The 288,358-nt window shown below is 41.7% G+C and overlaps 6 protein-coding genes across 7 annotated transcripts; all 6 read left to right on the forward strand.

Moving 5' to 3' along the window:
* The first annotated feature begins 9,049 nt into the window (after positions 1-9,049).
* Positions 9,050-11,855, forward strand: LOC138231306 (uncharacterized). The gene is made up of 3 exons (XM_069186538.1): positions 9,050-9,108; positions 9,594-11,093; positions 11,497-11,855. The coding sequence occupies exon 2, from the start codon at positions 9,629-9,631 to the stop codon at positions 10,499-10,501; it is 873 nt and encodes a 290-aa protein (XP_069042639.1). The 5' UTR covers positions 9,050-9,108; positions 9,594-9,628; the 3' UTR covers positions 10,502-11,093; positions 11,497-11,855.
* Positions 11,856-17,110: 5,255 nt separating this feature from the next.
* On the forward strand, positions 17,111-19,886 carry LOC138231301 (uncharacterized). The gene is made up of 3 exons (XM_069186532.1): positions 17,111-17,169; positions 17,657-19,156; positions 19,560-19,886. Exon 2 carries the CDS (start codon positions 17,692-17,694, stop codon positions 18,562-18,564), a length of 873 nt encoding a protein of 290 aa, XP_069042633.1. The 5' UTR covers positions 17,111-17,169; positions 17,657-17,691; the 3' UTR covers positions 18,565-19,156; positions 19,560-19,886.
* Positions 19,887-25,166: 5,280 nt separating this feature from the next.
* Positions 25,167-27,973, forward strand: LOC138231302 (uncharacterized). The gene is made up of 3 exons (XM_069186533.1): positions 25,167-25,225; positions 25,712-27,211; positions 27,615-27,973. The coding sequence occupies exon 2, from the start codon at positions 25,747-25,749 to the stop codon at positions 26,617-26,619; it is 873 nt and encodes a 290-aa protein (XP_069042634.1). The 5' UTR covers positions 25,167-25,225; positions 25,712-25,746; the 3' UTR covers positions 26,620-27,211; positions 27,615-27,973.
* Positions 27,974-33,917: 5,944 nt separating this feature from the next.
* LOC138231307 (uncharacterized) lies at positions 33,918-36,026 on the forward strand. The gene is made up of 2 exons (XM_069186539.1): positions 33,918-35,264; positions 35,668-36,026. Exon 1 carries the CDS (start codon positions 33,953-33,955, stop codon positions 34,670-34,672), a length of 720 nt encoding a protein of 239 aa, XP_069042640.1. The 5' UTR covers positions 33,918-33,952; the 3' UTR covers positions 34,673-35,264; positions 35,668-36,026.
* Positions 36,027-41,965: 5,939 nt separating this feature from the next.
* Positions 41,966-44,074, forward strand: LOC138231303 (zinc finger C2HC domain-containing protein 1C-like). The gene is made up of 2 exons (XM_069186534.1): positions 41,966-43,312; positions 43,716-44,074. Exon 1 carries the CDS (start codon positions 42,001-42,003, stop codon positions 42,718-42,720), a length of 720 nt encoding a protein of 239 aa, XP_069042635.1. The 5' UTR covers positions 41,966-42,000; the 3' UTR covers positions 42,721-43,312; positions 43,716-44,074.
* A 7,033-nt stretch (positions 44,075-51,107) lies between these two features.
* On the forward strand, positions 51,108-204,194 carry LOC138231309 (zinc finger C2HC domain-containing protein 1C-like). 2 transcript variants are annotated; one of them, XR_011186599.1, is made up of 2 exons: positions 51,108-51,362; positions 203,963-204,194. XR_011186599.1 is itself a non-coding variant. In XM_069186540.1 (2 exons), exons 1-2 carry the CDS (start codon positions 51,126-51,128, stop codon positions 52,012-52,014), a joined length of 486 nt encoding a protein of 161 aa, XP_069042641.1. In that variant the 5' UTR covers positions 51,108-51,125; the 3' UTR covers positions 52,015-52,124. The 2 variants fall into 2 exon arrangements, 1 of the variants encoding a protein (XP_069042641.1); XM_069186540.1 differs by lacking the exon at positions 203,963-204,194 and adding an exon at positions 51,766-52,124.
* The last annotated feature ends 84,164 nt before the right edge of the window (positions 204,195-288,358 follow it).

Genomic DNA, 288,358 nt, shown 5'->3' on the forward strand with positions numbered 1-288,358 from the left:
GAAGGAATGACTTCGCAGGTGTGAAGAATAAAAGATTAATTCAGCTCACTTTGGGGAGTTTCACAATGGCCCTCCTTAAAGAAATGTGGGTTTGATTAAAGGAGTGAAGAAAAAGCACTGAATAATATTTGCTTCTGTAAACGTAATCATCTCAAAATATGGTTAAAGAAATTGAAGAAGGTTAAACATAATCCAAAACGTATAAGGTCAATTTAAATACAACCAGAATTCTCGTGTTTATGCAATGCATCTGTGGGTTGATATGAAATACGGCCGTTCTTAAACTAAACGAGGTTATCGAGAGCATATTCCGAGTACGGCTGTGGCCAGTTGTACTGTGAACTGCGAGGACCGTATCTTATCCTGAACTGACTGTGCGAATACCGTCCTCTGCTGGCAGAAGGAATAGATTACAACGGCACTGTATTGGCGATTAGTCCTATTGCTAGAATATTGAAACAACAAGGAGTCCGCGGAGTCAAGCAATGCTGAATAAACAAGTACCTGAAATTCAATAGGATTTTGTGTATTGATTACAAATAGGTGTGAATTTCTCATGTACAGTGGTATTCATGGATTCCTTACACAAGCAGCCGTTGTTATGATACTTTCGTAATCTGAATATAAATCTGTTATCTACTTAAAACTGTATTGAATAGATTAATGTCTTTGAAATGCTTCATTAACTGGGCAGTTTCCATGTTTGGAAATGTTTTTATTTTGATTGCTGATTGCTAGATACTGTATGTTTAATAGGCATACTGTTAATATTTTCTACAAATAAGACAGTTATGCTGTAGTAAGTTCTATATAAGTTATATAACATAAGTTATATTTTGTTCTGAGGTCAATTTGAATCTCATACTAAATAACTGGTGTCCTTTTATCTGAGAAACACTACCTGATTGATCACCTGATGCCTAGAAATTAGCATGCACAGTAGCCCAGCGTTTAGCATTGCTAGCTCACAGTGCTGAGGCCCTGGGTACACTTCTGGACCTGGGGTGCTATCTGTATGGAGCTTGTATGTTCTCCCCATGTTTGCATGAGTTTGCTTTGGGTGCTCCGGCTTCCTCCCACACTTCAAAGAACTACTGGTAGGTTAATTGGCTTCTGGGATAATTGGTGAGTGTCTGTGTCTTCCCTGCATTGGACTACCATCCAGTCCCAGGTATCTCCTGCTTATTACTTTCTGAGGCTCTGGCTCCCCCGTGCCCCGCGACCCCCTGACCCCCTGACCCTGAATTGGATGAAGCGGTTAGAAAATGGGTGGTTTCTGTTATGCTCTGGTCATGCTCTGCCATAGCAACAACTTGTAAAAAATGCAGATGCTAGGATTTAACTCAAAGAAGGAGCTCAGATCACTGTGTTGGCATCACTGTACAGGTGTCCGGTGTGTTTTAGAACATATGTTAAAATCTTATTTACTAACTTCTAGACTTTTTACCCCCCATATCAGTCTGCAGGTGCACAGTGGTCTGTGGACACCCTCCTTGCTCTGTCGTAAAACAGGAAATAAAAAGCAACTGGTTTTGACTTTAATGCACTGAGACTGTGGAACTCACAGAACTCTCTTGTCAGAAAGGCAGCTTCTAACAGCTTTTAAGTGAAGACTAAGAACACTTTTCTATTTTATTAAAATAGATTATATATGTTTTGTTTAAATATATGTTATAAATGTTAAAACGACAGCTCGTATAAGCTTGTATTTTTACCTTTCGATCATTTTTAGAATTGCTTTGAGTTGCTTTTACCATGATAAACAGTACAAAATATGAGGTGTTGAACTTGTCTAAAGTTTTAAAGCGCTTTATGACGTAAAGTGTGATGACAGTCCTTGGCGGTCTATGTAACAATTCTTCTTGAAGTAGGTCATCGGGCCAACAGTATACAAACATTACAGCTCAAGTGCTTTTGTATCTGAACGCTTTTAGGTAAGTTATTTAGCAGCTGCGGTATTAATAATGATTTTAATGGCAAATTCAATTGCAGGTAAAATAAAAATGGCGGATAACTTTCTTTCTAGCTTCGTGAAGCGGTCGCGCTATATTATACATATATACCATAATAAGAAACATAATATGTACAGTAGAATTTTTCACTTTAAGCTGGCATTATCCAGAACCGGGTCAGGGCCCGGACCCGGACCGTGCAGTGTGGTCCGTCGGCCTTCTAAAGATGTTTAGGAGATCGAGGCGCCCTTGGATTTGATTAGAAACTTGCATAATTTCTTAACTTGACCCCATTATCTTAAAAAAAACGGCCAGGCCAAGACCAAAGCATGAAGGCTGCGAGGATCGGGGGACTCTCATTTTTGGTCACAGCGTACAGTAGTAGATCAGTAACCTCTGTTTATCGTGATAACCTTTAATTATTTTCCAGTACTTTTTTAAATGATAAAACACATTGTCTCGCCAGTTTTGCTAAAAATACGGTTTTAGTGTTTACGCATAAATTTGTAAGCCGTAGGTTTAAATCTCGTGGTCTTATTTTCTGCATTTTCATCGTAAGGGAAGGCGCTCGTTTGCGATTTACGCGCTGAATATTGTAAGCAGAGGAGCCTTAAGGCACAGCCTCGCCTTAACACCATCGTTTGCATTGTCATTGTCATCCAGAAAAGCAGTCGTAAGAAAATGAATCTGTGGCGGCTCCGAACATTAAAAAAACTATATCTAGACTGCAAATACATCCCAATCTTACTATCAACACGTTTTAAGACCCCTCTCCTTTCCACCGGTATACAAGCTAAGAGAGAAATATTGGAAATCCCATCTGAAGTAGCCCTCGTCTCACCTTCGGAGCTGTGAGCGATGGGGATCATAATTAAAAGGGGTACAGTTACTTTGAAAATGTGTATGTGATACTTAAATTTAAATAAAATAAAAAGATAAATTATATAACACAGACTGCTATCTATGTCCATGTGTTTAAGATGTATGAATCGGTTTTAAAACAGGCACACCCCTTCTCACAAATCCGACTGGAGTCTCAGTCCGTCGTCGCGATGAATTAGGAGCTCAGATGTAGGCTAAGTGATTGCAATTTACTTATTTAAAAGAACCACTTCAAATCAAAAGGGAGACATTTTGTAATGGTAGTTATCGTATTATAGTATACGATAACTGTATACGTAGTATACGTAATTGTAGATATTGTAACGCAACGGGGGCTCAGGCGGGCGCCCTTGCCGCATTTGGTCGGCCCCTGCACCCTCCGGGGCTCGAACCCGGGACTTCCGCGTCTCTCTGCAGCGACCCAGCCCCGTGAGCTAAAGAGAGATCTCTCCACAGCCCAGTAGCTGTGGTCCTGCTATCACAGGGAAGGGCTGTGACGTCACCCGCTCTGGTACGCCGGCTGTTACACACAGTGCTTGTCGGCCGTAAGCGTTACACTCTCCCCCGCTTAAATCGCCGTCCCCGGCGAAGGGCTATCCCGCCCCGCTTCTGACACCAATGTAACGCAACGGGGGCTCAGGCGGGCGCCCTTGCCGCATCTGGTCGGCCCCATCCCGACTGGAGGCTCGAACCCGGGACTTCCGCGTCTCTCTGCAGCGACCTAGCCCCGTGAGCTAAAGAGAGATCTCTCTTTAGCTCACGGGGCTGGGTCGCTGCAGAGAGACGCGGAAGTCCCGGGTTCGAGCCCCGGAGGGTCCAGGGGCCGACCAAATGCGGCAAGGGCGCCCGCCTGAGCCCCCGTTGCGTTACATTGGTGTCAGAAGCGGGCAGAATGAACAACTTGTGGCAGACACTACCCGATTCCATAAAGCGCCGGCTGACGCTGGAAGACGCAGAACCCATCGGCGGCGCACATAGGGAGCCTGAGCAACTCCTGGGTGCGACAGGTGGCCACAGCCCTTACCAGGGCTACCCAGTAGTGGTCCCGCCAGTAGAATTGGGGCGGCCGCCCCGGAGAGAGGATGCCCTCCCTGCCGGAGCCGATCAGCGATTCCCACACCCATCGGCGCGGGTGCGACCAGGTCGCTACGATGGTGAGGCGCCTTGGGAGACCTATGAGGCGCAGTTCCAGCTCGCGGCCCGGACGAATGGCTGGAGCCGGGCGGAGATGGCCGGCCACCTGGCGGCGGCGCTGGAAGGAGCGGCCTGCCAGGTGCTCCTGGACGTCCCGGAGGAGGACAGAGGCGACTACACGGCGCTGGCAGCAGCCCTCCAGCTGCGCTTCGGTGTAGAGGAGGCGCCGGACTTGATGCGGGAGAGGCTGGCCCTGCGGCGGCGCCGACCAGGAGAGCGACTGGGCCCGGTCGCCGCGGATGTCATGTTCCTCGCCCGCCGAGGATACCCAACTTTCCCCCGGGAGGCGCAGCGGGAGATGGCTCTCCAGGCCTTTCTCAAGGCCCTCTCGCCCGAGGAGCTGCGGCGCCACGTGCAGCTGGCCGCGCCAACATCGCTGGAGCAGGCCTTGGCCCTTGCTACACGGGCTGAGGTAGTGTTCGGGGTGACTGGCAGCGCCAGCAGACGCAGTGCGCCCTGCCGGCTGACCGAGGCGGCGACGGAGGAATCCAGCGAGGGGGAAGAGGAGCCAGCCCGTGCAGCGACCGCCGGGGGAACAGCCCCGCACGCTGATTTGCGACCGCTGCGGGAAAAGAGGACACCGAGCCCGGTTCTGCCGGGCACCCGAACCTCGCTCTCCCCGATTGGCGTCGGGAAACGGGAACGGGGCGGCTCAGCGCGGGGAAGGCCGCCCTTGAACACCTCAACCCCCGCTCCGGAGAGCGCTGTAAAAACCGGCGCCCCTCACGCCACCGTGGGGCGAGTCGGCTGTAGCCGGGGCCTGTACCTCCACTGCCGGATTGAGGACCAACCCTGCCTGGCCCTACTCGACACCGGTTCATCAGTGACCCTACTTCGGCCGGGCGTCCTCCCCGACACCGAGGGCACCAACCCCCCAGGATGGGAGGCCTCCAGCCTGCGGCTGAGGACCGTGACGGGACAGCTCGCTGCAGTCCGGGGGAAACGGGTGCTTGCCTTCCGTCTGGGTGCAGCGACGGTGCGCCACCCCTGCTACCTTGCACCCATCCAGGAGGACTGCATTCTGGGGCTGGACCTACTGCATCGAGTGGGGGCCAGGTTGGACTTGGACCGGCAGGAGTTGGTGTGGCAGGGGGAGCGACTGCACCTGGTGGAGGGCAGGTCCGGCGAAGGCCGAGGGACGCGGGCTTGCCGGAGCCGGGGGAACAAGAGGCAGCGGCGGCGGCGGCGGCGTCAGTCGCCGGGGCAGACCAGGCCTGCGAGCCGGGGAGCGAGCGTGCCGGATCCTGCCCCTGAGTCGGCCGGGGGGCCAGACAAGGCGGCGGCGGGGGCCGAGCGTTGCGTGGAAGCGAAGCGTGCCGTTGAGGACCTCTTCCAGCGGAGCTGCGAGGGCCTCGATCAGGACCAGCGGCAGCGGCTCCAGGAGCTACTCGCCCAGAACGAAGACCTCTTTGCGGCGAGGGATGAGGACTGCACCCGCACTGCCCTGGTCCAACACGAGATCAACACCGGCGACGCTCGGCCCATCCGCATCCCACCAGGACGCATGGTCCACGCCAAGCGGACCGCCGCCGAGGAAAAGATCCGGGAGATGGCCGCAGCGGGGGTGATTGAGCCCTCCGTGAGCCCGTGGTCGGCGCCAGCCGTACTGGTTAAAAAAAAAGACGGCTCGTGGAGGTTCTGCGTCAACTATCGCAAGCTGAATGAGGTCACCCGGAAAGATTCCTACCCCCTGCCGAGGATAGATGACGCCCTGGACTACATCACCGGGTCGACCTGGTTCAGCTCCCTGGACCTCCGCTGCGGCTACTGGCAGGTACCGCTTGCTCCCGATGCTCGCCCGAAGACGGCCTTTTCCATCGGCCAGGGCCTCTGGCAGTTTACTGTCATGCCTTTTGGCCTGTGCAATGCCCCGGCGACGTTCGAGAGGCTGATGGAGAGGGTGCTGGCATCGGTCCCGCGGAACCAGTGCGTGTTATATCTGGACGATCTGCTGGTTCATGCACGGAGTTTCGACCAGGCCTTGACGAACCTCCAGGCGGTGCTGGCCTGCATCCGCCGTGCTGGCCTGAGGCTCAACCCCCGCAAGTGCGAGCTCCTGCGGCGGGAGGTGACCTTCCTGGGACATGTTGTTGGACCGCGAGGGGTGGCTACGGACCCAGGTAAGGTCGCCGCAGTGAGGGGCTGGCCGACTCCACGCACCGTCGCGGAGCTCCGCAGCTTTCTGGGGTTGGCCTCGTACTATCGGAGGTTCGTCCGGGACTTTGCCAGCATCGCCGCCCCGCTGCACCGCCTCACCGACAAGGGCCGCCGTTTTGACTGGGACTCGGGCTGTGAGACTGCCTTTGGCCGGTTGCGCAAAGCTCTGGTGGGGGCCCCCGTGCTGGCCTACCCCGACCCGCGGTTGCCGTATATTCTCAACACCGACGCGAGTGACTCGGGGGTGGGGGCAGTGTTGGCGCAGGAGGGGCCGGATGGGGAGCGCGTAGTGGCCTACTATAGTCGGGCTCTGACTAGGCCTGAGCGGAACTACTGCGTGACCCGTCGCGAGCTGCTGGCGGTGATGGCGGCGGTCCACCATTTCAGGCCGTACCTGTTCGGGACCCGGTTCCGGTTGTGGACCGACCATGCGTCCCTCACCTGGCTGCTCCACTTTAAGGAGCCAGAGGGACAGATGGCGCGATGGATAGAGATCCTGCAGGAGTACGACTTCACTGTCGTGCACCGTGCGGGGTCTCGCCATCTCAATGCCGACGCTCTCTCGCGGCGCCCCTGCAAGGCCGCGGACTGCCATCACTGCGCCCGGCGGGAGCTGTCCGCACTGTGGCGGGGGTGAGCGCCGCGGCCACGGCCCGGGAGGGGCCGCTGGGGGTGGGCCTGCCAGACCTGGCGCAGCGTCAGGCAGCCGATCCTGACGTGGGCCCGGTGCTCCGCTGGAGGGCAGCAGGAGTGCGGCCTACACGAGAGGAGCTCGCCCCGCACCCGAAGTCCGTCAAGGCCCTCTGCGCCCTGTGGGAGGCCTTGGAGGTAAAGGACGGGGTGCTGCGCCGGGGGTGGCGGGTACCCTCCAGTGGCGAGGTACGGTGGCAGCTGGTGGTGCCTCGGTCGCTCCGCGGGGCGGTGCTCCGAGCGGTGCACGGCCAACCGGGTGTGGGGCACTTCGGCGGTAAAAAAACCCTGCAGCGTCTCCGAGGCCATTTTTATTGGGGTCTTTGCCACCGGGACGTGGAGCGGTACTGCCGAACGTGTGCGGTGTGCGTGGCGCAGAAGGGTCCCCCCGAGCGCTCTCGGGCCCCCCTCCAACAACACCAGGTGGGGGCTCCTATGGAGCGGGTGGGAGTGGACGTTTTGGGCCCGTTTCCGCGCACCGAGGCCGGGAACCGCTACGTCTTGGTGGCTATGGATTACTTTACGAAGTGGCCGGAGGCCTACGCCCTCCCGGACCAGAGTGCCCCCACGGTGGCCGATGCACTGCTGGAGGGGATGTTTGCCAGGCTGGGGGTGCCGGAGGAGTTACACAGTGACCAGGGGCGTAACTTCGAGTCCCAGGTCTTCGCCAGAGTGTGCCAGCGCCTGGGGATTACTAAGACGCGGACCACCCCGCTGCATCCCCAGAGCGACGGGTTGGTAGAGCGGTTTAATCAGACGCTCGCCACCCAGCTGGCCACCCTGGTGTCCCGGCACCAATGGGACTGGGACCGCCACCTCCCCCTTGCGCTCTGGGCGTATCGGACCGCGGTCCAGGAATCCACCGGGTGCACCCCGGCCTCGCTCATGCTGGGCCGGGAAATGCGAACACCGGTGGACCTGGTCTTCGGCCCGCCGCCCGGAGACGGGTCGGCACCGCCGGCTGGACCGGACTACGAGTGGGACCTGCGGCAGCGGATGCAGCGGGTGCACAGCTTTGCACGGACCCACCTGACACAGGCGGGGGTCCGGCAGAAGCGGTACTACGACCTGCGCTGCAGGGGGCCTGCCTTCCAGCCCGGGGACTCGGTTTGGGTGTACAACCCGCAGCGCCGCAAAGGCCTCAGTCCTAAGCTGGCGCCGTCGTGGGAGGGGCCCGCTGAGGTACTCGGGGTGGTGGGCGAGGTCTGCTACCGTGTCCGGTTGCGAACACGGGGGAGAGTGGTGGTCCTGCACCGAGACCGCCTGGCCCCCTACCGGGCCCGGGAGGAGGAGCCGTGTGGGGAGGCTCCAGAGGAGCAGCCGGGGCCGGAGCCGGCCGATAGTGGGGCGTCCGTGGATCGCCAGCCGTCACCGCGGCGCAGCGGCCGCTCACGCAGGGTTCCGCAGCAGTTGGCCGAATACGAGTACAGCCTGAGGGGGGTGTTCGACGTCGGCGAGACGCCAGACGCTTCAGGTGGGGGCAGTGTAACGCCCTCGCCTGGTGGTGAGGAGGAAGCGCCCCTAGGCGCTCGTAGTACCGCTGGGCATGCTGGGAGTGGTAGCCGGGAAGAGTCTGAGGGTCAGCACGATGACCAGCGGCTGACCCTACCTGTGTAAATAATGTCCTAGTAATTCTAGTGCCCTGTGTAGTCCTGTAAAAGTAGAGTGTGTTGTTAGGTAATTACCACCCTAAATGTGTGTACGTGTTCGTCAGTCTCCTCATGTGTGTGTAGATCCTGTGTTTGGTTTTGGTGTGGTTGTAAAATAAAGCCAGTGATTGGTTAATCGCGTCTCCATTGTTCTTTAGTTCCGAAAAAAGAACCTGCAAAACGCTACAATATACAGTACATAAAGGGTATGAATAGGTGTGAGCTTTTACTGTATATTTAATATTTTATCTGACCCACTTGTAGAAACCGCCTACTCAGATTTATTTAAGTGGTCTGCCACCATAAAGACAGAAAAATATAATGACACCCTGTTACATTAACTGTAAAATAAACGCCGTAACTGCGGCCATATGAAAATTTGGATAAAGATTATACAAACATCCTAAGGAGCTCTATGACATATGAGCGTCGTAATAATGGTTGGTGACCTGACGTAACAGTGCTCCCTGAATTACGTGATCTGTATATACCCAAATACAGATATATCACATAGGGAGATGCAGTCAAACATTGCATTGCTATCGTCGTGGTGAACTATTTCTCCGCTGTTTAAAACTTGTTTGGTAAGTGTCATCAAATATGCTTGTCAATTTGTAGCGAAATCGATATACTGTATCATAATCCTTCAGCTATCTATAATGTAGTGAAACGGCTAATTAATATTGATAAATTCCCTTATTCACAGTGACTTTTGCTCAAACCCCTGTTGCATAATGGGTTAATTTTATATAAAAAAACATTTATATCATAGATATAATACAAGCTTTGAAATGAAATAGCACATTTCCAGGTTTCAGTTAAACATTTTTAAAAAAGCTCATGACTTTAAGCATTCTGAACATTGAGAATGTTATTTGGGAAACAAATGTTTATTATAATGTTTATGTTTAGGATCTGTCTCCTACTGAGTCAGCATGCAGCATTCAACACCATTAGGTTTAATATTAAAAAGTTGTGTATTTCCTGAATTGTTTTTTTTTATTCTTTTCTATTAGACCATACTAGACTGTGCAGGATATCATTTATTTGCCATTTTTGCCTTTTCCAGATACCTGGGAAACAAAGCTCATATCTCATTTGCCAATGGAGCCCAGTCCTAAGCCTGGTGCTCTGTCCCCCTCCCCGAAGGACACAGACTCGAATCGACCCGCGCCCTTAAGGCAACAGGATCTGATCTCCACGTACTGCCCGCCTCCCAAGATACAGCTTCTGAAGGACACCTTCCAAGAGAAACTGATGCAGGAAAAGGAGAAAAAAATGATCGCCATGTACAATCGGCGGCAGGAGGCAGCTCTACAGAAGATGAGAAAATGTTTCCAATATGTCAAATACGCTGCGGAGAAGAAGATGGGGAACAGCTATCGCTTCCAAGCCCAACAGGGCCCCGAGAAGAACATTGTGGGGTATGATCGGTCTTACCCCCTGAAGCCTATGGGTAACAGGAAAGTCTCCGGCCCTGGTGAGGTTCGGGCTGTGGACCGCCCGGACGCACAGAGTGATTCCTTGTTTGCCCCCACCCCGCCTCAGGATGGTCATGAGAGGCCCTGCGAGAGGCCGGGCAGGAGGGGCTCAAGAGTACGCAAACCTAAGGACAGGACTGTCCTCCCCATGGTGGCGACCCCTCCAGGGCAATGCCCTTCTCATGCCAATGGGAAGGAGCACTTTCAGTTGCAAGAGGAGCTACGAAAAGTGGCCGAGGCAGAGGCCGCGCTGAAGGAGGAGCATCGCCGGAGGGAGGCCAGTCTGCAGGATGAGATGCGCCGGAAGGAGGCCATGATGAAGGACGAGATTCGCCAGAAGGAGGCCATGATGCAGGCGAAGCTCTTCAGAGCTCAGGAGGAGCTGAGGATGGTTCCGAGAGAGATGGAAGACTCCAGAGAGGTGGCCGGAAGGGAAAATAGAGGTGAGGCAGAGCGAGCTTTGCCCCAGAGGACCATGGGCCAACCACCGCTCTAAGGCCGTGCCTCTTCTGACCTGCAGAATGGAGAAGCAAAAAGCCTTCACTCCAAGGAAAGCCCTTCCTATCAGAGGAGACAACCTTGATTATGGTTCTCCAATGGAAGATGGCGGATGCGCAGAATCGCACTTTCCCTCTGCGCTTTCCCATCAGGAGAGACGTCAAGTGAGCCCTTGCAGCCGTGGGCTAGAAGACGTCCCCTGTGGAAGGAGAAAGTATCTCAAGAAAGCAAGGCTCCCTGAAAGCGACGTGTCAGCGGCACAGGCCGCGCAGGGCCACTTCAGAAATAACACCACATGTCTGGATGAACAAACTCTGTCAGTGGAAAACAGATATTTGTCCCCTACAAGTCTGATGTGCCCTACCGCTGAGCAATTTCCATATGAGAATAGCCAGAGTGGAAACCCTCAGCTGGTGCCCTGTGAACTGTGTCACGGGAAGTTTGCTGTAGAGAGGCTGGAGAAACACAGCAAGATCTGCAAGAAGCTTCAGAATTCAAAGAGGAAGGTTTTTGACTCTTTCAAGCACAGGGCCAAGGGAACAGAACTGGAGACATACATCCATAAGAAGAAGGTTAAACCGCCAATCGTGGTAAGGGCTATCCTTAAACTCTTTCCAAGCTTCCCTTTTTTTCTCCTAGAGTCAGACTCAGCTTATAAATCAATGTAAACAATAAATAAGTGTTTTATGAAGTACTCTTCTGAAAAACTGCCGCAAAGGCACATTTGCCAGACAGAATAAATGTGTCTTAGTGACTTCTGAATTCTGTTGTAAAAATCTACATATCAAGCAAATAGCACTCACAGGAAACAAAACCATAACTACGTAAATTGTACTCTCTACCCAATGACCTGAAAGGTAGCCCCAGAAAGCTACGTTATTACTGTATTGATATTTTCTTGCCTTGTGAATGGTTTGCGACCAGACTGTGTACGCAGTGCTAGTCTGGACTTTTTCTGGAAGCTGTTTTATTGGTTTCATTTCCTGTTCCCAGCTGAGAAAGAACAACTGGAGGCAGAAGCACGAGGATTTCATTCGGAGCATCAAACAGGCCAGGGAGGTGCAGCAGGTGATCACGCAAGGAGGGAAAGTTGTGAACCTGCCCCAGCCCCCCGCGAATCCAAACCCCGACTACGTGCCCTGCCCTCACTGCGGCTGGCGCTTTGCCCCCAGGCCGGCACAGAGGCACTTCCCCAAGTGTCAGCACATCAGGAGCCGCCCTCCTCCTCCTCCTCGCAGATGAAAACTGATGTGAAGAAGAGCAAAAGAGTCATGATCTTGGCTCACGACTCACGTCCTGCTTTTTCTTTTTAGAAACACATTTAGCACAGTTCATCCGTATGATGATGAAAAAAAAATGTTACCTTATTTTAATTAAATGATTTTTTTTTGGTGGACTGGTGTTTGCGTAGCTGTGGTTATTTCAGTTTTTCTCTTATCATTCATACACCTTGACCTCCTAAAAATAATTTTTCAACCTGGAACGTACAATTAGCAGGCAATAGAACAGGTCACATTGGTCTTGGAACCATCAAAAAGCAGTATTCACACATTCTCGGCATCAATTTTCCTTAAAAACAACTGAAAAAGCAAGGTAAAGAGTGATTGATTTTTTTAATGAAAGTTATTTGATTTAATTTATTTAATTTTCATAATATTTGAAATATGTTGGGATTAATGTGACTCAATATTATCTGCAGCTCTTACACTCCAGGCACCTGATAAAGTGGAACGCAGTGTCTTTGCCTTACATGGCGCTCAGCTCTTCCTCAATCCCAGCAGAAGCACCAGCAGAAGCAGCAGCCTCCGGGTCCTGCCTCATGCACAGCTTAAAATGCAACACCAAGTAATACAACAAACAACAGGGAAAACCATTCACGATCAGACACATCCGTTGATTGCTGGCTCTCAGTAAAGGGACATTGCATCATTACATCACAAAATAGACTACATTTCAAGGTTAAAGAATTACCATGTTCTGCGATTCAGAACGAGGCAGCAAAACGTCCTATAATCTGTTGTGGCCCTATGACATTGTAAAGGAGCAGGCTTGTGAATACATCTCGTTTAATCCAATGGAAATATAACTCTCAACTTTTTTACGTTTTTGCCAATAAATAATACTACATTGTTAACTCTGCATAAAGAACCTTGGAATGGAACGTTTTTTGCAGTGAAATGTTTGCTGCATAACCTATACCCTTTCTCTCCTACATCACATTGCATTAGTCATTACAGTGATTAGTGAGCAGGAAGGGCTGCATCACATCGCAATTTGTGTGGAACTTGAATGCGAATTTGTTACAACATGGCGTAACTTACAGTCCTTTCACAAAATTCATGATTTTGTGCTCAATTTTGAGTTTGTAAAGTTTTTCTATAATGTCAATGATTTTATTTTGTGACTGAAATTAAATACTTTTGTGTCTGCAAAATTGGGACTGTAGTTCCACCTTAACCAACTAGTACTGTATGTCTTTGGACTGTGGGAAGAAACTGGAGCACCTGGAAGAAATCCACACAAATGAAGGGAGAACATACAATTCCATCCAGACTGCACCCCAGGAATTGAACCCAGGACCCCAGCTCTGTGAACCACAGTGCCAGCTCATTGCTATAGTCACTATAATTAATGTCAAAACTCATTTGCAAATGAGCAGCCTGGGATCCAAAAGGATCAAGACAAGGATCCAAACAAAGCACTATCCCAAAGCTTGGCTTTGTACCGTATATAATACAGGGCTTGATGCAGAAGGCAGATAATCAAAGTCCATGCAATAATTGCTAAGGGAAAGTGACTTTGTGTTCTTGGAGGGAAGTCACTCAACATGGAGCTGTGTTAGTGAAATGATTGTTCTGATGTACGGCTGATGTCCAAACACTGAAAACATGATTGTGTATGCAATCGCACTCCTGAGCTCCATTGGGTATGGTTAAAATAACTTTTTATAGTTCATCACATTCAAAGTGTGTGTACTTGATGAAAGTGTAACACGCATTTGGAGGAGTTATTCAGGATTTTCTTTCATTCAACTATTTCAAGACCCATTATTTTCAGATGTTGTAGTATACGTGAATAATGAAAGGCCTTCATATTACACAATGTAGGAATGACTTTGCAGGTGTGAAGAATAAAAGATTAATTCAGCTCACTTTGGGGAGTTTCACAATGGCCCTCCTTATAGAAATGTGGGTTTGATTAAAGGAGTGAAGAAAAAGCACTGAATAATATTTGCTTCTGTAAACGTAATCATCTCAAAATATGGTTGAAGAAACTGAAGACGGTTAAACATAATCCAAAACGTATAAGGTCAATTTAAGTACAACCAGAATTCTAGTGTTTATGCAATGCATCTGTGGGTTGATATGAAATATGGCCGTACTTAAACTAAACGAGGTTATCGAGAGCATATTCCGAATACGGCTTTGGCCAGTTGTACTGTGAACTGCGAGGACCGTATCTTATCCTGAACGGGCTGTGCGAATACCGTCCTCTGCTGGCAGAAGGAATAGATTACAACGGCACTGTATTGGCGATTAGTCCTATTGCTAGAATATTGAAACAACAAGGAGTCCGCGGAGTCAAGCAATGCTGAATAAACAAGTACCTGAAATTCAATAGGATTTTGTGTATTGATTACAAATAGGTGTGGAATTCTCATGTACAGTGGTATTCATGGATTCCTTACACAAGCAGCAGTTGTTATGATGCTTTCGTAATCTGAATATAAATCTGTTATCTACTTAAAACTGTAATTATTGAATAGATTAATGTCTTTGAAATGCTTCATTAACTGGGCAGTTTCCATGTTTGGAAATGTTTTTATTTTGATTGCTGATTGCTAGATACTGTATGTTTAATAGGCATGCTGTTAATATTTTCTACAAGAGCCAAATAAGACAGTTATGCTGTAGTAAGTTCTATATAAGTTATATAACATAAGTTATATTTTGTTCTGAGGTCAATTTGAATCTCATACTAAATAACTGGTGTCCTTTTATCTGAGAAACACTACCTGATTGATCACCTGATGCCTAGAAATTAGCATGCACAGTAGCCCAGCGTTTAGCATTGCTAGCTCACAGTGCTGAGGCCCTGGGTACACTTCTGGACCTGGGGTGCTATCTGTATGGAGCTTGTATGTTCTCCCCATGTTTGCATGAGTTTGCTTTGGGTGCTCCGGCTTCCTCCCACAGTTCAAAGAACTACTGGTAGGTTAATTGGCTTCTGGGATAATTGGTGAGTGTCTGTGTCTTCCCTGCATTGGACTACCATCCAGTCCCAGGTATCTCCTGCTTATTACTTTCTGAGGCTCTGGCTCCCCCGTGCCCCCCGACCCCCCGACCCCCTGACCCCCTGACCCTGAATTGGATGAAGCGGTTAGAAAATGGGTGGTTTCTGTTATGCTCTGGTCATGCTCTGCCATAGCAACAACTTGTAAAAAATGCAGATGCTAGGATTTAACTCAAAGAAGGAGCTCAGAGCACTGTGTTGGCATCACTGTACAGGTGTCTGGTGTGTTTTAGAACATATGTTAAAATCTTATTTACTAACTTCTAGACTTTTTACCCCCCATATCAGCCTGCAGGTGCACAGTGGTCTGTGGACACCCTCCTTGCTCTGTCGTAAAACAGGAAATAAAAAGCAACTGGTTTTGACTTTAATGCACTGACACTGTGGAACTCACAGAACTCTCTTGTCAGAAAGGCAGCTTCTAACAGCTTTTAAGTGAAGACTAAGAACACTTTTCTATTTTATTAAAATAGATTATTATGTTTTAATTAAATATATGTTATAAATGTTAAAACGACAGCTCGTATAAGCTTGTATTTTTACCTTTCGATCATTTTTAGAATTGCGTTGAGTTGCTTTTACCATGATAAACAGTACAAAATATGAGGTGTTGAACTTGTCTAAAGTTTTAAAGCGCTTTATGACGTAAAGTGTGATGACAGTCCTTGGCGGTCTATGTAACAATTCTTCTTGAAGTAGGTCATCGGGCCAACAGTATATAAACATTACAGCTCAAGTGCTTTTGTATCTGAACGCTTTTAGGTAAGTAATTTAGCAGCTGCGGTATTAATCGTGATTTTAATGGCAAATTCAATTGCAGGTAAAATAAAAATGGCGGATAACTTTCTTTCTAGCTTCGTGAAGCGGTCGCGCCACATTATACATATATACCATAATAAGAAACATAATATGTACAGTAGAATTTTTCACTTTAAGCTGGCATTATCCAGAACCGGGTCAGGGCCCGGACCCGGACCGTGCAGTGTGGTCCGTCGGCCTTCTAAAGATGTTTAGGAGATCGGGGCGCCCTTGGATTTGATTAGAAACTTGCATAATTTCTTAACTTGACCCCATTATCTTAAAAAAAACGGCCAGGCCAAGACCAAAGCATGAAGGCTGCGAGGATCGGGGGACTCTCATTTTTGGTCACAGCGTACAGTAGTAGATCAGTAACCTCTGTTTATCGTGATAACCTTTAATTATTTTCCAGTACTTTTTTAAATGATAAAACACATTGTCTCGCCAGTTTTGCTAAAGATACGGTTTTAGTGTTTACGCATAAATTTGTAAGCTGTAGGTTTAAATCTCGTGGTCTTATTTTCTGCATTTTCATCGTAAGGGAAGGCGCTCGTTTGCGATTTACGCGCTGAATATTGTAAGCAGAGGAGCCTTAAGGCACAGCCTCGCCTTAACACCATCGTTTGCATTGTCATTGTCATCCAGAAAAGCAGTCGTAAGAAAATGAATCTGTGGTGGCTCCGAACATTAAAAAAACTATATCTAGACTGCAAATACATCCCAATCTTACTATCAACACGTTTTAAGACCCCTCTCCTTTCCACCGGTATACAAGCTAAGAGAGAAATATTGGAAATCCCATCTGAAGTAGCCCTCGTCTCACCTTCGGAGCTGTGAGCGATGGGGATCATAATTAAAAGGGGTACAGTTACTTTGAAAATGTGTATGTGATACTTAAATTTAAATAAAATAAAAAGATAAATTATATAACACAGACTGCTATCTATGTCCATGTGTTTAAGACGTATGAATCGGTTTTAAAACAGGCACACCCCTTCTCACAAATCCGACTGGAGTCTCAGTCCGTCGTCGCGATGAATTAGGAGCTCAGATGTAGGCTAAGTGATTGCAATTTACTTATTTAAAAGAACCACTTCAAATCAAAAGGGAGACATTTTGTAATGGTAGTTATCGTATTATAGTATACGATAACTGTATACGTAGTATACGTAATTGTAGATATACAGTACATAAAGGGTATGAATAGGTGTGAGCTTTTACTGTATATTTAATATTTTATCTGACCCACTTGTAGAAACCGCCTACTCAGATTTATTTAAGTGGTCTGCCACCATAAAGACAGAAAAATATAATGACACCCTGTTACATTAACTGTAAAATAAACGCCGTAACTGCGGCCATGTGAAAATTTGGATAAAGATTATACAAACATCCTAAGGAGCTCTATGACATATGAGCGTCGTAATAATGGTTGGTGACCTGACGTAACAGTGCTCCCTGAATTACGTGATCTGTATATACCCAAATACAGATATATCACATAGGGAGATGCAGTCAAACATTGCATTGCTATCGTCGTGGTGAACTATTTCTCCGCTGTTTAAAACTTGTTTGGTAAGTGTCATCAAATATGCTTGTCAATTTGTAGCGAAATCGATATACTGTATCATAATCCTTCAGCTATCTATAATGTAGTGAAACGGCTAATTAATATTGATAAATTCCCTTATTCACAGTGACTTTTGCTCAAACCCCTGTTGCATAATGGGTTAATTTTATATAAAAAAACATTTATATCATAGATATAATACAAGCTTTGAAATGAAATAGCACATTTCCAGGTTTCAGTTAAACATTTTTAAAAAAGCTCATGACTTTAAGCATTCTGAACATTGAGAATGTTATTTGGGAAACAAATGTTTATTATAATGTTTATGTTTAGGATCTGTCTCCTACTGAGTCAGCATGCAGCATTCAACACCATTAGGTTTAATATTAAAAAGTTGTGTATTTCCTGAATTGTTTTTTTTTTTATTCTTTTCTATTAGACCATACTAGACTGTGCAGGATATCATTTATTTGCCATTTTTGCCTTTTCCAGATACCTGGGAAACAAAGCTCATATCTCATTTGCCAATGGAGCCCAGTCCTAAGCCTGGTGCTCTGTCCCCCTCCCCGAAGGACACAGACTCGAATCGACCCGCGCCCTTAAGGCAACAGGATCTGATCTCCACGTACTGCCCGCCTCCCAAGATACAGCTTCTGAAGGACACCTTCCAAGAGAAACTGATGCAGGAAAAGGAGAAAAAAATGATCGCCATGTACAATCGGCGGCAGGAGGCAGCTCTACAGAAGATGAGAAAATGTTTCCAATATGTCAAATACGCTGCGGAGAAGAAGATGGGGAACAGCTATCGCTTCCAAGCCCAACAGGGCCCCGAGAAGAACATTGTGGGGTATGATCGGTCTTACCCCCTGAAGCCTATGGGTAACAGGAAAGTCTCCGGCCCTGGTGAGGTTCGGGCTGTGGACCGCCCGGAAGCACAGAGTGATTCCTTGTTTGCCCCCACCCCGCCTCAGGATGGTCATGAGAGGCCCTGCGAGAGGCCGGGCAGGAGGGGCTCAAGAGTACGCAAACCTAAGGACAGGACTGTCCTCCCCATGGTGGCGACCCCTCCAGGGCAATGCCCTTCTCATGCCAATGGGAAGGAGCACTTTCAGTTGCAAGAGGAGCTACGAAAAGTGGCCGAGGCAGAGGCCGCGCTGAAGGAGGAGCATCGCCGGAGGGAGGCCAGCCTGCAGGATGAGATGCGCCGGAAGGAGGCCATGATGAAGGACGAGATTCGCCAGAAGGAGGCCATGATGCAGGCGAAGCTCTTCAGAGCTCAGGAGGAGCTGAGGATGGTTCCGAGAGAGATGGAAGACTCCAGAGAGGTGGCCGGAAGGGAAAATAGAGGCGAGGCAGAGCGAGCTTTGCCCCAGAGGACCATGGGCCAACCACCGCTCTAAGGCCGTGCCTCTTCTGACCTGCAGAATGGAGAAGCAAAAAGCCTTCACTCCAAGGAAAGCCCTTCCTATCAGAGGAGACAACCTTGATTATGGTTCTCCAATGGAAGATGGCGGATGCGCAGAATCGCACTTTCCCTCTGCGCTTTCCCATCAGGAGAGACGTCAAGTGAGCCCTTGCAGCCGTGGGCTAGAAGACGTCCCCTGTGGAAGGAGAAAGTATCTCAAGAAAGCAAGGCTCCCTGAAAGCGACGTGTCAGCGGCACAGGCCGCGCAGGGCCACTTCAGAAATAACACCACATGTCTGGATGAACAAACTCTGTCAGTGGAAAACAGATATTTGTCCCCTACAAGTCTGATCTGCCCTACCGCTGAGCAATTTCCATATGAGAATAGCCAGAGTGGAAACCCTCAGCTGGTGCCCTGTGAACTGTGTCACGGGAAGTTTGCTGTAGAGAGGCTGGAGAAACACAGCAAGATCTGCAAGAAGCTTCAGAATTCAAAGAGGAAGGTTTTTGACTCTTTCAAGCACAGGGCCAAGGGAACAGAACTGGAGACATACATCCATAAGAAGAAGGTTAAACCGCCAATCGTGGTAAGGGCTATCCTTAAACTCTTTCCAAGCTTCCCTTGTTTTCTCCTAGAGTCAGACTCAGCTTATAAATCAATGTAAACAATAAATAAGTGTTTTATGAAGTACTCTTCTGAAAAACTGCCGCAAAGGCACATTTGCCAGACAGAATAAATGTGTCTTAGTGACTTCTGAATTCTGTTGTAAAAATCTACATATCAAGCAAATAGCACTCACAGGAAACAAAACCATAACTACGTAAATTCTACTCTCTACCCAATGACCTGAAAGGTAGCCCCAGAAAGCTACGTTATTACTGTATTGATATTTTCTTGCCTTGTGAATGGTTTGCGACCAGACTGTGTACGCAGTGCTAGTCTGGACTTTTTCTGGAAGCTGTTTTATTGGTTTCATTTCCTGTTCCCAGCTGAGAAAGAACAACTGGAGGCAGAAGCACGAGGATTTCATTCGGAGCATCAAACAGGCCAGGGAGGTGCAGCAGGTGATCACGCAAGGAGGGAAAGTTGTGAACCTGCCCCAGCCCCCCGCGAATCCAAACCCCGACTACGTGCCCTGCCCTCACTGCGGCCGGCGCTTTGCCCCCAGGCCGGCACAGAGGCACTTCCCCAAGTGTCAGCACATCAGGAGCCGCCCTCCTCCTCCTCCTCGCAGATGAAAACTGATGTGAAGAAGAGCAAAAGAGTCATGATCTTGGCTCACGACTCACGTCCTGCTTTTTCTTTTTAGAAACACATTTAGCACAGTTCATCCGTATGATGATGAAAAAAAAATGTTACCTTATTTTAATTAAATGATTTTTTTTGGTGGACTGGTGTTTGCGTAGCTGTGGTTATTTCAGTTTTTCTCTTATCATTCATACACCTTGACCTCCTAAAAATAATTTTTCAACCTGGAACGTACAATTAGCAGGCAATAGAACAGGTCACATTGGTCTTGGAACCATCAAAAAGCAGTATTCACACATTCTCGGCATCACTTTTCCTTAAAAACAACTGAAAAAGCAAGGTAAAGAGTGATTGATTTTTTTAATGAAAGTTATTTGATTTAATTTATTTAATTTTCATAATATTTGAAATATGTTGGGATTAATGTGACTCAATATTATCTGCAGCTCTTACACTCCAGGCACCTGATAAAGTGGAACGCAGTGTCTTTGCCTTACATGGCGCTCAGCTCTTCCTCAATCCCAGCAGAAGCACCAGCAGAAGCAGCAGCCTCCGGGTCCTGCCTCATGCACAGCTTAAAATGCAACACCAAGTAATACAACAAACAACAGGGAAAACCATTCACGATCAGACACATCCGTTGATTGCTGGCTCTCAGTAAAGGGACATTGCATCATTACATCACAAAATAGACTACATTTTCAAGGTTAAAGAATTACCATGTTCTGCGATTCAGAACGAGGCAGCAAAACTTCCTGTAATCTGATGTGGCCCTGTGACATTGTAAAGGAGCAGGCTTGTGAATACATCTCGTTTAATCCAATGGAAATATTGCTCTCAACTTTTTTACGTTTTTGCCAATAAATAATATTACATTGTTAACTCTGCATAAAGAACCTTGGAATGGAACGTTTTTTGCAGTGAAATGTTTGCTGCATAACCTATACCTTTTCTCTCCTACATCACATTGCATTAGTCATTACAGTGATTAGTGAGCAGGAAGGGCTGCATCACATCGCAATTTGTGTGGAACTTGAATGCGAATTTGTTACAACATGGCGTAACTTACAGTCCTTTCACAAAATTCATGATTTTGTGCTCAATTTTGAGTTTGTAAAGTTTTTCTATAATGTCAATGATTTTATTTTGTGGCTGAAATTAAATAATTTTGTGTCTGCAAAATTGGGACTGCAGTTCCACCTTAACCTACTAGTACTGTATGTCTTTGGACTGTGGGAAGAAACTGGAGCACCTGGAAGAAATCCACACAAATGAAGGGAGAACATACAATTCCATCCAGACTGCACCCCAGGAATTGAACCCAGGACCCCAGCTCTGTGAACCACAGTGCCAGCTCATTGCTATAGTCACTATAATTAATATCAAAACTCATTTGCAAATGAGCAGCCTGGGATCCAAAAGGATCAAGACAAGGATCCAAACAAAGCACTATCCCAAAGCTTGGCTTTGTACCGTATATAATACAGGGCTTGATGCAGAAGGCAGATAATCAAAGTCCATGCAATAATTGCTAAGGGAAAGTGACTTTGTGTTCTTGGAGGGAAGTCACTCAACACGGAGCTGTGTTAGTGAAATGATTGTTCTGATGTACGGCTGATGTCCAAACACTGAAAACATGATTGTGTATGCAATCGCACTCCTGAGCTCCATTGGGTATGGTTAAAATAACTTTTTATAGTTCATCACATTCAAAGTGTGTGTACTTGATGAAAGTGTAACACGCATTTGGAGGAGTTATTCAGGATTTTCTTTCATTCAACTATTTCAAGACCCATTATTTTCAGATGTTGTAGTATACGTGAATAATGAAAGGCCTTCATATTACACAATGTAGGAATGACTTCGCAGGTGTGAAGAATAAAAGATTAATTCAGCTCACTTTGGGGAGTTTCACAATGGCCCTCCTTATAGAAATGTGGGTTTGATTAAAGGAGTGAAGAAAAAGCACTGAATAATATTTGCTTCTGTAAACGTAATCATCTCAAAATATGGTTGAAGAAATTGAAGAAGGTTAAACATAATCCAAAACGTATAAGGTCAATTTAAGTACAACCAGAATTCTAGTGTTTATGCAATGCATCTGTGGGTTGATATGAAATATGGCCGTACTTAAACTAAACGAGGTTATCGAGAGCATATTCCGAATACGGCTTTGGCCAGTTGTACTGTGAACTGCGAGGACCGTATCTTATCCTGAACGGGCTGTGCGAATACCGTCCTCTGCTGGCAGAAGGAATAGATTACAACGGCACTGTATTGGCGATTAGTCCTATTGCTAGAATATTGAAACAACAAGGAGTCCGCGGAGTCAAGCAATGCTGAATAAACAAGTACCTGAAATTCAATAGGATTTTGTGTATTGATTACAAATAGGTGTGGAATTCTCATGTACAGTGGTATTCATGGATTCCTTACACAAGCAGCAGTTGTTATGATGCTTTCGTAATCTGAATATAAATCTGTTATCTACTTAAAACTGTAATTATTGAATAGATTAATGTCTTTGAAATGCTTCATTAACTGGGCAGTTTCCATGTTTGGAAATGTTTTTATTTTGATTGCTGATTGCTAGATACTGTATGTTTAATAGGCATGCTGTTAATATTTTCTACAAGAGCCAAATAAGACAGTTATGCTATAGTAAGTTCTATATAAGTTATATAACATAAGTTACATTTTGTTCTGAGGTCAATTTGAATCTCATACTAAATAACTGGTGTCCTTTTATCTGAGAAACACTACCTGATTGATCACCTGATGCCTAGAAATTTGCATGCACAGTAGCCCAGCGTTTAGCATTGCTAGCTCACAGTGCTGAGGCCCTGGGTACACTTCTGGACCTGGGGTGCTATCTGTATGGAGCTTGTATGTTCTCCCCATGTTTGCATGAGTTTGCTTTGGGTGCTCCGGCTTCCTCCCACAGTTCAAAGAACTACTGGTAGGTTAATTGGCTTCTGGGATAATTGGTGAGTGTCTGTGTCTTCCCTGCATTGGACTACCATCCAGTCCCAGGTATCTCCTGCTTATTACTTTCTGAGGCTCTGGCTCCCCCGTGCCCCGCGACCCCCTGACCACCTGACCCTGAATTGGATGAAGCGGTTAGAAAATGGGTGGTTTCTGTTATGCTCTGGTCATGCTCTGCCATAGCAACAACTTGTAAAAAATGCAGATGCTAGGATTTAACTCAAAGAAGGAGCTCAGATCACTGTGTTGGCATCACTGTACAGGTGTCCGGTGTGTTTTAGAACATATGTTAAAATCTTATTTACTAACTTCTAGTCTTTTTACCCCCCATATCAGTCTGCAGGTGCACAGTGGTCTCTGGACACCCTCCTTGCTCTGTCGTAAAAGAGGAAATAAAAAGCAACTGGTTTTGACTTTAATGCACTGAGACTGTGGAACTCACAGAACTCTCTTGTCAGAAAGGCAGCTTCTAACAGCTTTTAAGTGAAGACTAAGAACACTTTTCTATTTTATTAAAATAGATTATATATGTTTTGTTTAAATATATGTTATAAATGTTAAAACGACAGCTCGTATAAGCTTGTATTTTTACCTTTCGATCATTTTTAGAATTGCTTTGAGTTGCTTTTACCATGATAAACAGTACAAAATATGAGGTGTTGAACTTGTCAAAAGTTTTAAAGCGCTTTATGACGTAAAGTGTGATGACAGTCCTTGGCGGTCTATGTAACAATTCTTCTTGAAGTAGGTCATCGGGCCAACAGTATACAAACATTACAGCTCAAGTGCTTTTGTATCTGAACGCTTTTAGGTAAGTTATTTAGCAGCTGCGGTATTAATAATGATTTTAATGGCAAATTCAATTGCAGGTAAAATAAAAATGGCGGATAACTTTCTTTCTAGCTTCGTGAAGCGGTCGCGCCACATTATACATATATACCATAATAAGAAACATAATATGTACAGTAGAATTTTTCACTTTAAGCTGGCATTATCCAGAACCGGGTCAGGGCCCGGACCCGGACCGTGCAGTGTGGTCCGTCGGCCTTCTAAAGATGTTTAGGAGATCGGGGCGCCCTTGGATTTGATTAGAAACTTGCATAATTTCTTAACTTGACCCCATTATCTTAAAAAAAACGGCCAGGCCAAGACCAAAGCATGAAGGCTGCGAGGATCGGGGGACTCTCATTTTTGGTCACAGCGTACAGTAGTAGATCAGTAACCTCTGTTTATCGTGATAACCTTTAATTATTTTCCAGTACTTTTTTAAATGATAAAACACATTGTCTCGCCAGTTTTGCTAAAGATACGGTTTTAGTGTTTACGCATAAATTTGTAAGCTGTAGGTTTAAATCTCGTGGTCTTATTTTCTGCATTTTCATCGTAAGGGAAGGCGCTCGTTTGCGATTTACGCGCTGAATATTGTAAGCAGAGGAGCCTTAAGGCACAGCCTCGCCTTAACACCATCGTTTGCATTGTCATTGTCATCCAGAAAAGCAGTCGTAAGAAAATGAATCTGTGGCGGCTCCGAACATTAAAAAAACTATATCTAGACTGCAAATACATCCCAATCTTACTATCAACACGTTTTAAGACCCCTCTCCTTTCCACCGGTATACAAGCTAAGAGAGAAATATTGGAAATCCCATCTGAAGTAGCCCTCGTCTCACCTTCGGAGCTGTGAGCGATGGGGATCATAATTAAAAGGGGTACAGTTACTTTGAAAATGTGTATGTGATACTTAAATTTAAATAAAATAAAAAGATAAATTATATAACACAGACTGCTATCTATGTCCATGTGTTTAAGACGTATGAATCGGTTTTAAAACAGGCACACCCCTTCTCACAAATCCGACTGGAGTCTCAGTCCGTCGTCGCGATGAATTAGGAGCTCAGATGTAGGCTAAGTGATTGCAATTTACTTATTTAAAAGAACCACTTCAAATCAAAAGGGAGACATTTTGTAATGGTAGTTATCGTATTATAGTATACGATAACTGTATACGTAGTATACGTAATTGTAGATATACAGTACATAAAGGGTATGAATAGGTGTGAGCTTTTACTGTATATTTAATATTTTATCTGACCCACTTGTAGAAACCGCCTACTCAGATTTATTTAAGTGGTCTGCCACCATAAAGACAGAAAAATATAATGACACCCTGTTACATTAACTGTAAAATAAACGCCGTAACTGCGGCCATATGAAAATTTGGATAAAGATTATACAAACATCCTAAGGAGCTCTATGACATATGAGCGTCGTAATAATGGTTGGTGACCTGACGTAACAGTGCTCCCTGAATTACGTGATCTGTATATACCCAAATACAGATATATCACATAGGGAGATGCAGTCAAACATTGCATTGCTATCGTCGTGGTGAACTATTTCTCCGCTGTTTAAAACTTGTTTGGTAAGTGTCATCAAATATGCTTGTCAATTTGTAGCGAAATCGATATACTGTATCATAATCCTTCAGCTATCTATAATGTAGTGAAACGGCTAATTAATATTGATAAATTCCCTTATTCACAGTGACTTTTGCTCAAACCCCTGTTGCATAATGGGTTAATTTTATATAAAAAAACATTTATATCATAGATATAATACAAGCTTTGAAATGAAATAGCACATTTCCAGGTTTCAGTTAAACATTTTTAAAAAAGCTCATGACTTTAAGCATTCTGAACATTGAGAATGTTATTTGGGAAACAAATGTTTATTATAATGTTTATGTTTAGGATCTGTCTCCTACTGAGTCAGCATGCAGCATTCAACACCATTAGGTTTAATATTAAAAAGTTGTGTATTTCCTGAATTGTTTTTTTTTTATTCTTTTCTATTAGACCATACTAGACTGTGCAGGATATCATTTATTTGCCATTTTTGCCTTTTCCAGATACCTGGGAAACAAAGCTCATATCTCATTTGCCAATGGAGCCCAGTCCTAAGCCTGGTGCTCTGTCCCCCTCCCCGAAGGACACAGACTCGAATCGACCCGCGCCCTTAAGGCAACAGGATCTGATCTCCACGTACTGCCCGCCTCCCAAGATACAGCTTCTGAAGGACACCTTCCAAGAGAAACTGATGCAGGAAAAGGAGAAAAAAATGATCGCCATGTACAATCGGCGGCAGGAGGCAGCTCTACAGAAGATGAGAAAATGTTTCCAATATGTCAAATACGCTGCGGAGAAGAAGATGGGGAACAGCTATCGCTTCCAAGCCCAACAGGGCCCCGAGAAGAACATTGTGGGGTATGATCGGTCTTACCCCCTGAAGCCTATGGGTAACAGGAAAGTCTCCGGCCCTGGTGAGGTTCGGGCTGTGGACCGCCCGGACGCACAGAGTGATTCCTTGTTTGCCCCCACCCCGCCTCAGGATGGTCATGAGAGGCCCTGCGAGAGGCCGGGCAGGAGGGGCTCAAGAGTACGCAAACCTAAGGACAGGACTGTCCTCCCCATGGTGGCGACCCCTCCAGGGCAATGCCCTTCTCATGCCAATGGGAAGGAGCACTTTCAGTTGCAAGAGGAGCTACGAAAAGTGGCCGAGGCAGAGGCCGCGCTGAAGGAGGAGCATCGCCGGAGGGAGGCCAGCCTGCAGGATGAGATGCGCCGGAAGGAGGCCATGATGAAGGACGAGATTCGCCAGAAGGAGGCCATGATGCAGGCGAAGCTCTTCAGAGCTCAGGAGGAGCTGAGGATGGTTCCGAGAGAGATGGAAGACTCCAGAGAGGTGGCCGGAAGGGAAAATAGAGGCGAGGCAGAGCGAGCTTTGCCCCAGAGGACCATGGGCCAACCACCGCTCTAAGGCCGTGCCTCTTCTGACCTGCAGAATGGAGAAGCAAAAAGCCTTCACTCCAAGGAAAGCCCTTCCTATCAGAGGAGACAACCTTGATTATGGTTCTCCAATGGAAGATGGCGGATGCGCAGAATCGCACTTTCCCTCTGCGCTTTCCCATCAGGAGAGACGTCAAGTGAGCCCTTGCAGCCGTGGGCTAGAAGACGTCCCCTGTGGAAGGAGAAAGTATCTCAAGAAAGCAAGGCTCCCTGAAAGCGACGTGTCAGCGGCACAGGCCGCGCAGGGCCACTTCAGAAATAACACCACATGTCTGGATGAACAAACTCTGTCAGTGGAAAACAGATATTTGTCCCCTACAAGTCTGATGTGCCCTACCGCTGAGCAATTTCCATATGAGAATAGCCAGAGTGGAAACCCTCAGCTGGTGCCCTGTGAACTGTGTCACGGGAAGTTTGCTATAGAGAGGCTGGAGAAACACAGCAAGATCTGCAAGAAGCTTCAGAATTCAAAGAGGAAGGTTTTTGACTCTTTCAAGCACAGGGCCAAGGGAACAGAACTGGAGACATACATCCATAAGAAGAAGGTTAAACCGCCAATCGTGGTAAGAGCTATCCTTAAACTCTTTCCAAGCTTCCCTTTTTTTCTCCTAGAGTCAGACTCAGCTTATAAATCAATGTAAACAATAAATAAGTGTTTTATGAAGTACTCTTCTGAAAAACTGCCGCAAAGGCACATTTGCCAGACAGAATAAATGTGTCTTAGTGACTTCTGAATTCTGTTGTAAAAATCTACATATCAAGCAAATAGCACTCACAGGAAACAAAACCATAACTACGTAAATTGTACTCTCTACCCAATGACCTGAAAGGTAGCCCCAGAAAGCTACGTTATTACTGTATTGATATTTTCTTGCCTTGTGAATGGTTTGCGACCAGACTGTGTACACAGTGCTAGTCTGGACTTTTTCTGGAAGCTGTTTTATTGGTTTCATTCCCTGTTCCCAGCTGAGAAAGAACAACTGGAGGCAGAAGCACGAGGATTTCATTCGGAGCATCAAACAGGCCAGGGAGGTGCAGCAGGTGATCACGCAAGGAGGGAAAGTTGTGAACCTGCCCCAGCCCCCCGCGAATCCAAACCCCGACTACGTGCCCTGCCCTCACTGCGGCCGGCGCTTTGCCCCCAGGCCGGCACAGAGGCACATCCCCAAGTGTCAGCACATCAGGAGCCGCCCTCCTCCTCCTCCTCGCAGATGAAAACTGATGTGAAGAAGAGCAAAAGAGTCATGATCTTGGCTCACGACTCACGTCCTGCTTTTTCTTTTTAGAAACACATTTAGCACAGTTCATCCGTATGATGATGAAAAAAAAATGTTACCTTATTTTAATTAAATGATTTTTTTTTGGTGGACTGGTGTTTGCGTAGCTGTGGTTATTTCAGTTTTTCTCTTATCATTCATACACCTTGACCTCCTAAAAATAATTTTTCAACCTGGAACGTACAATTAGCAGGCAATAGAACAGGTCACATTGGTCTTGGAACCATCAAAAAGCAGTATTCACACATTCTCGGCATCAATTTTCCTTAAAAACAACTGAAAAAGCAAGGTAAAGAGTGATTGATTTTTTTAATGAAAGTTATTTGATTTAATTTATTTAATTTTCATAATATTTGAAATATGTTGGGATTAATGTGACTCAATATTATCTGCAGCTCTTACACTCCAGGCACCTGATAAAGTGGAACGCAGTGTCTTTGCCTTACATGGCGCTCAGCTCTTCCTCAATCCCAGCAGAAGCACCAGCAGAAGCAGCAGCCTCCGGGTCCTGCCTCATGCACAGCTTAAAATGCAACACCAAGTAATACAACAAACAACAGGGAAAACCATTCACGATCAGACACATCCGTTGATTGCTGGCTCTCAGTAAAGGGACATTGCATCATTACATCACAAAATAGACTACATTTCAAGGTTAAAGAATTACCATGTTCTGCGATTCAGAACGAGGCAGCAAAACGTCCTATAATCTGTTGTGGCCCTATGACATTGTAAAGGAGCAGGCTTGTGAATACATCTCGTTTAATCCAATGGAAATATAACTCAACTTTTTTACGTTTTTGCCAATAAATAATACTACATTGTTAACTCTGCATAAAGAACCTTGGAATGGAACGTTTTTTGCAGTGAAATGTTTGCTGCATAACCTATACCCTTTCTCTCCTACATCACATTGCATTAGTCATTACAGTGATTAGTGAGCAGGAAGGGCTGCATCACATCGCAATTTGTGTGGAACTTGAATGCGAATTTGTTACAACATGGCGTAACTTACAGTCCTTTCACAAAATTCATGATTTTGTGCTCAATTTTGAGTTTGTAAAGTTTTTCTATAATGTCAATCATTTTATTTTGTGACTGAAATTAAATAATTTTGTGTCTGCAAAATTGGGACTGTAGTTCCACCTTAACCTACTAGTACTGTATGTCTTTGGACTGTGGGAAGAAACTGGAGCACCTGGAAGAAATCCACACAAATGAAGGGAGAACATACAATTCCATCCAGACTGCACCCCAGGAATTGAACCCAGGACCCCAGATCTGTGAACCACAGTGCCACCTCATTGCTATAGTCACTATAATTAATGTCAAAACTCATTTGCAAATGAGCAGCCTGGGATCCAAAAGGATCAAGACAAGGATCCAAACAAAGCACTATCCCAAAGCTTGGCTTTGTACCGTATATAATACAGGGCTTGATGCAGAAGGCAGATAATCAAAGTCCATGCAATAATTGCTAAGGGAAAGTGACTTTGTGTTCTTGGAGGGAAGTCACTCAACACGGAGCTGTGTTAGTGAAATGATTGTTCTGATGTACGGCTGATGTCCAAACACTGAAAACATGATTGTGTATGCAATCGCACTCCTGAGCTCCATTGGGTATGGTTAAAATAACTTTTTATAGTTCATCACATTCAAAGTGTGTGTACTTGATGAAAGTGTAACACGCATTTGGAGGAGTTATTCAGGATTTTCTTTCATTCAACTATTTCAAGACCCATTATTTTCAGATGTTGTAGTATACGTGAATAATGAAAGGCCTTCATATTACACAATGAAGGAATGACTTCGCAGGTGTGAAGAATAAAAGATTAATTCAGCTCACTTTGGGGAGTTTCACAATGGCCCTCCTTATAGAAATGTGGGATTGATTAAAAGAGTGAAGAAAAAGCACTGAATAATATTTGCTTCTGTAAACGTAATCATCTCAAAATATGGTTGAAGAAATTGAAGAAGGTTAAACATAATCCAAAACGTATAAGGTCAATTTAAGTACAACCAGAATTCTAGTGTTTATGCAATGCATCTGTGGGTTGATATGAAATATGGCCGTACTTAAACTAAACGAGGTTATCGAGAGCATATTCCGAATACGGCTGTGGCCAGTTGTACTGTGAACTGCGAGGACCGTATCTTATCCTGAACTGGCTGTGCGAATACCGTCCTCTGCTGGCAGAAGGAATAGATTACAACGGCACTATATTGGCAATTAGTCCTATTGCTAGAATATTGAAACAACAAGGAGTCCGCGGAGTCAAGCAATGCTGAATAAACAAGTACCTGAAATTCAATAGGATTTTGTGTATTGATTACAAATAGGTGTGGAATTCTCATGTACAGTGGTATTCATGGATTCCTTACACAAGCAGCCGTTGTTATGATACTTTCGTAATCTGAATATAAATCTGTTATCTACTTAAAACTGTAATTATTGAATAGATTAATGTCTTTGAAATGCTTCATTAACTGGGCAGTTTCCATGTTTGGAAATGTTTTTATTTTGATTGCTGATTGCTAGATACTGTATGTTTAATAGGCATGCTGTTAATATTTTCTACAAGAGCCAAATAAGACAGTTATGCTGTAGTAAGTTCTATATAAGTTATATAACATAAGTTATATTTTGTTCTGAGGTCAATTTGAATCTCATACTAAATAACTGGTGTCCTTTTATCTGAGAAACACTACCTGATTGATCACCTGATGCCTAGAAATTAGCATGCACAGTAGCCCAGCGTTTAGCATTGCTAGCTCACAGTGCTGAGGCCCTGGGTACACTTCTGGACCTGGGGTGCTATCTGTATGGAGCTTGTATGTTCTCCCCATGTTTGCATGAGTTTGCTTTGGGTGCTCCGGCTTCCTCCCACAGTTCAAAGAACTACTGGTAGGTTAATTGGCTTCTGGGATAATTGGTGAGTGTCTGTGTCTTCCCTGCATTGGACTACCATCCAGTCCCAGGTATCTCCTGCTTATTACTTTCTGAGGCTCTGGCTCCCCCGTGCCCCGCGACCCCCTGACCCCCTGACCCTGAATTGGATGAAGCGGTTAGAAAATGGGTGGTTTCTGTTATGCTCTGGTCATGCTCTGCCATAGCAACAACTTGTAAAAAATGCAGATGCTAGGATTTAACTCAAAGAAGGAGCTCAGATCACTGTGTTGGCATCACTGTACAGGTGTCCGGTGTGTTTTAGAACATATGTTAAAATCTTATTTACTAACTTCTAGACTTTTTACCCCCCATATCAGTCTGCAGGTGCACAGTGGTCTGTGGACACCCTCCTTGCTCTGTCGTAAAACAGGAAATAAAAAGCAACTGGTTTTGACTTTAATGCACTGAGACTGTGGAACTCACAGAACTCTCTTGTCAGAAAGGCAGCTTCTAACAGCTTTTAAGTGAAGACTAAGAACACTTTTCTATTTTATTAAAATAGATTATATATGTTTTGTTTAAATATATGTTATAAATGTTAAAACGACAGCTCGTATAAGCTTGTATTTTTACCTTTCGATCATTTTTAGAATTGCTTTGAGTTGCTTTTACCATGATAAACAGTACAAAATATGAGGTGTTGAACTTGTCTAAAGTTTTAAAGCGCTTTATGACGTAAAGTGTGATGACAGTCCTTGGCGGTCTATGTAACAATTCTTCTTGAAGTAGGTCATCGGGCCAACAGTATACAAACATTACAGCTCAAGTGCTTTTGTATCTGAACGCTTTTAGGTAAGTTATTTAGCAGCTGCGGTATTAATAATGATTTTAATGGCAAATTCAATTGCAGGTAAAATAAAAATGGCGGATAACTTTCTTTCTAGCTTCGTGAAGCGGTCGTGCCATATTATACATATATACCATAATAAGAAACATAATATGTACAGTAGAATTTTTCACTTTAAGCTGGCATTATCCAGAACCGGGTCAGGGCCCGGAATCCGGACCGTGCAGTGTGGTCCGTCGGCCTTCTAAAGATGTTTAGGAGATCGGGGCGCCCTTGGATTTGATTAGAAACTTGCATAATTTCTTAACTTGACCCCATTATCTTAAAAAAAACGGCCAGGCCAAGACCAAAGCATGAAGGCTGCGAGGATCGGGGGACTCTCATTTTTGGTCACAGCGTACAGTAGTAGATCAGTAACCTCTGTTTATCGTGATAACCTTTAATTATTTTCCAGTACTTTTTTAAATGATAAAACACATTGTCTCGCCAGTTTTGCTAAAGATACGGTTTTAGTGTTTACGCATAAATTTGTAAGCCGTAGGTTTAAATCTCGTGGTCTTATTTTCTGCATTTTCATCGTAAGGGAAGGCGCTCGTTTGCGATTTACGCGCTGAATATTGTAAGCAGAGGAGCCTTAAGGCACAGCCTCGCCTTAACACCATCGTTTGCATTGTCATTGTCATCCAGAAAAGCAGTCGTAAGAAAATGAATCTGTGGCGGCTCCGAACATTAAAAAAACTATATCTAGACTGCAAATACATCCCAATCTTACTATCAACACGTTTTAAGACCCCTCTCCTTTCCACCGGTATACAAGCTAAGAGAGAAATATTGGAAATCCCATCTGAAGTAGCCCTCGTCTCACCTTCGGAGCTGTGAGCGATGGGGATCATAATTAAAAGGGGTACAGTTACTTTGAAAATGTGTATGTGATACTTAAATTTAAATAAAATAAAAAGATAAATTATATAACACAGACTGCTATCTATGTCCATGTGTTTAAGACGTATGAATCGGTTTTAAAACAGGCACACCCCTTCTCACAAATCCGACTGGAGTCTCAGTCCGTCGTCGCGATGAATTAGGAGCTCAGATGTAGGCTAAGTGATTGCAATTTACTTATTTAAAAGAACCACTTCAAATCAAAAGGGAGACATTTTGTAATGGTAGTTATCGTATTATAGTATACGATAACTGTATACGTAGTATACGTAATTGTAGATATACAGTACATAAAGGGTATGAATAGGTGTGAGCTTTTACTGTATATTTAATATTTTATCTGACCCACTTGTAGAAACCGCCTACTCAGATTTATTTAAGTGGTCTGCCACCATAAAGACAGAAAAATATAATGACACCCTGTTACATTAACTGTAAAATAAACGCCGTAACTGCGGCCATATGAAAATTTGGATAAAGATTATACAAACATCCTAAGGAGCTCTATGACATATGAGCGTCGTAATAATGGTTGGTGACCTGACGTAACAGTGCTCCCTGAATTACGTGATCTGTATATACCCAAATACAGATATATCACATAGGGAGATGCAGTCAAACATTGCATTGCTATCGTCGTGGTGAACTATTTCTCCGCTGTTTAAAACTTGTTTGGTAAGTGTCATCAAATATGCTTGTCAATTTGTAGCGAAATCGATATACTGTATCATAATCCTTCAGCTATCTATAATGTAGTGAAACGGCTAATTAATATTGATAAATTCCCTTATTCACAGTGACTTTTGCTCAAACCCCTGTTGCATAATGGGTTAATTTTATATAAAAAAACATTTATATCATAGATATAATACAAGCTTTGAAATGAAATAGCACATTTCCAGGTTTCAGTTAAACATTTTTAAAAAAGCTCATGACTTTAAGCATTCTGAACATTGAGAATGTTATTTGGGAAACAAATGTTTATTATAATGTTTATGTTTAGGATCTGTCTCCTACTGAGTCAGCATGCAGCATTCAACACCATTAGGTTTAATATTCAAAAGTTGTGTATTTCCTGAATTGTTTTTTTTTATTCTTTTCTATTAGACCATACTAGACTGTGCAGGATATCATTTATTTGCCATTTTTGCCTTTTCCAGATACCTGGGAAACAAAGCTCATATCTCATTTGCCAATGGAGCCCAGTCCTAAGCCTGGTGCTCTGTCCCCCTCCCCGAAGGACACAGACTCGAATCGACCCGCGCCCTTAAGGCAACAGGATCTGATTTCCACGTACTGCCCGCCTCCCAAGATACAGCTTCTGAAGGACACCTTCCAAGAGAAACTGATGCAGGAAAAGGAGAAAAAAATGATCGCCATGTACAATCGGCGGCAGGAGGCAGCTCTACAGAAGATGAGAAAATGTTTCCAATATGTCAAATACGCTGCGGAGAAGAAGATGGGGAACAGCTATCGCTTCCAAGCCCAACAGGGCCCCGAGAAGAACATTGTGGGGTATGATCGGTCTTACCCCCTGAAGCCTATGGGTAACAGGAATGTCTCCGGCCCTGGTGAGGTTCGGGCTGTGGACCGCCCGGACGCACAGAGTGATTCCTTGTTTGCCCCCACCCCGCCTCAGGATGGTCATGAGAGGCCCTGCGAGAGGCCGGGCAGGAGGGGCTCAAGAGTACGCAAACCTAAGGACAGGACTGTCCTCCCCATGGTGGCGACCCCTCCAGGGCAATGCCCTTCTCATGCCAATGGGAAGGAGCACTTTCAGTTGCAAGAGGAGCTACGAAAAGTGGCCGAGGCAGAGGCCGCGCTGAAGGAGGAGCATTGCCGGAGGGAGGCCAGCCTGCAGGATGAGATGCGCCGGAAGGAGGCCATGATGAAGGACGAGATTCGCCAGAAGGAGGCCATGATGCAGGCGAAGCTCTTCAGAGCTCAGGAGGAGCTGAGGATGGTTCCGAGAGAGATGGAAGACTCCAGAGAGGTGGCCGGAAGGGAAAATAGAGGCGAGGCAGAGCGAGCTTTGCCCCAGAGGACCATGGGCCAACCACCGCTCTAAGGCCGTGCCTCTTCTGACCTGCAGAATGGAGAAGCAAAAAGCCTTCACTCCAAGGAAAGCCCTTCCTATCAGAGGAGACAACCTTGATTATGGTTCTCCAATGGAAGATGGCGGATGCGCAGAATCGCACTTTCCCTCTGCGCTTTCCCATCAGGAGAGACGTCAAGTGAGCCCTTGCAGCCGTGGGCTAGAAGACGTCCCCTGTGGAAGGAGAAAGTATCTCAAGAAAGCAAGGCTCCCTGAAAGCGACGTGTCAGCGGCACAGGCCGCGCAGGGCCACTTCAGAAATAACACCACATGTCTGGATGAACAAACTCTGTCAGTGGAAAACAGATATTTGTCCCCTACAAGTCTGATGTGCCCTACCGCTGAGCAATTTCCATATGAGAATAGCCAGAGTGGAAACCCTCAGCTGGTGCCCTGTGAACTGTGTCACGGGAAGTTTGCTGTAGAGAGGCTGGAGAAACACAGCAAGATCTGCAAGAAGCTTCAGAATTCAAAGAGGAAGGTTTTTGACTCTTTCAAGCACAGGGCCAAGGGAACAGAACTGGAGACATACATCCATAAGAAGAAGGTTAAACCGCCAATCGTGGTAAGGGCTATCCTTAAACTCTTTCCAAGCTTCCCTTGTTTTCTCCTAGAGTCAGACTCAGCTTATAAATCAATGTAGACAATAAATAAGTGTTTTATGAAGTACTCTTCTGAAAAACTGCCGCAAAGGCACATTTGCCAGACAGAATAAATGTGTCTTAGTGACTTCTGAATTCTGTTGTAAAAATCTACATATCAAGCAAATAGCACTCACAGGAAACAAAACCATAACTACGTAAATTGTACTCTCTACCCAATGACCTGAAAGGTGGCCCCAGAAAGCTACGTTATTACTGTATTGATATTTTCTTGCCTTGTGAATGGTTTGCGACCAGACTGTGTACGCAGTGCTAGTCTGGACTTTTTCTGGAAGCTGTTTTATTGGTTTCATTTCCTGTTCCCAGCTGAGAAAGAACAACTGGAGGCAGAAGCACGAGGATTTCATTCGGAGCATCAAACAGGCCAGGGAGGTGCAGCAGGTGATCACGCAAGGAGGGAAAGTTGTGAACCTGCCCCAGCCCCCCGCGAATCCAAACCCCGACTACGTGCCCTGCCCTCACTGCGGCCGGCGCTTTGCCCCCAGGCCGGCACAGAGGCACTTCCCCAAGTGTCAGCACATCAGGAGCCGCCCTCCTCCTCCTCCTCGCAGATGAAAACTGATGTGAAGAAGAGCAAAAGAGTCATGATCTTGGCTCACGACTCACGTCCTGCTTTTTCTTTTTAGAAACACATTTAGCACAGTTCATCCGTATGATGATGAAAAAAAAATGTTACCTTATTTTAATTAAATGATTTTTTTTTGGTGGACTGGTGTTTGCGTAGCTGTGGTTATTTCAGTTTTTCTCTTATCATTCATACACCTTGACCTCCTAAAAATAATTTTTCAACCTGGAACGTACAATTAGCAGGCAATAGAACAGGTCACATTGGTCTTGGAACCATCAAAAAGCAGTATTCACACATTCTCGGCATCAATTTTCCTTAAAAACAACTGAAAAAGCAAGGTAAAGAGTGATTGATTTTTTTAATGAAAGTTATTTGATTTAATTTATTTAATTTTCATAATATTTGAAATATGTTGGGATTAATGTGACTCAATATTATCTGCAGCTCTTACACTCCAGGCACCTGATAAAGTGGAACGCAGTGTCTTTGCCTTACATGGCGCTCAGCTCTTCCTCAATCCCAGCAGAAGCACCAGCAGAAGCAGCAGCCTCCGGGTCCTGCCTCATGCACAGCTTAAAATGCAACACCAAGTAATACAACAAACAACAGGGAAAACCATTCACGATCAGACACATCCGTTGATTGCTGGCTCTCAGTAAAGGGACATTGCATCATTACATCACAAAATAGACTACATTTCAAGGTTAAAGAATTACCATGTTCTGCGATTCAGAACGAGGCAGCAAAACTTCCTATAATCTGTTGTGGCCCTATGACATTGTAAAGGAGCAGGCTTGTGAATACATCTCGTTTAATCCAATGGAAATATAACTCTCAACTTTTTTACGTTTTTGCCAATAAATAATACTACATTGTTAACTCTGCATAAAGAACCTTGGAATGGAACGTTTTTTGCAGTGAAATGTTTGCTGCATAACCTATACCCTTTCTCTCCTACATCACATTGCATTAGTCATTACAGTGATTAGTGAGCAGGAAGGGCTGCATCACATCGCAATTTGTGTGGAACTTGAATGCGAATTTGTTACAACATGGCGTAACTTACAGTCCTTTCACAAAATTCATGATTTTGTGCTCAATTTTGAGTTTGTAAAGTTTTTCTATAATGTCAATGATTTTATTTTGTGACTGAAATTAAATAATTTTGTGTCTGCAAAATTGGGACTGTAGTTCCACCTTAACCTACTAGTACTGTATGTCTTTGGACTGTGGGAAGAAACTGGAGCACCTGGAAGAAATCCACACAAATGAAGGGAGAACATACAATTCCATCCAGACTGCACCCCAGGAATTGAACCCAGGACCCCAGATCTGTGAACCACAGTGCCACCTCATTGCTATAGTCACTATAATTAATGTCAAAACTCATTTGCAAATGAGCAGCCTGGGATCCAAAAGGATCAAGACAAGGATCCAAACAAAGCACTATCCCAAAGCTTGGCTTTGTACCGTATATAATACAGGGCTTGATGCAGAAGGCAGATAATCAAAGTCCATGCAATAATTGCTAAGGGAAAGTGACTTTGTGTTCTTGGAGGGAAGTCACTCAACATGGAGCTGTGTTAGTGAAATGATTGTTCTGATGTACGGCTGATGTCCAAACACTGAAAACATGATTGTGTATGCAATCGCACTCCTGAGCTCCATTGGGTATGGTTAAAATAACTTTTTATAGTTCATCACATTCAAAGTGTGTGTACTTGATGAAAGTGTAACACGCATTTGGAGGAGTTATTCAGGATTTTCTTTCATTCAACTATTTCAAGACCCATTATTTTCAGATGTTGTAGTATACGTGAATAATGAAAGGCCTTCATATTACACAATGTAGGAATGACTTCGCAGGTGTGAAGAATAAAAGATTAATTCAGCTCACTTTGGGGAGTTTCACAATGGCCCTCCTTATAGAAATGTGGGTTTGATTAAAGGAGTGAAGAAAAAGCACTGAATAATATTTGCTTCTGTAAACGTAATCATCTCAAAATATGGTTGAAGAAATTGAAGAAGGTTAAACATAATCCAAAACGTATAAGGTCAATTTAAGTACAACCAGAATTCTAGTGTTTATGCAATGCATCTGTGGGTTGATATGAAATATGGCCGTACTTAAACTAAACGAGGTTATCGAGAGCATATTCCGAATACGGCTTTGGCCAGTTGTACTGTGAACTGCGAGGACCGAATCTTATCCTGAACTGGCTGTGCGAATACCGTCCTCTGCTGGCAGAAGGAATAGATTACAACGGCACTGTATTGGCGATTAGTCCTATTGCTAGAATATTGAAACAACAAGGAGTCCGCGGAGTCAAGCAATGCTGAATAAACAAGTACCTGAAATTCAATAGGATTTTGTGTATTGATTACAAATAGGTGTGGAATTCTCATGTACAGTGGTATTCATGGATTCCTTACACAAGCAGCATGATGCTTTCGTAATCTGAATATAAATCTGTTATCTACTTAAAACTGTAATTATTGAATAGATTAATGTCTTTGAAATGTTTCATTAACTGGGCAGTTTCCATGTTTGGAAATGTTTTTATTTTGATTGCTGATTGCTAGATACTGTATGTTTAATAGGCATGCTGTTAATATTTTCTACAAGAGCCAAATAAGACAGTTATGCTGTAGTAAGTTCTATATAAGTTATATAACATAAGTTATATTTTGTTCTGAGGTCAATTTGAATCTCATACTAAATAACTGGTGTCCTTTTATCTGAGAAACACTACCTGATTGATCACCTGATGCCTAGAAATTAGCATGCACAGTAGCCCAGCGTTTAGCATTGCTAGCTCACAGTGCTGAGGCCCTGGGTACACTTCTGGACCTGGGGTGCTATCTGTATGGAGCTTGTATGTTCTCCCCATGTTTGCATGAGTTTGCTTTGGGTGTTCCGGCTTCCTCCCACAGTTCAAAGAACTACTGGTAGGTTCATTGGCTTCTGGGATAATTGGTGAGTGTCTGTGTCTTCCCTGCATTGGACTACCATCCAGTCCCAGGTATCTCCTGCTTATTACTTTCTGAGGCTCTGGCTCCCCCGTGCCCCGCGACCCCCTGACCACCTGACCCTGAATTGGATGAAGCGGTTAGAAAATGGGTGGTTTCTGTTATGCTCTGGTCATGCTCTGCCATAGCAACAACTTGTAAAAAATGCAGATGCTAGGATTTAACTCAAAGAAGGAGCTCAGAGCACTGTGTTGGCATCACTGTACAGGTGTCCGGTTTGTTTTAGAACATGTGCTAAAATCTTATTTACTAACTTCTAGACTTTTTACCCCCCATATCAGCCTGCAGGTGCACAGTGGTCTGTGGACACCCTCCTTGCTCTGTCGTAAAACAGGAAATAAAAAGCAACTGGTTTTGACTTTAATGCACTGAGACTGTGGAACTCACAGAACTCTCTTGTCAGAAAGGCAGCTTCTAACAGCTTTTAAGTGAAGACTAAGAACACTTTTCTATTTTATTAAAATAGATTATATATGTTTTGTTTAAATATATGTTATAAATGTTAAAACGACAGCTCGTATAAGCTTGTATTTTTACCTTTCGATCATTTTTATAATTGCTTTGAGTTGCTTTTACCATGATAAACAGTACAAAATATGAGGTGTTGAACTTGTCTAAAGTTTTAAAGCGCTTTATGACGTAAAGTGTGATGACAGTCCTTGGCGGTCTATGTAACAATTCTTCTTGAAGTAGGTCATCGGGCCAACAGTATACAAACATTACAGCTCAAGTGCTTTTGTATCTGAACGCTTTTAGGTAAGTTATTTAGCAGCTGCGGTATTAATAATGATTTTAATGGCAAATTCAATTGCAGGTAAAATAAAAATGGCGGATAACTTTCTTTCTAGCTTCGTGAAGCGGTCGTGCCATATTATACATATATACCATAATAAGAAACATAATATGTACAGTAGAATTTTTCACTTTAAGCTGGCATTATCCAGAACCGGGTCAGGGCCCGGAATCCGGACCGTGCAGTGTGGTCCGTCGGCCTTCTAAAGATGTTTAGGAGATCGGGGCGCCCTTGGATTTGATTAGAAACTTGCATAATTTCTTAACTTGACCCCATTATCTTAAAAAAAACGGCCAGGCCAAGACCAAAGCATGAAGGCTGCGAGGATCGGGGGACTCTCATTTTTGGTCACAGCGTACAGTAGTAGATCAGTAACCTCTGTTTATCGTGATAACCTTTAATTATTTTCCAGTACTTTTTTAAATGATAAAACACATTGTCTCGCCAGTTTTGCTAAAGATACGGTTTTAGTGTTTACGCATAAATTTGTAAGCCGTAGGTTTAAATCTCGTGGTCTTATTTTCTGCATTTTCATCGTAAGGGAAGGCGCTCGTTTGCGATTTACGCGCTGAATATTGTAAGCAGAGGAGCCTTAAGGCACAGCCTCGCCTTAACACCATCGTTTGCATTGTCATTGTCATCCAGAAAAGCAGTCGTAAGAAAATGAATCTGTGGCGGCTCCGAACATTAAAAAAACTATATCTAGACTGCAAATACATCCCAATCTTACTATCAACACGTTTTAAGACCCCTCTCCTTTCCACCGGTATACAAGCTAAGAGAGAAATATTGGAAATCCCATCTGAAGTAGCCCTCGTCTCACCTTCGGAGCTGTGAGCGATGGGGATCATAATTAAAAGGGGTACAGTTACTTTGAAAATGTGTATGTGATACTTAAATTTAAATAAAATAAAAAGATAAATTATATAACACAGACTGCTATCTATGTCCATGTGTTTAAGACGTATGAATCGGTTTTAAAACAGGCACACCCCTTCTCACAAATCCGACTGGAGTCTCAGTCCGTCGTCGCGATGAATTAGGAGCTCAGATGTAGGCTAAGTGATTGCAATTTACTTATTTAAAAGAACCACTTCAAATCAAAAGGGAGACATTTTGTAATGGTAGTTATCGTATTATAGTATACGATAACTGTATACGTAGTATACGTAATTGTAGATATACAGTACATAAAGGGTATGAATAGGTGTGAGCTTTTACTGTATATTTAATATTTTATCTGACCCACTTGTAGAAACCGCCTACTCAGATTTATTTAAGTGGTCTGCCACCATAAAGACAGAAAAATATAATGACACCCTGTTACATTAACTGTAAAATAAACGCCGTAACTGCGGCCATATGAAAATTTGGATAAAGATTATACAAACATCCTAAGGAGCTCTATGACATATGAGCGTCGTAATAATGGTTGGTGACCTGACGTAACAGTGCTCCCTGAATTACGTGATCTGTATATACCCAAATACAGATATATCACATAGGGAGATGCAGTCAAACATTGCATTGCTATCGTCGTGGTGAACTATTTCTCCGCTGTTTAAAACTTGTTTGGTAAGTGTCATCAAATATGCTTGTCAATTTGTAGCGAAATCGATATACTGTATCATAATCCTTCAGCTATCTATAATGTAGTGAAACGGCTAATTAATATTGATAAATTCCCTTATTCACAGTGACTTTTGCTCAAACCCCTGTTGCATAATGGGTTAATTTTATATAAAAAAACATTTATATCATAGATATAATACAAGCTTTGAAATGAAATAGCACATTTCCAGGTTTCAGTTAAACATTTTTAAAAAAGCTCATGACTTTAAGCATTCTGAACATTGAGAATGTTATTTGGGAAACAAATGTTTATTATAATGTTTATGTTTAGGATCTGTCTCCTACTGAGTCAGCATGCAGCATTCAACACCATTAGGTTTAATATTCAAAAGTTGTGTATTTCCTGAATTGTTTTTTTTTATTCTTTTCTATTAGACCATACTAGACTGTGCAGGATATCATTTATTTGCCATTTTTGCCTTTTCCAGATACCTGGGAAACAAAGCTCATATCTCATTTGCCAATGGAGCCCAGTCCTAAGCCTGGTGCTCTGTCCCCCTCCCCGAAGGACACAGACTCGAATCGACCCGCGCCCTTAAGGCAACAGGATCTGATTTCCACGTACTGCCCGCCTCCCAAGATACAGCTTCTGAAGGACACCTTCCAAGAGAAACTGATGCAGGAAAAGGAGAAAAAAATGATCGCCATGTACAATCGGCGGCAGGAGGCAGCTCTACAGAAGATGAGAAAATGTTTCCAATATGTCAAATACGCTGCGGAGAAGAAGATGGGGAACAGCTATCGCTTCCAAGCCCAACAGGGCCCCGAGAAGAACATTGTGGGGTATGATCGGTCTTACCCCCTGAAGCCTATGGGTAACAGGAATGTCTCCGGCCCTGGTGAGGTTCGGGCTGTGGACCGCCCGGACGCACAGAGTGATTCCTTGTTTGCCCCCACCCCGCCTCAGGATGGTCATGAGAGGCCCTGCGAGAGGCCGGGCAGGAGGGGCTCAAGAGTACGCAAACCTAAGGACAGGACTGTCCTCCCCATGGTGGCGACCCCTCCAGGGCAATGCCCTTCTCATGCCAATGGGAAGGAGCACTTTCAGTTGCAAGAGGAGCTACGAAAAGTGGCCGAGGCAGAGGCCGCGCTGAAGGAGGAGCATCGCCGGAGGGAGGCCAGCCTGCAGGATGAGATGCGCCGGAAGGAGGCCATGATGAAGGACGAGATTCGCCAGAAGGAGGCCATGATGCAGGCGAAGCTCTTCAGAGCTCAGGAGGAGCTGAGGATGGTTCCGAGAGAGATGGAAGACTCCAGAGAGGTGGCCGGAAGGGAAAATAGAGGCGAGGCAGAGCGAGCTTTGCCCCAGAGGACCATGGGCCAACCACCGCTCTAAGGCCGTGCCTCTTCTGACCTGCAGAATGGAGAAGCAAAAAGCCTTCACTCCAAGGAAAGCCCTTCCTATCAGAGGAGACAACCTTGATTATGGTTCTCCAATGGAAGATGGCGGATGCGCAGAATCGCACTTTCCCTCTGCGCTTTCCCATCAGGAGAGACGTCAAGTGAGCCCTTGCAGCCGTGGGCTAGAAGACGTCCCCTGTGGAAGGAGAAAGTATCTCAAGAAAGCAAGGCTCCCTGAAAGCGACGTGTCAGCGGCACAGGCCGCGCAGGGCCACTTCAGAAATAACACCACATGTCTGGATGAACAAACTCTGTCAGTGGAAAACAGATATTTGTCCCCTACAAGTCTGATGTGCCCTACCGCTGAGCAATTTCCATATGAGAATAGCCAGAGTGGAAACCCTCAGCTGGTGCCCTGTGAACTGTGTCACGGGAAGTTTGCTGTAGAGAGGCTGGAGAAACACAGCAAGATCTGCAAGAAGCTTCAGAATTCAAAGAGGAAGGTTTTTGACTCTTTCAAGCACAGGGCCAAGGGAACAGAACTGGAGACATACATCCATAAGAAGAAGGTTAAACCGCCAATCGTGGTAAGGGCTATCCTTAAACTCTTTCCAAGCTTCCCTTGTTTTCTCCTAGAGTCAGACTCAGCTTATAAATCAATGTAGACAATAAATAAGTGTTTTATGAAGTACTCTTCTGAAAAACTGCCGCAAAGGCACATTTGCCAGACAGAATAAATGTGTCTTAGTGACTTCTGAATTCTGTTGTAAAAATCTACATATCAAGCAAATAGCACTCACAGGAAACAAAACCATAACTACGTAAATTGTACTCTCTACCCAATGACCTGAAAGGTGGCCCCAGAAAGCTACGTTATTACTGTATTGATATTTTCTTGCCTTGTGAATGGTTTGCGACCAGACTGTGTACGCAGTGCTAGTCTGGACTTTTTCTGGAAGCTGTTTTATTGGTTTCATTTCCTGTTCCCAGCTGAGAAAGAACAACTGGAGGCAGAAGCACGAGGATTTCATTCGGAGCATCAAACAGGCCAGGGAGGTGCAGCAGGTGATCACGCAAGGAGGGAAAGTTGTGAACCTGCCCCAGCCCCCCGCGAATCCAAACCCCGACTACGTGCCCTGCCCTCACTGCGGCCGGCGCTTTGCCCCCAGGCCGGCACAGAGGCACTTCCCCAAGTGTCAGCACATCAGGAGCCGCCCTCCTCCTCCTCCTCGCAGATGAAAACTGATGTGAAGAAGAGCAAAAGAGTCATGATCTTGGCTCACGACTCACGTCCTGCTTTTTCTTTTTAGAAACACATTTAGCACAGTTCATCCGTATGATGATGAAAAAAAAATGTTACCTTATTTTAATTAAATGATTTTTTTTTGGTGGACTGGTGTTTGCGTAGCTGTGGTTATTTCAGTTTTTCTCTTATCATTCATACACCTTGACCTCCTAAAAATAATTTTTCAACCTGGAACGTACAATTAGCAGGCAATAGAACAGGTCACATTGGTCTTGGAACCATCAAAAAGCAGTATTCACACATTCTCGGCATCAATTTTCCTTAAAAACAACTGAAAAAGCAAGGTAAAGAGTGATTGATTTTTTTAATGAAAGTTATTTGATTTAATTTATTTAATTTTCATAATATTTGAAATATGTTGGGATTAATGTGACTCAATATTATCTGCAGCTCTTACACTCCAGGCACCTGATAAAGTGGAACGCAGTGTCTTTGCCTTACATGGCGCTCAGCTCTTCCTCAATCCCAGCAGAAGCACCAGCAGAAGCAGCAGCCTCCGGGTCCTGCCTCATGCACAGCTTAAAATGCAACACCAAGTAATACAACAAACAACAGGGAAAACCATTCACGATCAGACACATCCGTTGATTGCTGGCTCTCAGTAAAGGGACATTGCATCATTACATCACAAAATAGACTACATTTCAAGGTTAAAGAATTACCATGTTCTGCGATTCAGAACGAGGCAGCAAAACGTCCTATAATCTGTTGTGGCCCTATGACATTGTAAAGGAGCAGGCTTGTGAATACATCTCGTTTAATCCAATGGAAATATAACTCAACTTTTTTACGTTTTTGCCAATAAATAATACTACATTGTTAACTCTGCATAAAGAACCTTGGAATGGAACGTTTTTTGCAGTGAAATGTTTGCTGCATAACCTATACCCTTTCTCTCCTACATCACATTGCATTAGTCATTACAGTGATTAGTGAGCAGGAAGGGCTGCATCACATCGCAATTTGTGTGGAACTTGAATGCGAATTTGTTACAACATGGCGTAACTTACAGTCCTTTCACAAAATTCATGATTTTGTGCTCAATTTTGAGTTTGTAAAGTTTTTCTATAATGTCAATGATTTTATTTTGTGACTGAAATTAAATAATTTTGTGTCTGCAAAATTGGGACTGTAGTTCCACCTTAACCTACTAGTACTGTATGTCTTTGGACTGTGGGAAGAAACTGGAGCACCTGGAAGAAATCCACACAAATGAAGGGAGAACATACAATTCCATCCAGACTGCACCCCAGGAATTGAACCCAGGACCCCAGATCTGTGAACCACAGTGCCACCTCATTGCTATAGTCACTATAATTAATGTCAAAACTCATTTGCAAATGAGCAGCCTGGGATCCAAAAGGATCAAGACAAGGATCCAAACAAAGCACTATCCCAAAGCTTGGCTTTGTACCGTATATAATACAGGGCTTGATGCAGAAGGCAGATAATCAAAGTCCATGCAATAATTGCTAAGGGAAAGTGACTTTGTGTTCTTGGAGGGAAGTCACTCAACATGGAGCTGTGTTAGTGAAATGATTGTTCTGATGTACGGCTGATGTCCAAACACTGAAAACATGATTGTGTATGCAATCGCACTCCTGAGCTCCATTGGGTATGGTTAAAATAACTTTTTATAGTTCATCACATTCAAAGTGTGTGTACTTGATGAAAGTGTAACACGCATTTGGAGGAGTTATTCAGGATTTTCTTTCATTCAACTATTTCAAGACCCATTATTTTCAGATGTTGTAGTATACGTGAATAATGAAAGGCCTTCATATTACACAATGAAGGAATGACTTCGCAGGTGTGAAGAATAAAAGATTAATTCAGCTCACTTTGGGGAGTTTCACAATGGCCCTCCTTATAGAAATGTGGGTTTGATTAAAGGAGTGAAGAAAAAGCACTGAATAATATTTGCTTCTGTAAACGTAATCATCTCAAAATATGGTTGAAGAAATTGAAGAAGGTTAAACATAATCCAAAACGTATAAGGTCAATTTAAGTACAACCAGAATTCTAGTGTTTATGCAAGCATCTGTGGGTTGATATGAAATATGGCCGTACTTAAACTAAACGAGGTTATCGAGAGCATATTCCGAATACGGCTTTGGCCAGTTGTACTGTGAACTGCGAGGACCGAATCTTATCCTGAACTGGCTGTGCGAATACCGTCCTCTGCTGGCAGAAGGAATAGATTACAACGGCACTGTATTGGCGATTAGTCCTATTGCTAGAATATTGAAACAACAAGGAGTCCGCGGAGTCAAGCAATGCTGAATAAACAAGTACCTGAAATTCAATAGGATTTTGTGTATTGATTACAAATAGGTATGGAATTCTCATGTACAGTGGTATTCATGGATTCCTTACACAAGCAGCAGTTGTTATGATGCTTTCGTAATCTGAATATAAATCTGTTATCTACTTAAAACTGTAATTATTGAATAGATTAATGTCTTTGAAATGCTTCATTAACTGGGCAGTTTCCATGTTTGGAAATGTTTTTATTTTGATTGCTGATTGCTAGATACTGTATGTTTAATAGGCATGCTGTTAATATTTTCTACAAGAGCCAAATAAGACAGTTATGCTGTGGTAAGTTCTATATAAGTTATATAACATAAGTTATATTTTGTTCTGAGGTCAATTTGAATCTCATACTAAATAACTGGTGTCCTTTTATCTGAGAAACACTACCTGATTGATCACCTGATGCCTAGAAATTAGCATGCACAGTAGCCCAGCGTTTAGCATTGCTAGCTCACAGTGCTGAGGCCCTGGGTACACTTCTGGACCTGGGGTGCTATCTGTATGGAGCTTGTATGTTCTCCCCATGTTTGCATGAGTTTGCTTTGGGTGTTCCGGCTTCCTCCCACAGTTCAAAGAACTACTGGTAGGTTCATTGGCTTCTGGGATAATTGGTGAGTGTTTGTGTCTTCCCTGCATTGGACTACCATCCAGTCCCAGGTATCTCCTGCTTATTACTTTCTGAGGCTCTGGCTCCCCCGTGACCCCCCGACCCCCTGACCACCTGACCCTGAATTGGATGAAGCGGTTAGAAAATGGGTGGTTTCTGTTATGCTCTGGTCATGCTCTGCCATAGCAACAACTTGTAAAAAATGCAGATGCTAGGATTTAACTCAAAGAAGGAGCTCAGAGCACTGTGTTGGCATCACTGTACAGGTGTCCGGTGTGTTTTAGAACATATGTTAAAATCTTATTTACTAACTTCTAGACTTTTTACCCCCCATATCAGCCTGCAGGTGCACAGTGGTCTGTGGACACCCTCCTTGCTCTGTCGTAAAACAGGAAATAAAAAGCAACTGGTTTTGACTTTAATGCACTGAGACTGTGGAACTCACAGAACTCTCTTGTCAGAAAGGCAGCTTCTAACAGCTTTTAAGTGAAGACTAAGAACACTTTTCTATTTTATTAAAATAGATTATATATGTTTTGTTTAAATATATGTTATAAATGTTAAAACGACAGCTCGTATAAGCTTGTATTTTTACCTTTCGATCATTTTTATAATTGCTTTGAGTTGCTTTTACCATGATAAACAGTACAAAATATGAGGTGTTGAACTTGTCTAAAGTTTTAAAGCGCTTTATGACGTAAAGTGTGATGACAGTCCTTGGCGGTCTATGTAACAATTCTTCTTGAAGTAGGTCATCGGGCCAACAGTATACAAACATTACAGCTCAAGTGCTTTTGTATCTGAACGCTTTTAGGTAAGTTATTTAGCAGCTGCGGTATTAATAATGATTTTAATGGCAAATTCAATTGCAGGTAAAATAAAAATGGCGGATAACTTTCTTTCTAGCTTCGTGAAGCGGTCGCGCTATATTATACATATATACCATAATAAGAAACATAATATGTACAGTAGAATTTTTCACTTTAAGCTGGCATTATCCAGAACCGGGTCAGGGCCCGGACCCGGACCGTGCAGTGTGGTCCGCCGGCCTTCTAAAGATGTTTAGGAGATCGAGGCGCCCTTGGATTTGATTAGAAACTTGCATAATTTCTTAACTTGACCCCATTATCTTAAAAAAAACGGCCAGGCCAAGACCAAAGCATGAAGGCTGCGAGGATCGGGGGACTCTCATTTTTGGTCACAGCGTACAGTAGTAGATCAGTAACCTCTGTTTATCGTGATAACCTTTAATTATTTTCCAGTACTTTTTTAAATGATAAAACACATTGTCTCGCCAGTTTTGCTAAAGATACGGTTTTAGTGTTTACGCATAAATTTGTAAGCCGTAGGTTTAAATCTCGTGGTCTTATTTTCTGCATTTTCATCGTAAGGGAAGGCGCTCGTTTGCGATTTACGCGCTGAACATTGTAAGCAGAGGAGCCTTAAGGCACAGCCTCGCCTTAACACCATCGTTTGCATTGTCATTGTCATCCAGAAAAGCAGTCGTAAGAAAATGAATCTGTGGCGGCTCCGAACATTAAAAAAACTATATCTAGACTGCAAATACATCCCAATCTTACTATCAACACGTTTTAAGACCCCTCTCCTTTCCACCGGTATACAAGCTAAGAGAGAAATATTGGAAATCCCATCTGAAGTAGCCCTCGTCTCACCTTCGGAGCTGTGAGCGATGGGGATCATAATTAAAAGGGGTACAGTTACTTTGAAAATGTGTATGTGATACTTAAATTTAAATAAAATAAAAAGATAAATTATATAACACAGACTGCTATCTATGTCCATGTGTTTAAGACGTATGAATCGGTTTTAAAACAGGCACACCCCTTCTCACAAATCCGACTGGAGTCTCAGTCCGTCGTCGCGATGAATTAGGAGCTCAGATGTAGGCTAAGTGATTGCAATTTACTTATTTAAAAGAACCACTTCAAATCAAAAGGGAGACATTTTGTAATGGTAGTTATCGTATTATAGTATACGATAACTGTATACGTAGTATACGTAATTGTAGATATACAGTACATAAAGGGTATGAATAGGTGTGAGCTTTTACTGTATATTTAATATTTTATCTGACCCACTTGTAGAAACCGCCTACTCAGCTTTATTTAAGTGGTCTGCCACCATAAAGACAGAAAAATATAATGACACCCTGTTACATTAACTGTAAAATAAACGCCGTAACTGCGGCCATATGAAAATTTGGATAAAGATTATACAAACATCCTAAGGAGCTCTATGACATATGAGCGTCGTAATAATGGTTGGTGACCTGACGTAACAGTGCTCCCTGAATTACGTGATCTGTATTTACCCAAATACAGATATATCACATAGGGAGATGCAGTCAAACATTGCATTGCTATCGTCGTGGTGAACTATTTCTCCGCTGTTTAAAACTTGTTTGGTAAGTGTCATCAAATATGCTTGTCAATTTGTAGCGAAATCGATATACTGTATCATAATCCTTCAGCTATCTATAATGTAGTGAAACGGCTAATTAATATTGATAAATTCCCTTATTCACAGTGACTTTTGCTCAAACCCCTGTTGCATAATGGGTTAATTTTATATAAAAAAACATTTATATCATAGATATAATACAAGCTTTGAAATGAAATAGCACATTTCCAGGTTTCAGTTAAACATTTTTAAAAAAGCTCATGACTTTAAGCATTCTGAACATTGAGAATGTTATTTGGGAAACAAATGTTTATTATAATGTTTATGTTTAGGATCTGTCTCCTACTGAGTCAGCATGCAGCATTCAACACCATTAGGTTTAATATTCAAAAGTTGTGTATTTCCTGAATTGTTTTTTTTATTCTTTTCTATTAGACCATACTAGACTGTGCAGGATATCATTTATTTGCCATTTTTGCCTTTTCCAGATACCTGGGAAACAAAGCTCATATCTCATTTGCCAATGGAGCCCAGTCCTAAGCCTGGTGCTCTGTCCCCCTCCCCGAAGGACACAGACTCGAATCGACCCGCGCCCTTAAGGCAACAGGATCTGATTTCCACGTACTGCCCGCCTCCCAAGATACAGCTTCTGAAGGACACCTTCCAAGAGAAACTGATGCAGGAAAAGGAGAAAAAAATGATCGCCATGTACAATCGGCGGCAGGAGGCAGCTCTACAGAAGATGAGAAAATGTTTCCAATATGTCAAATACGCTGCGGAGAAGAAGATGGGGAACAGCTATCGCTTCCAAGCCCAACAGGGCCCCGAGAAGAACATTGTGGGGTATGATCGGTCTTACCCCCTGAAGCCTATGGGTAACAGGAAAGTCTCCGGCCCTGGTGAGGTTCGGGCTGTGGACCGCCCAGACGCACAGAGTGATTCCTTGTTTGCCCCCACCCCGCCTCAGGATGGTCATGAGAGGCCCTGCGAGAGGCCGGGCAGGAGGGGCTCAAGAGTACGCAAACCTAAGGACAGGACTGTCCTCCCCATGGTGGCGACCCCTCCAGGGCAATGCCCTTCTCATGCCAATGGGAAGGAGCACTTTCAGTTGCAAGAGGAGCTACGAAAAGTGGCCGAGGCAGAGGCCGCGCTGAAGGAGGAGCATTGCCGGAGGGAGGCCAGCCTGCAGGATGAGATGCGCCGGAAGTAGGCCATGATGAAGGACGAGATTCGCCAGAAGGAGGCCATGATGCAGGCGAAGCTCTTCAGAGCTCAGGAGGAGCTGAGGATGGTTCCGAGAGAGATGGAAGACTCCAGAGAGGTGGCCGGAAGGGAAAATAGAGGCGAGGCAGAGCGAGCTTTGCCCCAGAGGACCATGGGCCAACCACCGCTCTAAGGCCGTGCCTCTTCTGACCTGCAGAATGGAGAAGCAAAAAGCCTTCACTCCAAGGAAAGCCCTTCCTATCAGAGGAGACAACCTTGATTATGGTTCTCCAATGGAAGATGGCGGATGCGCAGAATCGCACTTTCCCTCTGCGCTTTCCCATCAGGAGAGACGTCAAGTGAGCCCTTGCAGCCGTGGGCTAGAAGACGTCCCCTGTGGAAGGAGAAAGTATCTCAAGAAAGCAAGGCTCCCTGAAAGCGACGTGTCACGGCACAGGCCGCGCAGGGCCACTTCAGAAATAAGACCACATGTCTGGATGAACAAACTCTGTCAGTGGAAAACAGATATTTGTCCCCTACAAGTCTGATGTGCCCTACCGCTGAGCAATTTCCATATGAGAATAGCCAGAGTGGAAACCCTCAGCTGGTGCCCTGTGAACTGTGTCACGGGAAGTTTGCTGTAGAGAGGCTGGAGAAACACAGCAAGATCTGCAAGAAGCTTCAGAATTCAAAGAGGAAGGTTTTTGACTCTTTCAAGCACAGGGCCAAGGGAACAGAACTGGAGACATACATCCATAAGAAGAAGGTTAAACCGCCAATCGTGGTAAGGGCTATCCTTAAACTCTTTCCAAGCTTCCCTTGTTTTCTCCTAGAGTCAGACTCAGCTTATAAATCAATGTAGACAATAAATAAGTGTTTTATGAAGTACTCTTCTGAAAAACTGCCGCAAAGGCACATTTGCCAGACAGAATAAATGTGTCTTAGTGACTTCTGAATTCTGTTGTAAAAATCTACATATCAAGCAAATAGCACTCACAGGAAACAAAACCATAACTACGTAAATTGTACTCTCTACCCAATGACCTGAAAGGTGGCCCCAGAAAGCTACGTTATTACTGTATTGATATTTTCTTGCCTTGTGAATGGTTTGCGACCAGACTGTGTACGCAGTGCTAGTCTGGACTTTTTCTGGAAGCTGTTTTATTGGTTTCATTTCCTGTTCCCAGCTGAGAAAGAACAACTGGAGGCAGAAGCACGAGGATTTCATTCGGAGCATCAAACAGGCCAGGGAGGTGCAGCAGGTGATCACGCAAGGAGGGAAAGTTGTGAACCTGCCCCAGCCCCCCGCGAATCCAAACCCCGACTACGTGCCCTGCCCTCACTGCGGCCGGCGCTTTGCCCCCAGGCCGGCACAGAGGCACTTCCCCAAGTGTCAGCACATCAGGAGCCGCCCTCCTCCTCCTCCTCGCAGATGAAAACTGATGTGAAGAAGAGCAAAAGAGTCATGATCTTGGCTCACGACTCACGTCCTGCTTTTTCTTTTTAGAAACACATTTAGCACAGTTCATCCGTATGATGATGAAAAAAAAATGTTACCTTATTTTAATTAAATGATTTTTTTTTGGTGGACTGGTGTTTGCGTAGCTGTGGTTATTTCAGTTTTTCTCTTATCATTCATACACCTTGACCTCCTAAAAATAATTTTTCAACCTGGAACGTACAATTAGCAGGCAATAGAACAGGTCACATTGGTCTTGGAACCATCAAAAAGCAGTATTCACACATTCTCGGCATCAATTTTCCTTAAAAACAACTGAAAAAGCAAGGTAAAGAGTGATTGATTTTTTTAATGAAAGTTATTTGATTTAATTTATTTAATTTTCATAATATTTGAAATATGTTGGGATTAATGTGACTCAATATTATCTGCAGCTCTTACACTCCAGGCACCTGATAAAGTGGAACGCAGTGTCTTTGCCTTACATGGCGCTCAGCTCTTCCTCAATCCCAGCAGAAGCACCAGCAGAAGCAGCAGCCTCCGGGTCCTGCCTCATGCACAGCTTAAAATGCAACACCAAGTAATACAACAAACAACAGGGAAAACCATTCACGATCAGACACATCCGTTGATTGCTGGCTCTCAGTAAAGGGACATTGCATCATTACATCACAAAATAGACTACATTTCAAGGTTAAAGAATTACCATGTTCTGCGATTCAGAACGAGGCAGCAAAACTTCCTATAATCTGTTGTGGCCCTATGACATTGTAAAGGAGCAGGCTTGTGAATACATCTCGTTTAATCCAATGGAAATATAACTCTCAACTTTTTTACGTTTTTGCCAATAAATAATACTACATTGTTAACTCTGCATAAAGAACCTTGGAATGGAACGTTTTTTGCAGTGAAATGTTTGCTGCATAACCTATACCCTTTCTCTCCTACATCACATTGCATTAGTCATTACAGTGATTAGTGAGCAGGAAGGGCTGCATCACATCGCAATTTGTGTGGAACTTGAATGCGAATTTGTTACAACATGGCGTAACTTACAGTCCTTTCACAAAATTCATGATTTTGTGCTCAATTTTGAGTTTGTAAAGTTTTTCTATAATGTCAATGATTTTATTTTGTGACTGAAATTAAATAATTTTGTGTCTGCAAAATTGGGACTGTAGTTCCACCTTAACCTACTAGTACTGTATGTCTTTGGACTGTGGGAAGAAACTGGAGCACCTGGAAGAAATCCACACAAATGAAGGGAGAACATACAATTCCATCCAGACTGCACCCCAGGAATTGAACCCAGGACCCCAGCTCTGTGAACCACAGTGCCAGCTCATTGCTATAGTCACTATAATTAATGTCAAAACTCATTTGCAAATGAGCAGCCTGGGATCCAAAAGGATAAAGACAAGGATCCAAACAAAGCACTATCCCAAAGCTTGGCTTTGTACCGTATATAATACAGGGCTTGATGCAGAAGGCAGATAATCAAAGTCCATGCAATAATTGCTAAGGGAAAGTGACTTTGTGTTTTTGGAGGGAAGTCACTCAACATGGAGCTGTGTTAGTGAAATGATTGTTCTGATGTACGGCTGATGTCCAAACACTGAAAACATGATTGTGTATGCAATCGCACTCCCGAGCTCCATTGGGTATGGTTAAAATAACTTTTTATAGTTCATCACATTCAAAGTGTGTGTACTTGATGAAAGTGTAACACGCATTTGGAGGAGTTATTCAGGATTTTCTTTCATTCAACTATTTCAAGACCTATTATTTTCAGATGTTGTAGTATACGTGAATAATGAAAGGCCTTCATATTACACAATGAAGGAATGACTTTGCAGGTGTGAAGAATAAAAGATTAATTCAGCTCACTTTGGGGAGTTTCACAATGGCCCTCCTTATAGAAATGTGGGTTTGATTAAAGGAGTGAAGAAAAAGCACTGAATAATATTTGCTTCTGTAAACGTAATCATCTCAAAATATGGTTGAAGAAATTGAAGAAGGTTAAACATAATCCAAAACGTATAAGGTCAATTTAAGTACAACCAGAATTCTAGTGTTTATGCAATGCATCTGTGGGTTGATATGAAATATGGCCGTACTGCATTTCGAACAAGTTGTAAGGGATTTAGCCAGGAGAGGTATTCTCATTCACTCAGTAAGGTCTTTATTCATTTTGCAATATGGGAAAAAGCCATCACCTGTCTGCGCAGAGAAGTGAAAGCTGATTCAAAAGCAAGCAGGGAGACCCCTTGTTTTATATCTTTTTTAAGCTGATGCAACACTTCAAGGACAGGCAAAGCAGTCATTTTCCATTCCTTATCGGTTTTTGCTTTAAGCAAAGAAGAGCAGTTATTCAAATGGTTTCTCACACTCCCTTCTTCAAGCAGCCGAGATAAACAGTATTAAAACATCCTGTGCCCTTGACAAGTTGGGTGCTATCACACTTTGTTCTAAGTATCCAGCTGCTTCTGCAGCACAGCTCTGTCCGTAAACAACATAGAATAAAACACTTTTTCTCAGTAACTTTTCATTACATTCCCTCCTTTTTATCCTTAAATGTGTTCATACCACAGAGTCCTCATAGGGGTCACCCTAGTCAGACAACAGCACAACAGCAAAAACACTACAACAGGCATGAATAGCTTTAAGAAAAACAGTCCCCAAGACCCAAAAAATGATTTTAACCACGAAAAGAAGGGGAACTCATTGCCAATGCCCTGTTCTTGATTTACCCTGTTCTTAAGTTCTTTCAGCCGGTGTATTGCGAGGGTGAGGTGACCATGGTCATCATCACTAGCAGGGATATACAGATGCAGCCATTCAAAACAAGCGGGCGATACCGCATTATTTTGCGGTGTGCTTATCGCGGTGTAACACAAGTTACCATATTAATACCGTGTATTCTCGCATAGTACCGCATAATACCACATGTTCTAATGAATGACCTTGGACAAGCTGTAAACTCAAAGTATTGCCCTGGTCCACATTCTTTTTTTCATTGACCGTCTTTGTAAAAGTAACACCACAGCATTTCGTTGATCCAATCACGCATTTGTTTCCAATCATGCAAAGTACAGTCATTTTTGAGAATCTCCAATTCACCATGCCTTTTGCATGCTCATAAGAGATATTGATTTAGGAACATAAACATATTACTGTATGCAAACTGTACTGTATACAGTATGTATATGTATATTTAATGTCTTTACTGTGCCCGTTTAAGTATTAAATATTTATATGGAATTTTACCACTGAAGGGAAATCTTAGTAGCTGAGCATAAAAAGAATAGGAGCATAACGCGTGTGAAGGCCATAAACGATATTAATTTTGGAACATAAATATACAGTATTACAGTATGTAAACTGTATATGGCTGGTCTCGGTACAAAAATACACACCAGTATTCCATTTCTCCCTAAACAATATTAAGCATCGAAGTCTTTAACTAACATGTGAAATAACGTGTGTATAAAAAGTGGTAGTTTTAAGCTTTTCTGCAAATACGCTCAATACAGGAACAAACAAGCATACTTTTAGAATTTGATTAATAGGGAATATAATATGGAATCGCATATCTAAAGAAATTAATAATGATATAATTCTATTCATGTGCTGAACTTGTAAGCGAGAGGTTGGCTGTTCAAATCCAGCCTGTGCCATGACTTTTCTTTTAACAAGCATTTCTTTGAAAAAATAAAATAGCAATATTATGGACAATTAATTGACTTTTTATATTTCTAAATATCACAACATGTTCGAATCTAAGTCATTTTTTAATAACAATGAATAGTCACCACGCATGCTTACACAGCTCCCTGGGTAAAGTATCACAAAGTCTTAGAGAACTTAACATTTTTATTATCAACAAATTGTAAATACGCTGTTTACATTGGGGTTATTAATATTTCACTTGAGTGTATGGGGGATTGTCAGCAGATCCCCCCCCCTCTTAGACTGCGCAAACAATTGTTTTAATTTTTAGAAAGAAATGGCGGCTGTATCCTTTACAATATAAACATTTACTGTCAAACTTTAAATCAACAATTGATTTAAAGATGATCTGTCAAAGTGCAATGGAAAACAATATTGTTTTTGTTTTTGTTGTTTTTATCCCGTAAGGCACTTTGAGAAGCCACCTTTAAAGGCGCTATATAAAGGCACTGATTCCTATGGAATGTGTATTCTTTCTTCTTTTTTTCAGCATGGAATAAACCTCTTACGTGATTTTAAGGTTTGTGTGAGAAGCCAGGGTATCAGCTTGTTCTCCCCACCGCCTCTCTCTGTACAGTAGAGGCTCCTGTCCTGACTGGTGGAGCTCATACAACTGTGTCTGGAGAGGATCCATGGTATCAGGGTCAACCCCATGGCTATGCAGCTTGTTTCCCCCCCTGCACCTCTCTGTGTACAGTAGAGCCTCCTGTCTTGACTGGTGGAGCTCATTCAGCTGTATCTGGAGAGGATCAAGCGGGGTATCAGCTTCAAACCCACGGCTGGGCAGCTTGTTCCCCCCTCCTGCCCCCCTCTGTGTACAGTAGAGCATTCCTTCATGACTGGTGGAGCTCATACAGCTGTGTCTCGAGAGGATCCAGGGTATCAGCTTCAACCCCATGGCTGGGTAGCTTGTTCCCCCCTCCCACCCCTCTCTGTGTACAGTAGAGCCTCCTTCCTGACTGGTGGAGCTCATACAGCTGTGTCTGGAGAGGATCCAGGGTATCAGCTTCAACCCCACGGCTTGCAACTTGTTCCCCTCTACCACCCCTCTGTGCGTACAGTAGAGCCTCCTGTCCTGACTGGTGGAGCTCATACAGCTGTATCTGGAGAGGGAGAGAGAGAGGGGTGCGGAACCAGGGAACTATTTACATGGAAAACGGGCGATCTCCCCAGCCCGTATGCCCCTTTCACTGTGTGGCAGCTGCAATAGTCAGCGGCCTACCTAAACCCCGCCCTGACCACTCCTGTCCTGCCCCTCACCGCGCACCCCAGCCGGGTGTTCTTCAGCCGCCCCCCAGGGCGAATGCGCTACAATGGTAAAAATAAGATACACTCTGCAGACATTCACAACAGCGACTGTCAGAAGATAGGACACAGCAACTCAGACACCCATTGAATGGAAAGGGACACTTTAATGTTCTGTGCGGGTGGTACAGCACCCCACCGCGCCCGCGCGCCAGCAAAGAGAGAGATACACACCAGTTTTCATTGTCAAAAAGTAATTGTTTTTTACTTTTGTACACCAACGCATTAGCAAGTTAAAGCTATCCCATTGAGGAGCTGGGCGCAATAATTGTTTTGTTCCTTGATTTTCTGATCTGCAAGGCCATTAGAATTCTGTCTGGCATTGCAAGATTGTGAAAAAATAAAAGTATTTAAATCATAAGATACAATCTACAGACATTCACAACATATACATATCTTAAAACATTTACATATCTTGTTAAATTATTACTTTAAATATGTACTTTAAGTTACTGAAACAGCCAGTTAATAAAATCGTTGCAATTTTGTTCTTGTTTGGAGGTGGGGATATTCTGACAACAATTGATTTAAAGACAATCGGTCAAAGTGAAATGAAATACAATATTACGCTGGGTAAACGTTCCGAGGTCAAATTCTTCCGTGATGGGGGTACCTTTATAGGTCTAAGCCGGAAACCATCATTATGTCTCATTTTTGATTCTCTTTTCCAAACGAGAACAAAATTGCGACAATTTTATTAGCGGGCTGTTTCAGTAACTCAAAGTATTCATTTAAAGTAATAATTTAACAATAAATCCCGCACCCAGCAGAAGAATCCTACTCCGTTGGGCTGCTGAGCAAGGCCCTTAACCCCAACTGCTCCAGGGGCGCTGTACAATGGCTGACCCTGTACTCTGACCACAGGCTCTCTCCCTATCTCTTTCATCTGTGTGTCTGTGTATCTCATGGAGAGCAAGCTGGGGTATGCGAAAAGATAATTACTAATGCAAGAAATTGTAAAGGTTTAATAAAATAATGTTGTTGTATATCTAAGCAAGTGTTCCTGCATCCCTCTTCTGCACTATAGGCATGGCTTTTATTCTGTTTGCTCCATTTCTAAAACTTTTTGCTCATGTGCATTTTTGTATTTTTTTACACCTCTAGCACTTTAACGTCCTGAATTTTCATTTGCCTTAATTTGTAGAATGAATTTGAGTTTTAGCCTTAAAAATCTTAAGTTTTCACTATCTTTTGTTTCTTGTCCTACAACTGTTATTATTGATCACCATGACTTCATTCAGCCTTTCCTGAACGTCTATGACAGGCAGAGAGATTGCTGTTTCTGGTGCGATCGTTTGCAGCTGACATTTCACTGTTTTAAACGAACAAGAAATTAGATTGCTCATAAATCACTTATCCTATATAAATACAGCGTAATTGCCCTCAGAAAATCCTCTTTTTCTTGTTCGTTTTAGAGACCTTGATCGAAACTGATTTTAGATGTCAGAAAGGATTTATTTTCTCTGTATTTCCTACATTGCTTTGTCGAGATTTTAACTTTATATTTAGGCTCAGATTTCAACTATAAATCGTACACTAATTAATAGCAGTAAATACTGATGTTTTGCTCCCTCTTACTACAAAAATATATATGTTTTGTAGCTGGGATGAACTTTATTTCGTACGCGTAGCTACTGCGACACGAAGCGGTTAAAGATGGCGGCAAATCAGGCACCCAGAGGGGGGGGGGGGGGGCGTCTTCTCGCCTCCATAACTAAAATGCCAAATAGGAGTGGCTTAAGCGACATACACAGTCGTGTAACTGACAGTTTGAGGTAGCCTATCGTGTAAATTTCGCTTTGTTGCTGATAGGTTAAGCTTTCGAAACTCTGCCCCAAAGTCATGTGACTGATTTTTCGCCCTGTTTCGTTGGTTAAACGCAATGATCACAAGCACCACCATGGTAACTGGGATGTGTAGTTTTTAATTCCGTTTGAATTATAACTGTACGTACTGTCTTCATATTTGGCCAGGGCTTTAAAGAGAAGGCGCGCCAAAAAATTTCCAGATGAATCGCGGTAATGCACGAAGGTGATGTTTAATGCCTCACACGGTGTTGACCCACATGTTGTGTTTTGCTGAGCAGGAGAGAGAGAGACATTCAGCGTGTGTGACGCCAACGGGTTTTCTGTTCTAGAGGCTCTGTCATCCGTTGTGTTATAATTGTTTTCTTTCTTATTTAGTATTTCAGGTGTGTCGATTTTATGAACCAAATGTTAACGTACAACACGGGAAAAGGTGCATTGTAGAGTAAGATAACGGATATCGGCTTGTATCGTGGAGAGGACGTATAATGTGCTGAAAGATGGGAAGAGAAAGGGGCGATTTCTGCGCGCATTCTAATCATTGTGATTGATTTGATATTGATCTGATATGTGTGGTCATGTGAATGTACATAGATGGTGGGTATGGTGTTAATAATATATGATATGATATAATTACTTGTATATATCATATATCATTCTTTCTATTTTTATATATGGTAATCCTTCTAGATATTATGATTCTGTTTCCCGAGAGCATCGTAGCGCTAAGAACATCGTAAACTCGCTCTTAAGCTCGATCGTTAATTGACGAGTGTTTCCCAAAACCCATCGTAACTGAAGTAGCACGTTAAATCCTTCGTCATCTACGTGCTCCCCGACCCGCTCGTTCATCACTAAGTGCTTCTTAAACTGGCCTCCTCCTGCCCACCCTGAGCGCCAGAGATCGCCAGACAGAGCACAGTCACTTCACGGCAGGGGCATCCTCTGGGAATACAGGACACTAAGAGTTTATATGAAGGACTTTGATATTGTGTTGTACTGTGTCAGAGGAAATTCGAAAAAAGAACATGTATTTATACAGTGATGAATTTATGAGTCATCCTGGGTATATTTCATATTCATTTTTATACTTGACTAGATGATATTATTTTCAGTATGAAATGCAGCAATGCATTATTTAAGTGAAATAATTGGGCCTAACATGTATTTATAATGTAGCGCCACGCAGGGCGCTTTAGTCATGCGCAGCCAAGGCGGGCTGAGAACAGCACCTGGGTTCTACTGGACTGTATAGCGGGACGGAGGCTGGGATACAGTCTCTTCCCTTCAGGTGTGTGTGTGTGTTAGTGAAGGTGCAGAGCTGTAACCCCTGTCCCTGTGTGTGTACCTTTCCCGATTCGAGTTAATAAATGTGTTGTTCAGCCCCATTCCTGAGTCCCACGCCTGCTCCATTCCGTACCCAAACCCGCGGTCGATACCGCGTAGTTCCAACACCGTTTGATGTTCTGTCGTGATTGTTGACGGTAAAGCTTAGATCTACTTGTTTTTAAATTTGATTATAGGTCCTGTATTTGTTGAGTGACACATGCCAAGCTTAGTAGTTCATGTTTCCATTGAGTTCCAGTACACCCAATAACTCTAAATAACAGTTTTTCTCATGAAATATTGATTCTTAACTATGGCAGCGCGCCAAAAAATATTGCTTTAAAGTTTAAATCAAGGACGTCGTGCGGGACGCATACACTGTCCACGCAGTTAATCTTGGTTTTCTTTTACGGCATGTCAGTCATTTCTTTTCTTTCTCATTTCACCTCTGACGGCCACGACCACTATAATCTCTCCGTCTGTGTTCTCAAAGACGTTTTTCCGAACTCATACATCAGAAAAACCACCGAAACTAAAATTATTCTGCAGTTAGGATCACACATTCTCCCTTCCCTTAATGACAGATTACTGTTCTTTTAAATTTTCTCCATTCATTGGAAGTTTAATTTCACACCTCTCTGCACCCATTCTGACTTCACACCTCTTGATTGGCCTCTCTTTCTGTCCCCTGCTCCCGCCTCTCACTCCTCCTCCCTCCCAACCTTTGTTCTCCCGCTACTTTACCTTTGCCTACTGCCCTGTCTCTCTCACACCTGAAGAAGGCTCCACGGCCGAAACGTTGTGTTCTCTTTCTTCTTTTTTTTCAGTATGGAATAAACCTATTACTTGTTCCTTTGCAGCCTACGCATGCTGACGCAGCTACCCACCTGAATTTCTTTTCTTTGCTCTTAGAAACAATAAGGTCCCTTTTTGTGCCTATCTATATGCTTTTGCTTAAACTATGATGTCAAGTTTACTTCATATTCCTTTTCACAACTTTATTTCATCCCACTGAAGGACCAAAACCGACACCATATAATGAAAGAATTGTCAATCAATTGTTTTTCAATCGACTTGTGATGCTTTTTGCTAAGCGACTTCAGGGGCGGGGTTAACAAAGAAGTACTTTATACTGGCTCGTGAAATGACCAATTAAGAGGGGTTTGGGAAACCCACGAAAAAGTAGCTCGTACGTTACATACGTACATCGTAAAGTTGCTCGATAGTCTCTAAGATTAGTTGTTTTCGGGAAACTCACCTCATCCTTCTGCTCTCATTGTGTTTAGTACCACCATCTACTGTCTCCTCTAACTGTGTATTGTCATCATGCATATCTTGTGTATTATTTATTGTTGTTGGTTTTGTCATTCTATTAAGAAGCCACTTTTCAAGGCGCTATATAAATTAATGTTTATTATTATTATTATTTATTTTTTTAAAGTTGTACATTCTGACGCCATGAGATTTTTAGATTTTGAGATTCTCATATTTTTGGCTTCTACAGCAAACAGTAACAATGCGCTTGAATGGTTCTGCAAAAGTTTAGCTGTATCTTTAAAGCCATCCTCATCTTTATCAGGTACAAAGAAAAGAAGGTAGGCCGGCTTCTGTTTGGAATGTTTTAGTTAGTTTTAATTTTTTAAACCCCAAGTAAACATATTTTGTGCCTTTCTCTGAACTTTTTTGCATTTCAGTTCAGTTGTTTTTAAGCTTATTTTACAGTTGCTAGGTTCCTGAACTGTGCAGTATTTCTTTTGGGTTTTGTGCAAATCATATTCTAACGGTTGGGGGGAAAAAGCACAGGTGCCATCCCACCATTAAACCCTGAAACTTACCTTAGCCGATTCTTCAACTAAACCAGACATGTTAACTAAGTGTTACAGTATGTTCTTCGAATGTGTGTCAGCCAATCAGATTTCAGGACTGGAATTATTGGTTTTGTAATAGGGAATATAGTATGGAATCACGTATCTAAAGAAATGAATAATGATATTAATTTAAGGATCTGAATATCTAAAAATATGTATCTATATAGCAGGTAGTATTACTGTATTCCACTTTCTTTGTAAATACGGAATAACAGATTCACAACGCGAAGCTGTGTCACTCTTCTGGGTAAAAAAAACGTTTTGAACACCCTGTTTTTAATAAGCTGCTGAGTAAAGAACAGGAATGTTCCTGCTGTCAGTCTTTACCGAAGATATCCCTAATAGTATTAATAATGAATGACCTTGGACAAGCTGTAAACTCAAAGTATTACCCTGGTCCACATTCTTTGTAATCGTCTTTGTAAACAAAAAAACTTTATTTTGTGTGATGATATAAAGTTTTCACGAAACCTTCTCGAGTTGTGAGAACAATGTTCTTTGTGTATACTGCACATTGTGAATGTTTTCACAGCCTTCATTTTGTCATTTTTATGGCATTTTTTGACCACGCACGAATATTCTTATGTCAATATCTTCGCAAGGGAATCAGTGCGAATTGTAATACTAATTAAATGACCGCGGGCACTTTCCACCCCCTCTACATTCTCCGAGTAGAATAGGCTAACCTTCTAATGAAAGACAGTCCACCCTCCCCCACGGACAGGAAAAGTGCCCGCAGGCAGGCAGTATGGTCAGTAACAGTGAACAGTTTTAACTGCACTGCATCCCAGAGAATACCAGGGCGCATTTTTTCTACTCCCTGGCGGAAACGGGCTTCCATAAGAATCAGTATAGCTTCTGGGAAATCCATTTTTCCTGCATTAAAGTTGAACTCGTTCAGAGCGCCGTACATTGCAAACTCCAAGCATTTCATTATGAGCTGAAGACCCTCACAGCTGAAGAAGGATTCACAGCCGAAACAATATTATTAGAGTTCATAAAGCCTGAATTACGTACTGTGCCTATGTCTGCAAAACACCTTTGCTAGTTAATGCTACAGTACTTCACTTTCTCGGGCGTGGTTTTTTTAGGTAAAATCCAGGCTAGCAGGCTTGTTTTGTGATCTTCCTAAGATTGTTGAGCGCGGTGTCAAAATGTTTCCATATGAAAGGCAGTGACGTCACCATCCTGAGGTGCGTGTAGTAGATCTGTGAAGTGGTTGAGCGTGAATTGTGGTGAGCCTCTGATTGGGGGAAAAAAAGACCATGTTCAAAAAATCCTAAAAAGAGAATTAAAGTTTCACATAACAAGGCATGAGGTGTGCTGGCAGCTCTGGGAGGCAGTGGTGGCCTGGCACGTTGAGGTGCGCTGGCGGCTGTGTGGTGTGACGCAGTGGTGGCTGGCATGGTGAGGTGCGCTGGCAGCTGTGTGACGCAGTGGTGGCCTGGTACGGTGAGGTATGCTGGCAGCTGTGTGATGCAGTGGTGGCCTGGCACGGTGAGGTGTGCTGGCAGCTGTTTGACGCAGTGGTGGCTTGGCACGGTGAGGTGCGCTTTCAGCTGTGTGTGGTCTGACGCAGTGGTGGCCTGGCATGGTGAGGTGCGCTAGCAGCTGTGTGGTGTGACGCAGTGGTGGCCTGGCACGGTGAGGTGCGCTGGCAGCTGTGTGACGCAGTGGTGACCTTGAACGGTCAGGTGTACTGGCAGTTGTATGATGAAGTGTAGGCCGGGCACGGTGAGGTGCACTGCAATCTGTGTGGTTTGACGTAGTGGTGGCCTGGTATGGTGAGGTGCGCTTGCAGCTGTGTGACGCAGTGGTGGCTGGGCACCGTGAGGTGCGTTGGCAGATGCGTGACGCAGTGGTGGCTTGGCACGGTGAGGTGCGCTTTCAGCTGTGTGACGCAGTGGTGGCCTGGCACAGTGAGGTGCACTGGCACCTGTGTGGTTTGACGTAGTGGTGGCCTGGCACGGTGAGGTGCACTGGCACCTGTGTGGTTTGACGTAGTGGTGGCCTGGCACGGTGAGATGCCTTGGCATCTGTGTAATGAAATGGTGGCCGGGCAGAGTGATGTGCACTGGCACCTGTGTGGTATGATGCAGTGGTGGCCTGGTATGGTGAGGTGCGCTGGCAGCTGTGTGACGCAGTGGTGGCCTTGCACGGTGAGGTGCGCTGGCAGCTGTGTGGTGTGACACAGTGGTGGCCTGGCATGGTGAGGTGCGCTGGCAGCTGTGTGGTGTGACACAGTGGTGGCCTGGCATGGTGAGGTGCGCTGGCAGCTGTGTGACGCAGTTGTGGTCTGGTACGGTGAGGTGTGCTGGCAGCTGTGTGACGCAGTGGTGGCTTGGCATGGTGAGGTGCACTGGCGGCTGTGTTGTGTGACGCAGTGGTTGTCTGGCACGGTGAGGTGCGATGGCAGCTTTGTGACGCAGTGGTGGCCTAGCACTGTGAGGTGCGCTGGGATCTGTGTGGTGTGACGCAGTGGTGGCCGGGCACGGTGAGGTGCGCTGGCAAGTGTGTGACGCAGTGGTTTTCTGGTATGGTGAGGTGTGCTGGCATCTCTGTGACGCAGTGGTAGCCTTGCATGGTCAGGTGCGCTGGTAGCTGTATGATGAAGAGGTGGCCGGGCACAGTGAGGTGCACTCGCAGCTGTGTGGTGTGACGCAGAGTTGTTCATCAGGCACAAGTTCATCAGTGGAAAGACCACTGGCATTTTTCCTTCCCCCTACATTCTCAGAGCAGAATCGAATTTAATATTAGCATAATTTATTACAGTGCTAAGTTTAATATTATTTATTACTAATAGTTTATGCTAACACCTAACTTTTTTAACGTGAGAAGTACTAATGTAAGTACCTACTGTACTGTACTTAAGTACTACCATAAGAAGTACTGCTGTATGCAACAAAAAAAAAGGAGTGATGAAACAGCCCTACTCATACAGTTTCAGTATCAACAGACATTGTATCAGTATCAGTTCTTGCTTTGTGCTGGGTTTAGCAGTTTTCCAAACATAGTCTTTCAGCGAATGCCATACCATCTCTATTGGATTTAAATCTGGAGATTCGGCTGGAGTTTTCACCCAGTTCACTCGTTCTGCTATAAGCCTCGCCCTTGCTGCTGTGTGTTTCGGATCGTTGTCTTGAAAGAGACTGTGCCTTGATCCAATGTGCTCCCTGATATATGGGGTGGCATGCTGTGTGACCACGACTTCCTCGAAGAATTCCCGATCCATAATTCCTTCTACATAAACTGTTTTTCAAGCAATGTAATGCAAGGTGGTTTCTAACGTTGGGCAATGTGTTTTTTCTCGAAATTTTGTTTCGAGAGACTAGATAAGTAATTCAAGTGTTTATGATATATCACTGTTGTGAATGTCTGTGGAGTGTATCTTATTAGGCTGTCCTGACTGGTGGAGCTCATCCAGCTGTGTCTGGATATCTTGGTCAAATATTCGGGTAGTATGTTTTGTCTGTTTAGGGTTCTGTAGCATTCCACACGGCTGGGCAGCTTGTTCCCCCCTCCCTCCCCTCTCTGTGTACAGTAGAGCCTCCTGTCCTGGCTGGTAGAGCTCATCCAGCTGTGTCTGGCTAATATAAAAGCCAGTACTTTAATATTGTTTTCTGTATGTTTATCAATAGTGGGTACTGCCCTAATTCGGTCCTGCACCCGTTGTTAGGTGTTTTTTAGGTGTTGTTAGGGCTTCTACCAAATATGAACACATGGCTTTAAAATGTATACAATTCTAATATTTCCTTTTTTCCCATTGAAAGTATAACATATGTGGTGTGAGAAAGAGGTCCTCATTTAATTGCATGAAACTCTGGCACTGGCGCAACAAACTGAACAAAGTTCAAGGGGGTATACGCTTTCTGTAGACACTTTATTTCCTCTTTTTCCATACTTTAAGAAATGATTTGGGAAACCTGTGGGACACTGGAGGTCATTATACATGAGCCTCTTTATGCACCTTTTGAGCCATTGAAACCTAGTTGCCTTGTTACAAGGTCTAATATTACAGTAGGTGTGGTTTCTGTCTCCTAATTTCTGAGAATGATCAAATTGGGGAATAAGTTGTAGGGAATACCACTCTTGCACTTCTAAGAAAAGACTATCTCAAATGAAACTCGCTATAGAAAGACATCTTGTTGAAAAATTCTTTATTTTTTGTAATTGCTAAAGAAAAAACATTCATCATGTCCTTCACCAATGTTTTCTTTGTGACTTTCTCTGTCGTTCCCTTTCACACTCAACTGAACTATGTGTTATGTCTTGTAAATGTAATCAAACATTTCACTTAGGTTTGTGGGTTAACACAAACCCATATTGTATGAAACATTCACTTTTTCATTCACGTTTTTTCTAACAATTGCATCCGTGCTAGGACTACAGTAAACAACACTTTTTATTAAAGTAAATGAAATTGTTCATTAAACAAGACACATTGTTTTAAATGTATGCAATACGAGGACACTAAAAACAACACTGAAACTTTTCATTGAAATACTGGACGAGATTGTGCATATTCAATGGATTTCTCCTGGTGCTTTTTTACATCAGTCTTTTCATATTCTTGTTCTCTACTCAGGTGTCTCCTGTTCGTTTGGTGATGTCTGCTGTACACACATGGTATCATACACTTGAGCAAAGTGTGATACCACCGTTTGTTCTTCTCCTAAAATAAAGATGAACATTGACAAAAGTCAGAAGCACTCTTTTCTTTGACAGACGAACAAAACAATGCAAGAATAACCATACTCTCTGTTCCTTACTCATTTCTACCTACCTGTTTGACCACTTTGTCTGCTTCAGTCAGGACAGGGTCCTGGGGCTGACTCTGAGCAATCTGAGAAGAGCTCTCTGTGATCTTCTCCCCTACATTGGCTACATTGTGCTGTGTTTGAAATCCAGGGATCGCCTCTGGTAAGTTCCTCGGTCCTTTTTGGGACTTGAAAGGGTAGAATCATTTTGTGACTACATTTCATTGTCATGCACTGATATGTTCTGGTTTGTGTTTGATTACTGGAGGCGTTCAAGTATTTTCTTTTTGTTTTAGATTGGCAGTGTTTGAGATGGTAGGAACTTGTCATATTCTCAACTTATTTTCTCTATGAGACTCTGAATGCTCTGTAAACATACTATTTTAGCAATTCTTAGACATCTGAAAGCAGTGTTACCTGTATCATTTTTTGTCTTGGTATTGCAGCTCCAACATCAGCACTTAAATAATGGTTTGTGATGTTACTTGTCCTTGGAGTTAGTATACTCCTGAGAAGTCAAGAGAAATCTTAAGTAAGCATTAATTATGTTTCACTTTTGAAAGCAAAGTACGTGTCAAGTACTTTGAAGGCATTTGTTGATACTTTTAAGCACTTTCGTTGATTATTATTATCCTTCAATTAGTTATTACAAGTCCAACATTCCCTACATTATCTCACCCCATATTCAGTGTAGCTCCACTCTACGAAGATGAATTTGCTAATTAATCAGTCAGGGACACAGCTTATACTTCAGTAGTCTTAGATCATTTAATGATGATTATTGTACTTTATAACTAGCAAAATCCCCATATCCTGTTCATTGCCCCATTTCCGGTCATGTGGATTGACTTATGCCTGAAGTGGTTAATTCTCACCTTGACATCTCATAGAACAACTGAATCTCTACCAAGGGTGAATGTGTCCTTCCTCTTAATGTCTAAAAGAAAAGGTTAAAATTCATTGAAGCAAAATGCAAACACCCAAAATGTTGGGGAGGTCGTTTCCACAGTTATTTCATATGACAGTGCTTGGAGTGAAACTACATGACCATGGTGAAGAAGTAAAAACACTTTACCTTGTTCCTCCTGACTGATGTCCGTATGCGTGTTTTGCACAGTTGAGCGTTTTGTGTCTTGTCGTCTGTGTAGGCAACAGCCCTCTTCCCTGGGATAGAACTAGATTCTATTTAGACACGTTAATTTGACTTCTCCATTGCTCACATTGATGTGGATATGATTATAATGCTCTGTTTTGTGGGCTTCCCAAGAAAACAATAAATCCCTTACTACTTGTTCGAAATGCAGTAGCACAGATCCTAACAAATACAAGAAAGAGAATATCATTCCTGTTTTGAAAAAAACTTCACTGGTCACCTGTATTATCTAGGATAAATTTGAAAGTTCTTTTACTTGTTTTTAAAGCTTTAAGCGACCTAGCACGTCTGTACCTTACTGAATGTCTGTCTTCATATGTTCCTATACGTGACCTTAGATCTGCACATACTGGCCTACTGCAAATACCACATGTGAAATGCAGAAAGAGTGGAGAGGCTGCTTTTTGTTTTTATGCTTCTAAATTATGAAACTCACTTCCACTTTTTATTAGGCAGTCAAGCTCGGTACATTGTTTTAAAAAACATTTGAAAATGTTGCTTTTAGTTAAAGTGGTTCTTTGTTCTTTCTATTTCTGTTTCTTTTTTTAGTTCTCTTTAATTGTTCTTATTTTATTACGACTTTCCTAATTTTTATTTATTTAATTGACATGTATGTTGCTTTACTGTATTGCTGTATTTTCCTTGACAACTGAAAGTATATCTCTCAATTTTAATATTTTATTTTTATGCTTGGTTTTTAAAGCACCAAAGCACTATTTGTATGAAAGGTGCTCTATAAATAAAGTTTATTATTATTATTTTTAATCTTATTATTATACTTTGTTACATTTTTGGTTAGGACAAAGATTCTAGTAGAGGTGGCCTCTTTTACCCCGTTCCAAAAAATTGGAAAACTACCTTCAGAATACACTGACAATGACCATCTACTGTCTCCTCTAACTGTGTATTGTCATCATGCATATCTTGTGTATTATTTATTGTAGTTGGTTTTGTCATTCTGTAAAGAAGCCTCCTTTCAAGGCACTATATAAAATAATGTTTGTTATTATTATTTACATTTTTCATCGTAAAATCTGGCGAAGAGTCTTAAGAGAATATCAAAGAACACGTTACTCTTACCTTTCCATTCCAAGAAATGCCCTCAGCTCGGATTGCAGAGATTGACCTCTCTGTCTCAAATTCTGAGAAACATAGACTCGATTGAAAAATGACCATTTCCTAAGATTCACATAACATCACCAGTCAACATTTGCCACTTGACATCAATAGAAACCATAGAGTACATGACATTTCCAATCAGTTTTCTTTCAAGGTACAATACCAATCGCCTTGCCAGAAGAGTTATACTGCGGTAGATAAATATTACAAATGTCAGATACACGCAGAGTTGTTTGGATTACTATGAAAAGATTGGCAAATATATTTATGTTCATTATATTTCTTGGAGTGACAGAGCTAAAGAGAAAAAAAGACTTACCTTTATCTCTGCAGACAGGATCGCAAGGGATTCCCTTATACTGGGTTCCTATATAACAAATAATACATTATTCAAAAAACATGATATTTCTCTGTCCATTGGCAGCATGATTGTTTATCATTACAGTTTTAGTTAGCTTTAATTTTGTAAACCCCAAGTAAACATAGTTTGTGCCTTTCTCTGAACTTTTTGGCATTTCAATTCAGTTGTTTGTAAGCTTATTTTACAGTTGCTAGGTTGATGAAGTTCCTGAACTGTGCAGTATTTCTTTTGGGTTTGGTGCGAATCATATTCTAGCGGTTGGGGGAAAAAAGCACAGGTGCCATCCCACCATTAAACCCTGAAACTTACCTTAGCCGATTCTTCAACTAAACCAGACATGTTAACTAAGTGTTACAGTATGTTTCAAAGTGTGTATTTTAGCAAACACAACTGAAGTTCTGTTGTCTCCTTGGAGACACCTGGAACTGGTGTGATGCTGGTTCTATGACATCATTCGTTCTAAATGTAAATGCAGGTATTGGCACAACATAGTAAATTGATGTAAAGTTATGGATCCATTTATGATTTTCACTCAGTTTGAAGGAGTTCCTGTCGTGTGGTTAAAGTTTGCGTTACGGAGGGTTAACTGGGTTCTGGCTACTAGTTAGGCTTGGTCATTCAGTCATCTGGTTCATGAAATAGGAAGCTAAGAGATCTGTGTTTTAGTTTTACTGTTTGTTTTTGTTCCATAGAATAAGAAATGTTTCATTAATATTAGTAATAGAGTAGCTGTTTCTCTAAACAGTGTGTGTCAGTTTGCACTGCAGGTGTGCCAGGTAGAGACCATTTAAGAACCAAAAAATATGCTGTCATTTACTGCCATGGCTAATTTCTGTTAACCTTGTCTCGCACTCACTTTGATGAGCAAAATGTTCATGTCACGATTATAGTCCCCCCTCCTTTAGGGTGCTCCAGCCCTTTCACTAAAGACTTCATTCTGTGCACCTGATCCCTTTTACCTAGCCCACCTTAAAAGTCAGGCGCTGATGCTCATCCGGGTTCTGCATCTGGTTTCCGCATCGTGCGAGTCCGGGACCTGGAAGCGCCTGGTCCCGTTAAGGTTTTAACCTCTGTTCCCATTCCTGTTCCCCGTCCGCCGGTTCCGACCCGGCCTTCGTGGTTTTTAATCCTTCTTCTGATGGATCTCATGGTTTTGGACTTATTCGTGTGTTTTGGATACTCTAAGGACTACTCTCGGATTGTTCGCCTCGGCCACACCTCCCCGTGCACCAGCGCACCTTGGACACGCCCCCCTGTCTTCAGCCCCGTTTTCCTGCATGACGTTTCCCTAGTGTTTCCCCCACTCCGTGGGACTGTGTCGTCCGCATAGGGTCCGGAAAGAACTGTTCGTTACAGTTCATATATAAAGCATACATTTCTGATTGGTCAGAAGAAGCTTCTTAACATGTAAGGTATAAAGAAAGTCAGAAAGTTAGGCATTTAGGTCAGCCTTAGGCAGTTAACCAAGACCATAATCTGATAAGAAGCTATTCCCTTTCATGTTGCTAAATCACATGTAGGATACATGAGTTACGCCTCCACTTAAGAGACCTTAAAGAGACCTTGGCCAGCCAGGAGTGTGGAAAACCGTAAAACAGTTATTGAGGACCTAATTGTTAACTCTTAACAGGCAAAGGTTCCTTCAGTCCTATGAGAAATATTTTAGAATTGAACTAAAGTGTGTTTCCGATACAGGAGCATATGTCTGTCAGGGCCTATTGGAGAGGCCCTGCATGAGAACCCCTGGATGCAGTTCCACATCCCCCTGAAAGTTAATAGAGCCACAAGCACGGAGCTAAGGACACTGCTCCAGGACATGCTGGCTGACGATCCTGACTGCATCTCCCTATGTGATATATCTGTATTTGGGTATATACAGATCACGTAATTCAGGGAGCACTGTTACGTCAGGTCACCAACCATTATTACGACGCTCATATGTCATAGAGCTCCTTAGGATGTTTGTATAATCTTTATCCAAATTTTCATATGGCCGCAGTTACGGCGTTTATTTTACAGTTAATGTAACAGGGTGTCATTATATTTTTCTGTCTTTATGGTGGCAGACCACTTAAATAAATCTGAGTAGGCGGTTTCTACAAGTGGGTCAGATAAAATATTAAATATACAGTAAAAGCTCACACCTATTCATACCCTTTATGTACTGTATATCTACAATTACGTATACTACGTATACAGTTATCGTATACTATAATACGATAACTACCATTACAAAATGTCTCCCTTTTGATTTGAAGTGGTTCTTTTAAATAAGTAAATTGCAATCACTTAGCCTACATCTGAGCTCCTAATTCATCGCGACGACGGACTGAGACTCCAGTCGGATTTGTGAGAAGGGGTGTGCCTGTTTTAAAACCGATTCATACGTCTTAAACACATGGACATAGATAGCAGTCTGTGTTATATAATTTATCTTTTTATTTTATTTAAATTTAAGTATCACATACACATTTTCAAAGTAACTGTACCCCTTTTAATTATGATCCCCATCGCTCACAGCTCCGAAGGTGAGACGAGGGCTACTTCAGATGGGATTTCCAATATTTCTCTCTTAGCTTGTATACCGGTGGAAAGGAGAGGGGTCTTAAAACGTGTTGATAGTAAGATTGGGATGTATTTGCAGTCTAGATATAGTTTTTTTAATGTTCGGAGCCGCCACAGATTCATTTTCTTACGACTGCTTTTCTGGATGACAATGACAATGCAAACGATGGTGTTAAGGCGAGGCTGTGCCTTAAGGCTCCTCTGCTTACAATATTCAGCGCGTAAATCGCAAACGAGCGCCTTCCCTTACGATGAAAATGCAGAAAATAAGACCACGAGATTTAAACCTACGGCTTACAAATTTATGCGTAAACACTAAAACCGTATCTTTAGCAAAACTGGCGAGACAATGTGTTTTATCATTTAAAAAAGTACTGGAAAATAATTAAAGGTTATCACGATAAACAGAGGTTACTGATCTACTACTGTACGCTGTGACCAAAAATGAGAGTCCCCCGATCCTCGCAGCCTTCATGCTTTGGTCTTGGCCTGGCCGTTTTTTTTAAGATAATGGGGTCAAGTTAAGAAATTATGCAAGTTTCTAATCAAATCCAAGGGCGCCCCGATCTCCTAAACATCTTTAGAAGGCCGACGGACCACACTGCACGGTCCGGGTCCGGGCCCTGACCCGGTTCTGGATAATGCCAGCTTAAAGTGAAAAATTCTACTGTACATATTATGTTTCTTATTATGGTATATATGTATAATACAGCGCGACCGCTTCACGAAGCTAGAAAGAAAGTTATCCGCCTTTTTTATTTAACCTGCAATTGAATTTGCCATTAAAATCTTTATTAATACCGCAGCTGCTAAATAACTTACCTAAAAGCGTTCAGATACAAAAGCACTTGAGCTGTAATGTTTGTATACTGTTGGCCCGATGACCTACTTCAAGAAGAATTGTTACATAGACCGCCAAGGACTGTCATCACACTTTACGTCATAAAGCGCTTTAAAACTTTAGACAAGTTCAACACCTCATATTTTGTACTGTTTATCATGGTAAAAGCAACTCAAAGCAATTCTAAAAATGATCGAAAGGTAAAAATACAAGCTTATACGAGCTGTCGTTTTAACATTTATAACATATATTTAAACAAAACATATATCATCTATTTTAATAAAATAGAAAAGTGTTCTTAGTCTTCACTTAAAAGCTGTTAGAAGCTGCCTTTCTGACAAGAGAGTTCTGTGAGTTCCACAGTCTCAGTGCATTAAAGTCAAAACCAGTTGCTTTTTATTTCCTGTTTTACGACAGAGCAAGGAGGGTGTCCACAGACCACTGTGCACCTGCAGGCTGATATGGGGGGTAAAAAGTCTAGAAGTTAGTAAATAAGATTTTAGCACATGTTCTAAAACAAACCGGACACCTGTACAGTGATGCCAACACAGTGATCTGAGCTCCTTCTTTGAGTTAAATCCTAGCATCTGCATTTTTTACAAGTTGTTGCTATGGCAGAGCATGACCAGAGCATAACAGAAACCACCCATTTTCTAACCGCTTCATCCAATTCAGGGTCAGGGGGTCAGGGGGTCGCGGGGCACGGGGGAGCCAGAGCCTCAGAAAGTAATAAGCAGGAGATACCTGGGACTGGATGGTAGTCCAATGCAGGGAAGACACAGACACTCACCAATTATCCCAGAAGCCAATTAACCTACCAGTAGTTCTTTGAACTGTGGGAGGAAGCCGGAGCACCCAAAGCAAACTCATGCAAACATGGGGAGAACATACAAGCTCCATACAGATAGCACCCCAGGTCCAGAAGTGTACCCAGGGCCTCAGCACTGTGAGCTAGCAATGCTAAACGCTGGGCTACTGTGCATGCAAATTTCTAGGCATCAGGTGATCAATCAGGTAGTGTTTCTCAGATAAAAGGACACCAGTAATTTAGTATGAGATTCAAATTGACCTCAGAACAAAATATAACTTATGTTATATAACTTATATAGAACTTACTACAGCATAACTGTCTTATTTGGCTCTTGTAGAAAATATTAACAGCATGCCTATTAAACATACAGTATCTAGCAATCAGCAATCAAAATAAAAACATTTCCAAACATGGAAACTGCCCAGTTAATGAAGCATTTCAAAGACATTAATCTATTCAATAATTACAGTTTTAAGTAGATAACAGATTTATATTCAGATTACGAAAGCATCATAACAACTGCTGCTTGTGTAAGGAATCCATGAATACCACTGTACATGAGAATTTCACACCTATTTGTAATCAATACACAAAATCCTATTGAATTTCAGGTACTTGTTTATTCAGCATTGCTTGACTCCGCGGACTCCTTGTTGTTTCAATATTCTAGCAATAGGACTAATCGCCAATACAGTGCCGTTGTAATCTATTCCTTCTGCCAGCAGAGGACGGTATTCGCACAGTCAGTTCAGGATAAGATACGGTCCTCGCAGTTCACAGTACAACTGGCCAAAGCCGTATTCGGAATATGCTCTCGATAACCTCGTTTAGTTTAAGTACGGCCATATTTCATATCAACCCACAGATGCATTGCATAAACACTAGAATTCTGGTTGTACTTAAATTGACCTTATACGTTTTGGATTATGTTTAACCTTCTTCAATTTCTTCAACCATATTTTGAGATGATTACGTTTACAGAAGCAAATATTATTCAGTGCTTTTTCTTCACTCCTTTAATCAAACCCACATTTCTATAAGGAGGGCCATTGTGAAACTCCCCAAAGTGAGCTGAATTAATCTTTTATTCTTCACACCTGCGAAGTCATTCCTTCATTGTGTAATATGAAGGCCTTTCATTATTCACGTATACTACAACATCTGAAAATAATGGGTCTTGAAATAGTTGAATGAAAGAAAATCCTGAATAACTCCTCCAAATGCGTGTTACACTTTCATCAAGTACACACACTTTGAATGTGATGAACTATAAAAAGTTATTTTAACCATACCCAATGGAGCTCAGGAGTGCGATTGCATACACAATCATGTTTTCAGTGTTTGGACATCAGCCGTACATCAGAACAATCATTTCACTAACACAGCTCCGTGTTGAGTGACTTCCCTCCAAGAACACAAAGTCACTTTCCCTTAGCAATTATTGCATGGACTTTGATTATCTGCCTTCTGCATCAAGCCCTGTATTATATACGGTACAAAGCCAAGCTTTGGGATAGTGCTTTGTTTGGATCCTTGTCTTGATCCTTTTGGATCCCAGGCTGCTCATTTGCAAATGAGTTTTGACATTAATTATAGTGACTATAGCAATGAGCTGGCACTGTGGTTCACAGAGCTGGGGTCCTGGGTTCAATTCCTGGGGTGCAGTCTGGATGGAATTGTATGTTCTCCCTTCATTTGTGTGGATTTCTTCCAGGTGCTCCAGTTTCTTCCCACAGTCCAAAGACATACAGTACTAGTAGGTTAAGGTGGAACTACAGTCCCAATTTTGCAGACACAAAATTATTTAATTTCAGTCACAAAATAAAATCATTGACATTATAGAAAAACTTTACAAACTCAAAATTGAGCACAAAATCATGAATTTTGTGAAAGGACTGTAAGTTACGCCATGTTGTAACAAATTCGCATTCAAGTTCCACACAAATTGCGATGTGATGCAGCCCTTCCTGCTCACTAATCACTGTAATGACTAATGCAATGTGATGTAGGAGAGAAAGGGTATAGGTTATGCAGCAAACATTTCACTGCAAAAAACGTTCCATTCCAAGGTTCTTTATGCAGAGTTAACAATGTAGTATTATTTATTGGCAAAAACGTAAAAAAGTTGAGAGTTATATTTCCATTGGATTAAACGAGATGTATTCACAAGCCTGCTCCTTTACAATGTCATAGGGCCACAACAGATTATAGGAAGTTTTGCTGCCTCGTTCTGAATCGCAGAACATGCTAATTCTTTAACCTTGAAATGTAGTCTATTTTGTGATGTAATGATGCAATCTCCCTTTACTGAGAGCCAGCAATCAACGGATGTGTCTGATCGTGAATGGTTTTCCCTGTTGTTTGTTGTATTACTTGGTGTTGCATTTTAAGCTGTGCATGAGGCAGGACCCGGAGGCTGCTGCTTCTGCTGGTGCTTCTGCTGGGATTGAGGAAGAGCTGAGCGCCATGTAAGGCAAAGACACTGCGTTCCACTTTATCAGGTGCCTGGAGTGTAAGAGCTGCAGATAATATTGAGTCACATTAATCCCAACATATTTCAAATATTATGAAAATTAAATAAATTAAATCAAATAACTTTCATTAAAAAAATCAATCACTCTTTACCTTGCTTTTTCAGTTGTTTTTAAGGAAAATTGATGCCGAGAATGTGTGAATACTGCTTTTTGATGGTTCCAAGACCAATGTGACCTGTTCTATTGCCTGCTAATTGTACGTTCCAGGTTGAAAAATTATTTTTAGGAGGTCAAGGTGTATGAATGATAAGAGAAAAACTGAAATAACCACAGCTACGCAAACACCAGTCCACCAAAAAAAAATCATTTAATTAAAATAAGGTAACATTTTTTTTTCATCATCATACGGATGAACTGTGCTAAATGTGTTTCTAAAAAGAAAAAGCAGGACGTGAGTCGTGAGCCAAGATCATGACTCTTTTGCTCTTCTTCACATCAGTTTTCATCTGCGAGGAGGAGGAGGAGGGCGGCTCCTGATGTGCTGACACTTGGGGAAGTGCCTCTGTGCCGGCCTGGGGGCAAAGCGCCGGCCGCAGTGAGGGCAGGGCACGTAGTCGGGGTTTGGATTCGCGGGGGGCTGGGGCAGGTTCACAACTTTCCCTCCTTGCGTGATCACCTGCTGCACCTCCCTGGCCTGTTTGATGCTCCGAATGAAATCCTCGTGCTTCTGCCTCCAGTTGTTCTTTCTCAGCTGGGAACAGGAAATGAAACCAATAAAACAGCTTCCAGAAAAAGTCCAGACTAGCACTGCGAACACAGTCTGGTCGCAAACCATTCACAAGGCAAGAAAATATCAATACAGTAATAACGTAGCTTTCTGGGGCCACCTTTCAGGTTATTGGGTAGAGAGTACAATTTACGTAGTTATGGTTTTGTTTCCTGTGAGTGCTATTTGCTTGATATGTAGATTTTTACAACAGAATTCAGAAGTCACTAAGACACATTTATTCTGTCTGGCAAATGTGCCTTTGCGGCAGTTTTTCAGAAGAGTACTTCATAAAACACTTATTTATTGTTTACATTGATTTATAAGCTGAGTCTGACTCTAGGAGAAAAAAAGGGAAGCTTGGAAAGAGTTTAAGGATAGCCCTTACCACGATTGGCGGTTTAACCTTCTTCTTATGGATGTATGTCTCCAGTTCTGTTCCCTTGGCCCTGTGCTTGAAAGAGTCAAAAACCTTCCTCTTTGAATTCTGAAGCTTCTTGCAGATCTTGCTGTGTTTCTCCAGCCTCTCTACAGCAAACTTCCCGTGACACAGTTCACAGGGCACCAGCTGAGGGTTTCCACTCTGGCTATTCTCATATGGAAATTGCTCAGCGGTAGGGCACATCAGACTTGTAGGGGACAAATATCTGTTTTCCACTGACAGAGTTTGTTCATCCAGACATGTGGTGTTATTTCTGAAGTGGCCCTGCGCGGCCTGTGCCGTGACACGTCGCTTTCAGGGAGCCTTGCTTTCTTGAGATACTTTCTCCTTCCACAGGGGACGTCTTCTAGCCCACGGCTGCAAGGGCTCACTTGACGTCTCTCCTGATGGGAAAGCGCAGAGGGAAAGTGCGATTCTGCGCATCCGCCATCTTCCATTGGAGAACCATAATCAAGGTTGTCTCCTCTGATAGGAAGGGCTTTCCTTGGAGTGAAAGCTTTTTGCTTCTCCATTCTGCAGGTCAGAAGAGGCACGGCCTTAGAGCGGTGGTTGGCCCATGGTCCTCTGGGGCAAAGCTCGCTCTGCCTCGCCTCTATTTTCCCTTCCGGCCACCTCTCTGGAGTCTTCCATCTCTCTCGGAACCATCCTCAGCTCCTCCTGAGCTCTGAAGAGCTTCGCCTGCATCATGGCCTCCTTCTGGCGAATCTCGTCCTTCATCATGGCCTCCTTCCGGCGCATCTCATCCTGCAGGCTGGCCTCCCTCCGGCGATGCTCCTCCTTCAGCGCGGCCTCTGCCTCGGCCACTTTTCGTAGCTCCTCTTGCAACTGAAAGTGCTCCTTCCCATTGGCATGAGAAGGGCATTGCCCTGGAGGGGTCGCCACCATGGGGAGGACAGTCCTGTCCTTAGGTTTGCGTACTCTTGAGCCCCTCCTGCCCGGCCTCTCGCAGGGCCTCTCATGACCATCCTGAGGCGGGGTGGGGGCAAACAAGGAATCACTCTGTGCGTCCGGGCGGTCCACAGCCCGAACCTCACCAGGGCCGGAGACTTTCCTGTTACCCATAGGCTTCAGGGGGTAAGACCGATCATACCCCACAATGTTCTTCTCGGGGCCCTGTTGGGCTTGGAAGCGATAGCTGTTCCCCATCTTCTTCTCCGCAGCGTATTTGACATATTGGAAACATTTTCTCATCTTCTGTAGAGCTGCCTCCTGCCGCCGATTGTACATGGCGATCATTTTTTTCTCCTTTTCCTGCATCAGTTTCTCTTGGAAGGTGTCCTTCAGAAGCTGTATCTTGGGAGGCGGGCAGTACGTGGAGATCAGATCCTGTTGCCTTAAGGGCGCGGGTCGATTCGAGTCTGTGTCCTTCGGGGAGGGGGACAGAGCACCAGGCTTAGGACTGGGCTCCATTGGCAAATGAGATATGAGCTTTGTTTCCCAGGTATCTGGAAAAGGCAAAAATGGCAAATAAATGATATCCTGCACAGTCTAGTATGGTCTAATAGAAAAGAATAAAAAAAAACTATTCAGGAAATACACAACTTTTTAATATTAAACCTAATGGTGTTGAATGCTGCATGCTGACTCAGTAGGAGACAGATCCTAAACATAAACATTATAATAAACATTTGTTTCCCAAATAACATTCTCAATGTTCAGAATGCTTAAAGTCATGAGCTTTTTTAAAAATGTTTAACTGAAACCTGGAAATGTGCTATTTCATTTCAAAGCTTGTATTATATCTATGATATAAATGTTTTTTTATATAAAATTAACCCATTATGCAACAGGGGTTTGAGCAAAAGTCACTGTGAATAAGGGAATTTATCAATATTAATTAGCCGTTTCACTACATTATAGATAGCTGAAGGATTATGATACAGTATATCGATTTCGCTACAAATTGACAAGCATATTTGATGACACTTACCAAACAAGTTTTAAACAGCGGAGAAATAGTTCACCACGACGATAGCAATGCAATGTTTGACTGCATCTCCCTATGTGATATATCTGTATTTGGGTATATACAGATCACGTAATTCAGGGAGCACTGTTACGTCAGGTCACCAACCATTATTACGACGCTCATATGTCATAGAGCTCCTTAGGATGTTTGTATAATCTTTATCCAAATTTTCATATGGCCGCAGTTACGGCGTTTATTTTACAGTTAATGTAACAGGGTGTCATTATATTTTTCTGTCTTTATGGTGGCAGACCACTTAAATAAATCTGAGTAGGCGGTTTCTACAAGTGGGTCAGATAAAATATTAAATATACAGTAAAAGCTCACACCTATTCATACCCTTTATGTACTGTATATCTACAATTACGTATACTACGTATACAGTTATCGTATACTATAATACGATAACTACCATTACAAAATGTCTCCCTTTTGATTTGAAGTGGTTCTTTTAAATAAGTAAATTGCAATCACTTAGCCTACATCTGAGCTCCTAATTCATCGCGACGACGGACTGAGACTCCAGTCGGATTTGTGAGAAGGGGTGTGCCTGTTTTAAAACCGATTCATACGTCTTAAACACATGGACATAGATAGCAGTCTGTGTTATATAATTTATCTTTTTATTTTATTTAAATTTAAGTATCACATACACATTTTCAAAGTAACTGTACCCCTTTTAATTATGATCCCCATCGCTCACAGCTCCGAAGGTGAGACGAGGGCTACTTCAGATGGGATTTCCAATATTTCTCTCTTAGCTTGTATACCGGTGGAAAGGAGAGGGGTCTTAAAACGTGTTGATAGTAAGATTGGGATGTATTTGCAGTCTAGATATAGTTTTTTTAATGTTCGGAGCCGCCACAGATTCATTTTCTTACGACTGCTTTTCTGGATGACAATGACAATGCAAACGATGGTGTTAAGGCGAGGCTGTGCCTTAAGGCTCCTCTGCTTACAATATTCAGCGCGTAAATCGCAAACGAGCGCCTTCCCTTACGATGAAAATGCAGAAAATAAAACCACGAGATTTAAACCTACGGCTTACAAATTTATGCGTAAACACTAAAACCGTATCTTTAGCAAAACTGGCGAGACAATGTGTTTTATCATTTAAAAAAGTACTGGAAAATAATTAAAGGTTATCACGATAAACAGAGGTTACTGATCTACTACTGTACGCTGTGACCAAAAATGAGAGTCCCCCGATCCTCGCAGCCTTCATGCTTTGGTCTTGGCCTGGCCGTTTTTTTTAAGATAATGGGGTCAAGTTAAGAAATTATGCAAGTTTCTAATCAAATCCAAGGGCGCCCCGATCTCCTAAACATCTTTAGAAGGCCGGCGGACCACACTGCACGGTCCGGGTCCGGGCCCTGACCCGGTTCTGGATAATGCCAGCTTAAAGTGAAAAATTCTACTGTACATATTATGTTTCTTATTATGGTATATATGTATAATGTGGCGCGACCGCTTCACGAAGCTAGAAAGAAAGTTATCCGCCATTTTTATTTTACCTGCAATTGAATTTGCCATTAAAATCACGATTAATACCGCAGCTGCTAAATTACTTACCTAAAAGCGTTCAGATACAAAAGCACTTGAGCTGTAATGTTTATATACTGTTGGCCCGATGACCTACTTCAAGAAGAATTGTTACATAGACCGCCAAGGACTGTCATCACACTTTACGTCATAAAGCGCTTTAAAACTTTTGACAAGTTCAACACCTCATATTTTGTACTGTTTATCATGGTAAAAGCAACTCAAAGCAATTCTAAAAATGATCGAAAGGTAAAAATACAAGCTTATACGAGCTGTCGTTTTAACATTTATAACATATATTTAAACAAAACATATATAATCTATTTTAATAAAATTGAAAAGTGTTCTTAGTCTTCACTTAAAAGCTGTTAGAAGCTGCCTTTCTGACAAGAGAGTTCTGTGAGTTCCACAGTCTCAGTGCATTAAAGTCAAAACCAGTTGCTTTTTATTTCCTGTTTTACGACAGAGCAAGGAGGGTGTCCACAGACCACTGTGCACCTGCAGGCTGATATGGGGGGTAAAAAGTCTAGAAGTGAGTAAATAAGATTTTAGCACATGTTCTAAAACAAACCGGACACCTGTACAGCGATGCCAACACAGTGATCTGAGCTCCTTCTTTGAGTTAAATCCTAGCATCTGCATTTTTTACAAGTTGTTGCTATGGCAGAGCATGACCAGAGCATAACAGAAACCACCCATTTTCTAACCGCTTCATCCAATTCAGGGTCAGGGGGTCAGGGGGTCGCGGGGCACGGGGGAGCCAGAGCCTCAGAAAGTAATAAGCAGGAGATACCTGGGACTGGATGGTAGTCCAATGCAGGGAAGACACAGACACTCACCAATTATCCCAGAAGCCAATTAACCTACCAGTAGTTCTTTGAAGTGTGGGAGGAAGCCGGAGCACCATAAGCAAACTCATGCAAACATGGGGAGAACATACAAGCTCCATACAGATAGCACCCCAGGTCCAGAAGTGTACCCAGGGCCTCAGCACTGTGAGCTAGCAATGCTAAACGCTGGGCTACTGTGCATGCTAATTTCTAGGCATCAGGTGATCAATCAGGTAGTGTTTCTCAGATAAAAGGACACCAGTAATTTAGTATGAGATTCAAATTGACCTCAGAACAAAAAACTGTATAACTTATGTTATATAACTTATGTATAACTTACTACAGCATAACTGTCTTATTTGGCTCTTGTAGAAAATATTAACAGCATGCCTATTAAACATACAGTATCTAGCAATCAGCAATCAAAATAAAAACATTTCCAAACATGGAAACTGCCCAGTTAATGAAGCATTTCAAAGACATTAATCTATTCAATAATTACAGTTTTAAGTAGATAACAGATTTATATTCAGATTACGAAAGTATCATAACAACGGCTGCTTGTGTAAGGAATCCATGAATACCACTGTACATGAGAATTCCACACCTATTTGTAATCAATACACAAAATCCTATTGAATTTCAGGTACTTGTTTATTCAGCATTGCTTGACTCCGCGGACTCCTTGTTGTTTCAATATTCTAGCAATAGGACTAATCGCCAATACAGTGCCGTTGTAATCTATTCCTTCTGCCAGCAGAGGACGGTATTCGCACAGCCAGTTCAGGATAAGATACGGTCCTCGCAGTTCACAGTACAACTGGCCACAGCCGTACTCGGAATATGCTCTCGATAACCTCGTTTAGTTTAAGTACGGCCGTATTTCATATCAACCCACAGATGCATTGCATAAACACTAGAATTCTGGTTGTACTTAAATTGACCTTATACGTTTTGGATTATGTTTAACCTTCTTCAATTTCTTCAACCATATTTTGAGATGATTACGTTTACAGAAGCAAATATTATTCAGTGCTTTTTCTTCACTCCTTTAATCAAACCCACATTTCTATAAGGAGGGCCATTGTGAAACTCCCCAAAGTGAGCTGAATTAATCTTTTATTCTTCACACCTGCGAAGTCATTCCTTCATTGTGTAATATGAAGGCCTTTCATTATTCACGTATACTACAACATCTGAAAATAATGGGTCTTGAAATAGTTGAATGAAAGAAAATCCTGAATAACTCCTCCAAATGCGTGTTACACTTTCATCAAGTACACACACTTTGAATGTGATGAACTATAAAAAGTTATTTTAACCATACCCAATGGAGCTCAGGAGTGCGATTGCATACACAATCATGTTTTCAGTGTTTGGACATCAGCCGTACATCAGAACAATCATTTCACTAACACAGCTCCGTGTTGAGTGACTTCCCTCCAAGAACACAAAGTCACTTTCCCTTAGCAATTATTGCATGGACTTTGATTATCTGCCTTCTGCATCAAGCCCTGTATTATATACGGTACAAAGCCAAGCTTTGGGATAGTGCTTTGTTTGGATCCTTGTCTTGATCCTTTTGGATCCCAGGCTGCTCATTTGCAAATGAGTTTTGACATTAATTATAGTGACTATAGCAATGAGCTGGCACTGTGGTTCACAGAGCTGGGGTCCTGGGTTCAATTCCTGGGGTGCAGTCTGGATGGAATTGTATGTTCTCCCTTCATTTGTGTGGATTTCTTCCAGGTGCTCCAGTTTCTTCCCACAGTCCAAAGACATACAGTACTAGTAGGTTAAGGTGGAACTACAGTCCCAATTTTGCAGACACAAAATTATTTAATTTCAGTCACAAAATAAAATCATTGACATTATAGAAAAACTTTACAAACTCAAAATTGAGCACAAAATCATGAATTTTGTGAAAGGACTGTAAGTTACGCCATGTTGTAACAAATTCGCATTCAAGTTCCACACAAATTGCGATGTGATGCAGCCCTTCCTGCTCACTAATCACTGTAATGACTAATGCAATGTGATGTAGGAGAGAAAGGGTATAGGTTATGCAGCAAACATTTCACTGCAAAAAACGTTCCATTCCAAGGTTCTTTATGCAGAGTTAACAATGTAGTATTATTTATTGGCAAAAACGTAAAAAAGTTGAGAGTTATATTTCCATTGGATTAAACGACATGTATTCACAAGCCTGCTCCTTTACAATGTCATAGGGCCACAACAGATTATAGGAAGTTTTGCTGCCTCGTTCTGAATCGCAGAACATGGTAATTCTTTAACCTTGAAATGTAGTCTATTTTGTGATGTAATGATGCAATGTCCCTTTACTGAGAGCCAGCAATCAACGGATGTGTCTGATCGTGAATGGTTTTCCCTGTTGTTTGTTGTATTACTTGGTGTTGCATTTTAAGCTGTGCATGAGGCAGGACCCGGAGGCTGCTGCTTCTGCTGGTGCTTCTGCTGGGATTGAGGAAGAGCTGAGCGCCATGTAAGGCAAAGACACTGCGTTCCACTTTATCAGGTGCCTGGAGTGTAAGAGCTGCAGATAATATTGAGTCACATTAATCCCAACATATTTCAAATATTATGAAAATTAAATAAATTAAATCAAATAACTTTCATTAAAAAAATCAATCACTCTTTACCTTGCTTTTTCAGTTGTTTTTAAGGAAAATTGATGCCGAGAATGTGTGAATACTGCTTTTTGATGGTTCCAAGACCAATGTGACCTGTTCTATTGCCTGCTAATTGTACGTTCCAGGTTGAAAAATTATTTTTAGGAGGTCAAGGTGTATGAATGATAAGAGAAAAACTGAAATAACCACAGCTACGCAAACACCAGTCCACCAAAAAAAAATCATTTAATTAAAATAAGGTAACATTTTTTTTTCATCATCATACGGATGAACTGTGCTAAATGTGTTTCTAAAAAGAAAAAGCAGGACGTGAGTCGTGAGCCAAGATCATGACTCTTTTGCTCTTCTTCACATCAGTTTTCATCTGCGAGGAGGAGGAGGAGGGCGGCTCCTGATGTGCTGACACTTGGGGATGTGCCTCTGTGCCGGCCTGGGGGCAAAGCGCCGGCCGCAGTGAGGGCAGGGCACGTAGTCGGGGTTTGGATTCGCGGGGGGCTGGGGCAGGTTCACAACTTTCCCTCCTTGCGTGATCACCTGCTGCACCTCCCTGGCCTGTTTGATGCTCCGAATGAAATCCTCGTGCTTCTGCCTCCAGTTGTTCTTTCTCAGCTGGGAACAGGAAATGAAACCAATAAAACAGCTTCCAGAAAAAGTCCAGACTAGCACTGCGAACACAGTCTGGTCGCAAACCATTCACAAGGCAAGAAAATATCAATACAGTAATAACGTAGCTTTCTGGGGCCACCTTTCAGGTTATTGGGTAGAGAGTACAATTTACGTAGTTATGGTTTTGTTTCCTGTGAGTGCTATTTGCTTGATATGTAGATTTTTACAACAGAATTCAGAAGTCACTAAGACACATTTATTCTGTCTGGCAAATGTGCCTTTGCGGCAGTTTTTCAGAAGAGTACTTCATAAAACACTTATTTATTGTTTACATTGATTTATAAGCTGAGTCTGACTCTAGGAGAAAAAAAGGGAAGCTTGGAAAGAGTTTAAGGATAGCCCTTACCACGATTGGCGGTTTAACCTTCTTCTTATGGATGTATGTCTCCAGTTCTGTTCCCTTGGCCCTGTGCTTGAAAGAGTCAAAAACCTTCCTCTTTGAATTCTGAAGCTTCTTGCAGATCTTGCTGTGTTTCTCCAGCCTCTCTACAGCAAACTTCCCGTGACACAGTTCACAGGGCACCAGCTGAGGGTTTCCACTCTGGCTATTCTCATATGGAAATTGCTCAGCGGTAGGGCACATCAGACTTGTAGGGGACAAATATCTGTTTTCCACTGACAGAGTTTGTTCATCCAGACATGTGGTGTTATTTCTGAAGTGGCCCTGCGCGGCCTGTGCCGCTGACACGTCGCTTTCAGGGAGCCTTGCTTTCTTGAGATACTTTCTCCTTCCACAGGGGACGTCTTCTAGCCCACGGCTGCAAGGGCTCACTTGACGTCTCTCCTGATGGGAAAGCGCAGAGGGAAAGTGCGATTCTGCGCATCCGCCATCTTCCATTGGAGAACCATAATCAAGGTTGTCTCCTCTGATAGGAAGGGCTTTCCTTGGAGTGAAAGCTTTTTGCTTCTCCATTCTGCAGGTCAGAAGAGGCACGGCCTTAGAGCGGTGGTTGGCCCATGGTCCTCTGGGGCAAAGCTCGCTCTGCCTCGCCTCTATTTTCCCTTCCGGCCACCTCTCTGGAGTCTTCCATCTCTCTCGGAACCATCCTCAGCTCCTCCTGAGCTCTGAAGAGCTTCGCCTGCATCATGGCCTCCTTCTGGCGAATCTCGTCCTTCATCATGGCCTCCTTCCGGCGCATCTCATCCTGCAGGCTGGCCTCCCTCCGGCGATGCTCCTCCTTCAGCGCGGCCTCTGCCTCGGCCACTTTTTATAGCTCCTCTTGCAACTGAAAGTGCTCCTTCCCATTGGCATGAGAAGGGCATTGCCCTGGAGGGGTCGCCACCATGGGGAGGACAGTCCTGTCCTTAGGTTTGCGTACTCTTGAGCCCCTCCTGCCCGGCCTCTCGCAGGGCCTCTCATGACCATCCTGAGGCGGGGTGGGGGCAAACAAGGAATCACTCTGTGCGTCCGGGCGGTCCACAGCCCGAACCTCACCAGGGCCGGAGACTTTCCTGTTACCCATAGGCTTCAGGGGGTAAGACCGATCATACCCCACAATGTTCTTCTCGGGGCCCTGTTGGGCTTGGAAGCGATAGCTGTTCCCCATCTTCTTCTCCGCAGCGTATTTGACATATTGGAAACATTTTCTCATCTTCTGTAGAGCTGCCTCCTGCCGCCGATTGTACATGGCGATCATTTTTTTCTCCTTTTCCTGCATCAGCTTCTCTTGGAAGGTGTCCTTCAGAAGCTGTATCTTGGGAGGCGGGCAGTACGTGGAGATCAGATCCTGTTGCCTTAAGGGCGCGGGTCGATTCGAGTCTGTGTCCTTCGGGGAGGGGGACAGAGCACCAGGCTTAGGACTGGGCTCCATTGGCAAATGAGATATGAGCTTTGTTTCCCAGGTATCTGGAAAAGGCAAAAATGGCAAATAAATGATATCCTGCACAGTCTAGTATGGTCTAATAGAAAAGAATAAAAAAAAACAATTCAGGAAATACACAACTTTTTAATATTAAACCTAATGGTGTTGAATGCTGCATGCTGACTCAGTAGGAGACAGATCCTAAACATAAACATTATAATAAACATTTGTTTCCCAAATAACATTCTCAATGTTCAGAATGGTTAAAGTCATGAGCTTTTTTAAAAATGTTTAACTGAAACCTGGAAATGTGCTATTTCATTTCAAAGCTTGTATTATATCTATGATATAAATGTTTTTTTATATAAAATTAACCCATTATGCAACAGGGGTTTGAGCAAAAGTCACTGTGAATAAGGGAATTTATCAATATTAATTAGCCGTTTCACTACATTATAGATAGCTGAAGGATTATGATACAGTATATCGATTTCGCTACAAATTGACAAGCATATTTGATGACACTTACCAAACAAGTTTTAAACAGCGGAGAAATAGTTCACCACGACGATAGCAATGCAATGTTTGACTGCATCTCCCTATGTGATATATCTGTATTTGGGTATATACAGATCACGTAATTCAGGGAGCACTGTTACGTCAGGTCACCAACCATTATTACGACGCTCATATGTCATAGAGCTCCTTAGGATGTTTGTATAATCTTTATCCAAATTTTCATATGGCCGCAGTTACGGCGTTTATTTTACAGTTAATGTAACAGGGTGTCATTATATTTTTCTGTCTTTATGGTGGCAGACCACTTAAATAAATCTGAGTAGGCGGTTTCTACAAGTGGGTCAGATAAAATATTAAATATACAGTAAAAGCTCACACCTATTCATACCCTTTATGTACTGTATATCTACAATTACGTATACTACGTATACAGTTATCGTATACTATAATACGATAACTACCATTACAAAATGTCTCCCTTTTGATTTGAAGTGGTTCTTTTAAATAAGTAAATTGCAATCACTTAGCCTACATCTGAGCTCCTAATTCATCGCGACGACGGACTGAGACTCCAGTCGGATTTGTGAGAAGGGGTGTGCCTGTTTTAAAACCGATTCATACGTCTTAAACACATGGACATAGATAGCAGTCTGTGTTATATAATTTATCTTTTTATTTTATTTAAATTTAAGTATCACATACACATTTTCAAAGTAACTGTACCCCTTTTAATTATGATCCCCATCGCTCACAGCTCCGAAGGTGAGACGAGGGCTACTTCAGATGGGATTTCCAATATTTCTCTCTTAGCTTGTATACCGGTGGAAAGGAGAGGGGTCTTAAAACGTGTTGATAGTAAGATTGGGATGTATTTGCAGTCTAGATATAGTTTTTTTAATGTTCGGAGCCGCCACAGATTCATTTTCTTACGACTGCTTTTCTGGATGACAATGACAATGCAAACGATGGTGTTAAGGCGAGGCTGTGCCTTAAGGCTCCTCTGCTTACAATATTCAGCGCGTAAATCGCAAACGAGCGCCTTCCCTTACGATGAAAATGCAGAAAATAAGACCACGAGATTTAAACCTACGGCTTACAAATTTATGCGTAAACACTAAAACCGTATCTTTAGCAAAACTGGCGAGACAATGTGTTTTATCATTTAAAAAAGTACTGGAAAATAATTAAAGGTTATCACGATAAACAGAGGTTACTGATCTACTACTGTACGCTGTGACCAAAAATGAGAGTCCCCCGATCCTCGCAGCCTTCATGCTTTGGTCTTGGCCTGGCCGTTTTTTTTTTAAGATAATGGGGTCAAGTTAAGAAATTATGCAAGTTTCTAATCAAATCCAAGGGCACCTCCATCTCCTAAACATCTTTAGAAGGCCGGCGGACCACACTGCACGGTCCGGGTCCGGGCCCTGACCCGGTTCTGGATAATGCCAGCTTAAAGTGAAAAATTCTACTGTACATATTATGTTTCTTATTATGGTATATATGTATAATATAGCGCGACCGCTTCACGAAGCTAGAAAGAAAGTTATCCGCCATTTTTATTTTACCTGCAATTGAATTTGCCATTAAAATCATTATTAATACCGCAGCTGCTAAATAACTTACCTAAAAGCGTTCAGATACAAAAGCACTTGAGCTGTAATGTTTGTATACTGTTGGCCCGATGACCTACTTCAAGAAGAATTGTTACATAGACCGCCAAGGACTGTCATCACACTTTACGTCATAAAGCGCTTTAAAACTTTAGACAAGTTCAACACCTCATATTTTGTACTGTTTATCATGGTAAAAGCAACTCAAAGCAATTCTAAAAATGATCGAAAGGTAAAAATACAAGCTTATACGAGCTGTCGTTTTAACATTTATAACATATATTTAAACAAAACATATATAATCTATTTTAATAAAATAGAAAAGTGTTCTTAGTCTTCACTTAAAAGCTGTTAGAAGCTGCCTTTCTGACAAGAGAGTTCTGTGAGTTCCACAGTCTCAGTGCATTAAAGTCAAAACCAGTTGCTTTTTATTTCCTGTTTTACGACAGAGCAAGGAGGGTGTCCACAGACCACTGTGCACCTGCAGACTGATATGGGGGGTAAAAAGTCTAGAAGTTAGTAAATAAGATTTTAACATATGTTCTAAAACACACCGGACACCTGTAGAGTGATGCCAACACAGTGATCTGAGCTCCTTCTTTGAGTTAAATCCTAGCATCTGCATTTTTTACAAGTTGTTGCTATGGCAGAGCATGACCAGAGCATAACAGAAACCACCCATTTTCTAACCGCTTCATCCAATTCAGGGTCAGGGGGTCAGGGGGTCGCGGGGCACGGGGGAGCCAGAGCCTCAGAAAGTAATAAGCAGGAGATACCTGGGACTGGATGGTAGTCCAATGCAGGGAAGACACAGACACTCACCAATTATCCCAGAAGCCAATTAACCTACCAGTAGTTCTTTGAACTGTGGGAGGAAGCCGGAGCACCCAAAGCAAACTCATGCAAACATGGGGAGAACATACAAGCTCCATACAGATAGCACCCCAGGTCCAGAAGTGTACCCAGGGCCTCAGCACTGTGAGCTAGCAATGCTAAACGCTGGGCTACTGTGCATGCTAATTTCTAGGCATCAGGTGATCAATCAGGTAGTGTTTCTCAGATAAAAGGACACCAGTTATTTAGTATGAGATTCAAATTGACCTCAGAACAAAATATAACTTATGTTATATAACTTATATAGAACTTACTACAGCATAACTGTCTTATTTGGCTCTTGTAGAAAATATTAACAGCATGCCTATTAAACATACAGTATCTAGCAATCAGCAATCAAAATAAAAACATTTCCAAACATGGAAACTGCCCAGTTAATGAAGCATTTCAAAGACATTAATCTATTCAATAATTACAGTTTTAAGTAGATAACAGATTTATATTCAGATTACGAAAGCATCATAACAACTGCTGCTTGTGTAAGGAATCCATGAATACCACTGTACATGAGAATTCCACACCTATTTGTAATCAATACACAAAATCCTATTGAATTTCAGGTACTTGTTTATTCAGCATTGCTTGACTCCGCGGACTCCTTGTTGTTTCAATATTCTAGCAATAGGACTAATCGCCAATACAGTGCCGTTGTAATCTATTCCTTCTGCCAGCAGAGGACGGTATTCGCACAGCCAGTTCAGGATAAGATACGGTCCTCGCAGTTCACAGTACAACTGGCCAAAGCCGTATTCGGAATATGCTCTCGATAACCTCGTTTAGTTTAAGTACGGCCATATTTCATATCAACCCACAGATGCATTGCATAAACACTAGAATTCTGGTTGTACTTAAATTGACCTTATACGTTTTGGATTATGTTTAACCTTCTTCAATTTCTTCAACCATATTTTGAGATGATTACGTTTACAGAAGCAAATATTATTCAGTGCTTTTTCTTCACTCCTTTAATCAAACCCACATTTCTATAAGGAGGGCCATTGTGAAACTCCCCAAAGTGAGCTGAATTAATCTTTTATTCTTCACACCTGCGAAGTCATTCCTACATTGTGTAATATGAAGGCCTTTCATTATTCACGTATGCTACAACATCTGAAAATAATGGGTCTTGAAATAGTTGAATGAAAGAAAATCCTGAATAACTCCTCCAAATGCGTGTTACACTTTCATCAAGTACACACACTTTGAATGTGATGAACTATAAAAAGTTATTTTAACCATACCCAATGGAGCTCAGGAGTGCGATTGCATACACAATCATGTTTTCAGTGTTTGGACATCAGCCGTACATCAGAACAATCATTTCACTAACACAGCTCCATGTAGAGTGTCTTCCCTCCAAGAACACAAAGTCACTTTCCCTTAGCAATTATTGCATGGACTTTGATTATCTGCCTTCTGCATCAAGCCCTGTATTATATACGGTACAAAGCCAAGCTTTGGGATAGTGCTTTGTTTGGATCCTTGTCTTGATCCTTTTGGATCCCAGGCTGCTCATTTGCAAATGAGTTTTGACATTAATTATAGTGACTATAGCAATGAGCTGGCACTGTGGTTCACAGAGCTGGGGTCCTGGGTTCAATTCCTGGGGTGCAGTCTGGATGGAATTGTATGTTCTCCCTTCATTTGTGTGGATTTCTTCCAGGTGCTCCAGTTTCTTCCCACAGTCCAAAGACATACAGTACTAGTAGGTTAAGGTGGAACTACAGTCCCAATTTTGCAGACACAAAATTATTTAATTTCAGTCACAAAATAAAATCATTGACATTATAGAAAAACTTTACAAACTCAAAATTGAGCACAAAATCATGAATTTTGTGAAAGGACTGTAAGTTACGCCATGTTGTAACAAATTCGCATTCAAGTTCCACACAAATTGCGATGTGATGCAGCCCTTCCTGCTCACTAATCACTGTAATGACTAATGCAATGTGATGTAGGAGAGAAAGGGTATAGGTTATGCAGCAAACATTTCACTGCAAAAAACGTTCCATTCCAAGGTTCTTTATGCAGAGTTAACAATGTAGTATTATTTATTGGCAAAAACGTAAAAAAGTTGAGAGTTATATTTCCATTGGATTAAACGAGATGTATTCACAAGCCTGCTCCTTTACAATGTCATAGGGCCACAACAGATTATAGGAAGTTTTGCTGCCTCGTTCTGAATCGCAGAACATGGTAATTCTTTAACCTTGAAATGTAGTCTATTTTGTGATGTAATGATGCAATGTCCCTTTACTGAGAGCCAGCAATCAACGGATGTGTCTGATCGTGAATGGTTTTCCCTGTTGTTTGTTGTATTACTTGGTGTTGCATTTTAAGCTGTGCATGAGGCAGGACCCGGAGGCTGCTGCTTCTGCTGGTGCTTCTGCTGGGATTGAGGAAGAGCTGAGCGCCATGTAAGGCAAAGACACTGCGTTCCACTTTATCAGGTGCCTGGAGTGTAAGAGCTGCAGATAATATTGAGTCACATTAATCCCAACATATTTCAAATATTATGAAAATTAAATAAATTAAATCAAATAACTTTCATTAAAAAAATCAATCACTCTTTACCTTGCTTTTTCAGTTGTTTTTAAGGAAAATTGATGCCGAGAATGTGTGAATACTGCTTTTTGATGGTTCCAAGACCAATGTGACCTGTTCTATTGTCTGCTAATTGTACGTTCCAGGTTGAAAAATTATTTTTAGGAGGTCAAGGTGTATGAATGATAAGAGAAAAACTGAAATAACCACAGCTACGCAAACACCAGTCCACCAAAAAAAAATCATTTAATTAAAATAAGGTAACATTTTTTTTTCATCATCATACGGATGAACTGTGCTAAATGTGTTTCTAAAAAGAAAAAGCAGGACGTGAGTCGTGAGCCAAGATCATGACTCTTTTGCTCTTCTTCACATCAGTTTTCATCTGCGAGGAGGAGGAGGAGGGCGGCTCCTGATGTGCTGACACTTGGGGAAGTGCCTCTGTGCCGGCCTGGGGGCAAAGCGCCGGCCGCAGTGAGGGCAGGGCACGTAGTCGGGGCTTGGATTCGCGGGGGGCAGGGGCAGGTTCACAACTTTCCCTCCTTGCGTGATCACCTGCTGCACCTCCCTGGCCTGTTTGATGCTCCGAATGAAATCCTCGTGCTTCTGCCTCCAGTTGTTCTTTCTCAGCTGGGAACAGGAAATGAAACCAATAAAACAGCTTCCAGAAAAAGTCCAGACCAGCACTGCGTACACAGTCTGGTCGCAAACCATTCACAAGGCAAGAAAATATCAATACAGTAATAACGTAGCTTTCTGGGGCCACCTTTCAGGTCATTGGGTAGAGAGTACAATTTACGTAGTTATGGTTTTGTTTCCTGTGAGTGCTATTTGCTTGATATGTAGATTTTTACAACAGAATTCAGAAGTCACTAAGACACATTTATTCTGTCTGGCAAATGTGCCTTTGCGGCAGTTTTTCAGAAGAGTACTTCATAAAACACTTATTTATTGTCTACATTGATTTATAAGCTGAGTCTGACTCTAGGAGAAAACAAGGGAAGCTTGGAAAGAGTTTAAGGATAGCCCTTACCACGATTGGCGGTCTAAACTTCTTCTTATGGATGTATGTCTCCAGTTCTGTTCCCTTGGCCCTGTGCTTGAAAGAGTCAAAACCTTCCTCTTTGAATTCTGAAGCTTCTTGCAGATCTTGCTGTGTTTCTCCAGCCTCTCTACAGCAAACTTCCCGTGACACAGTTCACAGGGCACCAGCTGAGGGTTTCCACTCTGGCTATTCTCATATGGAAATTGCTCAGCGGTAGGGCACATCAGACTTGTAGGGGACAAATATCTGTTTTCCACTGACAGAGTTTGTTCATCCAGACATGTGGTGTTATTTCTGAAGTGGCCCTGCGCGGCCTGTGCCGCTGACACGTCGCTTTCAGGGAGCCTTGCTTTCTTGAGATACTTTCTCCTTCCACAGGGGACGTCTTCTAGCCCACGGCTGCAAGGGCTCACTTGACGTCTCTCCTGATGGGAAAGCGCAGAGGGAAAGTGCGATTCTGCGCATCCGCCATCTTCCATTGGAGAACCATAATCAAGGTTGTCTCCTCTGATAGGAAGGGCTTTCCTTGGAGTGAAGGCTTTTTGCTTCTCCATTCTGCAGGTCAGAAGAGGCACGGCCTTAGAGCGGTGGTTGGCCCATGGTCCTCTGGGGCAAAGCTCGCTCTGCCTCGCCTCTATTTTCCCTTCCGGCCACCTCTCTGGAGTCTTCCATCTCTCTCGGAACCATCCTCAGCTCCTCCTGAGCTCTGAAGAGCTTCGCCTGCATCATGGCCTCCTTCTGGCGAATCTCGTCCTTCATCATGGCCTCCTTCCGGCGCATCTCATCCTGCAGGCTGGCTTCCCTCCGGCGATGCTCCTCCTTCAGCGCGGCCTCTGCCTCGGCCACTTTTCGTAGCTCCTCTTGCAACTGAAAGTGCTCCTTCCCATTGGCATGAGAAGGGCATTGCCCTGGAGGGGTCGCCACCATGGGGAGGACAGTCCTGTCCTTAGGTTTGCGTACTCTTGAGCCCCTCCTGCCCGGCCTCTCGCAGGGCCTCTCATGACCATCCTGAGGCGGGGTGGGGGCAAACAAGGAATCACTCTGTGCGTCCGGGCGGTCCACAGCCCGAACCTCACCAGGGCCGGAGACTTTCCTGTTACCCATAGGCTTCAGGGGGTAAGACCGATCATACCCCACAATGTTCTTCTCGGGGCCCTGTTGGGCTTGGAAGCGATAGCTGTTCCCCATCTTCTTCTCCGCAGCGTATTTGACATATTGGAAACATTTTCTCATCTTCTGTAGAGCTGCCTCCTGCCGCCGATTGTACATGGCGATCATTTTTTTCTCCTTTTCTTGCATCAGTTTCTCTTGGAAGGTGTCCTTCAGAAGCTGTATCTTGGGAGGCGGGCAGTACGTGGAGATCAGATCCTGTTGCCTTAAGGGCGCGGGTCAATTCGAGTCTGTGTCCTTCGGGGAGGGGGACAGAGCACCAGGCTTAGGACTGGGCTCCATTGGCAAATGAGATATGAGCTTTGTTTCCCAGGTATCTGGAAAAGGCAAAAATGGCAAATAAATGATATCCTGCACAGTCTAGTATGGTCTAATAGAAAAGAATAAAAAAAAACAATTCAGGAAATACACAACTTTTTAATATTAAACCTAATGGTGTTGAATGCTGCATGCTGACTCAGTAGGAGACAGATCCTTAACATAAACATTATAATAAACATTTGTTTCCCAAATAACATTCTCAATGTTCAGAATGCTTAAAGTCATGAGCTTTTTTAAAAATGTTTGAAACCTGGAAATGTGCTATTTCATTTCAAAGCTTGTATTATATCTATGATATAAATGTTTTTTTATATAAAATTAACCCATTATGCAACAGGGGTTTGAGCAAAAGTCACTGTGAATAAGGGAATTTATCAATATTAATTAGCCGTTTCACTACATTATAGATAGCTGAAGGATTATGATACAGTATATCGATTTCGCTACAAATTGACAAGCATATTTGATGACACTTACCAAACAAGTTTTAAACAGCGGAGAAATAGTTCACCACGACGATAGCAATGCAATGTTTGACTGCATCTCCCTATGTGATATATCTGTATTTGGGTATATACAGATCACGTAATTCAGGGAGCACTGTTACGTCAGGTCACCAACCATTATTACGACGCTCATATGTCATAGAGCTCCTTAGGATGTTTGTATAATCTTTATCCAAATGTTCATATGGCCGCAGTTACGGCGTTTATTTTACAGTTAATGTAACAGGGTGTCATTATATTTTTCTGTCTTTATGGTGGCAGACCACTTAAATAAATCTGAGTAGGCGGTTTCTACAAGTGGGTCAGATAAAATATTAAATATACAGTAAAAGCTCACACCTATTCATACCCTTTATGTACTGTATATCTACAATTACGTATACTACGTATACAGTTATCGTATACTATAATACGATAACTACCATTACAAAATGTCTCCCTTTTGATTTGAAGTGGTTCTTTTAAATAAGTAAATTGCAATCACTTAGCCTACATCTGAGCTCCTAATTCATCGCGACGACGGACTGAGACTCCAGTTGGATTTGTGAGAAGTAAAGGGGTGTGCCTGTTTTAAAACCGATTCATACGTCTTAAACACATGGACATAGATAGCAGTCTGTGTTATATAATTTATCTTTTTATTTTATTTAAATTTAAGTATCACATACACATTTTCAAAGTAACTGTACCCCTTTTAATTATGATCCCCATCGCTCACAGCTCCGAAGGTGAGACGAGGGCTACTTCAGATGGGATTTCCAATATTTCTCTCTTAGCTTGTATACCGGTGGAAAGGAGAGGGGTCTTAAAACGTGTTGATAGTAAGATTGGGATGTATTTGCAGTCTAGATATAGTTTTTTTAATGTTCGGAGCCACCACAGATTCATTTTCTTACGACTGCTTTTCTGGATGACAATGACAATGCAAACGATGGTGTTAAGGCGAGGCTGTGCCTTAAGGCTCCTCTGCTTACAATATTCAGCGCGTAAATCGCAAACGAGCGCCTTCCCTTACGATGAAAATGCAGAAAATAAAACCACGAGATTTAAACCTACGGCTTACAAATTTATGCGTAAACACTAAAACCGTATCTTTAGCAAAACTGGCGAGACAATGTGTTTTATCATTTAAAAAAGTACTGGAAAATAATTAAAGGTTATCACGATAAACAGAGGTTACTGATCTACTACTGTACGCTGTGACCAAAAATGAGAGTCCCCCGATCCTCGCAGCCTTCATGCTTTGGTCTTGGCCTGGCCGTTTTTTTTAAGATAATGGGGTCAAGTTAAGAAATTATGCAAGTTTCTAATCAAATCCAAGGGCGCCTCGATCTCCTAAACATCTTTAGAAGGCCGACGGACCACACTGCACGGTCCGGGTCCGGGCCCTGACCCGGTTCTGGATAATGCCAGCTTAAAGTGAAAAATTCTACTGTACATATTATGTTTCTTATTATGGTATATATGTATAATATAGCGCGACCGCTTCACGAAGCTAGAAAGAAAGTTATCCGCCATTTTTATTTTACCTGCAATTGAATTTGCCATTAAAATCATTATTAATACCGCAGCTGCTAAATAACTTACCTAAAAGCGTTCAGATACAAAAGCACTTGAGCTGTAATGTTTGTATACTGTTGGCCCGATGACCTACTTCAAGAAGAATTGTTACATAGACCGCCAAGGACTGTCATCACACTTTACGTCATAAAGCGCTTTAAAACTTTAGACAAGTTCAACACCTCATATTTTGTACTGTTTATCATGGTAAAAGCAACTCAAAGCAATTCTAAAAATGATCGAAAGGTAAAAATACAAGCTTATACGAGCTGTCGTTTTAACATTTATAACATATATTTAAACAAAACATATATAATCTATTTTAATAAAATAGAAAAGTGTTCTTAGTCTTCACTTAAAAGGTGTTAGAAGCTGCCTTTCTGACAAGAGAGTTCTGTGAGTTCCACAGTCTCAGTGCATTAAAGTCAAAACCAGTTGCTTTTTATTTCCTGTTTTACGACAGAGCAAGGAGGGTGTCCACAGACCACTGTGCACCTGCAGACTGATATGGGGGGTAAAAAGTCTAGAAGTTAGTAAATAAGATTTTAACATATGTTCTAAAACACACCGGACACCTGTACAGTGATGCCAACACAGTGATCTGAGCTCCTTCTTTGAGTTAAATCCTAGCATCTGCATTTTTTACAAGTTGTTGCTATGGCAGAGCATGACCAGAGCATAACAGAAACCACCCATTTTCTAACCGCTTCATCCAATTCAGGGTCAGGGGGTCAGGGGGTCGCGGGGCACGGGGGAGCCAGAGCCTCAGAAAGTAATAAGCAGGAGATACCTGGGACTGGATGGTAGTCCAATGCAGGGAAGACACAGACACCAATTATTCCAGAAGCCAATTAACCTACCAGTAGTTCTTTGAAGTGTGGGAGGAAGCCGGAGCACCCAAAGCAAACTCATGCAAACATGGGGAGAACATACAAGCTCCATACAGATAGCACCCCAGGTCCAGAAGTGTACCCAGGGCCTCAGCACTGTGAGCTAGCAATGCTAAACGCTGGGCTACTGTGCATGCTAATTTCTAGGCATCAGGTGATCAATCAGGTAGTGTTTCTCAGATAAAAGGACACCAGTTATTTAGTATGAGATTCAAATTGACCTCAGAACAAAATATAACTTATGTTATATAACTTATATAGAACTTACTACAGCATAACTGTCTTATTTGGCTCTTGTAGAAAATATTAACAGCATGCCTATTAAACATACAGTATCTAGCAATCACCAATCAAAATAAAAACATTTCCAAACATGGAAACTGCCCAGTTAATGAAGCATTTCAAAGACATTAATCTATTCAATAATTACAGTTTTAAGTAGATAACAGATTTATATTCAGATTACGAAAGCATCATAACAACTGCTGCTTGTGTAAGGAATCCATGAATACCACTGTACATGAGAATTCCACACCTATTTGTAATCAATACACAAAATCCTATTGAATTTCAGGTACTTGATTATTCAGCATTGCTTGACTCCGCGGACTCCTTGTTGTTTCAATATTCTAGCAATAGGACTAATCGCCAATACAGTGCCGTTGTAATCTATTCCTTCTGCCAGCAGAGGACGGTATTCGCACAGCCAGTTCAGGATAAGATACGGTCCTCGCAGTTCACAGTACAACTGGCCAAAGCCGTATTCGGAATATGCTCTCGATAACCTCGTTTAGTTTAAGTACGGCCATATTTCATATCAACCCACAGATGCATTGCATAAACACTAGAATTCTGGTTGTACTTAAATTGACCTTATACGTTTTGGATTATGTTTAACCTTCTTCAATTTCTTCAACCATATTTTGAGATGATAACGTTTACAGAAGCAAATATTATTCAGTGCTTTTTCTTCACTCCTTTAATCAAACCCACATTTCTATAAGGAGGGCCATTGTGAAACTCCCCAAAGTGAGCTGAATTAATCTTTTATTCTTCACACCTGCGAAGTCATTCCTTCATTGTGTAATATGAAGGCCTTTCATTATTCACGTATACTACAACATCTGAAAATAATGGGTCTTGAAATAGTTGAATGAAAGAAAATCCTGAATAACTCCTCCAAATGCGTGTTACACTTTCATCAAGTACACACACTTTGAATGTGATGAACTATAAAAAGTTATTTTAACCATACCCAATGGAGCTCAGGAGTGCGATTGCATACACAATCATGTTTTCAGTGTTTGGACATCAGCCGTACATCAGAACAATCATTTCACTAACACAGCTCCGTGTTGAGTGACTTCCCTCCAAGAACACAAAGTCACTTTCCCTTAGCAATTATTGCATGGACTTTGATTATCTGCCTTCTGCATCAAGCCCTGTATTATATATGGTACAAAGCCAAGCTTTGGGATAGTGCTTTGTTTGGATCCTTGTCTTGATCCTTTTGGATCCCAGGCTGCTCATTTGCAAATGAGTTTTGACATTAATTATAGTGACTATAGCAATGAGCTGGCACTGTGGTTCACAGAGCTGGGGTCCTGGGTTCAATTCCTGGGGTGCAGTCTGGATGGAATTGTATGTTCTCCCTTCATTTGTGTGGATTTCTTCCAGGTGCTCCAGTTTCTTCCCACAGTCCAAAGACATACAGTACTAGTAGGTTAAGGTGGAACTACAGTCCCAATTTTGCAGACACAAAATTATTTAATTTCAGTCACAAAATAAAATCATTGACATTATAGAAAAACTTTACAAACTCAAAATTGAGCACAAAATCATGAATTTTGTGAAAGGACTGTAAGTTACGCCATGTTGTAACAAATTCGCATTCAAGTTCCACACAAATTGCGATGTGATGCAGCCCTTCCTGCTCACTAATCACTGTAATGACTAATGCAATGTGATGTAGGAGAGAAAGGGTATAGGTTATGCAGCAAACATTTCACTGCAAAAAACGTTCCATTCCAAGGTTCTTTATGCAGAGTTAACAATGTAGTATTATTTATTGGCAAAAACGTAAAAAAGTTGAGAGTTATATTTCCATTGGATTAAACGAGATGTATTCACAAGCCTGCTCCTTTACAATGTCATAGGGCCACAACAGATTATAGGAAGTTTTGCTGCCTCGTTCTGAATCGCAGAACATGGTAATTCTTTAACCTTGAAATGTAGTCTATTTTGTGATGTAATGATGCAATGTCCCTTTACTGAGAGCCAGCAATCAACGGATGTGTCTGATCGTGAATGGTTTTCCCTGTTGTTTGTTGTATTACTTGGTGTTGCATTTTAAGCTGTGCATGAGGCAGGACCCGGAGGCTGCTGCTTCTGCTGGTGCTTCTGCTGGGATTGAGGAAGAGCTGAGCGCCATGTAAGGCAAAGACACTGCGTTCCACTTTATCAGGTGCCTGGAGTGTAAGAGCTGCAGATAATATTGAGTCACATTAATCCCAACATATTTCAAATATTATGAAAATTAAATAAATTAAATCAAATAACTTTCATTAAAAAAATCAATCACTCTTTACCTTGCTTTTTCAGTTGTTTTTAAGGAAAATTGATGCCGAGAATGTGTGAATACTGCTTTTTGATGGTTCCAAGACCAATGTGACCTGTTCTATTGCCTGCTAATTGTACGTTCCAGGTTGAAAAATTATTTTTAGGAGGTCAAGGTGTATGAATGATAAGAGAAAAACTGAAATAACCACAGCTACGCAAACACCAGTCCACCAAAAAAAAATCATTTAATTAAAATAAGGTAACATTTTTTTTTCATCATCATACGGATGAACTGTGCTAAATGTGTTTCTAAAAAGAAAAAGCAGGACGTGAGTCGTGAGCCAAGATCATGACTCTTTTGCTCTTCTTCACATCAGTTTTCATCTGCGAGGAGGAGGAGGAGGGCGGCTCCTGATGTGCTGACACTTGGGGAAGTGCCTCTGTGCCGGCCTGGGGGCAAAGCGCCGGCCGCAGTGAGGGCAGGGCACGTAGTCGGGGTTTGGATTCGCGGGGGGCTGGGGCAGGTTCACAACTTTCCCTCCTTGCGTGATCACCTGCTGCACCTCCCTGGCCTGTTTGATGCTCCGAATGAAATCCTCGTGCTTCTGCCTCCAGTTGTTCTTTCTCAGCTGGGAACAGGAAATGAAACCAATAAAACAGCTTCCAGAAAAAGTCCAGACTAGCACTGCGTACACAGTCTGGTCGCAAACCATTCACAAGGCAAGAAAATATCAATACAGTAATAACGTAGCTTTCTGGGGCCACCTTTCAGGTCATTGGGTAGAGAGTACAATTTACGTAGTTATGGTTTTGTTTCCTGTGAGTGCTATTTGCTTGATATGTAGATTTTTACAACAGAATTCAGAAGTCACTAAGACACATTTATTCTGTCTGGCAAATGTGCCTTTGCGGCAGTTTTTCAGAAGAGTACTTCATAAAACACTTATTTATTGTTTACATTGATTTATAAGCTGAGTCTGACTCTAGGAGAAAAAAAGGGAAGCTTGGAAAGAGTTTAAGGATAGCCCTTACCACGATTGGCAGTTTAACCTTCTTCTTATGGATGTATGTCTCCAGTTCTGTTCCCTTGGCCCTGTGCTTGAAAGAGTCAAAAACCTTCCTCTTTGAATTCTGAAGCTTCTTGCAGATCTTGCTGTGTTTCTCCAGCCTCTCTACAGCAAACTTCCCGTGACACAGTTCACAGGGCACCAGCTGAGGGTTTCCACTCTGGCTATTCTCATATGGAAATTGCTCAGCGGTAGGGCACATCAGACTTGTAGGGGACAAATATCTGTTTTCCACTGACAGAGTTTGTTCATCCAGACATGTGGTGTTATTTCTGAAGTGGCCCTGCGCGGCCTGTGCCGCTGACACGTCGCTTTCAGGGAGCCTTGCTTTCTTGAGATACTTTCTCCTTCCACAGGGGACGTCTTCTAGCCCACGGCTGCAAGGGCTCACTTGACGTCTCTCCTGATGGGAAAGCGCAGAGGGAAAGTGCGATTCTGCGCATCCGCCATCTTCCATTGGAGAACCATAATCAAGGTTGTCTCCTCTGATAGGAAGGGCTTTCCTTGGAGTGAAGGCTTTTTGCTTCTCCATTCTGCAGGTCAGAAGAGGCACGGCCTTAGAGTGGTGGTTGGCCCATGGTCCTCTGGGGCAAAGCTCGCTCTGCCTCGCCTCTATTTTCCCTTCCGGCCACCTCTCTGGAGTCTTCCATCTCTCTCAGAACCATCCTCAGCTCCTCCTGAGCTCTGAAGAGCTTCGCCTGCATCATGGCCTCCTTCTGGCGAATCTCGTCCTTCATCATGGCCTCCTTCCGGCGCATCTCATCCTGCAGGCTGGCCTCCCTCCGGCGATGCTCCTCCTTCAGCGCGGCCTCTGCCTCGGCCACTTTTCGTAGCTCCTCTTGCAACTGAAAGTGCTCCTTCCCATTGGCATGAGAAGGGCATTGCCCTGGAGGGGTCGCCACCATGGGGAGGACAGTCCTGTCCTTAGGTTTGCGTACTCTTGAGCCCCTCCTGCCCGGCCTCTCGCAGGGCCTCTCATGACCATCCTGAGGCGGGGTGGGGGCAAACAAGGAATCACTCTGTGCGTCCGGGAGGTCCACAGCCCGAACCTCACCAGGGCCGGAGACTTTCCTGTTACCCATAGGCTTCAGGGGGTAAGACCGATCATACCCCACAATGTTCTTCTCGGGGCCCTGTTGGGCTTGGAAGCGATAGCTGTTCCCCATCTTCTTCTCCGCAGCGTATTTGACATATTGGAAACATTTTCACATCTTCTGTAGAGCTGCCTCCTGCCGCCGATTGTACATGGCGATCATTTTTTTCTCCTTTTCCTGCATCAGTTTCTCTTGGAAGGTGTCCTTCAGAAGCTGTATCTTGGGAGGCGGGCAGTACGTGGAGATCAGATCCTGTTGCCTTAAGGGCGCGGGTCGATTCGAGTCTGTGTCCTTCGGGGAGGGGGACAGAGCACCAGGCTTAGGACTGGGCTCCATTGGCAAATGAGATATGAGCTTTGTTTCCCAGGTATCTGGAAAAGGCAAAAATGGCAAATAAATGATATCCTGCACAGTCTAGTATGGTCTAATAGAAAAGAATAAAAAAAAACAATTCAGGAAATACACAACTTTTTAATATTAAACCTAATGGTGTTGAATGCTGCATGCTGACTCAGTAGGAGACAGATCCTAAACATAAACATTATAATAAACATTTGTTTCCCAAATAACATTCTCAATGTTCAGAATGGTTAAAGTCATGAGCTTTTTTAAAAATGTTTAACTGAAACCTGGAAATGTGCTATTTCATTTCAAAGCTTGTATTATATCTATGATATTGTAACGCTTACGGCCGACAAGCAGTGTGTGTAAGAGCCGGCGTACCAGAGCGGGTGACGTCACCGCCCTTCCCTGTGATAGCAGGACCACAGCTACTGGGCTGTAGAGAGATCTCTCTTTGGCTCACGGGGCTAGGTCGCTGCAGAGAGACGCGGAAGTCCCGGGTTCGAGCCCCGGACGGTGCAGGGGCCGACCTAATGCGGCAAGGGCGCCCGCCGGAGCCCCCGTTGCGTTACATTGGTGTCAGAAGTGGGATGGGATAGCCCTTCGCCGGGGACGGCGATTTAAGCGGGGGAGAGTGTAACGCTTACGGCCGACAAGCAGTGTGTGTAAGAGCCGGCGTACCAGAGCGGGTGACGTCACCGCCCTTCCCTGTGAAAGCAGGACCACAGCTACTGGGCTGTAGAGAGATCTCTCTTTGGCTCACGGGGCTAGGTCGCTGCAGAGAGACGCGGAAGTCCCGGGTTCGAGCCCCGGACGGTGCAGGGGCCGACCTAATGCGGCAAGGGCGCCCGCCGGAGCCCCCGTTGCGTTACAATATAAATGTTTTTTTATATAAAATTAACCCATTATGCAACAGGGGTTTGAGCAAAAGTCACTGTGAATAAGGGAATTTATCAATATTAATTAGCCGTTTCACTACATTATAGATAGCTGAAGGATTATGATACAGTATATCGATTTCGCTACAAATTGACAAGCATATTTGATGACACTTACCAAACAAGTTTTAAACAGCGGAGAAATAGTTCACCACGACGATAGCAATGCAATGTTTGACTGCATCTCCCTATGTGATATATCTGTATTTGGGTATATACAGATCACGTAATTCAGGGAGCACTGTTACGTCAGGTCACCAACCATTATTACGACGCTCATATGTCATAGAGCTCCTTAGGATGTTTGTATAATCTTTATCCAAATTTTCATATGGCCGCAGTTACGGCGTTTATTTTACAGTTAATGTAACAGGGTGTCATTATATTTTTCTGTCTTTATGGTGGCAGACCACTTAAATAAATCTGAGTAGGCGGTTTCTACAAGTGGGTCAGATAAAATATTAAATATACAGTAAAAGCTCACACCTATTCATACCCTTTATGTACTGTATATCTACAATTACGTATACTGTATAATACGATAACTACCATTACAAAATGGCTCCCTTTTGATTTGAAGTGGTTCTTTTAAATAAGTAAATTGCAATCACTTAGCCTACATCTGAGCTCCTAATTCATCGCGACGACGGACTGAGACTCCAGTTGGATTTGTGAGAAGTAAAGGGGTGTGCCTGTTTTAAAACCGATTCATACGTCTTAAACACATGGACATAGATAGCAGTCTGTGTTATATAATTTATCTTTTTATTTTATTTAAATTTAAGTATCACATACACATTTTCAAAGTAACTGTACCCCTTTTAATTATGATCCCCATCGCTCACAGCTCCGAAGGTGAGACGAGGGCTACTTCAGATGGGATTTCCAATATTTCTCTCTTAGCTTGTATACCGGTGGAAAGGAGAGGGCTCTTAAAACGTGTTGATAGTAAGATTGGGATGTATTTGCAGTCTAGATATAGTTTTTTTAATGTTCGGAGCCGCCACAGATTCATTTTCTTACGACTGCTTTTCTGGATGACAATGACAATGCAAACGATGGTGTTAAGGCGAGGCTGTGCCTTAAGGCTCCTCTGCTTACAATGTTCAGCGCGTAAATCGCAAACGAGCGCCTTCCCTTACGATGAAAATGCAGAAAATAAGACCACGAGATTTAAACCTACGGCTTACAAATTTATGCGTAAACACTAAAACCGTATCTTTAGCAAAACTGGCGAGACAATGTGTTTTATCATTTAAAAAAGTACTGGAAAATAATTAAAGGTTATCACGATAAACAGAGGTTACTGATCTACTACTGTACGCTGTGACCAAAAATGAGAGTCCCCCGATCCTCGCAGCCTTCATGCTTTGGTCTTGGCCTGGCCGTTTTTTTTTTAAGATAATGGGGTCAAGTTAAGAAATTATGCAAGTTTCTAATCAAATCCAAGGGCGCCTCCATCTCCTAAACATCTTTAGAAGGCCGACGGACCACACTGCACGGTCCGGGTCCGGGCCCTGACCCGGTTCTGGATAATGCCAGCTTAAAGTGAAAAATTCTACTGTACATATTATGTTTCTTATTATGGTATATATGTATAATATAGCGCGACCGCTTCACGAAGCTAGAAAGAAAGTTATCCGCCATTTTTATTTTACCTGCAATTGAATTTGCCATTAAAATCATTATTAATACCGCAGCTGCTAAATTACTTACCTAAAAGCGTTCAGATACAAAAGCACTTGAGCTGTAATGTTTATATACTGTTGGCCCGATGACCTACTTCAAGAAGAATTGTTACATAGACCGCCAAGGACTGTCATCACACTTTACGTCATAAAGCGCTTTAAAACGTTTGACAAGTTCAACACCTCATATTTTGTACTGTTTATCGTGGTAAAAGCAACTCAAAGCAATTATAAAAATGATCGAAAGGTAAAAATACAAGCTTATACGAGCTGTCATTTTAACATTTATAACATATATTTAAACAAAATATATATAATCTATTTGAATAAAATAGAAAAGTGTTCTTAGTCTTCCCTTAAAAGCTGTTAGAAGCTGCCTTTCTGACAAGAGAGTTCTGTGAGTTCCACAGTCTCAGTGCATTAAAGTCAAAACCAGTTGCTTTTTATTTCCTGTTTTACGACAGAGCAAGGAGGGTGTCCACAGACCACTGTGCACCTGCAGGCTGATATGGGGGGTAAAAAGTCTAGAAGTGAGTAAATAAGATTTTAGCACATGTTCTAAAACAAACCGGACACCTGTACAGCGATGCCAACACAGTGATCTGAGCTCCTTCTTTGAGTTAAATCCTAGCATCTGCATTTTTTACAAGTTGTTGCTATGGCAGAGCATGACCAGAGCATAACAGAAACCACCCATTTTCTAACCGCTTCATCCAATTCAGGGTCAGGGGGTCAGGGGGTCGCGGGGCACGGGGGAGCCAGAGCCTCAGAAAGTAATAAGCAGGAGATACCTGGGACTGGATGGTAGTCCAATGCAGGGAAGACACAGACACTCACCAATTATTCCAGAAGCCAATTAACCTACCAGTAGTTCTTTGAAGTGTGGGAGGAAGCCGGAGCACCCAAAGCAAACTCATGCAAACATGGGGAGAACATACAAGCTCCATACAGATAGCACCCCAGGTCCAGAAGTGTACCCAGGGCCTCAGCACTGTGAGCTAGCAATGCTAAACGCTGGGCTACTGTGCATGCTAATTTCTAGGCATCAGGTGATCAATCAGGTAGTGTTTCTCAGATAAAAGGACACCAGTAATTTAGTATGAGATTCAAATTGACCTCAGAACAAAAAACTGTATAACTTATGTTATATAACTTATGTATAACTTACTACAGCATAACTGTCTTATTTGGCTCTTGTAGAAAATATTAACAGCATGCCTATTAAACATACAGTATCTAGCAATCAGCAATCAAAATAAAAACATTTCCAAACATGGAAACTGCCCAGTTAATGAAGCATTTCAAAGACATTAATCTATTCAATAATTACAGTTTTAAGTAGATAACAGATTTTTATTCAGATTACGAAAGTATCATAACAACGGCTGCTTGTGTAAGGAATCCATGAATACCACTGTAATAATAATTATAATAATAATTGCTTACACTTATATAGCGCTTTTCTGGACACTCCACTCAAAGCGCTTTACAGGTAATGGGGTCTCCCCTCCACCACCACCAATGTGCAGCATCCACCTGGATGATGTACATGAGAATTCCACACCTATTTGTAATCAATACACAAAATCCTATTGAATTTCAGGTACTTGTTTATTCAGCATTGCTTGACTCCGCGGACTCCTTGTTGTTTCAATATTCTAGCAATAGGACTAATCGCCAATACAGTGCCGTTGTAATCTATTCCTTCTGCCAGCAGAGGACGGTATTCGCACAGCCCGTTCAGGATAAGATACGGTCCTCGCAGTTCACGGTACAACTGGCCAAAGCCGTATTCGGAATATGCTCTCGATAACCTCGTTTAGTTTAAGTACGGCCGTATTTCATATCAACCCACAGATGCATTGCATAAACACTAGAATTCTGGTTGTACTTAAATTGACCTTATACGTTTTGGATTACGTTTAACCTTCTTCAATTTCTTCAACCATATTTTGAGATGATTACGTTTACAGAAGCAAATATTATTCAGTGCTTTTTCTTCACTCCTTTAATCAAACCCACATTTCTATAAGGAGGGCCATTGTGAAACTCCCCAAAGTGAGCTGAATTAATCTTTTATTCTTCACACCTGCGAAGTCATTCCTTCATTGTGTAATATGAAGGCCTTTCATTATTCACGTATACTACAACATCTGAAAATAATGGGTCTTGAAATAGTTGAATGAAAGAAAATCCTGAATAACTCCTCCAAATGCGTGTTACACTTTCATCAAGTACACACACTTTGAATGTGATGAACTATAAAAAGTTATTTTAACCATACCCAATGGAGCTCGGGAGTGCGATTGCATACACAATCATGTTTTCAGTGTTTGGACATCAGCCGTACATCAGAACAATCATTTCACTAACACAGTTCCGTGTTGAGTGATATATCTGTATTTGGGTATATACAGATCATGTAATTCAGGGAGCACTGTTACGTCAGGTCACCAACCATTATTACGACGCTCATATGTCATAGAGCTCCTTAGGATGTTTGTATAATTTGTATCCAAATTTTCATATGGCCGCAGTTACGGCGTTTATTTTACAGTTAATGTAACAGGGTGTCATTATATTTTTCTGTCTTTATGGTGGCAGACCACTTAACTAAATCTGAGTAGGTGGTTTCTACAAGTGGGTCAGATAAAATATTAAATATACAGTAAAAGCTCACACCTATTCATACCCTTTATGTACTGTATATCTACAATTACGTATACTGTATAATACGATAACTACCATTACAAAATGGCTCCCTTTTGATTTGAAGTGGTTCTTTTAAATAAGTAAATTGCAATCACTTAGCCTACATCTGAGCTCCTAATTCATCGCGACGACGGACTGAGACTCCAGTTGGATTTGTGAGAAGTAAAGGGGTGTGCCTGTTTTAAAACCGATTCATACGTCTTAAACACATGGACATAGATAGCAGTCTGTGTTATATAATTTATCTTTTTATTTTATTTAAATTTAAGTATCACATACACATTTTCAAAGTAACTGTACCCCTTTTAATTATGATCCCCATCGCTCACAGCTCCGAAGGTGAGACGAGGGCTACTTCAGATGGGATTTCCAATATTTCTCTCTTAGCTTGTATACCGGTGGAAAGGAGAGGGCTCTTAAAACGTGTTGATAGTAAGATTGGGATGTATTTGCAGTCTAGATATAGTTTTTTTAATGTTCGGGGCCGCCACAGATTCATTTTCTTACGACTGCTTTTCTGGATGACAATGACAATGCAAACGATGGTGTCAAGACGATGCTGTGCCTTAAGGCTCCTCTGCTTACAATGTTCAGCGCGTAAATCGCAAACGAGCGCCTTCCCTTACGATGAAAATGCAGAAAATAAGACCACGAGATTTAAACCTACGGCTTACAAATTTATGCGTAAACACTAAAACCGTATCTTTAGCAAAACTGGCGAGACAATGTGTTTTATCATTTAAAAAAGTACTGGAAAATAATTAAAGGTTATCACGATAAACAGAGGTTACTGATCTACTACTGTACGCTGTGACCAAAAATGAGAGTCCCCCGATCCTCGCAGCCTTCATGCTTTGGTCTTGGCCTGGCCGTTTTTTTTTTAAGATAATGGGGTCAAGTTAAGAAATTATGCAAGTTTCTAATCAAATCCAAGGGCACCTCCATCTCCTAAACATCTTTAGAAGGCCAACGGACCACACTGCACGGTCCGGGTCCGGGCCCTGACCCGGTTCTGAATAATGCCAGCTTAAAGTGAAAAATTCTACTGTACATATTATGTTTCTTATTATGGTATATATGTATAATATAGCGCGACCGCTTCACGAAGCTAGAAAGAAAGTTATCCGCCATTTTTATTTTACCTGCAATTGAATTTGCCATTAAAATCATTATTAATACCGCAGCTGCTAAATTACTTACCTAAAAGCGTTCAGATACAAAAGCACTTGAGCTGTAATGTTTATATACTGTTGGCCCGATGACCTACTTCAAGAAGAATTGTTACATAGACCGCCAAGGACTGTCATCACACTTTACGTCATAAAGCGCTTTAAAACTTTTGACAAGTTCAACACCTCATATTTTGTACTGTTTATCGTGGTAAAAGCAACTCAAAGCAATTATAAAAATGATCGAAAGGTAAAATTACAAGCTTATACGAGCTGTCATTTTAACATTTATAACATATATTTAAACAAAATATATATAATCTATTTGAATAAAATAGAAAAGTGTTCTTAGTCTTCACTTAAAAGCTGTTAGAAGCTGCCTTTCTGACAAGAGAGTTCTGTGAGTTCCACAGTCTCAGTGCATTAAAGTCAAAACCAGTTGCTTTTTATTTCCTGTTTTACGACAGAGCAAGGAGGGTGTCCACAGACCACTGTGCACCTGCAGGCTGATATGGGGGGTAAAAAGTCTAGAAGTGAGTAAATAAGATTTTAGCACATGTTCTAAAACAAACCGGACACCTGTACAGCGATGCCAACACAGTGATCTGAGCTCCTTCTTTGAGTTAAATCCTAGCATCTGCATTTTTTACAAGTTGTTGCTATGGCAGAGCATGACCAGAGCATAACAGAAACCACCCATTTTCTAACCGCTTCATCCAATTCAGGGTAAGGGGGTCAGGGGGTCGCGGGGCACGGGGGAGCCAGAGCCTCAGAAAGTAATAAGCAGGAGATACCTGGGACTGGATGGTAGTCCAATGCAGGGAAGACACAGACACTCACCAATTATCCCAGAAGCCAATTAACCTACCAGTAGTTCTTTGAACTGTGGGAGGAAGCCGGAGCACCCAAAGCAAACTCATGCAAACATGGGGAGAACATACAAGCTCCATACAGATAGCACCCCAGGTCCAGAAGTGTACCCAGGGCCTCAGCACTGTGAGCTAGCAATGCTAAACGCTGGGCTACTGTGCATGCTAATTTCTAGGCATCAGGTGATCAATCAGGTAGTGTTTCTCAGATAAAAGGACACCAGTAATTTAGTATGAGATTCAAATTGACCTCAGAACAAAAAACTGTATAACTTATGTTATATAACTTATGTATAACTTACTACAGCATAACTGTCTTATTTGGCTCTTGTAGAAAATATTAACAGCATGCCTATTAAACATACAGTATCTAGCAATCAGCAATCAAAATAAAAACATTTCCAAACATGGAAACTGCCCAGTTAATGAAGCATTTCAAAGACATTAATCTATTCAATAATTACAGTTTTAAGTAGATAACAGATTTATATTCAGATTACGAAAGTATCATAACAACGGCTGCTTGTGTAAGGAATCCATGAATACCACTGTACATGAGAATTCCACACCTATTTGTAATCATTACACAAAATCCTATTGAATTTCAGGTACTTGTTTATTCAGCATTGCTTGACTCCGCGGACTCCTTGTTGTTTCAATATTCTAGCAATAGGACTAATCGCCAATACAGTGCCGTTGTAATCTATTCCTTCTGCCAGCAGAGGACGGTATTCGCACAGCCCGTTCAGGATAAGATACGGTCCTCGCAGTTCACAGTACAACTGGCCACAGCCGTACTCGGAATATGCTCTCGATAACCTCATTTAGTTTAAGTACGGCCGTATTTCATATCAACCCACAGATGCATTGCATAAACACTAGAATTCTGGTTGTACTTAAATTGACCTTATACGTTTTGGATTATGTTTAACCTTCTTCAATTTCTTCAACCATATTTTGAGATGATTACGTTTACAGAAGCAAATATTATTCAGTGCTTTTTCTTCACTCCTTTAATCAAACCCACATTTCTATAAGGAGGGCCATTGTGAAACTCCCCAAAGTGAGCTGAATTAATCTTTTATTCTTCACACCTTCGAAGTCATTCCCTCATTGTGTAATATGAAGGCCTTTCATTATTCACGTATACTACAACATCTGAAAATAATGGGTCTTGAAATAGTTGAATGAAAGAAAATCCTGAATAACTCCTCCAAATGCGTGTTACACTTTCATCAAGTACACACACTTTGAATGTGATGAACTATAAAAAGTTATTTTAACCATACCCAATGGAGCTCGGGAGTGCGATTGCATACACAATCATGTTTTCAGTGTTTGGACATCAGCCGTACATCAGAACAATCATTTCACTAACACAGCTCCGTGTTGAGTGATATATCTGTATTTGGGTATATACAGATCATGTAATTCAGGGAGCACTGTTACGTCAGGTCACCAACCATTATTATGACGCTCATATGTCATAGAGCTCCTTAGGATGTTTGTATAATTTGTATCCAAATTTTCATATGGCCGCAGTTACGGCGTTTATTTTACAGTTAATGTAACAGGGTGTCATTATATTTTTCTGTCTTTATGGTGGCAGACCACTTAAATAAATCTGAGTAGGCGGTTTCTACAAGTGGGTCAGATAAAATATTAAATATACAGTAAAAGCTCACACCTATTCATACCCTTTATGTACTGTATATCTACAATTACGTATACTACGTATACAGTTATCGTATACTATAATACGATAACTACCATTACAAAATGTCTCCCTTTTGATTTGAAGTGGTTCTTTTAAATAAGTAAATTGCAATCACTTAGCCTACATCTGAGCTCCTAATTCATCGCGACGACGGACTGAGACTCCAGTTGGATTTGTGAGAAGTAAAGGGGTGTGCCTGTTTTAAAACCGATTCATACGTCTTAAACACATGGACATAGATAGCAGTCTGTGTTATATAATTTATCTTTTTATTTTATTTAAATTTAAGTATCACATACACATTTTCAAAGTAACTGTACCCCTTTTAATTATGATCCCCATCGCTCACAGCTCCGAAGGTGAGACGAGGGCTACTTCAGATGGGATTTCCAATATTTCTCTCTTAGCTTGTATACCGGTGGAAAGGAGAGGGCTCTTAAAACGTGTTGATAGTAAGATTGGGATGTATTTGCAGTCTAGATATAGTTTTTTTAATGTTCGGAGCCGCCACAGATTCATTTTCTTACGACTGCTTTTCTGGATGACAATGACAATGCAAACGATGGTGTCAAGGCGAGGCTGTGCCTTAAGGCTCCTCTGCTTACAATGTTCAGCGCGTAAATCGCAAACGAGCGCCTTCCCTTACGATGAAAATGCAGAAAATAAGACCACGAGATTTAAACCTACGGCTTACAAATTTATGCGTAAACACTAAAACCGTATCTTTAGCAAAACTGGCGAGACAATGTGTTTTATCATTTAAAAAAGTACTGGAAAATAATTAAAGGTTATCACGATAAACAGAGGTTACTGATCTACTACTGTACGCTGTGACCAAAAATGAGAGTCCCCCGATCCTCGCAGCCTTCATGCTTTGGTCTTGGCCTGGCCGTTTTTTTTTTAAGATAATGGGGTCAAGTTAAGAAATTATGCAAGTTTCTAATCAAATCCAAGGGCGCCTCCATCTCCTAAACATCTTTAGAAGGCCGACGGACCACACTGCACGGTCCGGGTCCGGGCCCTGACCCGGTTCTGGATAATGCCAGCTTAAAGTGAAAAATTCTACTGTACATATTATGTTTCTTATTATGGTATATATGTATAATATAGAGCGACCGCTTCACGAAGCTAGAAAGAAAGTTATCCGCCATTTTTATTTTACCTGCAATTGAATTTGCCATTAAAATCATTATTAATACCGCAGCTGCTAAATTACTTACCTAAAAGCGTTCAGATACAAAAGCACTTGAGCTGTAATGTTTATATACTGTTGGCCCGATGACCTACTTCAAGAAGAATTGTTACATAGACCGCCAAGGACTGTCATCACACTTTACGTCATAAAGCGCTTTAAAACTTTTGACAAGTTCAACACCTCATATTTTGTACTGTTAATCGTGGTAAAAGCAACTCAAAGCAATTATAAAAATGATCGAAAGGTAAAAATACAAGCTTATACGAGCTGTCATTTTAACATTTATAACATATATTTAAACAAAATATATATAATCTATTTGAATAAAATAGAAAAGTGTTCTTAGTCTTCACTTAAAAGCTGTTAGAAGCTGCCTTTCTGACAAGAGAGTTCTGTGAGTTCCACAGTCTCAGTGCATTAAAGTCAAAACCAGTTGCTTTTTATTTCCTGTTTTACGACAGAGCAAGGAGGGTGTCCACAGACCACTGTGCACCTGCAGACTGATATGGGGGGTAAAAAGTCTAGAAGTGAGTAAATAAGATTTTAGCACATGTTCTAAAACAAACCGGACACCTGTACAGCGATGCCAACACAGTGATCTGAGCTCCTTCTTTGAGTTAAATCCTAGCATCTGCATTTTTTACAAGTTGTTGCTATGGCAGAGCATGACCAGAGCATAACAGAAACCACCCATTTTCTAACCGCTTCATCCAATTCAGGGTCAGGGGGTCAGGGGGTCGCGGGGCACGGGGGAGCCAGAGCCTCAGAAAGTAATAAGCAGGAGATACCTGGGACTGGATGGTAGTCCAATGCAGGGAAGACACAGACACTCACCAATTATCCCAGAAGCCAATTAACCTACCAGTAGTTCTTTGAAGTGTGGGAGGAAGCCGGAGCACCCAAAGCAAACTCATGCAAACATGGGGAGAACATACAAGCTCCATACAGATAGCACCCCAGGTCCAGAAGTGTACCCAGGGCCTCAGCACTGTGAGCTAGCAATGCTAAACGCTGGGCTACTTTGCATGCTAATTTCTAGGCATCAGGTGATCAATCAGGTAGTGTTTCTCAGATAAAAGGACACCAGTAATTTAGTATGAGATTCAAATTGACCTCAGAACAAAAAACTGTATAACTTATGTTATATAACTTATGTATAACTTACTACAGCATAACTGTCTTATTTGGCTCTTGTAGAAAATATTAACAGCATGCCTATTAAACATACAGTATCTAGCAATCAGCAATCAAAATAAAAACATTTCCAAACATGGAAACTGCCCAGTTAATGAAGCATTTCAAAGACATTAATCTATTCAATAATTACAGTTTTAAGTAGATAACAGATTTATATTCAGATTACGAAAGTATCATAACAACGGCTGCTTGTGTAAGGAATCCATGAATACCACTGTACATGAGAATTCCACACCTATTTGTAATCAATACACAAAATCCTATTGAATTTCAGGTACTTGTTTATTCAGCATTGCTTGACTCCGCGGACTCCTTGTTGTTTCAATATTCTAGCAATAGGACTAATCGCCAATACAGTGCCGTTGTAATCTATTCCTTCTGCCAGCAGAGGACGGTATTCGCACAGCCCGTTCAGGATAAGATACGGTCCTCGCAGTTCACGGTACAACTGGCCAAAGCCGTATTCGGAATATGCTCTCGATAACCTCATTTAGTTTAAGTACGGCCGTATTTCATATCAACCCACAGATGCATTGCATAAACACTAGAATTCTGGTTGTACTTAAATTGACCTTATACGTTTTGGATTATGTTTAACCTTCTTCAATTTCTTCAACCATATTTTGAGATGATTACGTTTACAGAAGCAAATATTATTCAGTGCTTTTTCTTCACTCCTTTAATCAAACCCACATTTCTATAAGGAGGGCCATTGTGAAACTCCCCAAAGTGAGCTGAATTAATCTTTTATTCTTCACATCTGCGAAGTCATTCCTTCATTGTGTAATATGAAGGCCTTTCATTATTCACGTATACTACAACATCTGAAAATAATGGGTCTTGAAATAGTTGAATGAAAGAAAATCCTGAATAACTCCTCCAAATGCGTGTTACACTTTCATCAAGTACACACACTTTGAATGTGATGAACTATTAAAAGTTATTTTAACCATACCCAATGGAGCTCGGGAGTGCGATTGCATACACAATCATGTTTTCAGTGTTTGGACATCAGCCGTACATCAGAACAATCATTTCACTAACACAGCTCCATGTTGAGTGACTTCCCTCCAAAAACACAAAGTCACTTTCCCTTAGCAATTATTGCATGGACTTATCTGCCTTCTGCATCAAGCCCTGTATGATATACTGTACAAAGCCAAGCTTTGGGATAGTGCTTTGTTTGGATCCTTGTCTTGATCCTTTTGGATCCCAGGCTGCTCATTTGGAAATGTGTTTTGACATTAATTATAGTGACTATAGCAATGAGGTGGCACTGTGGTTCACAGAGCTGGGGTCCTGGGTTCAATTCCTGGGGTGCAGTCTGGATGGAATTGTATGTTCTCCCTTCATTTGTGTGGATTTCTTCCAGGTGCTCCAGTTTCTTCCCACAGTCCAAAGACATACAGTACTAGTAGGTTAAGGTGAAACTACAGTCCCAATTTTGCAGACACAAAAGTATTTAATTTCAGTCACAAAATAAAATCATTGACATTATAGAAAAACTTTACAAACTCAAAATTGAGCACAAAATCATGAATTTTGTGAAAGTACTGTAAGTTACGCCATGTTGTAACAAATTCGCATTCAAGTTCCACACAAATTGCGATGTGATGCAGCCCTTCCTGCTCACTAATCACTGTAATGACTAATGCAATGTGATGTAGGAGAGAAAAGGTATAGGTTATGCAGCAAACATTTCACTGCAAAAAACGTTCCATTCCAAGGTTCTTTATGCAGAGTTAACAATGTAATATTATTTATTGGCAAAAACGTAAAAAAGTTGAGAGCAATATTTCCATTGGATTAAACGAGATGTATTCACAAGCCTGCTCCTTTACAATGTCACAGGGCCATATCAGATTACAGGAAGTTTTGCTGCCTCGTTCTGAATCGCAGAACATGGTAATTCTTTAACCTTGAAATGTAGTCTATTTTGTGATGTAAATTGGAGGTTTTACAAGTTATTGTGTGTTCCCCTTTAGATGGCTTCTGGGAAAACTGGCCTCAACACTGTATTGGATAAGGCACTTAGAAAACAGATTCATGCGTGGACCACAGCAATGTCCCTTTACTGAGAGCCAGCAATCAACGGATGTGTCTGATCGTGAATGGTTTTCCCTGTTGTTTGTTGTATTACTCGGTGTTGCATTTTAAGCTGTGCATGAGGCAGGACCCGGAGGCTGCTGCTTCTGCTGGGATTGAGGAAGAGCTGAGCGCCATGTAAGGCAAAGACACTGCGTTCCACTTTATCAGGTGTCTGGAGTGTAAGAGCTGCAGATAATATTGAGTCACATTAATCCCAACATATTTCAAATATTATGAAAATTAAATAAATTAAATCAAATAACTTTAATTAAAAAAATCAATCACACTTTACCTTGCTTTTTCAGTTGTTTTAAAGGAAAATTGATGCAGAGAATGTGTGAATACTACTTTTTGATAGTTCCAAGGCCAATGTGACCTGTTCTATTGCCTGCTAATTGTACGTTCCAGGTTGAACAGAATTCAGAAGTCACTAAGACCCATTTATTCTGTCTGGCAAATGTGCCTTTGCGGCAGTTTTTCAGAAGAGTACTTCATAAAACACTTATTTATTGTTTACATTGATTTATAAGCTGAGTCTGACTCTAGGAGAAAACAAGGGAAGCTTGGAAAGAGTTTAAGGATAGCCCTTACCACGATTGGCGGTCTAACCTTCTTCTTATGGATGTATGTCTCCAGTTCTGTTCCCTTGGCCCTGTGCTTGAAAGAGTCAAAAACCTTCCTCTTTGAATTCTGAAGCTTCTTGCAGATCTTGCTGTGTTTCTCCAGCCTCTCTACAGCAAACTTCCTGTCACACAGTTCACAGGGCACCAGCTGACGGTTTCCACTCTGGCTATTCTCATATGGAAATTGATCAGCGGTAGGGCACATCAGACTTGTAGGGGACTGGTGTAACAGAAGAGATAAGGTTCTTGATCCCGAGATGAAGTAAAACAAATGAGTTTATTGCATGCAAGGAACAATAAAGCCGAAGTCTTGTTTCCCGCAAGAAACAACAAAACCGAAGTATTGTTCGCCGTACTGTTACAAACTTTTGGGTTATATAGTGTTTTCTTCTCCGTTTCTGACGTCACTCGGTCTGATGGTAAAGAGGGGGCCAGTTTACGATGTTCTGGACAAATGGTCAGTTTAAGATTACACCCAGGGGGGTTCCTAGCTTGCATCTGCAGTTCTTATCAGTTAATCCCCTTTCATGCCATAAACCCCAGCTTGTGACTTAGAAGTCTAAACCCCCTACAGAAAGGATTAAATTCAAACCCCCGTCTTCACATCATTCTTCAATGTCAAGTGGCAAATGTTGAATGGTGATGTTATGTGAATCTTAGGAAATGGTCATTTTTCAATCGAGTCTATGTTTCTCAGAATTTGAGACAGAGAGGTCAATCTCTGCAATCCGAGCTGAGGGCATTTCTTGGAATGGAAAGGTAAGAGCAACTTTGGTAAGAGTTCTTTGTTATTCTCTTAAGACTCTTCGCCAGATTTTACGATGAAAAATGTAAATAATAATAACAAACATTATTTGATATAGTGCCTTGAAAGGTGGCTTCTTTACAGAATGACAAAACCAACTACAATAAATAATACACAAGATATGCATGATGACAATACACAGTTAGAGGAGATAGTAGATGGTCATTGTCAGTGTATCCTGAAGGTAGTTTTCCAATTTTTTGGAACGGGGTAAAAGAGGCCACCTCTACTAGAATCTTTGTCCTAACCAAAAATGTAACAAAGTATAATAATAATATTAAAAAGAATAATAATAAACTTTATTTATAGAGCACCTTTCATACAAATAGTGCTTTGGTGCTTTAAAAACCAAGCGTAAAAATACAATATTAAAATTGAGAGATATACTTTCAGTTGTAAAGGAAAATACAGCAATACAGTAAAGCAACATACATGTCAATTAAAGAAATAAAAATTAGGAAAGTCGTAATAAAATAAGAAATAAGAACAGCTGGATGGCTTCTGGTCGCTGGTCAGGATCGACAGCCAGCATGTCCTGGAGCAGTGTCCTTAGCTCCGTGCTTATGGCTCTATTTACTTTCAGGGGGATGTGGAACTGCAGCCAGGGGTTCTCATGCAGGGCCTCTCCAACAGGCCCTGACAGACATATGCTCCTGTATCGGAAACACACTTTAGTTCAATTCTAAAATATTTCTCATAGGACTGAAGGAACCTTTGCCTGTTAAGAGTTAACAATTAGGTCCTCAAGAACTGTTTTACGGTTTTCTACACTCCTGGCTGGCCAAGGTCTCTTTAAGGTCTCTTAAGTGGAGGTGTAACTCATGTATCCTACATGTGATTTAGCAACATGAAAGGGAATAGCTTCTTATCGGATTATGGTCTTGGTTAACTGCCTAAGGCTGACCTAAGTGCCTAACTTTCTGACTTTGTTTATACCTTATATGTTAAGAAGCTTCTTCTGACCAATCAGAAATGTATGCTTTATGTATGAACATTTTGCTCATCAAAGTGAGTGAGAGACAAGGTTAACAGAAATTAGCCACGGCAGTAAATGACAGCATATTTTTTGGTTCTTAAATGGTCTCTACCTGGCACACCTGCAGTGCAAACTGACACACACTGTTTAGAGAAACAGCTATCTATTACTAATATTAATGAAACATTTCTTATTCTATGGAACAAAAACAAACAGTAAAACTAAAACACAGATCTCTTAGCTTCCTATTTCATGAACCAGATGACTGAATGACCAAGCCTAACTAGTAGCCAGAACCCCAGTTAACCCTCCGTAACACAAACACAAAGTTTAACCACACGACAGGAACTCTTTCAAACTGAGTGAAAATCATAAATGGATCCATAACTTTACATCAATTTACTATGTTGTGCCAATACCTGCATTTACATTTAGAACGAATGATGTCATAGAACCAGCATCACACCAGTTCCAGGTGTCTCCAAGGAGACAACAGAACTTCAGTTGTGTTTGCTAAAATACACACTTTGAAACATACTGTAACACTTAGTTAACATGTCTGGTTTAGTTGAAGAATCGGCTAAGGTAAGTTTCAGGGTTAATGGTGGGATGGCACCTGTGCTTTTTTCCCCCAACCACTAGAATATGATTCGCACCAAACCCAAAAGAAATACTGCACAGTTCAGGAACTTCATCAACCTAGCAACTGTAAAATAAGCTTACAAACAACTGAATTGAAAAGCCAAAAAGTTCAGAGAAAGGCACAAACTATGTTTACTTGGGGTTTACAAAATTAAAGCTAACTAAAACTGTAATGATAAACAATCATGCTGCCAATGGACAGAGAAATATCATGTTTTTTGAATAATGTATTATTTGTTATATAGGAACCCAGTATAAGGGAATCCCTTGCGATCCTGTCTGCAGAGATAAAGGTAAGTATTGTTTTCTCTTTAGCTCGGTCACTCCAAGAAATATAATGAACATAAATATATTTGCCAATCTTTTCATAGTAATCCAAACAACTCTGCGTGTATCTGACATTTGTAATATTTATCTACCGCAGTATAACTCTTCTGGCAAGGCGATTGGTATTGTACCTTGAAAGAAAACTGATTGGAAATGTCATGTACTCTATGGTTTCTATTGATGTCAAGTGGCAAATGTTGACTGGTGATGTTATGTGAATCTTAGGAAATGGTCATTTTTCAATCGAGTCTATGTTTCTCAGAATTTGAGACAGAGAGGTCAATCTCTGCAATCCGAGCTGAGGGCATTTCTTGGAATGGAAAGGTAAGAGCAACGTGTTCTTTGTTATTCTCTTAAGACTCTTCGCCAGATTTTATGATGAAAAATGTAAATAATAATAACAAACATTATTTATATAGTGCCTTGAAAGGTGGCTTCTTTACAGAATGACAAAACCAACTACAATAAATAATACACAAGATATGCATGATGACAATACACAGTTAAAGGAGACAGTAGATGGTCATGGTCAGTGTATTCTGAAGGTAGTTTTCCAATTTTTTGGAACGGGGTAAAAGAGGTCACCTCTACTAGAATCTTTGTCCTAACCAAAAATGTAACAAAGTATAATAATAATATTAAAAATAATAATAATAAACTTTATTTATAGAGCACCTTTCATACAAATAGTGCTTTGGTGCTTTAAAAACCAAGCGTAAAAGTAAAATATTAAAATTGAGAGATATACTTTCAGTTGTCAAGGAAAATACAGCAATACAGTAAAGCAACATACATGTCAACTAAATAAATAAAAATTAGGAAAGTCGTAATAAAATAAGAACAATTAAAGAGAACTAAACAAAGAAACAGAAATAGAAAGAACAAAGAACCATTTTAACTAAAAGCAACATTTTCAAATGTTTTTTAAAACAATGTACCGAGCTTGACTGCCTAATAAAAAGTTGAAGTGAGTTTCATAATTTAGAAGCATAAAAACAAAAAGCAGCCTCTCCACTCTTTCTGCATTTCACATGTGGTATTTGCAATAGGCCAGTATGTGCAGATCTCAGGTCACGTATAGGAACATATGAAGACAGACATTCATTAAGGTACAGACGTGCTAGGTCGCTTAAAGCTTTAAAAACAAGTAAAAGAACTTTCAAATTTATCTTAGATAATACAGGTGACCAGTGAAGTTTTTTCAAAACAGGAATGATATTCTCTTTCTTGTATTTGTTAGGATCTGTGCTACTGCATTTCGAACAAGTAGTAAGGGATTTATTGTTTTCTTGGGAAGCCCACAAAACAGAGCATTATAATCATATCCACATCAATGTGAGCAATGGAGAAGTCAAATTAACGTGTCTAAATATCATCTAGTTCTATCCCAGGGAAGAGGGCTGTTGCCTACACAGACGACAAGACACAAAACGCTCAACTGTGCAAAACACGCATAAGGACATCAGTCAGGAGGAACAAGGTAAAGTGTTTTTTCTTCTTCACCATGGTCATGTAGTTTCACTCCAAGCACTGTCATATGAAATAACTGTGGAAACGACCTCCCCAACATTTTGGGTTGTTGCATTTTGCTTCAATGAATTTTAACCTTTTCTTTTAGACATTAAGAGGAAGGACACATTCACCCTTGGTAGAGATTCAGTTGTTCTATGAGATGTCAAGGTGAGAATTAACCACTTCAGGGATAAGTCAATCCACATAACTGAAAAGGGGGCAATGAACAGGATATGGGGATTTTGCTAGTTATAAAGTACAATAATCATCATTACATGATCTAAGACTACTGAAGTATAAGCTGTGTCCCTGACTGATTAATTAGCAAATTCATCTTTGTAGAGTGCAGCTACTATCTATTCAGTGGCATTTCCTTAAAACAACTGTATTCCCACATTCTGAATATGGAGTGAGATCATGTAGAGAATGTTGGACTTGTAATAACTAATTGAAGGATAATAATAATCAACGAAAGTGCTTAAAAGTATCAACAAATGCCTTCAAAGTACTTGACACGTACTTTGCTTTCAAAAGTGAAACATAATTAATGCTTACGTAAGATTTCTCTTGACTTCTCAGGAGTATACTAACTCCAAGGACAAGTAACATCACAAACCATTATTTAAGTGCTGATGTTGGAGCTGCAATACTACTACCAAGACAAAAAATGATACAGGTAACACTGCTTTCAGATTTCTAAGAATTGCTAAAATAGTATGTTTACAGAGCATTCAGAGTTGAGAATATGACAAGTTCCTACCATCTCAAACACTGCCAATCTAGAACAAAAAGAAAGTACTTGAACGCCTGCAGTAATCGAACACAAACCAGAACATATCAGTGCATGACAAGGAAATGTAGTCACAAAATGATTCTACCCTTTCAAGTCCCAAAAAGGACCGGGGAACTTACCGGAGGCGATACCTGGATTTCAAACAGAGTACAATGTAGCCACTGTAGGGGAGAAGATCACAGAGAGCTCTTCTCAGATTGCTCAGAGTCAGCCCCAGCACCCTTTCCTGACTGAAGCAGACAAAGTGGTCAAACAGGTAGGTAGAAATGAGTAAGGAACAGAGAGTATGGTTATTCTTGCATTGTTTTGTTCATCTGTCAAAGAAAAGAGTGCTTCTGACTTTTGTCAATGTTCATCTTTATTTTAGGAGAAGAACAAACGGTGGTATCACACTTTGCTCAAGTGTATGATACCATGTGTATACAGCAGACATCACCAAAGGAACAGGAGACACCTGAGTAGAGAACAAGAATATGAAAAGACTGATGAAAAAAAGCACCAGGAGAAATCCATTGAATATGCACAATCTCGTCCAGTATTTCAATGAAAAGTTTCAGTGTTGTTTTTAGTGTCGTCGTATTGCATACATTTAAAACAATGTGTCTTGTTAAATGAACAATTTCATTTACTTTAGTAAAAAGTGTTGTTTACTGTAGTCCTAGCATGGATGCAATTGTTAGAAAAAACTTGAATGAAAAACTGAATGTTTCATACAATATGGGTTTGTGTTAACCCACACACCTAAGTGAAATGTTTGATTACGTTTACAAGACATAACACATAGTTCAGTTGAGTGTGAAAGGGATCAACAGAGAAAGTCACAAACAAAACATTTGTGAAGGACTTGATGAATGTTTTTTCTTTAGAAATGACAAAAAATAAAGAATTTTTCAACAAGATGTCTTTCTATAACGAGTTTCATTTGAGATAGTCTTTTCTTAGAAGTGCAAGAGTGGTATTCCCTACAACTTATTCCCCAATTTGATCATTCTCAGAAATTAGGAGACGGAAACCACACCTACTGTAATATTAGACCTTGTAACAAGGCAACTAGGTTTCAATGGCTTAAAAGGTGCAGAAAGAGGCTCATGTATAATGACCTCCAGTGTCCCACAGGTTTCCCAAATCATTTCTTAGAGTATGGAAAAAGAGGAAATAAAGTGTCTACAGAAAGCGTATACCCCCTTGAACTTTGTTCAGTTTGTTGCGCCAGTGCCAGAGTTTCATGCAATTAAATGAGGACCTCTTTCTCACACCACATATGTTATACTTTCAATGGGAATAAAGGAAATATTACAATTGTATACATTTTCACCCACATGGTAATATTTGGTAGAAGCCCTTTTCACAGCAATTTCAGCTGTGAATCTGTTGGTAATGGGCTCCACCACCTCTGCACCAACAAGATTTGATAATATTTGAGAATTTCAGAAGTCTGTCTGGTTTAGCTGAAGAATCAGCTAAGGTAAGTTTCAGGAAGAGCATCTGATTTCTTTCAATAAAGCAGAACATAGAAAAAACACACAATACAAAATCATGAGAGTTTGTATCCATATGACACTTTGACTCGAATACTTTTATCAGACCTACACAGAGTATATACTGTACACACTTTTTCAGCCCAGGTTTATACATTTGATACATTTGGAACTGCCATTTGTAGGTGTTTTTGTGTCTTAGCTCAACACTGTGAAACCTGTAGTTACAAACATGGAGGATGAAGACATGAAGACATATATTGTACCTCTGACCGGCCTACCTTCCAAGAGGTGAAAGATGAAACTTTTCCTTTATCGTCAACTCAGTGAATGTCTTTAAACTTTCGAAAACTGTAACAAAGAATAAGTTAAAAAACGTATTTTCATTGGACCCACAGAAAAGTCAAAGTTGTCCATAGAAATGCCCGTCTAAATCAGAAATCTACAGCACAAAGGCAGTGGCCTTTCGGGACATAAAAATGAAATCAGACTTTACTCAGACGATTTGCCCTTGGTCACGGACATCTTGCTAACAGTCACTACAAAGATGTTTTCTCTCGTGCCATGGCTTGCCTGACTTGCTTCTTCAGCTGGATGGCTTCTGGTCGCTGGTCAGGATCGACAGCCAGCATGTCTTGGAGCAGTGTCCTTAGCTCCGTGCTTATGGCTCTATTTACTTTCAGGGGGATGTGGAACTGCAGCCAGGGGTTCTCATGCAGGGCCTCTCCAACAGGCCCTGACAGACATATGCTCCTGTATCGGAAACACACTTTAGTTCAATTCTAAAATATTTCTCATAGGACTGAAGGAACCTTTGCCTGTTAAGAGTTAACAATTAGGTGCTCAAGAACTGTTTTACGGTTTTCTACACTCCTGGCTGGCCAAGGTCTCTTTAAGGTCTCTTAAGTGGAGGTGTAACTCATGTATCCTACATGTGATCTAGCAACATGAAAGGGAATAGCTTCTTATCGGATTATGGTCTTGGTTAACTGCCTAAGGCTGACCTAAGTGCCTAACTTTCTGACTTTGTTTATACCTTATATGTTAAGAAGCTTCTTCTGACCAATCAGAAATGTATGCTTTATGTATGAACATTTTGCTCATCAAAGTGAGTGAGAGACAAGGTTAACAGAAATTAGCCACGGCAGTAAATGACAGCATATTTTTGGGTTCTTAAATGGTCTCTACCTGGCACACCTGCAGTGCAAACTGACACACACTGTTTAGAGAAACAGCTACTCTATTACTAATATTAATGAAACATTTCTTATTCTATGGAACAAAAACAAACAGTAAAACTAAAACACAGATCTCTTAGCTTCCTATTTCATGAACCAGATGACTGAATGACCAAGCCTAACTAGTAGCCAGAACCCCAGTTAACCCTCCGTAACACAAAGTTTAACTACACGACAGGAACTCTTTCAAACTGAGTGAAAATCATAAATGGATCCATAACTTTACACCAATTTACTATGTTGTGCCAATACCTGCATTTACATTTAGAACGAATGATGTCATAGAACCAGCATCACACCAGTTCCAGGTGTCTCCAAGGAGACAAAAGAACTTCAGTTGTGTTTGCTAAAATACACACTTTGAAACATACTGTAACACTTAGTTAACATGTCTGGTTTAGTTGAAGAATCGGCTAAGGTAAGTTTCAGGGTTAAATGGTGGGATGGCACCTGTGCTTTTTTCCCCCAACCACTAGAATATGATTCGCACCAAACCCAAAAGAAATACTGCACAGTTCAGGAACTTCATCAACCTAGCAACTGTAAAATAAGCTTACAAACAACTGAATTGAAATGCCAAAAAGTTCAGAGAAAGGCACAAACTATGTTTACTTGGGGTTTACAAAATTAAAGCTAACTAAAACTGTAATGATAAACAATCATGCTGCCAATGGACAGAGAAATATCATGTTTTTTGAATAATGTATTATTTGTTATATAGGAACCCAGTATAAGGGAATCCCTTGCGATCCTGTCTGCAGAGATAAAGGTAAGTATTTTTTTCTCTTTAGCTCGGTCACTCCAAGAAATATAATGAACATAAATATATTTGCCAATCTTTTCATAGTAATCCAAACAACTCTGCGTGTATCTGACATTTGTAATATTTATCTACCGCAGTATAACTCTTCTGGCAAGGCGATTGGTATTGTACCTTGAAAGAAAACTGATTGGAAATGTCATGTACTCTATGGTTTCTATTGATGTCAAGTGGCAAATGTTGACTGGTGATGTTATGTGAATCTTAGGAAATGGTCATTTTTCAATCGAGTCTATGTTTCTCAGAATTTGAGACAGAGAGGTCAATCTCTGCAATCCGAGCTGAGGGCATTTCTTGGAATGGAAAGGTAAGAGCAACGTGTTCTTTGTTATTCTCTTAAGACTCTTCGCCAGATTTTACGATGAAAAATGTAAATAATAATAACAAACATTATTTATATAGTGCCTTGAAAGGTGGCTTCTTTACAGAATGACAAAACCAACTACAATAAATAATACACAAGATATGCATGATGACAATACACAGTTAAAGGAGACAGTAGATGGTCATGGTCAGTGTATTCTGAAGGTAGTTTTCCAATTTTTTGGAACGGGGTAAAAGAGGTCACCTCTACTAGAATCTTTGTCCTAACCAAAAATGTAACAAAGTATAATAATAATATTAAAAATAATAATAATAAACTTTATTTATAGAGCACCTTTCATACAAATAGTGCTTTGGTGCTTTAAAAACCAAGCGTAAAAGTAAAATATTAAAATTGAGAGATATACTTTCAGTTGTCAAGGAAAATACAGCAATACAGTAAAGCAACATACATGTCAACTAAATAAATAAAAATTAGGAAAGTCGTAATAAAATAAGAACAATTAAAGAGAACTAAACAAAGAAACAGAAATAGAAAGAACAAAGAACCATTTTAACTAAAAGCAACATTTTCAAATGTTTTTTAAAACAATGTACCGAGCTTGACTGCCTAATAAAAAGTTGAAGTGAGTTTCATAATTTAGAAGCATAAAAACAAAAAGCAGCCTCTCCACTCTTTCTGCATTTCACATGTGGTATTTGCAATAGGCCAGTATGTGCAGATCTCAGGTCACGTATAGGAACATATGAAGACAGACATTCATTAAGGTACAGACGTGCTAGGTCGCTTAAAGCTTTAAAAACAAGTAAAAGAACTTTCAAATTTATCTTAGATAATACAGGTGACCAGTGAAGTTTTTTCAAAACAGGAATGATATTCTCTTTCTTGTATTTGTTAGGATCTGTGCTACTGCATTTCGAACAAGTAGTAAGGGATTTATTGTTTTCTTGGGAAGCCCACAAAACAGAGCATTATAATCATATCCACATCAATGTGAGCAATGGAGAAGTCAAATTAACGTGTCTAAATATCATCTAGTTCTATCCCAGGGAAGAGGGCTGTTGCCTACACAGACGACAAGACACAAAACGCTCAACTGTGCAAAACACGCATAAGGACATCAGTCAGGAGGAACAAGGTAAAGTGTTTTTTCTTCTTCACCATGGTCATGTAGTTTCACTCCAAGCACTGTCATATGAAATAACTGTGGAAACGACCTCCCCAACATTTTGGGTTGTTGCATTTTGCTTCAATGAATTTTAACCTTTTCTTTTAGACATTAAGAGGAAGGACACATTCACCCTTGGTAGAGATTCAGTTGTTCTATGAGATGTCAAGGTGAGAATTAACCACTTCAGGGATAAGTCAATCCACATAACTGAAAAGGGGGCAATGAACAGGATATGGGGATTTTGCTAGTTATAAAGTACAATAATCATCATTACATGATCTAAGACTACTGAAGTATAAGCTGTGTCCCTGACTGATTAATTAGCAAATTCATCTTTGTAGAGTGCAGCTACTATCTATTCAGTGGCATTTCCTTAAAACAACTGTATTCCCACATTCTGAATATGGAGTGAGATCATGTAGAGAATGTTGGACTTGTAATAACTAATTGAAGGATAATAATAATCAACGAAAGTGCTTAAAAGTATCAACAAATGCCTTCAAAGTACTTGACACGTACTTTGCTTTCAAAAGTGAAACATAATTAATGCTTACGTAAGATTTCTCTTGACTTCTCAGGAGTATACTAACTCCAAGGACAAGTAACATCACAAACCATTATTTAAGTGCTGATGTTGGAGCTGCAATACTACTACCAAGACAAAAAATGATACAGGTAACACTGCTTTCAGATTTCTAAGAATTGCTAAAATAGTATGTTTACAGAGCATTCAGAGTTGAGAATATGACAAGTTCCTACCATCTCAAACACTGCCAATCTAGAACAAAAAGAAAGTACTTGAACGCCTGCAGTAATCGAACACAAACCAGAACATATCAGTGCATGACAAGGAAATGTAGTCACAAAATGATTCTACCCTTTCAAGTCCCAAAAAGGACCGGGGAACTTACCGGAGGCGATACCTGGATTTCAAACAGAGTACAATGTAGCCACTGTAGGGGAGAAGATCACAGAGAGCTCTTCTCAGATTGCTCAGAGTCAGCCCCAGCACCCTTTCCTGACTGAAGCAGACAAAGTGGTCAAACAGGTAGGTAGAAATGAGTAAGGAACAGAGAGTATGGTTATTCTTGCATTGTTTTGTTCATCTGTCAAAGAAAAGAGTGCTTCTGACTTTTGTCAATGTTCATCTTTATTTTAGGAGAAGAACAAACGGTGGTATCACACTTTGCTCAAGTGTATGATACCATGTGTATACAGCAGACATCACCAAAGGAACAGGAGACACCTGAGTAGAGAACAAGAATATGAAAAGACTGATGAAAAAAAGCACCAGGAGAAATCCATTGAATATGCACAATCTCGTCCAGTATTTCAATGAAAAGTTTCAGTGTTGTTTTTAGTGTCGTCGTATTGCATACATTTAAAACAATGTGTCTTGTTAAATGAACAATTTCATTTACTTTAGTAAAAAGTGTTGTTTACTGTAGTCCTAGCATGGATGCAATTGTTAGAAAAAACTTGAATGAAAAACTGAATGTTTCATACAATATGGGTTTGTGTTAACCCACACACCTAAGTGAAATGTTTGATTACGTTTACAAGACATAACACATAGTTCAGTTGAGTGTGAAAGGGATCAACAGAGAAAGTCACAAACAAAACATTTGTGAAGGACTTGATGAATGTTTTTTCTTTAGAAATGACAAAAAATAAAGAATTTTTCAACAAGATGTCTTTCTATAACGAGTTTCATTTGAGATAGTCTTTTCTTAGAAGTGCAAGAGTGGTATTCCCTACAACTTATTCCCCAATTTGATCATTCTCAGAAATTAGGAGACGGAAACCACACCTACTGTAATATTAGACCTTGTAACAAGGCAACTAGGTTTCAATGGCTTAAAAGGTGCAGAAAGAGGCTCATGTATAATGACCTCCAGTGTCCCACAGGTTTCCCAAATCATTTCTTAGAGTATGGAAAAAGAGGAAATAAAGTGTCTACAGAAAGCGTATACCCCCTTGAACTTTGTTCAGTTTGTTGCGCCAGTGCCAGAGTTTCATGCAATTAAATGAGGACCTCTTTCTCACACCACATATGTTATACTTTCAATGGGAATAAAGGAAATATTACAATTGTATACATTTTCACCCACATGGTAATATTTGGTAGAAGCCCTTTTCACAGCAATTTCAGCTGTGAATCTGTTGGTAATGGGCTCCACCACCTCTGCACCAACAAGATTTGATAATATTTGAGAATTTCAGAAGTCTGTCTGGTTTAGCTGAAGAATCAGCTAAGGTAAGTTTCAGGAAGAGCATCTGATTTCTTTCAATAAAGCAGAACATAGAAAAAACACACAATACAAAATCATGAGAGTTTGTATCCATATGACACTTTGACTCGAATACTTTTATCAGACCTACACAGAGTATATACTGTACACACTTTTTCAGCCCAGGTTTATACATTTGATACATTTGGAACTGCCATTTGTAGGTGTTTTTGTGTCTTAGCTCAACACTGTGAAACCTGTAGTTACAAACATGGAGGATGAAGACATGAAGACATATATTGTACCTCTGACCGGCCTACCTTCCAAGAGGTGAAAGATGAAACTTTTCCTTTATCGTCAACTCAGTGAATGTCTTTAAACTTTCGAAAACTGTAACAAAGAATAAGTTAAAAAACGTATTTTCATTGGACCCACAGAAAAGTCAAAGTTGTCCATAGAAATGCCCGTCTAAATCAGAAATCTACAGCACAAAGGCAGTGGCCTTTCGGGACATAAAAATGAAATCAGACTTTACTCAGACGATTTGCCCTTGGTCACGGACATCTTGCTAACAGTCACTACAAAGATGTTTTCTCTCGTGCCATGGCTTGCCTGACTTGCTTCTTCAGCTGGATGGCTTCTGGTCGCTGGTCAGGATCGACAGCCAGCATGTCTTGGAGCAGTGTCCGAGGTCAATCTCTGCAATCCGAGCTGAGGGCATTTCTTGGAATGGAAAGGTAAGAGCAACTTGTTCTTTGATATTCTCTTAAGACTCTTCGCCAGATTTAACGATGAAAAATGTAAATAATAATAACAAACATTATTTTATATAGTGCCTTGAAAGGTGGCTTCTTTACAGAATGACAAAACCAACTACAATAAATAACACACAAGATATGCATGATGACAATACACAGTTAAAGGAGACAGTAGATGGTCATTGTCAGTGTATTCTGAAGGTAGTTTTCCAATTTTTTGGAACGGGGTAAAAGAGGCCACCTCTACTAGAATCTTTGTCCTAACCAAAAATGTAACAAAGTATAATAATAATATTAAAAATAATAATAATAAACTTTATCTATAGAGCACCTTTCATACAAATAGTGCTTTGGTGCTTTAAAAACCAAGCGTAAAAGTAAAATATTAAAATTGAGAGATATACTTTCAGTTGTAAAGGAAAATACAGCAATCCAGTAAAGCAACATACATGTCAATTAAATAAATAAAAATTAGGAAAGTCGTAATAAAATAAGAACAATTAAAGAGAATTAAAAAAAGAAACAGAAATAGAAAGAACAAAGAACCACTTTAACTAAAAGCAACATTTTCAAATGTTTTTTAAAACAATGTACCGAGCTTGACTGCCTAATAAAAAGTGGAAGTGAGTTTCATAATTTAGAAGCATAAAAACAAAAAGCAGCCTCTCCACTCTTTCTGCATTTCACATGTGGTATTTGCAGTAGGCCAGTATGTGCAGATCTCAGGTCACGTATAGGAACATAGGAAGACAGACATTCAGGAAGGTACAGACGTGCTAGGTCGCTTAAAGCTTAAAAATCAAGTAAAATAACTTTCAAATTTATCCTAGATAATACAGGTGAAAAGTGAAGTTTTTTCAAAATAGGAATGATATTCTCTTTCTTGTATTGGTTAGGATCTGTGCTACTGCATTTCGAACAAGTAGTAAGGGATTTATTGTTTTCTTGGGAAGCCCACAAAACAGAGCATTATAATCATATCCACATCAATGTGAGCAATGGAGAAGTCAAATTAACGTGTCTAAATATCATCTAGTTCTATCCCAGGGAAGAGGGCTGTTGCCTACACAGACGACAAGACACAAAACACTCAACTGTGCAAAACACGCATAAGGACATCAGTCAGGAGGAACAAGGTAAAGTGTTTTTTCTTCTTCACCATGGTCATGTAGTTTCACTCCAAGCACTGTCATATGAAATAACTGTGGAAACGACCTCCCCAACATTTTGGGTTGTTGCATTTTGCTTCAATGAATTTTAACCTTTTCTTTTAGACATTAAGAGGAAGGACACATTCACCCTTGGTAGAGATTCAGTTGTTCTATGAGATGTCAAGGTGAGAATTAACCACTTCAGGGATAAGTCAATCCACATAACTGAAAAAGGGGCAATGAACAGGATATGGGGATTTTGCTAGTTATAAAGTACAATAATCATCATTACATGATCTAAGACTACTGAAGTATAAGCTGTGTCCCTGACTGATTAATTAGCAAATTCATCTTTGTAGAGTGCAGCTACTATCTATTCAGTGGCATTTCCTTAAAACAATTGTATTCCCACATCTGAATATGGAGTGAGATCATGTAGAGAATGTTGGACTTGTAATAACTAATTGAAGGATAATAATAATCAACGAAAGTGCTTAAAAGTATCAACAAATGCCTTCAAAGTACTTGACACGTACTTTGCTTTCAAAAGTGAAACATAATTAATGCTTACGTAAGATTTCTCTTGACTTCTCAGGAGTATACTAACTCCAAGGACAAGTAACATCACAAACCATTATTTAAGTGCTGATGTTGGAGCTGCAATACTACTACCAAGACAAAAAATGATACAGGTAACACTGCTTTCAGATTTCTAAGAATTGCTAAAATAGTATGTTTACAGAGCATTCAGAGTTGAGAATATGACAAGTTCCTACCATCTCAAGCACTGCCAATCTAGAACAAAAAGAAAGTACTTGAACGCCTGCAGTAATCGAACACAAACCAGAACATATCAGTGCATGACAAGGAAATGTAGTCACAAAATGATTCTGCCCTTTCAAGTCCCAAAAAGGACCGAGGAACTTACCGGAGGCGATACCTGGATTTCAAACAGAGTACAATGTAGCCACTGTAGGGGAGAAGATCACAGAGAGCTCTTCTCAGATTGCTCAGAGTCAGCCCCAGCACCCTGTCCTGACTGAAGCAGACAAAGTGGTCAAACAGGTAGGTAGAAATGAGTAAGGAACAGAGAGTATGGTTATTCTTGCATTGTTTTGTTCGTCTGTCAAAGAAAAGAGTGCTTCTGACTTTTGTCAATGTTCATCTTTATTTTAGGAGAAGAACAAACGGTGGTATCACACTTTGCTCAAGTGTATGATACCATGTGTGTACAGCAGACATCACCAAAGGAACAGGAGACACCTGAGTAGAGAACAAGAACATGAAAAGACTGATGAAAAAAAGCACCAGGAGAAATCCATTGAATATGCACAATCTCGTCCAGTATTTCAATGAAAAGTTTCAGTGTTGTTTTTAGTGTCGTCGTATTGCATACATTTAAAACAATGTGTCTTGTTTAATGAACAATTTCATTTACTTTAGTAAAAAGTGTTGTTTACTGTAGTCCTAGCATGGATGCAATTGTTAGAAAAAACTTGAATGAAAAACTGAATGTTTCATACAATATGGGTTTGTGTTAACCCACACACCTAAGTGAAATGTTTGATTACGTTTACAAGACATAACACATAGTTCAGTTGAGTGTGAAAGGGAACAACAGAGAAAGTCACAAACAAAACATTTGTGAAGGACTTGATGAATGTTTTTTCTTTAGAAATGACAAAAAATAAAGAATTTTTCAACAAGATGTCTTTCTATAGCGAGTTTCATTTGAGATAGTCTTTTCTTAGAAGTGCAAGAGTGGTATTCCCTACAACTTATTCCCCAATTTGATCATTCTCAGAAATTAGGAGACGGAAACCACACCTACTGTAATATTAGACCTTGTAACAAGGCAACTAGGTTTCAATGGCTTAAAAGGTGCAGAAAGAGGCTCATGTATAATGACCTCCAGTGTCCCACAGGTTTCCCAAATCATTTCTTAGAGTATGGAAAAAGAGGAAATAAAGTGTCTACAGAAAGCGTATACCCCCTTGAACTTTGTTCAGTTTGTTGCGCAAGTGCCAGAGTTTCATGCAATTAAATGAGGACCTCTTTCTCACACCACATATGTTATACTTTCAAAGGGAAAAAAGGAAATATTACAATTGTATACATTTTCACCCACATGTTAATACTTGGTAGAAGCCCTTTTCACAGCAATTTCAGCTGTGAGTCTGTTGGTAATGGGCTCCACCACCTCTGAACCAACAAGATTTGATAATATTTGAGAATTTCAGAAGTCTGTCTGGTTTAGCTGAAGAATCAGCTAAGGTAAGTTTCAGGAAGAGCATCTGATTTCTTTCAATAAAGCAGAACAGAGAAAAAACACACAATACAAAATCATGAGAATTTGTATCCATATGACACTTTGACTCGAATACTTTTATCAGACCTACACAGAGTATATACTGTACACACTTTTTCAGCCCAGGTTTATACATTTGATACATTTGGAACTGCCATTTGTAGGTGTTTTTGTGTCTTAGCTCAACACTGTGAAACCTGTAGTTACAAACATGGAGGATGAAGACATGAAGACATATATTGTACCTCTGACCGGCCTACCTTCCAAGAGGTGAAAGATGAAACTTTTCCTTTATCGTCAACTCAGTGAATGTCTTTAAACTTTCGAAAACTGTAACAAAGAATAAGTTAAAAAACTTATTTTCATTGGACCCACAGAAAAGTCAAAGTTGTCCATAGAAATGCCCGTCTAAATCAGAAATCTACAGCACAAAGGCAGTGGCCTTTCGGGACATAAAAATGAAATCAGACTTTACTCAGACGATTTGCCCTTGGTCACGGACATCTTGCTATCAGTCACTACAAAGATGTTTTCTCTCGTGCCATGGCTTGCCTGACTTGCTTCTTCTGCTGGATGGCTTCTGGTCGCTGGTCAGGATCGACAGCCAGCATGTCCTGGAGCAGTGTCCTTAGCTCCGTGCTTATGGCTCTATTTACTTTCAGGGGGATGTGGAACTGCAGCCAGGGGTTCTCATCCAGGGCCTCTCCAACAGGCCCTGACAGACATATGCTCCTGTATCGGAAACACACTTTAGTTCAATTCTAAAATATTTCTCATAGGACTGAAGGAACCTTTGCCTGTTAAGAGTTAACAATTAGGTCCTCAAGAACTGTTTTACAGTTTTCTCAACTCCTGGCTGGCCAAGGTCTCTTTAAGGTCTCTTAAGTGGAGGTGTAACTCATGTATCCTACATGTGATTTAGCAACATGAAAGGGAATAGCTTCTTATCGGATTATGGTCTTGGTTAACTGCCTAAGGCTGACCTAAGTGCCTAACTTTCTGACTTTGTTTATACCTTATATGTTAAGAAGCTTCTTCTGACCAATCAGAAATGTATGCTTTATGTATGAACATTTTGCTCATCAAAGTGAGTGAGAGACAAGGTTAACAGAAATTAGCCACGGCAGTAAATGACAGCATATTTTTGGGTTCTTAAATGGTCTCTACCTGGCACACCTGCAGTGCAAACTGACACACACTGTTTAGAGAAACAGCTACTCTATTACTAATATTAATGAAACATTTCTGATTCTATGGAACAAAAACAAACATTAAAACTAAAACACAGATCTCTTAGCTTCCTATTTCATGAACCAGATGACTGAATGACCAAGCCTAACTAGTAGCCAGAACCCCAGTTAACCCTCCGTAACACAAACACAAAGTTTAACCACACGACAGGAAATCTTTCAAACTGAGTGAAAATCATAAATGGATCCATAACTTTACATCAATTTACTATGTTGTGCCAATACCTGCATTTACACTTAGAACGAATGATGTCATAGAACCAGCATCACACCAGTTCCAGGTGTCTCCAAGGAGACAACAGAACTTCAGTTGTGTTTGCTAAAATACACACTTTGAAACATACTGTAACACTTAGTTAACATGTCTGGTTTAGTTGAAGAATCGGCTAAGGTAAGTTTCAGGGTTAATGGTGGGATGGCACCTGTGCTTTTTTCCCCCAACCGCTAGAATATGATTCGCACCAAACCCAAAAGAAATACTGCACAGTTCAGGAACTTCATCAACCTAGCAACTGTAAAATAAGCTTACAAACAACTGAATTGAAATGCCAAAAAGTTCAGAGAAAGGCACAAACTATGTTTACTTGGGGTTTACAAAATTAAAGCTAACTAAAACTGTAATGATAAACAATCATGCTGCCAATGGACAGAGAAATATCATGTTTTTTGAATAATGTATTATTTGTTATATAGGAACCCAGTATAAGGGAATCCCTTGCGATCCTGTCTGCAGAGATAAAGGTAAGTATTTTTTTCTCTTTAGCTCGGTCACTCCAAGAAATATAATGAACATAAATATATTTGCCAATCTTTTCATAGTAATCCAAACAACTCTGCGTGTATCTGACATTTGTAATATTTATCTACCGCAGTATAACTCTTCTGGCAAGGCGATTGGTATTGTACCTTGAAAGAAAACTGATTGGAAATGTCATGTACTCTATGGTTTCTATTGATGTCAAGTGGCAAATGTTGACTGGTGATGTTATGTGAATCTTAGGAAATGGTCATTTTTCAATCGAGTCTATGTTTCTCAGAATTTGAGACAGAGAGGTCAATCTCTGCAATCCGAGCTGAGGGCATTTCTTGGAATGGAAAGGTAAGAGCAACGTGTTCTTTGTTATTCTCTTAAGACTCTTCGCCAGATTTTACGATGAAAAATGTAAATAATAATAACAAACATTATTTTATATAGTGCCTTGAAAGGTGGCTTCTTTACAGAATGACAAAACCAACTACAATAAATAATACACAAGATATGCATGATGACAATACACAGTTAAAGGAGACAGTAGATGGTCATGGTCAGTGTATTCTGAAGGTAGTTTTCCAATTTTTTGGAACGGGGTAAAAGAGGTCACCTCTACTAGAATCTTTGTCCTAACCAAAAATGTAACAAAGTATAATAATAATATTAAAAATAATAATAATAAACTTTATCTATAGAGCACCTTTCATACAAATAGTGCTTTGGTGCTTTAAAAACCAAGCGTAAAAGTAAAATATTAAAATTGAGAGATATACTTTCAGTTGTCAAGGAAAATACAGCAATACAGTAAAGCAACATACATGTCAACTAAATAAATAAAAATTAGGAAAGTCGTAATAAAATAAGAACAATTAAAGAGAACTAAAAAAAGAAACAGAAATAGAAAGAACAAAGAACCACTTTAACTAAAAGCAACATTTTCAAATGTTTTTTAAAACAATGTACCGAGCTTGACTGCCTAATAAAAAGTGGAAGTGAGTTTCATAATTTAGAAGCATAAAAACAAAAAGCAGCCTCTCCACTCTTTCTGCATTTCACATGTGGTATTTGCAGTAGGCCAGTATGTGCAGATCTCAGGTCACGTATAGGAACATAGGAAGACAGACATTCAGGAAGGTACAGACGTGCTACGTCGCTTAAAGCTTAAAAATCAAGTAAAATAACTTTCAAATTTATCCTAGATAATACAGGTGAAAAGTGAAGTTTTTTCAAAATAGGAATGATATTCTCTTTCTTGTATTGGTTAGGATCTGTGCTACTGCATTTCGAACAAGTAGTAAGGGATTTATTGTTTTCTTGGGAAGCCCACAAAACAGAGCATTATAATCATATCCACATCAATGTGAGCAATGGAGAAGTCAAATTAACGTGTCTAAATATCATCTAGTTCTATCCCAGGGAAGAGGGCTGTTGCCTACACAGACGACAAGACACAAAACACTCAACTGTGCAAAACACGCATAAGGACATCAGTCAGGAGGAACAAGGTAAAGTGTTTTTTCTTCTTCACCATGGTCATGTAGTTTCACTCCAAGCACTGTCATATGAAATAACTGTGGAAACGACCTCCCCAACATTTTGGGTTGTTGCATTTTGCTTCAATGAATTTTAACCTTTTCTTTTAGACATTAAGAGGAAGGACACATTCACCCTTGGTAGAGATTCAGTTGTTCTATGAGATGTCAAGGTGAGAATTAACCACTTCAGGGATAAGTCAATCCACATAACTGAAAAGGGGGCAATGAACAGGATATGGGGATTTTGCTAGTTATAAAGTACAATAATCATCATTACATGATCTAAGACTACTGAAGTATAAGCTGTGTCCCTGACTGATTAATTAGCAAATTCATCTTTGTAGAGTGCAGCTACTATCTATTCAGTGGCATTTCCTTAAAACAACTGTATTCCCACATTCGGAATATGGAGTGAGATCATGTAGAGAATGTTGGACTTGTAATAACTAATTGAAGGATAATAATAATCAACGAAAGTGCTTAAAAGTATCAACAAATGCCTTCAAAGTACTTGACACGTACTTTGCTTTCAAAAGTGAAACATAATTAATGCTTACGTAAGATTTCTCTTGACTTCTCAGGAGTATACTAACTCCAAGGACAAGTAACATCACAAACCATTATTTAAGTGCTGATGTTGGAGCTGCAATACTACTACCAAGACAAAAAATGATACAGGTAACACTGCTTTCAGATTTCTAAGAATTGCTAAAATAGTATGTTTACAGAGCATTCAGAGTTGAGAATATGACAAGTTCCTACCATCTCAAACACTGCCAATCTAGAACAAAAAGAAAGTACTTGAACGCCTGCAGTAATCGAACACAAACCAGAACATATCAGTGCATGACAAGGAAATGTAGTCACAAAATGATTCTACCCTTTCAAGTCCCAAAAAGGACCGAGGAACTTACCGGAGGCGATACCTGGATTTCAAACAGAGTACAATGTAGCCACTGTAGGGGAGAAGATCACAGAGAGCTCTTCTCAGATTGCTCAGAGTCAGCCCCAGCACCCTGTCCTGACTGAAGCAGACAAAGTGGTCAAACAGGTAGGTAGAAATGAGTAAGGAACAGAGAGTATGGTTATTCTTGCATTGTTTTGTTCGTCTGTCAAAGAAAAGAGTGCTTCTGACTTTTGTCAATGTTCATCTTTATTTTAGGAGAAGAACAAACGGTGGTATCACACTTTGCTCAAGTGTATGATACCATGTGTATACAGCAGACATCACCAAAGGAACAGGAGACACCTGAGTAGAGAACAAGAATATGAAAAGACTGATGAAAAAAAGCACCAGGAGAAATCCATTGAATATGCACAATCTCGTCCAGTATTTCAATGAAAAGTTTCAGTGTTGTTTTTAGTGTCGTCGTATTGCATACATTTAAAACAATGTGTCTTGTTAAATGAACAATTTCATTTACTTTAGTAAAAAGTGTTGTTTACTGTAGTCCTAGCATGGATGCAATTGTTAGAAAAAACTTGAATGAAAAACTGAATGTTTCATACAATATGGGTTTGTGTTAACCCACACACCTAAGTGAAATGTTTGATTACGTTTACAAGACATAACACATAGTTCAGTTGAGTGTGAAAGGGAACAACAGAGAAAGTCACAAACAAAACATTTGTGAAGGACTTGATGAATGTTTTTTCTTTAGAAATGACAAAAAATAAAGAATTTTTCAACAAGATGTCTTTCTATAGCGAGTTTCATTTGAGATAGTCTTTTCTTAGAAGTGCAAGAGTGGTATTCCCTACAACTTATTCCCCAATTTGATCATTCTCAGAAATTAGGAGACGGAAACCACACCTACTGTAATATTAGACCTTGTAACAAGGCAACTAGGTTTCAATGGCTTAAAAGGTGCAGAAAGAGGCTCATGTATAATGACCTCCAGTGTCCCACAGGTTTCCCAAATCATTTCTCAGAGTATGGAAAAAGAGGAAATAAAGTGTCTACAGAAAGCGTATACCCCCTTGAACTTTGTTCAGTTTGTTGCGCCAGTGCCAGAGTTTCATGCAATTAAATGAGGACCTCTTTCTCACACCACATATGTTATACTTTCAAAGGGAAAAAAGGAAATATTACAATTGTATACATTTTCACCCACATGTTAATATTTGGTAGAAGCCCTTTTCACAGCAATTTCAGCTGTGAGTCTGTTGGTAATGGGCTCCACCACCTCTGAACCAACAAGATTTGATAATATTTGAGAATTTCAGAAGTCTGTCTGGTTTAGCTGAAGAATCAGCTAAGGTAAGTTTCAGGAAGAGCATCTGATTTCTTTCAATAAAGCAGAACAGAGAAAAAACACACAATACAAAATCATGAGAATTTGTATCCATATGACACTTTGACTCAAATACTTTTATCAGACCTACACAGAGTATATACTGTACACACTTTTTCAGCCCAGGTTTATACATTTGATACATTTGGAACTGCCATTTGTAGGTGTTTTTGTGTCTTAGCTCAACACTGTGAAACCTGTAGTTACAAACATGGAGGATGAAGACATATATTGTACCTCTGACCGGCCTACCTTCCAAGAGGTGAAAGATGAAACTTTTCCTTTATCGTCAACTCAGTGAATGTCTTTAAACTTTCGAAAACTGTAACAAAGAATAAGTTAAAAAACTTATTTTCATTGGACCCACAGAAAAGTCAAAGTTGTCCATAGAAATGCCCGTCTAAATCAGAAATCTACAGCACAAAGGCAGTGGCCTTTCGGGACATAAAAATGAAATCAGACTTTACTCAGACGATTTGCCCTTGGTCACGGACATCTTGCTATCAGTCACTACAAAGATGTTTTCTCTAGTGCCATGGCTTGCCTGACTTGCTTCTTCAGCTGGATGGCTTCTGGTCGCTGGTCAGGATCGACAGCCAGCATGTCCTGGAGCAGTGTCCTTAGCTCCGTGCTTATGGCTCTATTTACTTTCAGGGGGATGTGGAACTGCAGCCAGGGGTTCTCATGCAGGGCCTCTCCAACAGGCCCTGACAGACATATGCTCCTGTATCGGAAACACACTTTAGTTCAATTCTAAAATATTTCTCATAGGACTGAAGGAACCTTTGCCTGTTAAGAGTTAACAATTAGGTCCTCAAGAACTGTTTTACGGTTTTCTACACTCCTGGCTGGCCAAGGTCTCTTTAAGGTCTCTTAAGTGGAGGTGTAACTCATGTATCCTACATGTGATTTAGCAACATGAAAGGGAATAGCTTCTTATCAGATTATGGTCTTGGTTAACTGCCTAAGGCTGACCTAAGTGCCTAACTTTCTGACTTTGTTTATACCTTATATGTTAAGAAGCTTCTTCTGACCAATCAGAAATGTATGCTTTATGTATGAACATTTTGCTCATCAAAGTGAGTGAGAGACAAGGTTAACAGAAATTAGCCACGGCAGTAAATGACAGCATATTTTTGGGTTCTTAAATGGTCTCTACCTGGCACACCTGCAGTGCAAACTGACACACACTGTTTAGAGAAACAGCTACTCTATTACTAATATTAATGAAACATTTCTTATTCTATGGAACAAAAACAAACAGTAAAACTAAAACACAGATCTCTTAGCTTCCTATTTCATGAACCAGATGACTGAATGACCAAGCCTAACTAGTAGCCAGAACCCCAGTTAACCCTCCGTAACACAAAGTTTAACTACACGACAGGAACTCTTTCAAACTGAGTGAAAATCATAAATGGATCCATAACTTTACACCAATTTACTATGTTGTGCCAATACCTGCATTTACATTTAGAACGAATGATGTCATAGAACCAGCATCACACCAGTTCCAGGTGTCTCCAAGGAGACAAAAGAACTTCAGTTGTGTTTGCTAAAATACACACTTTGAAACATACTGTAACACTTAGTTAACATGTCTGGTTTAGTTGAAGAATCGGCTAAGGTAAGTTTCAGGGTTTAATGGTGGGATGGCACCTGTGCTTTTTTCCCCCAACCACTAGAATATGATTCGCACCAAACCCAAAAGAAATACTGCACAGTTCAGGAACTTCATCAACCTAGCAACTGTAAAATAAGCTTACAAACAACTGAATTGAAAAGCCAAAAAGTTCAGAGAAAGGCACAAACTATGTTTACTTGGGGTTTACAAAATTAAAGCTAACTAAAACTGTAATGATAAACAATCATGCTGCCAATGGACAGAGAAATATCATGTTTTTTGAATAATGTATTATTTGTTATATAGGAACCCAGTATAAGGGAATCCCTTGCGATCCTGTCTGCAGAGATAAAGGTAAGTATTTTTTTCTCTTTAGCTCGGTCACTCCAAGAAATATAATGAACATAAATATATTTGCCAATCTTTTCATAGTAATCCAAACAACTCTGCGTGTATCTGACATTTGTAATATTTATCTACCGCAGTATAACTCTTCTGGCAAGGCGATTGGTATTGTACCTTGAAAGAAAACTGATTGGAAATGTCATGTACTCTATGGTTTCTATTGATGTCAAGTGGCAAATGTTGACTGGTGATGTTATGTGAATCTTAGGAAATGGTCATTTTTCAATCGAGTCTATGTTTCTCAGAATTTGAGACAGAGAGGTCAATCTCTGCAATCCGAGCTGAGGGCATTTCTTGGAATGGAAAGGTAAGAGCAACGTGTTCTTTGTTATTCTCTTAAGACTCTTCGCCAGATTTTACAATGAAAAATGTAAATAATAATAACAAACATTATTTTATATAGTGCCTTGAAAGGTGGCTTCTTTACAGAATGACAAAACCAACTACAATAAATAATACACAAGATATGCATGATGACAATACACAGTTAAAGGAGACAGTAGATGGTCATGGTCAGTGTATTCTGAAGGTAGTTTTCCAATTTTTTGGAACGGGGTAAAAGAGGTCACCTCTACTAGAATCTTTGTCCTAACCAAAAATGTAACAAAGTATAATAATAATATTAAAAATAATAATAATAAACTTTATTTATAGAGCACCTTTCATACAAATAGTGCTTTGGTGCTTTAAAAACCAAGCGTAAAAGTAAAATATTAAAATTGAGAGATATACTTTCAGTTGTCAAGGAAAATACAGCAATACAGTAAAGCAACATACATATCAACTAAATAAATAAAAATTAGGAAAGTCGTAATAAAATAAGAACAATTAAAGAGAACTAAAAAAAGAAACAGAAATAGAAAGAACAAAGAACCACTTTAACTAAAAGCAACATTTTCAAATGTTTTTTAAAACAATGTACCGAGCTTGACTGCCTAATAAAAAGTGGAAGTGAGTTTCATAATTTAGAAGCATAAAAACAAAAAGCAGCCTCTCCACTCTTTCTGCATTTCACATGTGGTATTTGCAGTAGGCCAGTATGTGCAGATCTCAGGTCACGTATAGGAACATAGGAAGACAGACATTCAGGAAGGTACAGACGTGCTACGTCGCTTAAAGCTTAAAAATCAAGTAAAATAACTTTCAAATTTATCCTAGATAATACAGGTGAAAAGTGAAGTTTTTTCAAAATAGGAATGATATTCTCTTTCTTGTATTGGTTAGGATCTGTGCTACTGCATTTCGAACAAGTAGTAAGGGATTTATTGTTTTCTTGGGAAGCCCACAAAACAGAGCATTATAATCATATCCACATCAATGTGAGCAATGGAGAAGTCAAATTAACGTGTCTAAATATCATCTAGTTCTATCCCAGGGAAGAGGGCTGTTGCCTACACAGACGACAAGACACAAAACACTCAACTGTGCAAAACACGCATAAGGACATCAGTCAGGAGGAACAAGGTAAAGTGTTTTTTCTTCTTCACCATGGTCATGTAGTTTCACTCCAAGCACTGTCATATGAAATAACTGTGGAAACGACCTCCCCAACATTTTGGGTTGTTGCATTTTGCTTCAATGAATTTTAACCTTTTCTTTTAGACATTAAGAGGAAGGACACATTCACCCTTGGTAGAGATTCAGTTGTTCTATGAGATGTCAAGGTGAGAATTAACCACTTCAGGGATAAGTCAATCCACATAACTGAAAAGGGGGCAATGAACAGGATATGGGGATTTTGCTAGTTATAAAGTACAATAATCATCAATACATGATCTAAGACTACTGAAGTATAAGCTGTGTCCCTGACTGATTAATTAGCAAATTCATCTTTGTAGAGTGCAGCTACTATCTATTCAGTGGCATTTCCTTAAAACAACTGTATTCCCACATTCGGAATATGGAGTGAGATCATGTAGAGAATGTTGGACTTGTAATAACTAATTGAAGGATAATAATAATCAACGAAAGTGCTTAAAAGTATCAACAAATGCCTTCAAAGTACTTGACACGTACTTTGCTTTCAAAAGTGAAACATAATTAATGCTTACGTAAGATTTCTCTTGACTTCTCAGGAGTATACTAACTCCAAGGACAAGTAACATCACAAACCATTATTTAAGTGCTGATGTTGGAGCTGCAATACTACTACCAAGACAAAAAATGATACAGGTAACACTGCTTTCAGATTTCTAAGAATTGCTAAAATAGTATGTTTACAGAGCATTCAGAGTTGAGAATATGACAAGTTCCTACCATCTCAAACACTGCCAATCTAGAACAAAAAGAAAGTACTTGAACGCCTGCAGTAATCGAACACAAACCAGAACATATCAGTGCATGACAAGGAAATGTAGTCACAAAATGATTCTGCCCTTTCAAGTCCCAAAAAGGACCGAGGAACTTACCGGAGGCGATACCTGGATTTCAAACAGAGTACAATGTAGCCACTGTAGGGGAGAAGATCACAGAGAGCTCTTCTCAGATTGCTCAGAGTCAGCCCCAGCACCCTGTCCTGACTGAAGCAGACAAAGTGGTCAAACAGGTAGGTAGAAATGAGTAAGGAACAGAGAGTATGGTTATTCTTGCATTGTTTTGTTCGTCTGTCAAAGAAAAGAGTGCTTCTGACTTTTGTCAATGTTCATCTTTATTTTAGGAGAAGAACAAACGGTGGTATCACACTTTGCTCAAGTGTATGATACCATGTGTGTACAGCAGACTTCACCAAAGGAACAGGAGACACCTGAGTAGAGAACAAGAACATGAAAAGACTGATGAAAAAAAGCACCAGGAGAAATCCATTGAATATGCACAATCTCGTCCAGTATTTCAATGAAAAGTTTCAGTGTTGTTTTTAGTGTCGTCGTATTGCATACATTTAAAACAATGTGTCTTGTTTAATGAACAATTTCATTTACTTTAGTAAAAAGTGTTGTTTACTGTAGTCCTAGCATGGATGCAATTGTTAGAAAAAACTTGAATGAAAAACTGAATGTTTCATACAATATGGGTTTGTGTTAACCCACACACCTAAGTGAAATGTTTGATTACGTTTACAAGACATAACACATAGTTCAGTTGAGTGTGAAAGGGAACAACAGAGAAAGTCACAAACAAAACATTTGTGAAGGACTTGATGAATGTTTTTTCTTTAGAAATGACAAAAAATAAAGAATTTTTCAACAAGATGTCTTTCTATAGCGAGTTTCATTTGAGATAGTCTTTTCTTAGAAGTGCAAGAGTGGTATTCCCTACAACTTATTCCCCAATTTGATCATTCTCAGAAATTAGGAGACGGAAACCACACCTACTGTAATATTAGACCTTGTAACAAGGCAACTAGGTTTCAATGGCTTAAAAGGTGCAGAAAGAGGCTCATGTATAATGACCTCCAGTGTCCCACAGGTTTCCCAAATCATTTCTTAGAGTATGGAAAAAGAGGAAATAAAGTGTCTACAGAAAGCGTATACCCCCTTGAACTTTGTTCAGTTTGTTGCGCCAGTGCCAGAGTTTCATGCAATTAAATGAGGACCTCTTTCTCACACCACATATGTTATACTTTCAATGGGAAAAAAGGAAATATTACAATTGTATACATTTTCACCCACATGTTAATATTTGGTAGAAGCCCTTTTCACAGCAATTTCAGCTGTGAGTCTGTTGGTAATGGGCTCCACCACCTCTGAACCAACAAGATTTGATAATATTTGAGAATTTCAGAAGTCTGTCTGGTTTAGCTGAAGAATCAGCTAAGGTAAGTTTCAGGAAGAGCATCTGATTTCTTTCAATAAAGCAGAACAGAGAAAAAACACACAATACAAAATCATGAGAATTTGTATCCATATGACACTTTGACTCAAATACTTTTATCAGACCTACACAGAGTATATACTGTACACACTTTTTCAGCCCAGGTTTATACATTTGATACATTTGGAACTGCCATTTGTAGGTGTTTTTGTGTCTTAGCTCAACACTGTGAAACCTGTAGTTACAAACATGGAGGATGAAGACATGAAGACATATATTGTACCTCTGACCGGCCTACCTTCCAAGAGGTGAAAGATGAAACTTTTCCTTTATCGTCAACTCAGTGAATGTCTTTAAACTTTCGAAAACTGTAACAAAGAATAAGTTAAAAAACTTATTTTCATTGGACCCACAGAAAAGTCAAAGTTGTCCATAGAAATGCCCGTCTAAATCAGAAATCTACAGCACAAAGGCAGTGGCCTTTCGGGACATAAAAATGAAATCAGACTTTACTCAGACGAATTGCCCTTGGTCACGGACATCTTGCTATCAGTCACTACAAATATGTTTTCTCTCGTGCCATGGCTTGCCTGACCTGCTTCTTCTGCTGGATGGCTTCTGGTCGCTGGTCAGGATCGACAGCCAGCATGTCCTGGAGCAGTGTCCTTAGCTCAGTGCTTATGGCTCTATTTACTTTCAGGGGGATGTGGAACTGCAGCCAGGGGTTCTCATGCAGGGCCTCTCCAACAGGCCCTGACAGACATATGCTCCTGTATCGGAAACACACTTTAGTTCAATTCTAAAATATTTCTCATAGGACTGAAGGAACCTTTGCCTGTTAAGAGTTAACAATTAGGTCCTCAAGAACTGTTTTACGGTTTTCTACACTCCTGGCTGGCCAAGGTCTCTTTAAGGTCTCTTAAGTGGAGGTGTAACTCATGTATCCAACATGTGATTTAGCAACATGAAAGGGAATAGCTTCTTATCGGATTATGGTCTTGGTTAACTGCCTAAGGCTGACCTAAATGCCTAACTTTCTGACTTTCTTTATACCTTATATGTTAAGAAGCTTCTTCTGACCAATCAGAAATGTATGCTTTATGTATGAACATTTTGCTCATCAAAGTGAGTGAGAGACAAGGTTAACAGAAATTAGCCACGGCAGTAAATGACAGCATATTTTTGGGTTCTTAAATGGTCTCTACCTGGCACACCTGCAGTGCAAACTGACACACACTGTTTAGAGAAACAGCTACTCTATTACTAATATTAATGAAACATTTCTTATTCTATGGAACAAAAACAAACAGTAAAACTAAAACACAGATCTCTTAGCTTCCTATTTCATGAACCAGATGACTGAATGACCAAGCCTAACTAGTAGCCAGAACCCCAGTTAACCCTCCGTAACACAAAGTTTAACTACACGACAGGAACTCTTTCAAACTGAGTGAAAATCATAAATGGATCCATAACTTTACACCAATTTACTATGTTGTGCCAATACCTGCATTTACATTTAGAACGAATGATGTCATAGAACCAGCATCACACCAGTTCCAGGTGTCTCCAAGGAGACAAAAGAACTTCAGTTGTGTTTGCTAAAATACACACTTTGAAACATACTGTAACACTTAGTTAACATGTCTGGTTTAGTTGAAGAATCGGCTAAGGTAAGTTTCAGGGTTAAATGGTGGGATGGCACCTGTGCTTTTTTCCCCCAACCACTAGAATATGATTCGCACCAAACCCAAAAGAAATACTGCACAGTTCAGGAACTTCATCAACCTAGCAACTGTAAAATAAGCTTACAAACAACTGAATTGAAAAGCCAAAAAGTTCAGAGAAAGGCACAAACTATGTTTACTTGGGGTTTACAAAATTAAAGCTAACTAAAACTGTAATGATAAACAATCATGCTGCCAATGGACAGAGAAATATCATGTTTTTTGAATAATGTATTATTTGTTATATAGGAACCCAGTATAAGGGAATCCCTTGCGATCCTGTCTGCAGAGATAAAGGTAAGTATTTTTTTCTCTTTAGCTCGGTCACTCCAAGAAATATAATGAACATAAATATATTTGCCAATCTTTTCATAGTAATCCAAACAACTCTGCGTGTATCTGACATTTGTAATATTTATCTACCGCAGTATAACTCTTCTGGCAAGGCGATTGGTATTGTACCTTGAAAGAAAACTGATTGGAAATGTCATGTACTCTATGGTTTCTATTGATGTCAAGTGGCAAATGTTGACTGGTGATGTTATGTGAATCTTAGGAAATGGTCATTTTTCAATCGAGTCTATGTTTCTCAGAATTTGAGACAGAGAGGTCAATCTCTGCAATCCGAGCTGAGGGCATTTCTTGGAATGGAAAGGTAAGAGCAACGTGTTCTTTGTTATTCTCTTAAGACTCTTCGCCAGATTTTACAATGAAAAATGTAAATAATAATAACAAACATTATTTTATATAGTGCCTTGAAAGGTGGCTTCTTTACAGAATGACAAAACCAACTACAATAAATAATACACAAGATATGCATGATGACAATACACAGTTAAAGGAGACAGTAGATGGTCATGGTCAGTGTATTCTGAAGGTAGTTTTCCAATTTTTTGGAACGGGGTAAAAGAGGTCACCTCTACTAGAATCTTTGTCCTAACCAAAAATGTAACAAAGTATAATAATAATATTAAAAATAATAATAATAAACTTTATTTATAGAGCACCTTTCATACAAATAGTGCTTTGGTGCTTTAAAAACCAAGCGTAAAAGTAAAATATTAAAATTGAGAGATATACTTTCAGTTGTCAAGGAAAATACAGCAATACAGTAAAGCAACATACATGTCAACTAAATAAATAAAAATTAGGAAAGTCGTAATAAAATAAGAACAATTAAAGAGAACTAAAAAAAGAAACAGAAATAGAAAGAACAAAGAACCACTTTAACTAAAAGCAACATTTTCAAATGTTTTTTAAAACAATGTACCGAGCTTGACTGCCTAATAAAAAGTGGAAGTGAGTTTCATAATTTAGAAGCATAAAAACAAAAAGCAGCCTCTCCACTCTTTCTGCATTTCACATGTGGTATTTGCAGTAGGCCAGTATGTGCAGATCTCAGGTCACGTATAGGAACATAGGAAGACAGACATTCAGGAAGGTACAGACGTGCTACGTCGCTTAAAGCTTAAAAATCAAGTAAAATAACTTTCAAATTTATCCTAGATAATACAGGTGAAAAGTGAAGTTTTTTCAAAATAGGAATGATATTCTCTTTCTTGTATTGGTTAGGATCTGTGCTACTGCATTTCGAACAAGTAGTAAGGGATTTATTGTTTTCTTGGGAAGCCCACAAAACAGAGCATTATAATCATATCCACATCAATGTGAGCAATGGAGAAGTCAAATTAACGTGTCTAAATATCATCTAGTTCTATCCCAGGGAAGAGGGCTGTTGCCTACACAGACGACAAGACACAAAACACTCAACTGTGCAAAACACGCATAAGGACATCAGTCAGGAGGAACAAGGTAAAGTGTTTTTTCTTCTTCACCATGGTCATGTAGTTTCACTCCAAGCACTGTCATATGAAATAACTGTGGAAACGACCTCCCCAACATTTTGGGTTGTTGCATTTTGCTTCAATGAATTTTAACCTTTTCTTTTAGACATTAAGAGGAAGGACACATTCACCCTTGGTAGAGATTCAGTTGTTCTATGAGATGTCAAGGTGAGAATTAACCACTTCAGGCATAAGTCAATCCACATAACTGAAAAGGGGGCAATGAACAGGATATGGGGATTTTGCTAGTTATAAAGTACAATAATCATCATTACATGATCTAAGACTACTGAAGTATAAGCTGTGTCCCTGACTGATTAATTAGCAAATTCATCTTTGTAGAGTGCAGCTACTATCTATTCAGTGGCATTTCCTTAAAACAACTGTATTCCCACATTCGGAATATGGAGTGAGATCATGTAGAGAATGTTGGACTTGTAATAACTAATTGAAGGATAATAATAATCAACGAAAGTGCTTAAAAGTATCAACAAATGCCTTCAAAGTACTTGACACGTACTTTGCTTTCAAAAGTGAAACATAATTAATGCTTACGTAAGATTTCTCTTGACTTCTCAGGAGTATACTAACTCCAAGGACAAGTAACATCACAAACCATTATTTAAGTGCTGATGTTGGAGCTGCAATACTACTACCAAGACAAAAAATGATACAGGTAACACTGCTTTCAGATTTCTAAGAATTGCTAAAATAGTATGTTTACAGAGCATTCAGAGTTGAGAATATGACAAGTTCCTACCATCTCAAACACTGCCAATCTAGAACAAAAAGAAAGTACTTGAACGCCTGCAGTAATCGAACACAAACCAGAACATATCAGTGCATGACAAGGAAATGTAGTCACAAAATGATTCTGCCCTTTCAAGTCCCAAAAAGGACCGAGGAACTTACCGGAGGCGATACCTGGATTTCAAACAGAGTACAATGTAGCCACTGTAGGGGAGAAGATCACAGAGAGCTCTTCTCAGATTGCTCAGAGTCAGCCCCAGCACCCTGTCCTGACTGAAGCAGACAAAGTGGTCAAACAGGTAGGTAGAAATGAGTAAGGAACAGAGAGTATGGTTATTCTTGCATTGTTTTGTTCGTCTGTCAAAGAAAAGAGTGCTTCTGACTTTTGTCAATGTTCATCTTTATTTTAGGAGAAGAACAAACGGTGGTATCACACTTTGCTCAAGTGTATGATACCATGTGTGTACAGCAGACTTCACCAAAGGAACAGGAGACACCTGAGTAGAGAACAAGAACATGAAAAGACTGATGAAAAAAAGCACCAGGAGAAATCCATTGAATATGCACAATCTCGTCCAGTATTTCAATGAAAAGTTTCAGTGTTGTTTTTAGTGTCGTCGTATTGCATACATTTAAAACAATGTGTCTTGTTTAATGAACAATTTCATTTACTTTAGTAAAAAGTGTTGTTTACTGTAGTCCTAGCATGGATGCAATTGTTAGAAAAAACTTGAATGAAAAACTGAATGTTTCATACAATATGGGTTTGTGTTAACCCACACACCTAAGTGAAATGTTTGATTACGTTTACAAGACATAACACATAGTTCAGTTGAGTGTGAAAGGGAACAACAGAGAAAGTCACAAACAAAACATTTGTGAAGGACTTGATGAATGTTTTTTCTTTAGAAATGACAAAAAATAAAGAATTTTTCAACAAGATGTCTTTCTATAGCGAGTTTCATTTGAGATAGTCTTTTCTTAGAAGTGCAAGAGTGGTATTCCCTACAACTTATTCCCCAATTTGATCATTCTCAGAAATTAGGAGACGGAAACCACACCTACTGTAATATTAGACCTTGTAACAAGGCAACTAGGTTTCAATGGCTTAAAAGGTGCAGAAAGAGGCTCATGTATAATGACCTCCAGTGTCCCACAGGTTTCCCAAATCATTTCTTAGAGTATGGAAAAAGAGGAAATAAAGTGTCTACAGAAAGCGTATACCCCCTTGAACTTTGTTCAGTTTGTTGCGCCAGTGCCAGAGTTTCATGCAATTAAATGAGGACCTCTTTCTCACACCACATATGTTATACTTTCAATGGGAAAAAAGGAAATATTACAATTGTATACATTTTCACCCACATGTTAATATTTGGTAGAAGCCCTTTTCACAGCAATTTCAGCTGTGAGTCTGTTGGTAATGGGCTCCACCACCTCTGAACCAACAAGATTTGATAATATTTGAGAATTTCAGAAGTCTGTCTGGTTTAGCTGAAGAATCAGCTAAGGTAAGTTTCAGGAAGAGCATCTGATTTCTTTCAATAAAGCAGAACAGAGAAAAAACACACAATACAAAATCATGAGAATTTGTATCCATATGACACTTTGACTCAAATACTTTTATCAGACCTACACAGAGTATATACTGTACACACTTTTTCAGCCCAGGTTTATACATTTGATACATTTGGAACTGCCATTTGTAGGTGTTTTTGTGTCTTAGCTCAACACTGTGAAACCTGTAGTTACAAACATGGAGGATGAAGACATATATTGTACCTCTGACCGGCCTACCTTCCAAGAGGTGAAAGATGAAACTTTTCCTTTATCGTCAACTCAGTGAATGTCTTTAAACTTTCGAAAACTGTAACAAAGAATAAGTTAAAAAACTTATTTTCATTGGACCCACAGAAAAGTCAAAGTTGTCCATAGAAATGCCCGTCTAAATCAGAAATCTACAGCACAAAGGCAGTGGCCTTTCGGGACATAAAAATGAAATCAGACTTTACTCAGACGAATTGCCCTTGGTCACGGACATCTTGCTATCAGTCACTACAAAGATGTTTTCTCTCGTGCCATGGCTTGCCTGACCTGCTTCTTCTGCTGGATGGCTTCTGGTCGCTGGTCAGGATCGACAGCCAGCATGTCCTGGAGCAGTGTCCTTAGCTCAGTGCTTATGGCTCTATTTACTTTCAGGGGGATGTGGAACTGCAGCCAGGGGTTCTCATGCAGGGCCTCTCCAACAGTCCCTGCCAGACATATGCTCCTGTATCGGAAACACACTTTAGTTCAATTCTAAAATATTTCTCATAGGACTGAAGGAACCTTTGCCTGTTAAGAGTTAACAATTAGGTCCTCAAGAACTGTTTTACGGTTTTCTACACTCCTGGCTGGCCAAGGTCTCTTTAAGGTCTCTTAAGTGGAGGTGTAACTCATGTATCCTACATGTGATTTAGCAACATGAAAGGGAATAGCTTCTTATCGGATTATGGTCTTGGTTAACTGCCTAAGGCTGACCTAAGTGCCTAACTTTCTGACTTTCTTTATACCTTATATGTTAAGAAGCTTCTTCTGACCAATCAGAAATGTATGCTTTATGTATGAACATTTTGCTCATCAAAGTGAGTGAGAGACAAGGTTAACAGAAATTAGCCACGGCAGTAAATGACAGCATATTTTTGGGTTCTTAAATGGTCTCTACCTGGCACACCTGCAGTGCAAACTGACACACACTGTTTAGAGAAACACCTACTCTATTACTAATATTAATGAAACATTTCTTATTCTATGGAACAAAAACAAACAGTAAAACTAAAACACAGATCTCTTAGCTTCCTATTTCATGAACCAGATGACTGAATGACCAAGCCTAACTAGTAGCCAGAACCCCAGTTAACCCTCCGTAACACAAAGTTTAACCACACGACAGGAACTCTTTCAAACTGAGTGAAAATCATAAATGGATCCATAACTTTACATCAATTTACTATGTTGTGCCAATACCTGCATTTACATTTAGAACGAATGATGTCATAGAACCAGCATCACACCAGTTCCAGGTGTCTCCAAGGAGACAACAGAACTTCAGTTGTGTTTGCTAAAATACACACTTTGAAACATACTGTAACACTTAGTTAACATGTCTGGTTTAGTTGAAGAATCGGCTAAGGTAAGTTTCAGGGTTAATGGTGGGATGGCACCTGTGCTTTTTTCCCCCAACCGCTAGAATATGATTCGCACCAAACCCAAAAGAAATACTGCACAGTTCAGGAACTTCATCAACCTAGCAACTGTAAAATAAGCTTACAAACAACTGAATTGAAATGCCAAAAAGTTCAGAGAAAGGCACAAACTATGTTTACTTGGGGTTTACAAAATTAAAGCTAACTAAAACTGTAATGATAAATAATCATGCTGCCAATGGACAGAGAAATATCATGTTTTTTGAATAATGTATTATTTGTTATATAGGAACCCAGTATAAGGGAATCCCTTGCGATCCTGTCTGCAGAGATAAAGGTAAGTATTTTTTTCTCTTTAGCTCGGTCACTCCAAGAAATATAATGAACATAAATATATTTGCCAATCTTTTCATAGTAATCCAAACAACTCTGCGTGCATCTGACATTTGTAATATTTATCTACCGCAGTATAACTCTTCTGGCAAGGCGATTGGTATTGTACCTTGAAAGAAAACTGATTGGAAATGTCATGTACTCTATGGTTTCTATTGATGTCAAGTGGCAAATGTTGACTGGTGATGTTATGTGAATCTTAGGAAATGGTCATTTTTCAATCGAGTCAATGTTTCTCAGAATTTGAGACAGAGAGGTCAATCTCTGCAATCCGAGCTGAGGGTATTTCTTGGAATGGAAAGGTAAGAGCAACGTGTTCTTTGATATTCTCTTAAGACTCTTCGCCAGATTTTACGATGAAAAATGTAAATAATAATAACAAACATTATTTTATATAGTGCCTTGAAAGGTGGCTTCTTTACAGAATGACAAAACCAACTACAATAAATAATACACAAGATATGCATGATGACAATACACAGTTAGAGGAGACAGTAGATGGTCATTGTCAGTGTATCCTGAAGGTAGTTTTCCAATTTTTTGGAACAGGGTAAAAGAGGCCACCTCTACTAGAATCTTTGTCCTAACCAAAAATGTAACAAAGTATAATAATAATATTAAAAATAATAATAATAATAAACTTTATTTATAGAGCACCTTTCATACAAATAGTGCTTTGGTGCTTTAAAAAGCAAGCGTAAAAATAAAATATTAAAATTGAGAGATATACTTTCAGTTGTCAAGGAAAATACAGCAATACAGTAAAGCAACATACATGTCAATTAAATAAATAAAAATTAGGAAAGTCGTAATAAAATAAGAACAATTAAAGAGAACTAAAAAAAGAAACAGAAATAGAAAGAACAAAGAACCACTTTAACTAAAAGCAACATTTTCAAATGCTTTTTAAAACAATGTACCGAGCTTGACTGCCTAATAAAAAGTGGAAGTGAGTTTCATAATTTAGAAGCATAAAAACAAAAAGCAGCCTCTCCACTCTTTCTGCATTTCACATGTGGTATTTGCAGTAGGCCAGTATGTGCAGATCTCAGGTCACGTATAGGAACATATGAAGACAGACATTCAGTAAGGTACAGACGTGCTAGGTCGCTTAAAGCTTTAAAAACAAGTAAAAGAACTTTCAAATTTATCCTAGATAATACAGGTGACCAGTGAAGTTTTTTCAAAACAGGAATGATATTCTCTTTCTTGTATTTGTTAGGATCTGTGCTACTGCATTTCGAACAAGTAGTAAGGGATTTATTGTTTTCTTGGGAAGCCCACAAAACAGAGCATTATAATCATATCCACATCAATGTGAGCAATGGAGAAGTCAAATTAACGTGTCTAAATATCATCTAGTTCTATCCCAGGGAAGAGGGCTGTTGCCTACACAGACGACAAGACACAAAACGCTCAACTGTGCAAAACATGCATAAGGACATCAGTCAGGAGGAACAAGGTAAAGTGTTTTTACTTCTTCACCATGGTCATGTAGTTTCACTCCAAGCACTGTCTTATGAAATAACTGTGGAAACGACCTCCCCAACATTTTGGGTTGTTGCATTTTGCTTCAATGAATTTTAACCTTTTCTTTTAGACATTAAGAGGAAGGACACATTCACCCCTGGTAGAGATTCAGTTGTTCTACGAGATGTCAAGGTGAGAATTAACCACTTCAGGCATAAGTCAATCCACATGACCGGAAATGGGGCAATGAACAGGATATGGGGATTTTGCTAGTTATAAAGTACAATAATCATCATTAAATGATCTAAGACTACTGAAGTATAAGCTGTGTCCCTGACTGATTAATTAGCAAATTCATCTTTGTAGAATGCAGCTACTATCTATTCAGTGGCATTTCCTTAAAACAACTGTATTCCCACATTCTGAATATGGAGTGAGAACATGTAGAGAATGATGGACTTGGAATAACTAATTGAAGGCTAATAATAATCAATGAAAGTGCTTAAAAGTATCAACAAATGCCTTATAAGTACTTGACACGTACTTTGCTTTCAAAAGTGAAACATAATTAATGCTTACGTAAGATTTCTCTTGACTTCTCAGGAGTATACTAACTCCAAGGACCAGTAACATCACAAACCATTATTTAAGTGCTGATGTTGGAGCTGCAATACTACTACCAAGACAAAAAATGATACAGGTAACACTGCTTTCAGATTTCTAAGAATTGCTAAAATAGTATGTTTACAGAGCATTCAGAGTCTCATAGAGAAAATAAGTTGAGAATATGACAAGTTCCTACCATCTCAAACACTGCCAGTCTAGAACAAAAAGAAAGTACTTGAACGCCTGCAGTAATCGAACACAAACCAGAACATATCAGTGCATGACAATGAAATGTAGTCACAAAATGATTCTACCCTTTCAAGTCCCAAAAAGGACCGAGGAACTTACCGGAGGCGATACCTGGATTTCAAACAGAGTACAATGTAGCCACTGTAGGGGAGAAGATCACAGAGAGCTCTTCTCAGATTGCTCAGAGTCAGCCCCAGCACCCTGTCCTGACTGAAGCAGACAAAGTGGTCAAACAGGTAGGTAGAAATGAGTAAGGAACAGAGAGTATGGTTATTCTTGCATTGTTTTGTTCGTCTGTCAAAGAAAAGAGTGCTTCTGACTTTTGTCAATGTTCATCTTTATTTTAGGAGAAGAACAAACGGTGGTATCACACTTTGTTCAAGTGTATGATACCATGTGTGTACAGCAGACATCACCAAAGGAACAGGAGACACCTGAGTAGAGAACAAGAATATGAAAAGACTGATGAAAAAAGGCACCAGGAGAAATCCATTGAATATGCACAATCTCGTCCAGTATTTCAATGAAAAGTTTCAGTGTTGTTTTTAGTGTCGTCGTATTGCATACATTTTAAACAATGTGTCTTGTTTAATGAACAATTTCATTTACTTTAGTAAAAAGTGTTGTTTACTGTAGTCCTAGCATGGATGCAATTGTTAGAAAAAACGTGAATGAAAAACTGAATGTTTCATATAATATGGGTTTGTGTTAACCCACACACCTAAGTGAAATGTTTGATTACGTTTACAAGACATAACACATAGTTCAGTTGAGTGTGAAAGGGAAGAACAGAGAAAGTCACAAACAAAACATTTGTGAAGGACTTGATGAATGTTTTTTCTTTAGAAATGACAAAAAATAAAGAATTTTTCAACAAGATGTCTTTCTATAGCGAGTTTCATTTGAGATAGTCTTTTCTTAGAAGTGCAAGAGTGGTATTCCCTACAACTTATTCCCCAATTTGATCATTCTCAGAAATTAGGAGACGGAAACCACACCTACTGTAATATTAGACCTTGTAACAAGGCAACTAGGTTTCAATGGCTTAAAAGGTGCAGAAAGAGGCTCATGTATAATGACCTCCAGTGTCCCACAGGTTTCCCAAATCATTTCTTAGAGTATGGAAAAAGAGGAAATAAAGTGTCTACAGAAAGCGTATACCCCCTTGAACTTTGTTCAGTTTGTTGCGCCAGTGCCAGAGTTTCATGCAATTAAATGAGGACCTCTTTCTCACACCACATATGTTATACTTTCAATGGGAAAAAAGAACAATTGTATTTACAATTGTATACATTTTAAAGCCATGTGTTCATATTTGGTAGAAGCCCTAAAAACACCTAAAAAACACCTAACAACGGGTGCAGGACCGAATTAGGGCAATACCCACTATTGATAAACATATAGAAAACAATATTAAAGTACTGGCTTTAATATTAGCCAGACACAGCTGGATGAGCTCTACCAGCCAGGACAGGAGGCTCTACTGTACACAGAGAGGGGAGGGAGGGGGGAACAAGCTGCCCAGCCGTGTGGAATGCTACAGAACCCTAAACAGACAAAACATACTACCCGAATATTTGACCAAGATATCCAGACACAGCTGGATGAGCTCCACCAGTCAGGACAGGCTAATAAGATACACTCCACAGACATTCACAACAGTGACATATCATAAACACTTGAATTACTTATCTAGTCTCTCGAAACAAAATTTCGAGAAAAAACACATTGCCCAACGTTAGAAAGCACCTTGCATTACATTGCTTGAAAAACAATTTTATTTCGAAGGAATTATGGATCGGGAATTCTTCGAGGAAGTCGTGGTCACACAGCATGCCGCCCCATATATCAGGGAGCACAATGGATCAAGGCACAGTCTCTTTCAAGACAACGATCCGAAACACACAGCAGCAAGGGCGAGGCTTATAGCAGAACGAGTGAACTGGGTGAAAACTCCAGCCGAATCTCCAGATTTAAATCCAATAAGGATGGTATGGCATTAGCTGAAAGACTATGTTTGGAAAACTCCTAAACCAAGCACAAAGCAAGAACTGATACTGATACAATGTCTGTTGATACTGATACTGTATGAGTAGGGCTGTTTCACCACTCCTTTTTTTTTGTTGCATTCAGCAGTACTTCTTATGGTAGTACTTAAGTACAGTACAGTAGGTACTTACATTAGTACTTCTCACGTTAAAAAAGCTAGGTGTTAGCATAAACTATTAGTAAATAAAAAATATTAAACTTAGCACTGTAATAAATTATGCTAATATTAAATTCGATTCTGCTCTGAGAATGTAGGGGGAAGGAAAAATGCCAGTGGTCTTTTCACTGATGAACTTGTGCCTGATGAACACCACTGCGTCACACCACACAGCTGCGAGTGCACCTCACTGTGCCCGGCCACCACTGCATCATACAACTGCCAGCGCACCTCACCGTACCAGGCCACCACTGCGTCACACAGCTGCAAGCACACCTCACCGTGCCAGGCCACCACGGCGTCACAACACACAGCTGCCAGCGCACCTCACCGTACCCTGCCACAGCTGCGTCATACAGCTGCCAGCGCACCTCACCGTGCCAGGCCACCACTGCGTCACACAGCTGCCAGCGCAGCTCACCATGCCAGGCCACCACGGCGTCACACCACACAGCCGCCAGCGCACCTCATGTGCCAGGCCACCACTGCGTCACACAGCTGAAAGCGCACCTCACCGTGCCAAGCCACCACTGCGTCACACAGCTGCCAGCACACCTCACAGTACCAGGCCACAACTGCGTCACACAGCTGCCAGCACACCTCACCGAGCACGGCCACAGCTGCGTCACACAGCTGCCAGCACACCTCACAGTGCCAGGCCACCACTGCGTCAAACCACACAGGTGCCAGTGCACCTCACTGTGCCTAGCAGCCACTGCATCACACAGCTGAAAGCACAACTCACCGTGCCAGGACACCACTGTGTCACACCACACAGCTGCCAGCACACCTCACCATGCCAGGCACCCACAGAGTCACACCACACATCTGCCAGCACACCTCACCGTGCCGGGCCACCACTGCGTCACACCACACAGCTGCCAGTGCACCTCAGCGTGCCAGGCCGCCACTGAGTCACACCACACAGCCACCAGTGCACCTCAGCGTGCCAGGCCACCACTGCGTCACACCACACTGCCACCAGCGCACGTCACCATGCCAGGCCACCACTGAGTCACGCCACACAGCCACCAGCACACCTCACCGTGCCAGGCCAGCACTGAGTCACGCCACACAGCCACCAGTCCACCTCACCGTGCCAGGCCACCACTGCGTCACACATTTGCCAACGCACCTCACCATGCCAGGCCACCACTACGTCAAACCACATAGCCGCCAGTGCACCTCAAAGTGCCCAGCCACCACTGCGTCACACAGCTGCCAGCGCACCTCACCATAACAGGCCACCACTACGCCAAACCACACAGCCGCCAGTGCACCTCACCGTGCCAGGCCACCACTGAGTCACACCAAACAGCCGCCAGGTCACCTCACTGTGCCAGGCCACCACTGCGTCACACAGCTGAAAGCGCACCTCACCGTGCCAAGCCACCACTGCATCACACAGCTGCCAGCACACCTCACCGTACCAGGCCACAACTGTGTCACACAGATGCCAGCACACCTCACCGAGCCCGGCCACAGCTGCATCACACAGCTGCCAGCGCACCTCACCGTACCCTGCCACAGCTGCGTCATACAGCTGCCAGCGCACCTCACCGTGCCAGGCCACCACTGCGTCACACCACACAGCTGCCAGCGCACCTCACCGTGCCAGGCCACCACTGCGTCACATAGCTGCCAGCGCACCTCACCGTGCCAGGCCACCACTGCGTCACACCACACAGCTGCCAGCGCACCTCACCGTGCCAGGCCACCACTGCGTCACATAGCTGCCAGCGCACCTCACTGTGCCAGGCCACCACTGCGTCACATAGCTGCCAGCGCACCTCACCGTGCCAGGCCACCACTGCGTCACACCACACTGCCACCAGCGCACGTCACCGTGCCAGGCCACCACTGAGTCACGCCACACAGCCACCAGCACACCTCACCGTGCCAGGCCAGCACTGAGTCACGCCACACAGCCACCAGTGCACCTCACCGTGCCAGGCCACCACTGCGTCACACATTTGCCAACGCACCTCACCATGCCAGGCCACCACTACGTCAAACCACACAGCCACCAGTGCAGCTCACCGTGCCCAGCCACCACTGGGTCACACAGCTGCCAGCGCACCTCACCATAACAGGCCACCACTACGTCAAACCACACAGCCGCCAGTGCACCTCACCGTGCCCAGCCACCACTGCGTCACACAGCTGCCAGCGCACCTCACCATAACAGGCCACCACTACGTCAAACCACACAGCCGCCAGTGCACCTCACCGTGCCAGGCCAGCACTGAGTCACGCCACACAGCCACCAGCGCACCTCACCGTGCCAGACCACCACTGCGTCACACATCTGCCAACGCACTTCACCGTGCCAGGCCACCACTACGTCAAACCACACAGCCGCCAGTGCACCTCAAAGTGCCCAGCCACCACTGCGTCACACAGCTGCCAGCGCACCTCACCATAACAGGCCACCACTACATCAAACCACACAGCCGCCAGTGCACCTCACCGTACCAGGCCACCACTGAGTCACACCAAACAGCCGCCAGCGCACCTCACTGTGCCAGGCCACCACTGCGTCACACAGCTGAAAGCGCACCTCACCATGCCAAGCCACCACTGCATCACACAGCTGCCAGCACACCTCACCGTACCAGGCCACAACTGTGTCACACAGATGCCAGCACACCTCACCGAGCCCGGCCACAGCTGCATCACACAGCTGCCAGCGCACCTCACCGTACCCTGCCACAGCTGCGTCATACAGCTGCCAGCGCACCTCACCGTGCCAGGCCACCACTGCGTCACACCACACAGCTGCCAGCGCACCTCACCGTTCCAGGCCACCACTGCGTCACATAGCTGCCAGCGCACCTCACTGTGCCAGGTCACCACTGCGTCACACAGCTGAAATCGCACCTCACTGTGCCAAGCCACAACTGCGTCACACAGCTGCCAGTAGACCTCACCGTGCCCGGCCACCACTGCATCACACAGCTCCCAGCGCACCTCACCATACCAGGCCACCACTACGTCAAACCACACAGGTGCCAGTGCACCTCACTGTGCCCAGCAGCCACTGCATCACACAGCTGAAAGCACAACTCACCGTGACAGGACACCACTGTGTCACACCACACAGCTGCCAGTGCACCTCACCGTGCCAGGCCACCACTGCATCACACCACACAGCTACCAGTGCACCTCAGCGTGTCAGGCCGCCAATGCGTCACACCACACAGCTGCCAGCGTACCTCACCATGCCAGGCCAGCACTGAGTCACACCACACAGCTGCCAGCGCACCTCACCATGCCAGGCCACCACTGTGTCACACCACACAGCTGCCAGTGCACCTCACCGTGCAAGGCCACCACTGCATCACACACCTGCCAGAACACCTGAGCGTGCAAGGCCACCACTGCGTCACACAGCTGCCAGCGCACCTCACCGTGCCAGGCCACCACTGCATCACACCACACAGCTGCCAGCGCACCTCACCGTGCCAGGCCACCACTGCGTCAGACCACACACAGCTGAAAGCGCACCTCATCGTGCAAAGCCACCACGGCGTCACAACACACAGCTGCCAGCGCACCTCACCGTGCCAGGCCACCACTGCGTCACACAGCTGCCAGCGCACCTCACCATGCCAGGCCACCACTGCGTCACACCACACAGCTCCCAGCGCACCTCAAAGTACCCGGCCACCAGTGCGTCACACCACACAGCTGCCAGCGTAGCTCACCATGCCAGGCCAGCACTGAGTCACACCATAGAGCTGCCAGCGCACCTCACCGTGCCAGGCCACCACTGCGTCACACCACACAGCCGCCAGCGCACCTCACTGTGCCAGGCCACCACTGCGTCACACAGCTGAAAGCGCACCTCACCGTGCCAAGCCACCACTGCGTCACACAGCTGCCAGCACACCTCACCGTACCAGGCCACAACTCCGTCACACAGCTGCCAGCGCACCTCACTGAACCCTGCCACAGCTGCGTCAAACATCTACCAGCGCACCTCACCATGCCCAGCCACCACTGCATCACACAGCTGCAAGCGCACCTCAAAGTTCCCGGCCACTACTGAATCACACCACACAGGTGGCAGCGCACCGTATCAGACCACCACTGCGTCACACAGGTGCCAGCACACCTCACCGTGCCAGGCCACCACTACGTCACACATCTGCCAACGCACCTCACCGTGCCCAGCCACCACTGCGTCACACAGATGCCAGCACACCTCACCGTGCCCGGCCACCACTTCATCATACAACTGCCAGTACACCTGACCGTGCAAGGCCACCACTGCGTCACACAGCTGCCAGCGCACCTCACCGTGACAGGCCACCACTGCGTCACACAGCTGCCAGCGCACCTCACCGTGCCAGGCCACCACTGCGTCACACAGCTGCCAGCACACCTCACCGTGCCAGGCCACCACTGCGTCACACAAGCTGCCAGCACACCTCACCGTGCCAGGCCACCACTGCGTCACACAAGCTGCCAGCACACCTCACCGTGTCAGGCCACCACTGCGTCACACCACACAGCCACCAGCGCACCTCACCGTGCCAGGCCACCACTGTCTCACACCACACAGATGCCAGTGCACCTCACCGTGCCAGGCCACCACTTCATCATAGAATTGCCAGCGCACCTCAAAGTACCCGGCCACCAATGCGTCACACCACACAGCTGCCAGCGTACCTCACCATGCCAGGCCAGCACTGAGTCACACCACACAGCTGCCAGCGCACCTCACCATGCCAGGCCACCACTGTGTCACACCACACAGCTGCCAGTGCACCTCACCGTGCAAGGCCACCACTGCATCACACACCTGCCAGAACACCTGACCGTGCAAGGCCACCACTGCGTCACACAGCTGAAAGCACAACTCACCGTGCCAGGACACCACTGTGTCACACCACACAGCTGCCAGTGCACCTCAGCGTGACAGGCCGACACTGCGTCACACCACACAGCCACTAGCGAACCTCGCCGTGCCAGGCCACCACTGTGTCACACCACACAGATGCCAGTGCACCTCACCGTGCCAGGCCACCACTTCATCATAGAATTGCCAGCGCACCTCAAAGTACCTGGCCACCAATGCGTCACATCATACAGCTGCCAGCGTACCTCACCATGCCAGGCCAGCACTGAGTCACACCACACAGCTGCCAGCGCACCTCACCATGCCAGGCCACCACTGTGTCACACCACACAGCTGCCAGTGCACCTCACCGTGCAAGGCCACCACTGCATCACACACCTGCCAGAACACCTGACCGTGCAAGGCCACCACTGCGTCACACAGCTGCCAGCGCACCTCACCGTGCCAGGCCACCACTGCGTCACACCACACAGCTGCCAGCGCACCTCACCGTGCCAGGCCACCACTGCGTCAGACCACACACAGCTGAAAGCGCACCTCACCGTGCCAAGCCACCACTGCGTCAAACAACTGCCAGCACACCTCACCGTGCCAGGCCAGCACTGAGTCACACCACACAGCTGCCAGCGCACCTCACCATGCCAGGCCACCACTGTGTCACACCACACAGCTGCCAGTGCACCTCACCGTGCAAGGCCACCACTGCGTCACACCACACAGCTGCCAGCGCACCTCACCGTGCCAGGCCACCACTGCGTCAGACCACACACAGCTGAAAGCGCACCTCACCGTGCCAAGCCACCACTGCGTCAAACAGCTGCCAGCGCACCTCACTGTGCCAGGTCACCACTGCGTCACACAGCTGAAATCGCACCTCACTGTGCCAAGCCACAACTGCGTCACACAGCTGCCAGTAGACCTCACCGTGCCCGGCCACCACTGCATCACACAGCTGCCAGCGCACCTCACCATGCCAGGCCACCACTGTGTCACACCACACAGCTGCCAGTGCACCTCACCGTGCAAGGCCACCACTGCGTCACACCACACAGCTGCCAGCGCACCTCACCGTGCCAGGCCACCACTGCGTCAGACCACACACAGCTGAGAGCCCACCTCAGCGTGCCAAGCCACCACTGCGTCAAACAGCTGCCAGCACACCTCATGCCTTGTTATGTGAAACTTTAATTCTCTTTTTAGGATTTTTTGAACATGGTCTTTTTTTCCCCCAATCAGAGGCTCACCACAATTCACGCTCAACCACATCACAGATCTACTACACACACCTCAGGATGGTGACGTCACTGCCTTTCAAATGGAAACATTTTGACACCACGCTCAACAATCTTAGGAAGATCACAAAACAAGCCTGCTAGCCTGGATTTTACCTAAAAAAAACGCCCGAGAAAGTGAAGTACTGTAGCATTAACTAGCAAAGGTGTATTGCAGACATAGGCATAGTACGTAATACAGGCTTTATGAACTCTAATAATATTATTTCGGCTGTGAATCCGTCTTCAGCTGTGAGGGTCTTCAGCTCATAATGAAACACTTGGAGTTTGCAATGTACGGCGCTCTGAACGAGTTCAACTTTAATGCAGAAAAAATGGATTTCCCAGAAGTTATACTGATTCTTATGGAAGCCCGTTTCCGTCAGGGAGTAGAAAAAATGCGCCCTGGTATTCTCTGGGATGCAGTGCAGTTAAAACTGTTCACTGTTACTGACCATACTGCCTGCCTGCGGGCACTTTTCCTTTCCGTGGGGGAGGGTGGACTGTCTTTCATTAGAAGGTTAGCCTATTCTACTCGGAGAATGTAGAGGGGGTGGAAAGTGCCCGCGGTCATTTAATTAGTATTACAATTCGCACTGATTCCCCTGCGAAGATATGGACATAAGAATATTCGTGCGTGGTCAAAAAATGCCATAAAAACGACAAAATGAAGGCTGTGAAAACATTCACAATGTGCTGTATACACAAAGCACGTGGTCTCACAACTCGAGGAGGTTTCGTGAAAACTTTATATCGTCACACAAAATAAAGTTTTTTTGTTTACAAAGACGATTACAAAGAATGTGGACCAGGGTAATACTTTGAGTTTACAGCTTGTCCATGGTCATTCATTATTAATACTATTAGGGATATCTTCGGTAAAGACTGACAGCAGGAACATTCCTGTTCTTTACTCAGCAGCTTATTAAAAACAGGGTGTTCAAAACGTTTTTTTTACCCAGAAGAGTGACACAGCTTCGCATTGTGAATCTGTTATTCCGTATTTACAAAGAAAGTGGAATACAGTAATACTACCTGCTATATAGATACATATTTTTAGATATTCAGATCCTTAAATTAATATCATTATTCATTTCTTTAGATACGTGATTCCATACTATATTCCCTATTACAAAACCAATAATTCCAGTCCTGAAATCTGATTGGCTGACACACATTCGAAGAACATACTGTAACACTTAGTTAACATGTCTGGTTTAGTTGAAGAATCGGCTAAGGTAAGTTTCAGGGTTTAATGGTGGGATGGCACCTGTGCTTTTTCCCCCCAACCGTTAGAATATGATTTGCACAAAACCCAAAAGAAATACTGCACAATTCAAGAACCTAGCAACTGTAAAATAAGCTTAAAAACAACTGAACTGAAATGCAAAAAAGTTCAGAGAAAGGCACAAAATATGTTTACTTGGGGTTTAAAAAATTAAAACTAACTAAAACATTCCAAACAGAAGCCGGCCTACCTTCTTTTCTTTGTACCTGATAAAGATGAGGATGGCTTTAAAGATACAGCTAAACTTTTGCAGAACCATTCAAGCGCATTGTTACTGTTTGCTGTAGAAGCCAAAAATATGAGAATCTCAAAATCTAAAAATCTCATGGCGTCAGAATGTACAACTTTAAAAAAATAAATAATAATAATAATAAACATTAATTTATATAGCGCCTTGAAAGGTGGCGTCTTAATAGAATGACAAAACCAACAACAATAAATAATACACAAGATATGCATGCTGACAATACACAGTTAGAGGAGACAGTAGATGGCGGTAATAAACACAGTGAGAGCAGAAGGATAAAGAACAGGGGTGAGTTTCCCGAAAACAACTAATCTTAGAGACTTTCAAGCAACTTTACGATGTACGTATGTACGTATGTACGTATGTAAACAATCGATTGACAATTCTTTCATTATATGGTGTCGGTTTTGGTCCTTCAGTGGGATGAAATAAAGTTGTGAAAAGGAATATGAAGTAAACTTGACATCATAGTTTAAGCAAAAGCATATAGATAGGCACAAAAAGGGACCTTATTGTTTCTAAGAGCAAAGAAAAGAAATGACTGACATGCCGTAAAAGAAAACCAAGATTAACTGCGTGGACAGTGTATGCGTCCCGCACGACGTCCTTGATTTAAAGCAATATTTTTTGGCACGCTGCCATAGTTAAGAATCAATATTTCATGAGAAAAAACTGTTATTTAGAGTTATTGGGTGTACTGGAACTCAATGGAAACATTAACTACTAAGCTTGGCATGTGTCACTCAACAAATACAGGACCTATAATCAAATTTAAAAACAAGTAGATCTAAGCTTTACCGTCAACAATCACGACAGAACATCAAACGGTGTTGAACTACGCGGTATCGACCGCGGGTTTGGGTACGGAATGGAGCAGGCGTGGGACTCAGGACTGGGGCTGAACAACACATTTATTAACTCGAATCGGGAAAGGTACACACACAGGGACAGGGGTTACAGCGCTGCACCTTCACTAACACACACACACACACCTGAAGGGAAGAGACTGTATCCCAGCCTCCGTCCCGCTATACAGTCCGGTAGAACCCAGGTGCTGCTCTCAGCCCGCCTTGCGTGCGCAGGACTAAAGCGCCCTGCGTGGCGCTACATTATAAATACATGTCAGGCCCAATGATTTCACTTAAATAATGCATTGCTGCATTTCATACTGAAAATAATATCATCTAGTCAAGTATAAAAATGAATATGAAATATACCCAAGATGACTCATAAATTCATCACTGTATAAATAAATGTTCTTTTTTCGAATTTCCTGTGACACAGTACAACACAATATCAAAGTCCTTCATATAAACTCTTAGTGTCCTGTATTCCCAGAGGATGCCCCTGCCGTGAAGTGACTGTGCTCTGTCTGGCGATCTCTGGCGCTCAGGGTGGGCAGGAGGAGGCCAGTTTAAGAAGCACTTAGTGATGAACAAGCGGGTCGGGGAGCACGTAGATGACGAAGGATTTAACGTGCTACTTCAGTTACGATGGGTTTTGGGAAACACTCGTCAATTAACGATCGAGCTTAAGAGCGAGTTTACGATGTTCTTAGCGCTACGATGCTCTCGGGAAACAGAATCATAATATCTAGAAGGATTACCATATATCAAAATAGAAAGAATGATATATGATATATACAAGTAATTATATCATATCATATATTATTAACACCATACCCACCATCTATGTACATTCACATGACCACACATATCAGATCAATATCAAATCAATCACAATGATTAGAATGCGCGCAGAAATCGCCCCTTTCTCTTCCCATCTTTCAGCACATTATACGTCCTCTCCACGATACAAGCCGATACCCGTTATCTTACTCTACAATGCACCTTTTCCCGTGTTGTACGTTAACATTTGGTTCATAAAATCGACACACCTGAAATACTAAATAAGAAAGAAAACAATTATAACACAACGGATGACAGAGCCTCTAGAACAGAAAACCCGTTGGCGTCACACGCTGAATGTCTCTCTCTCTCCTGCTCAGCAAAACACAACATGTGGGTCAACACCGTGTGAGGCATTAAACATCACCTTCGTGCATTACCGCGATTCATCTGGCACACAACTGTACCACTACAGAAATAATATATATATATAATGTCGCCACACGAATCTGTAATGAAAATAAAATTAAAAATGCCGCTGGCGTCTCACCCGACTGGCGGCCACAGCGCGTCTGAGGGCTCCCCAGAGAAACGAGCCGCCTGTGACCCCAGGGGCACCTTCACAAACCCCAAGGGCTGTCGCAAAGCCAACTCCATACAGAAAAACGGAACTCATCTGGGGGAAGTTCACAAAATAAAATAATAAAATAAAGGATGACATCATATAACCACGGCTCAACGCAGCTGGCTACACGTGTGAGAAGGTGCAGTACTTGAAGTGTGGCTCTCAGCAGAAATATAATAATAATAAACTTTATTTATAGAGCACCTTTCATACAAATAGCAGCTCAAAGTGCTTTACAAACCAAGCGTAAAAATAAAATATTAAAATTAAGAGATATACTTTCAGTTGTAAAGGAAAACACAGCAATACAGTAAAGCAACATAAATGTCAATTAAATAAATACACATGAGGAAACTCGTAATACAATAAGAAAAATAAAAGAGAACTAATCAGCCTCTTAGGCTGCCGGTGTCCCCTTTTCTGGAAAAACCTGCCGCAAAAGTACCATTTCACTTCATTATTTTATATCACCAAAAATACAAAACCTTTACAGAAAACCTTTTATTAATCAAAAAGTGTCAAAATTGTTTTTCACAAAACCACTTTTGGAAATTGCATGAGAAGGTCCACATCACACGTGTGCTCTCCTCAGCGTGGTCACGCACGGCTGCGGTGGAAATCAAGATCCACCTTTGATTCCTTCGGCATTTTACATCGTTTTTGACCAACAAAACCATGTTATCAATCGAAAAAGGACAACCGGAGCTTTAAAAAAACCCAAGACAATCGATCACAAAGTCACTTTTTATCCGATGATGCACTTCCAAACTTCCAATATGCATTGATAACGCAATCAAAACCAGCGAAAAAAATATATATCGCATATATCCACAGTAACCCAGACCTGGAGGCTATTAAATGTCATTGACTTTGTACTAAATGTCAGAATCAAAACCGCCAGAAACAAGGCGATCTGATTGGTAAAAAGCACCGTCATTCATTGTATTTTCAGCCATTCAGAGCCCTTAGGGGGTAAGACTTCCTCTAGAAGCCTTAGGATATTTACAGTAGCTGTCAATCATTGACTCAGAAGGGGTAATCAATCAGTTTTTTGATCAGTTTCTTATCAGTGCTCCTTTTTTTCGCACCAGAAGGCAACTCTGAGATTTTTTTCATTGCATAACAACAGATAAAGGCTCTTTAGCAGTGTCTAAAGGTTTTTATAGCAATTGCAATGCTTTTTTATTCTTATTATTTTCAATATTTTTATGTTTTTTTATTATAGGCGTGAAATTTCATTCCAGGTCCAGTCTTCACAAGACATGATGTATAATTTTTTTCTAATTGATCAATTTGTCCCAGATTTTATCCAAGCTAGTAGTCACCTAGAACAAGGTTTTCAAAATCTGTTGAAAAATCTGACCTCTGAAGACCAAAAAACATTTTCGCCTGCTTTTTTTGGGGGTGGGGGGGGTTCATATGTTTGTCTGCTGAGTAGACACATTAAGAAATATAAGACATTTGACTGTTCACACTCAAAGCCACGGGGGTTAGCTTCAATTTAAGACCTGAATCAGGCTCCTGCTATGTTCTGCTAGAGCGATATAACAAATTGTTTAAGAGGAGGAAATTCCAGGCGGACATTGGCTAAATGTGTCACTGGGAGTAAGAGGCTACAAAAAGAAACCTAAATAGAAAGAACAAAGAACCACTTTAACTAAAAGCTAAATTTAAAAAATATATATTTTCAAATATTTTCATTGTTTTAAAATGTTTTTTAAAACAATGTACCGAGCTTGACTGCCTAGTAAAAAGTGGTAGTGAGTTTCATAATTTAGAAGCATAAAAACAAAAAGCAGCCTCTCCACTCTTTCTGTATTTCACATGTGGTATTTGCAGTAGGCCAGTATGTGCAGATCTCAGGTCACGTATAGGAACATATGAAGACAGACATTCAGTAAGGTACATAGGCGCTAGGCCGTTTAGAGCTTTAAAAACAAGTAAAAGAACTTTCAAATTTATCCTCGTTAATAAAGGTGACCAGTGAAGGTTTTTCAAAACAGGAGTGATATTCTCTTTCTTGTATTTGTTAGGATCTCTGCTACTGCATTTCGGACAAGTTGTAAGGGATTTAGCCAGGAGAGGTATTCTCATTCACTCAGTAAGGTCTTTATTCATTTTGCAATATGGGAAAAAGCCATCACCTGTCTGCGCAGAGAAGTGAAAGCTGATTCAAAAGCAAGCAGGGAGACCCCTTGTTTTATATCTTTTTTTAAGCTGATGCAACACTTCAAGGACAGGCAAAGCAGTCATTTTCCATTCCTTATCGGTTTTTGCTTTAAGCAAAGAAGAGCAGTTATTCAAATGGTTTCTCACACTCCCTTCTTCAAGCAGCCGAGATAAACAGTATTAAAACATCCTGTGCCCTTGACAAGTTGGGTGCTATCACACTTTGTTCTAAGTATCCAGCTGCTTCTGCAGCACAGCTCTGTCCGTAAACAACATAGAATAAAACACTTTTTCTCAGTAACTTTTCATTACATTCCCTCCTTTTTATCCTTAAATGTGTTCATACCACAGAGTCCTCATAGGGGTCACCCTAGTCAGACAACAGCACAACAGCAAAACCACTACAACAGGCATGAATAGCTTTAAGAAAAACAGTCCCCAAGACCCAAAAAATTATTTTAACCATGAAAAGAAGGGGAACTCATTGCCAATGCCCTGTTCTTGATTTACCCTGTTCTTAAGTTCTTTCAGCCGGTGTATTGCGAGGGTGAGGTGACGATGGTCATCATCACTAGCAGGGATATACAGATGCAGCCATTCAAAACAAGCGGGCGATACCGCATTATTTTGCGGTGTGCATATCGCGGTGTAACACAAGTTACCATATTAATACCGTGTATTCTCGCATAGTACCGCATAATACCACATGTTCTAATGAATGACCTTGGACAAGCTGTAAACTCAAAGTATTGCCCTGGTCCACATTCTTTTTTTCATTGACCGTCTTTGTAAAAGTAACACCACAGCATTTCGTTGATCCAATCACGCATTTGTTTCCAATCATGCAAAGTACAGTCATTTTTGAGAATCTCCAATTCACCATGCCTTTTGCATGCTCATAAGAGATATTGATTTAGGAACATAAACATATTACTGTATGCAAACTGTACTGTATACAGTATGTATATGTATATTTAATGTCTTTACTGTGCCCGTTTAAGTATTAAATATTTATATGGAATTTTACCACTGAAGGGAAATCTTAGTAGCTGAGCATAAAAAGAATAGGAGCATAACGCGTGTGAAGGCCATAAACGATATTAATTTTGGAACATAAACATACAGTATTAAAGTATGTAAACTGTATATGGCTGGTCTCGGTACAAAAATACACACCAGTATTCCATTTCTCCCTAAACAATATTAAGCATCGAAGTCTTTAACTAACGTGAAATAACGTGTGTATGCCCCCCTCTGTGTACAGTAGAGCATTCTCTCATGACTGGTGGAGCTCATTCAGCTGTGTCTCGAGAGGATCCAGGGTATCTGCTTCAACCCCATGGCTGGGTAGCTTGTTCCCCCCTCCCGCCCCTCTCTGTGTACAGCAGAGCCTCCTGTCCTGACTGGTGGAGCTCATACAGCTGTATCTGGAGAGGATCCAGGGTATCAGCTTCAACCCCACGGCTGGCAACTTGTTCCCCTCTACCACCCCTCTGTGCGTACAGTAGAGCCTCCTGTCCTGACTGGTGGAGCTCATACAGCTGTATCTGGAGAGGGAGAGAGAGAGGGGTGCGGAACCAGGGAACTATTTACATGGAAAACGGGCGATCTCCCCAGCCCGTATGCCCCTTTCACTGTGTGGCAGCTGCAATAGTCAGCGGCCTACCTAAACCCCGCCCTGACCACTCCTGTCCTGCCCCTCACCGCGCACCCCAGCCGGGTGTTCTTCAGCCACCCCCCAGGGCGAAAGCGCTACAATGCTAAAAATAAGATACACTCTGCAGACATTCACAACAGCGACTGTCAGAAGATAGGACACAGCAACTCAGACACCCATTGAATGGAAAGGGACACTTTAATGTTCTGTGCGGGTGGTACAGCACCCCACCGCGCCCGCGCGCCAGCAAAGAGAGAGATACACACCAGTTTTCATTGTCAAAAAGTAATTGTTTTTTACTTTTGTACAATTTGTTTTACATTCCTCTTGTTTAACAGGAATGTTTTGTTTCTGGACAGACTGTTAAACTAGGGGAAAGAGTGCCTATGAAAGACGGGTTCCTTTCGCGAAGTCTGGAGACATTAGAAGCTTGCCACACCCGGACTGTTACACCAACGCATTAGCAAGTTAAAGCTATCCCATTGAGGAGCTGGGCGCAATAATTGTTTTGTTCCTTGATTTTCTGATCTGCAAGGCCATTTGAATTCTGTCTGGCATTGCCAGATTGTGAAAAAATAAAAGTATTTAAATCATAAAATACAATCTACAGACATTCACAACATATACATATCTTAAAACATTTACATGTCTTGTTAAATTATTACTTTAAATATGTACTTTAAGTTACTGAAACAGCCAGTTAATAAAATCGTTGCAATTTTGTTCTTGTTTGGAGGTGGGGATATTCTGACAACAATTGATTTAAAGACAATCGGTCAAAGTGAAATGAAATACAATATTACGCTGGGTAAACGTTCCGAGGTCAAATTCTTCCGTGATGGGGGTACCTTTAAAGGTCTAAGCCGGAAACCATCATTATGTCTCATTTTTGATTCTCTCTTCCAAACGAGATCAAAATTGCGACAATTTTATTAGCGGGCTGTTTCAGTAACTCAAAGTATTCATTTAAAGTAATAATTTAACAATAAATCCCGCACCCAGCAGAAGAATCCTACTCCGTTGGGCTGCTGAGCAAGGCCCTTAACCCCAACTGCTCCAGGGGCGCTGTACAATGGCTGACCCTGTACTCTGACCACAGGCTCTCTCCCTATCTCTTTCATCTGTGTGTCTGTGTATCTCATGGAGAGCAAGCTGGGGTATGCGAAAAGATAATTACTAATGCAAGAAATTGTAAAGGTTTAATAAAATAATGTTGTTGCATATCTAAGCAAGTGTTCCTGCATCCCTCTTCTGCACTATAGGCATGGCTTTTATTCTGTTTGCTCCATTTCTAAAACTTTTTGCTCATGTGCATTTTTGTATTTTTTTCCACCTCTAGCACTTTAACGTCGTGAATTTTCATGTGCCTTAATTTGTAGAATGAATTTGAGTTTTAGCCTTAAAAATCTTAAGTTTTCACTATCTTTTGTTTCTTGTCCTACAACTGTTATTATTGATCACCATGACTTCATTCAGCCTTTCCTGAACGTCTATGACAGGCAGAGAGATTGCTGTTTCTGGTGTGATATTTTGCAGCTGACATTTCACTGTTTTAAACGAACAAGAAATTAGATTGCTCATAAATCACTTATTCTATATAAATACAGCGTAATTGCCCTCCGAAAATCCTCTTTTTCTTGTTCGTTTTAGAGACCTTGATCGAAACTGATTTTAGATGTCAGAAAGGATTTATTTTCTCTGTATTTCCTACATTGCTTTGTCGAGATTTTAACTTTATATTTAGGCTCAGATTTCAACTATAAATCGTACACTAATTAATAGCAGTAAATACTGATGTTTTGCTCCCTCTTACTCCAAAAATATATATGTTTTGTAGCTGGGATGAACTTTATTTCGTACGCGTAGCTACTGCGATTTGGACACGAAGCGGTTAAAGATGGCGGCAAATCAGGCACCCAGAGAGGGGGGGGGGGCGTCTTCTCGCCTCCATAACTAAAATGCCAAATAGGAGTGGCTTAAGCGACATACACAGTCGTGTAACTGACAGTTTGAGGTAGCCTATCGTGTAAATTTCGCTTTGTTGCTGATAGGTTAAGCTTTCGAAACTCTGCCCCAAAGTCATGTGACTGATTTTTCGCCCTGTTTCGTTGGTTAAACGCAATGATCACAAGCACCACCATGGTAACTGGGATGTGTAGTTTTTAATTCCGTTTGAATTATAACTGTACGTACTGTCTTCATATTTGGCCAGGGCTTTAAAGAGAAGGCGCGCCAAAAAATTTCGGTGCCGTCTCCGCTTTAAAGGTACAACCGTGCTGAAGAATTTGACCTCGGAAGTTTGCCCAGCGCACTTCAAGTACTGCACCTTCTCACACGTGTAGCCAGCTGCGTTGAGCCGTGGTTATATGATGTCATCCTTTATTTTATTATTTTATTTTGTGAACTTCCCCCAGATGAGTTCCGTTTTTCTGTATGGAGTTGGCTTTGCGACAGCCCTTGGGGTTTGTGAAGGTGCCCCTGGGGTCACAGGCGGCTCGTTTCTCTGGGGAGCCCTCAGACGCGCTGTGGCCGCCAGTCGGGTGAGACGCCAGCGGCATTTTTAATTTTATTTTCATTACAGATTCGTGTGGCGACATTATATATATATATTATTTCTGTAGTAGTACAGTTGTGTGCCAGATGAATCGCGGTAATGCACGAAGGTGATGTTTAATGCCTCACACGGTGTTGACCCACATGTTGTGTTTTGCTGAGCAGGAGAGAGAGAGACATTCAGCGTGTGACGCCAACGGGTTTTCTGTTCTAGAGGCTCTGTCATCCGTTGTGTTATAATTGTTTTCTTTCTTATTTAGTATTTCAGGTGTGTCGATTTTATGAACCAAATGTTAACGTACAACACGGGAAAAGGTGCATTGTAGAGTAAGATAACGGGTATCGGCTTGTATCGTGGAGAGGACGTATAATGTGCTGAAAGATGGGAAGAGAAAGGGGCGATTTCTGCGCGCATTCTAATCATTGTGATTGATTTGATATTGATCTGATATGTGTGGTCATGTGAATGTACATAGATGGTGGGTATGGTGTTAATAATATATGATATGATATAATTACTTGTATATATCATATATCATTCTTTCTATTTTTATATATGGTAATCCTTCTAGATATTATGATTCTGTTTCCCGAGAGCATCGTAGCGCTAAGAACATCGTAAACTCGCTCTTAAGCTCGATCGTTAATTGACGAGTGTTTCCCAAAACCCATCGTAACTGAAGTAGCACGTTAAATCCTTCGTCATCTACGTGCTCCCCGACCCGCTCGTTCATCACTAAGTGCTTCTTAAACTGGCCTCCTCCTGCCCACCCTGAGCGCCAGAGATCGCCAGACAGAGCACAGTCACTTCACGGCAGGGGCATCCTCTGGGAATACAGGACACTAAGAGTTTATATGAAGGACTTTGATATTGTGTTGTACTGTGTCAGAGGAAATTCGAAAAAAGAACATTTATTTATACAGTGATGAATTTATGAGTCATCTTGGGTATATTTCATATTCATTTTTATACTTGACTAGATGATATTATTTTCAGTATGAAATGCAGCAATGCATTATTTAAGTGAAATCATTGGGCCTAACATGTATTTATAATGTAGCGCCACGCAGGGCGCTTTAGTCCTGCGCAGCCAAGGCGGGCTGAGAACAGCACCTGGGTTCTACCGGACTGTATAGCGGGACGGAGGCTGGGATACAGTCTCTTCCCTTCAGGTGTGTGTGTGTGTGTTAGTGAAGGTGCAGCGCTGTAACCCCTGTCCCTGTGTGTGTACCTTTCCCGATTCGAGTTAATAAATGTGTTGTTCAGCCCCAGTCCTGAGTCCCACGCCTGCTCCATTCCGTACCCAAACCCGCGGTCGATACCGCGTAGTTCAACACCGTTTGATGTTCTGTCGTGATTGTTGACGGTAAAGCTTAGATCTACTTGTTTTTAAATTTGATTATAGGTCCTGTATTTGTTGAGTGACACATGCCAAGCTTAGTAGTTAATGTTTCCATTGAGTTCCAGTACACCCAATAACTCTAAATAACAGTTTTTTCTCATGAAATATTGATTCTTAACTATGGCAGCGTGCCAAAAAATATTGCTTTAAATCAAGGACGTCGTGCGGGACGCATACACTGTCCACGCAGTTAATCTTGGTTTTCTTTTACGGCATGTCAGTCATTTCTTTTCTTTGCTCTTAGAAACAATAAGGTCCCTTTTTGTGCCTATCTATATGCTTTTGCTTAAACTATGATGTCAAGTTTACTTCATATTCCTTTTCACAACTTTATTTCATCCCACTGAAGGACCAAAACCGACACCATATAATGAAAGAATTGTCAATCGATTGTTTACATACGTACATACGTACATACGTACATCGTAAAGTTGCTTGAAAGTCTCTAAGATTAGTTGTTTTCGGGAAACTCACCCCTGTTCTTTATCCTTCTGCTCTCACTGTGTTTATTACCGCCATCTACTGTCTCCTCTAACTGTGTATTGTCATCATGCATATCTTGTGTATTATTTATTGTTGTTGGTTTTGTCATTCTATTAAGAAGCCACCTTTCAAGGCGCTATATAAATTAATGTTTATTATTATTATTATTTATTTTTTTAAAGTTGTACATTCTGATGCCATGAGATTTTTAGATTTTGAGATTCTCATATTTTTGGCTTCTACAACAAACAGTAACAATGCGCTTGAATGGTTCTGCAAAAGTTTAGCTGTATCTTTAAAGCCATCCTCATCTTTATCAGGTACAAAGAAAAGAAGGTAGGCCGGCTTCTGTTTGGAATGTTTTAGTTAGTTTTAATTTTTTAAACCCCAAGTAAACATATTTTGTGCCTTTCTCTGAACTTTTTTGCATTTCAGTTCAGTTGTTTTTAAGCTTATTTTACAGTTGCTAGGTTCCTGAACTGTGCAGTATTTCTTTTGGGTTTTGTGCAAATCATATTCTAACGGTTGGGGGGAAAAAGCACAGGTGCCATCCCACCATTAAACCCTGAAACTTACCTTAGCCGATTCTTCAACTAAACCAGACATGTTAACTAAGTGTTACAGTATGTTCTTCGAATGTGTGTCAGCCAATCAGATTTCAGGACTGGAATTATTGGTTTTGTAATAGGGAATATAGTATGGAATCACGTATCTAAAGAAATGAATATCTAAAAATATGTATCTATATAGCAGGTAGTATTACTGTATTCCACTTTCTTTGTAAATACGGAATAACAGATTCACAACGCGAAGCTGTGTCACTCTTCTGGGTAAAAAAAACGTTTTGAACACCCTGTTTTTAATAAGCTGCCGAGTAAAGAACAGGAATGTTCCTGCTGTCAGTCTTTACCGAAGATATCCCTAATAGTATTAATAATGAATGACCTTGGACAAGCTGTAAACTCAAAAGTGTTACCCTGGTCCACATTCTTTGTAATCGTCTTTGTAAACAAAAAAACTTTATTTTGTGTGACGATATAAAGTTTTCACGAAACCTCCTCGAGTTGTGAGAACACGTGCTTTGTGTATACAGCACATTGTGAATGTTTTCACAGCCTTCACTTTGTCGTTTTTATGTCATTTTTTGACCACGCACGAATATTCTTATGTCCATATCTTCGCAAGGGAATCAGTGCGAATTGTAATACTAATTAAATGACCGCGGGCACTTTCCACCCCCTCTACATTCTCCGAGTAGAATAGGCTAACCTTCTAATGAAAGACAGTCATCCCTCCACGGACAGGAAAAGTGCTCGCAGGCAGGCAGTATGGTCAGTAACAGTGAACAGTTTTAACTGCACTGCATCCTAGAGAATACCAGGGCGCATTTTTTCTACTCCCTGGCGGAAACGGGCTTCCATAAGAATCAGTATAGCTTCTGGGAAATCCATTTTTCCTGCATTAAAGTTGAAGTCGTTCAGAGCGCCGTACATTGCAAACTCCAAGCGTTTCATTATGAGCTGAAGACCCTCACAGCTGAAGAAGGATTCACAGCCGAAACGTGGCAGGCTGACGCGGCTGACACTCCTCCATACTCAAGTGAAAAATGAATAACGCCAATGTAAACGTTTTATTTACAATTTGTTGATAATAAAAATGTTAAGTTCTCTAAAGCTTTCTCAGTCGAGTAATGATAATTTACCTAGGGAGCTGTGTAAGCATGTGTAGGCAGCAAAAGATCAGCTAAACTGGGAAGAAAACACTTTCAGAAAAAATGTTTCAGGTTTGCAGAACACAGATCCCCAATGCAATTTCAACCAAACCTGTCCCCACACACCCTGTCCCCACTGCGATTAGAATATACACAAAGCACTGAAATCTTTTGAGTAGATGATCAGGTGTTTCGCAGACGTAGGCATAGTACGTACAGATGCAGCCATTCAAAATGGGTGGGGTATTTCGCGGCATACCCTGGTGGGCTTTGTCGTGGTGTCACGCGGTGTCATGCAGTGTCACGTGGTTAATCGCGCGTCATTTGACACTCTGCCGGAAACTATCCGGCGTCACCTTGTAAAACCGCCAGAGGGAGCTTAACCTCTCATGTACAGCATTTGAGCTTTTAGTTTTGAACTGTGTATTATAGCATGTTAATCATCTGTCATTAAAATGTTGGTATATTTTATGAAAGCAAGACTGCTCAGTTGGACAAAAGTACACAACCTACCTTTATCAGAAATATTTATGCATCAAAGCCTTTACCCAAGATATTACTAATAGTACTAATAATGGATGACTTTGGACAAGCTGTATACTGAAAGTATAATTTCTTGAGCACATTTGTACAAGCACTTGGAATCTGTCCAAGCCATACTTTGTCAGGCATTTTGTTTTACTTCAACGGGCATAAAAACTTCCTTGCTTTTAACAGGGCGTTTCATAATTTCTAACTACGAAAATGATTTAAAATGCGACACTTATCATTCAACTAGAGCTCAAAATATCACAAGGATCCTCAAGAGCACAGCAAAGACTTTATTAAAAGATACTTGTATGTATCAACGCTTTCTTTTCCGTATACCAGATTTTATGGAACCACTTCAGAAGGGTGTCAGCCAGTCAGATTCCAGGAATCGGTACTTTAAAGGAAAAATACACATCTCCCTAACGATTTTAAGCATCGAAGTATTTAACTAGCATGTGAAATAGCGTGTGAAAAAGTGGTAGTTTTAAGCTTTTCTGCTAATATAAGATGGAATCTAAAGAATTTAATAACAATATGGTTATATTCGTGTACTGCGACAGGGCTGTGTAGGGCTGTTTCGCTTGCCTCTTCATGTGACTTCCCCTGTAGCCTACTGGTCTACGTGCCTGACTAACAACATTAGTTGTTTTTCGATCTACTGTATTGCTTTGAGATGCATCTTTTAAAGGTGATATGTAAAGTTTTTTATTATTGTTATAGAGAAACATGATCAGATTTTCCCTGGTTCAGAAATAAAGTGCTACACATAACTTTCTTAATTCGATGTATTTAAAGCAGTGAACTACTGTAGGTGTAACATAACATTCAGAAATACAATCGAGAATAGTTTTGTGGTGTTTGTTTCGATGAAACGTTCCTAAAACGTATAATGTAACAAAATTAAAGAAGATTAAAATCTGTAATCTTTCCACTCGTACTGTAGTCATCGGAAAGTTTCTGCTTTGTGTAAGGATGGTATCAAAAAGCAATCTTAAGTGGTGAGAAAGCTGTGCTCAATGTATTTAAGGGACTTAAAAGTAAAAGGAGATGCTTCATATTGCTTGACTAATTTTAAAAACTAAGTTATAAATGCAGACGCTCCCTCGGTGCCGCGCCGGGTGTAAATATCAAAATATACATACCCAACACTGATTGTACCCATCTGTCATGCAAATAAAACACCTTGAATTAAATTGAATTGAGGGAGAGAGGGAGGGGGGGGAGAGAGATAACCAGGACTCAAGGCAAATAAGGTACACTCCACAGGCATTCACAACAGCAACATATGAAACGTTTGCGCGTATAGTTAAGTTATTACTTGGTTTTCAAAGTGCAATGAAATACAATATTGTTGTTGTTGCTGTTCTTGTTGTTTTTATCCTGTAAAGCGTTTTGAGAAGCCACCTTTAAAGGCGATATATACTGTAAAAGCGCTGATTCTTATGGAATGTGTTCCGCCAGGGATTCAATTTATTTTTATTTATTTTTTAATCGCGTATCTAAGGAAATCTCAATATAACTTTGTTCATGAACAAACAGTGGCATGTTACATTATTATTAGTTTTTTTGTTAACAAGGCTCGCCAGCTAATGTGAATCGAAAACTGTCTTTCTAGCTTTTTAAGTTGTGCGATGTGTAAACCACAATTCAAATAGAGAAAAAAAGACTGACTGACAAGATTTAAGATGTGGCTGTCAATGTTGGAGTAAAAAAAAACACATTGCCCGACGTGTGTTGCATTGCTTGAAAAATAACTTTATTTCGAGAGACTGGATAAGTAATTCAAGTGTTTTTTTTAACTTCCTGAAAAACAACTAATAATTTAACTATATGTGCAAACGTTTTAGGATATGTCGCTGTTGTGAATGTCTGTGGACATGTGCTGGCTGGACAGGAGGCTCCACTGTACACAGAGAGGGGCGGGAGGAGGGGACAAGCCGATACATACTCTTAGAGTTTGATTAATAGGGAATATAATACAAAAATATAGTACTAAAAATAAGATACACTCTACAGACATTCACAACGGCGACTATCAGAAGATAGGACACAGCAGCTCAGGCACCTGCTGAATGGAAAAGGGGCACTTTAATGTTCTGTATGGCTCAATACTGGCTCAATACCCTCAATGGGCTTTGACGTGCTAATGCGTTGGTTTAACAGTCCGGGTGTGGCAAGCTTCCAGTGTCAACTCGACTCGATTGGAAGACAATGAACGTATTTTAGCCCTAAATGAATTAATAGCAAACATGGTTTACATAAAATACATTTTTCCAAGAAAGTTTATAATAATACGATCTATAGTTGAAATCTGAGCCTAAATATAAAGGAAAAGCATTTTCAGAGAGCAATCACGCTGTGTTTATGTAGAAAAAGCGATTAGGTTTATGAGCAATCTAATTACCTATTCACTTAAAACACTATATAAAATAAAGTTTATTTAGAGATAAATGATCAGTGTCACAGTTTAAATAATTTTTGTAGGAGGGCTTGGACAGATTCCAAGTGCATTTTTGCAATTTACGTTGCATTGTCCAATGTTCTGCTGTAATACAGTTTAGAATACAGTTAGTCTAAGCTTTATCAGCTTATTTAAAATACATTTTTTGAATCCCCGGCGGAACACACTCCATAAGAATCAGCGCTTTTATACAGTATATCGCCTTTAAACACATATATTTAAACACGCGTTTACGATTTAAATCAAAACGCGATTCAAATCAATATAAATGTTTATTTTGTAACGCATAGGTGACTATTCATTGTTATTAAAAAGTCATAGTTCCATGGGATTCAATCACAGACCACGTGACATGGGAGTCAGGAAACAAACACACAGCGCCACCAGATTTGATAACGCTATAAGAACGCTATAAAATAATGTGACTAGGCACAGAACAAGTTTACAGCACAGTACAATAATAAATGCTGACCATGACTTTAGAAGCATAAATTACCTTACACTCAATTTAAACGCAAGCTCTCTTTAGCCCTTTAAGCTGGTTCATACAGACATGTAGAAATGCATTAGCCTGATTATGATTAAAAAACACATAATTAAACACACGTTTGCGATTTAAATCAGAACACGATTTAAATCAATATAATTGTTTATATTGTAATGCATACTGTCCAGCCTCCATTTCTCTATAAAAATGTACTCTATTGCACACACACACACAATAGAAGCAGGAAGCAGAAGCAGGAACCGTTGTCAGAAGGGAAGAAGGTGACTATTCATTGTTATCAAAAATGACTTAGAATCGATCATGTTGTGATATTTTGAAATATAAAAGTCAATTGATTGTCCATAATATCGCTATTCTATTTTTTCGAAGAAATGTTTTTTAAAAGAAAAGTCCAGCACCAGCTGGATTCGAACACACAACCTGTGAGTTGTTAGTCAGGCACGTAGACCAGTAGGCTACAGGGGAAGTCACATGAAGAGGGAGGCGAAACAGCCCTACACAGCCCTGTCGCAGTACACGAATATAACCATATCGTTATTAAATTCTTTAGATACGCAATTCCATATTATATTACCTATTAATCAAATTCTAAAAGTATGCTTGTTGACTCCGGTATCTCTTTAGTTAAAGACTTCGATGCTTAAAATGTTTAGGGAGAAATGGAATACTGTGTGTATTTTTTACTTTAAAGTACCAAGACCAGCCATATACAGTACTGTATGTTTATGTTCCAAAATTAATATCGTTTATGGCCTTCACACGCGTTATAGTATGCTCCTATTCTTTTTATGCTCAGCTACTAAGATTTCCCTTCAGTGGTAAAATTCAATATCTACAATGGGCACAGTAAAGACGTTTACTGTACTGTAAGTCTTTCTACGACAGACCAACGGACCACGAGTGCCCCTGTCGGTCAACCAATCACGTACCGCGGTACCCCGCGTCATCTTGCGTCATGATGCGCGACACCGCAGCCAATTACCTGCGGTACGTGTCTGTACAGCTCACTTTGAATGGCTGCATCTGTAAATCAGGCTTCATGAACTCACACCTGGGATTCGATTAATTAGGGTTATTTATTATTAGAGTTCATAAAGCCTGAATTACGTACTATGCCTACGTCTGCAAAACACCTTTGCTAGTTAATGCTACAGTACTTCACTTTCTCGGGCGTGTTTTTTTTAGTTAAAATCCAGGCTAGCAGGCTTGTTTTGTGATCTTCCTAAGATTGTTGAGCGTGGTGTCAAAATGTTTCCATATGAAAGGCAGTGACGTCACCATCCTGAGGTGCATGTAGTAGATCTGTGATGTGGTTGAGCGTGAATTGTGGTGAGCCTCTGATTGAGGGAAAAAAAGACCATGTTCAAAAAAGCCTAAAAAGAGATTCAAAGTTTCACAAAACAAGGCATGACTGTGAAAGGTCAATAGGCCTGCCTAGCGTCCACAAGACGGTGCAGTGTGCTGGCAGCTGTGTGATGCAGGGTGAGGTGCGCTGGTAGCTGGGTGACGCAGTGATAGCCTGGCACAGTGAGGTGCACTGGCAACTGTGTGGTGTGATTCAGTAGTGGCCTGGTATGGTGAGGTGCGCTTTCAGCTGTGTGACGCAGTGGTGGCCTGGCACAGTGAGGTCCACTGGCAGCTGTGTGGTTTGACGTAGTGGTGGCCTGGTAAGGTGAGGTGTGCTGGCAGGTGTGTGAGGCAGTGGTGGCCTGGTAAGGTGAGGTGTGCTGGCAGGTGTGTGAGGCAGTGGTGGCCTGGTAAGGTGAGGTGTGCTGGCAGGTGTGTGAGGCAGTGGTGGCCTGGCACAGTGAAGTGTGCTGCCAGCTGTGTGGTGTGGCGCAGTGGAAGCTTGGCACGGTGAGATGCGCTGGCAGCTGTGTGATGCAGTGGTGGCCGGGCACAGTGAGTTGCACTGGCAACTGTGTGGTGTGACGCAGTGGTGGCCTAGCACGGTGAGGTGCGCTGGGAATTGTGTGACGCAATGGTGGCCGGGCACGGTGAGGTGCGCTGGCAGCTGTGTGATGCAGTGGTGGCCTGGCACAGTGAGGTGCACTAGCAGCTGTGTGTTGTGACGTAGTGGTGGTCTGGCACGGTGAGGTGCGCTGGCAGCTGTATGAAGCAGTGGTGGCATGTGTAGCGGCAAGGCTTAATAATAAGGCAGAATTAAGTGTTCTGAGCTTTCCCAAATGAGGCCCCATTTCACTCTTCATCTCTGTGGTGCAGCCACGGAGAAACTATTCATGCAGGCTGATTTAAGGTTCCTTTGATAAGGTTTCGTAGGACAGCTCCCAAAGGGCGATGCACTTAGCTAAGCCTGTCTATCATGATCAATGATCATCCATTGGCGCCTATCTGTCTAGGGAGTGCCAGATGGACATCTGGACTGCATTCCTAAGTGTCAGGAGTAAGTGACTCATATCTCACCTTGATCAACCAATCAGGGACTGGTAGGGCCGAGTAACCCACGCGGGACGTGGGATGCCCATGGAACTTTCAGCCAATCAACGAGCTGAAGTTCCTCCAGGTAAAAACAGGCAACACAGAGAGCTTGTAAGATTCAGAAGAGATTCAGGAGAATTCTGTGGACAATTCTAAAGGGAATTCAAAGGAGAATTCCAGGGCAGGACGGCCCAGGAGCAGAAGGCTCCCAAGGGTAGGACATTCTCGCAGAGCACCTCCTGACCATCCTGAGACTCAGCCTGGACAACCACGGAACGGCCAGTGTGTCCGAGTGCCAGAACTTTCCTTTGTTCTAAGAGTCTAGAGAGGAGGTTGTCAGAGAGTAACCAGAGGATCCACCCGAGGTTAGCACCAGCAGCAGGCCTCGTGAACAGGTCAGAACTGTGGACAGCTGAATCACTATTCAGAACTAGCTCTTCATCAGGAACGAACCGGTCCTCTTCCTGACTTGCTGGGACCCACAGTCATCTTTTCTCCTGTGCACAAACTTTGCTAGTTAAAGCCAACACTAACTAGCCGGTCAGTGAGCATCAGCAGCGCACCGTCGCAAGCCGCACAGCACAGCCTGGCACCTAGCCAGACAGCTCGGATTGGAGAGCAACAAGCCTGCAACAAGCCTGCTTGTTTTTTTGAGCCCGCAGGAGTTCTGAATCCCCAGAGATTGGATGAGTATTCACCTTCACTGCATTACAGCTCTAGAATTCAATAGTTATCCCAACCAGTTGATATCAAATTAATTCCTAAGACTTATGTACTTGTTTTGAGTATCTAATGTAGAAGTTATAACCAAGTTCATTTACGAAACGGTCTAAATGAATGATATACTGACCGTATTTCCTCTTGATGTGTAACACTTTGTAACTGACTGAATATATACCTTTTGTATTCTGATAAACCTCTCGATAAGATCTGTTAGTTTATATGCATATTTTATGTATTAACAAATGTATCCTCGTGTATTAGTACCTGTGTGTGTGCGTTGTTTGAGTTATGTCACATGGTTGGATTCTAAAGCCATCAAAAGAATCAATTTTGTGATTTACTGTTACAATTAATAATTGTCCCAGTAAATGCCCAAACCCTACAGAACTGGTGCCTTCAGAGAGCCACTACATTTACATTTTGGCTATGGCAACATTACACGTGGTACGGTGAGGTGTGCTGGCAGCTATGTGACGCAGTGGTGGCCTGGAACCGTGAGGTGCGCTTGCAGCTGTGTGGTGTGATGGAGTGGTGGCCTGGCACAATGAGGTGCACTGGCAGCTGTGTGGTGTGACACAGTGGTGACCTGGCACGGTGAGGTGCGCTGGCAGCTGTGTGACGCAGTGGTGGCCTGGCACAGTGAGGTGCACTGGCAGCTGTGTGGTGTGACACAGTGGTGACCTGGCACGGTGAGGTGCGCTGGCAGCTGTGTGACGCAGCTGTTGCCGGGCACGGTGTGGTGCGCTGGCAGCTGATGGTATGACGCAGTGGTGGCCTGGCACGGTGAGGTGCGCTGGCAGGTGTGTGACGCAGTGGTGGCCTGGCACGGTGAAGTGTGCTGCCAGCTGTGTGGTGTGGCGCAGTGGTGGCTTGGCACGGTGAGGTGCGCTGGCAGCTGTGTGATGGAGCGGAGGCCTGGCATGGTGAGGTGCACTAGCAGCTGTGTGTTGTGACGTAGTGGTGGCCTGGCTCGATGAGGTGCGCTGGCAGCTGTGTGACGCAGTGGTGGCCTTGTACGGTGAGGTGCGCTGGCAGGTGTGTGGTATGACGCAGTGGTGGCCTGGCTCAGTAAAGTGCGCTGGGAGTTGTGTGACGCACTGGTGGCCTGGCACGGTGAGGTGTGCTGGCAGCTGTATGATGCAGTGGTGGCCTGAAACGGTGAGGTGCGCTGGCAGCTGTGTGACGCAGTGGTGGCCCAGCACGGTGAGGTGCGCTGGGATCTGTGTGGTGTGACACAGTGGTGGCCTGGCACAGTGAGGTGCGCTGGCAGGTGTGTGGTATGACGCAGTGGTGGCCTGGCTCAGTAAAGTGGGCTGGGAGTTGTGTGACGCAGTGGTGGCCTAGCACGGTGAGGTGCGCTGGGATCTGTGTGGTGTGACGCAGTGGTGGCCGGGCACGGTGAGATGCGCTGGCAGCTGTGTGATGCAGTGGTGGCCGGGTACAGTGAGGTCCACTGGCAGCTGTGTGGTGTGATGCAGTGGTGGCCTGGCACGGTGAAGTGCGCTGTCTGATGTGTGATGCAGTGGTGGCCTGGCACAGTGAAGTGCACTGGCAGATGTGTGATATATGACGCAGTGGTGGCCTGGCACTGTGAGGTGCGCTTGAAGCTGTGTGACACAGTGGTCGCTTGGCACAGTGAGGTGCATTGGCAATTGTGTGGTATGACACAGTGGTGGCCTTGCACGGTGAGGTGCGCTGGCAGTTGTGTAATGTGACGCAGTGGTGGGCTGGCACGGTGAGGTGCGCTGGCAGCTGTGTGGTTTGACGCAGTGGTGGGCTGCCATGGTGAGATGCGCTTGCAGCTGTGTGGTGTGACGCAATGGTGGCCCGGTACGGTGAGATGCGCTGTCAGCTGTGTGACGTAGTGCTGGCCTGGCACGTTGAGGTACGCTGGCAGCTGTGTGACGCAGTGTTGGGCTGGCACGGTGAGGTGCGCTGGGAAGTGTATGACGCAGTCATGGCCGGGCAAAGTGAGGTGCGCTGGCAGGTGTGTGACGCAGTGGTGGCTTGGTACGGTGAGCTGCGCTGGCAGCTGTGTGACGCAGTGGTGGCCTGGTACAGTGAGGTGTGCTGGCCGCTGTGTGACACAGTGTTGGCCTGGCACAGTGAGGTGCACTTTGAGCTGTGTGACGCAGTGGTGCCCTGGCACAGTGAGGTGTGCTGGCAGCTGTGTGAAGTTGTGGTGGCCGGGCACAGTGAGTTGCACTGGCAACTGTGTGGTGTGACGCAGTGGTGGTCTGGGACGGTGAAGTGCGCTGGCAGCTGTGTGAAGTTGTGGTGGCCGGGCACAGTGAGTTGCACTGGCAACTGTGTGGTGTGACCCAATGGTGGCCTGGCACGGTGAGATGCGCTGGCAGCTGTGTGATGCAGTAGTGGCCTGGTTTGGTGAGGTGTGCTGGCAGCTGTGTGACGCACTGGTGGCCTGGCACAGTGAGGTGCGCTGGCAGGTGTGTGGTATAACGCAGTGCTGGCCTGGCACGGTGAGGTGCGCTGGCAGCTGTGGTATGACATAGTGGTGGCCTGGCATGCTGAGGTGCACTGGCAGCTGTGTGATGCAGTGTTGGTCTAGCACAGTGAGGTGCGCTGATAGCTGTGTGACGTAGTGGTGGCCTGGTACGGTGAGGTGTGCTGGCATCTGTGTGACGCAGTGGTGGCTTGGCACGGTGAGGTGCGCTTTCAGCTGTGTGACGCAGTGGTGGCCTGTCACAGTGAGGTGTGATGGCAGGTGTGTGGTATAACGCAGTGCTGGCCTGGCACTGTGAGGTTTGCTGGCAGCTGAGTGATGGAGTGAAGGCCTGGCACAGTGAGGTGCGCTGGCAGCTGTGTGACGCAGTGGTGGCCTAGCATGGTGAGGTGCACTGGGATCTGTGTGGTGTGACGCAGTGGTGGCCGGGCACGGTGAGGTGCGCTGGCAGGTTTGTGACGCAGTGGTGGCCGGGCACGGTGAGGTGTGCTGTTAGCTGTGTGACGCTGTGGAGGCCTGGCACGGTGAAGTACGCTTGCAGCTGTGTGGTGTAACACAGTGGTTGTCTGGCACGGTGAGGTGTGCTGGCAGCTGTGTGACGCAGTGGTTTTCTGGTACGGTGAGGTGTGCTGGCAGCTGTGTGACGCAGTGGTGGCCGGGTAGGGTGAGGTTCGCTGGTAGCTGTGTGGTGTGATGTAGTTGTGGCCGGGCAGGGTGAGTTTTGCTGGTAGCTGGGTGACGCATTGGTGGCCTGGAACGGTGAGGTGCACTGGCAGCTGTGTGTTGTGACGCCGTGGTGGCCTGGCACGGTGAGGTGTGCTTGCAGCTGTGTGACGCAGTGGTGGCCTGGTATGGTGAGGTGCGCTGGCAGCTGTGTGATGCAGTGGTGGCCGGGCACAGTGAGGTGCACTCGCAGCTGTGTGATGTGACGCAGTGGTGTTCATCAAGCACAAGTTCATCAGTGAAAAGACCACTGGCATTTTTCCTTCCCCCTATATTCCCGGACAGAATCGAATTTAATATTAGCATAATTTATTACATTGCTAAGTTTAATATGATTTATTACTAATAGTTTATGCTAAAACCTAACTTTCTTAACGCGAGAAGTACTAATGTAAGTACCTACTGTACTGTACTTAAGTACTACCATAAGAAGTACTGCTGTATGCAACAAAAAAGGAGGAGTGGTGAAACAGCCCTACACATACAGTGTCAGTATCAACAGACATTGTATCAGTATCAGTTCTTGCTTTGTGCTGGGTTTAGGAGTTTTCCAAACATAGTCTTTCAGCTAATGCCATACCATCTCTATTGGATTTAAATCTGGAGATTCGGCTGGAGTTTTCACCCAGTTCACTCGTTCTGCTATAAGCCTCGCCCTTGCTGCTGTGTGTTTCGGATCGTTGTCTTGAAAGAGACTGTGCCTTGATCCAAGTATGTTTTGTATGTTATTTCCAATCAGTAGTATGTTTTGTCTGTTTAGGGTTCTGTAGCATTCCACACGGCTGGGCAGCTTGTTCCCCCCTCCCACCCCTCTCTGTGTACAGTAGAGCCTCCTGTCCTGGCTGGTAGAGCTCATCCAGCTGTGTCTGGCTAATATTAAAGCCAGTACTTTAATATTGTTTTCTGTATGTTTATCAATAGTAGGTACTGCCCTAATTCGGTCCTGCACCCGTTGTTAGGTGTTTTTTAGGTGTTGTTAGGGCTTCTACCAAATATGAACACATGGCTTTAAAATGTATACAATTGTAATATTTCCTTTTTTCCCATTGAAAGTATAACATATGTGGTGTGAGAAAGAGGTCCTCATTTAATTGCATGAAACTCTGGCACTGGCGCAACAAACTGAACAATGTTCAAGGGGGTAAACGCTTTCTGTAGACACTTTATTTCCTCTTTTTCCATACTCTAAGAAATGATTTGGGAAACCTGTGGGACACTGGAGGTCATTATACATGAGCCTCTTTCTGCACCTTTTAAGCCATTGAAACCTAGTTGCCTTGTTACAAGGTCTAATATTACAGTAGGTGTGGTTTCCGTCTCCTAATTTCTGAGAATGATCAAATTGGGGAATAAGTTGTAGGGAATACCACTCTTGCACTTCTAAGAAAAGACTATCTCAAATGAAACTCGCTATAGAAAGACATCTTGTTGAAAAATTCTTTATTTTTTGTCATTTCTAAAGAAAAAACATTTTCATTCACGTTTTTTGTAACAATTGCATCCATGCTAGGACTACAGTAAACAACACTTTTTACTAAAGTAAATCAAATTGTTCATTAAACAAGACACATTGTTTTAAATGTATACAATACGACGACACTAAAAACAACACTGAAACTTTTCATTGAAATATTGTACGAGATTGTGCATATTCAATGGATTTCTCCTGGTGCTTTTTTTCATCAGTCTTTTCATATTCTTGTTCTCTACTCAGGTGTCTCCTGTTCCTTTGGTGATGTCTGCTGTACACACATGGTATCATACACTTGAGCAAAGTGTGATACCACCGTTTGTTCTTCTCCTAAAATAAAGATGAACATTGACAAAGGTCAGAAGCACTCTTTTCTTTGACAGACGAACAAAACAATGCAAGAATAACCATACTCTCTGTTCCTTACTCATTTCTACCTACCTGTTTGACCACTTTGTCTGCTTCAGTCAGGACAGGGTTTTGGGGCTGACTCTGAACAATCTGAGAAGAGCTCTCTGTGATCTTCTCCCCTACAGTGGCTACATTGTACTCTGTTTGAAATCCAGGTATCGCCTCCGGTAAGTTCCTCGGTCCTTTTTGGGACTTGAAAGGGTAGAATCATTTTGTGACTACATTTCATTGTCATGCACTGATATGTTCTGGTTTGTGTTCCATTACTGTAGGCGTTCAAGTACTTTCTTTTTGTTCTAGATTGGCAGTGTTTGAGATGGTAGGAACTTGTCATATTCTCAACTTATTTTCTCTATGAGACTCTGAATGCTCTGTAAACATACTATTTTAGCAATTCTTAGAAATCTGAAAGCAGTGTTACCTGTATCATTTTTTGTCTTGGTAGTAGTATTGCAGCTCCAACATCAGCACTTAAATAATGGTTTGTGATGTTACTTGTCCTTGGAGTTAGTATACTCCTGAGAAGTCAAGAGAAATCTTACGTAAGCATTAATTATGTTTCCCTTTTGAAAGCAAAGTACGTGTCAAGTACTTTGAAGGCATTTGTTGATACTTTTAAGCACTTTCGTTGATTATTATTATCCTTCAATTAGTTATTACAAGTCCAACATTCTCTACATGATCTCACTCCATATTCAGAATGTGGGAATACAATTGTTTTAAGGAAATGCCACTGAATAGATAGTAGCTGCACTCTACAAAGATGAATTTGCTAATTAATCAGTCAGGGACACAGCTTATACTTCAGTAGTCTTAGATCATGTAATGATGATTATTGTACTTTATAACTAGCAAAATCCCCATATCCTGTTCATTGCCCCTTTTTCAGTTATGTGGATTGACTTATCCCTGAAGTGGTTAATTCTCACCTTGACATCTCATAGAACAACTGAATCTCTACCAAGGGTGAATGTGTCCTTCCTCTTAATGTCTAAAAGAAAAGGTTAAAATTCATTGAAGCAAAATGCAACAACCCAAAATGTTGGGGAGGTCGTTTCCACAGTTATTTCATATGACAGTGCTTGGAGTGAAACTACATGACCATGGTGAAGAAGTAAAAACACTTTACCTTGTTCCTCCTGACTGATGTCCTTATGCGTGTTTTGCACAGTTGAGCGTTTTGTGTCTTGTCGTCTTTGTAGGCAACAGCCCTCTTCCCTGGGATAGAACTAGATGATATTTAGACATGTTAATTTGACTTCTCCATTGCTCACATTGATGTGGATATGATTATAATGCTCTGTTTTGTGGGCTTCCCAAGAAAACAATAAATCCCTTACTACTTGTTCGAAATGCAGTAGCACAGATCCTAACAAATACAAGAAAGAGAATATCATTCCTGTTTTGAAAAAACTTCACTGGTCACCTGTATTATCTAGGATAAATTTGAAAGTTCTTTTACTTGTTTTTAAAGCTTTAAGCGACCTAGCACGTCTGTACCTTACTGAATGTCTGTCTTCATATGTTCCTATACGTGACCTGAGATCTGCACATACTGGCCTACTGCAAATACCACATGTGAAATGCAGAAAGAGTGGAGAGGCTGCTTTTTGTTTTTATGCTTCCAAATTATGAAACTCACTTCCACTTTTTATTAGGCAGTCAAGCTCGGTACATTGTTTTAAAAAACATTTGAAAATGTTGCTTTTAGTTAAAGTGGTTCTTTGTTCTTTCTATTTCTGTTTCTTTTTTTAGTTCTCTTTAATTGTTCTTATTTTATTACGACTTTCCTAATTTTTATTTATTTAATTGACATGTATGTTGCTTTACTGTATTGCTGTATTTTCCTTTACAACTGAAAGTATATCTCTCAATTTTAATATTTTATTTTTACGCTTGGTTTTTAAAGCACCCAAGCACTATTTGTATGAAAGGTGCTCTATAGATAAAGTTTATCATTATTATTTTTAATATTATTATTATACTTTGTTACATTTTTGGTTAGGACAAAGATTCTAGTAGAGGTGGCCTCTTTTACCCCGTTCCAAAAAATTGGAAAACTACCTTCAGAATACACTGACAATGACCATCTACTGTCTCCTCTAACTGTGTATTGTCATCATGCATATCTTGTGTATTATTTATTGTAGTTGGTTTTGTCATTCTGTAAAGAAGCCACCTTTCAAGGCACTATATAAAATAATGTTTGTTATTATTATTTACATTTTTCATCGTAAAATCTGGCGAAGAGTCTTAAGAGAATATCAAAGAACACGTTGCTCTTACCTTTCCATTCCAAGAAATGCCCTCAGCTCGGATTGCAGAGATTGACCTCTCTGTCTCAAATTCTGAGAAACATAGACTCGATTGAAAAATGACCATTTCCTAAGATTCACATAACATCACCAGTCAACATTTGCCACTTGACATCAATAGAAACCATAGAGTACATGACATTTCCAATCAGTTTTCTTTCAAGGTACAATACCAATCGCCTTGCCAGAAGAGTTATACTGCGGTAGATAAATATTACAAATGTCAGATGCACGCAGAGTTGTTTGGATTACTATGAAAAGATTGGCAAATATATTTATGTTCATTATATTTCTTGGAGTGACAGAGCTAAAGAGAAAAAAATACTTACCTTTATCTCTGCAGACAGGATCGCAAGGGATTCCCTTATACTGGGTTCCTATATAACAAATAATACATTATTCAAAAAACTTTCTCTGTCCATTGGCAGCATGATTGTTTATCATTACAGTTTTAGTTAGCTTTAATTTTGTAAACCCCAAGTAAACATAGTTTGTGCCTTTCTCTGAACTTTTTGGCATTTCAATTCAGTTGTTTGTAAGCTTATTTTACAGTTGCTAGGTTGATGAAGTTCCTGAACTGTGCAGTATTTCTTTTGGGTTTGGTGCGAATCATATTCTAGCGGTTGGGGGAAAAAAGCACAGGTGCCATCCCACCATTAAACCCTGAAACTTACCTTAGCCGATTCTTCAACTAAACCAGACATGTTAACTAAGTGTTACAGTATGTTTCAAAGTGTGTATTTTAGCAAACACAACTGAAGTTCTGTTGTCTCCTTGGAGACACCTGGAACTGGTGTGATGCTGGTTCTATGACATCATTCGTTCTAAATGTAAATGCAGGTATTGGCACAACATAGTAAATTGATGTAAAGTTATGGATCCATTTATGATTTTCACTCAGTTTGAAAGAGTTCCTGTCGTGTGGTTAAACTTTGTGTTACGGAGGGTTAACTGGGGTTTTGGCTACTAGTTAGGCTTGGTCATTCAGTCATCTGGTTCATGAAATAGGAAGCTAAGAGATCTGTGTTTTAGTTTTACTGTTTGTTTTTGTTCCATAGAATAAGAAATGTTTCATTAATATTAGTAATAGAGTAGCTGTTTCTCTAAACAGTGTGTGTCAGTTTGCACTGCAGGTGTGCCAGGTAGAGACCAATATAAGAACCCAAAAATATGCTGTCATTTACTGCTGTGGCTAATTTCTGTTAACCTTGTCTCTCACTCACTTTGATGAGCAAAATGTTCATACATAAAGCATACATTTCTGATTGGTCAGAAGAAGCTTCTTAACATATAAGGTATAAAGAAAGTCAGAAAGTTAGGCACTTAGGTCAGCCTTAGGCAGTTAACCAAGACCATAATCCGATAAGAAGCTATTCCCTTTCATGTTGCTAAATCACATGTAGGATACATGAGTTACACCTCCACTTAAGAGACCTTAAAGAGACCTTGGCCAGCCAGGAGTGTAGAAAACCGTAAAACAGTTCTTGAGGACCTAATTGTTAACTCTTAACAGGCAAAGGTTCCTTCAGTCCTATGAGAAATATTTTAGAATTGAACTAAAGTGTGTTTCCGATACAGGAGCATATGTCTGTCAGGGCCTGTTGGAGAGGCCCTGGATGAGAACCCCTGGCTGCAGTTCCACATCCCCCTGAAAGTAAATAGAGCCATAAGCACTGAGCTAAGGACACTGCTCCAGGACATGCTGGCTGTCGATCCTGACCAGCGACCAGAAGCCATCCAGCAGAAGAAGCAAGTCAGGCAAGCCATGGCACGAGAGAAAACATCTTTGTAGTGACTGATAGCAAGATGTCCGTGACCAAGGGCAATTCGTCTGAGTAAAGTCTGATTTCATTTTTATGTCCCGAAAGGCCACTGCCTTTGTGCTGTAGATTTCTGATTTAGACGGGCATTTCTATGGACAACTTTGACTTTTCTGTGGGTCCAATGAAAATAAGTTTTTTAACTTATTCTTTGTTACATTTTTCGAAAGTTTAAAGACATTCACTGAGTTGACGATAAAGGAAAAGTTTCATCTTTCACCTCTTGGAAGGTAGGCCGGTCAGAGGTACAATATATGTCTTCATGTCTTCATCCTCCATGTTTGTAACTACAGGTTTCACAGTGTTGAGCTAAGACACAAAAACACCTACAAATGGCAGATCCAAATGTATAAACCTGGGCTGAAAAAGTGTGTACAGTATATACTCTGTGTAGGTCTGATAAAAGTATTCGAGTCAAAGTGTCATATGGATACAAATTCTTATGATTTTGTATTGTGTGTTTTTTCTCTGTTCTGCTTTATTGACAGAAATCAGATGCTCTTCCTGAAACTTACCTTAGCTGATTCTTCAGCTAAACCAGACAGACTTCTGAAATTCTCAAATATTATCAAATCTTGTTGGTGCAGAGGTGGTGGAGCCCATTACCAACAGACTCACAGCTGAAATTGCTGTGAAAAGGGCTTCTACCAAATATTAACATGTGGGTGAAAATGTAATATTTCCTTTTTTCCCTTTGAAAGTATAACATATGTGGTGTGAGAAAGAGGTCCTCATTTAATTGCATGAAACTCTGGCACTGGCGCAACAAACTGAACAAAGTTCAAGGGGGTATACGCTTTCTGTAGACACTTTATTTCCTCTTTTTCCATACTCTAAGAAATGATTTGGGAAACCTGTGGGACACTGGAGGTCATTATACATGAGCCTCTTTCTGCACCTTTTAAGCCATTGAAACGTAGTTGCCTTGTTACAAGGTCTAATATTACAGTAGGTGTGGTTTCCGTCTCCTAATTTCTGAGAATGATCAAATTGGGGAATAAGTTGTAGGGAATACCACTCTTGCACTTCTAAGAAAAGACTATCTCAAATGAAACTCGCTATAGAAAGACATCTTGTTGAAAAATTCTTTATTTTTTTGTAATTTCTAAAGAAAAAACAATCATCAAGTCCTTCACAAATGTTTTGTTTGTGACTTTCTCTGTTGTTCCCTTTCACACTCAACTGAACTATGTGTAATGTCTTGTAAACGTAATCAAACATTTCACTTAGGTGTGTAGGTTAACACAAACCCATATTGTATGAAACATTCAGTTTTTCATTCACGTTTTTTTCTAACAATTGCATCCATGCTAGGACTACAGTAAAAAACACTTTTTACTAAAGTAAATGAAATTGTTCATTAAACAAGACACATTGTTTTAAATGTATGCAATACGACGACACTAAAAACAACACTGGAACTTTTCATTGAAATACTGTACGAGATTGTGCATATTCAATGGATTTCTCCTGGTGCTTTTTTTCATCAGTCTTTTCATATTCTTGTTCTCTACTCAGGTGTCTCCTGTTCCTTTGGTGATGTCTGCTGTACACACATGGTATCATACACTTGAGCAAAGTGTGATACCACCGTTTGTTCTTCTCCTAAAATAAAGATGAACATTGACAAAAGTCAGAAGCACTCTTTTCTTTGACAGACGAACAAAACAATGCAAGAATAACCATACTCTCTGTTCCTTACTCATTTCTACCTGCCTGTTTGACCACTTTGTCTGCTTCAGTCAGGACAGGGTGCTGGGGCTGACTCTGAGCAATCTGAGAAGAGCTCTCTGTGATCTTCTCCCCTACAGTGGCTACATTGTACTCTGTTTGAAATCCAGGTATCGCCTCCGGTAAGTTCCTCGGTCCTTTTTGGGACTTGAAAGGGTAGAATCATTTTGTGACTACATTTCATTGTCATGCACTGATATGTTCTGGTTTGTGTTCCATTACTGTAGGCGTTCAAGTACTTTCTTTTTGTTCTAGATTGGCAGTGTTTGAGATGGTAGGAACTTGTCATATTCTCAACTTATTTTCTCTATGAGACTCTGAATGCTCTGTAAACATACTATTTTAGCAATTCTTAGAAATCTGAAAGCAGTGTTACCTGTATCATTTTTTGTCTTGGTAGTAGTATTGCAGCTCCAACATCAGCACTTAAATAATGGTTTGTGATGTTACTTGTCCTTGGAGTTAGTATACTCCTGAGAAGTCAAGAGAAATCTTACGTAAGCATTAATTATGTTTCCCTTTTGAAAGCAAAGTACGTGTCAAGTACTTTGAAGGCATTTGTTGATACTTTTAAGCACTTTCGTTGATTATTATTATCCTTCAATTAGTTATTACAAGTCCAACATTCTCTACATGATCTCACTCCATATTCAGAATGTGGGAATACAATTGTTTTAAGGAAATGCCACTGAATAGATAGTAGCTGCACTCTACAAAGATGAATTTGCTAATTAATCAGTCAGGGACACAGCTTATACTTCAGTAGTCTTAGATCATGTAATGATGATTATTGTACTTTATAACTAGCAAAATCCCCATATCCTGTTCATTGCCCCTTTTTCAGTTATGTGGATTGACTTATCCCTGAAGTGGTTAATTCTCACCTTGACATCTCATAGAACAACTGAATCTCTACCAAGGGTGAATGTGTCCTTCCTCTTAATGTCTAAAAGAAAAGGTTAAAATTCATTGAAGCAAAATGCAACAACCCAAAATGTTGGGGAGGTCGTTTCCACAGTTATTTCATATGACAGTGCTTGGAGTGAAACTACATGACCATGGTGAAGAAGAAAAAACACTTTACCTTGTTCCTCCTGACTGATGTCCTTATGCGTGTTTTGCACAGTTGAGCGTTTTGTGTCTTGTCGTCTTTGTAGGCAACAGCCCTCTTCCCTGGGATAGAACTAGATGATATTTAGACACGTTAATTTGACTTCTCCATTGCTCACATTGATGTGGATATGATTATAATGCTCTGTTTTGTGGGCTTCCCAAGAAAACAATAAATCCCTTACTACTTGTTCGAAATGCAGTAGCACAGATCCTAACAAATACAAGAAAGAGAATATCATTCCTGTTTTGAAAAAACTTTACTGGTCACCTGTATTATCGAGGATAAATTTGAAAGTTCTTTTACTTGTTTTTAAAGCTTTAAGCGACCTAGCACGTCTGTACCTTACTGAATGTCTGTCTTCATATGTTCCTATACGTGACCTGAGATCTGCACATACTGGCCTACTGCAAATACCACATGTGAAATGCAGAAAGAGTGGAGAGGCTGCTTTTTGTTTTTATGCTTCTAAATTATGAAACTCACTTCCACTTTTTATTAGGCAGTCAAGCTCGGTACATTGTTTTAAAAAACATTTGAAAATGTTGCTTTTAGTTAAAGTGGTTCTTTGTTCTTTCTATTTCTGTTTCTTTTTTTAGTTCTCTTTAATTGTTCTTATTTTATTACGACTTTCCTAATTTTTATTTATTTAATTGACATGTATGTTGCTTTACTGTATTGCTGTATTTTCCTTTATAACTGAAAGTATATCTCTCAATTTTAATATTTTATGTTTACGCTTGGTTTTTAAAGCACCAAAGCACTATTTGTATGAAAGGTGCTCTATAGATAAAGTTTATTATTATTATTTTTAATATTATTATTATACTTTGTTACATTTTTGGTTAGGACAAAGATTCTAGTAGAGGTGGCCTCTTTTACCCCGTTCCAAAAAATTGGAAAACTACCTTCAGAATACACTGACAAATGACCATCTACTGTCTCCTCTAACTGTGTATTGTCATCATGCATATCTTGTGTATTATTTATTGTAGTTGGTTTTGTCATTCTGTAAAGAAGCCACCTTTCAAGGCACTATATAAAATAATGTTTGTTATTATTATTTACATTTTTCATCGTTAAATCTGGCGAAGAGTCTTAAGAGAATATCAAAGAACACGTTGCTCTTACCTTTCCATTCCAAGAAATGCCCTCAGCTCGGATTGCAGAGATTGACCTCTCTGTCTCAAATTCTGAGAAACATAGACTCGATTGAAAAATGACCATTTCCTAAGATTCACATAACATCACCAGTCAACATTTGCCACTTGACATCAATAGAAACCATAGAGTACATGACATGTCCAATCAGTTTTCTTTCAAGGTACAATACCAATCGCCTTGCCAGAAGAGTTATACTGCGGTAGATAAATATTACAAATGTCAGATACACGCAGAGTTGTTTGGATTACTATGAAAAGATTGGCAAATATATTTATGTTCATTATATTTCTTGGAGTGACAGAGCTAAAGAGAAAACAATACTTACCTTTATCTCTGCAGACAGGATCGCAAGGGATTCCCTTATACTGGGTTCCTATGTAACAAATAATACATTATTCAAAAAACATGATATTTCTCTGTCCATTGGCAGCATGATTGTTTATCATTACAGTTTTAGTTAGCTTTAAGTTTGTAAACCCCAAGTAAACATAGTTTGTGCCTTTCTCTGAACTTTTTGGCATTTCAATTCAGTTGTTTGTAAGCTTATTTTACAGTTGCTAGGTTGATGAAGTTCCTGAACTGTGCAGTATTTCTTTTGGGTTTGGTGCGAATCATATTCTAGCGGTTGGGGGAAAAAAGCACAGGTGCCATCCCACCATTAAACCCTGAAACTTACCTTAGCCGATTCTTCAACTAAACCAGACATGTTAACTAAGTGTTACAGTATGTTTCAAAGTGTGTATTTTAGCAAACACAACTGAAGTTCTGTTGTCTCCTTGGAGACACCTGGAACTGGTGTGATGCTGGTTCTATGACATCATTCGTTCTAAATGTAAATGCAGGTATTGGCACAACATAGTAAATTGATGTAAAGTTATGGATCCATTTATGATTTTCACTCAGCTTGAAAGAGTTCCTGTCGTGTGGTTAAAGTTTGTGTTACGGAGGGTTAACTGGGGTTCTGGCTACTAGTTAGGCTTGGTCATTCAGTCATCTGGTTCATGAAATAGGAAGCTAAGAGATCTGTGTTTTAGTTTTACTGTTTGTTTTTGTTCCATAGAATAAGAAATGTTTCATTAATATTAGTAATAGAGTAGCTGTTTCTCTAAACAGTGTGTGTCAGTTTGCACTGCAGGTGTGCCAGGTAGAGACCATTTAAGAACCCAAAAATATGCTGTCATTTACTGCCGTGGCTAATTTCTGTTAACCTTGTCTCTCACTCATTTTGATGAGCAAAATGTTCATACATAAAGCATACATTTCTGATTGGTCAGAAGAAGCTTCTTAACATATAAGGTATAAAGAAAGTCAGAAAGTTAGGCACTTAGGTCAGCCTCAGGCAGTTAACCAAGACCATAATCCGATAAGAAGCTATTCCCTTTCATGTTGCTAAATCACATGTAGGATACATGAGTTACACCTCCACTTAAGAGACCTTAAAGAGACCTTGGCCAGCCAGGAGTGTAGAAAACCGTAAAACAGTTCTTGAGGACCTAATTGTTAACTCTTAACAGGCAAAGGTTCCTTCAGTCCTATGAGAAATATTTTAGAATTGAACTAAAGTGTGTTTCCGATACAGGAGCATATGTCTGTCAGGGCCTGTTGGAGAGGCCCTGGATGAGAACCCCTGGCTGCAGTTCCACATCCCCCTGAAAGTAAATAGAGCCATAAGCACGGAGCTAAGGACACTGCTCCAGGACATGCTGGCTGTCGATCCTGACCAGCGACCAGAAGCCATCCAGCAGAAGAAGCAAGTCAGGCGAGCCATGGCACGAGAGAAAACATCTTTGTAGTGACTGATAGCAAGATGTCCGTGACCAAGGGCAATTCGTCTGAGTAAAGTCTGATTTCATTTTTATGTCCCGAAAGGCCACTGCCTTTGTGCTGTAGATTTCTGATTTAGACGGGCATTTCTATGGACAACTTTGACTTTTCTGTGGGTCCAATGAAAATAAGTTTTTTAACTTATTCTTTGTTACAGTTTTCGAAAGTTTAAAGACATTCACTGAGTTGACGATAAAGGAAAAGTTTCATCTTTCACCTCTTGGAAGGTAGGCCGGTCAGAGGTACAATATATGTCTTCATGTCTTCATCCTCCATGTTTGTAACTACAGGTTTCACAGTGTTGAGCTAAGACACAAAACCACCTACAAATGGCAGATCCAAATGTATCAAATGTATAAACCTGGGCTGAAAAAGTGTGTACAGTATATACTCTGTGTAGGTCTGATAAAAGTATTCGAGTCAAAGTGTCATATGGATACAAATTCTCATGATTTTGTATTGTGTGTTTTTTCTCTGTTCTGCTTTATTGAAAGAAATCAGATGCTCTTCCTGAAACTTACCTTAGCTGATTCTTCAGCTAAACCAGACAGACTTCTGAAATTCTCAAATATTATCAAATCTTGTTGGTTCAGAGGTGGTGGAGCCCATTACCAACAGACTCACAGCTGAAATTGCTGTGAAAAGGGCTTCTACCAAATATTAACATGTGGGTGAAAATGTATACAATTGTAATATTTCCTTTTTTCCCTTTGAAAGTATAACATATGTGGTGTGAGAAAGAGGTCCTCATTTAATTGCATGAAACTCTGGCACTGGCGCAACAAACTGAACAAAGTTCAAGGGGGTATACGCTTTCTGTAGACACTTTATTTCCTCTTTTTCCATACTCTAAGAAATGATTTGGGAAACCTGTGGGACACTGGAGGTCATTACATGAGCCTCTTTCTGCACCTTTTAAGCCATTGAAACCTAGTTGCCTTGTTACAAGGTCTAATATTACAGTAGGTGTGGTTTCCGTCTCCTAATTTCTGAGAATGATCAAATTGGGGACTAAGTTGTAGGGAATACCACTCTTGCACTTCTAAGAAAAGACTATCTCAAATGAAACTCGCTATAGAAAGATATCTTGTTGAAAAATTCTTTATTTTTTGTCATTTCTAAAGAAAAAACATTCATCAAGTCCTTCACAAATGTTTTGTTTGTGACTTTCTCTGTTGTTCCCTTTCACACTCAACTGAACTATGTGTTATGTCTTGTAAACGTAATCAAACATTTCACTTAGGTGTGTGGGTTAACACAAATCCATATTGTATGAAACATTCAGTTTTTCATTCACGTTTTTTCTAACAATTGCATCCATGCTAGGACTACAGTAAACAACACTTTTGACTAAAGTAAATCAAATTGTTCATTAAACAAGACACATTGTTTTAAATGTATGCAATACGACGACACTAAAAACAACACTGAAACTTTTCATTGAAATACTGGACGAGATTGTGCATATTCAATGGATTTCTCCTGGTGCTTTTTTTCATCAGTCTTTTCATATTCTTGTTCTCTACTCAGGTGTCTCCTGTTCCTTTGGTGATGTCTGCTGTACACACATGGTATCATACACTTGAGCAAAGTGTGATACCACCGTTTGTTCTTCTCCTAAAATAAAGATGAACATTGACAAAAGTCAGAAGCACTCTTTTCTTTGACAGACGAACAAAACAATGCAAGAATAACCATACTCTCTGTTCCATACTCATTTCTACCTACCTGTTTGACCACTTTGTCTGCTTCAGTCAGGACAGGGTGCTGGGGCTGACTCTGAGCAATCTGAGAAGAGCTCTCTGTGATCTTCTGCCCTACAGTGGCTACATTGTACTCTGTTTGAAATCCAGGTATCGCCTCCGGTAAGTTCCTCGGTCCTTTTTGGGACTTGAAAGGGTAGAATCATTTTGTGACTACATTTCCTTGTCATGCACTGATATGTTCTGGTTTGTGTTCGATTACTGCAGGCGTTCAAGTGCTTTCTTTTTGTTCTAGATTGGCAGTGTTTGAGATGGTAGGAACTTGTCATATTCTCAACTCTGAATGCTCTGTAAACATACTATTTTAGCAATTCTTAGAAATCTGAAAGCAGTGTTACCTGTATCATTTTTTGTCTTGGTAGTAGTATTGCAGCTCCAACATCAGCACTTAAATAATGGTTTGTGATGTTACTTGTCCTTGGAGTTAGTATACTCCTGAGAAGTCAAGAGAAATCTTACGTAAGCATTAATTATGTTTCACTTTTGAAAGCAAAGTACGTGTCAAGTACTTTGAAGGCATTCGTTGATACTTTTAAGCACTTTCGTTGATTATTATTATCCTTCAATTAGTTATTACAAGTCCAACATTCTCTACATGATCTCACTCCATATTCAGAATGTGGGAATACAATTGTTTTAAGGAAATGCCACTGAATAGATAGTAGCTGCACTCTACAAGGATGAATTTGCTAATTAATCAGTCAGGGACACAGCTTATACTTCAGTAGTCTTAGATCATGTAATGATGATTATTGTACTTTATAACTAGCAAAATCCCCATATCCTGTTCATTGCCCCTTTTTCAGTTATGTGGATTGACTTATCCCTGAAGTGGTTAATTCTCACCTTGACATCTCATAGAACAACTGAATCTCTACCAAGGGTGAATGTGTCCTTCCTCTTAATGTCTAAAAGAAAAGGTTAAAATTCATTGAAGCAAAATGCAACAACCCAAAATGTTGGGGAGGTCGTTTCCACAGTTATTTCATATGACAGTGCTTGGAGTGAAACTACATGACCATGGTGAAGAAGAAAAAACACTTTACCTTGTTCCTCCTGACTGATGTCCTTATGCGTGTTTTGCACAGTTGAGCGTTTTGTGTCTTGTCGTCTGTGTAGGCAACAGCCCTCTTCCCTGGGATAGAACTAGATGATATTTAGACACGTTAATTTGACTTCTCCATTGCTCACATTGATGTGGATATGATTATAATGCTCTGTTTTGTGGGCTTCCCAAGAAAACAATAAATCCCTTACTACTTGTTCGAAATGCAGTAGCACAGATCCTAACAAATACAAGAAAGAGAATATCATTCCTGTTTTGAAAAAACTTCACTGGTCACCTGTATTATCTAGGATAAATTTGAAAGTTCTTTTACTTGTTTTTAAAGCTTTAAGCGACCTAGCACGTCTGTACCTTACTGAATGTCTGTCTTCCTATGTTCCTATACGTGACCTGAGATCTGCACATACTGGCCTACTGCAAATACCACATGTGAAATGCAGAAAGAGTGGAGAGGCTGCTTTTTGTTTTTATGCTTCCAAATTATGAAACTCACTTCCACTTTTTATTAGGCAGTCAAGCTCGGTACATTGTTTTAAAAAACATTTGAAAATGTTGCTTTTAGTTAAAGTGGTTCTTTGTTCTTTCTATTTCTGTTTCTTTTTTTAGTTCTCTTTAATTGTTCTTATTTTATTACAACTTTCCTAATTTTTATTTATTTAATTGACATGTATGTTGCTTTACTGTATTGCTGTATTTTCCTTTACAACTGAAAGTATATCTCTCAATTTTAATATTTTATTTTTACGCTTGGTTTTTAAAGCACCAAAGCACTATTTGTATGAAAGGTGCTCTATAGATAAAGTTTATTATTATTATTTTTAATATTATTATTATACTTTGTTACATTTTTGGTTAGGACAAAGATTCTAGTAGAGGTGGCCTCTTTTACCCCATTCCAAAAAATTGGAAAACTACCTTCAGAATACACTGACAATGACCATCTACTGTCTCCTCTAACTGTGTATTGTCATCATGCATATCTTGTGTATTATTTATTGTAGTTGGTTTTGTCATTCTGTAAAGAAGCCACCTTTCAAGGCACTATATAAAATAATGTTTGTTATTATTATTTACATTTTTCATCGTTAAATCTGGCGAAGAGTCTTAAGAGAATATCAAAGAACAAGTAGCTCTTACCTTTCCATTCCAAGAAATGCCCTCAGCTCGGATTGCAGAGATTGACCTCTCTGTCTCAAATTCTGAGAAACATAGACTCGATTGAAAAATGACCATTTCCTAAGATTCACATAACATCACTAGTCTTCTGAGAATTCAGAAGTCACAAAGATCCATTTATTCTGTCTGGCAAATGTGCCTTTGCGGCAGTTTTTCAGAAGAGTACTTCATAAAACACTTATTTATTGTTTACATTGATTTATAAGCTGAGTCTGACTCTAGGAGAAAACAAGGGAGGCTTGGAAAGAGTTTAAGGATAGCCCTTACCACGATTGGCGGTTTAACCTTCTTCTTATGGATGTATGTCTCCAGTTCTGTTCCCTTGGCCCTGTGCTTGAAAGAGTCAAAAACCTTCCTCTTTGAATTCTGAAGCTTCTTGCAGATCTTGCTGTGTTCCTCCAACCTCTCTACAGCAAACTTCCTGTGACACAGTTCACAGGGCACCAGCTGAGGGTTTCCACTCTGGCTATTCTCATATGGAAATTGCTCAGCGGTACTCCCTACCCAATGACATGAAAGGTAGGCCCAGAAAGCTAAGTTATTACTGTATTGATATTTTCTTGCCTTGTGAATGGTTTGCGACCAGACTGTGTACGCAGTGCTAGTCTGGACTTTTTCTGGAAGCTGTTTCATTGGTTTCATTTCCTGTTCCCAGCTGAGAAAGAACAACTGGAGGCAGAAGCACGAGGATTTAATTCGGAGCATCAAATAGGCCAGGGAGGTGCAGCAGGTGATCACGCAAGGAGGGAAGGTTGTGAACCTGCCCCAGCCCCCCGCGAATCCAAACCCCGACTACGTGCCCTGCCCTCACTGCGGCCGGCGCTTTGCCCCCAGGCCGGCACAGAGGCACATCCCCAAGTGTCAGCACATCAGGAGCCGCCCTCCTCCTCCTCCTCGCAGATGAAAACTGATGTGAAGAACAGCAAAAGAGTCATGATCTTGGCTCACGACTCACGTCCTGCTTTTTCTTTTTAGAAATACATTTAGCACAGTTCATCCGTATGATGATAAAAAAAAATGTTACCTTGTTTTAATTAAATGATTTTTTTTTGGTGGACTGGTGTTTGCGTAACTGTGGTTATTTCAGTTTTTTCCCTTGCGAAAATGTGTGTCGACCGTGAAAATAAATTTCAAGCTGTTCTTATCATTCATACACCTTGACCTCCTAAAAATAATTGTTCAACCTGGAACGTACAATTAGCAGGCAATAGAAAAGGTCACATTGGCCTTGGAACCATCAAAAAGTAGTATTCACACATTCTCTGCATCAATTTTCCTTTAAAACAACTGAAAAAGCAAGGTAAAGTGTGATTGATTTTTTTAATTAAAGTTATTTGATTTAATTTATTTAATTTTCATAATATTTGAAATATGTTGGGATTAATGTGACTCAATATTATCTGCAGCTCTTACACTCCAGGCACCTGATAAAGTGGAACGCAGTGTCTTTGCCTTACATGGCGCTCAGCTCTTCCTCAATCCCAGCAGAAGCAGCAGCCTCCGGGTCCTGCCTCATGCACAGCTTAAAATGCAACACCGAGTAATACAACAAACAACAGGGAAAACCATTCACGATCAGACACATCCGTTGATTGCTGGCTCTCAGTAAAGGGACATTGCTGTGGTCCACGCATGAATCTGTTTTCTAAGTGCCTTATCCAATACAGTGTTGAGGCCAGTTTTCCCAGAAGCCATCTAAAGGGGAACACACAATAACTTGTAAAACCTCCAATTTACATCACAAAATAGACTACATTTCAAGGTTAAAGAATTACCATGTTCTGCGATTCAGAACGAGGCAGCAAAACTTCCTGTAATCTGATGTGGCCCTGTGACATTGTAAAGGAGCAGGCTTGTGAATACATCTCGTTTAATCCAATGGAAATATTGCTCTCAACTTTTTAACGTTTTTGCCAATAAATAATATTACATTGTTAACTCTGCATAAAGAACCTTGGAATGGAACGTTTTTTGCAGTGAAATGTTTGCTGCATAACCTATACCTTTTCTCTCCTACATCACATTGCATTAGTCATTACAGTGATTAGTGAGCAGGAAGGGCTGCATCACATCGCAATTTGTGTGGAACTGGAATGCGAATTTGTTACAACATGGCGTAACTTACAGTACTTTCACAAAATTCATGATTTTGTGCTCAATTTTGAGTTTGTAAAGTTTTTCTATAATGTCAATGATTTTATTTTGTGACTGAAATTAAATACTTTTGTGTCTGCAAAATTGGGACTGTAGTTCCACCTTAACCTACTAGTACTGTATGTCTTTGGACTGTGGGAAGAAACTGGAGCACCTGGAAGAAATCCACACAAATGAAGGGAGAACATACGATTCCATCCAGACTGCACCCCAGGAATTGAACCCAGGACCCCAGCTCTGTGAACCACAGTGCCACCTCATTGCTATAGTCACTATAATTAATGTCAAAACTCATTTGCAAATGAGCAGCCTGGGATCCAAAAGGATCAAGACAAGGATCCAAACAAAGCACTATCCCAAAGCTTGGCTTTGTACAGTATATCATACAGGGCTTGATGCAGAAGGCAGATAATCGAAGTCCATGCAATAACTGCTAAGGGAAAGTGACTTTGTGTTTTTGGAGGGAAGTCACTCAACATGGAGCTGTGTTAGTGAAATGATTGTTCTGATGTACGGCTGATGTCCAAACACTGAAAACATGATTGTGTATGCAATCGCACTCCCGAGCTCCATTGGGTATGGTTAAAATAACTTTTTATAGTTCATCACATTCAAAGTGTGTGTACCTGATGAAAGTGTAACACGCATTTGGAGGAGTTATTCAAGATTTTCTTTCATTCAACTATTTCAAGACCCATTATTTTCAGATGTTGTAGTATACGTGAATAATGAAAGGCCTTTATATTACACAATGAAGGAATGACTTCGCAGGTGTGAAGAATAAAAGATTAATTCAGCTCACTTTGGGGAGTTTCACAATGGCCCTCCTTAAAGAAATGTGGGTTTGATTAAAGGAGTGAAGAAAAAGCACTGAATAATATTTGCTTCTGTAAACGTAATCATCTCAAAATATGGTTGAAGAAATTGAAGAAGGTTAAACATAATCCAAAACGTATAAGGTCAATTTAAGTACAACCAGAATTCTCGTGTTTATGCAATGCATCTGTGGGTTGATATGAAATATGGCCGTACTGCATTTCGAACAAGTTGTAAGGGATTTAGCCAGGAGAGGTATTCTCATTCACTCAGTAAGGTCTTTATTCATGTTGCAATATGGGAAAAACCCATCACCTGTCTGCGCAGAGAAGTGAAAGCTGATTCAAAAGCAAGCAGAGAGACCCCTTGTTTTATATCTTTTTTAAGCTGATGCAACACTTCAAAGACAGGCAAAGCAGTCATTTTCCATTCCTTATAGGTTTTTGCTTTAAGCAAAGAAGAGCAGTTATTCAAATGGTTTCTCACACTCCCTTCTTCAAGCAGCCGAGATAAACAGTATTAAAACATCCTGTGCCCTTGACAAGTTGGGTGCTATCACACTTTGTTCTAAGTATCCAGCTGCTTCTGCAGCACAGCTCTGTCCGTAAACAACATAGAATAAAACACTTTTTCTCAGTAACTTTTCATTACATTCCCTCCTTTTTATCCTTAAATGTGTTCATACCACAGAGTCCTCATAGGGGTCACCCTAGTCAGACAACAGCACAACAGCAAAAACACTACAACAGGCATGAATAGCTTTAAGAAAAACAGTCCCCAAGACCCAAAAAATTATTTTAACCATGAAAAGAAGGGGAACTCATTGCCAATGCCCTGTTCTTGATTTACCCTGTTCTTAAGTTCTTTCAGCCGGTGTATTGCGAGGGTGAGGTGACCATGGTCATCATCACTAGCAGGGATATACAGATGCAGCCATTCAAAACAAGCGGGCGATACCGCATTATTTTGCGGTGTGCTTATCGCGGTGTAACACAAGTTACCATATTAATACCGTGTATTCTCGCATAGTACCGCATAATACCACATGTTCTAATGAATGACCTTGGACAAGCTGTAAACTCAAAGTATTGCCCTGGTCCACATTCTTTTTTTCATTGACCGTCTTTGTAAAAGTAACACCACAGCATTTCGTTGATCCAATCACGCATTTGTTTCCAATCATGCAAAGTACAGTCATTTTTGAGAATCTCCAATTCACCATGCCTTTTGCATGCTCATAAGAGATATTGATTTAGGAACATAAACATATTACTGTATGCAAACTGTACTGTATACAGTATGTATATGTATATTTAATGTCTTTACTGTGCCCGTTTAAGTATTAAATATTTATATGGAATTTTACCACTGAAGGGAAATCTTAGTAGCTGAGCATAAAAAGAATAGGAGCATAACGCGCGTGAAAGCCATAAACGATATTAATTTTGGAACATAAATATACAGTATTACAGTATGTAAACTGTATATGGCTGGTCTCGGTACAAAAATACACACCAGTATTCCATTTCTCCCTAAACAATATTAAGCATCGAAGTCTTTAACTAACATGTGAAATAACGTGTGTATAAAAAGTGGTAGTTTTAAGCTTTTCTGCAAATACGCTCAATACAGGAGCAAACAAGCATACTTTTAGAATTTGATTAATAGGGAATATAATATGGAATCGCATATCTAAAGAAATTAATAATGATATAATTCTATTCATGTGCTGAACTTGTAAGCGAGAGGTTGGCTGTTCAAATCCAGCCTGTGCCATGACTTTTCTTTTAACAAGCATTTCTTTGAAGAAATAAAATAGCAATATTATGGACAATTAATTGACTTTTTATATTTCTAAATATCACAACATGTTCGAATCTAAGTCATTTTTTAATAACAATGAATAGTCACCACGCATGCTTACACAGCTCCCTGGGTAAAGTATCACAAAGTCTTAGAGAACTTAACATTTTTATTATCAACAAATTGTAAATACGCTGTTTACATTGGGGTTATTCATATTTCACTTGAGTGTATGGGGGATTGTCAGCAGACCCCCCCCCCCCCTCTTAGACTGCGCAAACAATTTTTTTAATTCTTAGAAAGAAATGGCGGCTGTATGCTTTACAATATAAACATTTACTGTCAAACTTTAAATCAACAATTGATTTAAAGATGACCTGTCAAAGTGCAATGGAAAACAATATTGTTTTTGTTTTTGTTGTTTTTATCCCGTAAGGCGCTTTGAGAAGCCACCTTTAAAGGCGCTATATAAAGGCACCGATTCCTATGGAATGTGTATTCTTTCTTCTTTTTTTCAGCATGGAATAAACCTATTACGTGATTTTAAGGTTTGTGTGAGAAGCCAGGGTATCAGCTTGTTCTCCCCACCGCCTCTCTCTGTACAGTAGAGGCTCCTGTCCTGACTGGTGGAGCTCATACAACTGTGTCTGGAGAGGATCCATGGTATCAGGGTCAACCCCATGGCTATGCAGCTTGTTTCCCCCCCTGCACCTCTCTGTGTACAGTAGAGCCTCCTGTCTTGACTGGTGGAGCTCATTCAGCTGTATCTGGAGAGGATCAAGCGGGGTATCAGCTTCAAACCTACGGCTGGGTAGCTTGTTCCCCCCTCCTGCCCCCCTCTGTGTACAGTAGAGCATTATCTCATGACTGGTGGAGCTCATACAGCTGTGTCTCGAGAGGATCCAGGGTATCAGCTTCAACCCCACGGCTGGCAACTTGTTCCCCTCTACCACCCCTCTGTGCGTACAGTAGAGCCTCTTGTCCTGACTGGTGGAGCTCATACAGCTGTATCTGGAGAGGGAGGGAGAGAGGGGTGCGGAACCAGGGAACTATTTACATGGAAAACGGGCGATCTCCCCAGCCCGTATGCCCCTTTCACTGTGTGGCAGCTGCAATAGTCAGCGGCCTACCTAAACCCCGCCCTGACCACTCCTGTCCTGCCCCTCACCGCGCACCCCAGCCGGGTGTTCTTCAGCCGCCCCCCAGGGCGAAAGCGCTACAATGCTAAAAATAAGATACACTCTGCAGACATTCACAACAGCGACTGTCAGAAGATAGGACACAGCAACTCAGACACCCATTGAATGGAAAGGGACACTTTAATGTTCTGTGCGGGTGGTACAGCACCCCACCGCGCCCGCGCGCCAGCAAAGAGAGAGATACACACCAGTTTTCATTGTCAAAAAGTAATTGTTTTTTACTTTTGTACAATTTGTTTTACATTCCTCTTGTTTAACAGGAATGTTTTGTTTCTGGACAGACTGTTAAACTAGGGGAAAGAGTGCCTATGAAAGACGGGTTCCTTTCGCGAAGTCTGGAGACATTAGAAGCTTGCCACACCCGGACTGTTACACCAACGCATTAGCAAGTTAAAGCTATCCCATTGAGGAGCTGGGCGCAATAATTGTTTTGTTCCTTGATTTTCTGATCTGCAAGGCCATTTGAATTCTGTCTGGCATTGCCAGATTGTGAAAAAATAAAAGTATTTAAATCATAAGATACAATCTACAGACATTCACAACATATACATATCTTAAAACATTTACATATCTTGTTAAATTATTACTTTAAATATGTACTTTAAGTTACTGAAACAGCCAGTTAATAAAATCGTTGCAATTTTGTTCTTGTTTGGAGGTGGGGATATTCTTAACTGTGACAAGACTGAGGTCATGCTTATTGGTACCCCCCATCAACTTCGTAAAGCCAGTCCTGTAACCCTGTCTGTAGATGGCTCTGTACTAGAGCTTCAATCAAAATTGAAAAACCTTGGGGTTATATTCGATTCTGGCTTAACATTCGACCCACATGTACAGCATACTGTCAAAACATCTTTTTTTCACCTTAGAAATATCGCAAGACTACGCCCTATGCTATCATTAACTGTGGCTGAAAAGCTGATCAACATATTTGTATTCTCCCGAATTGACTACTGCAATGCTCTGCTCCCTGGTGTATCTAAATCTACTCTGAACAAGCTGCAGTATGTCCAAAATTCAGCAGCCAGAATCCTGACCAGGTCTAGTACAAGTGTTCACATTACTCCTATCCTCGAGTCCTTGCACTGGCTTCCGGTCAAATTCCGCGTAGACTTTAAAATCCTCATGCTCACCTACAAGGCTTTACATGGCTTGGCACCTCAATACCTGTCTGAACTTTTATCGCCCTACTCCCCACCTCGCAACCTCCGCTCTTCAAATTCTGCTCTCCTTACTGTCCCCCAAGCCCGTCTACATTGTATGGGCGACAGGGCCTTCTCCTGCTATGCCCCCAAGCTCTGGAACTCTTTGCCCAAGGATATTAGAGAGTCACCTTCTCTAAACTCCTTCAAATCCAGACTCAAAACCTTCTTCTTCAGAAAAGCCTTTACTTAACTGGTTCCATTCTTCACCCCTCTGCTCTTCTTAATACCATCTTCCACGGTCTCCTCTATCTTTATTGTTGTATTGTTGTAATTATAATTGTGTCCTGTCTTGTGAAATTTTCTTATTTATTGTTTAGTCTTCTTATTTATTGTTATTGTCATCCTGTAAAGCGCTTTGAGAAGCCACCTTTAAAGGCGCTATATAAAATAAAGTTTATTATTATTATTATTATTATTCTGACAACAATTGATTTAAAGACAATCGGTCAAAGTGAAATGAAATACAATATTACGCTGGGTAAACGTTCCGAGGTCAAATTCTTCCGTGATGGGGGTACCTTTAAAGGTCTAAGCCGGAAACCATCATTATGTCTCATTTTTGATTCTCTCTTCCAAACGAGAACAAAATTGCGACAATTTTATTAGCGGGCTGTTTCAGTAACTCAAAGTATTTATTTAAAGTAATAATTTAACAATAAATCCCGCACCCAGCAGAAGAACCCTACTCCGTTGGGCTGCTGAGCAAGGCCCTTAACCCCAACTGCTCCAGGGGCGCTGTACAATGGCTGACCCTGTACTCTGACCACAGGCTCTCTCCCTATCTCTTTCATCTGTGTGTCTGTGTATCTCATGGAGAGCAAGCTGGGGTATGCGAAAAGATAATTACTAATGCAAGAAATTGTAAAGGGTTAATAAAGTAATGTTGTTGTATATCTAAGCAAGTGTTCCTGCATCCCTCTTCCGCACTATAGGCATGGCTTTTATTCTGTTTGCTCCATTTCTAAAACTTTTTGCTCATGTGCATTTTTGTATTTTTTTACACCTCTAGCACTTTAACGTCCTGAATTTTCATTTGCCTTAATTTGTAGAATGAATTTGAGTTTTAGCCTTAAAAATCTTAAGTTTTCACTATCTTTTGTTTCTTGTCCTACAACTGTTATTATTGATCACCATGACTTAATTCAGCCTTTCCTGAACGTCTATGACAGGCAGAGAGATTGCTGTTTCTGGTGCGATCTTTTGCAGCTGACATTTCACTGTTTTAAACGAACAAGAAATTAGATTGCTCATAAATCACTTATTCTATATAAATACAGCGTAATTGCCCTCCGAAAATCCTCTTTTTCTTGTTCGTTTTAGAGACCTTGATCGAAACTGATTTTAGATGTCAGAAAGGATTTATTTTCTCTGTATTTCCTACATTGGTTTGTCGAGATTTTAACTTTATATTTAGGCTCAGATTTCAACTATAAATCGTACACTAATTAATAGCAGTAAATACTGATGTTTTGCTCCCTCTTACTACAAAAATATATATGTTTTGTAGCTGGGATGAACTTTATTTCGTACGCGTAGCTACTGCGATTTGGACACGAAGCGGTTAAAGATGGCGGCAAATCAGGCACCCGGGGGGGGGGGGGGGGCGTCTTCTCGCCTCCATAACTAAAATGCCAAATAGGAGTGGCTTAAGCGACATACACAGTCGTGTAACTGACAGTTTGAGGTAGCCTATCGTGTAAATTTCGCTTTGTTGCTGATAGGTTAAGCTTTCGAAACTCTGCCCCAACGTCATGTGACTGATTTTTCGCCCTGTTTCGTTGGTTAAACGCAATGATCACAAGCACCACCATGGTAACTGGGATGTGTAGTTTTTAATTCCGTTTGAATTATAACTGTACGTACTGTCTTCATATTTGGCCAGGGCTTTAAAGAGAAGGCGCGCCAAAAAATTTCCAGATGAATCGCGGTAATGCACGAAGGTGATGTTTAATGCCTCACACGGTGTTGACCCACATGTTGTGTTTTGCTGAGCAGGAGAGAGAGAGACATTCAGCGTGTGTGACGCCAACGGGTTTTCTGTTCTAGAGGCTCTGTCATCCGTTGTGTTATAATTGTTTTCTTTCTTATTTAGTATTTCAGGTGTGTCGATTTTATGAACCAAATGTTAACGTACAACACGGGAAAAGGTGCATTGTAGAGTAAGATAACGGGTATCGGCTTGTATCGTGGAGAGGACGTATAATGTGCTGAAAGATGGGAAGAGAAAGGGGCGATTTCTGCGCGCATTCTAATCATTGTGATTGATTTGATATTGATCTGATATGTGTGGTCATGTGAATGTACATAGATGGTGGGTATGGTGTTAATAATATATGATATGATATAATTACTTGTATATATCATATATCATTCTTTCTATTTTTATATATGGTAATCCTTCTAGATATTATGATTCTGTTTCCCGAAAGCATCGTAGCGCTAAGAACATCGTAAACTCGCTCTTAAGCTCGATCGTTAATTGACGAGTGTTTCCCAAAACCCATCGTAACTGAAGTAGCACGTTAAATCCTTCGTCATCTACGTGCTCCCCGACCCGCTCGTTCATCACTAAGTGCTTCTTAAACTGGCCTCCTCCTGCCCACCCTGAGCGCCAGAGATCGCCAGACAGAGCACAGTCACTTCACGGCAGGGGCATCCTCTGGGAATACAGGACACTAAGAGTTTATATGAAGGACTTTGATATTGTGTTGTACTGTGTCACAGGAAATTCGAAAAAAGAACATGTATTTATACAGTGATGAATTTATGAGTCATCCTGGGTATATTTCATATTCATTTTTATACTTGACTAGATGATATTATTTTCAGTATGAAATGCAGCAATGCATTATTTAAGTGAAATAATTGGGCCTAACATGTATTTATAATGTAGCGCCACGCAGGGCGCTTTAGTCATGCGCACGCAAGGCGGGCTGAGAGCAGCACCTGGGTTCTACCGGACTGTATAGCGGGACGGAGGCTGGGATACAGTCTCTTCCCTTCAGGTGTGTGTGTGTGTTAGTGAAGGTGCAGAGCTGTAACCCCTGTCCCTGTGTGTGTACCTTTCCCGATTCGAGTTAATAAATGTGTTGTTCAGCCCCAGTCCTGAGTCCCACGCCTGCTCCATTCCGTACCCAAACCCGCGGTCGATACCGCGTAGTTCCAACACCGTTTGATGTTCTGTCGTGATTGTTGACGGTAAAGCTTAGATCTACTTGTTTTTAAATTTGATTATAGGTCCTGTATTTGTTGAGTGACACATGCCAAGCTTAGTAGTTCATGTTTCCATTGAGTTCCAGTACACCCAATAACTCTAAATAACAGTTTTTTCTCATGAAATATTGATTCTTAACTATGGCAGCGCGCCAAAAAATATTGCTTTAAAGTTTAAATCAAGGACGTCGTGCGGGACGCATACACTGTCCACGCAGTTAATCTTGGTTTTCTTTTACGGCATGTCAGTCATTTCTTTTCTTTCTCATTTCACCTCTGACGGCCACGACCACTATAATCTCTCCGTCTGTGTTCTCAAAGACGTTTTTCCGAACTCATACATCAGAAAAACCACCGAAACTAAAATTATTCTGCAGTTAGGATCACACATTCTCCCTTCCCTTAATGACAGATTACTGTTCTTTTAAATTTTCTCCATTCATTGGAAGTTTAATTTCACACCTCTCTGCACCCATTCTGACTTCACACCTCTTGATTGGCCTCTCTTTCTGTCCCCTGCTCCCGCCTCTCACTCCTCCTCCCTCCCAACCTTTGTTCTCCCGCTACTTTACCTTTGCCTACTGCCCTGTCTCTCTCACACCTGAAGAAGGCTCCACGGCCGAAACGTTGTGTTCTCTTTCTTCTTTTTTTTCAGTATGGAATAAACCTATTACTTGTTCCTTTGCAGCCTACGCATGCTGACGCAGCTACCCACCTGAATTTCTTTTCTTTGCTCTTAGAAACAATAAGGTCCCTTTTTGTGCCTATCTATATGCTTTTGCTTAAACTATGATGTCAAGTTTACTTCATATTCCTTTTCACAACTTTATTTCATCCCACTGAAGGACCAAAACCGACACCATATAATGAAAGAATTGTCAATCAATTGTTTTTCAATCGACTTGTGATGCTTTTTGCTAAGCGACTTCAGGGGCGGGGTTAACAAAGAAGTACTTTATACTGGCTCGTGAAATGACCAATTAAGAGGGGTTTGGGAAACCCACGAAAAAGTAGCTCGTACGTTACATACGTACATCGTAAAGTTGCTCGATAGTCTCTAAGATTAGTTGTTTTCGGGAAACTCACCTCATCCTTCTGCTCTCATTGTGTTTAGTACCACCATCTACTGTCTCCTCTAACTGTGTATTGTCATCATGCATATCTTGTGTATTATTTATTGTTGTTGGTTTTGTCATTCTATTAAGAAGCCACCTTTCAAGGCGCTATATAAATTAATGTTTATTATTATTATTATTTATTTTTTTAAAGTTGTACATTCTGACGCCATGAGATTTTTAGATTTTGAGATTCTCATATTTTTGGCTTCTACAGCAAACAGTAACAATGCGCTTGAATGGTTCTGCAAAAGTTTAGCTGTATCTTTAAAGCCATCCTCATCTTTATCAGGTACAAAGAAAAGAAGGTAGGCCGGCTTCTGTTTGGAATGTTTTAGTTAGTTTTAATTTTTTAAACCCCAAGTAAACATATTTTGTGCCTTTCTCTGAACTTTTTTGCATTTCAGTTCAGTTGTTTTTAAGCTTATTTTACAGTTGCTAGGTTCCTGAACTGTGCAGTATTTCTTTTGGGTTTTGTGCAAATCATATTCTAACGGTTGGGGGGAAAAAGCACAGGTGCCATCCCACCATTAAACCCTGAAACTTACCTTAGCCGATTCTTCAACTAAACCAGACATGTTAACTAAGTGTTACAGTATGTTCTTCGAATGTGTGTCAGCCAATCAGATTTCAGGACTGGAATTATTGGTTTTGTAATAGGGAATATAGTATGGAATCACGTATCTAAAGAAATGAATAATGATATTAATTTAAGGATCTGAATATCTAAAAATATGTATCTATATAGCAGGTAGTATTACTGTATTCCACTTTCTTTGTAAATACGGAATAACAGATTCACAACGCGAAGCTGTGTCACTCTTCTGGGTAAAAAAAACGTTTTGAACACCCTGTTTTTAATAAGCTGCTGAGTAAAGAACAGGAATGTTCCTGCTGTCAGTCTTTACCGAAGATATCCCTAATAGTATTAATAATGAATGACCTTGGACAAGCTGTAAACTCAAAGTATTACCCTGGTCCACATTCTTTGTAATCGTCTTTGTAAACAAAAAAACTTTATTTTGTGTGATGATATAAAGTTTTCACGAAACCTTCTCGAGTTGTGAGAACAATGTTCTTTGTGTATACTGCACATTGTGAATGTTTTCACAGCCTTCATTTTGTCATTTTTATGGCATTTTTTGACCACGCACGAATATTCTTATGTCAATATCTTCGCAAGGGAATCAGTGCGAATTGTAATACTAATTAAATGACCGCGGGCACTTTCCACCCCCTCTACATTCTCCGAGTAGAATAGGCTAACCTTCTAATGAAAGACAGTCCACCCTCCCCCACGGACAGGAAAAGTGCCCGCAGGCAGGCAGTATGGTCAGTAACAGTGAACAGTTTTAACTGCACTGCATCCCAGAGAATACCAGGGCGCATTTTTTCTACTCCCTGGCGGAAACGGGCTTCCATAAGAATCAGTATAGCTTCTGGGAAATCCATTTTTCCTGCATTAAAGTTGAACTCGTTCAGAGCGCCGTACATTGCAAACTCCAAGCATTTCATTATGAGCTGAAGACCCTCACAGCTGAAGAAGGATTCACAGCCGAAACAATATTATTAGAGTTCATAAAGCCTGAATTACGTACTGTGCCTATGTCTGCAAAACACCTTTGCTAGTTAATGCTACAGTACTTCACTTTCTCGGGCGTGGTTTTTTTAGGTAAAATCCAGGCTAGCAGGCTTGTTTTGTGATCTTCCTAAGATTGTTGAGCGCGGTGTCAAAATGTTTCCATATGAAAGGCAGTGACGTCACCATCCTGAGGTGCGTGTAGTAGATCTGTGAAGTGGTTGAGCGTGAATTGTGGTGAGCCTCTGATTGGGGGAAAAAAAGACCATGTTCAAAAAATCCTAAAAAGAGAATTAAAGTTTCACATAACAAGGCATGAGGTGTGCTGGCAGCTCTGGGAGGCAGTGGTGGCCTGGCACGTTGAGGTGCGCTGGCGGCTGTGTGGTGTGACGCAGTGGTGGCTGGCATGGTGAGGTGCGCTGGCAGCTGTGTGACGCAGTGGTGGCCTGGTACGGTGAGGTATGCTGGCAGCTGTGTGATGCAGTGGTGGCCTGGCACGGTGAGGTGTGCTGGCAGCTGTATGACGCAGTGGTGGCCTGGTACGGTGAGGTATGCTGGCAGCTGTGTGATGCAGTGGTGGCCTGGCACGGTGAGGTGTGCTGGCAGCTGTTTGACGCAGTGGTGGCTTGGCACGGTGAGGTGCGCTTTCAGCTGTGTGTGGTCTGACGCAGTGGTGGCCTGGCATGGTGAGGTGCGCTAGCAGCTGTGTGGTGTGACGCAGTGGTGGCCTGGCACGGTGAGGTGCGCTGGCAGCTGTGTGACGCAGTGGTGACCTTGAACGGTCAGGTGTACTGGCAGTTGTATGATGAAGTGTAGGCCGGGCACGGTGAGGTGCACTGCAATCTGTGTGGTTTGACGTAGTGGTGGCCTGGTATGGTGAGGTGCGCTTGCAGCTGTGTGACGCAGTGGTGGCTGGGCACCGTGAGGTGCGTTGGCAGATGCGTGACGCAGTGGTGGCTTGGCACGGTGAGGTGCGCTTTCAGCTGTGTGACGCAGTGGTGGCCTGGCACAGTGAGGTGCACTGGCACCTGTGTGGTTTGACGTAGTGGTGGCCTGGCACGGTGAGATGCCTTGGCATCTGTGTAATGAAATGGTGGCCGGGCAGAGTGATGTGCACTGGCACCTGTGTGGTATGATGCAGTGGTGGCCTGGTATGGTGAGGTGCGCTGGCAGCTGTGTGATGCAGTGGTGGCTGGGCATGGTGAGGTGCGCTGGCAGCTGTGTGACGCAGTTGTGGTCTGGTACGGTGAGGTGTGCTGGCAGCTGTGTGACGCAGTGGTGGCTTGGCACGGTGAGGTGCGGTGGCAGCTGTGTGGTGTGACGCATTGGTGGCCGGGTACTTTGAGGTGCGCTGGCAGCTGTGTGACGCAGTGGTGGCCTGGCACGGTGAAGTACGCTTGCAGCTGTGTTGTGTGACGCAGTGGTTGTCTGGCACGGTGAGGTGCGATGGCAGCTGTGTGACGCAGTGGTGGCCTAGCACTGTGAGGTGCGCTGGGATCTGTGTGGTGTGACGCAGTGGTGGCCGGGCACGGTGAGGTGCGCTGGCAAGTGTGTGACGCAGTGGTTTTCTGGTATGGTGAGGTGTGCTGGCATCTCTGTGACGCAGTGGTAGCCTTGCATGGTCAGGTGCGCTGGTAGCTGTATGATGAAGAGGTGGCCGGGCACAGTGAGGTGCACTCGCAGCTGTGTGGTGTGACGCAGAGTTGTTCATCAGGCACAAGTTCATCAGTGGAAAGACCACTGGCATTTTTCCTTCCCCCTACATTCTCAGAGCAGAATCGAATTTAATATTAGCATAATTTATTACAGTGCTAAGTTTAATATTATTTATTACTAATAGTTTATGCTAACACCTAACTTTTTTAACGTGAGAAGTACTAATGTAAGTACCTACTGTACTGTACTTAAGTACTACCATAAGAAGTACTGCTGTATGCAACAAAAAAAAAGGAGTGATGAAACAGCCCTACTCATACAGTTTCAGTATCAACAGACATTGTATCAGTATCAGTTCTTGCTTTGTGCTGGGTTTAGCAGTTTTCCAAACATAGTCTTTCAGCGAATGCCATACCATCTCTATTGGATTTAAATCTGGAGATTCGGCTGGAGTTTTCACCCAGTTCACTCGTTCTGCTATAAGCCTCGCCCTTGCTGCTGTGTGTTTCGGATCGTTGTCTTGAAAGAGACTGTGCCTTGATCCAATGTGCTCCCTGATATATGGGGTGGCATGCTGTGTGACCACGACTTCCTCGAAGAATTCCCGATCCATAATTCCTTCGACATAAACTGTTTTTCAAGCAATGTAATGCAAGGTGGTTTCTAACGTTGGGCAATGTGTTTTTTCTCGAAATTTTGTTTCGAGAGACTAGATAAGTAATTCAAGTGTTTATGATATATCACTGTTGTGAATGTCTGTGGAGTGTATCTTATTAGGCTGTCCTGACTGGTGGAGCTCATCCAGCTGTGTCTGGATATCTTGGTCAAATATTCGGGTAGTATGTTTTGTCTGTTTAGGGTTCTGTAGCATTCCACACGGCTGGGCAGCTTGTTCCCCCCTCCCTCCCCTCTCTGTGTACAGTAGAGCCTCCTGTCCTGGCTGGTAGAGCTCATCCAGCTGTGTCTGGCTAATATAAAAGCCAGTACTTTAATATTGTTTTCTGTATGTTTATCAATAGTGGGTACTGCCCTAATTCGGTCCTGCACCCGTTGTTAGGTGTTTTTTAGGTGTTGTTAGGGCTTCTACCAAATATGAACACATGGCTTTAAAATGTATACAATTCTAATATTTCCTTTTTTCCCATTGAAAGTATAACATATGTGGTGTGAGAAAGAGGTCCTCATTTAATTGCATGAAACTCTGGCACTGGCGCAACAAACTGAACAAAGTTCAAGGGGGTATACGCTTTCTGTAGACACTTTATTTCCTCTTTTTCCATACTTTAAGAAATGATTTGGGAAACCTGTGGGACACTGGAGGTCATTATACATGAGCCTCTTTATGCACCTTTTGAGCCATTGAAACCTAGTTGCCTTGTTACAAGGTCTAATATTACAGTAGGTGTGGTTTCTGTCTCCTAATTTCTGAGAATGATCAAATTGGGGAATAAGTTGTAGGGAATACCACTCTTGCACTTCTAAGAAAAGACTATCTCAAATGAAACTCGCTATAGAAAGACATCTTGTTGAAAAATTGCTAAAGAAAAAACATTCATCATGTCCTTCACCAATGTTTTCTTTGTGACTTTCTCTGTCGTTCCCTTTCACACTCAACTGAACTATGTGTTATGTCTTGTAAATGTAATCAAACATTTCACTTAGGTTTGTGGGTTAACACAAACCCATATTGTATGAAACATTCACTTTTTCATTCACGTTTTTTCTAACAATTGCATCCGTGCTAGGACTACAGTAAACAACACTTTTTATTAAAGTAAATGAAATTGTTCATTAAACAAGACACATTGTTTTAAATGTATGCAATACGAGGACACTAAAAACAACACTGAAACTTTTCATTGAAATACTGGACGAGATTGTGCATATTCAATGGATTTCTCCTGGTGCTTTTTTACATCAGTCTTTTCATATTCTTGTTCTCTACTCAGGTGTCTCCTGTTCGTTTGGTGATGTCTGCTGTACACACATGGTATCATACACTTGAGCAAAGTGTGATACCACCGTTTGTTCTTCTCCTAAAATAAAGATGAACATTGACAAAAGTCAGAAGCACTCTTTTCTTTGACAGACGAACAAAACAATGCAAGAATAACCATACTCTCTGTTCCTTACTCATTTCTACCTACCTGTTTGACCACTTTGTCTGCTTCAGTCAGGACAGGGTCCTGGGGCTGACTCTGAGCAATCTGAGAAGAGCTCTCTGTGATCTTCTCCCCTACATTGGCTACATTGTGCTGTGTTTGAAATCCAGGGATCGCCTCTGGTAAGTTCCTCGGTCCTTTTTGGGACTTGAAAGGGTAGAATCATTTTGTGACTACATTTCATTGTCATGCACTGATATGTTCTGGTTTGTGTTTGATTACTGGAGGCGTTCAAGTATTTTCTTTTTGTTTTAGATTGGCAGTGTTTGAGATGGTAGGAACTTGTCATATTCTCAACTTATTTTCTCTATGAGACTCTGAATGCTCTGTAAACATACTATTTTAGCAATTCTTAGACATCTGAAAGCAGTGTTACCTGTATCATTTTTTGTCTTGGTATTGCAGCTCCAACATCAGCACTTAAATAATGGTTTGTGATGTTACTTGTCCTTGGAGTTAGTATACTCCTGAGAAGTCAAGAGAAATCTTAAGTAAGCATTAATTATGTTTCACTTTTGAAAGCAAAGTACGTGTCAAGTACTTTGAAGGCATTTGTTGATACTTTTAAGCACTTTCGTTGATTATTATTATCCTTCAATTAGTTATTACAAGTCCAACATTCCCTACATTATCTCACCCCATATTCAGTGTAGCTCCACTCTACGAAGATGAATTTGCTAATTAATCAGTCAGGGACACAGCTTATACTTCAGTAGTCTTAGATCATTTAATGATGATTATTGTACTTTATAACTAGCAAAATCCCCATATCCTGTTCATTGCCCCATTTCCGGTCATGTGGATTGACTTATGCCTGAAGTGGTTAATTCTCACCTTGACATCTCATAGAACAACTGAATCTCTACCAAGGGTGAATGTGTCCTTCCTCTTAATGTCTAAAAGAAAAGGTTAAAATTCATTGAAGCAAAATGGAAACACCCAAAATGTTGGGGAGGTCGTTTCCACAGTTATTTCATATGACAGTGCTTGGAGTGAAACTACATGACCATGGTGAAGAAGTAAAAACACTTTACCTTGTTCCTCCTGACGGATGTCCTTATGCGTGTTTTGCACAGTTGAGCGTTTTGTGTCTTGTCGTCTGTGTAGGCAACAGCCCTCTTCCCTGGGATAGAACTAGATGATATTTAGACACGTTAATTTGACTTCTCCATTGCTCACATTGATGTGGATATGATTATAATGCTCTGTTTTGTGGGCTTCCCAAGAAAACAATAAATCCCTTACTACTTGTTCGAAATGCAGTAGCACAGATCCTAACAAATACAAGAAAGAGAATATCATTCCTGTTTTGAAAAAAACTTCACTGGTCACCTGTATTATCTAGGATAAATTTGAAAGTTCTTTTACTTGTTTTTAAAGCTTTAAGCGACCTAGCACGTCTGTACCTTACTGAATGTCTGTCTTCATATGTTCCTATACGTGACCTTAGATCTGCACATACTGGCCTACTGCAAATACCACATGTGAAATGCAGAAAGAGTGGAGAGGCTGCTTTTTGTTTTTATGCTTCTAAATTATGAAACTCACTTCCACTTTTTATTAGGCAGTCAAGCTCGGTACATTGTTTTAAAAAACATTTGAAAATGTTGCTTTTAGTTAAAGTGGTTCTTTGTTCTTTCTATTTCTGTTTCTTTTTTTAGTTCTCTTTAATTGTTCTTATTTTATTACGACTTTCCTAATTTTTATTTATTTAATTGACATGTATGTTGCTTTACTGTATTGCTGTATTTTCCTTGACAACTGAAAGTATATCTCTCAATTTTAATATTTTATTTTTATGCTTGGTTTTTAAAGCACCAAAGCACTATTTGTATGAAAGGTGCTCTATAAATAAAGTTTATTATTATTATTTTTAATCTTATTATTATACTTTGTTACATTTTTGGTTAGGACAAAGATTCTAGTAGAGGTGGCCTCTTTTACCCCGTTCCAAAAAATTGGAAAACTACCTTCAGAATACACTGACAATGACCATCTACTGTCTCCTCTAACTGTGTATTGTCATCATGCATATCTTGTGTATTATTTATTGTAGTTGGTTTTGTCATTCTGTAAAGAAGCCTCCTTTCAAGGCACTATATAAAATAATGTTTGTTATTATTATTTACATTTTTCATCGTAAAATCTGGCGAAGAGTCTTAAGAGAATATCAAAGAACACGTTACTCTTACCTTTCCATTCCAAGAAATGCCCTCAGCTCGGATTGCAGAGATTGACCTCTCTGTCTCAAATTCTGAGAAACATAGACTCGATTGAAAAATGACCATTTCCTAAGATTCACATAACATCACCAGTCAACATTTGCCACTTGACATCAATAGAAACCATAGAGTACATGACATTTCCAATCAGTTTTCTTTCAAGGTACAATACCAATCGCCTTGCCAGAAGAGTTATACTGCGGTAGATAAATATTACAAATGTCAGATACACGCAGAGTTGTTTGGATTACTATGAAAAGATTGGCAAATATATTTATGTTCATTATATTTCTTGGAGTGACAGAGCTAAAGAGAAAAAAAGACTTACCTTTATCTCTGCAGACAGGATCGCAAGGGATTCCCTTATACTGGGTTCCTATATAACAAATAATACATTATTCAAAAAACATGATATTTCTCTGTCCATTGGCAGCATGATTGTTTATCATTACAGTTTTAGTTAGCTTTAATTTTGTAAACCCCAAGTAAACATAGTTTGTGCCTTTCTCTGAACTTTTTGGCATTTCAATTCAGTTGTTTGTAAGCTTATTTTACAGTTGCTAGGTTGATGAAGTTCCTGAACTGTGCAGTATTTCTTTTGGGTTTGGTGCGAATCATATTCTAGTGGTTGGGGGAAAAAAGCACAGGTGCCATCCCACCATTAACCCTGAAACTTACCTTAGCCGATTCTTCAACTAAACCAGACATGTTAACTAAGTGTTACAGTATGTTTCAAAGTGTGTATTTTAGCAAACACAACTGAAGTTCTGTTGTCTCCTTGGAGACACCTGGAACTGGTGTGATGCTGGTTCTATGACATCATTCGTTCTAAATGTAAATGCAGGTATTGGCACAACATAGTAAATTGATGTAAAGTTATGGATCCATTTATGATTTTCACTCAGTTTGAAGGAGTTCCTGTCGTGTGGTTAAAGTTTGCGTTACGGAGGGTTAACTGGGTTCTGGCTACTAGTTAGGCTTGGTCATTCAGTCATCTGGTTCATGAAATAGGAAGCTAAGAGATCTGTGTTTTAGTTTTACTGTTTGTTTTTGTTCCATAGAATAAGAAATGTTTCATTAATATTAGTAATAGAGTAGCTGTTTCTCTAAACAGTGTGTGTCAGTTTGCACTGCAGGTGTGCCAGGTAGAGACCATTTAAGAACCAAAAAATATGCTGTCATTTACTGCCATGGCTAATTTCTGTTAACCTTGTCTCGCACTCACTTTGATGAGCAAAATGTTCATGTCACGATTATAGTCCCCCCTCCTTTAGGGTGCTCCAGCCCTTTCACTAAAGACTTCATTCTGTGCACCTGATCCCTTTTACTTAGCCCACCTTAAAAGTCAGGCGCTGATGCTCATCCGGGTTCTGCATCTGGTTTCCGCATCATGCGAGTCCGGGACCTGGAAGCGCCTGGTCCCGTTAAGGTTTTAACCTCTGTTCCCATTCCTGTTCCCCGTCCGCCGGTTCCGACCCGGCCTTCGTGGTTTTTAATCCTTCTTCTGATGGATCTCATGGTTTTGGACTTATTCGTGTGTTTTGGATACTCTAAGGACTACTCTCGGATTGTTCGCCTCGGCCACACCTCCCCGTGCACCAGCGCACCTTGGACACGCCCCCCTGTCTTCAGCCCCGTTTTCCTGCATGACGTTTCCCTAGTGTTTCCCCCACTCCGTGGGACTGTGTCGTCCGCATAGGGTCCGGAAAGAACTGTTCGTTACAGTTCATATATAAAGCATACATTTCTGATTGGTCAGAAGAAGCTTCTTAACATGTAAGGTATAAAGAAAGTCAGAAAGTTAGGCATTTAGGTCAGCCTTAGGCAGTTAACCAAGACCATAATCTGATAAGAAGCTATTCCCTTTCATGTTGCTAAATCACATGTAGGATACATGAGTTACGCCTCCACTTAAGAGACCTTAAAGAGACCTTGGCCAGCCAGGAGTGTGGAAAACCGTAAAACAGTTATTGAGGACCTAATTGTTAACTCTTAACAGGCAAAGGTTCCTTCAGTCCTATGAGAAATATTTTAGAATTGAACTAAAGTGTGTTTCCGATACAGGAGCATATGTCTGTCAGGGCCTATTGGAGAGGCCCTGCATGAGAACCCCTGGATGCAGTTCCACATCCCCCTGAAAGTTAATAGAGCCACAAGCACGGAGCTAAGGACACTGCTCCAGGACATGCTGGCTGACGATCCTGACTGCATCTCCCTATGTGATATATCTGTATTTGGGTATATACAGATCACGTAATTCAGGGAGCACTGTTACGTCAGGTCACCAACCATTATTACGACGCTCATATGTCATAGAGCTCCTTAGGATGTTTGTATAATCTTTATCCAAATTTTCATATGGCCGCAGTTACGGCGTTTATTTTACAGTTAATGTAACAGGGTGTCATTATATTTTTCTGTCTTTATGGTGGCAGACCACTTAAATAAATCTGAGTAGGCGGTTTCTACAAGTGGGTCAGATAAAATATTAAATATACAGTAAAAGCTCACACCTATTCATACCCTTTATGTACTGTATATTGTAGCGTTTTGCAGGTTCTTTTTCAGAACTAAAGAACAGTGGAGACGCGATTAACCAAGCACTGGCTTTATTTTACAACCACACCAAAACCAAACACAGGATCTACACACACATGAGGAGACTGACGAACACGTACACACATTTAGGGTGGTAATTACCTAACAACACACTCTACTTTTACAGGACTACACAGGGCACTAGAATTACTAGGACATTATTTACACAGGTAGGGTCAGCCGCTGGTCATCGTGCTGACCCTCAGACTCTTCCCGGCTACCACTCCCAGCATGCCCAGCGGTACTACGAGCGCCTAGGGGCGCTTCCTCCTCACCACCAGGCGAGGGCATTACACTGCCCCCTCCTGAAGCGTCTGGCGTTTCGCCGACGTCGAACACCCCCCTCAGGCTGTACTCGTATTCGGCCAACTGCTGCGGAACCCTGCGTGAGCGGCCGCTGCGCCGCGGTGACGGCTGGCGATCCACGGACGCCCCACTATCGGCCGGCTCCGGCCCCGGCTGCTCCTCTGGAGCCTCCCCACACGGCTCCTCCTCCCGGGCCCGGTAGGGGGCCAGGCGGTCTCGGTGCAGGACCACCACTCTCCCCCGTGTTCGCAACCGGACACGGTAGCAGACCTCGCCCACCACCCCGAGTACCTCAGCGGGCCCCTCCCACGACGGCGCCAGCTTAGGACTGAGGCCTTTGCGGCGCTGCGGGTTGTACACCCAAACCGAGTCCCCGGGCTGGAAGGCAGGCCCCCTGCAGCGCAGGTCGTAGTACCGCTTCTGCCGGACCCCCGCCTGTGTCAGGTGGGTCCGTGCAAAGCTGTGCACCCGCTGCATCCGCTGCCGCAGGTCCCACTCGTAGTCCGGTCCAGCCGGCGGTGCCGACCCGTCTCCGGGCGGCGGGCCGAAGACCAGGTCCACCGGTGTTCGCATTTCCCGGCCCAGCATGAGCGAGGCCGGGGTGCACCCGGTGGATTCCTGGACCGCGGTCCGATACGCCCAGAGCGCAAGGGGGAGGTGGCGGTCCCAGTCCCGTTGGTGCCGGGACACCAGGGTGGCCAGCTGGGTGGCGAGCGTCCGATTAAACCGCTCTACCAACCCGTCGCTCTGGGGATGCAGCGGGGTGGTCCGCGTCTTAGTAATCCCCAGGCGCTGGCACACTCTGGCGAAGACCTGGGACTCGAAGTTACGCCCCTGGTCACTGTGTAACTCCTCCGGCACCCCCAGCCTGGCAAACATCCCCTCCAGCAGTGCATCGGCCACCGTGGGGGCACTCTGGTCCGGGAGGGCGTAGGCCTCCGGCCACTTCGTAAAGTAATCCATAGCCACCAAGACGTAGCGGTTCCCGGCCTCGGTGCGCGGAAACGGGCCCAAAACGTCCACTCCCACCCGCTCCATAGGAGCCCCCACCTGGTGTTGTTGGAGGGGGGCCCGAGAGCGCTCGGGGGGACCCTTCTGCGCCACGCACACCGCACACGTTCGGCAGTACCACTCCACGTCCCGGTGGCAAAGACCCCAATAAAAATGGCCTCGGAGACGCTGCAGGGTTTTTTTACCGCCGAAGTGCCCCACACCCGGTTGGCCGTGCACCGCTCGGAGCACCTCCCCGCGGAGCGACCGAGGCACCACCAGCTGCCACCGTACCTCGCCACTGGAGGGTACCCGCCACCCCCGGCGCAGCACCCCGTCCTTTACCTCCAAGGCCTCCCACAGGGCGCAGAGGGCCTTGACGGACTTCGGGTGCGGGGCGAGCTCCTCTCGTGTAGGCCGCACTCCTGCTGCCCTCCAGCGGAGCACCGGGCCCACGTCAGGATCAGCTGCCTGACGCTGCGCCAGGTCTGGCAGGCCCACCCCCAGCGGCCCCTCCCGGGCCGTGGCCGCGGCGCTCACCCCCGCCACGGTGCGGACAGCCTCCTCACGCTGCTCCCGCCGGGCGCAGTGATGGCAGTCCGCGGCCTCGCAGGGGCGCCGCGAGAGAGCGTCGGCATTGAGATGGCGAGACCCCGCACGGTGCACGACAGTGAAGTCGTACTCCTGCAGGATCTCTATCCATCGCGCCATCTGTCCCTCTGGCTCCTTAAAGTGGAGCAGCCAGGTGAGGGACGCATGGTCGGTCCTCAACCGGAACCGGGTCCCGAACAGGTACGGCCTGAAATGGTGGACCGCCGCCATCACCGCCAGCAGCTCGCGACGGGTCACGCAGTAGTTCCGCTCAGGCCTAGTCAGAGCCCGACTATAGTAGGCCACTACGCGCTCCCCATCCGGCCCCTCCTGCGCCAACACCGCCCCCACCCCCGAGTCACTCGCGTCGGTGTCGAGAATATACGGCAACCGCGGGTCGGGGTAGGCCAGCACGGGGGCCCCCACCAGAGCTTCGCGCAACCGGCCAAAGGCAGTCTCACAGCCCGAGTCCCAGTCAAAACGGCGGCCCTTGTCGGTGAGGCGGTGCAGCGGGGCGGCGATGCTGGCAAAGTCCCGGACGAACCTCCGATAGTACGAGGCCAACCCCAGAAAGCTGCGGAGCTCCGCGACGGTGCGTGGAGTCGGCCAGCCCCTCACTGCGGCGACCTTACCTGGGTCCGTAGCCACCCCTCGCGGTCCAACAACATGTCCCAGGAAGGTCACCTCCCGCCGCAGGAGCTCGCACTTGCGGGGGTTGAGCCTCAGGCCAGCACGGCGGATGCAGGCCAGCACCGCCTGGAGGTTCGTCAAGGCCTGGTCGAAACTCCGTGCATGAACCAGCAGATCGTCCAGATATAACACGCACTGGTTCCGCGGGACCGATGCCAGCACCCTCTCCATCAGCCTCTCGAACGTCGCTGGGGCATTGCACAGGCCAAAAGGCATGACAGTAAACTGCCAGAGGCCCTGGCCGATGGAAAAGGCCGTCTTCGGGCGAGCATCGGGAGCAAGCGGTACCTGCCAGTAGCCGCAGCGGAGGTCCAGGGAGCTGAACCAGGTCGACCCGGTGATGTAGTCCAGGGCGTCATCTATCCTCGGCAGGGGTAGGAATCTTTCCGGGTGACCTCATTCAGCTTGCGGTAGTTGACGCAGAACCTCCACGAGCCGTCTTTTTTTTTAACCAGAACGGCTGGCGCCGACCACGGGCTCGCGGAGGGCTCAATCACCCCCGCTGCGGCCATCTCCCGGATCTTTTCCTCGGCGGCGGTCCGCTTGGCGTGGACCATGCGTCCTGGTGGGATGCGGATGGGCCGAGCGTCGCCGGTGTTGATCTCGTGTTGGACCAGGGCAGTGCGGGTGCAGTCCTCATCCCTCGCCGCAAAGAGGTCTTCGTTCTGGGCGAGTAGCTCCTGGAGCCGCTGCCGCTGGTCCTGATCGAGGCCCTCGCAGCTCCGCTGGAAGAGGTCCTCAACGGCACGCTTCGCTTCCACGCAACGCTCGGCCCCCGCCGCCGCCTTGTCTGGCCCCCCGGCCGACTCAGAGGCAGGATCCGGCACGCTCGCTCCCCGGCTCGCAGGCCTGGTCTGCCCCGGCGACTGACGCCGCCGCCGCCGCCGCTGCCTCTTGTTCCCCCGGCTCCGGCAAGCCCGCGTCCCTCGGCCTTCGCCGGACCTGCCCTCCATCTCTCGGTAAAGAGATGGTAAAGAGAGATCTCTCTTTAGCTCACGGGGCTAGGTCACTGCAGAGAGACGCGGAAGTCCCGGGTTCGAGCCTCCAGTCGGGATGGGGCCGACCAGATGCGGCAAGGGCGCCCGCCTGAGCCCCCGTTGCGTTACATTGGTGTCAGAAGTGGGGCGGGATAGCCCTTCGCCGGGGACGGCGATTTAAGCGGGGGAGAGTGTAACGCTTACGGCCGACAAGCACTGTGTGTAACAGCCGGCGTACCAGAGCGGGTGACGTCACAGCCCTTCCCTGTGATAGCAGGACCACAGCTACTGGGCTGTGGAGAGATCTCTCTTTAGCTCACGGGGCTGGGTCGCTGCAGAGAGACGCGGAAGTCCCGGGTTCGAGCCCCGGAGGGTGCAGGGGCCGACCAAATGGGGCAAGGGCGCCCGCCTGAGCCCCCGTTGCGTTACAATATCTACAATTACGTATACTACGTATACAGTTATCGTATACTATAATACGATAACTACCATTACAAAATGTCTCCCTTTTGATTTGAAGTGGTTCTTTTAAATAAGTAAATTGCAATCACTTAGCCTACATCTGAGCTCCTAATTCATCGCGACGACGGACTGAGACTCCAGTCGGATTTGTGAGAAGGGGTGTGCCTGTTTTAAAACCGATTCATACGTCTTAAACACATGGACATAGATAGCAGTCTGTGTTATATAATTTATCTTTTTATTTTATTTAAATTTAAGTATCACATACACATTTTCAAAGTAACTGTACCCCTTTTAATTATGATCCCCATCGCTCACAGCTCCGAAGGTGAGACGAGGGCTACTTCAGATGGGATTTCCAATATTTCTCTCTTAGCTTGTATACCGGTGGAAAGGAGAGGGGTCTTAAAACGTGTTGATAGTAAGATTGGGATGTATTTGCAGTCTAGATATATTTTTTTTAATGTTCGGAGCCGCCACAGATTCATTTTCTTACGACTGCTTTTCTGGATGACAATGACAATGCAAACGATGGTGTTAAGGCGAGGCTGTGCCTTAAGGCTTCTCTGCTTACAATATTCAGCGCGTAAATCGCAAACGAGCGCCTTCCCTTACGATGAAAATGCAGAAAATAAGACCACGAGATTTAAACCTACGGCTTACAAATTTATGCGTAAACACTAAAACCGTATCTTTAGCAAAACTGGCGAGACAATGTGTTTTATCATTTAAAAAAGTACTGGAAAATAATTAAAGGTTATCACGATAAACAGAGGTTACTGATCTACTACTGTACGCTGTGACCAAAAATGAGAGTCCCCCGATCCTCGCAGCCTTCATGCTTTGGTCTTGGCCTGGCCGTTTTTTTTAAGATAATGGGGTCAAGTTAAGAAATTATGCAAGTTTCTAATCAAATCCAAGGGCGCCTCGATCTCCTAAACATCTTTAGAAGGCCGACGGACCACACTGCACGGTCCGGGTCCGGGCCCTGACCCGGTTCTGGATAATGCCAGCTTAAAGTGAAAAATTCTACTGTACATATTATGTTTCTTATTATGGTATATATGTATAATATAGCGCGACCGCTTCACGAAGCTAGAAAGAAAGTTATCCGCCATTTTTATTTTACCTGCAATTGAATTTGCCATTAAAATCATTATTAATACCGCAGCTGCTAAATAACTTACCTAAAAGCGTTCAGATACAAAAGCACTTGAGCTGTAATGTTTGTATACTGTTGGCCCGATGACCTACTTCAAGAAGAATTGTTACATAGACCGCCAAGGACTGTCATCACACTTTACGTCATAAAGCGCTTTAAAACTTTAGACAAGTTCAACACCTCATATTTTGTACTGTTTATCATGGTAAAAGCAACTCAAAGCAATTCTAAAAATGATCGAAAGGTAAAAATACAAGCTTATACGAGCTGTCGTTTTAACATTTATAACATATATTTAAACAAAACATATATAATCTATTTTAATAAAATAGAAAAGTGTTCTTAGTCTTCACTTAAAAGCTGTTAGAAGCTGCCTTTCTGACAAGAGAGTTCTGTGAGTTCCACAGTCTCAGTGCATTAAAGTCAAAACCAGTTGCTTTTTATTTCCTGTTTTACGACAGAGCAAGGAGGGTGTCCACAGACCACTGTGCACCTGCAGACTGATATGGGGGGTAAAAAGTCTAGAAGTTAGTAAATAAGATTTTAACATATGTTCTAAAACACACCGGACACCTGTACAGTGATGCCAACACAGTGATCTGAGCTCCTTCTTTGAGTTAAATCCTAGCATCTGCATTTTTTACAAGTTGTTGCTATGGCAGAGCATGACCAGAGCATAACAGAAACCACCCATTTTCTAACCGCTTCATCCAATTCAGGGTCAGGGGGTCAGGGGGTCGCGGGGCACGGGGGAGCCAGAGCCTCAGAAAGTAATAAGCAGGAGATACCTGGGACTGGATGGTAGTCCAATGCAGGGAAGACACAGACACTCACCAATTATCCCAGAAGCCAATTAACCTACCAGTAGTTCTTTGAACTGTGGGAGGAAGCCGGAGCACCCAAAGCAAACTCATGCAAACATGGGGAGAACATACAAGCTCCATACAGATAGCACCCCAGGTCCAGAAGTGTACCCAGGGCCTCAGCACTGTGAGCTAGCAATGCTAAACGCTGGGCTACTGTGCATGCTAATTTCTAGGCATCAGGTGATCAATCAGGTAGTGTTTCTCAGATAAAAGGACACCAGTTATTTAGTATGAGATTCAAATTGACCTCAGAACAAAATATAACTTATGTTATATAACTTATATAGAACTTACTACAGCATAACTGTCTTATTTGTAGAAAATATTAACAGTATGCCTATTAAACATACAGTATCTAGCAATCAGCAATCAAAATAAAAACATTTCCAAACATGGAAACTGCCCAGTTAATGAAGCATTTCAAAGACATTAATCTATTCAATAATTACAGTTTTAAGTAGATAACAGATTTATATTCAGATTACGAAAGCATCATAACAACTGCTGCTTGTGTAAGGAATCCATGAATACCACTGTACATGAGAATTCCACACCTATTTGTAATCAATACACAAAATCCTATTGAATTTCAGGTACTTGTTTATTCAGCATTGCTTGACTCCGCGGACTCCTTGTTGTTTCAATATTCTAGCAATAGGACTAATCGCCAATACAGTGCCGTTGTAATCTATTCCTTCTGCCAGCAGAGGACGGTATTCGCACAGCCAGTTCAGGATAAGATACGGTCCTCGCAGTTCACAGTACAACTGGCCAAAGCCGTATTCGGAATATGCTCTCGATAACCTCGTTTAGTTTAAGTACGGCCATATTTCATATCAACCCACAGATGCATTGCATAAACACTAGAATTCTGGTTGTACTTAAATTGACCTTATACGTTTTGGATTATGTTTAACCTTCTTCAATTTCTTCAACCATATTTTGAGATGATTACGTTTACAGAAGCAAATATTATTCAGTGCTTTTTCTTCACTCCTTTAATCAAACCCACATTTCTATAAGGAGGGCCATTGTGAAACTCCCCAAAGTGAGCTGAATTAATCTTTCATTCTTCACACCTGCGAAGTCATTCCTTCATTGTGTAATATGAAGGCCTTTCATTATTCACGTATACTACAACATCTGAAAATAATGGGTCTTGAAATAGTTGAATGAAAGAAAATCCTGAATAACTCCTCCAAATGCGTGTTACACTTTCATCAAGTACACACACTTTGAATGTGATGAACTATAAAAAGTTATTTTAACCATACCCAATGGAGCTCAGGAGTGCGATTGCATACACAATCATGTTTTCAGTGTTTGGACATCAGCCGTACATCAGAACAATCATTTCACTAACACAGCTCCGTGTTGAGTGACTTCCCTCCAAGAACACAAAGTCACTTTCCCTTAGCAATTATTGCATGGACTTTGATTATCTGCCTTCTGCATCAAGCCCTGTATTATATATGGTACAAAGCCAAGCTTTGGGATAGTGCTTTGTTTGGATCCTTGTCTTGATCCTTTTGGATCCCAGGCTGCTCATTTGCAAATGAGTTTTGACATTAATTATAGTGACTATAGCAATGAGCTGGCACTGTGGTTCACAGATCTGGGGTCCTGGGTTCAATTCCTGGGGTGCAGTCTGGATGGAATTGTATGTTCTCCCTTCATTTGTGTGGATTTCTTCCAGGTGCTCCAGTTTCTTCCCACAGTCCAAAGACATACAGTACTAGTAGGTTAAGGTGGAACTACAGTCCCAATTTTGCAGACACAAAATTATTTAATTTCAGTCACAAAATAAAATCATTGACATTATAGAAAAACTTTACAAACTCAAAATTGAGCACAAAATCATGAATTTTGTGAAAGGACTGTAAGTTACGCCATGTTGTAACAAATTCGCATTCAAGTTCCACACAAATTGCGATGTGATGCAGCCCTTCCTGCTCACTAATCACTGTAATGACTAATGCAATGTGATGTAGGAGAGAAAGGGTATAGGTTATGCAGCAAACATTTCACTGCAAAAAACGTTCCATTCCAAGGTTCTTTATGCAGAGTTAACAATGTAGTATTATTTATTGGCAAAAACGTAAAAAAGTTGAGAGTTATATTTCCATTGGATTAAACGAGATGTATTCACAAGCCTGCTCCTTTACAATGTCATAGGGCCACAACAGATTATAGGAAGTTTTGCTGCCTCGTTCTGAATCGCAGAACATGGTAATTCTTTAACCTTGAAATGTAGTCTATTTTGTGATGTAATGATGCAATGTCCCTTTACTGAGAGCCAGCAATCAACGGATGTGTCTGATCGTGAATGGTTTTCCCTGTTGTTTGTTGTATTACTTGGTGTTGCATTTTAAGCTGTGCATGAGGCAGGACCCGGAGGCTGCTGCTTCTGCTGGTGCTTCTGCTGGGATTGAGGAAGAGCTGAGCGCCATGTAAGGCAAAGACACTGCGTTCCACTTTATCAGGTGCCTGGAGTGTAAGAGCTGCAGATAATATTGAGTCACATTAATCCCAACATATTTCAAATATTATGAAAATTAAATAAATTAAATCAAATAACTTTCATTAAAAAAATCAATCACTCTTTACCTTGCTTTTTCAGTTGTTTTTAAGGAAAATTGATGCCGAGAATGTGTGAATACTGCTTTTTGATGGTTCCAAGACCAATGTGACCTGTTCTATTGCCTGCTAATTGTACGTTCCAGGTTGAAAAATTATTTTTAGGAGGTCAAGGTGTATGAATGATAAGAGAAAAACTGAAATAACCACAGCTACGCAAACACCAGTCCACCAAAAAAAAATCATTTAATTAAAATAAGGTAACATTTTTTTTTCATCATCATACGGATGAACTGTGCTAAATGTGTTTCTAAAAAGAAAAAGCAGGACGTGAGTCGTGAGCCAAGATCATGACTCTTTTGCTCTTCTTCACATCAGTTTTCATCTGCGAGGAGGAGGAGGAGGGCGGCTCCTGATGTGCTGACACTTGGGGATGTGCCTCTGTGCCGGCCTGGGGGCAAAGCGCCGGCCGCAGTGAGGGCAGGGCACGTAGTCGGGGTTTGGATTCGCGGGGGGCTGGGGCAGGTTCACAACTTTCCCTCCTTGCGTGATCACCTGCTGCACCTCCCTGGCATGTTTGATGCTCCGAATGAAATCCTCGTGCTTCTGCCTCCAGTTGTTCTTTCTCAGCTGGGAACAGGAAATGAAACCAATAAAACAGCTTCCAGAAAAAGTCCAGACTAGCACTGCGTACACAGTCTGGTCGCAAACCATTCACAAGGCAAGAAAATATCAATACAGTAATAACGTAGCTTTCTGGGGCCACCTTTCAGTTTATTGGGTAGAGAGTACAATTTACGTAGTTATGGTTTTGTTTCCTGTGAGTGCTATTTGCTTGATATGTAGATTTTTACAACAGAATTCAGAAGTCACTAAGACACATTTATTCTGTCTGGCAAATGTGCCTTTGCGGCAGTTTTTCAGAAGAGTACTTCATAAAACACTTATTTATTGTCTACATTGATTTATAAGCTGAGTCTGACTCTAGGAGAAAAAAAGGGAAGCTTGGAAAGAGTTTAAGGATAGCCCTTACCACGATTGGCGGTTTAACCTTCTTCTTATGGATGTATGTCTCCAGTTCTGTTCCCTTGGCCCTGTGCTTGAAAGAGTCAAAAACCTTCCTCTTTGAATTCTGAAGCTTCTTGCAGATCTTGCTGTGTTTCTCCAGCCTCTCTACAGCAAACTTCCCGTGACACAGTTCACAGGGCACCAGCTGAGGGTTTCCACTCTGGCTATTCTCATATGGAAATTGCTCAGCGGTAGGGCAGATCAGACTTCTAGGGGACAAATATCTGTTTTCCACTGACAGAGTTTGTTCATCCAGACATGTGGTGTTATTTCTGAAGTGGCCCTGCGCGGCCTGTGCCACTGACACGTCGCTTTCAGGGAGCCTTGCTTTCTTGAGATACTTTCTCCTTCCACAGGGGACGTCTTCTAGCCCACGGCTGCAAGGGCTCACTTGACGTCTCTCCTGATGGGAAAGCGCAGAGGGAAAGTGCGATTCTGCGCATCCGCCATCTTCCATTGGAGAACCATAATCAAGGTTGTCTCCTCTGATAGGAAGGGCTTTCCTTGGAGTGAAGGCTTTTTGCTTCTCCATTCTGCAGGTCAGAAGAGGCACGGCCTTAGAGCGGTGGTTGGCCCATGGTCCTCTGGGGCAATGCTCGCTTTGCCTCGCCTGGAGTGTCTTCCTTAGGAGTCCTCTATTTTCCCTTCCGGCCACCTCTCTGGAGTCTTTCATCTCTCTCGGAACCATCCTCAGCTCCTCCTGAGCTCTGAAGAGCTTCGCCTGCATCATGGCCTCCTTCTGGCGAATCTCGTCCTTCATCATGGCCTCCTTCCGGCGCATCTCATCCTGCAGGCTGGCCTCTCTCCGGCGATGCTCCTCCTTCAGCGCGGCCTCTGCCTCGGCCACTTTTCGTAGCTCCTCTTGCAACTGAAAGTGCTCCTTCCCATTGGCATGAGAAGGGCATTGCCCTGGAGGGGTCGCCACCATGGGGAGGACAGTCCTGTCCTTAGGTTTGCGTACTCTTGAGCCCCTCCTGCCCGGCCTCTCGCAGGGCCTCTCATGACCATCCTGAGGCGGGGTGGGGGCAAACAAGGAATCACTCTGTGCTTCCGGGCGGTCCACAGCCCGAACCTCACCAGGGCCGGAGACTTTCCTGTTACCCATAGGCTTCAGGGGGTAAGACCGATCATACCCCACAATGTTCTTCTCGGGGCCCTGTTGGGCTTGGAAGCGATAGCTGTTCCCCATCTTCTTCTCCGCAGCGTATTTGACATATTGGAAACATTTTCTCATCTTCTGTAGAGCTGCCTCCTGCCGCCGATTGTACATGGCGATCATTTTTTTCTCCTTTTCCTGCATCAGCTTCTCTTGGAAGGTGTCCTTCAGAAGCTGTATCTTGGGAGGCGGGCAGTACGTGGAGATCAGATCCTGTTGCCTTAAGGGCGCGGGTCGATTCGAGTCTGTGTCCTTCGGGGAGGGGGACAGAGCACCAGGCTTAGGACTGGGCTCCATTGGCAAATGAGATATGAGCTTTGTTTCCCAGGTATCTGGAAAAGGCAAAAATGGCAAATAAATGATATCCTGCACAGTCTAGTATGGTCTAATAGAAAAGAATAAAAAAAAACAATTCAGGAAATACACAACTTTTTAATATTAAACCTAATGGTGTTGAATGCTGCATGCTGACTCAGTAGGAGACAGATCCTAAACATAAACATTATAATAAACATTTGTTTCCCAAATAACATTCTCAATGTTCAGAATGCTTAAAGTCATGAGCTTTTTTAAAAATGTTTAACTGAAACCTGGAAATGTGCTATTTCATTTCAAAGCTTGTATTATATCTATGATATAAATGTTTTTTTATATAAAATTAACCCATTATGCAACAGGGGTTTGAGCAAAAGTCACTGTGAATAAGGGAATTTATCAATATTAATTAGCCGTTTCACTACATTATAGATAGCTGAAGGATTATGATACAGTATATCGATTTCGCTACAAATTGACAAGCATATTTGATGACACTTACCAAACAAGTTTTAAACAGCGGAGAAATAGTTCACCACGACGATAGCAATGCAATGTTTGACTGCATCTCCCTATGTGATATATCTGTATTTGGGTATATACAGATCACGTAATTCAGGGAGCACTGTTACGTCAGGTCACCAACCATTATTACGACGCTCATATGTCATAGAGCTCCTTAGGATGTTTGTATAATCTTTATCCAAATTTTCATATGGCCGCAGTTACGGCGTTTATTTTACAGTTAATGTAACAGGGTGTCATTATATTTTTCTGTCTTTATGGTGGCAGACCACTTAAATAAATCTGAGTAGGCGGTTTCTACAAGTGGGTCAGATAAAATATTAAATATACAGTAAAAGCTCACACCTATTCATACCCTTTATGTACTGTATATCTACAATTACGTATACTACGTATACAGTTATCGTATACTATAATACGATAACTACCATTACAAAATGTCTCCCTTTTGATTTGAAGTGGTTCTTTTAAATAAGTAAATTGCAATCACTTATCCTACATCTGAGCTCCTAATTCATCGCGACGACGGACTGAGACTCCAGTCGGATTTGTGAGAAGGGGTGTGCCTGTTTTAAAACCGATTCATACGTCTTAAACACATGGACATAGATAGCAGTCTGTGTTATATAATTTATCTTTTTATTTTATTTAAATTTAAGTATCACATACACATTTTCAAAGTAACTGTACCCCTTTTAATTATGATCCCCATCGCTCACAGCTCCGAAGGTGAGACGAGGGCTACTTCAGATGGGATTTCCAATATTTCTCTCTTAGCTTGTATACCGGTGGAAAGGAGAGGGGTCTTAAAACGTGTTGATAGTAAGATTGGGATGTATTTGCAGTCTAGATATAGTTTTTTTAATGTTCGGAGCCGCCACAGATTCATTTTCTTACGACTGCTTTTCTGGATGACAATGACAATGCAAACGATGGTGTTAAGGCGAGGCTGTGCCTTAAGGCTCCTCTGCTTACAATATTCAGCGCGTAAATCGCAAACGAGCGCCTTCCCTTACGATGAAAATGCAGAAAATAAGACCACGAGATTTAAACCTACGGCTTACAAATTTATGCGTAAACACTAAAACCGTATCTTTAGCAAAACTGGCGAGACAATGTGTTTTATCATTTAAAAAAGTACTGGAAAATAATTAAAGGTTATCACGATAAACAGAGGTTACTGATCTACTACTGTACGCTGTGACCAAAAATGAGAGTCCCCCGATCCTCGCAGCCTTCATGCTTTGGTCTTGGCCTGGCCGTTTTTTTTAAGATAATGGGGTCAAGTTAAGAAATTATGCAAGTTTCTAATCAAATCCAAGGGCGCCTCGATCTCCTAAACATCTTTAGAAGGCCGACGGACCACACTACACGGTCCGGGTCCGGGCCCTGACCCGGTTCTGGATAATGCCAGCTTAAAGTGAAAAATTCTACTGTACATATTATGTTTCTTATTATGGTATATATGTATAATACAGCGCGACCGCTTCACGAAGCTAGAAAGAAAGTTATCCGCCTTTTTTATTTTACCTGCAATTGAATTTGCCATTAAAATCTTTATTAATACCGCAGCTGCTAAATAACTTACCTAAAAGCGTTCAGATACAAAAGCACTTGAGCTGTAATGTTTGTATACTGTTGGCCCGATGACCTACTTCAAGAAGAATTGTTACATAGACCGCCAAGGACTGTCATCACACTTTACGTCATAAAGCGCTTTAAAACTTTAGACAAGTTCAACACCTCATATTTTGTACTGTTTATCATGGTAAAAGCAACTCAAAGCAATTCTAAAAATGATCGAAAGGTAAAAATACAAGCTTATACGAGCTGTCGTTTTAACATTTATAACATATATTTAAACAAAACATATATCATCTATTTTAATAAAATAGAAAAGTGTTCTTAGTCTTCACTTAAAAGCTGTTAGAAGCTGCCTTTCTGACAAGAGAGTTCTGTGAGTTCCACAGTCTCAGTGCATTAAAGTCAAAACCAGTTGCTTTTTATTTCCTGTTTTACGACAGAGCAAGGAGGGTGTCCACAGACCACTGTGCACCTGCAGGCTGATATGGGGGGTAAAAAGTCTAGAAGTTAGTAAATAAGATTTTAGCACATGTTCTAAAACACACCGGACACCTGTACAGTGATGCCAACACAGTGATCTGAGCTCCTTCTTTGAGTTAAATCCTAGCATCTGCATTTTTTACAAGTTGTTGCTATGGCAGAGCATGACCAGAGCATAACAGAAACCACCCATTTTCTAACCGCTTCATCCAATTCAGGGTCAGGGGGTCAGGGGGTCGCGGGGCACGGGGGAGCCAGAGCCTCAGAAAGTAATAAGCAGGAGATACCTGGGACTGGATGGTAGTCCAATGCAGGGAAGACACAGACACTCACCAATTATCCCAGAAGCCAATTAACCTACCAGTAGTTCTTTGAACTGTGGGAGGAAGCCGGAGCACCCAAAGCAAACTCATGCAAACATGGGGAGAACATACAAGCTCCATACAGATAGCACCCCAGGTCCAGAAGTGTACCCAGGGCCTCAGCACTGTGAGCTAGCAATGCTAAACGCTGGGCTACTGTGCATGCAAATTTCTAGGCATCAGGTGATCAATCAGGTAGTGTTTCTCAGATAAAAGGACACCAGTAATTTAGTATGAGATTCAAATTGACCTCAGAACAAAATATAACTTATGTTATATAACTTATATAGAACTTACTACAGCATAACTGTCTTATTTGGCTCTTGTAGAAAATATTAACAGCATGCCTATTAAACATACAGTATCTAGCAATCAGCAATCAAAATAAAAACATTTCCAAACATGGAAACTGCCCAGTTAATGAAGCATTTCAAAGACATTAATCTATTCAATAATTACAGTTTTAAGTAGATAACAGATTTATATTCAGATTACGAAAGCATCATAACAACTGCTGCTTGTGTAAGGAATCCATGAATACCACTGTACATGAGAATTTCACACCTATTTGTAATCAATACACAAAATCCTATTGAATTTCAGGTACTTGTTTATTCAGCATTGCTTGACTCCGCGGACTCCTTGTTGTTTCAATATTCTAGCAATAGGACTAATCGCCAATACAGTGCCGTTGTAATCTATTCCTTCTGCCAGCAGAGGACGGTATTCGCACAGTCAGTTCAGGATAAGATACGGTCCTCGCAGTTCACAGTACAACTGGCCAAAGCCGTATTCGGAATATGCTCTCGATAACCTCGTTTAGTTTAAGTACGGCCATATTTCATATCAACCCACAGATGCATTGCATAAACACTAGAATTCTGGTTGTACTTAAATTGACCTTATACGTTTTGGATTATGTTTAACCTTCTTCAATTTCTTCAACCATATTTTGAGATGATTACGTTTACAGAAGCAAATATTATTCAGTGCTTTTTCTTCACTCCTTTAATCAAACCCACATTTCTATAAGGAGGGCCATTGTGAAACTCCCCAAAGTGAGCTGAATTAATCTTTTATTCTTCACACCTGCGAAGTCATTCCTTCATTGTGTAATATGAAGGCCTTTCATTATTCACGTATACTACAACATCTGAAAATAATGGGTCTTGAAATAGTTGAATGAAAGAAAATCCTGAATAACTCCTCCAAATGCGTGTTACACTTTCATCAAGTACACACACTTTGAATGTGATGAACTATAAAAAGTTATTTTAACCATACCCAATGGAGCTCAGGAGTGCGATTGCATACACAATCATGTTTTCAGTGTTTGGACATCAGCCGTACATCAGAACAATCATTTCACTAACACAGCTCCGTGTTGAGTGACTTCCCTCCAAGAACACAAAGTCACTTTCCCTTAGCAATTATTGCATGGACTTTGATTATCTGCCTTCTGCATCAAGCCCTGTATTATATACGGTACAAAGCCAAGCTTTGGGATAGTGCTTTGTTTGGATCCTTGTCTTGATCCTTTTGGATCCCAGGCTGCTCATTTGCAAATGAGTTTTGACATTAATTATAGTGACTATAGCAATGAGCTGGCACTGTGGTTCACAGATCTGGGGTCCTGGGTTCAATTCCTGGGGTGCAGTCTGGATGGAATTTATGTTCTCCCTTCATTTGTGTGGATTTCTTCCAGGTGCTCCAGTTTCTTCCCACAGTCCAAAGACATACAGTACTAGTAGGTTAAGGTGGAACTACAGTCCCAATTTTGCAGACACAAAATTATTTAATTTCAGTCACAAAATAAAATCATTGACATTATAGAAAAACTTTACAAACTCAAAATTGAGCACAAAATCATGAATTTTGTGAAAGGACTGTAAGTTACGCCATGTTGTAACAAATTCGCATTCAAGTTCCACACAAATTGCGATGTGATGCAGCCCTTCCTGCTCACTAATCACTGTAATGACTAATGCAATGTGATGTAGGAGAGAAAGGGTATAGGTTATGCAGCAAACATTTCACTGCAAAAAACGTTCCATTCCAAGGTTCTTTATGCAGAGTTAACAATGTAGTATTATTTATTGGCAAAAACGTAAAAAAGTTGAGAGTTATATTTCCATTGGATTAAAGGAGATGTATTCACAAGCCTGCTCCTTTACAATGTCATAGGGCCACAACAGATTATAGGAAGTTTTGCTGCCTCGTTCTGAATCGCAGAACATGCTAATTCTTTAACCTTGAAATGTAGTCTATTTTGTGATGTAATGATGCAATCTCCCTTTACTGAGAGCCAGCAATCAACGGATGTGTCTGATCGTGAATGGTTTTCCCTGTTGTTTGTTGTATTACTTGGTGTTGCATTTTAACCTGTGCATGAGGCAGGACCCGGAGGCTGCTGCTTCTGCTGGTGCTTCTGCTGGGATTGAGGAAGAGCTGAGCGCCATGTAAGGCAAAGACACTGCGTTCCACTTTATCAGGTGCCTGGAGTGTAAGAGCTGCAGATAATATTGAGTCACATTAATCCCAACATATTTCAAATATTATGAAAATTAAATAAATTAAATCAAATAACTTTCATTAAAAAAATCAATCACTCTTTACCTTGCTTTTTCAGTTGTTTTTAAGGAAAATTGATGCCGAGAATGTGTGAATACTGCTTTTTGATGGTTCCAAGACCAATGTGACCTGTTCTATTGCCTGCTAATTGTACGTTCCAGGTTGAAAAATTATTTTTAGGAGGTCAAGGTGTATGAATGATAAGAGAAAAACTGAAATAACCACAGCTACGCAAACACCAGTCCACCAAAAAAAAATCATTTAATTAAAATAAGGTAACATTTTTTTTTCATCATCATACGGATGAACTGTGCTAAATGTGTTTCTAAAAAGAAAAAGCAGGACGTGAGTCGTGAGCCAAGATCATGACTCTTTTGCTCTTCTTCACATCAGTTTTCATCTGCGAGGAGGAGGAGGAGGGCGGCTCCTGATGTGCTGACACTTGGGGAAGTGCCTCTGTGCCGGCCTGGGGGCAAAGCGCCGGCCGCAGTGAGGGCAGGGCACGTAGTCGGGGTTTGGATTCGCGGGGGGCTGGGGCAGGTTCACAACTTTCCCTCCTTGCGTGATCACCTGCTGCACCTCCCTGGCCTGTTTGATGCTCCGAATGAAATCCTCGTGCTTCTGCCTCCAGTTGTTCTTTCTCAGCTGGGAACAGGAAATGAAACCAATAAAACAGCTTCCAGAAAAAGTCCAGACTAGCACTGCGTACACAGTCTGGTCGCAAACCATTCACAAGGCAAGAAAATATCAATACAGTAATAACGTAGCTTTCTGGGGCTACCTTTCAGGTCATTGGGTAGAGAGTACAATTTACGTAGTTATGGTTTTGTTTCCTGTGAGTGCTATTTGCTTGATATGTAGATTTTTACAACAGAATTCAGAAGTCACTAAGACACATTTATTCTGTCTGGCAAATGTGCCTTTGCGGCAGTTTTTCAGAAGAGTACTTCATAAAACACTTATTTATTGTTTACATTGATTTATAAGCTGAGTCTGACTCTAGGAGAAAAAAAGGGAAGCTTGGAAAGAGTTTAAGGATAGCCCTTACCACGATTGGCGGTTTAACCTTCTTCTTATGGATGTATGTCTCCAGTTCTGTTCCCTTGGCCCTGTGCTTGAAAGAGTCAAAAACCTTCCTCTTTGAATTCTGAAGCTTCTTGCAGATCTTGCTGTGTTTCTCCAGCCTCTCTACAGCAAACTTCCCGTGACACAGTTCACAGGGCACCAGCTGAGGGTTTCCACTCTGGCTATTCTCATATGGAAATTGCTCAGCGGTAGGGCACATCAGACTTGTAGGGGACAAATATCTGTTTTCCACTGACAGAGTTTGTTCATCCAGACATGTGGTGTTATTTCTGAAGTGGCCCTGCGCGGCCTGTGCCGCTGACACGTCGCTTTCAGGGAGCCTTGCTTTCTTGAGATACTTTCTCCTTCCACAGGGGACGTCTTCTAGCCCACGGCTGCAAGGGCTCACTTGACGTCTCTCCTGATGGGAAAGCGCAGAGGGAAAGTGCGATTCTGCGCATCCGCCATCTTCCATTGGAGAACCATAATCAAGGTTGTCTCCTCTGATAGGAAGGGCTTTCCTTGGAGTGAAGGCTTTTTGCTTCTCCATTCTGCAGGTCAGAAGAGGCACGGCCTTAGAGCGGTGGTTGGCCCATGGTCCTCTGGGGCAAAGCTCGCTCTGCCTCGCCTCTATTTTCCCTTCCGGCCACCTCTCTGGAGTCTTCCATCTCTCTCGGAACCATCCTCAGCTCCTCCTGAGCTCTGAAGAGCTTCGCCTGCATCATGGCCTCCTTCTGGCGAATCTCGTCCTTCATCATGGCCTCCTTCCGGCGCATCTCATCCTGCAGGCTGGCCTCCCTCCGGCGATGCTCCTCCTTCAGCGCGGCCTCTGCCTCGGCCACTTTTTGTAGCTCCTCTTGCAACTGAAAGTGCTCCTTCCCATTGGCATGAGAAGGGCATTGCCCTGGAGGGGTCGCCACCATGGGGAGGACAGTCCTGTCCTTAGGTTTGCGTACTCTTGAGCCCCTCCTGCCCGGCCTCTCGCAGGGCCTCTCATGACCATCCTGAGGCGGGGTGGGGGCAAACAAGGAATCACTCTGTGCGTCCGGGCGGTCCACAGCCCGAACCTCACCAGGGCCGGAGACTTTCCTGTTACCCATAGGCTTCAGGGGGTAAGACCGATCATACCCCACAATGTTCTTCTCGGGGCCCTGTTGGGCTTGGAAGCGATAGCTGTTCCCCATCTTCTTCTCCGCAGCGTATTTGACATATTGGAAACATTTTCTCATCTTCTGTAGAGCTGCCTCCTGCCGCTGATTGTACATGGCGATCATTTTTTTCTCCTTTTCCTGCATCAGTTTCTCTTGGAAGGTGTCCTTCAGAAGCTGTATCTTGGGAGGCGGGCAGTACGTGGAGATCAGATCCTGTTGCCTTAAGGGCGCGGGTCGATTCGAGTCTGTGTCCTTCGGGGAGGGGGACAGAGCACCAGGCTTAGGACTGGGCTCCATTGGCAAATGAGATATGAGCTTTGTTTCCCAGGTATCTGGAAAAGGCAAAAATGGCAAATAAATGATATCCTGCACAGTCTAGTATGGTCTAATAGAAAAGAATAAAAAAAAACAATTCAGGAAATACACAACTTTTTAATATTAAACCTAATGGTGTTGAATGCTGCATGCTGACTCAGTAGGAGACAGATCCTAAACATAAACATTATAATAAACATTTGTTTCCCAAATAACATTCTCAATGTTCAGAATGCTTAAAGTCATGAGCTTTTTTAAAAATGTTTAACTGAAACCTGGAAATGTGCTATTTCATTTCAAAGCTTGTATTATATCTATGATATAAATGTTTTTTTATATAAAATTAACCCATTACGCAACAGGGGTTTGAGCAAAAGTCACTGTGAATAAGGGAATTTATCAATATTAATTAGCCGTTTCACTACATTATAGATAGCTAAAGGATTATGATACAGTATATCGATTTCGCTACAAATTGACAAGCATATTTGATGACACTTACCAAACAAGTTTTAAACAGCGGAGAAATAGTTCACCACGACGATAGCAATGCAATGTTTGACTGCATCTCCCTATGTGATATATCTGTATTTGGGTATATACAGATCACGTAATTCAGGGAGCACTGTTACGTCAGGTCACCAACCATTATTACGACGCTCATATGTCATAGAGCTCCTTAGGATGTTTGTATAATCTTTATCCAAATTTTCATATGGCCGCAGTTACGGCGTTTATTTTACAGTTAATGTAACAGGGTGTCATTATATTTTTCTGTCTTTATGGTGGCAGACCACTTAAATAAATCTGAGTAGGCGGTTTCTACAAGTGGGTCAGATAAAATATTAAATATACAGTAAAAGCTCACACCTATTCATACCCTTTATGTACTGTATATCTACAATTACGTATACTATGTATACAGTTATCGTATACTATTGTAACGCAACGGGGGCTCAGGCGGGCGCCCTTGCCGCATTAGGTCGGCCCCTGCACCGTCCGGGGCTCGAACCCGGGACTTCCGCGTCTCTCTGCAGCGACCTAGCCCCGTGAGCTAAAGAGAGATCTCTCCACAGCCCAGTAGCTGTGGTCCTGCTATCACAGGGAAGGGCGGTGACGTCACCCGCTCTGGTACGCCGGCTCTTACACAGTGCCTGTCGGCCGTAAGCGTTACACTCTCCCCCGCTTAAATCGCCGTCCCCGGCGAAGGGCTATCCCGCCCCGCTTCTGACACCAATGTAACGCAACGGGGGCTCAGGCGGGCGCCCTTGCCGCATTAGGTCGGCCCCTGCACTCTCCGGGGCTCGAACCCGGGACTTCCGCGTCTCTCTGCAGCGACCTAGCCCCGTGAGCTAAAGAGAGATCTCTCCACAGCCCAGTAGCTGTGGTCCTGCTATCACAGGGAAGGGCGGTGACGTCACCCGCTCTGGTACGCCGGCTCTTACACAGTGCCTGTCGGCCGTAAGCGTTACACTATAATACGATAACTACCATTACAAAATGTCTCCCTTTTGATTTGAAGTGGTTCTTTTAAATAAGTAAATTGCAATCACTTAGCCTACATCTGAGCTCCTAATTCATCGCGACGATGGACTGAGACTCCAGTTGGATTTGTGAGAAGTAAAGGGGTGTGCCTGTTTTAAAACCGATTCATACGTCTTAAACACATGGACATAGATAGCAGTCTGTGTTATATAATTTATCTTTTTATTTTATTTAAATTTAAGTATCACATACACATTTTCAAAGTAACTGTACCCCTTTTAATTATGATCCCCATCGCTCACAGCTCCGAAGGTGAGACGAGGGCTACTTCAGATGGGATTTCCAATATTTCTCTCTTAGCTTGTATACCGGTGGAAAGGAGAGGGGTCTTAAAACGTGTTGATAGTTTTTTTAATGTTCGGAGCCGCCACAGATTCATTTTCTTACGACTGCTTTTCTGGATGACAATGACAATGCAAACGATGGTGTTAAGGCGAGGCTGTGCCTTAAGGCTCCTCTGCTTACAATATTCAGCGCGTAAATCGCAAACGAGCGCCTTCCCTTACGATGAAAATGCAGAAAATAAGACCACGAGATTTAAACCTACGGCTTACAAATTTATGCGTAAACACTAAAACCGTATCTTTAGCAAAACTGGCGAGACAATGTGTTTTATCATTTAAAAAAGTACTGGAAAATAATTAAAGGTTATCACGATAAACAGAGGTTACTGATCTACTACTGTACGCTGTGACCAAAAATGAGAGTCCCCCGATCCTCGCAGCCTTCATGCTTTGGTCTTGGCCTGGCCGTTTTTTTTTTAAGATAATGGGGTCAAGTTAAGAAATTATGCAAGTTTCTAATCAAATCCAAGGGCGCCTCGATCTCCTAAACATCTTTAGGCCGGCGGACCACACTGCACGGTCCGGGTCCGGGCCCTGACCCGGTTCTGGATAATGCCAGCTTAAAGTGAAAAATTCTACTGTACATATTATGTTTCTTATTATGGTATATATGTATAATATAGAGCGACCGCTTCACGAAGCTAGAAAGAAAGTTATCCGCCATTTTTATTTTACCTGCAATTGAATTTGCCATTAAAATCACGATTAATACCGCAGCTGCAAAATAACTTACCTAAAAGCGTTCAGATACAAAAGCACTTGAGCTGTAATGTTTATATACTGTTGGCCCGATGACCTACTTCAAGAAGAATTGTTACACAGACCGCCAAGGACTGTCGTCACACTTTACGTCATAAAGCGCTTTAAAACTTTTGACAAGTTCAACACCTCATATTTTGTACTGTTTATCATGGTAAAAGCAACTCAAAGCAATTCTAAAAATGATCGAAAGGTAAAAATACAAGCTTATACGAGCTGTCGTTTTAACATTTATAACATATATTTAAACAAAACATATATAATCTATTTTAATAAAATAGAAAAGTGTTCTTAGTCTTCACTTAAAAGCTGTTAGAAGCTGCCTTTCTGACAAGAGAGTTCTGTGAGTTCCACAGTCTCAGTGCATTAAAGTCAAAACCAGTTGCTTTTTATTTCCTGTTTTACGACAGAGCAAGGAGGGTGTCCACAGACCACTGTGCACCTGCAGGCTGATATGGGGGGTAAAAAGTCTAGAAGTGAGTAAATAAGATTTTAGCACATGTTCTAAAACAAACCGGACACCTGTACAGCGATGCCAACACAGTGATCTGAGCTCCTTCTTTGAGTTAAATCCTAGCATCTGCATTTTTTACAAGTTGTTGCTATGGCAGAGCATGACCAGAGCATAACAGAAACCACCCATTTTCTAACCGCTTCATCCAATTCAGGGTCAGGGGGTCAGGGGGTCGCGGGGCACGGGGGAGCCAGAGCCTCAGAAAGTAATAAGCAGGAGATACCTGGGACTGGATGGTAGTCCAATGCAGGGAAGACACAGACACTCACCAATTATCCCAGAAGCCAATTAACCTACCAGTAGTTCTTTGAAGTGTGGGAGGAAGCCGGAGCACCATAAGCAAACTCATGCAAACATGGGGAGAACATACAAGCTCCATACAGATAGCACCCCAGGTCCAGAAGTGTACCCAGGGCCTCAGCACTGTGAGCTAGCAATGCTAAACGCTGGGCTACTGTGCATGCTAATTTCTAGGCATCAGGTGATCAATCAGGTAGTGTTTCTCAGATAAAAGGACACCAGTAATTTAGTATGAGATTCAAATTGACCTCAGAACAAAAAACTGTATAACTTATGTTATATAACTTATGTATAACTTACTACAGCATAACTGTCTTATTTGGCTCTTGTAGAAAATATTAACAGCATGCCTATTAAACATACAGTATCTAGCAATCAGCAATCAAAATAAAAACATTTCCAAACATGGAAACTGCCCAGTTAATGAAGCATTTCAAAGACATTAATCTATTCAATAATTACAGTTTTAAGTAGATAACAGATTTATATTCAGATTACGAAAGTATCATAACAACGGCTGCTTGTGTAAGGAATCCATGAATACCACTGTACATGAGAATTCCACACCTATTTGTAATCAATACACAAAATCCTATTGAATTTCAGGTACTTGTTTATTCAGCATTGCTTGACTCCGCGGACTCCTTGTTGTTTCAATATTCTAGCAATAGGACTAATCGCCAATACAGTGCCGTTGTAATCTATTCCTTCTGCCAGCAGAGGACGGTATTCGCACAGTCAGTTCAGGATAAGATACGGTCCTCGCAGTTCACAGTACAACTGGCCACAGCCGTACTCGGAATATGCTCTCGATAACCTCGTTTAGTTTAAGTACGGCCGTATTTCATATCAACCCACAGATGCATTGCATAAACACTAGAATTCTGGTTGTACTTAAATTGACCTTATACGTTTTGGATTATGTTTAACCTTCTTCAATTTCTTCAACCATATTTTGAGATGATTACGTTTACAGAAGCAAATATTATTCAGTGCTTTTTCTTCACTCCTTTAATCAAACCCACATTTCTATAAGGAGGGCCATTGTGAAACTCCCCAAAGTGAGCTGAATTAATCTTTTATTCTTCACACCTGTGAAGTCATTCCTTCATTGTGTAATATGAAGGCCTTTCATTATTCACGTATACTACAACATCTGAAAATAATGGGTCTTGAAATAGTTGAATGAAAGAAAATCCTGAATAACTCCTCCAAATGCGTGTTACACTTTCATCAAGTACACACACTTTGAATGTGATGAACTATAAAAAGTTATTTTAACCATACCCAATGGAGCTCAGGAGTGCGATTGCATACACAATCATGTTTTCAGTGTTTGGACATCAGCCGTACATCAGAACAATCATTTCACTAACACAGCTCCGTGTTGAGTGACTTCCCTCCAAGAACACAAAGTCACTTTCCCTTAGCAATTATTGCATGGACTTTGATTATCTGCCTTCTGCATCAAGCCCTGTATTATATACGGTACAAAGCCAAGCTTTGGGATAGTGCTTTGTTTGGATCCCTGTCTTGATCCTTTTGGATCCCAGGCTGCTCATTTGCAAATGAGTTTTGACATTAATTATAGTGACTATAGCAATGAGCTGGCACTGTGGTTCACAGAGCTGGGGTCCTGGGTTCAATTCCTGGGGTGCAGTCTGGATGGAATTGTATGTTCTCCCTTCATTTGTGTGGATTTCTTCCAGGTGCTCCAGTTTCTTCCCACAGTCCAAAGACATACAGTACTAGTAGGTTAAGGTGGAACTACAGTCCCAATTTTGCAGACACAAAATTATTTAATTTCAGTCACAAAATAAAATCATTGACATTATAGAAAAACTTTACAAACTCAAAATTGAGCACAAAATCATGAATTTTGTGAAAGGACTGTAAGTTACGCCATGTTGTAACAAATTCGCATTCAAGTTCCACACAAATTGCGATGTGATGCAGCCCTTCCTGCTCACTAATCACTGTAATGACTAATGCAATGTGATGTAGGAGAGAAAGGGTATAGGTTATGCAGCAAACATTTCACTGCAAAAAACGTTCCATTCCAAGGTTCTTTATGCAGAGTTAACAATGTAGTATTATTTATTGGCAAAAACGTAAAAAAGTTGAGAGTTATATTTCTATTGGATTAAACGACATGTATTCACAAGCCTGCTCCTTTACAATGTCATAGGGCCACAACAGATTATAGGAAGTTTTGCTGCCTCGTTCTGAATCGCAGAACATGGTAATTCTTTAACCTTGAAATGTAGTCTATTTTGTGATGTAATGATGCAATGTCCCTTTACTGAGAGCCAGCAATCAACGGATGTGTCTGATCGTGAATGGTTTTCCCTGTTGTTTGTTGTATTACTTGGTGTTGCATTTTAAGCTGTGCATGAGGCAGGACCCGGAGGCTGCTGCTTCTGCTGGTGCTTCTGCTGGGATTGAGGAAGAGCTGAGCGCCATGTAAGGCAAAGACACTGCGTTCCACTTTATCAGGTGCCTGGAGTGTAAGAGCTGCAGATAATATTGAGTCACATTAATCCCAACATATTTCAAATATTATGAAAATTAAATAAATTAAATCAAATAACTTTCATTAAAAAAATCAATCACTCTTTACCTTGCTTTTTCAGTTGTTTTTAAGGAAAATTGATGCCGAGAATGTGTGAATACTGCTTTTTGATGGTTCCAAGACCAATGTGACCTGTTCTATTGCCTGCTAATTGTACGTTCCAGGTTGAAAAATTATTTTTAGGAGGTCAAGGTGTATGAATGATAAGAGAAAAACTGAAATAACCACAGCTACGCAAACACCAGTCCACCAAAAAAAAATCATTTAATTAAAATAAGGTAACATTTTTTTTTCATCATCATACGGATGAACTGTGCTAAATGTGTTTCTAAAAAGAAAAAGCAGGACGTGAGTCGTGAGCCAAGATCATGACTCTTTTGCTCTTCTTCACATCAGTTTTCATCTGCGAGGAGGAGGAGGAGGGCGGCTCCTGATGTGCTGACACTTGGGGATGTGCCTCTGTGCCGGCCTGGGGGCAAAGCGCCGGCCGCAGTGAGGGCAGGGCACGTAGTCGGGGTTTGGATTCGCGGGGGGCTGGGGCAGGTTCACAACTTTCCCTCCTTGCGTGATCACCTGCTGCACCTCCCTGGCCTGTTTGATGCTCCGAATGAAATCCTCGTGCTTCTGCCTCCAGTTGTTCTTTCTCAGCTGGGAACAGGAAATGAAACCAATAAAACAGCTTCCAGAAAAAGTCCAGACTAGCACTGCGAACACAGTCTGGTCGCAAACCATTCACAAGGCAAGAAAATATCAATACAGTAATAACGTAGCTTTCTGGGGCCACCTTTCAGGTTATTGGGTAGAGAGTACAATTTACGTAGTTATGGTTTTGTTTCCTGTGAGTGCTATTTGCTTGATATGTAGATTTTTACAACAGAATTCAGAAGTCACTAAGACACATTTATTCTGTCTGGCAAATGTGCCTTTGCGGCAGTTTTTCAGAAGAGTACTTCATAAAACACTTATTTATTGTTTACATTGATTTATAAGCTGAGTCTGACTCTAGGAGAAAAAAAGGGAAGCTTGGAAAGAGTTTAAGGATAGCCCTTACCACGATTGGCGGTTTAACCTTCTTCTTATGGATGTATGTCTCCAGTTCTGTTCCCTTGGCCCTGTGCTTGAAAGAGTCAAAAACCTTCCTCTTTGAATTCTGAAGCTTCTTGCAGATCTTGCTGTGTTTCTCCAGCCTCTCTACAGCAAACTTCCCGTGACACAGTTCACAGGGCACCAGCTGAGGGTTTCCACTCTGGCTATTCTCATATGGAAATTGCTCAGCGGTAGGGCACATCAGACTTGTAGGGGACAAATATCTGTTTTCCACTGACAGAGTTTGTTCATCCAGACATGTGGTGTTATTTCTGAAGTGGCCCTGCGCGGCCTGTGCCGCTGACACGTCGCTTTCAGGGAGCCTTGCTTTCTTGAGATACTTTCTCCTTCCACAGGGGACGTCTTCTAGCCCACGGCTGCAAGGGCTCACTTGACGTCTCTCCTGATGGGAAAGCGCAGAGGGAAAGTGCGATTCTGCGCATCCGCCATCTTCCATTGGAGAACCATAATCAAGGTTGTCTCCTCTGATAGGAAGGGCTTTCCTTGGAGTGAAGGCTTTTTGCTTCTCCATTCTGCAGGTCAGAAGAGGCACGGCCTTAGAGCGGTGGTTGGCCCATGGTCCTCTGGGGCAAAGCTCGCTCTGCCTCGCCTCTATTTTCCCTTCCGGCCACCTCTCTGGAGTCTTCCATCTCTCTCGGAACCATCCTCAGCTCCTCCTGAGCTCTGAAGAGCTTCGCCTGCATCATGGCCTCCTTCTGGCGAATCTCGTCCTTCATCATGGCCTCCTTCCGGCGCATCTCATCCTGCAGGCTGGTCTCCCTCCGGCGATGCTCCTCCTTCAGCGCGGCCTCTGCCTCGGCCACTTTTCGTAGCTCCTCTTGCAACTGAAAGTGCTCCTTCCCATTGGCATGAGAAGGGCATTGCCCTGGAGGGGTCGCCACCATGGGGAGGACAGTCCTGAGGCCTCTCATGACCATCCTGAGGCGGGGTGGGGGCAAACAAGGAATCACTCTGTGCGTCCGGGCGGTCCACAGCCCGAACCTCACCAGGGCCGGAGACTTTCCTGTTACCCATAGGCTTCAGGGGGTAAGACCGATCATACCCCACAATGTTCTTCTCGGGGCCCTGTTGGGCTTGGAAGCGATAGCTGTTCCCCATCTTCTTCTCCGCAGCGTATTTGACATATTGGAAACATTTTCTCATCTTCTGTAGAGCTGCCTCCTGCCGCCGATTGTACATGGCGATCATTTTTTTCTCCTTTTCCTGCATCAGCTTCTCTTGGAAGGTGTCCTTCAGAAGCTGTATCTTGGGAGGCGGGCAGTACGTGGAGATCAGATCCTGTTGCCTTAAGGGCGCGGGTCGATTCGAGTCTGTGTCCTTCGGGGAGGGGGACAGAGCACCAGGCTTAGGACTGGGCTCCATTGGCAAATGAGATATGAGCTTTGTTTCCCAGGTATCTGGAAAAGGCAAAAATGGCAAATAAATGATATCCTGCACAGTCTAGTATGGTCTAATAGAAAAGAATAAAAAAAAACAATTCAGGAAATACACAACTTTTTAATATTAAACCTAATGGTGTTGAATGCTGCATGCTGACTCAGTAGGAGACAGATCCTAAACATAAACATTATAATAAACATTTGTTTCCCAAATAACATTCTCAATGTTCAGAATGCTTAAAGTCATGAGCTTTTTTAAAAATGTTTAACTGAAACCTGGAAATGTGCTATTTCATTTCAAAGCTTGTATTATATCTATGATATAAATGTTTTTTTATATAAAATTAACCCATTATGCAACAGGGGTTTGAGCAAAAGTCACTGTGAATAAGGGAATTTATCAATATTAATTAGCCGTTTCACTACATTATAGATAGCTGAAGGATTATGATACAGTATATCGATTTCGCTACAAATTGACAAGCATATTTGATGACACTTACCAAACAAGTTTTAAACAGCGGAGAAATAGTTCACCACGACGATAGCAATGCAATGTTTGACTGCATCTCCCTATGTGATATATCTGTATTTGGGTATATACAGATCACGTAATTCAGGGAGCACTGTTACGTCAGGTCACCAACCATTATTACGACGCTCATATGTCATAGAGCTCCTTAGGATGTTTGTATAATCTTTATCCAAATTTTCATATGGCCGCAGTTACGGCGTTTATTTTACAGTTAATGTAACAGGGTGTCATTATATTTTTCTGTCTTTATGGTGGCAGACCACTTAAATAAATCTGAGTAGGCGGTTTCTACAAGTGGGTCAGATAAAATATTAAATATACAGTAAAAGCTCACACCTATTCATACCCTTTATGTACTGTATATCTACAATTACGTATACTACGTATACAGTTATCGTATACTATAATACGATAACTACCATTACAAAATGTCTCCCTTTTGATTTGAAGTGGTTCTTTTAAATAAGTAAATTGCAATCACTTAGCCTACATCTGAGCTCCTAATTCATCGCGACGACGGACTGAGACTCCAGTCGGATTTGTGAGAAGGGGTGTGCCTGTTTTAAAACCGATTCATACGTCTTAAACACATGGACATAGATAGCAGTCTGTGTTATATAATTTATCTTTTTATTTTATTTAAATTTAAGTATCACATACACATTTTCAAAGTAACTGTACCCCTTTTAATTATGATCCCCATCGCTCACAGCTCCGAAGGTGAGACGAGGGCTACTTCAGATGGGATTTCCAATATTTCTCTCTTAGCTTGTATACCGGGTCTTAAAACGTGTTGATAGTAAGATTGGGATGTATTTGCAGTCTAGATATAGTTTTTTTAATGTTCGGAGCCGCCACAGATTCATTTTCTTACGACTGCTTTTCTGGATGACAATGACAATGCAAACGATGGTGTTAAGGCGAGGCTGTGCCTTAAGGCTCCTCTGCTTACAATATTCAGCGCGTAAATCGCAAACGAGCGCCTTCCCTTACGATGAAAATGCAGAAAATAAGACCACGAGATTTAAACCTACGGCTTACAAATTTATGCGTAAACACTAAAACCGTATCTTTAGCAAAACTGGCGAGACAATGTGTTTTATCATTTAAAAAAGTACTGGAAAATAATTAAAGGTTATCACGATAAACAGAGGTTACTGATCTACTACTGTACGCTGTGACCAAAAATGAGAGTCCCCCGATCCTCGCAGCCTTCATGCTTTGGTCTTGGCCTGGCCGTTTTTTTTAAGATAATGGGGTCAAGTTAAGAAATTATGCAAGTTTCTAATCAAATCCAAGGGCGCCCCGATCTCCTAAACATCTTTAGAAGGCCGACGGACCACACTGCACGGTCCGGGTCCGGGCCCTGACCCGGTTCTGGATAATGCCAGCTTAAAGTGAAAAATTCTACTGTACATATTATGTTTCTTATTATGGTATATATGTATAATATAGCGCGACCGCTTCACGAAGCTAGAAAGAAAGTTATCCGCCATTTTTATTTTACCTGCAATTGAATTTGCCATTAAAATCATTATTAATACCGCAGCTGCTAAATAACTTACCTAAAAGCGTTCAGATACAAAAGCACTTGAGCTGTAATGTTTGTATACTGTTGGCCCGATGACCTACTTCAAGAAGAATTGTTACATAGACCGCCAAGGACTGTCATCACACTTTACGTCATAAAGCGCTTTAAAACTTTAGACAAGTTCAACACCTCATATTTTGTACTGTTTATCATGGTAAAAGCAACTCAAAGCAATTCTAAAAATGATCGAAAGGTAAAAATACAAGCTTATACGAGCTGTCGTTTTAACATTTATAACATATATTTAAACAAAACATATATAATCTATTTTAATAAAATAGAAAAGTGTTCTTAGTCTTCACTTAAAAGCTGTTAGAAGCTGCCTTTCTGACAAGAGAGTTCTGTGAGTTCCACAGTCTCAGTGCATTAAAGTCAAAACCAGTTGCTTTTTATTTCCTGTTTTACGACAGAGCAAGGAGGGTGTCCACAGACCACTGTGCACCTGCAGACTGATATGGGGGGTAAAAAGTCTAGAAGTTAGTAAATAAGATTTTAACATATGTTCTAAAACACACCGGACACCTGTAGAGTGATGCCAACACAGTGATCTGAGCTCCTTCTTTGAGTTAAATCCTAGCATCTGCATTTTTTACAAGTTGTTGCTATGGCAGAGCATGACCAGAGCATAACAGAAACCACCCATTTTCTAACCGCTTCATCCAATTCAGGGTCAGGGGGTCAGGGGGTCGCGGGGCACGGGGGAGCCAGAGCCTCAGAAAGTAATAAGCAGGAGATACCTGGGACTGGATGGTAGTCCAATGCAGGGAAGACACAGACACTCACCAATTATCCCAGAAGCCAATTAACCTACCAGTAGTTCTTTGAACTGTGGGAGGAAGCCGGAGCACCCAAAGCAAACTCATGCAAACATGGGGAGAACATACAAGCTCCATACAGATAGCACCCCAGGTCCAGAAGTGTACCCAGGGCCTCAGCACTGTGAGCTAGCAATGCTAAACGCTGGGCTACTGTGCATGCTAATTTCTAGGCATCAGGTGATCAATCAGGTAGTGTTTCTCAGATAAAAGGACACCAGTTATTTAGTATGAGATTCAAATTGACCTCAGAACAAAATATAACTTATGTTATATAACTTATATAGAACTTACTACAGCATAACTGTCTTATTTGGCTCTTGTAGAAAATATTAACAGCATGCCTATTAAACATACAGTATCTAGCAATCAGCAATCAAAATAAAAACATTTCCAAACATGGAAACTGCCCAGTTAATGAAGCATTTCAAAGACATTAATCTATTCAATAATTACAGTTTTAAGTAGATAACAGATTTATATTCAGATTACGAAAGCATCATAACAACTGCTGCTTGTGTAAGGAATCCATGAATACCACTGTACATGAGAATTCCACACCTATTTGTAATCAATACACAAAATCCTATTGAATTTCAGGTACTTGTTTATTCAGCATTGCTTGACTCTGCGGACTCCTTGTTGTTTCAATATTCTAGCAATAGGACTAATCGCCAATACAGTGCCGTTGTAATCTATTCCTTCTGCCAGCAGAGGACGGTATTCGCACAGCCAGTTCAGGATAAGATACGGTCCTCGCAGTTCACAGTACAACTGGCCAAAGCCGTATTCGGAATATGCTCTCGATAACCTCGTTTAGTTTAAGTACGGCCATATTTCATATCAACCCACAGATGCATTGCATAAACACTAGAATTCTGGTTGTACTTAAATTGACCTTATACGTTTTGGATTATGTTTAACCTTCTTCAATTTCTTCAACCATATTTTGAGATGATTACGTTTACAGAAGCAAATATTATTCAGTGCTTTTTCTTCACTCCTTTAATCAAACCCACATTTCTATAAGGAGGGCCATTGTGAAACTCCCCAAAGTGAGCTGAATTAATCTTTTATTCTTCACACCTGCGAAGTCATTCCTACATTGTGTAATATGAAGGCCTTTCATTATTCACGTATGCTACAACATCTGAAAATAATGGGTCTTGAAATAGTTGAATGAAAGAAAATCCTGAATAACTCCTCCAAATGCGTGTTACACTTTCATCAAGTACACACACTTTGAATGTGATGAACTATAAAAAGTTATTTTAACCATACCCAATGGAGCTCAGGAGTGCGATTGCATACACAATCATGTTTTCAGTGTTTGGACATCAGCCGTACATCAGAACAATCATTTCACTAACACAGCTCCATGTAGAGTGTCTTCCCTCCAAGAACACAAAGTCACTTTCCCTTAGCAATTATTGCATGGACTTTGATTATCTGCCTTCTGCATCAAGCCCTGTATTATATACGGTACAAAGCCAAGCTTTGGGATAGTGCTTTGTTTGGATCCTTGTCTTGATCCTTTTGGATCCCAGGCTGCTCATTTGCAAATGAGTTTTGACATTAATTATAGTGACTATAGCAATGAGCTGGCACTGTGGTTCACAGAGCTGGGGTCCTGGGTTCAATTCCTGGGGTGCAGTCTGGATGGAATTGTATGTTCTCCCTTCATTTGTGTGGATTTCTTCCAGGTGCTCCAGTTTCTTCCCACAGTCCAAAGACATACAGTACTAGTAGGTTAAGGTGGAACTACAGTCCCAATTTTGCAGACACAAAATTATTTAATTTCAGTCACAAAATAAAATCATTGACATTATAGAAAAACTTTACAAACTCAAAATTGAGCACAAAATCATGAATTTTGTGAAAGGACTGTAAGTTACGCCATGTTGTAACAAATTCGCATTCAAGTTCCACACAAATTGCGATGTGATGCAGCCCTTCCTGCTCACTAATCATTGTAATGACTAATGCAATGTGATGTAGGAGAGAAAGGGTATAGGTTATGCAGCAAACATTTCACTGCAAAAAACGTTCCATTCCAAGGTTCTTTATGCAGAGTTAACAATGTAGTATTATTTATTGGCAAAAACGTAAAAAAGTTGAGAGCAATATTTCCATTGGATTAAACGAGATGTATTCACAAGCCTGCTCCTTTACAATGTCACAGGGCCACAACAGATTATAGGAAGTTTTGCTGCCTCGTTCTGAATCGCAGAACATGGTAATTCTTTAACCTTGAAATGTAGTCTATTTTGTGATGTAATGATGCAATGTCCCTTTACTGAGAGCCAGCAATCAACGGATGTGTCTGATCGTGAATGGTTTTCCCTGTTGTTTGTTGTATTACTTGGTGTTGCATTTTAAGCTGTGCATGAGGCAGGACCCGGAGGCTGCTGCTTCTGCTGGTGCTTCTGCTGGGATTGAGGAAGAGCTGAGCGCCATGTAAGGCAAAGACACTGCGTTCCACTTTATCAGGTGCCTGGAGTGTAAGAGCTGCAGATAATATTGAGTCACATTAATCCCAACATATTTCAAATATTATGAAAATTAAATAAATTAAATCAAATAACTTTCATTAAAAAAATCAATCACTCTTTACCTTGCTTTTTCAGTTGTTTTTAAGGAAAATTGATGCCGAGAATGTGTGAATACTGCTTTTTGATGGTTCCAAGACCAATGTGACCTGTTCTATTGCCTGCTAATTGTACGTTCCAGGTTGAAAAATTATTTTTAGGAGGTCAAGGTGTATGAATGATAAGAGAAAAACTGAAATAACCACAGCTACGCAAACACCAGTCCACCAAAAAAAAATCATTTAATTAAAATAAGGTAACATTTTTTTTTCATCATCATACGGATGAACTGTGCTAAATGTGTTTCTAAAAAGAAAAAGCAGGACGTGAGTCGTGAGCCAAGATCATGACTCTTTTGCTCTTCTTCACATCAGTTTTCATCTGCGAGGAGGAGGAGGAGGGCGGCTCCTGATGTGCTGACACTTGGGGAAGTGCCTCTGTGCCGGCCTGGGGGCAAAGCGCCGGCCGCAGTGAGGGCAGGGCACGTAGTCGGGGCTTGGATTCGCGGGGGGCAGGGGCAGGTTCACAACTTTCCCTCCTTGCGTGATCACCTGCTGCACCTCCCTGGCCTGTTTGATGCTCCGAATGAAATCCTCGTGCTTCTGCCTCCAGTTGTTCTTTCTCAGCTGGGAACAGGAAATGAAACCAATAAAACAGCTTCCAGAAAAAGTCCAGACTAGCACTGCGTACACAGTCTGGTCGCAAACCATTCACAAGGCAAGAAAATATCAATACAGTAATAACGTAGCTTTCTGGGGCCACCTTTCAGGTCATTGGGTAGAGAGTACAATTTACGTAGTTATGGTTTTGTTTCCTGTGAGTGCTATTTGCTTGATATGTAGATTTTTACAACAGAATTCAGAAGTCACTAAGACACATTTATTCTGTCTGGCAAATGTGCCTTTGCGGCAGTTTTTCAGAAGAGTACTTCATAAAACACTTATTTATTGTTTACATTGATTTATAAGCTGAGTCTGACTCTAGGAGAAAAAAAGGGAAGCTTGGAAAGAGTTTAAGGATAGCCCTTACCACGATTGGCGGTTTAACCTTCTTCTTATGGATGTATGTCTCCAGTTCTGTTCCCTTGGCCCTGTGCTTGAAAGAGTCAAAAACCTTCCTCTTTGAATTCTGAAGCTTCTTGCAGATCTTGCTGTGTTTCTCCAGCCTCTCTACAGCAAACTTCCCGTGACACAGTTCACAGGGCACCAGCTGAGGGTTTCCACTCTGGCTATTCTCATATGGAAATTGCTCAGCGGTAGGGCACATCAGACTTGTAGGGGACAAATATCTGTTTTCCACTGACAGAGTTTGTTCATCCAGACATGTGGTGTTATTTCTGAAGTGGCCCTGCGCGGCCTGTGCCGCTGACACGTCGCTTTCAGGGAGCCTTGCTTTCTTGAGATACTTTCTCCTTCCACAGGGGACGTCTTCTAGCCCACGGCTGCAAGGGCTCACTTGACGTCTCTCCTGATGGGAAAGCGCAGAGGGAAAGTGCGATTCTGCGCATCCGCCATCTTCCATTGGAGAACCATAATCAAGGTTGTCTCCTCTGATAGGAAGGGCTTTCCTTGGAGTGAAGGCTTTTTGCTTCTCCATTCTGCAGGTCAGAAGAGGCACGGCCTTAGAGCGGTGGTTGGCCCATGGTCCTCTGGGGCAAAGCTCGCTCTGCCTCGCCTCTATTTTCCCTTCCGGCCACCTCTCTGGAGTCTTCCATCTCTCTCGGAACCATCCTCAGCTCCTCCTGAGCTCTGAAGAGCTTCGCCTGCATCATGGCCTCCTTCTGGCGAATCTCGTCCTTCATCATGGCCTCCTTCTGGCGCATCTCATCCTGCAGGCTGGCCTCCCTCCGGCGATGCTCCTCCTTCAGCGCGGCCTCTGCCTCGGCCACTTTTCGTAGCTCCTCTTGCAACTGAAAGTGCTCCTTCCCATTGGCATGAGAAGGGCATTGCCCTGGAGGGGTCGCCACCATGGGGAGGACAGTCCTGTCCTTAGGTTTGCGTACTCTTGAGCCCCTCCTGCCCGGCCTCTCGCAGGGCCTCTCATGACCATCCTGAGGCGGGGTGGGGGCAAACAAGGAATCACTCTGTGCGTCCGGGCGGTCCACAGCCCGAACCTCACCAGGGCCGGAGACTTTCCTGTTACCCATAGGCTTCAGGGGGTAAGACCGATCATACCCCACAATGTTCTTCTCGGGGCCCTGTTGGGCTTGGAAGCGATAGCTGTTCCCCATCTTCTTCTCCGCAGCGTATTTGACATATTGGAAACATTTTCTCATCTTCTGTAGAGCTGCCTCCTGCCGCCGATTGTACATGGCGATCATTTTTTTCTCCTTTTCTTGCATCAGTTTCTCTTGGAAGGTGTCCTTCAGAAGCTGTATCTTGGGAGGCGGGCAGTACGTGGAGATCAGATCCTGTTGCCTTAAGGGCGCGGGTCAATTCGAGTCTGTGTCCTTCGGGGAGGGGGACAGAGCACCAGGCTTAGGACTGGGCTCCATTGGCAAATGAGATATGAGCTTTGTTTCCCAGGTATCTGGAAAAGGCAAAAATGGCAAATAAATGATATCCTGCACAGTCTAGTATGGTCTAATAGAAAAGAATAAAAAAAAACAATTCAGGAAATACACAACTTTTTAATATTAAACCTAATGGTGTTGAATGCTGCATGCTGACTCAGTAGGAGACAGATCCTAAACATAAACATTATAATAAACATTTGTTTCCCAAATAACATTCTCAATGTTCAGAATGCTTAAAGTCATGAGCTTTTTTAAAAATGTTTGAAACCTGGAAATGTGCTATTTCATTTCAAAGCTTGTATTATATCTATGATAGAAATGTTTTTTTATATAAAATTAACCCATTATGCAACAGGGGTTTGAGCAAAAGTCACTGTGAATAAGGGAATTGATCAATATTAATTAGCCGTTTCACTACATTATAGATAGCTGAAGGATTATGATACAGTATATCGATTTCGCTACAAATTGACAAGCATATTTGATGACACTTACCAAACAAGTTTTAAACAGCGGAGAAATAGTTCACCACGACGATAGCAATGCAATGTTTGACTGCATCTCCCTATGTGATATATCTGTATTTGGGTATATACAGATCACGTAATTCAGGGAGCACTGTTACGTCAGGTCACCAACCATTATTACGACGCTCATATGTCATAGAGCTCCTTAGGATGTTTGTATAATCTTTATCCAAATGTTCATATGGCCGCAGTTACGGCGTTTATTTTACAGTTAATGTAACAGGGTGTCATTATATTTTTCTGTCTTTATGGTGGCAGACCACTTAAATAAATCTGAGTAGGCGGTTTCTACAAGTGGGTCAGATAAAATATTAAATATACAGTAAAAGCTCACACCTATTCATACCCTTTATGTACTGTATATCTACAATTACGTATACTACGTATACAGTTATCGTATACTATAATACGATAACTACCATTACAAAATGTCTCCCTTTTGATTTGAAGTGGTTCTTTTAAATAAGTAAATTGCAATCACTTAGCCTACATCTGAGCTCCTAATTCATCGCGACGACGGACTGAGACTCCAGTTGGATTTGTGAGAAGTAAAGGGGTGTGCCTGTTTTAAAACCGATTCATACGTCTTAAACACATGGACATAGATAGCAGTCTGTGTTATATAATTTATCTTTTTATTTTATTTAAATTTAAGTATCACATACACATTTTCAAAGTAACTGTACCCCTTTTAATTATGATCCCCATCGCTCACAGCTCCGAAGGTGAGACGAGGGCTACTTCAGATGGGATTTCCAATATTTCTCTCTTAGCTTGTATACCGGTGGAAAGGAGAGGGGTCTTAAAACGTGTTGATAGTAAGATTGGGATGTATTTGCAGTCTAGATATAGTTTTTTTAATGTTCGGAGCCGCCACAGATTCATTTTCTTACGACTGCTTTTCTGGATGACAATGACAATGCAAACGATGGTGTTAAGGCGAGGCTGTGCCTTAAGGCTCCTCTGCTTACAATATTCAGCGCGTAAATCGCAAACGAGCGCCTTCCCTTACGATGAAAATGCAGAAAATAAAACCACGAGATTTAAACCTACGGCTTACAAATTTATGCGTAAACACTAAAACCGTATCTTTAGCAAAACTGGCGAGACAATGTGTTTTATCATTTAAAAAAGTACTGGAAAATAATTAAAGGTTATCACGATAAACAGAGGTTACTGATCTACTACTGTACGCTGTGACCAAAAATGAGAGTCCCCCGATCCTCGCAGCCTTCATGCTTTGGTCTTGGCCTGGCCGTTTTTTTTAAGATAATGGGGTCAAGTTAAGAAATTATGCAAGTTTCTAATCAAATCCAAGGGCGCCTCGATCTCCTAAACATCTTTAGAAGGCCGACGGACCACACTGCACGGTCCGGGTCCGGGCCCTGACCCGGTTCTGGATAATGCCAGCTTAAAGTGAAAAATTCTACTGTACATATTATGTTTCTTATTATGGTATATATGTATAATATAGCGCGACCGCTTCACGAAGCTAGAAAGAAAGTTATCCGCCATTTTTATTTTACCTGCAATTGAATTTGCCATTAAAATCATTATTAATACCGCAGCTGCTAAATAACTTACCTAAAAGCGTTCAGATACAAAAGCACTTGAGCTGTAATGTTTGTATACTGTTGGCCCGATGACCTACTTCAAGAAGAATTGTTACATAGACCGCCAAGGACTGTCATCACACTTTACGTCATAAAGCGCTTTAAAACTTTAGACAAGTTCAACACCTCATATTTTGTACTGTTTATCATGGTAAAAGCAACTCAAAGCAATTCTAAAAATGATCGAAAGGTAAAAATACAAGCTTATACGAGCTGTCGTTTTAACATTTATAACATATATTTAAACAAAACATATATAATCTATTTTAATAAAATAGAAAAGTGTTCTTAGTCTTCACTTAAAAGCTGTTAGAAGCTGCCTTTCTGACAAGAGAGTTCTGTGAGTTCCACAGTCTCAGTGCATTAAAGTCAAAACCAGTTGCTTTTTATTTCCTGTTTTACGACAGAGCAAGGAGGGTGTCCACAGACCACTGTGCACCTGCAGACTGATATGGGGGGTAAAAAGTCTAGAAGTGAGTAAATAAGATTTTAGCACATGTTCTAAAACAAACCGGACACCTGTACAGTGATGCCAACACAGTGATCTGAGCTCCTTCTTTGAGTTAAATCCTAGCATCTGCATTTTTTACAAGTTGTTGCTATGGCAGAGCATGACCAGAGCATAACAGAAACCACCCATTTTCTAACCGCTTCATCCAATTCAGGGTCAGGGGGTCAGGGGGTCGCGGGGCACGGGGGAGCCAGAGCCTCAGAAAGTAATAAGCAGGAGATACCTGGGACTGGATGGTAGTCCAATGCAGGGAAGACACAGACACTCACCAATTATCCCAGAAGCCAATTAACCTACCAGTAGTTCTTTGAACTGTGGGAGGAAGCCGGAGCACCCAAAGCAAACTCATGCAAACATGGGGAGAACATACAAGCTCCATACAGATAGCACCCCAGGTCCAGAAGTGTACCCAGGGCCTCAGCACTGTGAGCTAGCAATGCTAAACGCTGGGCTACTGTGCATGCTAATTTCTAGGCATCAGGTGATCAATCAGGTAGTGTTTCTCAGATAAAAGGACACCAGTTATTTAGTATGAGATTCAAATTGACCTCAGAACAAAATATAACTTATGTTATATAACTTATATAGAACTTACTACAGCATAACTGTCTTATTTGGCTCTTGTAGAAAATATTAACAGCATGCCTATTAAACATACAGTATCTAGCAATCAGCAATCAAAATAAAAACATTTCCAAACATGGAAACTGCCCAGTTAATGAAGCATTTCAAAGACATTAATCTATTCAATAATTACAGTTTTAAGTAGATAACAGATTTATATTCAGATTACGAAAGCAACATAACAACTGCTGCTTGTGTAAGGAATCCATGAATACCACTGTACATGAGAATTCCACACCTATTTGTAATCAATACACAAAATCCTATTGAAGTTCAGGTACTTGTTTATTCAGCATTGCTTGACTCCGCGGACTCCTTGTTGTTTCAATATTCTAGCAATAGGACTAATCGCCAATACAGTGCCGTTGTAATCTATTCCTTCTGCCAGCAGAGGACGGTATTCGCACAGCCAGTTCAGGATAAGATACGGTCCTCGCAGTTCACAGTACAACTGGCCAAAGCCGTATTCGGAATATGCTCTCGATAACCTCGTTTAGTTTAAGTACGGCCATATTTCATATCAACCCACAGATGCATTGCATAAACACTAGAATTCTGGTTGTACTTAAATTGACCTTATACGTTTTGGATTATGTTTAACCTTCTTCAATTTCTTCAACCATATTTTGAGATGATTACGTTTACAGAAGCAAATATTATTCAGTGCTTTTTCTTCACTCCTTTAATCAAACCCACATTTCTATAAGGAGGGCCATTGTGAAACTCCCCAAAGTGAGCTGAATTAATCTTTTATTCTTCACACCTGCGAAGTCATTCCTTCATTGTGTAATATGAAGGCCTTTCATTATTCACGTATACTACAACATCTGAAAATAATGGGTCTTGAAATAGTTGAATGAAAGAAAATCCTGAATAACTCCTCCAAATGCGTGTTACACTTTCATCAAGTACACACACTTTGAATGTGATGAACTATAAAAAGTTATTTTAACCATACCCAATGGAGCTCAGGAGTGCGATTGCATACACAATCATGTTTTCAGTGTTTGGACATCAGCCGTACATCAGAACAATCATTTCACTAACACAGCTCCGTGTTGAGTGACTTCCCTCCAAGAACACAAAGTCACTTTCCCTTAGCAATTATTGCATGGACTTTGATTATCTGCCTTCTGCATCAAGCCCTGTATTATATACGGTACAAAGCCAAGCTTTGGGATAGTGCTTTGTTTGGATCCTTGTCTTGATCCTTTTGGATCCCAGGCTGCTCATTTGCAAATGAGTTTTGACATTAATTATAGTGACTATAGCAATGAGCTGGCACTGTGGTTCACAGAGCTGGGGTCCTGGGTTCAATTCCTGGGGTGCAGTCTGGATGGAATTGTATGTTCTCCCTTCATTTGTGTGGATTTCTTCCAGGTGCTCCAGTTTCTTCCCACAGTCCAAAGACATACAGTACTAGTAGGTTAAGGTGGAACTACAGTCCCAATTTTGCAGACACAAAATTATTTAATTTCAGTCACAAAATAAAATCATTGACATTATAGAAAAACTTTACAAACTCAAAATTGAGCACAAAATCATGAATTTTGTGAAAGGACTGTAAGTTACGCCATGTTGTAACAAATTCGCATTCAAGTTCCACACAAATTGCGATGTGATGCAGCCCTTCCTGCTCACTAATCACTGTAATGACTAATGCAATGTGATGTAGGAGAGAAAGGGTATAGGTTATGCAGCAAACATTTCACTGCAAAAAACGTTCCATTCCAAGGTTCTTTATGCAGAGTTAACAATGTAGTATTATTTATTGGCAAAAACGTAAAAAAGTTGAGAGTTATATTTCCATTGGATTAAACGAGATGTATTCACAAGCCTGCTCCTTTACAATGTCATAGGGCCACAACAGATTATAGGAAGTTTTGCTGCCTCGTTCTGAATCGCAGAACATGGTAATTCTTTAACCTTGAAATGTAGTCTATTTTGTGATGTAATGATGCAATGTCCCTTTACTGAGAGCCAGCAATCAACGGATGTGTCTGATCGTGAATGGTTTTCCCTGTTGTTTGTTGTATTACTTGGTGTTGCATTTTAAGCTGTGCATGAGGCAGGACCCGGAGGCTGCTGCTTCTGCTGGTGCTTCTGCTGGGATTGAGGAAGAGCTGAGCGCCATGTAAGGCAAAGACACTGCGTTCCACTTTATCAGGTGCCTGGAGTGTAAGAGCTGCAGATAATATTGAGTCACATTAATCCCAACATATTTCAAATATTATGAAAATTAAATAAATTAAATCAAATAACTTTCATTAAAAAAATCAATCACTCTTTACCTTGCTTTTTCAGTTGTTTTTAAGGAAAATTGATGCCGAGAATGTGTGAATACTGCTTTTTGATGGTTCCAAGACCAATGTGACCTGTTCTATTGCCTCCTAATTGTACGTTCCAGGTTGAAAAATTATTTTTAGGAGGTCAAGGTGTATGAATGATAAGAGAAAAACTGAAATAACCACAGCTACGCAAACACCAGTCCACCCAAAAAAAATCATTTAATTAAAATAAGGTAACATTTTTTTTTCATCATCATACGGATGAACTGTGCTAAATGTGTTTCTAAAAAGAAAAAGCAGGACGTGAGTCGTGAGCCAAGATCATGACTCTTTTGCTCTTCTTCACATCAGTTTTCATCTGCGAGGAGGAGGAGGAGGGCGGCTCCTGATGTGCTGACACTTGGGGAAGTGCCTCTGTGCCGGCCTGGGGGCAAAGCGCCAGCCGCAGTGAGGGCAGGGCACGTAGTCGGGGTTTGGATTCGCGGGGGGCTGGGGCAGGTTCACAACTTTCCCTCCTTGCGTGATCACCTGCTGCACCTCCCTGGCCTGTTTGATGCTCCGAATGAAATCCTCGTGCTTCTGCCTCCAGTTGTTCTTTCTCAGCTGGGAACAGGAAATGAAACCAATAAAACAGCTTCCAGAAAACGTCCAGACTAGCACTGCGTACACAGTCTGGTCGCAAACCATTCACAAGGCAAGAAAATATCAATACAGTAATAACGTAGCTTTCTGGGGCTACCTTTCAGGTCATTGGGTAGAGAGTACAATTTACGTAGTTATGGTTTTGTTTCCTGTGAGTGCTATTTGCTTGATATGTAGATTTTTACAACAGAATTCAGAAGTCACTAAGACACATTTATTCTGTCTGGCAAATGTGCCTTTGCGGCAGTTTTTCAGAAGAGTACTTCATAAAACACTTATTTATTGTTTACATTGATTTATAAGCTGAGTCTGACTCTAGGAGAAAAAAAGGGAAGCTTGGAAAGAGTTTAAGGATAGCCCTTACCACGATTGGCGGTTTAACCTTCTTCTTATGGATGTATGTCTCCAGTTCTGTTCCCTTGGCCCTGTGCTTGAAAGAGTCAAAAACCTTCCTCTTTGAATTCTGAAGCTTCTTGCAGATCTTGCTGTGTTTCTCCAGCCTCTCTACAGCAAACTTCCCGTGACACAGTTCACAGGGCACCAGCTGAGGGTTTCCACTCTGGCTATTCTCATATGGAAATTGCTCAGCGGTAGGGCACATCAGACTTGTAGGGGACAAATATCTGTTTTCCACTGACAGAGTTTGTTCATCCAGACATGTGGTGTTATTTCTGAAGTGGGCCTGCGCGGCCTGTGCCGCTGACACGTCGCTTTCAGGGAGCCTTGCTTTCTTGAGATACTTTCTCCTTCCACAGGGGACGTCTTCTAGCCCACGGCTGCAAGGGCTCACTTGACGTCTCTCCTGATGGGAAAGCGCAGAGGGAAAGTGCGATTCTGCGCATCCGCCATCTTCCATTGGAGAACCATAATCAAGGTTGTCTCCTCTGATAGGAAGGGCTTTCCTTGGAGTGAAGGCTTTTTGCTTCTCCATTCTGCAGGTCAGAAGAGGCACGGCCTTAGAGCGGTGGTTGGCCCATGGTCCTCTGGGGCAAAGCTCGCTCTGCCTCGCCTCTATTTTCCCTTCCGGCCACCTCTCTGGAGTCTTCCATCTCTCTCGGAACCATCCTCAGCTCCTCCTGAGCTCTGAAGAGCTTCGCCTGCATCATGGCCTCCTTCTGGCGAATCTCGTCCTTCATCATGGCCTCCTTCCGGCGCATCTCATCCTGTAGGCTGGCCTCCCTCCGGCGATGCTCCTCCTTCAGCGCGGCCTCTGCCTCGGCCACTTTTCGTAGCTCCTCTTGCAACTGAAAGTGCTCCTTCCCATTGGCATGAGAAGGGCATTGCCCTGGAGGGGTCGCCACCATGGGGAGGACAGTCCTGTCCTTAGGTTTGCGTACTCTTGAGCCCCTCCTGCCCGGCCTCTCGCAGGGCCTCTCATGACCATCCTGAGGCGGGGTGGGGGCAAACAAGGAATCACTCTGTGCGTCCGGGAGGTCCACAGCCCGAACCTCACCAGGGCCGGAGACTTTCCTGTTACCCATAGGCTTCAGGGGGTAAGACCGATCATACCCCACAATGTTCTTCTCGGGGCCCTGTTGGGCTTGGAAGCGATAGCTGTTCCCCATCTTCTTCTCCGCAGCGTATTTGACATATTGGAAACATTTTCACATCTTCTGTAGAGCTGCCTCCTGCCGCCGATTGTACATGGCGATCATTTTTTTCTCCTTTTCCTGCATCAGTTTCTCTTGGAAGGTGTCCTTCAGAAGCTGTATCTTGGGAGGCGGGCAGTACGTGGAGATCAGATCCTGTTGCCTTAAGGGCGCGGGTCGATTCGAGTCTGTGTCCTTCGGGGAGGGGGACAGAGCACCAGGCTTAGGACTGGGCTCCATTGGCAAATGAGATATGAGCTTTGTTTCCCAGGTATCTGGAAAAGGCAAAAATGGCAAATAAATGATATCCTGCACAGTCTAGTATGGTCTAATAGAAAAGAATAAAAAAAAACAATTCAGGAAATACACAACTTTTTAATATTAAACCTAATGGTGTTGAATGCTGCATGCTGACTCAGTAGGAGACAGATCCTAAACATAAACATTATAATAAACATTTGTTTCCCAAATAACATTCTCAATGTTCAGAATGCTTAAAGTCATGAGCTTTTTTAAAAATGTTTAACTGAAACCTGGAAATGTGCTATTTCATTTCAAAGCTTGTATTATATCTATGATATAAATGTTTTTTTATATAAAATTAACCCATTATGCAACAGGGGTTTGAGCAAAAGTCACTGTGAATAAGGGAATTTATCAATATTAATTAGCCGTTTCACTACATTATAGATAGCTGAAGGATTATGATACAGTATATCGATTTCGCTACAAATTGACAAGCATATTTGATGACACTTACCAAACAAGTTTTAAACAGCGGAGAAATAGTTCACCACGACGATAGCAATGCAATGTTTGACTGCATCTCCCTATGTGATATATCTGTATTTGGGTATATACAGATCACGTAATTCAGGGAGCACTGTTACGTCAGGTCACCAACCATTATTACGACCCTCATATGTCATAGAGCTCCTTAGGATGTTTGTATAATCTTTATCCAAATTTTCATATGGCCGCAGTTACGGCGTTTATTTTACAGTTAATGTAACAGGGTGTCATTATATTTTTCTGTCTTTATGGTGGCAGACCACTTAAATAAATCTGAGTAGGCGGTTTCTACAAGTGGGTCAGATAAAATATTAAATATACAGTAAAAGCTCACACCTATTCATACCCTTTATGTACTGTATATCTACAATTACGTATACTGTATAATACGATAACTACCATTACAAAATGTCTCCCTTTTGATTTGAAGTGGTTCTTTTAAATAAGTAAATTGCAATCACTTAGCCTACATCTGAGCTCCTAATTCATCGCGACGACGGACTGAGACTCCAGTTGGATTTGTGAGAAGTAAAGGGGTGTGCCTGTTTTAAAACCGATTCATACGTCTTAAACACATGGACATAGCAGTCTGTGTTATATAATTTATCTTTTTATTTTATTTAAATTTAAGTATCACATACACATTTTCAAAGTAACTGTACCCCTTTTAATTATGATCCCCATCGCTCACAGCTCCGAAGGTGAGACGAGGGCTACTTCAGATGGGATTTCCAATATTTCTCTCTTAGCTTGTATACCGGTGGAAAGGAGAGGGCTCTTAAAACGTGTTGATAGTAAGATTGGGATGTATTTGCAGTCTAGATATAGTTTTTTTAATGTTCGGAGCCGCCACAGATTCATTTTCTTACGACTGCTTTTCTGGATGACAATGACAATGCAAACGATGGTGTTAAGGCGAGGCTGTGCCTTAAGGCTCCTCTGCTTACAATGTTCAGCGCGTAAATCGCAAACGAGCGCCTTCCCTTACGATGAAAATGCAGAAAATAAGACCACGAGATTTAAACCTACGGCTTACAAATTTATGCGTAAACACTAAAACCGTATCTTTAGCAAAACTGGCGAGACAATGTGTTTTATCATTTAAAAAAGTACTGGAAAATAATTAAAGGTTATCACGATAAACAGAGGTTACTGATCTACTACTGTACGCTGTGACCAAAAATGAGAGTCCCCCGATCCTCGCAGCCTTCATGCTTTGGTCTTGGCCTGGCCGTTTTTTTTTTAAGATAATGGGGTCAAGTTAAGAAATTATGCAAGTTTCTAATCAAATCCAAGGGCGCCTCCATCTCCTAAACATCTTTAGAAGGCCGACGGACCACACTGCACGGTCCGGGTCCGGGCCCTGACCCGGTTCTGGATAATGCCAGCTTAAAGTGAAAAATTCTACTGTACATATTATGTTTCTTATTATGGTATATATGTATAATATAGCGCGACCGCTTCACGAAGCTAGAAAGAAAGTTATCCGCCATTTTTATTTTACCTGCAATTGAATTTGCCATTAAAATCATTATTAATACCGCAGCTGCTAAATTACTTACCTAAAAGCGTTCAGATACAAAAGCACTTGAGCTGTAATGTTTATATACTGTTGGCCCGATGACCTACTTCAAGAAGAATTGTTACATAGACCGCCAAGGACTGTCATCACACTTTACGTCATAAAGCGCTTTAAAACGTTTGACAAGTTCAACACCTCATATTTTGTACTGTTTATCGTGGTAAAAGCAACTCAAAGCAATTATAAAAATGATCGAAAGGTAAAAATACAAGCTTATACGAGCTGTCATTTTAACATTTATAACATATATTTAAACAAAATATATATAATCTATTTGAATAAAATAGAAAAGTGTTCTTAGTCTTCCCTTAAAAGCTGTTAGAAGCTGCCTTTCTGACAAGAGAGTTCTGTGAGTTCCACAGTCTCAGTGCATTAAAGTCAAAACCAGTTGCTTTTTATTTCCTGTTTTACGACAGAGCAAGGAGGGTGTCCACAGACCACTGTGCACCTGCAGGCTGATATGGGGGGTAAAAAGTCTAGAAGTGAGTAAATAAGATTTTAGCACATGTTCTAAAACAAACCGGACACCTGTACAGCGATGCCAACACAGTGATCTGAGCTCCTTCTTTGAGTTAAATCCTAGCATCTGCATTTTTTACAAGTTGTTGCTATGGCAGAGCATGACCAGAGCATAACAGAAACCACCCATTTTCTAACCGCTTCATCCAATTCAGGGTCAGGGGGTCAGGGGGTCGCGGGGCACGGGGGAGCCAGAGCCTCAGAAAGTAATAAGCAGGAGATACCTGGGACTGGATGGTAGTCCAATGCAGGGAAGACACAGACACTCACCAATTATTCCAGAAGCCAATTAACCTACCAGTAGTTCTTTGAAGTGTGGGAGGAAGCCGGAGCACCCAAAGCAAACTCATGCAAACATGGGGAGAACATACAAGCTCCATACAGATAGCACCCCAGGTCCAGAAGTGTACCCAGGGCCTCAGCACTGTGAGCTAGCAATGCTAAACGCTGGGCTACTGTGCATGCTAATTTCTAGGCATCAGGTGATCAATCAGGTAGTGTTTCTCAGATAAAAGGACACCAGTAATTTAGTATGAGATTCAAATTGACCTCAGAACAAAAAACTGTATAACTTATGTTATATAACTTATGTATAACTTACTACAGCATAACTGTCTTATTTGGCTCTTGTAGAAAATATTAACAGCATGCCTATTAAACATACAGTATCTAGCAATCAGCAATCAAAATAAAAACATTTCCAAACATGGAAACTGCCCAGTTAATGAAGCATTTCAAAGACATTAATCTATTCAATAATTACAGTTTTAAGTAGATAACAGATTTATATTCAGATTACGAAAGTATCATAACAACGGCTGCTTGTGTAAGGAATCCATGAATACCACTGTAATAATAATTATAATAATAATTGCTTACACTTATATAGCGCTTTTCTGGACACTCCACTCAAAGCGCTTTACAGGTAATGGGGTCTCCCCTCCACCACCACCAATGTGCAGCATCCACCTGGATGATGTACATGAGAATTCCACACCTATTTGTAATCAATACACAAAATCCTATTGAATTTCAGGTACTTGTTTATTCAGCATTGCTTGACTCCGCGGACTCCTTGTTGTTTCAATATTCTAGCAATAGGACTAATCGCCAATACAGTGCCGTTGTAATCTATTCCTTCTGCCAGCAGAGGACGGTATTCGCACAGCCCGTTCAGGATAAGATACGGTCCTCGCAGTTCACAGTACAACTGGCCACAGCCGTACTCGGAATATGCTCTCGATAACCTCGTTTAGTTTAAGTACGGCCGTATTTCATATCAACCCACAGATGCATTGCATAAACACTAGAATTCTGGTTGTACTTAAATTGACCTTATACGTTTTGGATTATGTTTAACCTTCTTCAATTTCTTCAACCATATTTTGAGATGATTACGTTTACAGAAGCAAATATTATTCAGTGCTTTTTCTTCACTCCTTTAATCAAACCCACATTTCTATAAGGAGGGCCATTGTGAAACTCCCCAAAGTGAGCTGAATTAATCTTTTATTCTTCACACCTGCGAAGTCATTCCTTCATTGTGTAATATGAAGGCCTTTCATTATTCACGTATACTACAACATCTGAAAATAATGGGTCTTGAAATAGTTGAATGAAAGAAAATCCTGAATAATTCCTCCAAATGCGTGTTACACTTTCATCAAGTACACACACTTTGAATGTGATGAACTATTAAAAGTTATTTTAACCATACCCAATGGAGCTCGGGAGTGCGATTGCATACACAATCATGTTTTCAGTGTTTGGACATCAGCCGTACATCAGAACAATCATTTCACTAACACAGCTCCGTGTTGAGTGATATATCTGTATTTGGGTATATACAGATCATGTAATTCAGGGAGCACTGTTACGTCAGGTCACCAACCATTATTACGACGCTCATATGTCATAGAGCTCCTTAGGATGTTTGTATAATTTGTATCCAAATTTTCATATGGCCGCAGTTACGGCGTTTATTTTAAAGTTAATGTAACAGGGTGTCATTATATTTTTCTGTCTTTATGGTGGCAGACCACTTAACTAAATCTGAGTAGGCGGTTTCTACAAGTGGGTCAGATAAAATATTAAATATACAGTAAAAGCTCACACCTATTCATACCCTTTATGTACTGTATATCTACAATTACGTATACTGTATAATACGATAACTACCATTACAAAATGGCTCCCTTTTGATTTGAAGTGGTTCGATTAAATAAGTAAATTGCAATCACTTAGCCTACATCTGAGCTCCTAATTCATCGCGACGACGGACTGAGACTCCAGTTGGATTTGTGAGAAGTAAAGGGGTGTGCCTGTTTTAAAACCGATTCATACGTCTTAAACACATGGACATAGATAGCAGTCTGTGTTATATAATTTATCTTTTTATTTTATTTAAATTTAAGTATCACATACACATTTTCAAAGTAACTGTACCCCTTTTAATTATGATCCCCATCGCTCACAGCTCCGAAGGTGAGACGAGGGCTACTTCAGATGGGATTTCCAATATTTCTCTCTTAGCTTGTATACCGGTGGAAAGGAGAGGGCTCTTAAAACGTGTTGATAGTAAGATTGGGATGTATTTGCAGTCTAGATATAGTTTTTTTAATGTTCGGAGCCGCCACAGATTCATTTTCTTACGACTGCTTTTCTGGATGACAATGACAATGCAAACGATGGTGTCAAGGCGAGGCTGTGCCTTAAGGCTCCTCTGCTTACAATGTTCAGCGTGTAAATCGCAAACGAGCGCCTTCCCTTACGATGAAAATGCAGAAAATAAGACCACGAGATTTAAACCTACGGCTTACAAATTTATGCGTAAACACTAAAACCGTATCTTTAGCAAAACTGACGAGACAATGTGTTTTATCATTTAAAAAAGTACTGGAAAATAATTAAAGGTTATCACGATAAACAGAGGTTACTGATCTACTACTGTACGCTGTGACCAAAAATGAGAGTCCCCCGATCCTCGCAGCCTTCATGCTTTGGTCTTGGCCTGGCCGTTTTTTTTTTAAGATAATGGGGTCAAGTTAAGAAATTATGCAAGTTTCTAATCAAATCCAAGGGCGCCTCCATCTCCTAAACATCTTTAGAAGGCCGACGGACCACACTGCACGGTCCGGGTCCGGGCCCTGACCCGGTTCTGGATAATGCCAGCTTAAAGTGAAAAATTCTACTGTACATATTATGTTTCTTATTATGGTATATATGTATAATATAGAGCGACCGCTTCACGAAGCTAGAAAGAAAGTTATCCGCCATTTTTATTTTACCTGCAATTGAATTTGCCATTAAAATCATTATTAATACCGCAGCTGCTAAATTACTTACCTAAAAGCGTTCAGATACAAAAGCACTTGAGCTGTAATGTTTATATACTGTTGGCCCGATGACCTACTTCAAGAAGAATTGTTACATAGACCGCCAAGGACTGTCATCACACTTTACGTCATAAAGCGCTTTAAAACTTTTGACAAGTTCAACACCTCATATTTTGTACTGTTAATCGTGGTAAAAGCAACTCAAAGCAATTATAAAAATGATCGAAAGGTAAAAATACAAGCTTATACGAGCTGTCATTTTAACATTTATAACATATATTTAAACAAAATATATATAATCTATTTGAATAAAATAGAAAAGTGTTCTTAGTCTTCACTTAAAAGCTGTTAGAAGCTGCCTTTCTGACAAGAGAGTTCTGTGAGTTCCACAGTCTCAGTGCATTAAAGTCAAAACCAGTTGCTTTTTATTTCCTGTTTTACGACAGAGCAAGGAGGGTGTCCACAGACCACTGTGCACCTGCAGACTGATATGGGGGGTAAAAAGTCTAGAAGTGAGTAAATAAGATTTTAGCACATGTTCTAAAACAAACCGGACACCTGTACAGCGATGCCAACACAGTGATCTGAGCTCCTTCTTTGAGTTAAATCCTAGCATCTGCATTTTTTACAAGTTGTTGCTATGGCAGAGCATGACCAGAGCATAACAGAAACCACCCATTTTCTAACCGCTTCATCCAATTCAGGGTCAGGGGGTCAGGGGGTCGCGGGGCACGGGGGAGCCAGAGCCTCAGAAAGTAATAAGCAGGAGATACCTGGGACTGGATGGTAGTCCAATGCAGGGAAGACACAGACACTCACCAATTATCCCAGAAGCCAATTAACCTACCAGTAGTTCTTTGAAGTGTGGGAGGAAGCCGGAGCACCCAAAGCAAACTCATGCAAACATGGGGAGAACATACAAGCTCCATACAGATAGCACCCCAGGTCCAGAAGTGTACCCAGGGCCTCAGCACTGTGAGCTAGCAATGCTAAACGCTGGGCTACTTTGCATGCTAATTTCTAGGCATCAGGTGATCAATCAGGTAGTGTTTCTCAGATAAAAGGACACCAGTAATTTAGTATGAGATTCAAATTGACCTCAGAACAAAAAACTGTATAACTTATGTTATATAACTTATGTATAACTTACTACAGCATAACTGTCTTATTTGGCTCTTGTAGAAAATATTAACAGCATGCCTATTAAACATACAGTATCTAGCAATCAGCAATCAAAATAAAAACATTTCCAAACATGGAAACTGCCCAGTTAATGAAGCATTTCAAAGACATTAATCTATTCAATAATTACAGTTTTAAGTAGATAACAGATTTATATTCAGATTACGAAAGTATCATAACAACGGCTGCTTGTGTAAGGAATCCATGAATACCACTGTACATGAGAATTCCACACCTATTTGTAATCAATACACAAAATCCTATTGAATTTCAGGTACTTGTTTATTCAGCATTGCTTGACTCCGCGGACTCCTTGTTGTTTCAATATTCTAGCAATAGGACTAATCGCCAATACAGTGCCGTTGTAATCTATTCCTTCTGCCAGCAGAGGACGGTATTCGCACAGCCCGTTCAGGATAAGATACGGTCCTCGCAGTTCACGGTACAACTGGCCAAAGCCGTATTCGGAATATGCTCTCGATAACCTCGTTTAGTTTAAGTACGGCCGTATTTCATATCAACCCACAGATGCATTGCATAAACACTAGAATTCTGGTTGTACTTAAATTGACCTTATACGTTTTGGATTATGTTTAACCTTCTTCAATTTCTTCAACCATATTTTGAGATGATTACGTTTACAGAAGCAAATATTATTCAGTGCTTTTTCTTCACTCCTTTAATCAAACCCACATTTCTATAAGGAGGGCCATTGTGAAACTCCCCAAAGTGAGCTGAATTAATCTTTTATTCTTCACACCTGCGAAGTCATTCCTTCATTGTGTAATATGAAGGCCTTTCATTATTCACGTATACTACAACATCTGAAAATAATGGGTCTTGAAATAGTTGAATGAAAGAAAATCCTGAATAACTCCTCCAAATGCGTGTTACACTTTCATCAAGTACACACACTTTGAATGTGATGAACTATTAAAAGTTATTTTAACCATACCCAATGGAGCTCGGGAGTGCGATTGCATACACAATCATGTTTTCAGTGTTTGGACATCAGCCGTACATCAGAACAATCATTTCACTAACACAGCTCCATGTTGAGTGACTTCCCTCCAAAAACACAAAGTCACTTTCCCTTAGCAATTATTGCATGGACTTATCTGCCTTCTGCATCAAGCCCTGTATGATATACTGTACAAAGCCAAGCTTTGGGATAGTGCTTTGTTTGGATCCTTGTCTTGATCCTTTTGGATCCCAGGCTGCTCATTTGGAAATGTGTTTTGACATTAATTATAGTGACTATAGCAATGAGGTGGCACTGTGGTTCACAGAGCTGGGGTCCTGGGTTCAATTCCTGGGGTGCAGTCTGGATGGAATTGTATGTTCTCCCTTCATTTGTGTGGATTTCTTCCAGGTGCTCCAGTTTCTTCCCACAGTCCAAAGACATACAGTACTAGTAGGTTAAGGTGAAACTACAGTCCCAATTTTGCAGACACAAAAGTATTTAATTTCAGTCACAAAATAAAATCATTGACATTATAGAAAAACTTTACAAACTCAAAATTGAGCACAAAATCATGAATTTTGTGAAAGTACTGTAAGTTACGCCATGTTGTAACAAATTCGCATTCAAGTTCCACACAAATTGCGATGTGATGCAGCCCTTCCTGCTCACTAATCACTGTAATGACTAATGCAATGTGATGTAGGAGAGAAAAGGTATAGGTTATGCAGCAAACATTTCACTGCAAAAAACGTTCCATTCCAAGGTTCTTTATGCAGAGTTAACAATGTAATATTATTTATTGGCAAAAACGTAAAAAAGTTGAGAGCAATATTTCCATTGGATTAAACGAGATGTATTCACAAGCCTGCTCCTTTACAATGTCACAGGGCCATATCAGATTACAGGAAGTTTTGCTGCCTCGTTCTGAATCGCAGAACATGGTAATTCTTTAACCTTGAAATGTAGTCTATTTTGTGATGTAAATTGGAGGTTTTACAAGTTATTGTGTGTTCCCCTTTAGATGGCTTCTGGGAAAACTGGCCTCAACACTGTATTGGATAAGGCACTTAGAAAACAGATTCATGCGTGGACCACAGCAATGTCCCTTTACTGAGAGCCAGCAATCAACGGATGTGTCTGATCGTGAATGGTTTTCCCTGTTGTTTGTTGTATTACTCGGTGTTGCATTTTAAGCTGTGCATGAGGCAGGACCCGGAGGCTGCTGCTTCTGCTGGGATTGAGGAAGAGCTGAGCGCCATGTAAGGCAAAGACACTGCGTTCCACTTTATCAGGTGTCTGGAGTGTAAGAGCTGCAGATAATATTGAGTCACATTAATCCCAACATATTTCAAATATTATGAAAATTAAATAAATTAAATCAAATAACTTTAATTAAAAAAATCAATCACACTTTACCTTGCTTTTTCAGTTGTTTTAAAGGAAAATTGATGCAGAGAATGTGTGAATACTACTTTTTGATAGTTCCAAGGCCAATGTGACCTGTTCTATTGCCTGCTAATTGTACGTTCCAGGTTGAACAGAATTCAGAAGTCACTAAGACCCATTTATTCTGTCTGGCAAATGTGCCTTTGCGGCAGTTTTTCAGAAGAGTACTTCATAAAACACTTATTTATTGTTTACATTGATTTATAAGCTGAGTCTGACTCTAGGAGAAAACAAGGGAAGCTTGGAAAGAGTTTAAGGATAGCCCTTACCACGATTGGCGGTCTAACCTTCTTCTTATGGATGTATGTCTCCAGTTCTGTTCCCTTGGCCCTGTGCTTGAAAGAGTCAAAAACCTTCCTCTTTGAATTCTGAAGCTTCTTGCAGATCTTGCTGTGTTTCTCCAGCCTCTCTACAGCAAACTTCCTGTCACACAGTTCACAGGGCACCAGCTGACGGTTTCCACTCTGGCTATTCTCATATGGAAATTGATCAGCGGTAGGGCACATCAGACTTGTAGGGGACTGGTGTAACAGAAGAGATAAGGTTCTTGATCCCGAGATGAAGTAAAACAAATGAGTTTATTGCATGCAAGGAACAATAAAGCCGAAGTCTTGTTTCCCGCAAGAAACAACAAAACCGAAGTATTGTTCGCCGTACTGTTACAAACTTTTGGGTTATATAGTGTTTTCTTCTCCGTTTCTGACGTCACTCGGTCTGATGGTAAAGAGGGGGCCAGTTTACGATGTTCTGGACAAATGGTCAGTTTAAGATTACACCCAGGGGGGTTCCTAGCTTGCATCTGCAGTTCTTATCAGTTAATCCCCTTTCATGCCATAAACCCCAGCTTGTGACTTAGAAGTCTAAACCCCCTACAGAAAGGATTAAATTCAAACCCCCGTCTTCACATCATTCTTCAATGTCAAGTGGCAAATGTTGAATGGTGATGTTATGTGAATCTTAGGAAATGGTCATTTTTCAATCGAGTCTATGTTTCTCAGAATTTGAGACAGAGAGGTCAATCTCTGCAATCCGAGCTGAGGGCATTTCTTGGAATGGAAAGGTAAGAGCAACTTTGGTAAGAGTTCTTTGTTATTCTCTTAAGACTCTTCGCCAGATTTTACGATGAAAAATGTAAATAATAATAACAAACATTATTTGATATAGTGCCTTGAAAGGTGGCTTCTTTACAGAATGACAAAACCAACGACAATAAATAATACACAAGATATGCATGATGACAATACACAGTTAGAGGAGATAGTAGATGGTCATTGTCAGTGTATCCTGAAGGTAGTTTTCCAATTTTTTGGAACGGGGTAAAAGAGGCCACCTCTACTAGAATCTTTGTCCTAACCAAAAATGTAACAAAGTATAATAATAATATTAAAAAGAATAATAATAAACTTTATTTATAGAGCACCTTTCATACAAATAGTGCTTTGGTGCTTTAAAAACCAAGCGTAAAAATACAATATTAAAATTGAGAGATATACTTTCAGTTGTAAAGGAAAATACAGCAATACAGTAAAGCAACATACATGTCAATTAAAGAAATAAAAATTAGGAAAGTCGTAATAAAATAAGAAATAAGAACAGCTGGATGGCTTCTGGTCGCTGGTCAGGATCGACAGCCAGCATGTCCTGGAGCAGTGTCCTTAGCTCCGTGCTTATGGCTCTATTTACTTTCAGGGGGATGTGGAACTGCAGCCAGGGGTTCTCATGCAGGGCCTCTCCAACAGGCCCTGACAGACATATGCTCCTGTATCGGAAACACACTTTAGTTCAATTCTAAAATATTTCTCATAGGACTGAAGGAACCTTTGCCTGTTAAGAGTTAACAATTAGGTCCTCAAGAACTTTTTTACGGTTTTCTACACTCCTGGCTGGCCAAGGTCTCTTTAAGGTCTCTTAAGTGGAGGTGTAACTCATGTATCCTACATGTGATTTAGCAACATGAAAGGGAATAGCTTCTTATCGGATTATGGTCTTGGTTAACTGCCTAAGGCTGACCTAAGTGCCTAACTTTCTGACTTTGTTTATACCTTATATGTTAAGAAGCTTCTTCTGACCAATCAGAAATGTATGCTTTATGTATGAACATTTTGCTCATCAAAGTGAGTGAGAGACAAGGTTAACAGAAATTAGCCACGGCAGTAAATGACAGCATATTTTTGGGTTCTTAAATGGTCTCTACCTGGCACACCTGCAGTGCAAACTGACACACACTGTTTAGAGAAACAGCTATCTATTACTAATATTAATGAAACATTTCTTATTCTATGGAACAAAAACAAACAGTAAAACTAAAACACAGATCTCTTAGCTTCCTATTTCATGAACCAGATGACTGAATGACCAAGCCTAACTAGTAGCCAGAACCCCAGTTAACCCTCCGTAACACAAACACAAAGTTTAACCACACGACAGGAACTCTTTCAAACTGAGTGAAAATCATAAATGGATCCATAACTTTACATCAATTTACTATGTTGTGCCAATACCTGCATTTACATTTAGAACGAATGATGTCATAGAACCAGCATCACACCAGTTCCAGGTGTCTCCAAGGAGACAACAGAACTTCAGTTGTGTTTGCTAAAATACACACTTTGAAACATACTGTAACACTTAGTTAACATGTCTGGTTTAGTTGAAGAATCGGCTAAGGTAAGTTTCAGGGTTAATGGTGGGATGGCACCTGTGCTTTTTTCCCCCAACCACTAGAATATGATTCGCACCAAACCCAAAAGAAATACTGCACAGTTCAGGAACTTCATCAACCTAGCAACTGTAAAATAAGCTTACAAACAACTGAATTGAAAAGCCAAAAAGTTCAGAGAAAGGCACAAACTATGTTTACTTGGGGTTTACAAAATTAAAGCTAACTAAAACTGTAATGATAAACAATCATGCTGCCAATGGACAGAGAAATATCATGTTTTTTGAATAATGTATTATTTGTTATATAGGAACCCAGTATAAGGGAATCCCTTGCGATCCTGTCTGCAGAGATAAAGGTAAGTATTTTTTTCTCTTTAGCTCGGTCACTCCAAGAAATATAATGAACATAAATATATTTGCCAATCTTTTCATAGTAATCCAAACAACTCTGCGTGTATCTGACATTTGTAATATTTATCTACCGCAGTATAACTCTTCTGGCAAGGCGATTGGTATTGTACCTTGAAAGAAAACTGATTGGAAATGTCATGTACTCTATGGTTTCTATTGATGTCAAGTGGCAAATGTTGACTGGTGATGTTATGTGAATCTTAGGAAATGGTCATTTTTCAATCGAGTCTATGTTTCTCAGAATTTGAGACAGAGAGGTCAATCTCTGCAATCCGAGCTGAGGGCATTTCTTGGAATGGAAAGGTAAGAGCAACGTGTTCTTTGTTATTCTCTTAAGACTCTTCGCCAGATTTTATGATGAAAAATGTAAATAATAATAACAAACATTATTTATATAGTGCCTTGAAAGGTGGCTTCTTTACAGAATGACAAAACCAACTACAATAAATAATACACAAGATATGCATGATGACAATACACAGTTAAAGGAGACAGTAGATGGTCATGGTCAGTGTATTCTGAAGGTAGTTTTCCAATTTTTTGGAACGGGGTAAAAGAGGTCACCTCTACTAGAATCTTTGTCCTAACCAAAAATGTAACAAAGTATAATAATAATATTAAAAATAATAATAATAAACTTTATTTATAGAGCACCTTTCATACAAATAGTGCTTTGGTGCTTTAAAAACCAAGCGTAAAAGTAAAATATTAAAATTGAGAGATATACTTTCAGTTGTCAAGGAAAATACAGCAATACAGTAAAGCAACATACATGTCAACTAAATAAATAAAAATTAGGAAAGTCGTAATAAAATAAGAACAATTAAAGAGAACTAAAAAAAGAAACAGAAATAGAAAGAACAAAGAACCATTTTAACTAAAAGCAACATTTTCAAATGTTTTTTAAAACAATGTACCGAGCTTGACTGCCTAATAAAAAGTTGAAGTGAGTTTCATAATTTAGAAGCATAAAAACAAAAAGCAGCCTCTCCACTCTTTCTGCATTTCACATGTGGTATTTGCAATAGGCCAGTATGTGCAGATCTCAGGTCACGTATAGGAACATATGAAGACAGACATTCATTAAGGTACAGACGTGCTAGGTCGCTTAAAGCTTTAAAAACAAGTAAAAGAACTTTCAAATTTATCTTAGATAATACAGGTGACCAGTGAAGTTTTTTCAAAACAGGAATGATATTCTCTTTCTTGTATTTGTTAGGATCTGTGCTACTGCATTTCGAACAAGTAGTAAGGGATTTATTGTTTTCTTGGGAAGCCCACAAAACAGAGCATTATAATCATATCCACATCAATGTGAGCAATGGAGAAGTCAAATTAACGTGTCTAAATATCATCTAGTTCTATCCCAGGGAAGAGGGCTGTTGCCTACACAGACGACAAGACACAAAACGCTCAACTGTGCAAAACACGCATAAGGACATCAGTCAGGAGGAACAAGGTAAAGTGTTTTTTCTTCTTCACCATGGTCATGTAGTTTCACTCCAAGCACTGTCATATGAAATAACTGTGGAAACGACCTCCCCAACATTTTGGGTTGTTGCATTTTGCTTCAATGAATTTTAACCTTTTCTTTTAGACATTAAGAGGAAGGACACATTCACCCTTGGTAGAGATTCAGTTGTTCTATGAGATGTCAAGGTGAGAATTAACCACTTCAGGGATAAGTCAATCCACATAACTGAAAAGGGGGCAATGAACAGGATATGGGGATTTTGCTAGTTATAAAGTACAATAATCATCATTACATGATCTAAGACTACTGAAGTATAAGCTGTGTCCCTGACTGATTAATTAGCAAATTCATCTTTGTAGAGTGCAGCTACTATCTATTCAGTGGCATTTCCTTAAAACAACTGTATTCCCACATTCTGAATATGGAGTGAGATCATGTAGAGAATGTTGGACTTGTAATAACTAATTGAAGGATAATAATAATCAACGAAAGTGCTTAAAAGTATCAACAAATGCCTTCAAAGTACTTGACACGTACTTTGCTTTCAAAAGTGAAACATAATTAATGCTTACGTAAGATTTCTCTTGACTTCTCAGGAGTATACTAACTCCAAGGACAAGTAACATCACAAACCATTATGTAAGTGCTGATGTTGGAGCTGCAATACTACTACCAAGACAAAAAATGATACAGGTAACACTGCTTTCAGATTTCTAAGAATTGCTAAAATAGTATGTTTACAGAGCATTCAGAGTTGAGAATATGACAAGTTCCTACCATCTCAAACACTGCCAATCTAGAACAAAAAGAAAGTACTTGAACGCCTGCAGTAATCGAACACAAACCAGAACATATCAGTGCATGACAAGGAAATGTAGTCACAAAATGATTCTACCCTTTCAAGTCCCAAAAAGGACCGGGGAACTTACCGGAGGCGATACCTGGATTTCAAACAGAGTACAATGTAGCCACTGTAGGGGAGAAGATCACAGAGAGCTCTTCTCAGATTGCTCAGAGTCAGCCCCAGCACCCTTTCCTGACTGAAGCAGACAAAGTGGTCAAACAGGTAGGTAGAAATGAGTAAGGAACAGAGAGTATGGTTATTCTTGCATTGTTTTGTTCATCTGTCAAAGAAAAGAGTGCTTCTGACTTTTGTCAATGTTCATCTTTATTTTAGGAGAAGAACAAACGGTGGTATCACACTTTGCTCAAGTGTATGATACCATGTGTATACAGCAGACATCACCAAAGGAACAGGAGACACCTGAGTAGAGAACAAGAATATGAAAAGACTGATGAAAAAAAGCACCAGGAGAAATCCATTGAATATGCACAATCTCGTCCAGTATTTCAATGAAAAGTTTCAGTGTTGTTTTTAGTGTCGTCGTATTGCATACATTTAAAACAATGTGTCTTGTTAAATGAACAATTTCATTTACTTTAGTAAAAAGTGTTGTTTACTGTAGTCCTAGCATGGATGCAATTGTTAGAAAAAACTTGAATGAAAAACTGAATGTTTCATACAATATGGGTTTGTGTTAACCCACACACCTAAGTGAAATGTTTGATTACGTTTACAAGACATAACACATAGTTCAGTTGAGTGTGAAAGGGATCAACAGAGAAAGTCACAAACAAAACATTTGTGAAGGACTTGATGAATGTTTTTTCTTTAGAAATGACAAAAAATAAAGAATTTTTCAACAAGATGTCTTTCTATAACGAGTTTCATTTGAGATAGTCTTTTCTTAGAAGTGCAAGAGTGGTATTCCCTACAACTTATTCCCCAATTTGATCATTCTCAGAAATTAGGAGACGGAAACCACACCTACTGTAATATTAGACCTTGTAACAAGGCAACTAGGTTTCAATGGCTTAAAAGGTGCAGAAAGAGGCTCATGTATAATGACCTCCAGTGTCCCACAGGTTTCCCAAATCATTTCTTAGAGTATGGAAAAAGAGGAAATAAAGTGTCTACAGAAAGCGTATACCCCCTTGAACTTTGTTCAGTTTGTTGCGCCAGTGCCAGAGTTTCATGCAATTAAATGAGGACCTCTTTCTCACACCACATATGTTATACTTTCAATGGGAATAAAGGAAATATTACAATTGTATACATTTTCACCCACATGGTAATATTTGGTAGAAGCCCTTTTCACAGCAATTTCAGCTGTGAATCTGTTGGTAATGGGCTCCACCACCTCTGCACCAACAAGATTTGATAATATTTGAGAATTTCAGAAGTCTGTCTGGTTTAGCTGAAGAATCAGCTAAGGTAAGTTTCAGGAAGAGCATCTGATTTCTTTCAATAAAGCAGAACATAGAAAAAACACACAATACAAAATCATGAGAGTTTGTATCCATATGACACTTTGACTCGAATACTTTTATCAGACCTACACAGAGTATATACTGTACACACTTTTTCAGCCCAGGTTTATACATTTGATACATTTGGAACTGCCATTTGTAGGTGTTTTTGTGTCTTAGCTCAACACTGTGAAACCTGTAGTTACAAACATGGAGGATGAAGACATGAAGACATATATTGTACCTCTGACCGGCCTACCTTCCAAGAGGTGAAAGATGAAACTTTTCCTTTATCGTCAACTCAGTGAATGTCTTTAAACTTTCGAAAACTGTAACAAAGAATAAGTTAAAAAACTTATTTTCATTGGACCCACAGAAAAGTCAAAGTTGTCCATAGAAATGCCCGTCTAAATCAGAAATCTACAGCACAAAGGCAGTGGCCTTTCGGGACATAAAAATGAAATCAGACTTTACTCAGACGATTTGCCCTTGGTCACGGACATCTTGCTAACAGTCACTACAAAGATGTTTTCTCTCGTGCCATGGCTTGCCTGACTTGCTTCTTCAGCTGGATGGCTTCTGGTCGCTGGTCAGGATCGACAGCCAGCATGTCTTGGAGCAGTGTCCTTAGCTCCGTGCTTATGGCTCTATTTACTTTCAGGGGGATGTGGAACTGCAGCCAGGGGTTCTCATGCAGGGCCTCTCCAACAGGCCCTGACAGACATATGCTCCTGTATCGGAAACACACTTTAGTTCAATTCTAAAATATTTCTCATAGGACTGAAGGAACCTTTGCCTGTTAAGAGTTAACAATTAGGTGCTCAAGAACTGTTTTACGGTTTTCTACACTCCTGGCTGGCCAAGGTCTCTTTAAGGTCTCTTAAGTGGAGGTGTAACTCATGTATCCTACATGTGATTTAGCAACATGAAAGGGAATAGCTTCTTATCGGATTATGGTCTTGGTTAACTGCCTAAGGCTGACCTAAGTGCCTAACTTTCTGACTTTGTTTATACCTTATATGTTAAGAAGCTTCTTCTGACCAATCAGAAATGTATGCTTTATGTATGAACATTTTGCTCATCAAAGTGAGTGAGAGACAAGGTTAACAGAAATTAGCCACGGCAGTAAATGACAGCATATTTTTGGGTTCTTAAATGGTCTCTACCTGGCACACCTGCAGTGCAAACTGACACACACTGTTTAGAGAAACAGCTACTCTATTACTAATATTAATGAAACATTTCTTATTCTATGGAACAAAAACAAACAGTAAAACTAAAACACAGATCTCTTAGCTTCCTATTTCATGAACCAGATGACTGAATGACCAAGCCTAACTAGTAGCCAGAACCCCAGTTAACCCTCCGTAACACAAAGTTTAACTACACGACAGGAACTCTTTCAAACTGAGTGAAAATCATAAATGGATCCATAACTTTACACCAATTTACTATGTTGTGCCAATACCTGCATTTACATTTAGAACGAATGATGTCATAGAACCAGCATCACACCAGTTCCAGGTGTCTCCAAGGAGACAACAGAACTTCAGTTGTGTTTGCTAAAATACACACTTTGAAACATACTGTAACACTTAGTTAACATGTCTGGTTTAGTTGAAGAATCGGCTAAGGTAAGTTTCAGGGTTAAATGGTGGGATGGCACCTGTGCTTTTTTCCCCCAACCACTAGAATATGATTCGCACCAAACCCAAAAGAAATACTGCACAGTTCAGGAACTTCATCAACCTAGCAACTGTAAAATAAGCTTACAAACAACTGAATTGAAATGCCAAAAAGTTCAGAGAAAGGCACAAACTATGTTTACTTGGGGTTTACAAAATTAAAGCTAACTAAAACTGTAATGATAAACAATCATGCTGCCAATGGACAGAGAAATATCATGTTTTTTGAATAATGTATTATTTGTTATATAGGAACCCAGTATAAGGGAATCCCTTGCGATCCTGTCTGCAGAGATAAAGGTAAGTATTTTTTTCTCTTTAGCTCTGTCACTCCAAGAAATATAATGAACATAAATATATTTGCCAATCTTTTCATAGTAATCCAAACAACTCTGCGTGTATCTGACATTTGTAATATTTATCTACCGCAGTATAACTCTTCTGGCAAGGCGATTGGTATTGTACCTTGAAAGAAAACTGATTGGAAATGTCATGTACTCTATGGTTTCTATTGATGTCAAGTGGCAAATGTTGACTGGTGATGTTATGTGAATCTTAGGAAATGGTCATTTTTCAATCGAGTCTATGTTTCTCAGAATTTGAGACAGAGAGGTCAATCTCTGCAATCCGAGCTGAGGGCATTTCTTGGAATGGAAAGGTAAGAGCAACGTGTTCTTTGTTATTCTCTTAAGACTCTTCGCCAGATTTTATGATGAAAAATGTAAATAATAATAACAAACATTATTTATATAGTGCCTTGAAAGGTGGCTTCTTTACAGAATGACAAAACCAACTACAATAAATAATACACAAGATATGCATGATGACAATACACAGTTAAAGGAGACAGTAGATGGTCATGGTCAGTGTATTCTGAAGGTAGTTTTCCAATTTTTTGGAACGGGGTAAAAGAGGTCACCTCTACTAGAATCTTTGTCCTAACCAAAAATGTAACAAAGTATAATAATAATATTAAAAATAATAATAATAAACTTTATTTATAGAGCACCTTTCATACAAATAGTGCTTTGGTGCTTTAAAAACCAAGCGTAAAAGTAAAATATTAAAATTGAGAGATATACTTTCAGTTGTCAAGGAAAATACAGCAATACAGTAAAGCAACATACATGTCAACTAAATAAATAAAAATTAGGAAAGTCGTAATAAAATAAGAACAATTAAAGAGAACTAAAAAAAGAAACAGAAATAGAAAGAACAAAGAACCATTTTAACTAAAAGCAACATTTTCAAATGTTTTTTAAAACAATGTACCGAGCTTGACTGCCTAATAAAAAGTTGAAGTGAGTTTCATAATTTAGAAGCATAAAAACAAAAAGCAGCCTCTCCACTCTTTCTGCATTTCACATGTGGTATTTGCAATAGGCCAGTATGTGCAG

The sequence above is a fragment of the Lepisosteus oculatus genome, unplaced genomic scaffold, assembly GCF_040954835.1.
Source record: "Lepisosteus oculatus isolate fLepOcu1 unplaced genomic scaffold, fLepOcu1.hap2 HAP2_SCAFFOLD_53, whole genome shotgun sequence".
In the NCBI taxonomy this organism is placed as follows: domain Eukaryota; kingdom Metazoa; phylum Chordata; class Actinopteri; order Semionotiformes; family Lepisosteidae; genus Lepisosteus; species Lepisosteus oculatus.

Coding starts and splice junctions, on each gene's coding strand:
- LOC138231307 (XM_069186539.1), top strand. CDS start 33,953: ATGCAGGAAAAGGAGAAAAAAATGATCGCCATGTACAATCGGCGGCAG.
- LOC138231301 (XM_069186532.1), top strand. CDS start 17,692: ATGGAGCCCAGTCCTAAGCCTGGTGCTCTGTCCCCCTCCCCGAAGGAC.
- LOC138231302 (XM_069186533.1), top strand. CDS start 25,747: ATGGAGCCCAGTCCTAAGCCTGGTGCTCTGTCCCCCTCCCCGAAGGAC.
- LOC138231303 (XM_069186534.1), top strand. CDS start 42,001: ATGCAGGAAAAGGAGAAAAAAATGATCGCCATGTACAATCGGCGGCAG.
- LOC138231309 (XM_069186540.1), top strand. CDS start 51,126: ATGTGCCCTACCGCTGAGCAATTTCCATATGAGAATAGCCAGAGTGGA. Junction 51,363..51,765: donor AGGTTAAACCGCCAATCGTG/GTAAGGGCTATC, acceptor TCCTGTTCCCAG/CTGAGAAAGAACAACTGGAG.
- LOC138231306 (XM_069186538.1), top strand. CDS start 9,629: ATGGAGCCCAGTCCTAAGCCTGGTGCTCTGTCCCCCTCCCCGAAGGAC.